The sequence below is a fragment of the Dryas octopetala genome, chromosome 8 (assembly GCF_963921425.1).
Source record: "Dryas octopetala chromosome 8, drDryOcto1.1, whole genome shotgun sequence".
NCBI classification, from domain to species: domain Eukaryota; kingdom Viridiplantae; phylum Streptophyta; class Magnoliopsida; order Rosales; family Rosaceae; genus Dryas; species Dryas octopetala.
The window spans coordinates 2,624,983-2,873,508 of NC_141373.1; the positions used below are offsets into that span (position 1 = coordinate 2,624,983).

The 248,526-nt window shown below is 38.1% G+C and overlaps 37 protein-coding genes and 1 pseudogene across 46 annotated transcripts; 22 read left to right on the forward strand and 16 right to left on the reverse strand.

The window, feature by feature from the left end:
• The first annotated feature begins 13,804 nt into the window (after nucleotides 1-13,804).
• Nucleotides 13,805-15,297, forward strand: PDLP1 (plasmodesmata-located protein 1). Its single transcript, XM_086255035.1, has 2 exons — nucleotides 13,805-14,561; nucleotides 15,015-15,297. Exons 1-2 carry the CDS (start codon nucleotides 13,805-13,807, stop codon nucleotides 15,146-15,148), a joined length of 891 nt encoding a protein of 296 aa, XP_086111161.1. The 3' UTR covers nucleotides 15,149-15,297.
• Nucleotides 15,298-18,262: 2,965 nt separating this feature from the next.
• Nucleotides 18,263-18,979, reverse strand: LOC147275965 (mitochondrial import receptor subunit TOM9-2-like). Its single transcript, XM_086255039.1, has one exon. The coding sequence runs from the start codon at nucleotides 18,908-18,910 to the stop codon at nucleotides 18,596-18,598; it is 315 nt and encodes a 104-aa protein (XP_086111165.1). The 5' UTR covers nucleotides 18,911-18,979; the 3' UTR covers nucleotides 18,263-18,595.
• Nucleotides 18,980-20,429: 1,450 nt separating this feature from the next.
• LOC147275966 (uncharacterized) lies at nucleotides 20,430-21,635 on the forward strand. Its single transcript, XM_086255352.1, has 5 exons — nucleotides 20,430-20,564; nucleotides 20,739-20,834; nucleotides 20,915-21,010; nucleotides 21,127-21,216; nucleotides 21,305-21,635. The coding sequence occupies exons 1-5, from the start codon at nucleotides 20,444-20,446 to the stop codon at nucleotides 21,571-21,573; spliced, it is 672 nt and encodes a 223-aa protein (XP_086111478.1). The 5' UTR covers nucleotides 20,430-20,443; the 3' UTR covers nucleotides 21,574-21,635.
• Nucleotides 21,636-23,575: 1,940 nt separating this feature from the next.
• On the forward strand, nucleotides 23,576-32,376 carry PRP39 (Tetratricopeptide repeat (TPR)-like superfamily protein). 2 transcript variants are annotated; one of them, XM_086254419.1, is made up of 14 exons: nucleotides 23,576-23,715; nucleotides 24,235-24,758; nucleotides 25,413-25,516; nucleotides 26,007-26,236; nucleotides 26,868-27,035; nucleotides 27,811-28,174; nucleotides 28,675-28,818; nucleotides 29,583-29,735; nucleotides 29,821-29,937; nucleotides 30,304-30,384; nucleotides 30,555-30,704; nucleotides 31,265-31,570; nucleotides 31,758-31,868; nucleotides 32,007-32,376. In XM_086254419.1, the coding sequence occupies exons 2-14, from the start codon at nucleotides 24,272-24,274 to the stop codon at nucleotides 32,130-32,132; spliced, it is 2,541 nt and encodes an 846-aa protein (XP_086110545.1). In that variant the 5' UTR covers nucleotides 23,576-23,715; nucleotides 24,235-24,271; the 3' UTR covers nucleotides 32,133-32,376. The 2 variants fall into 2 exon arrangements, with proteins under 2 accessions (XP_086110545.1, XP_086110546.1); XM_086254420.1 differs by lacking the exons at nucleotides 23,576-23,715; nucleotides 24,235-24,758; nucleotides 25,413-25,516; nucleotides 26,007-26,236 and adding an exon at nucleotides 26,652-26,728.
• Nucleotides 32,377-33,304: 928 nt separating this feature from the next.
• LOC147275968 (Nuclear transport factor 2 (NTF2) family protein with RNA binding (RRM-RBD-RNP motifs) domain-containing protein) lies at nucleotides 33,305-37,784 on the forward strand. Of its 2 annotated transcripts, XM_086253111.1 has the most exons (10): nucleotides 33,321-33,447; nucleotides 33,558-33,653; nucleotides 33,762-33,896; nucleotides 34,532-34,841; nucleotides 35,228-35,484; nucleotides 35,680-35,866; nucleotides 36,300-36,421; nucleotides 36,495-36,560; nucleotides 36,962-37,043; nucleotides 37,258-37,784. In XM_086253111.1, exons 2-10 carry the CDS (start codon nucleotides 33,615-33,617, stop codon nucleotides 37,401-37,403), a joined length of 1,344 nt encoding a protein of 447 aa, XP_086109237.1. In that variant the 5' UTR covers nucleotides 33,321-33,447; nucleotides 33,558-33,614; the 3' UTR covers nucleotides 37,404-37,784. The 2 variants fall into 2 exon arrangements, with proteins under 2 accessions (XP_086109236.1, XP_086109237.1); XM_086253110.1 differs by having other exon boundaries at nucleotides 33,305-33,653.
• Nucleotides 37,785-37,956: 172 nt separating this feature from the next.
• On the reverse strand, nucleotides 37,957-40,176 carry LOC147275969 (uncharacterized). Its single transcript, XM_086253112.1, has 4 exons — nucleotides 40,026-40,176; nucleotides 38,725-39,607; nucleotides 38,446-38,618; nucleotides 37,957-38,324 (listed from the first exon to the last, which is right to left on the reverse strand). Exons 2-4 carry the CDS (start codon nucleotides 39,559-39,561, stop codon nucleotides 38,180-38,182), a joined length of 1,155 nt encoding a protein of 384 aa, XP_086109238.1. The 5' UTR covers nucleotides 39,562-39,607; nucleotides 40,026-40,176; the 3' UTR covers nucleotides 37,957-38,179.
• A 2,272-nt stretch (nucleotides 40,177-42,448) lies between these two features.
• On the forward strand, nucleotides 42,449-45,738 carry LOC147275970 (hypothetical protein At1g04090-like). The gene is made up of 2 exons (XM_086255271.1): nucleotides 42,449-42,980; nucleotides 43,908-45,738. The coding sequence occupies exons 1-2, from the start codon at nucleotides 42,878-42,880 to the stop codon at nucleotides 45,506-45,508; spliced, it is 1,704 nt and encodes a 567-aa protein (XP_086111397.1). The 5' UTR covers nucleotides 42,449-42,877; the 3' UTR covers nucleotides 45,509-45,738.
• Nucleotides 45,739-47,594: 1,856 nt separating this feature from the next.
• Nucleotides 47,595-50,112, forward strand: LOC147275971 (cytochrome oxidase complex assembly protein). The gene is made up of 4 exons (XM_086253723.1): nucleotides 47,595-47,683; nucleotides 48,204-48,338; nucleotides 48,817-49,004; nucleotides 49,521-50,112. The coding sequence occupies exons 1-4, from the start codon at nucleotides 47,622-47,624 to the stop codon at nucleotides 49,718-49,720; spliced, it is 585 nt and encodes a 194-aa protein (XP_086109849.1). The 5' UTR covers nucleotides 47,595-47,621; the 3' UTR covers nucleotides 49,721-50,112.
• Nucleotides 50,113-51,632: 1,520 nt separating this feature from the next.
• Nucleotides 51,633-54,617, forward strand: IAA11 (indole-3-acetic acid inducible 11). Its single transcript, XM_086253722.1, has 5 exons — nucleotides 51,633-52,390; nucleotides 53,158-53,486; nucleotides 53,768-53,897; nucleotides 54,120-54,181; nucleotides 54,266-54,617. The coding sequence occupies exons 1-5, from the start codon at nucleotides 52,008-52,010 to the stop codon at nucleotides 54,310-54,312; spliced, it is 951 nt and encodes a 316-aa protein (XP_086109848.1). The 5' UTR covers nucleotides 51,633-52,007; the 3' UTR covers nucleotides 54,313-54,617.
• Nucleotides 54,618-55,084: 467 nt separating this feature from the next.
• On the reverse strand, nucleotides 55,085-58,484 carry LOC147275973 (Leucine-rich repeat transmembrane protein kinase family protein). Its single transcript, XM_086254719.1, has 2 exons — nucleotides 55,737-58,484; nucleotides 55,085-55,646 (listed from the first exon to the last, which is right to left on the reverse strand). Exons 1-2 carry the CDS (start codon nucleotides 58,399-58,401, stop codon nucleotides 55,225-55,227), a joined length of 3,087 nt encoding a protein of 1,028 aa, XP_086110845.1. The 5' UTR covers nucleotides 58,402-58,484; the 3' UTR covers nucleotides 55,085-55,224.
• A 3,658-nt stretch (nucleotides 58,485-62,142) lies between these two features.
• Nucleotides 62,143-65,522, forward strand: LOC147275974 (uncharacterized). Its single transcript, XM_086255202.1, has 7 exons — nucleotides 62,143-62,390; nucleotides 62,896-62,980; nucleotides 63,090-63,160; nucleotides 63,333-63,459; nucleotides 63,556-63,818; nucleotides 64,420-64,559; nucleotides 64,792-65,522. Exons 1-7 carry the CDS (start codon nucleotides 62,388-62,390, stop codon nucleotides 65,369-65,371), a joined length of 1,269 nt encoding a protein of 422 aa, XP_086111328.1. The 5' UTR covers nucleotides 62,143-62,387; the 3' UTR covers nucleotides 65,372-65,522.
• A 10,861-nt stretch (nucleotides 65,523-76,383) lies between these two features.
• Nucleotides 76,384-79,828, reverse strand: LOC147275975 (bifunctional TH2 protein, mitochondrial-like; annotated as a pseudogene). Its single transcript, XR_015123949.1, has 6 exons — nucleotides 79,485-79,828; nucleotides 79,251-79,359; nucleotides 78,322-78,618; nucleotides 77,784-78,187; nucleotides 77,384-77,650; nucleotides 76,384-77,242 (listed from the first exon to the last, which is right to left on the reverse strand). The product of XR_015123949.1 is annotated as a bifunctional TH2 protein, mitochondrial-like (transcript).
• A 6,434-nt stretch (nucleotides 79,829-86,262) lies between these two features.
• LOC147275976 (L10-interacting MYB domain-containing protein-like) lies at nucleotides 86,263-87,219 on the forward strand. The gene is made up of 2 exons (XM_086255440.1): nucleotides 86,263-86,589; nucleotides 86,689-87,219. The coding sequence occupies exons 1-2, from the start codon at nucleotides 86,263-86,265 to the stop codon at nucleotides 87,217-87,219; spliced, it is 858 nt and encodes a 285-aa protein (XP_086111566.1).
• A 299-nt stretch (nucleotides 87,220-87,518) lies between these two features.
• Nucleotides 87,519-88,882, forward strand: LOC147275977 (uncharacterized). Its single transcript, XM_086254047.1, has 3 exons — nucleotides 87,519-88,013; nucleotides 88,110-88,341; nucleotides 88,422-88,882. The coding sequence occupies exons 1-3, from the start codon at nucleotides 87,519-87,521 to the stop codon at nucleotides 88,880-88,882; spliced, it is 1,188 nt and encodes a 395-aa protein (XP_086110173.1).
• Nucleotides 88,883-89,493: 611 nt separating this feature from the next.
• On the forward strand, nucleotides 89,494-91,013 carry PSB28 (photosystem II reaction center PSB28 protein). Its single transcript, XM_086254438.1, has 2 exons — nucleotides 89,494-89,676; nucleotides 90,226-91,013. The coding sequence occupies exons 1-2, from the start codon at nucleotides 89,604-89,606 to the stop codon at nucleotides 90,693-90,695; spliced, it is 543 nt and encodes a 180-aa protein (XP_086110564.1). The 5' UTR covers nucleotides 89,494-89,603; the 3' UTR covers nucleotides 90,696-91,013.
• Nucleotides 91,014-91,340: 327 nt separating this feature from the next.
• Nucleotides 91,341-94,157, reverse strand: SDD1 (Subtilase family protein). Its single transcript, XM_086255065.1, has one exon. It carries the CDS (start codon nucleotides 93,768-93,770, stop codon nucleotides 91,467-91,469), a length of 2,304 nt encoding a protein of 767 aa, XP_086111191.1. The 5' UTR covers nucleotides 93,771-94,157; the 3' UTR covers nucleotides 91,341-91,466.
• A 7,215-nt stretch (nucleotides 94,158-101,372) lies between these two features.
• MUR3 (Exostosin family protein) lies at nucleotides 101,373-104,146 on the reverse strand. Its single transcript, XM_086255234.1, has one exon. It carries the CDS (start codon nucleotides 103,568-103,570, stop codon nucleotides 101,720-101,722), a length of 1,851 nt encoding a protein of 616 aa, XP_086111360.1. The 5' UTR covers nucleotides 103,571-104,146; the 3' UTR covers nucleotides 101,373-101,719.
• Nucleotides 104,147-108,273: 4,127 nt separating this feature from the next.
• LOC147275981 (NAD(P)-binding Rossmann-fold superfamily protein) lies at nucleotides 108,274-112,876 on the reverse strand. Its single transcript, XM_086254019.1, has 13 exons — nucleotides 112,719-112,876; nucleotides 112,530-112,626; nucleotides 111,943-112,007; nucleotides 111,638-111,723; nucleotides 111,435-111,519; nucleotides 111,277-111,347; nucleotides 110,355-110,486; nucleotides 110,161-110,276; nucleotides 109,910-110,033; nucleotides 109,765-109,833; nucleotides 109,042-109,162; nucleotides 108,709-108,919; nucleotides 108,274-108,526 (listed from the first exon to the last, which is right to left on the reverse strand). Exons 1-12 carry the CDS (start codon nucleotides 112,810-112,812, stop codon nucleotides 108,780-108,782), a joined length of 1,200 nt encoding a protein of 399 aa, XP_086110145.1. The 5' UTR covers nucleotides 112,813-112,876; the 3' UTR covers nucleotides 108,274-108,526; nucleotides 108,709-108,779.
• A 1,166-nt stretch (nucleotides 112,877-114,042) lies between these two features.
• ABCC5 (multidrug resistance-associated protein 5) lies at nucleotides 114,043-122,606 on the reverse strand. Its single transcript, XM_086253315.1, has 12 exons — nucleotides 122,242-122,606; nucleotides 119,752-122,033; nucleotides 119,292-119,612; nucleotides 119,126-119,212; nucleotides 118,099-118,794; nucleotides 117,820-117,984; nucleotides 117,060-117,354; nucleotides 116,252-116,466; nucleotides 115,757-116,062; nucleotides 115,378-115,441; nucleotides 115,031-115,270; nucleotides 114,043-114,688 (listed from the first exon to the last, which is right to left on the reverse strand). Exons 2-12 carry the CDS (start codon nucleotides 121,882-121,884, stop codon nucleotides 114,576-114,578), a joined length of 4,635 nt encoding a protein of 1,544 aa, XP_086109441.1. The 5' UTR covers nucleotides 121,885-122,033; nucleotides 122,242-122,606; the 3' UTR covers nucleotides 114,043-114,575.
• A 9,706-nt stretch (nucleotides 122,607-132,312) lies between these two features.
• On the reverse strand, nucleotides 132,313-136,908 carry AAS (Pyridoxal phosphate (PLP)-dependent transferases superfamily protein). Its single transcript, XM_086252920.1, has 13 exons — nucleotides 136,788-136,908; nucleotides 136,540-136,660; nucleotides 136,229-136,301; nucleotides 135,766-135,996; nucleotides 135,368-135,531; nucleotides 134,842-134,982; nucleotides 134,315-134,374; nucleotides 133,857-134,021; nucleotides 133,562-133,618; nucleotides 133,393-133,457; nucleotides 132,969-133,092; nucleotides 132,694-132,831; nucleotides 132,313-132,597 (listed from the first exon to the last, which is right to left on the reverse strand). Coding segments are annotated over exons 1-13 (1,464 nt in total). The 5' UTR covers nucleotides 136,790-136,908; the 3' UTR covers nucleotides 132,313-132,474.
• A 3,428-nt stretch (nucleotides 136,909-140,336) lies between these two features.
• Nucleotides 140,337-147,592, reverse strand: LOC147275984 (pleiotropic drug resistance protein 1-like). Its single transcript, XM_086253156.1, has 23 exons — nucleotides 147,147-147,592; nucleotides 146,922-147,042; nucleotides 146,736-146,824; nucleotides 146,554-146,638; nucleotides 146,292-146,451; nucleotides 146,109-146,185; nucleotides 145,860-145,913; nucleotides 145,670-145,760; nucleotides 145,271-145,572; nucleotides 144,879-145,160; nucleotides 144,466-144,782; nucleotides 144,217-144,377; nucleotides 144,030-144,133; nucleotides 143,785-143,941; nucleotides 143,515-143,702; nucleotides 143,083-143,415; nucleotides 142,416-142,706; nucleotides 142,236-142,319; nucleotides 142,021-142,154; nucleotides 141,707-141,934; nucleotides 141,433-141,604; nucleotides 140,902-141,156; nucleotides 140,337-140,742 (listed from the first exon to the last, which is right to left on the reverse strand). The coding sequence occupies exons 1-23, from the start codon at nucleotides 147,473-147,475 to the stop codon at nucleotides 140,485-140,487; spliced, it is 4,272 nt and encodes a 1,423-aa protein (XP_086109282.1). The 5' UTR covers nucleotides 147,476-147,592; the 3' UTR covers nucleotides 140,337-140,484.
• Nucleotides 147,593-151,487: 3,895 nt separating this feature from the next.
• On the forward strand, nucleotides 151,488-154,847 carry LOC147275985 (Transducin/WD40 repeat-like superfamily protein). Its single transcript, XM_086253758.1, has 7 exons — nucleotides 151,488-152,330; nucleotides 152,445-152,645; nucleotides 152,918-153,025; nucleotides 153,198-153,335; nucleotides 153,469-153,720; nucleotides 153,889-154,209; nucleotides 154,315-154,847. The coding sequence occupies exons 1-7, from the start codon at nucleotides 151,578-151,580 to the stop codon at nucleotides 154,480-154,482; spliced, it is 1,941 nt and encodes a 646-aa protein (XP_086109884.1). The 5' UTR covers nucleotides 151,488-151,577; the 3' UTR covers nucleotides 154,483-154,847.
• An 814-nt stretch (nucleotides 154,848-155,661) lies between these two features.
• LOC147275986 (DENN (AEX-3) domain-containing protein) lies at nucleotides 155,662-163,812 on the reverse strand. Its single transcript, XM_086254048.1, has 19 exons — nucleotides 163,414-163,812; nucleotides 162,666-162,866; nucleotides 162,209-162,292; nucleotides 162,029-162,088; nucleotides 161,515-161,559; nucleotides 161,187-161,386; nucleotides 160,595-161,074; nucleotides 160,422-160,511; nucleotides 160,045-160,141; nucleotides 159,773-159,952; nucleotides 159,587-159,676; nucleotides 158,649-158,711; nucleotides 158,457-158,531; nucleotides 158,205-158,255; nucleotides 157,463-157,540; nucleotides 156,523-156,657; nucleotides 156,038-156,145; nucleotides 155,839-155,904; nucleotides 155,662-155,733 (listed from the first exon to the last, which is right to left on the reverse strand). Exons 1-19 carry the CDS (start codon nucleotides 163,810-163,812, stop codon nucleotides 155,662-155,664), a joined length of 2,574 nt encoding a protein of 857 aa, XP_086110174.1.
• A 3,352-nt stretch (nucleotides 163,813-167,164) lies between these two features.
• On the reverse strand, nucleotides 167,165-167,971 carry LOC147275987 (agamous-like MADS-box protein AGL103). Its single transcript, XM_086254050.1, has one exon. It carries the CDS (start codon nucleotides 167,969-167,971, stop codon nucleotides 167,165-167,167), a length of 807 nt encoding a protein of 268 aa, XP_086110176.1.
• Nucleotides 167,972-172,631: 4,660 nt separating this feature from the next.
• On the forward strand, nucleotides 172,632-174,659 carry LOC147275988 (uncharacterized). Its single transcript, XM_086254352.1, has 6 exons — nucleotides 172,632-172,772; nucleotides 172,891-173,103; nucleotides 173,421-173,732; nucleotides 173,884-174,048; nucleotides 174,268-174,351; nucleotides 174,455-174,659. The coding sequence occupies exons 1-6, from the start codon at nucleotides 172,743-172,745 to the stop codon at nucleotides 174,560-174,562; spliced, it is 912 nt and encodes a 303-aa protein (XP_086110478.1). The 5' UTR covers nucleotides 172,632-172,742; the 3' UTR covers nucleotides 174,563-174,659.
• A 3,532-nt stretch (nucleotides 174,660-178,191) lies between these two features.
• Nucleotides 178,192-181,973, forward strand: RIN13 (RPM1 interacting protein 13). Its single transcript, XM_086255419.1, has 3 exons — nucleotides 178,192-178,822; nucleotides 180,273-180,359; nucleotides 180,469-181,973. Exons 1-3 carry the CDS (start codon nucleotides 178,514-178,516, stop codon nucleotides 181,690-181,692), a joined length of 1,620 nt encoding a protein of 539 aa, XP_086111545.1. The 5' UTR covers nucleotides 178,192-178,513; the 3' UTR covers nucleotides 181,693-181,973.
• Nucleotides 181,974-182,940: 967 nt separating this feature from the next.
• On the forward strand, nucleotides 182,941-186,292 carry LOC147275990 (Tetratricopeptide repeat (TPR)-like superfamily protein). Its single transcript, XM_086254487.1, has 8 exons — nucleotides 182,941-183,149; nucleotides 183,251-183,463; nucleotides 183,557-183,748; nucleotides 183,845-184,045; nucleotides 184,166-184,246; nucleotides 184,790-184,925; nucleotides 185,687-185,779; nucleotides 185,878-186,292. The coding sequence occupies exons 1-8, from the start codon at nucleotides 183,045-183,047 to the stop codon at nucleotides 185,949-185,951; spliced, it is 1,095 nt and encodes a 364-aa protein (XP_086110613.1). The 5' UTR covers nucleotides 182,941-183,044; the 3' UTR covers nucleotides 185,952-186,292.
• A 538-nt stretch (nucleotides 186,293-186,830) lies between these two features.
• Nucleotides 186,831-188,375, forward strand: LOC147275991 (ammonium transporter 1 member 4-like). The gene has a single exon (XM_086253434.1). The coding sequence runs from the start codon at nucleotides 186,847-186,849 to the stop codon at nucleotides 188,344-188,346; it is 1,500 nt and encodes a 499-aa protein (XP_086109560.1). The 5' UTR covers nucleotides 186,831-186,846; the 3' UTR covers nucleotides 188,347-188,375.
• Nucleotides 188,376-189,671: 1,296 nt separating this feature from the next.
• HOT5 (GroES-like zinc-binding dehydrogenase family protein) lies at nucleotides 189,672-192,874 on the reverse strand. Its single transcript, XM_086252929.1, has 9 exons — nucleotides 192,732-192,874; nucleotides 192,482-192,618; nucleotides 192,056-192,102; nucleotides 191,652-191,977; nucleotides 191,433-191,515; nucleotides 191,274-191,349; nucleotides 190,465-190,622; nucleotides 190,228-190,389; nucleotides 189,672-190,141 (listed from the first exon to the last, which is right to left on the reverse strand). Exons 1-9 carry the CDS (start codon nucleotides 192,868-192,870, stop codon nucleotides 190,025-190,027), a joined length of 1,245 nt encoding a protein of 414 aa, XP_086109055.1. The 5' UTR covers nucleotides 192,871-192,874; the 3' UTR covers nucleotides 189,672-190,024.
• Nucleotides 192,875-195,279: 2,405 nt separating this feature from the next.
• LOC147275993 (uncharacterized) lies at nucleotides 195,280-195,938 on the forward strand. Its single transcript, XM_086254777.1, has 2 exons — nucleotides 195,280-195,541; nucleotides 195,653-195,938. Exons 1-2 carry the CDS (start codon nucleotides 195,432-195,434, stop codon nucleotides 195,867-195,869), a joined length of 327 nt encoding a protein of 108 aa, XP_086110903.1. The 5' UTR covers nucleotides 195,280-195,431; the 3' UTR covers nucleotides 195,870-195,938.
• A 1,964-nt stretch (nucleotides 195,939-197,902) lies between these two features.
• LOC147275994 (Transducin family protein / WD-40 repeat family protein) lies at nucleotides 197,903-204,589 on the reverse strand. Its single transcript, XM_086254631.1, has 14 exons — nucleotides 204,367-204,589; nucleotides 203,713-203,874; nucleotides 203,455-203,571; nucleotides 203,274-203,358; nucleotides 202,739-202,847; nucleotides 202,528-202,595; nucleotides 202,307-202,426; nucleotides 201,187-202,229; nucleotides 200,758-200,958; nucleotides 200,610-200,670; nucleotides 200,210-200,323; nucleotides 199,481-199,594; nucleotides 199,270-199,376; nucleotides 197,903-198,228 (listed from the first exon to the last, which is right to left on the reverse strand). Exons 1-13 carry the CDS (start codon nucleotides 204,453-204,455, stop codon nucleotides 199,311-199,313), a joined length of 2,349 nt encoding a protein of 782 aa, XP_086110757.1. The 5' UTR covers nucleotides 204,456-204,589; the 3' UTR covers nucleotides 197,903-198,228; nucleotides 199,270-199,310.
• A 780-nt stretch (nucleotides 204,590-205,369) lies between these two features.
• On the reverse strand, nucleotides 205,370-209,260 carry LOC147275995 (transducin family protein / WD-40 repeat family protein). Of its 3 annotated transcripts, XM_086252902.1 has the most exons (6): nucleotides 208,875-209,260; nucleotides 208,649-208,726; nucleotides 207,640-207,954; nucleotides 207,407-207,508; nucleotides 205,936-206,571; nucleotides 205,370-205,824 (listed from the first exon to the last, which is right to left on the reverse strand). In XM_086252902.1, the coding sequence occupies exons 3-6, from the start codon at nucleotides 207,877-207,879 to the stop codon at nucleotides 205,639-205,641; spliced, it is 1,164 nt and encodes a 387-aa protein (XP_086109028.1). In that variant the 5' UTR covers nucleotides 207,880-207,954; nucleotides 208,649-208,726; nucleotides 208,875-209,260; the 3' UTR covers nucleotides 205,370-205,638. The 3 variants fall into 3 exon arrangements, with proteins under 3 accessions (XP_086109028.1, XP_086109026.1, XP_086109027.1); XM_086252900.1 differs by having other exon boundaries at nucleotides 207,640-208,726; XM_086252901.1 differs by having other exon boundaries at nucleotides 207,640-208,489; nucleotides 208,649-209,260.
• Nucleotides 209,261-210,555: 1,295 nt separating this feature from the next.
• LOC147275996 (glutathione transferase GST 23-like) lies at nucleotides 210,556-211,554 on the forward strand. Its single transcript, XM_086254051.1, has 2 exons — nucleotides 210,556-210,864; nucleotides 211,171-211,554. Exons 1-2 carry the CDS (start codon nucleotides 210,556-210,558, stop codon nucleotides 211,552-211,554), a joined length of 693 nt encoding a protein of 230 aa, XP_086110177.1.
• A 4,761-nt stretch (nucleotides 211,555-216,315) lies between these two features.
• ALE2 (Protein kinase superfamily protein) lies at nucleotides 216,316-221,628 on the forward strand. Of its 2 annotated transcripts, XM_086253802.1 has the most exons (9): nucleotides 216,316-216,838; nucleotides 216,995-217,075; nucleotides 217,400-217,516; nucleotides 217,598-217,696; nucleotides 218,246-218,614; nucleotides 218,698-218,958; nucleotides 219,656-220,048; nucleotides 220,150-220,390; nucleotides 220,654-221,628. In XM_086253802.1, the coding sequence occupies exons 1-9, from the start codon at nucleotides 216,772-216,774 to the stop codon at nucleotides 221,363-221,365; spliced, it is 2,340 nt and encodes a 779-aa protein (XP_086109928.1). In that variant the 5' UTR covers nucleotides 216,316-216,771; the 3' UTR covers nucleotides 221,366-221,628. The 2 variants fall into 2 exon arrangements, with proteins under 2 accessions (XP_086109928.1, XP_086109929.1); XM_086253803.1 differs by lacking the exon at nucleotides 216,995-217,075.
• A 1,101-nt stretch (nucleotides 221,629-222,729) lies between these two features.
• On the forward strand, nucleotides 222,730-224,550 carry LOC147275998 (FT-interacting protein 4-like). The gene has a single exon (XM_086254052.1). The coding sequence runs from the start codon at nucleotides 222,730-222,732 to the stop codon at nucleotides 224,548-224,550; it is 1,821 nt and encodes a 606-aa protein (XP_086110178.1).
• Nucleotides 224,551-231,379: 6,829 nt separating this feature from the next.
• On the forward strand, nucleotides 231,380-235,991 carry LOC147275999 (pfkB-like carbohydrate kinase family protein). Its single transcript, XM_086253415.1, has 13 exons — nucleotides 231,380-231,570; nucleotides 231,651-231,705; nucleotides 231,800-231,889; nucleotides 232,056-232,133; nucleotides 232,241-232,315; nucleotides 232,692-232,744; nucleotides 232,935-233,085; nucleotides 233,194-233,304; nucleotides 233,565-233,691; nucleotides 233,835-233,932; nucleotides 234,964-235,102; nucleotides 235,502-235,554; nucleotides 235,669-235,991. The coding sequence occupies exons 1-13, from the start codon at nucleotides 231,455-231,457 to the stop codon at nucleotides 235,750-235,752; spliced, it is 1,230 nt and encodes a 409-aa protein (XP_086109541.1). The 5' UTR covers nucleotides 231,380-231,454; the 3' UTR covers nucleotides 235,753-235,991.
• A 265-nt stretch (nucleotides 235,992-236,256) lies between these two features.
• Nucleotides 236,257-239,325, reverse strand: LOC147276000 (multiple C2 domain and transmembrane region protein 10-like). Its single transcript, XM_086254197.1, has one exon. It carries the CDS (start codon nucleotides 239,323-239,325, stop codon nucleotides 236,257-236,259), a length of 3,069 nt encoding a protein of 1,022 aa, XP_086110323.1.
• A 4,864-nt stretch (nucleotides 239,326-244,189) lies between these two features.
• SD3 (import inner membrane translocase subunit) lies at nucleotides 244,190-247,570 on the forward strand. 4 transcript variants are annotated; one of them, XM_086254598.1, is made up of 9 exons: nucleotides 244,190-244,339; nucleotides 244,473-244,618; nucleotides 244,700-244,765; nucleotides 244,857-244,875; nucleotides 245,584-245,747; nucleotides 246,271-246,449; nucleotides 246,562-246,610; nucleotides 246,839-246,958; nucleotides 247,164-247,570. In XM_086254598.1, the coding sequence occupies exons 1-9, from the start codon at nucleotides 244,336-244,338 to the stop codon at nucleotides 247,335-247,337; spliced, it is 921 nt and encodes a 306-aa protein (XP_086110724.1). In that variant the 5' UTR covers nucleotides 244,190-244,335; the 3' UTR covers nucleotides 247,338-247,570. The 4 variants fall into 4 exon arrangements, with proteins under 4 accessions (XP_086110724.1, XP_086110726.1, XP_086110723.1 ...); XM_086254600.1 differs by having other exon boundaries at nucleotides 244,201-244,336; nucleotides 244,494-244,618; XM_086254597.1 differs by having other exon boundaries at nucleotides 244,205-244,339; nucleotides 244,470-244,618.
• The last annotated feature ends 956 nt before the right edge of the window (nucleotides 247,571-248,526 follow it).

Below are 248,526 nucleotides of genomic sequence, written 5' to 3' on the forward strand. Positions count from 1 at the left end.
CAGCTGCTTGCTTCCTCAGCATTGAATGCTGCATTAAATGCAAGGTTGGAAGGTCCAGGCAAACTGTCCAGCAGTCATGAATGCAAGCCTGATATTCTGTCTGTCAGAAGATTGTGTCAGGTGCATTCAAGTGTGGCGGTTCGTCCCATCGTGATCTTCCTGGGAATGGCGGCGGAGAGCCGAGCCGAGCCGATACGAACACATGTTTTCATGTGAAGACACGAAGTCCATGTGTGGTCGGATCGGGCATGGGATTCCAGGCCGAGCCGGTCCCATAAACTGGGGGTCTTTCCGAGCTCTAACTGGTCGACGCCAGAACCCGAAAAGAGGCCATCTCCTGTGCCGAGCCGAGCCGGACCGGGATGATCGTGGGAAGATGGACACTCGATCCCATGGAAGATCATCGGTTCGGCTCGGACCGAACATGGAGGGCCGGCGTGGAGATCCGGTCTGAGCTGGCAGAGGCGATGACGAGTGGTGATGATGTGGGGGTCAAAGTTTTGACCACTGAGAGTCAACTCCGAAGTGGATGTTGACCAGCCACGTGTCGAGCTGTGATTAGCTGTTCGGATTGATGTGGATTTTCCCACAAACAGGAGTCCCCCAGCTTCCGAGCCGAGCGGACAGTGGTGGATTGGAAGCTGAAGTGCGATGACCTTCCCAAAGATAATATGCTTGCTTGATCCGAGCCGAACCCGACATATCTACGTTTCTGAAGATCCGAGCAGGTGGTGACTTGTGATTGGCCAAAATATCTCAGGGGCAGGTGAAGGGACGTTTGATTTCTGCATGGGGGAACGTAAGGGTCACCTCGTTATGGGTATTTTTTGAATGCTTGACAGGTGTCAAGATCTGGCATATGAAGCGCCAGAAATGAAGGGCTGAGATCGGTTTGCATGGGGGTATAAATCATGCCTTTCTCTCTCTTCCCTCTCACTTTCCAACTTTTTCAGAAACTCCCACTCTCTCTCTGCAAACTCTTCCCTCCTCCGCCGTGAATTTCCTCCTACCTCCGTCGTTAGTGCAGCAGTTCGGTCACGGTTTCGGGCAAGCGTAGTCATAGACGAAGCCATTCCGAGTGTGTGAGGGGTGGAGGGATTGGCCGGACAAAAACCAGTAAGTGATTCTGTCCATTCTTGAGTTTTTGTGTTTTTCGGGTTTTTCTGGGTGTGTTCTTGGTGTTCTTGAGAAAAAGAACTTTTTGATCCATAAAGTGAGAGAGAGAAAGTAGAAAAAACTGTTAGTAATGTCAGAGACTGATTCGAGTGGTCGGCTCGGATCGGGGGAAGCCTTCGAGGGAGACAGTGGGGCCGAGGTGAGCCGAAGCCCATCTGTGGGTGAGGCCGAGCCGAGCCGAAGCCCACCTGCGGGTGAGGCGAGTTGGGATGGCTTGTCCGAAGAGTTGGACGAGGCCGGCTCGGCATTGAACCGCAATCCGGGCGGAGAGCGCCGAGCCCGAGGGGATCAGGAAAACCCCGAGATACTGAGTTCCGACTGGGAACAAGGGACGGTCGAAGGAGGTGACGAAGAACCTCTCGACGTCGAGCCGATCGCCACCATTCCGAGCAGACTCACCTCGGGCTCGGATGAAAGGGATAGGGGGCACGAGGCGTCGACCTCGGCTCAGGGGGTGACGGGGAGTCCGATCGACCCGGACTTCTACGAGGAACTGCCGTGGAAGGCCGATCAGATCCCCAATGAGATGACCGAGTACCATCTCAGGGATTTGAGGAGTAGATACTCAGTCCCCGACTCCGTGCTGATGAGGTTGCCGACCGAGGGGGAGAAGCCGAGCCGACCCCCGATAGGATGGGTGACCATGTACCCGGAGATGTTTGAGAATGGGGTTCGGCTTCCCCTGCACACCTTCCTGCAGGACTGGCTCGCGACGATCGGCGCGGCGCCACACCAGCTGAACCCGAACGTGTACAGGATCATCCTGTCCATGCACATCTTGTGGCACAAAGTGCACAAGTGTGTGCCACACAAGGATATCCTGTTCTGCAATTACGCACTGAGGTCGAAGCAGAGCGAGCTCGGATTCTACAACCTCCAGGCGTACTCGGGGCCACTCTTCGGTGGGAATCCCTCCTCCCAGAAGACATGGAAGAAAAGATATTTCTTTGTCTCTGGGGATTGGGAGTTCGCCGATCCGAACAGAATCACCTCGGCTCGGGTGCCCAGAGCTTTTAGAATTCCAGGTGGGCATTGGGAATTTGGGGCCGGTCCGAGGACAATTTGCATATGTCTTGTGATAATTGTATTATATTTTTGTCTAACTCTTTTTGGTTTCGCCTTCGCAGTCAGCTGGGGCAAGTACAAGCTCCGAGGCGAGCTCAAGGACCAGATCGCCGCGATCAGGGACTCACCAGGAGAGTACTTGTCAACCAAGTTCCTGCTCGGGGAGACTCAGATCCGACAGAGCGGGATCTCCTGGTTTGTGCCCAGGTGGAATCCTAGAGCCGAGAGGGGAATGGCGCCCACCGAACTGGAGGTTCGCCTTAGGAAGAAAGCGGCTCGGAGCGTCCAGAAGAAGGCAGCGGGGCGGACCCCTGCCGAGCCGGTCCAGGCTCCTGCCCCGGCGGCAGCTCAGCCTAGATCTCCTGCGCCGAGACCGGTTCGGCAGGCAGAGAAGAGGAAGGCTCCCCAGGCCGAGGCCCCGGTGGAGAAGAGGGCTCGGGCCGAGCCCGGCGGTTCTGGTGCCGGAGCGTCCGGTTCGGCGCCCCTGAAGGTGGTGGAGGTAGTCCCCGGCCTCGAGCCGTTCGTCACGGGCCTCAAGCGCGTGATGACCGCGAGGGTGCAGGAGGGGCTGTGGGCCGATCATGGCGAGCCGGGCTTCAGCCACCAGGCTCTGATCGCATCCCGCCAGGCCATGTTGGTAAGTCTCCTTTACTTCGGATTTTGTCTATTCGCTCGGTTCGGACTAAGGATGAATTTGTTTCTCTTGCAGCTCGCCATGAGGCAGTTCGAAGCTGCTAAGGCCGCCGTCGATGCCGAGGCGAAACTGGAGAGGTTTCGGGCACGGGTCGTAGAGCTGAAGGAGAAGTTGGCCGAGGCCGAGCGTACGGTCAATGCCGAGCGCGAACGGTCGGAGGGTCTGCAATCCAGGCTGGCCAGGAAGGAGGAGGAGGTCGGTCGGCTCGGCAAGGAGCTTGCCTCCTCGGAGCAAAATGTGGCGGACTTGAGGCATTATGTCGGCGATCTCCAGCGAGACATCGAGGCCGCTGAACGGAGGATCGAGAATGTCGAACTCCGACGTCGATCTGAAGTGCCGAGCGCCCAGGCACTGGCTGATGCCCATTTTGATGGGTATCAGGAGCTTTTGGAGGCGATCAAATCGAAGAGGCCGGACTGGGATGTATCATTCCTTGGCGAGTCCGAGGACGACGAAGACACCCAGGGAAGTCAACAGGATGAGCTTCCTCCTCTCGATCGCCAAGTCCGTGCCGAAGTCGAGCCGACTCCGGAAGATCCTCCACTGCCTGCATATGAGCCGACCCCGATTCCCCCGGTCCCCGAATCCGATCCCAATGCTGAGATGCAGATCGGCGGGGTTGAGGTGGTGCAGCTCGGCGAGGAGACGCCCGAGGAGTCTACCGAGCCGATCCAGGAGGGCCCTGCCGAGCGATCTGCATGATGGCTGATTTTATTTAACTTTTATGTTGTCTTGTTTTTGTTTTTTGTTCCCGAGCCGAAGTGTGGCTCGGGTTTAATTGTTTTTGGAACAATTTGTATTTGGTTTTATGTTATTTATCTATCAGTATTTTCTTTATATGATACAAGTTGCTGTCAGTTCGGCTCAGAAATTAAGCTAAAGACATAACCAATAACACATGGACAAGAAAATGATAAAAGTGAAAAACATAATAAAAATCAAGGCATTTTGAGATCGGCTCGGCATGCCGATCGTAATGAAAATGGATGGTAATAATAAATTAGAACTTGTTTTCGGATCAGCTTGATAAGCATGACCAAGATAAGTAAAAATTTAAGGAATGTAAAAATCTCGGATGGGCTCGGCATACCCATTGAGATATTTAGGAATGTAGTGTTTTGAGAAAAATATTCAAACCTACTTTCAGATCGGCTCGGCATGCACGATGAAAGTTTTGGTTGGAGTGTATATTTTTCTTTTAGAAATATCCTGTTGAACGTTAGGACTGTAGGAAGTCACTTCGGCTCAGACAGGGATTTTTATAGACCTGATAAGTCTGTACCATGCCGAGCGTTGGGCCGAAAGTGGCGCGCTAGCTCGGAACGGGAGTTTATAGACCTGATGAGTCTGTAATATGCCGAGCATCGGGCCGGAAATGGCGCGCCCGCTCGACACATGAGTTTATAGACCTGATGAGTCTGTAATATGCCGAGCATCGGGCCGGAAATGGCGCGCCCGCTCGACACATGAGTTTATAGACCTGATGAGTCTGTAATATGCCGAGCATCGGGCCGGAAATGGCGCGCCCGCTCGACACATGAGTTTATAGACCTGATGAGTCTGTAATGCACCGAGCGTCGGGCCGAAAATGGCACTTCGGCTCGGCACATGGGTTTACTATTTTTTCGAAGGAAACACTTAGATCTTTCCTCTTTGTTAGAAGTGTATAGGAGTAGAGTCCCCAGTGTTTGCTTCGAAAAATAAGAAGAAAAATGAGTAGAAAAATGTTCCATCTTTTCATTGATTGGAAAGGGTGTTAGGTCGGACAGTCCCCGATCCTAACTACATTTTTACTGGTAATAAGTCTTCAAGTGTTCAGCGTTCCAGCTATGCTTGAGAGGCTTCCCAGCCAGAGTGGCCAAGTTGTAAGTGCCGGGCTTGACTATGCCCGTGATTCTATATGGTCCGGTCCAGTTCGGATCGAATGAGCTCTCTTTGATGGCAAGGGGATTCTTTTTCATGACGAGATTGCCCAATCCGAAGCTTCTGGGTCTGACCCTTTGATTGTAATATTTGGCTACCCTTTGTTGGTAGGCGGCTCGGCAGAGATCGGCGTCGGTTCGCCTCTCCTCGATCATGTCTAGGCCGAGCCGAAGTCCGGCGTCATTGGTCTCGGGATTGTACGTGCCGGTCCGGAATGAAGGAGTCCCCATTTCGACCGGGACGACAGCGTCAGTTCCGAACGCCAACGCATAGGGAGTTTCCTTCGTGGAGTTGCGATAGGAAGTTCGGTAGGACCAAAGTACCTCTGGCAGGAGTTCAGGCCAATTTCCCTTAGCCTTATCTAGTTTAGTCTTGAGGGTTTTCTTGATGATCTTGTTGATGGCCTCGACCTGTCCGTTCGACTGCGGATGGTAGGGCGCGGTGAAGCGCAAGTTGATGTTCAGACGTGAACAAAAACTCCTGAACTTTTTGCAGTCGAACTGCTTGCCATTGTCCGCAATGATGGTGTGCGGCATGCCGAACCGGCAAATGATGTTCTTCCAGACGAAAGTCTCCATCCGTTCGGCTGTGGTTGTGGCCAGGGGCTCGGCCTCGGCCCATTTGGTGAAGTAGTCGACTGCTACCACTGCCATGGTGACTTGCCCTTTTGCCTTCGGCATAGGGCCGATCAGATCGAGTCCCCACTGCGCGAACGGCCAGGGGCTGGATATGGAGGTCAGCAACTGGGGAGGTTGATGGGGAACCGCGGCAAATTGCTGGCATTTGATACAAGCGCGAGACAGATGATCTGCGTCCTTGTTCAGTGTTGGCCAGAAGTAACCCTGTCTGATTGTCTTGTAGGCAAGGGCTCTTCCTCCCGAGTGGTTTCCGCATATCCCCTCGTGGATTTCTCTCAGCACATCCTGACCTTCTTGGGGAGTGACACACCGCAAGTAAGGCAGGGAGAAACTCCTCTTGTAGAGCTGACCATCGATCATGCTGAACCGAGCCGACCTCGTTTTGATGAGACGTGCTTTATCCCTCTCTGGGGGGAGGATCCCGGAGACCAAGTAGGTGATGATCGGCGTCATCCAGTTCGGCTCGGCATCGGTTTGCATAACCGTGGCCTCGGTTTCGACGGTGCTAGGTCTGTCCAGGATTTCGACTGGAACATGCCTGGCGGATCCGGTGTCTGTGGCCGAAGCCAGGCGCGCCAAGGCGTCGGCTCTGCAGTTCTCTGCCCTCGGGATTTGGGATATTCTGTATTCGTGGAAGTTTCCAAGTAGCAGACGAGTCTTCTCGAGGTAAGCAGTCATGCTAGGCTCTCGAGTCTCATACTCTCCCAAAATCTGATTGACGATTAGCTGAGAGTCGCTGAAGATGTTTAGTTTGGTCGCGCCGAGCTCCTTTGCCAATCTGAGCCCGGCGATGAGTGCCTCATACTCTGCTTCGTTGTTTGACGCTTGAAATCTGAAGCGAAGAGCATACTCCATCACAACTTGTTCCGGGGAGATCAGAACAAGCCCGGCTCCGCTTCCCATGGCGTTGGAAGATCCGTCCACATAGAGAGTCCAGGTGAGGAGATCAACCTGGCCGCGTTCGCCGATTGTGTTCGGATCGGCTGCTGTTGTCATAGCGTCGGTGCGTGGTGGATCCTCCGTCGAGGTGGTCGACTCACAGATGAAGTCTGACATGGCCTGACCTTTGATGGCCGTCCTGGGACGGTAGATGATGTCAAACTCGCCGAGCTCGATTGACCATTTGATGAGCCGACCCGAAGTCTCTGGTTTTGCCAGGATTTGTCTGAGCGGTTGGTCCGTCAAGACAACGATGGAATGAGCCTGGAAGTAGGGCCTTAATTTCCGAGCCGAGCTAACCAGGGCGAGAGCCATCTTCTCGAATTTTGGATACCTGGTCTCGGCATCGGCGAGGGCTCGGCTCGTATAGAAGACGGGGTGTTGTACACCGCCGACCTCTCTCACTAGAACTGAGCTGAGAGCCGAGTCAGAGACAGAGAGGTAGAGAAAAAGTTCTTCACCTTCTTCTGGTTTGGATAAGATGGGAGGTTCCCCCATGTGCCTTTTCAGATCTTGAAAGGCCTGCTCGCATTGGGGGGTCCATTCTATGCTCTTCCCTGCTCCCTTTAAGGCTTTGAAGAAAGGGAGGCACCGGTCAGTAGATTTTGAGACGAACCGGTTCAGGGCGGCAACTCTTCCAGTCAGACTCTGGATTTCCTTGCGTGTCCTTGGGGACTTCATGTTGATCAAAGCCTGGATCTTCTCCGGATTGGCTTCAATCCCCCGTTGGCTGACCAGGTAGCCCAGGAACTTTCCTGACCGAACCCCAAAGACACATTTGGCTGGGTTCAGACGCATCTGATATTCCTTCAGGACTCCGAACATGTCTGAGAGGTCCCTGACGTGATCGTCCGCCTTGATGCTTTTGACCAGCATGTCATCCACGTAAACCTCTACGGATTTGCCGATGGAAGATCTGAACATGTGGTTGACCAGCCTTTGATAGGTGGCTCCGGCGTTCTTGAGGCCGAAGGGCATGACCTTGTAACAGTACATGCCGCGATCCGTTATGAAAGATGTGCCTTCCTGGTCGGACTTGTGCATCAGGATCTGGTTGTATCCAGAGTAGGCGTCCATGAAACTGAGGAGCTGATGTCCTGCTGTTGCATCGACGAGCTGATCTATTCTGGGCAAGGGAAAACTATCCTTGGGACAAGCCCTGTTCAGATCGGTGAAGTCCACGCACATCCTCCACTTCCCGTTGTTCTTTTTCACCATGACCACGTTGGCGAGCCAGTCGGGGTAGTTAACCTCCCGGATGAACCCGTTGTTTTGCAACTTGGTTACCTCTTCAGCCATGGCGGCGTATCGGACCGGATCGTATGACCTCCTCTTCTGACGGACCGGTTTGCATCCCGGGTCAGTGTTCAGCCTGTGGGTGATCACGTCAGACGATATGCCTGGCATGTCATCGTAAGACCAGGCGAACACTTCCGCGTTGGCACGGAGGAAGTCAATTATGGCGGAGCGCTGCTCGGGGCTGATCTGAGTCCCCACTCGGACGAGCCGATCCGGTGTCTCGGCCGAGATCGGCACTTCTTCCCAGGCCTCGGCGGGAAGGGGCCGAGATTCTGGGTTCGGCTCGGAAGTGAAATCGAACGTCTCCGCCCTCGGCCACCTGCCCGAATCAGCGATGGAGTCGAGTTCCTGTGAGTCCGGTAGCTGACCCTTCTGCTTGATCGAAGCGGCGTAGCATGACCGAGCCGAGCACTGGTCCCCCTGAATGACGATGCAGTCGTCGCCCACCGGACATTTGATGAGGAGGTTGGCGTAATGGACGATGCAGTCAAGGTCGACCAGAGCCGGTCTGCCCAGAATGATGTTGTAGGCTGACGGCCGCTTGACGACAATGAAGTACGTCATGCAGGTCTTCTTGATCGGCCCCTTCCCGAGCGAAAGGGGAAGGTAGATGTGTCCGAGGGGCTGAACCACTTCTCCCCCGAACCCGACCAAGGCAGGTGTATCGGTCTCCAGCTTATCCTCGCCGATGCCCATCTGCGCGAACGCAGAGTGGTAGAGGATGTTGACTGAGCTCCCTCCGTCGACGAAGGAGCGCGCGATGGTTGTCCCGGCGACCTCAGCCACTATGACGACCGGATCATAGTGGGGGAAGATGATCTCGTTTGCCTCGTTTGGCTCAAAGGTGACCGGTGCCCAGTCCTTCCGCTGTCTTTTGGAAGTGCTGGGCTGACCTGCCTGGATCGACAAGGACTCGTGAGCTTGAGCCGCCTGTCTGACATACTCCTTCTGGGATCGGTTCGAGCTCCCCACGAAGGTTGGTCCCCCGCCGATTGATCCGATGGCAGCATCCTGGACCTCGATGGTGTTGGTGGGCTTCTTCGGCGCGGCCTTGGGTACCCTAGGCCCACCGGCCAGGAATTGATTGATCTTACCCGCCCGGGCAAGAGTCTCAATCCCGTCGCGGAGGGCGTAGCAATCACCCGTGACGTGGCCGTGATTGGAATGGTACTTGCAGAAGACGCCCTCCTTGATTTTGTCTGGGGGTGGTCCCTTGATCTCCCTTGCGACTGGGAGTTGGTCCTTGATCTTGGAGTAGATTGTCTCCAGACCGGCGTTGAGGGGAGTGTACTCCGTGTACTGGACAAACTTGGGTCCCTTGCCTAGGAGTTGGCGTGGCTCCTCGGTCCTGGTTTTCTTGGATTGGACCTGGGGTTTGGGAGTTGCAACCTCTCCCTCCTTCCTCTTGGCCGAGGTCGGCCTGGGATTCAGGGCCTCCACCTGAGCATCCCACTCCTCAGCTCGCGCCCACTTAGTGGCTTCGGCAGAAAGCTCATCGTAGGTGGAGGGAGGGTTCCTCATCAAGTGGGAGCGGAGTCCCCCGGCGTGCAGGCCTTGCATGAGGGCATTCTTAGCTGACCTATCGTCGCAATCGTCGCACTTCGTATATTCGATGTTGAAGCGGATCAGATAGGCCTTGAGGCTCTCCCCCTCCTGCTGCTTGATGAGCGACATATCGTTCAAGTTGTAGAGTCGTTCGGATACAACCCGATATCTCGCCAGAAAGGCCCTCCGGAGGTCGGAGAAGGAGTCGATGGAGTTCGGTTGGAGGGTTCGGAACCAACCCCGAGCCGAGCCCTTCAAGGTCGAAGGGAAGATTCTGCACTTCGTGGCTTCAGATGCCTGGCGGGCCTCCATGGCGTATCTGAAGCTGTCAAGATGGTCGTAGGGATCCTTGGTCCCGTCATACTGATCCATCTTGGGGGGCTTGGTGTCGCGGGAGACCTCAGCATCCATGATTCTGCTGGTGTACGGGAGGGGAAGTTCCTCCCCGTGGTCGGCTCTACCGGTATACCCCCTGGAGACCTCGACATGTCCGAGCCGATCGTGGACGCTTCGGATCTGGTCCTGGACCAAAGTCCGAACAAGATTTTCCACATTGGGCGGGGTCGGCTCGGCCGCATTTTCCCCTGAGCACTCGGCCTGGTTGCCGAGTCTCTCACTCACCGGCTGACGAGTGAGCCTCTCGCTTGCCGGTTGTCGATCTGACATGATCATGGTGGACCCCAGTCGGTCGCTCACTGATCGCCTCCCCGAGTAAGTTCCTGATGGGGAAGGATCCTGACTGGCGATAGGGCCGAGTCTATTCCGAATCGGGCCCCTGGTTTCGGCCGAACCGGCAGGACTGTTGGCCCCCAACCTTGATTGGGCCGGGGGTCGTCGATTTGTATTCGGGTCGGCACGGTCTCCGCCCGAATTCCTGGGGGCACGTTTCCCGAAAGCCGCCTGTTTTTGCTGAAGAAGACGGTGGGCGTTCAGGCATTCGGCCTGTTCGGCCGGGGGCATGTCCTCGAAGCCCGGGAAGACGTGATCCGAGTCCTGCCGATCGGTCTGGTCGTTCGGCTCGGCAGGAGTGCTTTGCCGAGAAGGAGATGGTGAAAGGACCTCCTCCTCGGTTCGGGTCCGGTGTGATCGGAAGCCCGATCGTCCACTATTCTCGAGTTGAGCACGGTGGCGTGCAAGTTCCCCGGCCAGCTCGGCCTGTTTTGCGAGCAGCTCATTATTCTGCTTCAGGAGTGCATTCTCAGCGGCCAGATGTCGCTGACTCTCCTTAAGGAGTTTGTGAGCGGCTCGGATTTTGGAGGGACCTTTGGACTTTGGCGTCCTGGGGAGTTGTGCTCCCCTCGTTTTCTCAGGTGTCTCAGGCTGATGTTGTTCATCATTCTGAGACGCTCCTGAAGAAGAACTGGTGTCCCGAAATATGGTAGTCATGATGACTTGCGTGGAGGAAGAGCTTAGCGTTTGCGGTGATGAACACAACGGCTGAAGTCAGCTTCCCACAGACGGCGCCAATCTGTTGATGCAAATTCTCGTAAGGTAGATGCAACAACTTAGATATGCTGATCTGGCTGATCAAGTGCTTCGCTGGATGATGAAGTGGATGCTGGTTGAGATCTTCCTGTAGATAAAAACAAGATCAAAGGAGATGGACCGGTGTGGTACCAGCCAAACACACTCCGATGAAGAAATCAGTGGTGGTGTTTGATGGTGGATGAGGAAGAACAAAGGAAGAACTTGGGAGAATGGGAAGAACAAGGCAAATGTTCTGGGTTATTCTCAGCAAGTTGGGTAGGCTCTTCTTTGGATGGAAATGCAAAGTGTTTAGCGTGTGTATTGATAGATTGCTAGATGCTTCATTTTGTGCATATGTGGTGCCTTATATAGGCAAAGGAAAACTTAATGAATAAGTTACCTGCATGTGAATGAATGGTTGCCAGAGACCCACGCACCTGGTCAGACCTAGTTGCATGCTCAGCTGCTTGCTTCCTCAGCATTGAATGCTGCATTAAATGCAAGGTTGGAAGGTCCAGGCAAACTGTCCAGCAGTCATGAATGCAAGCCTGATATTCTGTCTGTCAGAAGATTGTGTCAGGTGCATTCAAGTGTGGCGGTTCGTCCCATCGTGATCTTCCTGGGAATGGCGGCGGAGAGCCGAGCCGAGCCGATACGAACACATGTTTTCATGTGAAGACACGAAGTCCATGTGTGGTCGGATCGGGCATGGGATTCCAGGCCGAGCCGGTCCCATAAACTGGGGGTCTTTCCGAGCTCTAACTGGTCGACGCCAGAACCCGAAAAGAGGCCATCTCCTGTGCCGAGCCGAGCCGGACCGGGATGATCGTGGGAAGATGGACACTCGATCCCATGGAAGATCATCGGTTCGGCTCGGACCGAACATGGAGGGCCGGCGTGGAGATCCGGTCTGAGCTGGCAGAGGCGATGACGAGTGGTGATGATGTGGGGGTCAAAGTTTTGACCACTGAGAGTCAACTCCGAAGTGGATGTTGACCAGCCACGTGTCGAGCTGTGATTAGCTGTTCGGATTGATGTGGATTTTCCCACAAACAGTTCCCATGACGTACCCTTCGATGTGATGACTTCCCCAACTCAATATCTAAAAGATCAGTTGCTTCTTTAGCCAGCTCAATATCTAAAACCTTGGGCGCCAAGTGATCAGCTGCCAGAAAACCGTCACTAGCCTTTTGCTTTTCTTTTTTTGGGTCCTTAAGCCTCTGAAAAACAATCACAACATATAAATATTTGGATTTGAGCTCAATACTCTATTCTAAATATAAAATAAAATGAAAGTTGACGAGTAAAATATACCATGCAAGTGGACCTCCATACTCCCATTGTACGTGATCACTTCAGAACGGAATTGAAAGAAAGGAACAGCGAGCTAGGATGGGTTGAGAGAAGAGTGATGAAGAAGATCTATGAGGAGAGAGAGAGAGAGAGAGAGAGAGAGAGAGAGAGAGAGAGAGAAGAAGAAGAAGAAGAAGAAGAAGAAGATGAGAAATGGAAGAGGAGGCCGACGACCATATATAAATTAGAGGAAGATGATGATATATTGCTTTATATAGTGAGGGAGGGGAACAACGATTATTGAAGGTGCACAGCACTAACTTCTCATGAATGCAGACTGAGCCATTTGCATGTTCTGATCAGGAGTTCAGTTGAATGCAGACTCTTGAGGATTTCATGACCAGTTGACCATCATGACCAACAAATTAAGATGCTCCCAACTCTTGTACTATTGGTTAATAAAGAATTCAACAAAAATAAAAAGTTTTGTTCAGTAAAGAAAATATCAACAGTAAGAATTCACACATTAGTGGGGGGACTCTATTGGTGTGAGAGCAAATTCTTGTGCATTGCATTTACAGAAGTATTTGGTGTGTAACAATTCATGCAAATCATGTTAGTTGGTAAAAAATTATATGTTACTTAGAGCCAGCCAAGACTAATATTCACAAGTAGTGTTGGTCAAAAATTTTCACTAAAAGTCCGGGTTTGCAAGAGAATCAAATCGGATCATATTTTCCAGTATTGAATCCTTGGGCAACTCTGTTTTGGCCCTTGTTATTGTTTAGGTTTGTGGTATTCCCTTGTTGGGCTTTGTTTGTGTTTTGTGTTTTCATGGGCCTTCAACATGTAGATTCTGGAACTGGGCTGTCACTGCACACAGTATATATGCATGTGACAGCAAATTGGTGTTAGTAGTTGCAAATTGCAATTCAGAAGTAACAAGTATGTGAACAAATTTCATGCAAATTCCTCCCAAAAAACAATACTACTAGGCCAATAATTAGTTTAAGAACTATATACCTAATAACTGGAACTGTATTTGATCCTCTCTAGCTACTAGCTAGTAGTCACCACCATTGTAACTTTTCAAATGTAAAGTCAAAACTGAATACAGTAATGGGAAAATTTTCATTACAACTAATTAAAGTAGGTCTTTCTTGGTGATCTAAATGTACCTATGTTTTGCTTTGCACTGAGAAAACTCTCCAAGAAAACACATTAATATCAATTCATGCGAATCATGTGATATGTTATGAATTGCAGTCAAACTGATATTCTGAAGTACTATTGGTCAAAAGTGCTCAATGCACTGTACTGCAAGTCCAGGTTTGCAGCAAATTCAAATCAAATCATTTCATATTGGCCTTTCCTAGTACCATTAAATCCTTGGGCAACTTGTAATTAATTTGACTTTAATCAATATATTACATAACCTTAATTCAATCACTATACGTTATTAGCTCAGTTTGAATAAACAATTTATTTTATTATACTTTGTTGACAACTTGACAATGATCTGAAAACTTCACGAAACTAATGAGGCATACAAAAGCAATTAAAGCTAAGAAAGCTACAAAAACAAAACCGGCCCAACAAGTTCCAAAACCCCCAAAAGAAGTTAAAGAACAGCCAGAGCTCTTTATACCAAAACAGAGTTCCCCTGCCTTGTTTTCAACTATAAAAGTCTAAAACCCATCCCATCATTGAAAACTCCTAAAGCCATCCTTGGCCTCTTTGGTGTGAGCAAATTTCACATCCCAAAATGGGTTTGCTCACCAATCTATCCCTTCTCCTATCCTCTGCTATACTCTTGTACACAGTTCTAATTGCTTCCTTTCCTTTTCCCATCACTGCTACTGACTACACAAACCTTGTTTACAAGGGTTGTGCAGACCAGAAGTTTCAAGACCCAACTGGGGTGTACTCAGGAAACCTCAAATCACTCCTAGACTCTTTGGTCACACAGTCCTCACAAAAGAATTTCTTCTCAGCTACCTCTGGTGATGGCCAAAGTGCCATTTTGGGTCTGTACCAATGCAGAGGAGACCTCACCACCAGCCAGTGCTCCAGCTGTGTGAAAAAGGTTCCAACTTTGGTCAACAAACTCTGTGGCAAAGCCGTAGCAGCTAGAGTTCAGCTCAGTGGGTGTTACTTGCGCTATGAGGTTGTTGGGTTCAAGCAGGTGTCTGGGACACAGTTGCTGTACAAGGTGTGTGGGTCAGGTCAAGCAAGTGTGGCTGGGTTTGAGGAGAAGAGAGACTCAGCCTTTGATATGATGGAGAATAAGATACTGAATAATGGTGGGCTGTTTTACACTGGGAGCAATGAGTCTGTGTATGTGTTGGGGCAGTGTGAGGGTGATTTGGGAAATAGTGATTGTGGGGATTGTGTGAAAAATGCTACTGAGAGAGCTCAAAATGAGTGTGGCGATTCAATTTCTGGCCAGATATATCTTCACAAGTGCTATATTAGCTACAGCTATTACCCCAATGGTGTGCCAAGCATAACTTCATCATCAGGTAAAGTCAGACAACAAAAAAAAAAACTTCCTTTTCTTTAAAAAAGGTTTTTTCTTTGTCATTCTCTAGAAGACTCGAAGGGTTTATGACCTGTTTTATTTATTGATATCGAATCAAGTTGGGGCTTCGGGGTCTACAAATTTTCAGGTGGTATATGAGAGAGAGAGAGGATTTGCAACTTGCAAGAGTCGTAAATCTCAATAAATAAATAAAACAGTAAACAAATTGTTTGATTTATGTGGGTGGGATTTTTATATATTTTTTGGTATTATAAGTCAAAATATGATGACAGATGAGAGAGATCGTTGTATTGACATATTTTCTTTCTTTCAGTTCTTCTTCTCTATTTTTTGGCCTTCTACATTTACTAGTTTGGTTTTAACCTGAAGATTATAGAGGATTTTGTAGAGCAAGTCAGGCATTTAATACGTGTGATGTGCATAATTGTTGTAGGGTCTGGGCAACAAAGACAGAAGACAGTGGCTATTGCAGTGGGAGGATTTGCAGCTTTGGGATTTTTAGTTGTATGCTTGCTGTTTGTTAAGTCACTGGTGAAGAAACATGGTAAGCATGAAGAGTACTATTGATTCTTCTTCTTTATTTATTACATCTTCAATCAAGATATGCAAACATTTTGTACATCTACTATATGGTGGAAAGTCTTATAATTTAGCAGATTATTAAGGGAATTAGGTGGGTTCTTAAGTTGGAATGCTTTTTCGGATGAATGGCTTTTAGTTATGGGGATCCAATTTCGATATGTCCAAAAGAAAGTTGGCCTATGCATATACTAACTTTCAGATACACTAACTTTTGTTGGGGTTTATTTTATGTAACTGGAAGATAGATATATAGAGATCTTCAAATATTTTGCTTCCCTACATATACTTTTAGCTTTTGATTTCATTCTCTTATTTGCATGCATATTCCCTTGTTTTGTATCAATAATTGTGAAAGAAAAAGGTGGCCAAGGATCTACTTTCTTCCTGTTCTATTTTGGCACTCACCGGTTATGCCGTACAATAATATTAAAATCATCAAAAAATCTATAACACCAAATGCCATGATGAAGCTTATAAAGCATTTGCACTCAGAATTTAGAAATAAAAATTCCTAGTTTGACGGTGAGGTGGGAAGCATTTGTTGGTCAGTTTCCTTAATCACACTTAATAAAACACATTTATACATTATTTTAATGGTGATGCAACTAAAGCCTTGAATAAGGCCAACCATGTGTTGGTAACTTGGTATTGCTGCTGAAATTTTGATTTCATTAATTAATTTTCCCCATATGATCTTTGTATCCTCCAATTCCTAGTTGCCCATCGTGCTGATTTGGGGCCCATCTAACAACAAGTGCTAGTTAGCTACATTCCCTTTTTCTTTATTTTCTTTTCCAACTAGCTAGCTAGCTTTATCCATTAATGGTGATGAGTGATGAGTGATGAGTGATGAGTGATGAGTGATGGATGAGCCAACATTGTTGCAAAAGTATTCCATCTGGTCAAATATTTAAAGTAATAAATTTTTTTTAAAGTGTTTTATATGCTTGGTTGGCATTTTGTGATTGAAGTTTCGTTTGTTCTCAATCATATAGTTGAGTTGAGATACCTTACCTCACAAGTCACAGTAGTATTTAGCCTTCCTAATTAAGCAAATGAAATGAGGAGAGCCATAAGCTTTCCTTGTCTCTGTATCAGGGTCCAAAGTTCAAAATTTGGGTAGTCCCGGCCACTGTTCTTAAAAGAGATGAGATGGAACTCTCATAGTCCCATTCAAGCTAAGTCTAGTTTTATATAATAAAGCTAAGAACTGCGAATGAAGGCGCCTTCGCTTTAGTGACATGGGGATAAAAGGTTCAAGATAGTCTTTATAGTATTGTGTTGTAGAGTAAAATTAAATGCTCAATAAATGAAGGACTTAATTATGCCAACGTGGCTTGAAAATAATTGATAGGTCGGATAGCATACGTGTCACTCTCAGAAGTCGTGATCGAGAAAAAGTAGAGAGCCCCTCACTAACCAACTGTATCAAGACTTCAAGAGCAAGTACAGACTCGCATATTATTGCATCACTGTGAAAAATCGCTTTAACATAATTTTTAATTAATCTAATTTCTTTTGAGTTTTGATTATTGCCTCATTACAATGAAAAATGGGGATCATCTCAGTTTGATTATCCCATTCGGCAAGCTGGACTGACAACAGTTGTAGCTCTGTCAATGCCAAGGAGTTTCAGAGCCATACAATCACTTTCTTGTTCTAAGCCCTAAATTCACAAACTTTAATTCAACTGCCACTTCGGCACTTCCTATCTCATATCTTACCATATCATCATTCTGACCAGCCTGTACGAGAAGATATGTCCATAGCTAACATATACCAACTCCAAACATTAAAATCAAGCATGTTGAATACAATCGACGAGTATACTAAAGGAGGGGATTTTTCACACTTGAGCTACATTAGCCACAACCTTTAAAAATGTGATGGGGTGCTTGCAAAGGGTGATTGTTGCACCTTTATCAAATTGTTACAACCACTAAATCTTCTGATATAGACATGTGAGTGAGAGATACAGATTCAAACATTTCACCCCTTTTTGTAGCCACCAGCCAGATATAAAGGAATATCTCAATCAAAACAAAAAGAAGCTGCAACACTGTAATAGAGTTAGGACCAAAATCACTCACCCATTACAGAAAAAACCAAGATTATAATGCTACGAAGTTCTCAAAAGTCAAAATAAATAAGAATCAATCAGTTTTCTAGAGATGGTTTGGTGAAATCTTCATAGGATGTCTTCATAACTGTGTTTGTTGGGTCATAATCTATGAATAACAAGCATTTACCATTCCTTATCACTTAAATCTCAAGGCAGGAGAGGTAGCCAAGGGAAAACCACCAAGGCATTTAGGTTCAACTCTTTAAAAATATTTATATAAACTCTAAATCAAGCATGGTACAGATCATAACCAAGTAAAACAAAGTTTTGGATGCCTAAAATAGGGTATCATTCATCTAAGGGTATGCACTACCATTAAATGCCCTAGCTTTGTCAAATGTTCCAAGGCCAATGAAGCAGTCCTGCATGACACCAATATGCAATATAATGCTAATATTCCTCGAGTCTTATACCACTAAAGAGCTTTCTACAAAACACCAGAAGAAGGCCTAAAGTCTCACTCACAGCAGATCTCTCTAGTAAATATCTCAACCAATCTCCCACTAAAATGCCTCCATGAAATTAGAAGCCAGACCTCACCAAAATGCTTGGCAAGGGTATGAAAGTTTGGACCAGAACAACACACAAGCAGTGTTTCTTAGGCATAAAGCTCAAGGAACAACCTAAGTGGCAGGGGCGGAACATAGAAGGGACTAAGACATAAAACTTGCAAAAAACTGCAACCATCGGTGATTTATTATGGTAATTTCTTTTGTTTTAAGAACCAGACCTCTATAAAGCCCAATTTGTTAGTTTAAAATCCTCTTAACCTAAATACTGATGTAATACAATTAGCCGACGAACAATTAAACATAAGGAACAACTTAGAAATGCTCATTGCTCAAGGAACATTCCCAAGTTGACGAAACTTCCTGTTCATGCAAGCATGCAAACTAAATTTCATTTGAGTTTAAAACCCAACTCATTGTATATGGAAATTGTTCTAAGAGCAATGAATCAAACAAAACAGAGCACGCACATGTAAATCCACTTTGAATTTTATTATTATCAATATTGAACCCTAAATCAACCAGCACAAAATTGTTCTAATCTCAAAGTGAATTCAGCTCTAAACCTAGTTAATCCCCAAATATAACACACAAAATGCATCGCCAGGCGTTTGAGTGCACTTTAATCCTCCAAAACTCAAAACCCTAAACCTGCCACTTTAAGTAAAATTATTACAACCCCGAATCGAATCTCACTAACACTAGAAAATTACGCAAGCGTCATAGAAAATCCCCACAAGGTTCACCAATGGTTACAAGAATGTGAAAGGTACCGATTCGTCCGACCCGACCCGGCCCACTTCATTTCGGTGGAGGACCCGCGGTTCCGAGAATGTTGGCCTGCTGGAGCTCGAGCTCGTTCATCTGCTGCTCGCGGTCCATGGCAATGATCAACGGAACGACGAGGATGAGGAAGGTGGTGCCGGCGATCCAGGCGGCCTTGCCGGTGCTCTTGAGGAGCTTCTTCGAGACGAACGCGCCGTCGGACGCGGCTTGCTTGCCCCGAGCGACGATTTGGGACTGCGAGAGCTTCGCGATCAAGCCATTGTTGTCTTCCTTCTTGGGGTTTCGCCTCTCGGGGAGGGAGATTCCGCCTTTTCGGGCTTGGCTCGCCATGACAGAGATTGTAAGAGAAAATGGTGGAGTCAAGTGAAGGGCTGTTGCTCGGAGGAGGACTGGAGGATGGTTGGCCACTTGGTCTAGGTAATCGAAGACTTTACTTCTAAAAACGACATGACGTTTTCTGCTTTTAGTAGTGACTCCGGAATTCTAGTTCTTTTTCTTTTCTTACCAAATTAATTAAAAGAAACTAACCTGAAATTCTGAAATGTACCTAAAACAGAAACTCTCAAAAAAAAAAAAAAAAGTAACCAAAGGAGAAAAAAAAATTACATATATCAGGGACTATACATCTTATACATTTATTTCTTAAACATAAATTATTGACTTATTCGCACATTTGCTTCCTGATTTTTAGATTCTTTTTCACTTTACCTCCTCAAATTTATTTTTATTACATAATCCTTGAAAGTGCATTTTGTGTCTCAAGTTGTCCGATTTCATCAACTTTGTTTATACTATTATTAAAAATGTTGACATAAAGGGGTAATTTTGTAATTTCAATTGTAAAATATATTTAAATTAATAAAATAATAAAAATTAAAATTAAAATAATATTTTAAAAATAATATCTTAAAATTCAATTAAGTTTAAAAATAAAAATAAAAACCAAACCCCTCCCTCTTCACCCACTACACATGTCGGCCACCCCTTCTCCTAACCTCCCCCACCCAGCCCATCCCCTTCCCCTTCCCCTTCCCCTTCCCCCCAAACACAGCCCCAACCCCGCCCTTCCTCCACCCAGCCTCGTCCCACTCCTCTCTCTCTCTCTCTATATGTGCCTCACTTTCTCTCTCATCTATATCGGCCTCTCCTCTCTTTCTCTTTGCCCCTCTACCCAACTCCCCACCCCACCCCACCCCACCCCCAGCCCCGACCCCACCTCAGCCCCCACCTTACACGATTTAATACTGCATTAATTATAATTTTTGAATTCCCCTCAATCAATATTAGCTAAAATTTTCTAGTAATATATAGCCAATTGGAGACATCCCTAAACGTAATGCTACTTGGAACGCTGCAAATTCTATGAACGTATCAAACTTTTCAAAGTTCATGAAGAAAATGTAAGACAAATGTTTAAGTAAAATTTTGATCCAGTTTGAATTTTTCTTAACTTATATCGTTTTAATTTTTTCAACCAAGTTGCTGTAGTCAATAACAATTACAATCACAATCATATTAGAGTTTTCCTCAAACTATAAATGCCCATGTGAATCTTGCATACAAGCTATTATTTGATCATTATGTGTGACTTAATTGTACAAATGCAATTAAATTAAAATGATTATAATCTTAGTAAAAAAGGGCCACAAACACCAAAATTTTAATTTCGCTCAAGCCAAAAACCCAAAATGCCTACTAACCCACATGCGAGGCAATGGGCGGTCAGTGAGAGACGAATCAATTGTTCTTGGTTTTCAAGTCAAGAAATGGAGATGGCATTATTCGCTTTTATTACCAGGTGCCTGTTTCTTCTGTCCAACGCTAACACAGTCCCTCCAGCATACGTATTGCCATCAACATTTTATGCTTCAAAACCCAACAAAGATTTCTGCAGGTTCCAATTCCATGCATGTCCTCCAAGGAACTGAATTAAGGACCAGCCAAAGCTATTCCAATTTGGAAACAGACATCAACAAATTTCATAGTGAGCAAACCCTCTGTTAACTTCTAATTCTATTGTATTCTGTTTCTGGGTAATTGTTGTTTCTGGGTTTAAAGCACAAACAAAATAAAGTGAGTAATTCTAATCAGATTTTTGTTCTAGCTTAACTTTGTGGGCAATATGTAATTTTGTTTTTGCTTCTTTTGGATTTTGAAGTGTATCCCAAAGTGAAGGTGAGGGTGCATGAAGAAAAAGATGATCTTTCTCCACAGAATGATCACAGAGCATTGCTGTTGACAAAAGTCTCTGAGGGTACAATTTAATTTCATCACTTGTTAAAATGTTAGTAACTATATATTTTTGTCTGATATATAGATGCTCGGAATTTTCAGTGAAGCAGATTCAAAGCTGTTCTTTACCATTAATTGCCAAAACCATGAAGGCTTATGTTCCCAAGCTACCAGGACAATCAATTTCTTCATCCACAGGTTGATTAACCAGCAATCTGGTTATTAATTATTAATTACTCTTTCATAGCTTCATGTAGAGCTAGAGATGTTACCATCTAAATTTATCTGACAACATGTATACTTGTTAAGGACAGAAGGGAAGAACAGACATCTTGGCAATGCTAATAAACCAAATGTTAAAGCTTGTTCAGTCCTGCGTCCTCGTGCAGTTTTATCTAGTCCAGGTAATTTAGGGTCCGTTTGATATTCTTTCGGAAGCTGTTTTTTGTTGTCATCTATATACACTCAAGTTTTTAAGGTTTTTATTTTCAGAGAATGATGGGATGATTGGGAGTAGAGAGAAGCTAACTGATAAGAAATCTTCGGCTTTCAAAGTGCATAGCACAAAAGAGAGAGTATCTGCCCAAACCAAGATAGCCCCAAGTCAAGTGAAGGCAGCAAGGCCTATGAACATGACCAACGGCTCCAATAAAGCAAATATTAACAAGAATGGTCTTGTGCAAGGTAGAGTTCAAAAACCCATGATGGGAAAACAACAAGCAAAAATTGGGATAGAGAAATCAAGTTTCACTTCAACTTAACAGTGGATCAATCTGGATTGTACCAAATGATTTGTTTTCTTCATAATATGGAGCTTTGAAAAGGTGTGATGTGTATGACTTTTGAAAATTTATGAAAACATTAGCGAGTACATGAAATAATATGAACTTTTAAGTGAATATTAGGGGGGTGTCCCCAACTCAGATTTTAAAGAAGTTTAATGGATTTTAAAATCCATAGAATCCATCAAAATTCAAAGAAATTGAATGGAATTCTCATAGAATTTGTTATGTGTAAAAAATGCATTCAAATCTATTAAAATCATTCCCTTAATGAAAATTATGACTTTTTAAGGACACCTGAATTTCATTGGAGTCTATTAAAATCTGAGTTGAAGACACCTAGATTTCATTGAAATCCATTAAAATCTAAGTTGGAGACACTCCCTAAATAAAACTTATAACAATATCTTATCATACGATTGTGATATTATATTATTGTTAAATGCGTCTTAAGAGAAACTTACAACAATATCATATCTGATTATGAGATTTTGCTACTTGAGTCTTTTAAAGGGTCATCTAATCATGCCAATTGCATTTTTAGTACTAAAGTTATCAAATCATGAATCTCACTTCTCTATCATTATTAAATTGTACCAATTGATCTTGGTGTCCTTCCATAACCAAAATCACTTTGGTGATCATTGAATTTTAATGGTTGGGTTGAATTTTAGATGTAAGGTAAATACTCTCGATCACTACCGAAATTATAATTTTGTTCACAATGGCAACGAGTCAATGACCTTTCTATTATTCAATTGGGCCGTAGTCACTCAGATCAAGCCCAAAACTTACCTTCTTTATCTACAAAATTTGGACGGGCCTGATGTAAAGCCATAGCCCATCATCATCTTGCTGCCCATATCCGAAAGCTCCACGTCATTATAAAAATAAAGAAAGAGGGCTGCTATTTGCACACTCTTTTTTTTCTTTTTGCACACTCTTTTTTTTCTTTTTGCACACCTCTTCTGAAAAAAAAAAAAAAACTCAAAGAAAAAGACCACTTTGGCCCTCCCCTCACCCACACACCCACACACCCCATTCCCATCCTTTTTTTTTTCTTCTTCACCGTCAACCTTGGCTGCCGCCAACCTTGGCCACGCCTGCCATCGCTGGCCACCTCCCCGCGAGCAGAGACCACCAGCGGCTCTCTCTCTCTCCTTCCATCTCTCCTCTCTCCCTTTCTCTGTCTGCCTTCAAGATCGGCGACCACCTCTTCGCAACCGCCTGCGTGCAGCACCCAGCCCGTTGTCTTCCCACACGCAGCACCTCGTCTTCCACCTCGAAGCCCATAACCAGCCTCTCGTCTTCCACCTCGGCCTAGAACTCAGCCTCTCGTCTTCTACACCGAACATCCACCATTAAAAAAAAAAATGCAGTTCAGCAGGTTCGGCGGACCAGTGCCGAACCGAGCTGTTTCGTTCGGCAGTCATCCGCCGAATATAACATGATTGTTCGACGGATAAGTGCCAAACGAAACAGCCCGATTCGGCATTGGTCCGCCGAACTGCAAATATTTTTTTTTAATGGTGTTAGGAGGGGAGGAAAGAGAGGGAGGGTGGTGCTGCGGAAGAAGATAGAGAGATAGGAGGGTGGTGCTGCGGGGAGGAGAGAGAAAGGGAAGTGGTCAGTGAAGGAAGGAGAAAGGGAGGGAGGTGGTCGGGTGAGGGAGGGGGAGGGGTTGTGTGTTTTTTTTTTTTTGGTATGAATTGATGGGGTGTGGTGGGTGAAGGGGTGTGTTGTGGTGAGAAATTTTGTGAAATGTATAAAATAGGAGTGTTAGGGTAATTAGAGGGGTGTGTTAAAGAGAAATTTAAAATTTTAGAAGAAGATAGAAATTGTGTAGGAGAAAAGTGTGTACAAAAAGAAAAAAAAAAAGTGCAAATAGTAGCACCGTAAAGAAAACAAAAGAGACCACACGGGGGGGTCCACGCCTCACGTTATATGCCCTACTAGGCTACTACGGCCACCGCTTCAGTTTGTAACTCGTTCCTCTGTTCTCTCTTTCTGCGTTTCGTTTTACCACCAAAAGTTTTAGTGAAAGGGCTTTAAAATCTCTCTCTATCTTCCCCGAAGCTCAGTTCAAGAACTCTCTGGAAACGACACCGTCTCTCACCTCAGGTACGTCTTCTTACAGTTCCATTCTTCTGTTTCTTCCTGTTTCGCTTTCCAATTAGGGTTTATCCTGCCAAACCCTAGGCTTGTCGTCTTGTTTATTTTGCTGCTAATCGTATAATCTGTGCTTTAATTTTGACTACAATTTTCTTTAATTCTTCTTCTTTATTTTTCTCAATTTAATTTGAGTTTTCTCCCCTAGTGGTTTTAGTAGCTACAATTTCCTTATTTGATGTTCTGTTAAAAAATTGTAATTTGGATAATGAAATTAAAGAGTGGTATAATAGATTATATTCACAAAATTTCATCAAGAAATATTCACTATAGTTTATTATCAACCCGTATGTAATGAATGGTTTAAACCTTATCAAAATTTTGTGGGGGGAAGAGTGAATTTGTGTAAAATTTTATTTTTAAATGTAACATAATGAACCTAACCTAAGTTTTGTCAATTTATATAATTTCTCTCTCTCACTTCCTGAATTGGTTGGAGTGCGTTTAAGTTTATTGTTTATATGTTTGCAGTTTGTACGATATTAAGGTGCAAATTTGATCATCAAGTATGGGGGACAGTGAAACAGTCGTTGCTCAAACATCTGCAGTGATGGGATATACATCAGCAGGCTATACTACGACAGGCTATGCGGATGCCAGCTCAAATATTGCCCCCGATACAGGTGCCTTGAATTCTGAGGCTACCACAGAATTTTCTGCCTCTAGTGCTCCTGCAGATGCAACTTTTTCGATGCCTGTTGGTTCTAACATAGGCGATGGAAACACATATTCTGTGGATCCGGATTCTCACATGCAAGAATCACATCCTTATATAACATATGAGACTAAGCCAGGTGTTGAAGTGACAGATGCTGGTGGGAATGTTACTGGTAATGTAAATGAAGCCATGGGGTCAGCCCAAGCTGTTACTTACAATTCTTCTGTCAATGGTGTTCCTGCTTCTGGAGTTGGAACGGTTTCATCAGTTGATAATGGAGATGCTTCGGATAATGTGGCTGGATCAGTTGATGCCCAACAATTTGGGGATGGTTCTGGTATGTCTTTTTTTCACTTGTTGTTCTACTGAGGTTACATATTACTTTTGTTTAGCCATTTGACGTTAGCTTCATGATTATGTAACAGTAGTGCGTTAAACAGAACTCATTTATGTTAACATCAACTGAACATTGGTTAAGGACTAGTTTGAGGAGTAAAAGTGATGCATTCAATTTCCAAAGGAAATCTGAAGAAGTTTCTAACAATGCCAAAATTATCCTGTTGCTGTCATGGTAGTGCGATATAAAAAATGTGCATTCTACAGAAAAGAATATTGTTTGTTGTATGACTTGATAGTATCTTATTTGTGAATAAATTTGAAACTTTTCATCAAATACTTCATGGTTATGTTAAAATGTATGATGATGCTACTCACCATAAAAAAATTATGATGCTTTCCCTATCAGATACTAACTGTATCGGCTCAGGAATAGGGTTGCTCTGTTATTATTATTATTTATCTAAACAAATCTACAAACTTTCAAAAGATGGGTTTTTAATAATTTTGGAAGGGGTTTATAGTTATATTTTATAATCTTCATCTGTTTGTTAATTTGTTCCTCCTTCCAGAGTCATGTATCTGGATTTCTGGATCGACTTCATTTAGCTGTTTACATGTTTTCTTATACGTATTTTTTTTTTCTTTTGTCCAGCTATGTCTGCTGAAGAAGATAGACTGTGGAACATTGTGAGGGCAAATTCTGTGGATTTTAATGCTTGGACAGCTTTAATTGAAGAGACAGAGAAGGTTGCAGAGGTATGATAGCTTCAATTTGCAGTCATTAGTCGATTTTCTTCCCAGTTATTTTTATAACAATGGAAGTTCATTAAGAGATGGCTGTATGATTTTATGGCGTTTTAAAAGAAATACAAGAGAAGGATTTGGTTGAGGCATGTATATTATCCCAGTGGATGGCTCCAGACGGACCAGACATGTATTACCTGCTTTTTACACTGTCTCAGTTCTCTACCATTTTTGACTTGTTATTTTCTCATGGTATTTGCTGCAATGTGCAATTTGTTCCTTGTTCCTTCAATGAGGGTTCTCAGTTTCAAATACATTGGTTTTATTTTTTACGTGTTTTCTTTTCCCTAGTGACTCCAAAATGTCATTACAATAGGTATTTTTGGTTACTGTTTTATCAGTGCTCTTGCTTTCGTAATTCACTGTCTATTTGAATATGATTTATATTTTGTACCTAGCAGTTTCGTTTGGAACTAACATATTGCTCTACGTACATATGCAGGATAACATATTGAAAATTCGAAAAGTTTATGATGCTTTTTTAGCAGAGTTTCCTTTGTGTTATGGGTATTGGAAAAAGTATGCAGACCATGAGGCACGTCTAGGTTCTATCGATAAAGTTGTGGAGGTTTATGAACGAGCAGTTCAAGGTGTTACCTATTCAGTTGACATTTGGTTGCATTACTGCATATTTGCCATAAGCACATATGGAGATCCAGACACTGTCAGAAGGTAATAGTTGTTCATTTATGCATTGTTATTGTTGGTCTTGCTTTGGGAGTTTATGATTGTACGGTTTTCTCAGTTGCAAGGAACTGGTGTTCTTGCTTTCTAACATGATTTCAGAATGATTGCAACAGTGGTTCCTCACATGTATCATGTATGACGGAAAGGTTTGATGGGAATGCACTTCAGAAATTATTTTCTGATGTGCAATCCCTTGATTTGAGGCTACTGTACCGGCGTAGATTTTTGTTTTGTTTTGTTTCCTTTTAAGGATCTAATTATATTTTTTGGCCTCAATATATCTGTTCTATCTCCCTTACCATGAAGACCTGCATCTTAGTAATTTAGTCGTCTATGAATTATGGCTCTATTTAACTTTGACACTCTGAAGTGCATCATTATGCAAATTGCTGCTGGGAAGATCTCGTCCAGTTAAGGGCTTACATGGCCTCTATCACTGCTCCATTTGACGGACATAGTATGGTTATTTTCAGGAAGGTAAATGCAGCGTTTAGAAGTGTCATATGGTCTTAGAGTGAATTGTGCCGGTGTCTCCCTTTCATGGATGTCTTTACCTCAGCTGTATTGATACTTGTACCCATCTCATCACATTACTTCCTGTTTTATTGTCTTTCAGGCTTTTTGAGCGAGGAATAGCTTATGTTGGAACAGATTACCTGTCTTTTCCTCTTTGGGATAAGTACATAGAATATGAATATATGCAGCAGGAGTGGGTCCGCCTTGCCATGATCTACTCGCGAATATTAGAGAATCCAAATCAACAATTGGATCGTTATTTCAACAGGTGGTTACTCGTTGCAGATTTATATAATTGTTTAAATATATAAATTAAATATAAGGGTTTTCCAATTTTGCATTATATTTCACCTAGTATTACATTGAAGACTATGTTGGAGCCTTGGAGGTGATTGCCAGTGTTTGTTGCTGGTTTCTGAATTATTTGTTTGGTAGGACAGGGGACTGCTTTATTGGTATGTGTGATACATTGCTGCCATGTGCTTTTTTTTTTTATCATATATTCATCCATGACTAAGTCTGATGATATGTGCGCACCTTGTATCATATATGGGCTCGTGCATACGCCGTGGCCTGAAATTTAGGGTAGAGTTTGGTAAAAGATTCAGTTATAATTTACCCGTTGCATTGAATGCCAGCTGATCTTCTTTCTTAATTGCGTTTGGGGATGTCTGATTCCAAATTTGTTGTCCCAGGATGTATGACTGTAGCCATGCATGCGGTTAACTCTAATGCCTTAAAAATTAAAATGGTTCAAAAACATCCACATGACCTTCACGGGAGTCTATTTTTGTTTTCCTTGTCATCAAGTGATGAATGCCCCTCATCATTTTTGCTTATATATGTATACATATCTTTATGTGCATAAATTGTGGTTCTTCTATAGGATTCTCATAAGGTCGCTTTACAGAATGCACTACAATTGTATACATGCATAGTTTTGAATGTTCCTCACTGTGTATAAACATTTTTGTACATAGTGCACCATTTCATGCATAATGTTGAAAATTTATTTGTATTCATGGTGCCAATGGTTTTAACAGCTTTAAGGAGTTAGCGGGAAGTCGACCCCTCTCAGAATTGAGGACTTCTGAAGAAGCTGCTGCTGCAGCAGGTGCACCTTCAGATGGTGGTGACCAAGTAAATGGGGAAGAGGTTCGACCTGATGCTGCAGAGCAGTCTCCTAAACGTGTAAGTGCTGGCTTAACGGAAGCAGAGGAGTTGGAGAAGTATATCACCATTAGAGAAGAGATGTATAAGAAAGCTAAAGAGTTCGATTCTAAGATCATCAGTTTTGAAACAGCTATTAGGAGGCCCTACTTTCATGTGCGTCCCCTCAATGCCGCAGAGCTTGAAAATTGGAACAACTACCTTGACTTTATAGAAAGGGAAGGTGACTTTAACAAGGTATGTTTAGTGAGTTTGGCTTCCTTTTTTGATGTTATGTCTTGTAGTTTCTAGTTGCTCTGCTTGTTATACGTTTGACTCACAGTTAAGTAATATTTGTTGCATCATATGCTTTATTGGCTAAACCGTTGGATGAAGCAACTTTTAAAACGGGAAATTGAACTGAGACTAAAGCATGGGCCTACGATTTGGTTTCTTTGAGGCTAAGTATTTCAAACCCTCATCTGTCAGTGGACGTTCTAGGTTCATGATGTGTTTGTTAGCAAATTTTATTCTTTTTAAAGTTCCAATGTTATGCATGCAGGTATCTTCTTATCTTCCTAACCATCTGTCTGTCAGGCAAGGAGGGTCCCTCCTTTCCTATTTGAGGGGCCTCTCTGTTCTTCTAATGGAGTATTTCTTGTGCATATCTCCTTTGTGTTTTGTTTATCCATTGGTTACTGTTATGGTGAATGGATGTACCTTTTCATTGTTACTGTTTTTTTTCTTTTGTGAATCAGGTGGTCAAGCTGTATGAAAGGTGCCTAATTGCTTGTGCTAATTATCCTGAATACTGGATTCGATATGTTCTAAGCATGGAAACCAGTGGAAGTTTGGATCTTGCCAATAATGCTCTTGCTCGTGCAACCCAGGTCTTTGTGAAGGTAATACCTTGTAGGTTATTTACTTGTTACTGTCCACTTTTGACATCAATAGCTAAGAGAAGAATGAGCTTTTGAGTCTATTTATATTTGTTTATTATTGAAAGATGAGGATTATAAGTTCTTATCTGTCATGTATACCTGTAATTAGTTTGGTTGGAAAGTGGAATAAAAATGGAATCTAGTGTGATAGCTCACTTTTAAAATTAAAGTCCCAAGGTTGTAGAAGTTTGGTGGAGATCATCTCTGAGAGGGCTGAGTCTGCTAGTTATTTCTCAAGTTATGAAGTCCACTGTTTTGAATGAACACAGATAGTGCCAAGATTTTTGCCTAGAGTGGAGTATAAGTTGACCTAGCCTCGTAGTCACAAAGATGAGTGTGGTTATAGGTTTCAAGTGTTGAAACTTTTGTAGATTATTGACTTGTGAACCCTGAAAGTGAGCTGGACTGCTATGGAATATGATGAATTCCATGCCCTTCTTTTGGTTTATCTTCTATTCCCTTTTGTTTAGAATCCCTTATCTTTCCCAATTGATGAATAGGCTTTTTGTATATTCACTTTCTAGCCCTCACATTAGATACAGATAGATAACAGGGAACCTTTTTATTTCTCATTAGTGTGAGCCTTTTATGTATTGAACTGTTGATATTGCCCATAAATGTACTATGCTTGGGAGCAGGCCCCCCTTGTGTTAATGTTCAGCCAATGACTTTCTTTTTCTCCGGTAATATTTTTCATGTATGACTTTTTTGTCTTGAAATGACAGAGGCAACCAGAGATTCACCTTTTTGCTGCCCGGTTTAAAGAGCACAGTGGGGATATACCTGGTGCTCAGGCTGCCTATCAACTTGTACATTCTGAAATTTCACCTGGTCTTCTTGAAGCAATCATTAAGCATGCAAGCATGGAACACCGTCTGGTAAGATGATGTAAACAAGTTGAACCTTAGCAGTTTCCATGTACATATGGATGTTAAAACCTGGTCATATCTTTATTTTTCACAGGGTAATCTGGAAGAGGCGTACTCTTTATATGAACAGGCCATTGCCATTGAAAAAGGAAAAGAGCATTCACAGACATTACCCATATTGTTTGCTCAGTACTCTCGGTTCACATTCCTGGTAAGTTATGAGTATCAGTCTTTTTTATGGCTTACGGTCAAAATTATTAACTTATGTTTCCTTCTCCATTCCTTTAAATTATGTAACTTGTAGCCATATAACATAATTTTCTTTTGTTGATAGAATGAACCTTTTAACATACGTAGAGTTGTTTAATTTGGTGATTCCTTTAAGATTTTATGTGTATGTTTGTGTTTTCTCCTCCGGAATATATCAATAATCACATATATATATATTTTTTTTCAAAATCCAAATGGGAAAATGATGATTTAAATTCAAATGAACTAAATGTCATGTTATGATATGCATCCATAAATTTTGGCTGTCATGTTATGAGTTTATGATGTGCATTTTATTTGTTCCTAGGTATCTTTGAATGCTGAAAAAGCTAGAGAAATTTTAGTTGAAGCAGTCGAGCATGTACAATTGTCAAAACCATTTCTTGAGGTTCTCTCTCTCTCTCTCTCTCTCTCTCTCTCTCTCTCTCTCCCCCTCTCCCTCTCCCTCTCCCTCTCCCTCTCCCTCTCCCCTTCTATCTTTCCCTTTGTCTTCCTCTCTCTCTCTCTCTCTCATAGACATTGGGCTAATTTCTCTTTTTCCTTTAATTGTACATGCAGGCCGTAATACATTTTGAGTCAATACAGTCACTGCCAAAGCAAATTGATTACTTAGATTCATTGGTTGTGAAGTTCATAGAGCCCAACTCAGAGAGCCCCAATTTTGCGAGTGTTGCTGAAAGAGAAGAACTATCTAGCATCTATTTGGAGGTATATATTTTATGTTTTGTTGTCAGATTAACTATTCAAAGAGGTATATTTTACTGTATTAGACCTTGAGTTGAGTAAGCATGATATTTGAGTGGAGCCTCTCTCTCTCTCTCTCTATATATATATATATATATATCAAACACACACACATTTAACTATTGAAACTTAAAGGAAGGGCATAAAGTGCCTGAGAATTTCGTTGTTGGTCTCAAGTTTGGCTAGTTAATATTGATCATGTCTTTTGTTAACTGGAGGATCTGATGTTCTTGTTTTTGAGGAATAGACTTCCTCTGGGAGTAGGAAGAGTTAAGGTTCGGTCTGCTTTGTAAATTTTACTTTGACGTGTTGTGCTGCATTATTACTATCTCAGTGCATGCTAATGTTCAGCCAGTGATGAAATATATTTTTGCTTTTCCTGAAACTGCTCTTGAAGACAAGTGTACATCCAACTTAATTTCCATTTTATCCTTTTAGCCTTTTAATTGCCTGAATGCTCTGTTTCTCAAGGATTTTTATATTTTTGGCCTCAAATTCTGATGTGCTTAGAAATGATTTTGCAGTTTCTAAATCTCTTTGGAGATGCACAGTCTATCAAGAAGGCTGAGGATCGGCATGCTAAGCTCTTCCTACTCCATAGGAGCACCACGTCAGAGTTGAAAAAACGTCAAGCTGAGGACTTTCTTGCTTCCGATAAAGCGAAGATAGCAAAGTCTTACTCTGGTGTTCCTTCACCTGCCCAGTCTATCATGGGAGCATATCCAAGTGCACAAAACCAGTGGGCAGCCGGTTATGGTGTACAGCCTCAAGCTTGGCCACCAGCTACACAAGCACAGGGACAACAGTGGACCCCTGGTTATACCCAACAGGTAGTTCTCTGACTTGATGCATTTGATAGACTACCATTAGTTTTGTGTCATTATTCAAGAGTTGAATACCAGTTGTTTTGTTCACTCGTTTCAAGATAACAATTTCATTGGAAAATGGGGTTTGGTTCTTATCTTTTTTTTTTCTTTAAAATCATGTATCTGATTCATTTGTTAATTTTTTTAATAGGCGTACAATGCATATAGTGGTTATGGAAGCGGCTACACTAATCAGCAAGTTCCTGCAGCGGTGCCACAAACTGCCGCTTATGGTGCTTATCCTGCTACATATCCTGCTCAGGTATCCAACATGCATTTTATTGGGGTTTCTTTCAATCTTCTTGTTGATTCTTTAATTTATTTTGGTTTTTCTCATTTTCATTTCTTTTCCCTGCCACCTGTATCAGAACTAATAGTTTAATTACAATTTCTATTGCAGCCGGCGGCGTTTCCTCCACAAAGCTATGCACAGCCAACCCCGGCAGCAGCAACAGCAGCAGCAGCTATAGCACCGGCTCAGCAACCTGCTTCAGTTCCTCAGGCCTATTATGGGAGTTACTACTGAGGTGGCAGGACTAGCCCTGCTATATTTTGCCTATGTAATCTAATTTCTTCCTTTATTACAGAACCTGACTGATAATGAGCTTTTTTCCTTTCTTTTTGGTAATGTTGGTTTGTAGCTAACAAAGATTTTTGAGGAGACACAGGAGTTAGTGATCAGTTTTAGTCAGTCAGTGGCAAATGTACTTTAGATATTGTAATTTCTTTTCTAATACGTTTTCTTGGAGAAATTCCACGATCTTCATAAATGCTTTTAATTTTTGCTTTAAAGTAAATTCAACACGATCATCCTCACCATCATCATCAATAGCTTAATCTTTTGAATGCCTTTAGTTCTGCATACAAGTTCATGTGAGCTGAAGCCTACAAATCTTTCTACTCTTTGGTGTAACTTGTATTAGTACCGGGGCAACTCGGGTCGGCGCATTTCGAGTGGGGTTTCCTCCTATATAATAAGCCTTGATGTGGGAGGTAAAATCTCACAAATTATTTTTGGAAGTCAAATCTTGGATGTTAAGGGGTCATTTCAATATATTCTCACTGTATTTAATTGTTTTTTTTTTGTTAATTTAAAAAGTTTGAAAAAAAAAAATACTTGAATTAGTAGTTTCATAATTCATTCCTCATTGAAAGCAAATTTATTTTTTACCTTATTGCATCCCCCACGTAATGGGTGACAGTGAGAGTGACCTTCTTGTAGTAATTAGAATAAGTTTCGATTTTCAATCCATCCTTCCATGTTCTTTGTTTGGCAATGACCTTCAATCAGTTCTGTCCTTGATTTCGCTTTTCTGTCATCTGCAAAGCCATCCAAACACATGACTTGATCCCTAATTAGACAAACAAAGTACACAATACCTACGTACGATTTTTTGCGCTCAGAGACTGAAACTCCACTTCCATGCGCCTCGACCCACGTTAGCAACCCCGACCAAACAAGACATCCAAGTACACTGTACACCCCACCACTTCATAGAATAATCTCAGCCGTCCATTTGGTAAAATAAAACCATTACCTTCGTTGATATTTATAATTTTATATCCATGCGCCACGTTCCTCGGGTAAGTTCAACGGTCGTGATTCCGTATTAGATCGATGAGCCCCTACTTCAATCCAACGGCTGCGATCTTCCGCAGCAAAACCCTTTAAAATTAGCGAAGTTGCAGAACCCTGTGGTCCTGTGGAGCATACAAAGCCCTTCTCTCGCTCTTTAAGCTAAGCTTGTCTCATTTCCTTTCTCGGAGATTCTTCTTCGCCATTTTGAGCTCTGCTTTTTTACTTTCGCCCACTCCGGCGAGGAGAACGAAGAATCCTCAAGGTGCCGTAAGCCTCGGGTTTAGGGTTTCGAATATATATTTGCCTCTGTGTGTGGATCTGTGGTCGATCAGAGTGTAGACAGTGTCAGTGAGTTAGGGTTTTATTTTGCAGAATATATACACAAAAAACTCCATCGTCCAGTGCATGCTTTTCTGGTGAGAGGAGGCAATGGCGAGTTCTTATCCTGGTCCTGTTAGTGCTGTTCAGGTCAAGATTAAATCTTCGAACTCTTCAAGTATATATTTATATATATACATATATGTGTGTGTATTTTTCTTTGATGTGGGTGTTAATGTGTGGTTTGGGGTTTTGCAGGTTGGGTCGTACTTTGTGGGACAGTACTATAAGGTTCTTCAACAGAATCCCGATCTTGTTCACCAGTTCTACTCTGATGGCAGCTCCATGATTCGGGTCGATGGTGATTCCACCGACTCTGCTTCCGAAATGCTGGTATGAAATTGATTTTTCTTGCTCAGTTATTTTTATTTGGTTTCATAAAATAGTTGAATTGATACTGCTTCCAAAATAAGTATTTATTACTTTGCAATCTGCTTTCAATTTGAGTCTTTGGGATGGAAAATGAGTTCAACTGACATTCCTGTTGTTTGGAGTTTTTGTTAGCTTTTCAATATGTGGTTTTTAAACCACGTGACATGCCCCTGTTTTGATTGGATTAACAACTTCTCTATCTTTGTTTTTTTTTTTTTTGGGGGGGGGGGGGGGGTGTGTAAATTGTAATTTTGGGAGCTTAAAGCTTTCTTTTCTTATTTTTCCGTCTTTCATTTTCTTAAGCATTCCGCGGACTCAAAACAGGTAATTGATGATTGGTGAATTCTTGGATGCTTTACTGTGTCCAAGTTTAGAGGGAAACAGATATGTATATATATATATATATATGTAATCCCTGCTCTTTGCTTTATCTTATTCGTGATTTGTAAAGTTCAATATATGGATCCTCTCTCAAGTGTGTTTGTGCGTTCATGCACATGTGCATGTTTATACTTTGCAGTCCAAAGTAGACTATTTTGAGACCCTTGTGTTGTTCTTTATGCCCCTACTAAATCAATTTTTTTTTCCCTCTGCAGCAAATTCATACGATCATAACGTCACTAAATTTTACTTCGATTGAGATCAAGACAATCAATTCTATCGATTCTTGGGATGGAGGTATTCTTGTGATGGTTTCAGGTTCTGTTAAAACAAAGGAATTCAATGGTAGGAGGAAATTTGTCCAGACCTTCTTTCTCGCTCCTCAGGATACAGGGTACTTTGTCCTCAACGATATCTTTCAGTTCATTGATGATGGAGGATTTTCACAACATCCTGCACCCATAATGTCAGAAGCCAAATTTGATGCGCAACTAAGTGCTTCTAGCCCTCTTCCAGAGCCACCAGGTACTGTGATGCTGTACTATTAACATGTATTAATCGCTATTTTGGATTTTTTTTTTCTTATAGAGCTATTGTTGGCATGGGGTTCTCATGCTTAGCTGTTTTCTTTATAAATACAAGATGTGCATGCTTTTGTGCATGTTATGATTTTCATTATGATTCCTATTACCTTTACTGTATGCCTGTGTTGCTTGCTTTTCAATTTTTTGACTGTTTATTGTGTGATGGTATGCATCCATGTGTCATTAGTTGAAATCTTGAAATCCTTTATTAATTTTGGGGAAATGTTCTCTCTATCCACCATTGGAAAGATGTTGAGGATTAGTTTGTAGTATAACTTTTTGCCCATATATATTGGATATAAGTATATAACTCAGTGTTTTTTACAGTTTCTGACTATGTTTTGGAGGAAGAGGCCAGGGAGTATGTAAACTCTGTCGATATAGAAGATGATCCAGTTGATAAGTATAGTCTCCCAGAGCAACAGGTGTATCAAGAACCCGAGACTGAAGTTGTGGTGGAGGAAACTCCTCAGGAGGACACGTATGCTTCATTTGAAAGTGTGGTGAACACTGTGCAAGACACACCTGCTGCTGCTGTGGAGGAACCAGTGGGAGAGCCTCAAAAGAAAACTTGGGCTTCTATAGTATGCACCTAAACCCCAAGCTCTTCTATTACTTGTGTGTGATCATGTGTATTTTCTTGTTTGCACCTTTGAGTGCGTGATTTTGCTTGTGCATTGGCAGGCATCTACTTTTACTATACTGCAGTTGTGCATTACTCTTCTATTCTCTTATCTATCTTCTCTTATTTTGTTGACTGTACTATTGGAAAATAATAGTTGCGAGTTGCTAAAGAGCCGTCTGCACCGGCAGTAACTACACAACCTTATTATAGAAGTGCTCAAACTACTTCTGAGTGGAATTACACGCCTCAGCCTGCTGTTGAACAATCAAACTCTGCTCTATCATTTGTCCCTGAATCTGGGGTAGAAGCAGCAGAGGAAAGTTACGCACTAGAGGAAGAAGGTTGCCTTTGAACCATACTTTAATGCATTATGACATCATAGAATACAATTTATCATTGTCATTTTGTTGACTGTGCAGTTTGTTCCTCCTGGTTCTGCAGCATTCTTCTATATGTTGATTCTGGGGGAAATTTAAGTGATTATTTTCTTTTTATCAGAATGTAACTGCTGTAAAGACCATGCCATTAATATCTTCTGTAAATTGTATGTAAAAGATTCCTGATATGGTTTTTGATATGGGAAGTTGGCTGGTGAGATCAATATGCATGAGGAATTTAGGAATGATTAGTTTCTTAGGTATGTGAACGTGTTGTAGTTTCATAATTGGGAATTTACTGCTGTTTTTTTGAGACTCGGGGAAGGAAGACCATTAAATTTAACCTAGTACATTTAAGCATTTTGTAGACGAACCTCATTTTAAATCAATGTTCCAGGTGAACTGAAATCTGTCTATGTAAGAAACTTGCCACCTACGGTTACTGAAGAAGAGATTGAGCAGGAGTTTAAGAACTTTGGTCAAATTAGACCCGATGGGGTCTTTGTTAGGGCTCGCAAGGTGAGTTTGTTTCTATACTTAGTTCTATTTTTATCAACTTGAAAGAAGCTGAAGTAGAGATTGGTGCCTGCAGGAAATTGGAGTCTGCTATGCTTTTGTTGAATTTGAAGACATTCTTGGCGTGCACAATGCACTCAAGGTTTGAACTCTTTTCTATTCTTTGAATCATTGAGTTATTTGCTTTAGCTTTTTGATATTCATGGAATTAAGGCTAGGATCCTGTTTTTAGTGAAAGTCTCTCAGTTCTCATATGTGCTTTATTGGATCTATTGAGGAGTCTTGGGGCATCTTGCACTAGGCATCTTCAGTCAGTTCTCTTTATCAAGGATTATGTTTTTATGAATGGTGTTATTGTACTGTTTTCTTTTTGTTGTAGAGGCTTTTGGATTTCGGCTTAGCTCATTTTAATATGGATGGTGCTATTGTATTTCTGTTTAGCTTATTTTTATATGATTTATTATATTTCTTATTAATTTAAATTTATTCCCTTAAAGTGCTGTGTAACATTGGCATGGCCTGAATTTTTTTTTTTCCTTGTAGGCATCGCCAATTCAGTTGGCTGGAAGGCAAGTTTACATTGAGGAGCGGAGACCAAACAGCAGTGGTGCTGCTCGAGGAGGAAGTATGTGCCTAATTTCTTTATCCTATTGGTTAACAGCTTTGATGCAGAAAATTCCTATGCTGTCACTGAAAATATGTAGTCAATTATTATACATTTGTTTTTTAGCTGTCACTGCATGTTTTGGGTACCCAAATATTCACAGTTTTAACTGGAGGTAAAATATTATTTTTCTTAATTTGTGGTCTCATGACATGCATTTGAATTTTTTGACCAGGAAGAGGAAGAGGCCGAGGGAGTTACCAAACTGAAGCCACAAGGGGACGCTTTGGTGGTCGGAGTTTGGGCAGGGGTAGCTACCAGGATGGTGGTGATTACAGCAGACCGAGAGGCAATGGTTTCCACCAGCGTGGTACACGATAAGACAGGATTCTGGAAGTTCTATCCCCACAAGCAGAAAATATTCACGGGACATTTATGTGAGGGTGATTGAAAGTTGTTGAAGGTGCAGATTCCTGGTCTAATATTTTCCTTTAGATGGTTTCATGAAGTTGTATTTGTACTTTTTGAGTGTCATTTCACATGAACTGAAAAGTTTATTTGGACTTCAGTCTCTTTTTCTGGTATATGTTTTCTCTCCCCTTGAATGGTTTTTATCATGCAATTCAAGTGGGAAAATTTTGGGCCTTTCAAGCCCCAAGTTGCGAGGGAATGTGATAAGATGTTTGTTTCAAGTTTTCTATATGTAGTTTTTCTATTTTGGATATATCTATTTTTTGTTTTTCTGGATTCTCGTTCCTTAAATTTGAAGAGTTTTTTTAATATTGTTTTTAGTCATTGCTTCTAGGCTCATAGTAAGCTATTGTATCCAGCTAAAAGGAGAAAAAAGGAAAACAATGACAGCAAGAAAGAATTGCTTGGTTTGCTTATACTATGCACATGAACCCCATCTGACCATCAAATCTGAAACCACTAGTACGTGAGAAAAACATTTATAATAAATAGGCTACTACATACATTTCTAAATCATTGCTTCTCAAATAGTTCACTGTAACGTCCACTCTTATTGTTCAGCTCGTTTTCCTTCTAAAATGGCGTCATTTACTGAAAATTGTCTTCTCTAAAATCATGGCCACAAATGCAGCACCATCATATATTTACAACCCAATCACCATCATCACAAATCTTGCAAAAAAAATTTAGGCACTTGCAGAAGTCATGATTCCTTGGTGACGATACGGCTGCATGGTATCAAGATCTTTTGTCGTGCTAGCTTCATCCTCATCTTCATCTTGGTCTTCCTCTGTTTCCCAGAGGAAACTAGCATATGCTGCATGGACATGGCTGAAATTCAAGAATGGAAAGTCATGTCAAACTGTGTGAATTTCTTGACATGTCAAACTCTTACATAGCATTGAACTGTTTGTTTCAAACTTGTTTGATGTACACATTAGGAGTCACGTACCTATCTTGAGGTGCTGCTTGGGCTGCTCTTTCATAGTAACTTGAGGCTCTATCTTGGTCATGGTGTAGCTCCCATATTATGCTAGCATATTGTGCAATAATATCACCATCATTAGGATCTGCTAGAATGGCACGAGAGTAGTATTCCTCTGATCCATGAAGGTCTTTCTTAGACTGAAAAAAAAAAAAAAAAAAAAAAAAAAAAAATCCAAGTCAGATCAACACTGCTACTGGAATAATTAGTCAGAAACACAAGGTTATAGAAGTAAAGCAGGCTCACCTGATATAGAAATTTAGCATAATTTCTGAGAAACAAAGGGTTGCCAGGATTTTCCTGGATCATCTTCTTGTAATGCTCCTCAGCTCCATGGTTGTTGTCTCCTCCATCCTCCCCACCAGAGGCTCCTTCCCAATTACCCTCTCCACCACCGCGGCCACCTCCGCTGCCGTCAATGCCAAGCCCCCCTGCAAGATGCATTTCTTGACTTGTTAACTCCTTTCTTTCTTTTTCAAAACCCCCACTCCACATTTTATCCATAAACTGCACCTCCTCGCTTAAGGTCATGTTCTTCATCTGATCCTGTAAACCAACATAATCACCTTTCATAGCCATGGTTCTCTCAACAGATCTTCCATCACTCTGCAACTGCTCTGCATCTTCCTCCAACTCTTCTTCTTCCACTTCATTATATTCCATATCACGCTCTTCTTCATCTTCATCCCAATCTTCACCTCCTCGGTTATGTAACGAAAAAGATGGTATAGTTTGTAACATAAAGCACTTGGATCTTCCGGAAAACTTCTTGGGTTGGCTTAACTCACAGAATTGATCATTATTTTCACAAGAAGCATAGGCTAGTCCCTCCAAGTTCCCATCAGACTGAGCCCTTCGAAATCCCTTCAACGAATACCGGTCGAAATCAATGGAGGGAGAGATTGGGGAGGAATTGTGTGAGATACTGAGAGGCCCAGATTGGTGGAATGAGAATTTGTTTGGAGTGTGGTGGATGGAGGGTGGTTTGTGTTCACAGTGACTGCTGATGTTGTTGGGAGTACTGTCTGGGAAGGATGAAAGGAGAGACCCAATAACAGGTGTTGATGAGCTCCTCAGCAACATGATTTGTCCTTTGAAGATAGATAGCTTTTGTTCTGTGGATGAAATTCTGTAAAGGACAGCATAATATATATGAGTTAGTACAAAATTACAAATACAAAGAGCATAAGAAAAACCTAATGGGGTTGTAATGAAATGTGACCTCTCTAAGGTCTAAATTATAAGGATTCAAGTTCACTGCAGAAAGTTTTGAAGTCCTAAATCTCTGAAGTCAATTTATGCATTTGCAGACACCAGAGTGCTATGTTTAGAGCATTTGTTGGTTACACACACACACACACACATTATATATAAAGGGTATGCAACATTCTTGTTCAAAACAATGGATCTTGAACAAAAAGAAAAACATTAAATAACAAAAAATAAAAAGGCACTCCCATGAAGAAAAGGTTTACAAGCATCAGATTAGCTTGTCATGAATGTGCTTTCAGAAAAAGGAGGAAGGAGAAGAGGAACACAGTACATACCACTTTTTGGATTCCAGAGACTCCCAAACCCCAAAAGGACAAAGTCTTTTTTTTTTTTTTTTAAATAATGAACTGAATTATTACTGAGTCTTCTGCAGAAGCTGTCCTTCTTATAAGGGTGCAGCTAGACATGTGTTTCTTATTGAGTTTGATTCCTCTTTTTTTTTTTTTCGTTAAAAATATATATGATATTATATGAATGGTTGAATAAGGCTATTATATGAATGGTTGAATAAGGCTTAGACATAATACAACTGGTAGCAAAAAGGACCGACTTGTTGCTTTGTTCTAGTGGGCTGGAAATTATTGGGAAAGCTCACCGTCTCACTGGAACCCCATGAAACTGAAAGCTCTGTCTTGCATGATTATCAACCTTTTCAAAAGTCATTGGAAGCCTCTCGACCGCAACCAGTAATATCTCAGTACCATCGTCATTAAGCATGTACGGTGCTATCGTGATGTAAAAATACATCTCTATAATACTTTTGTAGTACGAGTACTAGTACCTAAAAATAATTTAGATCTGTTAGTTTAATATATATTATTAATTTATTTTTTGATAATTTAAAATTTTAAGATTTAGTAATTGTCTAATGTGATATTAGAGTTATGATTTCAATTAATTTTGAGTTAGAAATTTTCATCGTCCAACCTCTTTTTTCATGTTAACACTTATGAGACTCTTTATATACGGTTTACATCTAATTAACCATTTTAATTAAGAGCCAAATTGTAATATGACTTGTTCATTTGTCACCTACCATCATATCATCGATTTATGAAGTATTATTATATCATTAAAATCATGCTCTTTTCATTGTCTAAAACAAAAACTTGCATATTTAAAATGTTAATAAATTAGAAAAAGGACAAATTTTGTCTAGTAGTATGAAAAAAAAATTGAAAAAAATGGGATGGTGATGTGATAGAGAATAATTCATTAAATTATAAGTTCTTCTATCATTAATTCATTACAAAAGAAAGATTAGTGAAATGGAAACAAAATTTATGAGGCTACTTGGCCCGGCCTTCATGGAAGCTACTGTGGACTAAAAGACGCCCATGTTGAATAATGAAGTCCAAGACGTGTTTTTTTCTTTTTGGGTCTAAAAAAAGTTGAAACGCATATGCTTTGCCCACGTTCGTTGTACAAGTACTTTTACAGCCGTACACGTGGCAGAAATTGCTTGTTTGTTTGGACTTTGGACTCTCAATTATTGTTGGACCGATGCCTTTGCCGTGACCAACAATATGCATTATGCACCACAAACTCCAGAGCAACACCCATGCCCCGGGCAAAGAATTGTCATCGTTGCATTTGATCTAAACATGAGCTCCTTTGCCCTTCCTGCCGCGTTCATGTTGATTTATTTGATAATCGTGTCATGTTTGTACTAGTTTAAACGAAGCTCTATACGACTCATAATGTACAACTCATTTGTATTTGTAAAGGTGTAAAACGGGTCAGTCCATTTAAAACTGGCCCATTCGTGCTGTGCCGTGTTTGGATTGGGTCGGATTGGCTTAATTATTTTAAACTTTAAGTTTAGTCTGACCCATCTCATAACGGGTCGTGTCGGACTCGTGCCAGCCTGATTAATTATTTTAATTTTTATTATTATTTAATAAATAAAAAATTAAATTTAAAACTAATTAACAATATCAATATAATTTTTTAAAAATAATAATTAATAAGAAATAAATTTGTAATTGAATATATAATTGTATTTAGTTTTTTGAAAATATTTTTATTTATAAAACTAAAAATTAGTCTTTAAATTTTTTTTTACAAATAATTGAAATAATATAAACAAGTCGGCCCAAACCCAAAACGGGCTCGAGTCGGCCCAACCCAAAACGAACTGGTGCCAAGCCGGCCCAAAGGAATAGAAAACCTTGGCCCGTCCCAACCCATAAGTACAAGCCGAACTTGGCCCAGCCCAGCCTATAAGTACGAGCCGAACTCGGCCCAACCTACTTAATGACAGGCCAAACCGTGCTCATGTTAGACTCAAGTCGATCCAGCTCGATGTACACCTCTACGTACTTGTATATACTTGAAACATGCGAGCCGACAACACATTCTTATATGTAATGGTTAAATTGTTAAACAATTTCTATAGAATACAATTGTTAAATTGCATTGCAAAATAACTCCAGTAACACATTTAAATTTTTCGTAAAATATTAAAGTACACGCTTGAAGCTCTTTATAATGAAAAATTATAGTGTTTTTTTCCTTTTAGATACATCATACATGACATTACTTTATAATAGATGCTTTCTTTTTTCTATTAATGAAAGTTTTTTCCCTCTCAAATTACAATTTTATTTTTTATTTTCCTAAGAAATATTCAGATTATTACGGTCAATTTTTCTGATAACTGGGCTGACATGGCCAGGTCCAGATACCCCTATCTCACCAGAGAATAAAATTTCCGGCCCAAAATTCAAACTCTTTCTCCTTCAATGGTCTCCAGCATCAATACAAAAGAACCAAATTTTAGGGTCATTTCGAGGCATTTTGTGGTCTGATCAAAGATCACTTTCATTTTTCAATTTGTGACCTTACGAAACTGAAACCTATCTCTGTAAAAGCTCGGTGAGAAGTCTATTTCTCTTCTACCACAAAAATTTTCAAAGCGTAATCCTACAGATCACCTCACCATCACCATCATCATTCATTATTGGGTTATATAATTGCCCATTGTAGGAGGAGGGCCCCACTAAAATGATTTTTCGCTCTAACAAAATTTAGGAATCCATGTATCAGTTTCAGAATCATAGGATCAGAGACTCAGAGCCAGACCCTTGTTGTTTATGTGATACCCAGAGAGAGTTTTGGGCCAACAATGTTTGGGTGCGAGTGCTTCTATTGGAATACACTCACAGATTTATACCCAATAGAGCCTGAACCCTTCTCTCTGCCTGCTCCCACTCCCAAATGGCCTCCAGGTATGAAGATTTGGGTGCAAAGCTTTGATCTTTGTATCTTTGTTGATTCAAATTTGGGTTTTTTTTGGTATTTAGATTGTTCATGGATTTTTGGTTGATGGGTTTGTGGATTGTGCTGAATGCAATCAAGTATTTAGAAGTTTGCTCTTTTCCATTTATGGATGTGTCTGGGTTGCTGAAGAAATCATCAATTACAACCATACTTTTTTTAGATAAACTTCAACTGCGTTTTTTGTCTGAAAAAAAAAAAAAAAAAAAAATTAGCTTCTCAGTTATTGCACATACCAATCTGTGCTTCTGGGTAATCTATATGGTTAGTTTTCTTACCAAAATATTTATATTGTTAATTTGATTCTCTCTGCCAATGTGATATTCTTGGAATCATTATGAAGTTCCATTGGTTGTTTGAATTTGAGTTTGAATGCTGATATGCAAATTGCAATTTATGCAATTCATCATCATCAACCTCTGTTCTGTCTGTATATGTAATTCTGTATCCTCTGGTAACTTTGTTGCCTCGGTGGGCTGCACTATGGTTGGCCAGGTTGATGTCGAAATTCGTCATTTCGTGGTTGAATCACAAACGCGTTTATGGTTTACTTAACTACGGTGCTTTGGTGGCTCAGTTTTTTAGCGGAAGTGTGGATTTTAGTGCAAAGAGCATGTCCATTGATCATATTCTGTAGACTGGGGATAAGTTGTATCACATATGATGCTTGCCAAAAGAATGTACTTCTGGGACTCTAGGCATGGTTTAACTTCACATTGGTTGACAATTGTTTGATTATTTCTCTTGAGAGTTTTTCCAAAATATCATAGTCATTTTTCATGATTGCTTACTTCAAAGCTCCAGGACTTGGGGTCTGTTTGATATTGACAGATTGGATTATTTTTCTAAATGATTTAAGTGTTTGATATCCTTCTCAGGTGAAGGTTTTGCTTCTGGAAAAATAAGTCTTGGAGAAATAGAGGTTTTCAAGATCACCAGATTTGAGTTCATCTGGGCCTGCACTCTGTCAGAGGACAAGAAAAAAAGTGTTACATTTTATAAGCCAGTGGGAATACCTGATGGATTCCATAGCATTGGTCACTATTGCCAACCTAATGATCAGCCTTTACATGGTTTTGTTCTCGTGGTTAGAGAAGTGGATTTTCCAGAAACATCTGATGTTTCGGAGCGTGTCAAGTCACCAGCTCTCCGAGAACCACTTGATTACACATTAGTATGGAGCCCTGATGACGGGAGTGAGGAGAAGTACGGTGCATATGGCTACTTTTGGCTACCTCAGCCACCTGAAGGTTACAAAGCAATGGGCTTTTTAGCGACTAGTAAGCCTGACAAACCTGGGTTGGATGAAGTGAGGTGTGTTCGAGCTGATTTAACTGACACATGTGAAACTTACAGAACAATCCTTAACACCAGTACAGCATCTCCAAACCTTCCTTTTCAAGTTTGGAGTACGAGACCACGCCATCGGGGAATGACGGGGAAAGGGGTTTCTGTAGGTACATTTTTCTGCAGCAGCTACTGGAGCATTGGAGAGGATCTGCATATTGGATGCTTGAAGAATCTGAATCCTAAGTTACCTGGAATGCCAAATCTCGATCAAATTCATTCACTTATCAATCATTATGGACCCACTGTTTTCTTTCATCCAGAAGAGGTCTACTTGCCATCTTCTGTATCATGGTTTTTCAAAAATGGAGCACTATTGTACAAAAAGGGCGTGTTGGAGGGAGAAGCTGTTGATGGTAGGGGCTCAAATTTGCCTGGTGGGGGGACAAATGATGGGGAGTTTTGGATAGACTTGCCGAGTGATGGACGAAGAGATAAGGTAAAGCATGGAAACTTGGAAAGTGCAAAACTTTATGTTCATGTGAAACCAGCTCTTGGTGGGACTTTTACTGATATTGTAATGTGGGTATTTTGTCCCTTCAATGGACCAGCCACTCTCAAATTTGGACTTATGGATATCCCTCTTAGCAAGATGGGACAGCATGTGGGTGACTGGGAGCATTTCACACTCCGCATATGCAACTTTACAGGAGAGCTTTGCAGTATATACTTCTCGCAGCACAGTGGTGGTGAATGGGTAGCTCCATATCATTTGGAGTACATAGATGGGAATAGAACTATTGTCTACTCATCGAAAAATGGACATGCGAGCTACCCTCATCCTGGGATGTACCTTCAGGGGTCGGCAAAGCTTGGGATTGGAATTAGGAATGATGCTGGTCGAAGTAATTTCTCTGTTGATTCAAGCGTCCAATATGAAATTGTTGCAGCCGAGTATCTTGGAGACGGGGTTGTTGTTGAGCCAGGTTGGCTGCATTTTATGAGAGAGTGGGGTCCGACAATTGTCTACAATTCAAGAACTGAGCTGGATAAGATCATCAATATTTTGCCTGTGGTGGTTAGATATTCAGTAGAGAACATTTTTGATAAATTTCCAGTTGAGCTTTATGGGGAGGAAGGTCCCACTGGACCAAAGGAGAAGAACAATTGGGTGGGGGATGAAAGATGGTAGCCCTGCTAGTTTAGTAGTGACAGAACAGAACCCACCTTCAAGGATCACTGTTGTTTCATCCTCTGCAGATGTTGTGTTGGTTAGTGAATCGTTGAGTTTCATGGGCAGCCTTGTTATGAGTTGTAACTCTATGTATACTTGTCATTTTTGTGTATATAATTTATAAGATAATTTGAGTAGGTCATCTCATGGTGCTATTTTTTTGGTCTCAAAGAAAGCTAAATTTCTAATGCCGACAGTCTTTGTTGTCGAGTGAACCACCAATACACTCACTTTCTTTATTATATGAGGAAGAAAGATACCAACTTGAGACATGTCTAACCTGATACACACTTGTTTTTGAGACAAATTGTCCACAACCTAACCGATAACGTATCTTTTAAGTGGCAAGGGTACACATGCTACTTGTGTAGTTGTGAATTATTTCTATGATAAACAAAGCAAATTACATTAGTAAGAAAAACCATAACAAAAGAAAAATAAATTAAACAATGGGTAATAAGAAGACTAGGTGAGTGGGCAACCATCAAGCACACCCAAAATGCATGAAAATTCCATTTAAAGCTCTTCAATGTTTGGTATGTGTCTCATTTCAGTCCATAAACTTTAGAATTCATTTAATTCCTAAACATTCAGTCGTTAGTTTGTCAAATTCTCAACTTTTTGTTAATAAATTTAACAGAAGTTAGGATTTGAATCAACTCAGCATACAACTATAAGTTTAAGGGGTTATATAGCATCTTTGTGAAGTTGCTAAAATGATGCATGATCCAAAAGTCAATTATTAAAAAAAGAAAAGAAAAAGAAGCATACTAATGAAATTTACCAAGTACAAGGAACTTTGGCTATGTTTGTTTCACCGTGCTAGCTAGTGTTAGCTAGGATTGTGTTAAATAACACCCTATGCCCATGTTTGGTAGCAGCAGGTATTAATTTAAGTAGGATTAGATAGCACCGTGTTTCTCAAAAAGCCTTGCTACGCCTTCTTATTTAACACGGTGCAAATGAGGGGCGCTATTTAGCAACCCGTTAGAGGCTCACTAAATAGCACACAGCCTTCTCGATCTTGCTCGCGCCTTCATCAGGAGTTCACCTCTCTCTCTCTCTCTCTCTCTCTCTCTCTCTCTCTCTCTCTCTTTTCTCTCAGTCTCTCTCTCGCTCTCACTGTATCAGATTGGGTTGGAATTAATATACTGGGTTTTTTTTTTTTGATCGACATACTGGGTTTTCCAATTTTTCTGAGTTTTTTCTTCCATTTTTTCTTTGGGTTTCTTCTTGGATTATATGAGTAATAAATTAATTGTTTGTCTCGTGTGATTGCTAAGATGTATCTGCCTTGTAAAATGTTTGGGCCTTGTATATAAATTAATTAATATACTGGTTTTTTTTTTTTATCGACATACTGGGTTTTCTTTCCAACTTTTTTATGGGTTTTGTTCTTATCTTTTCCCTTCTGATTTGTTTTTCCTCCGAGTTTTTTCTCTGCTCATCAATGGCTTTGGAGTTTGGAACAACACATGACCTCTTATCCAGCAAGTGCAATTGTTAGCATAGGATTATTGGCCATATTATTTTTTAGGATAATTAAAAAAAAATTAGGATTATTGGCCATATCATCTTTGAATTTGCAACATTTTATTAATTTATTTCAAAATAAATAAATAAATAAAAGTTAATTAGCTATATTATTTTTTAGGATAATTAAATTTTTTTATTAATTTAAAAATTAAATTAATTATAACTTAGTCCGATTATGTACTAAACACAGAATAGTGTTATTTAGCTTATCCAGCTTCATAGTCCGACACAGCACCAAACACAGAATAACATTAGTCCAGCTTACTCCAGTCCAACACTATTCAGCATAATCCATAAGAATAGTCCAGTCCAACACAGTCCAGCGTGTCAAACGTAACCTTTGTGTCTAAATTATCTAATCCATCAAAAATATATTCCAAACCAAGCTATGGACCATGGGCCTGGTGACTATATGGGCCTCAGTTCCAGACACGTTTCGGCCCATATTCTTTACCTTAAAACGGTGAAAACGGTCCAGTCGGTCGGTGTTTGTAAGCGAAGGGCAGCAGACCACACCATACGAGAGAGTAGAGAAATGCTGGCGCGGAGGTTTGTTTCGTTGTTCAAGAGCTCCTCAGCAGCATCACAGTTTTCCAGGTCCAATTTCTGTTTCTTCAGTAATCTTATTTCCCAATTTGAAATTCTGATTTCCATATTTCACTTTTTTGGTCAAAGTTAATCAATTTTTTAGCGACTCTCTCATATACTATAATGGGCTAAATTTAATTTTCAAGCTGTTTGTTTGCTGAGACAAACTTCGTTAAAAGAAAAAAAAAAACAAACCGAAAACTTCAAGTCTTTTGTGCATGAAAGCATCAAAAAACATGAGGCAGTTTTGTGTTGAGCTCACTTTAACTAAAGGATTCCAAAATTTATATTTATTTCAATTATTTTCTCGGCTATTAACTCAGCTACCGATCTTTGATTCGAGTATGAACAATGTGGGAGAACAGTGTATAAACTTATGAGAAAATGGCACTGACTAGTCTTATTTTGTGATTCTTATTGAGACCCATTTCGTAGTTTTGTAGTTCTGAGGCCATGTAATATGAATGCATCCCTTGTTTCAATTATCCTGAACTTGATGATATGTGACTGATAAGATAGCTTGCTGCAGTTCGGCAAAGACCGTGGATGAAGGGAAGAGCAAATCATTCGGTCGGAAAGCAGTGTCTTTTCTTTTGATTACTACAACGGGCGGTGTTGCTTTGAGTGCTCTTGATGATCTTGCTATTTATTATAACTGTAGCAGGTACATTTCGAAGTTTATGGGACTAATTTCTTTTCTTCTGTCTTAAAACAATGTTATACATCTGCTTGCTCAAATACGGGAGAGGCTTAGATGGTTTGAGTCTGGATACTTCTAATTTGGAACTAAGCTCTTAACTGAATAGGTGGTTTTCATTTTTTGTGTTTGCAAATAGTTTGGCCCAATTGTATGACTTTTGGTATCCTAATTAGATCAAATGTACAATCGACAGCTTGGTTAAATGAATTTTTAGCATTGTATTTATATCTGTCAGATTTATATCACAAAAATCCTTGTAAAAAGCATATAGATTACAAATTTGATTGTGTGTGTAAGAAGATTGAGTGAGGCAGAGGGAGAAATGAAAATTTTTCTTGGAAGGGGTTAGAGAGAGGTCAAGGAAAACCCTAAACCATTTCAATGTCCCATATGTATACTTAATCTAAGGTTTAATTATTAATCAATTGTCTGAATTTTGCAGGAAGGCCATGGAGAAAGCCAGTCAGAACCCAGCAATAGTAGAAGCTATAGGAGAACCTATAGTGAGGGGCCCATGGTACAATGCATCACTTGCCGTGGCTCATAAGAGGCACTCTGTATCTTGCACATTTCCTGTGTCTGGACCACGAGGTTCAGGAGTCTTCGAGGTGAAGGCTGTACGTAATGGAGGTTTGTACTGATTTACATACACAAACATACAGACAGTCATGTGTGCACACACAAGCACATAAAATAAAGGCATATGTTCTGCATACCCGTATATCTTATTTGGTGTTTAGATTCTCCTTCATGCTATTTCATGTGTGCTACTTGATTTTACATCTAAAACCATAACAGCAGTACATAGAATCTATAAGCATCCTCTTGTTGATCTGTAATTCTTCTCCTTGGCAATGCTGGATCCTTTCCAAATTGGTTTGTCTGGATCAACCAGTCCATTTGAAGTTTTTATATAAAGGTTTTTGTGAAGAACAACCTTCGGTGTTCTTTTGGTCAATTAGAAAAATGTTCATAACCTATTTAGACTATTTTGTGTTTGATGCTTGTGTTAAACTACATATGTCAGTTTCATGGCCAAAAAAAATAATACATATGTCAGTTCTTACCGAAAAAAAAAAAATTCATATACCAGTTGGGCTTTGATGGTTCTTTTAATAATTTTAATGAGCGCCTTTTTCTTCACAGAGGACACCTGGCTTTCATATCTCCTCTCTCGTGATTGGGACATCCTACTCATGGATGCTCTCCTCCATGTTCCTGGAAATGAAGAGAAGCAGCAAACAATGCGGATTAGTATCTCCGACGGTTCTCCAGCTCCAGCTTCAGCTTGTACGGCATGCACCAGGTCCAGCCCTCAAGAATCAGAGAATCCAGAGAAGAAATGAAGTAATAAAACTTAACAGTATGCAAGAGTTTCTGCCCATTTAAATTATCTTCTTTCATATAAAACTTGGTAGAGTGATAGTAGTATAGAAATTTTTTCAGAGGGACTTACACTTGAGCAGAGTATTTTGCAGAGGAGATGATAGATAGCTTTGGTTTTAGTTTTATATTGCACAGCATCACAGTACTCATGGTTGGTGTGGAGTGGAAGTTTTGGTTTATTTAGTCTTGGGCCTGGTATGAGATAGTGGTAGTGAGATGGGCTTTACTTTGAGACTCTTCATAACTTGTTATGCCAACCAAATCTTGTAAAGCCCATAAACATTCCACTAAATCAGTTTCCTTTTTCCTTCAATAAAAGTTTCCGTTAGAAGGTTCTATGCCGAAATTGTCGAATTCGAGTAGTCATTTTCTTAATTTCTGGAAGTGTAAGATTTATGTTAAAAATATGTTCAATTTTTTTTTTATAGGTGTAAGATTTAAGTCGAAAATTGGATCAATTTTTATAGGTGTAAGATTTAAGCAAAATACAAACGCTAATGATGAATTGATTTTTGGGTACACAATTCATGATTTCAACGAAGACAAAGATGAAGGCTAAAAAAATTGTGCCTTGATTTGTCCTATTGGGAGATAGATGTCAAGATTGATCCGGAAAATGACCTCCCACAAAATTTCATCATTTTTAATTGCTTCATCTAGTTATTTTGTTTGATCATTAAAAACAAAATTTGGGCGTCTTCAAATTATAACTCATTCAAAACATCGATTTAAGTATATCAATCCAACCTTCACTTTGGGATCCACCTTCTATGATGCTACAACACCAAAAGTAATCATTCTTCTTCATCAAGCTGGGATGTTTTCTAATAAAATGAATATAAATATATTTAAACTAATAGCCAGTTTGTAAAGAAATCACATTAACCATTATGAAAATTACTAATTCTAAAACCTCATCATTAATAAACTTATCTTAATTTGATGTTATTTATTAGTGGAGATGTGGGAAGATACTTTAACTTGTTCGTTCATTTCTCATTATTTAATTTTGGTTGGCAAAATTGCACATCACTTAATTGACATAATTGTTCCCCCTCCTAATTAAAGACCTGGGGGACCGTGGAAAAAATATGATCGTGCGGGCATAGGATACAAGACAGCAGTACACGTGGCAAAACAAGGACTTGAACACGCTTTTTTAATTAACTCTAAAAAAAATTATTTCGTAATTGTAACACTATATAATATAATGATGTGGTATCATCAATTTATTTCAATTATAACACGTGAGCGATTTTAATAATTTTTTCTTAAATTTTAGGATTTATCCTAAATTTTAAAATTTTAAAAATTAATTATCATATACGTATTATAATTTGAATAAATTAATAATACTACATAATTATAATTATATCAGGTGTGGTCTAATCACACATAATAATTTTTTCATCTGAAAACCTGGCCAATCCGGCTTTCCGATTGTCTGTTGAGCTGTCAACATTTAAATCCGATGTTCGCTGGTTTCCACGTGTCATAAGATACGTGATTGCTATGGCAGGACCCACGCGGTCCTAACTCCAACGTGTCGAGAACTGTGATGCGTGGACCCATCTTGTCGGGTTGTCGTTGGGAGCGTATGGGTTGCGGGTCCTACTCTCTCCCATTCGATAAATAATACGATAATATCGTTTCTCAGTTCGTTCAATTCTTTTCGCGATATATAACACAGACTTTGATATTTAAGCCTGTGAAACCAATAACTCGGACAAAGACGCCGATAAATTGAAATTACGAAAATCGGGTCAGATGCAAGAAAGGATATTTGATGGAGGCGCACAAGCAGCCAGTAGACAGAGGTGGGTCATACACACAATCCTCTCTCTCTCTCTCTCTCTCTCTCTCTCTCTCTGTAATCTCCACCACACCAAACCAAACCACAGGAGCAAACCTACTACCTTGCCCTTCTTCACTTTCCCAAAACCGACCAAACAGGACATAAAGGATTGTTCAACAAATTGTGCACAAGAATTGCACAAACGACCGACAAAGTCTCCATCTTTGTGTCAAAATGTGCAAGGATCACTGCCCCAAGCAAACCCCACTTCTCCTTCTACTTCGTCTTTGTTCCTTTCCTTCTCAATCTCTTGCTTTAATCCAACTTTTCTTCTTCAAAGCAAGCCTCTCTTGATTAGCTTAAAAAACCCATTTTATAGGTTCTGGGTCTGAGCTAGCTAGCTAGCCTCTGAGCTTTGAGATTGAATTTAGGTAGAAAGAGGAAGGATTTCAATGCAGGGTGTTTTGGGTAGTGGTGGAGGGGTTTTATCTGGGGTTTCAGCAAGTGAGTCTATGTCAACGCTCTCAAAAGAGGACAACTTGGCCATGTCTTCTGAGGACTCTTCTACCCCAGATGAGTCTGACCTTGAGCTTTGTCTTGGCTTGAGCCTTGGTGGTGGTGGTGGTTGTTTAGGGAAGGCCCAACAAGGCCCAAGGGGTCAATATGCTAGGATCTTGACGGCTAAGGATTTTCCTTATGTGGGTTCATCGTCTTCTTCTTCTTCCTCATCATCAGCTTCTTCGTCCTCTTCTTCCTCTTCTTCTTTGAGCAGTGCTAATGTCACAGCTGGGACCAAGAGAAGTGCTGATTCTGTGGTAGCCGCTAATGGTGCCAGGTAAGAGTAAGACTGACTCAAAAGATATAGTTTTTTGGGCATTTTGTATGTAAGCTCCAGTGATTGTTGGTTCTAGTTTTAGGTACCTTAGGCTTTATATATAATACTCTTTTTACTCGGGCTCTCATATTGCACAAAACAAATTTCTGTTACTGTTGTTGTTGTTGTTTCCCAAATTTGGTCTGGATCATGTTTTCTTCCATTGGTTTGATTTTGTGACATACTTCTATTTTTCTCGTTTGTTGTTAGATTTTATTGACTAATAGTTATAGGGATTCTCTTCATATTTTTCTTCAATGATTTATGTTGGTCCAAATTAGAAAGGGTTGTTGACTAGACGTCTTGACCCCTTTCTCCAGCTTTACAGCCTGCACTATTGGCTCTAAGGCACTCCCCTAAGTCTTGGACATTTTGGCGTAGGTTGAAGCCCCTTCATGAAATCGAAGAGCCGATCCTCTTCCGTCATAAATGTCCAACTTAGCTCAATGCACAAATATCCTTGCTGGAAGCATTGGTTTCCATATTGGAATTATAACAATAGCGTACATCAGAACAACACTATGGTTCTACATTAAAACAATAGTGTACACACAATCATACTTGTGATTTTGCAATCAAACATTATAGTAGTTCTTTTTCTTTTCATTTTTGTTTGAGGTAGTATGAATTATATAGTGGTTGTTAGCTGCTGTCCTTTTCATTTTAGTTTTTGTTTTCTTCTCTGATGGGATTGCGTTTTTTGCTGGTCTGGTGTCATATTGAAGCAGTCAGGTTGTGGGATGGCCTCCTATCAGAGCTTATAGAATGAATAGCTTGGTTCACCAAGCGAAATCTTCTGCCACCGAAGTGTTTAACTCAATGGATGAGAGAAGTGAATGCAAGAATATTGTGGGTAAGGTTAACAATGGAGGTCACAAGAACAATGGAAATGCTGAGGAGAAAGGGAACCTCAGAAGTTCCCTGTTTGTGAAGGTGAATATGGATGGAATTCCTATTGGGCGGAAGGTTAATCTAAGTGCACATAGCTGCTATGAAGGCCTGGCACAAACATTGGAGGATATGTTCCATGGACCCTCTACACATGCTAATTCAATACGTTAGTACTTTTAGCCTTTCTATTTTGGTATTTAAATTGAAGAGTTCATGGGTTAGTCATTTGTTATTTGAGTTTTTACTTCACCAAAATTCTATATTTCTATATAGGAAAATTCAAAAGTTATTGGTCTTCTGAATATGTTGGGATTAAAGATATTACTCAAAAAATCCATGGTTTTTATTTAGCCAACATGATGGAATTTAATTATATTAGCTGATTAGGGATGGAACTTTTATTTGCTTATTGACTGATGGTGGTATTATATCTATAATTGGGTTCAGGTGGTCAAGAGCATGATATAATGGTGGGAGCAACTAGACCCTCAAAGTTGCTGGATGGATCATCTGAGTTTGCGCTAACTTATGAAGACAAAGAAGGAGACTGGATGCTTGTTGGGGATGTTCCTTGGGGGTAAGCTTTTTCAATAATCAATAGAGCATGTGGGGCCTGTGTGTGCACAAACACAAATATCTAGACTTGACCGCAGTAATTATCTTCTTATATATATAATTCTGTGTTAGAAGAATTAGGTGTCTACATTTTAAAACCCATCTGTGAGTGACAATGTATGGTTTTTGAGTCATTGCATTGGTTTTCTAACACCTTGTGCATTTTTACTTATTTTGCATTCAGGATGTTTCTTAGTTCTGTGAAGAGGTTAAGAATTATGAGGAAATCTGAGGCTAATGGACTTGGTATGTATATGTGCAAGAAGCGCCAAATTTGCCTTTGAAACTTGCCATTTCATCTGATTCTAACTATTTTAATTTAATTTGCAGCTCCATTACAGGAAAAGAATGCAAGGCAGAGATGCAAGCCAATATAGATCCATTTCTCATAACTTCAGTAAGAAAGACAAACTGTGCTTGAAAATGTACAAAGTGGATGAAACTTATAGTTGGAGTATTTGGAGAGGGAGATAAACCTCTGGTTTTTTTTGTTCATTTTTTGTTGCTGTCGAATGTCATTTCATTTTATTTTTGCTACGCCTTCTCCGGGAGTTATCTCCCTGCTTTTGCAAGTCCACAGGCATCTTAATTTTCAATGTAATGCTAATATACACATGCATACTTTTGGTGAATGTTGTTGATGATGTATATATGGTTATACTAAATTGCTTTTGTCTGCTCAGCTGATGGGCTCTTCTCCCCCTTTTTAATGGAGAGAAATTGTGTGATATAATGGGAATTATCATTGTTGTAGCAGGACTTGATGAAATTTCAATAGCATATTAACAAAACTGCTTAAACTGAAATTTGTAAAAATTCTCTGTTATTGAAGTCTGGACTTTTGGATATTTAGATAGAAAACCTGACCCGAAAAGCGAAAAAAGAGAGAAGATTCATGAAATGGCTTGTTGGTGTTTGTAAGAAATATGAAAATGATGAGGGAGAGAGAGAGAGACCCCTGTTAGGTTAAAAATCTCTACCTAAGAGGGGCAGATGGTGGTGATGGTGCACCAGTGGAAGAAAACATCCAATATTTAAGCACAAGCAAAGCCCTTCAAAATTGCAAATAAGTTAAGGAAAAATTAAGCTCTAGGCTTATTTTATACTTGAATGTTATTCTAATAAAGGGTACAATAGGTATATGCCCGATTCTCTGATTAAAAATCTTTGCTTCTTACACCAACATATGAACGAATAATTGATTACAAACATTAACAAAAACGCAATCTTACATACAACATGAAAAATCAAATTAATAACATACATTTAGGGAACTCAAAATTCTGTCCCTACAGAAGGCCATTTACAGGTGAGGTGCTAAACACAGGCTGGTCTTTGTTAGCTGCATTTGCATTTGCATATGCATCATTGTTGTTGCTACTGCTTTTTCTCCGAGGCTTTGCCTCTCCAAGCATGGTTATGACATCCCTCATGGAGGGTCTGTCCTTGGGAAGCTTGGCAGTGCAAAGCAGTGCTATTCTAAGGACTAACAGCATCTCCTCTTGAACATGCTTGCAGTTTCCTACACACGGGTCTAATGCTTCTTCTAAAAACTTGTTGTCCCTAATCTTCCTTCGAATCCATTCCACTATGTCTACTGACTCTCCGAACTCAGGGTCTAATGGCCTCTTTCCTGTGAGAAGCTCCAATAGAACCACACCATAGCTGTAGATGTCAATCTTTTCATCAACCTTCAATGTGTATCCATATTCTGATCAAGGGAATCAAAAACTTGTTAGTAACCAGAAAATTAAACAAACTTGTAAAGATTATGATGTGAAACTAGAAAGTAGAAACTCACCAGGGGCTATGTAACCGTAGGATCCAGCCACCATGGAAACTGTCTCATTTTTCCGGACCATCATCCGTGCCAACCCGAAATCAGCAATCCTTGCCTCAAGGTTTGCATCAAGCAGTATGTTATTGGACTTGATGTCTCTATGGATGACCGGCGGGTGACAATCATGGTGGAGATAAGCAAGACCTTGCGCGACACCAACTGCTATGTTATACCTTGAAACCCAGTCTACAAGCAACCTCCCTGCTTGCTTGCCATGCAGGGCTTCTCCTAGGCTGCCATTGTGCATAAACTCATAAATTATCATCAAATTGGTATCATTGTTCAGAAATCCTAATAACCGAACAATATTTCGATGCCTTAGCCTCCCCAAGACATTCACTTCCCCAACTAGATCATCACTGCTCCCAGTTTCCATGTCTGTTGCTGGTCTCCACAACTTTTTAACTGCCACAACTGTATTTGACCGTGATATCTCAGCCTTATAGACAACCCCAGTAGCTCCCATTCCAATCACATTTGATTCCTTTACACAAGCCAAAATGTCAGCACTTGTGAAACCAAGCCTCTGGAATGCCATCAATCTCCATGGCCACTCTCCATTGCCCACTTCGAAGCTATCTCTGAAGCAACTTCCATTTGAATACCACCTTTTGTATAGAGATCTAGCACCAAAAAGTGCAATTGCAACTGCCAAGACTGATGCAATCCCAATCACCCATCCTGCAACAATGTTCTTTCTGTCCAAGCTCCTATGTTTCGATGTAGATGCTGGATTTCGAATGCAAGGAGGGAGGACTCCGCCGCAGAGACCAGCATTGCCCACAAGATCACTTGGGTTTATTGTTCTGAGCACACCATTTTCTGGGACAGGACCCTCTAGCTTGTTGTATGAGACATTTAGAGTTTCCAAGGCTGGAGAGATTCCAAAATTTTCTGGTATACCACCAGTGAGAGAGTTGTTGGATAGATCCAGAATGGCCAATGTGGGCATCATGGCAATTGACTTTGGGATGTCCCCAGTCAAATTGTTGTTCCTCAGATTCAAGTTTACCAATTTCTCACAAGAAGCAATGCTTGCTGGAATGCTTCCTGAGAATTGGTTCGATGAGAGATCGAGCACTGAAAGTGAAGGACAGTCCTGGAATTGATCTGGAATATCTCCCACCAAGAAATTATTTGAGGCCATGAAGGTCTGCAAACTTGGAGCAGAAAGAATGGTAGAAGGAAGAGAAGAATGGAGGTGGTTTCGAGACAGATCAATGAAAGAAAGTGATGTAGAAGAAGCAATGTCATCTGGGATTACACCAGTGAGATTGTTATTGGCCAATTCTAATCTCTGAAGCCTCCCAAGCTTTCCAATCCCAACGGGGATTGTACCGGAAAGAAGATTGTTCTGCATCCGAACACGAACCAGTGAAAGGCACGTCGATAAGCCAACTGGAATGGGACCTGTGAAGGCATTGTTGAAGAGGATGAGCTTGGTGAGTTTGCCTTTATTGCACAATGTTGTTGGAATCTCACCAGAGAACGAGTTGGAAGATATGTCCAACCACTGCAATGGGGCATTTTTACCAAGATCACTTGGTAAAGGCCCTGAGAAAGAGTTGTTCCATAGCTCAAGAACCATTAATTGAGTCAAGCTTCCAAGTCCCAATGGTACAGAACCTGACAACTTGTTGCACATTACATTCAGAAGCTGCAAATTCTTCAGCTCACCAATCTCAGCTGGAAGTTCCCCTGATAACATGTTATCAGAGAGATCCAGCAACTGCAATGAAGTAATGGTGCCAATTGCTGCTGGGATTTTACCTTCAAAATTGTTCTTGTACAAGAACACTGTCTCAAGCATCTTAAGCCTGCCCAATTCAGCTGGAATCTCACCACTAAGATTCCCTACTGCCAAATCAAGATATTTGAGTTTGGTAAGATTTCGAAATTCCATTGGAATCCCTCCCTCAAATTCATTGTACCCAAGAATCATACTCTCCAGAGAAGAAAGCTGGCCAAGCTCTGGTGGGATTTGGCCTGTGAGGTTATTCCCTGAAAGGCCAAGAAACTTGAGCTTCTGCAAGTTCTTGAAGGACTTTGGAATTGAGCCTTGGAAGAAGCTCCCTCTGAGATCCAGAGTCTCTAGCAGGCTGGCAATCCCGAGATCCTCCGGAAGCAAACCCGAGAAATTGTTGCTCGAAGCATTCAATGTTGTCAGTCCAGCCGCCCTTCCAAAACCTGCTGGAAAGTCACCAACAAATGAATTCTGGCTGACATCAAAACTCTTCAGGGCTGTGAGGTTTGCTATGGATTTTGGCAATAATGAGAAAAACCCATTGCAACACAAGTTGAGAGAAGTGAGGCTTTTCAGCCATTGGATGTCACCTGAGACTTTGCCACTGAGATTCATGTGAGAGAGATCAAGCTTCTCAACATGTCCCTCAGTGTTGCACCACACCCCAGTCCAGTTGCAGTGAGCTGCATACGTATGCTTTCCGGCCACATTGTCCTGCAATTTCCAATCTTTGAGGTTGTTTAAGGGATCCAGTAGACCTGCTTTGATTGAAAGCAAAGTGGATACTTCATCAGCATTAGCCACAGCAGCAAAACCAAACGAAGAGCAGACAATGCAACAATAAAAGGAGAAGAAGATCAGCAACTGGGTTTTCAATTGCATCTTGTAATTCTGCTTATTGGGTTTTGTTCATTGGCTACTCCTCTCTCTGATTTTCCACCATTTTCAGTCTCTGAAACTGAGACAGAAAGAGAAAGAGAGAGTGTGTGTAACTGTTGTGTGAGGAAGCTAGTAATGGAAAGAAGATTGGTTGATGTATCAAGTGTTGGTATATAAATAAATATTGAATTGGATGATTGATTGATTAATTAATCAAGTTTGTTCTAATAATAGTTTTGAGGGGGCTCGTGAGATCTTGGGTACTGCAACAGCTGTTAAATGCAAGTAATGACGGGGAAGCTTTGGACTTATTGGAAGTTTCTCCGACACCAAACATGGGAGAGAATGTGGTCTTCACCTCTCATGCAGTGCAAGTGTTTCAAGTGTTCTTTCTTCTTCTGTTATATCTTTTATCATATATATAGTCAACTTGAGTGAGTCATCATCATAAATTCATAATGAAATTGTTTCCTTTCCTCCTTAATGCTTTGTCTTATGCAATTATTTCTCATAAAAATAAGTGTTTATCTATTATCCTATCTGGACTTGGAATTGGAGGATGTCTAGATGCAAATGGAAATTGGATCATATCCATTTAGGTCTCGTTTGGTATGTTATAATGTTATATGATACACTGAATTGGACTAAATAGACAAACTGAATTCCGTCTTAGTATCTTTCTGAACCTACATAGTATATGAAATTATGAATACATGCATGATATCTCATGAGTCACCATATTCATTATTTTATATCAATAAATACATATAATATGGCAAAAAAAAAATGATAATAAAAGAGTTAAGCCAGTACATGGAATAGATTTTTCTTAAAAGCCACTTCATCTTAAGCCTCACACAAGGATGTGGAAAGGAACCCAAAGTTACATATGCTTGAATGATTTAGGTTTCATATATCTTAAGGCTTTTTCATGCTTGTAAAGGGTAACTTCTAAGTATGACAAAGATTCATCAGAAATGAATGCCTAAAGTGGATTCATCATTGAATGATCTAAAAGAAAAGACCATGAAGCGTGTGTATAAGCTAACATCAAACCCCAAATCATAATAGTAACTAGTTTGTTCATTTGGATTTTGGGTACCTAAAAGAATTTCAAATATTTGTGATTTTTTTTTTATTTGCTGCACCAAAATGCTGAGAATAAGGAAGAGAAGAACTACCCAAATTATGAACCTTCCATTTTCCACTTTAACAATATAAAAGCACCGCCAGTTCATACCCATCATCTACTTTTATGGTTAATTAGAGTCAATAACTCAATGAACATGTCATTTATTCCTCATGATTGATATGAGGGAATCTTGCCATGTTACAGGGGTGAACCAAACATTAAAAATTTAAAACAAAGACAAAAACTCTGCTCCCCATTTAACAATACAAAAACAAATTGATATGGGCCATTCCTAAATGTTAATATCTAGGGCAGGTTCCCTATATATTAATTATAGTCCACCCCAGTGCTCTTACATTTCCTATTTTTTGAAGGATTAATTAAATATACCCATATTTTAAAAAATAAAATCCTCAATTTATCTTTATCTGGGTAACATGAACATGCAATTATCTAATAGATAATTAGCAATTTTGTCTTTTTTTGTTTATGTTTGTGTATTCTTGCTTAATGGAAAGAAGGAAAATATGTGGACAAAAAAATGGAAATCAAGATTAAAAAGTGAAGAGCAAACAGGAGGAAATGGAAGAAAGTGAAGTGCACATTATGAATAATGGTCTGATCCCAACTTCTATTTCTCTTAGATTAAATTCTTTTGTCCTTTTTCCTTGTTTGATAAACTGCAAAATTTTCACATGCACACATGTAGAGCAGTCCATTTAAAATAGTGGTAATGTCATATAGTGGCTACTTTATAATTTTCAATTAATGGTACTATTCTGCTCTATTAGATCACAGAGATGGAAGCCATGTGAAACAGCAGCTTCCTTGGGAAGTACCTCCAGGCTCCAGCTCCACCCTATTATGAGAGAGAGAGAGAGAGAGAGAGAGAGAGAGAGAGATTATTGGGATGAATTTTATTGATTTGTAATGTTACCCTCATTTGGGAATCCATGGGAAGAAGGTATGGCTGGTTACGTGCCTTCACGTGGCTTTATGCCCCAAGGCACACCTAAAACCCAACCCAGGTCCCCAACCTTTCATGATTGTAAAGAGAGTCAAAAATATTGGGATCAATGGATCATGGTGCTGCTCTCTGCACGTGTGTCACATGCATGAGTAGGGGTCCCATAATTTTCTGGGACCCACATTTTGATTATTGAAATAGAGATGAAAACAAAGACTAGTGGCTAGTGCCTAACAATAATTATCTAAATTCTAATATTACTATGCCAGTTTTATGGTCTTGACTGTTGAACAGCTTTTGTACTCAGTTTGTGTTTCATTGTTTCATCATGATTTCTAGTCCCTGCATTATGAGTCAAAGTTATAAGAAAGAACAGTGTCTTGATTCTTGAGTTTGAGTTATGAGGTGTATAATCAGAATAGTTGATTTTAAGCTCTTATAAATAGTCCGGAAAGAAATGAGATAATAGATTAAGATTAAGATAAGTTGAGGAAGGATGTAATAAAAAAAAAAACTTCATTTTTCATATGAGTGGGTGGCTCATGTACTTTCTTTACTTTTGATCAAGGGTGAGGTGACTTATTTACTTTACAATACAAGCCGAAGTCCAAAAACTTAAGTTTATTTTTTATTATAGGGGAGGGGGAGGGTTCGAATATGGGTGGGCAGAGCGACAGCTATTGTCCTCGGTCAACTAAGTCAACCCCATCTCACCTAAAAGCTTTAAATTCAATAGAAATGAGTGTATAAAGATTTACGTCTTAAGTTGTAATATCGATATAATAATGTAATTAAAAAAAATGTGAGAACAAATATCACCCTCAGGATTCAGGAAGAATAAAGGAATGATGGAACGTTAAAGCCTGAAGGGATTACCTTCCCCTATATTAAAAATCATTGATTAATGTGAAATTTAGTATAAAATAAATTATTAAAAAATTTAATAATTTAAGCCCAATAAAGTCCCTCTATCCGTTTGGCAACCCATATCCAAAGCACAATCCGAAAATCCTTTGAATACCCATGCACAATATAGCCCTTCTTTTTTGGGCCACTCTGCAGGCCCATCACTGAACTTACACTCTACACAACCGAACTACTGAACCCTTTTTATTTTAAGGCATAAATTAAAGTTCACTTTTGATACTATAGTTTGAGTTAGATTTTACTTTGATCCCTATAATTTTAATTGTTATGATTTTAATTCCTGTAATTTGAGTTAGGTTTTACTTTAATCCATATAATTTTAATTGTTATAATTTTGGTTCTCATAGTTTGAGTTAGGTTCCTTTTTTTGTCTCTATTTTGCTGATATTTTGATTCTTTGTACTGTTCTTACAAAACATGGATAAGTTGATGTATTCAATTCTATTGTAATTATATGTGTAGAAAAAGAAAAAGAACCCAGTTTTAAAAGACTGAAGTTTTTTCCCCAATTTTTTTCTACATCTCTTGCGGTGCTTCAGCCACCTCCTCAAGTCTTCAGCTTTTTATTTTATATTTTATTTCTTTTGGGTTACAACTCTCTACTTTACATAGGATTGAATGAGAGAGAGCTGAAGAGGAGAGAGAGAGTCAAGAGAGAAAGAGAGAGTTAACTGAGAGCCATTATTTATTTTATTTTTTTTCTTCTTTGTTCTGGGCCCAGAGCCATTATACTTTTTTTTTCTTTTTCTTGTTATGCAAGTTAAATGAGAGACAAATCCCTAATTTTATTGTCAACCATAAAATTTTCTAATTAACGTATGAAGCTTTATAATTAAAAACTTAGATAGGTTAGGAAACTAAAACCTAGTTTAGGAGAGGATCCAAATCCCTCTGTTTACTATCTCTCAGCCGCTCTCCATTTGAAAACCCTAGCCGCGCGTGTATCTCTCACTCCCTCTCTTCATGGTGAGTTAATTTGCTCACTTGGACTCTGATCGTTCATCTGAACCACTTTATGCGTATTTGTTCGTTTCGCTTCTTTAATGATAATAACGATTATTTTAATCAGTTTGCCTACTCCGAAAATTGGCAAACAACATACCTTTTTTGAGTGGCTTTGGCTTAGGTCATTTGACTTTCTCGTTTCCTCTTACGGTTTGGTTTAATCAGTTTTCAATTTATATGTTTTTTTTTTTTTTTTTCTGATTAAATTTATATATAATTTAAGATTTTTGTAATGGGCATCCTTTTTCCTTGTTACTGTTAGTAGATGGTTTTTTGTTATACGGTTATACCTCACTAATATATATCTGTATGCAGTAGAAATATGTGCTTACAACATTGTGGTTTGTGGTAGTCGATCAGTTTTGTGTTTGGTGTTTGTGCTGCATAACTTCAATATATGACGTGTTTATTCGTAATTTTAAAAGGACTACGTGCTTAATCAGTTTGCTATAAACATCCATAACAGGCCTTTGGCAAGGCAAAATCTAAGGCGAACTTGGAGCGCATTCAGGAGTATAAGAGAAGGCACATTCAGGAGTGTAAGAGAAGAGGTACTCTTTACTTTTTGTGTTTCTTGGTAAATAAATTGTCTTCCCGTTTTGGCCATCATATGTGTTTTGAGTGTTTCTTCCTAATTTTGTTTTCTAATATTGTCCACAGCTAACTACCTGAAAAATCAAGAGAAGAATAAATATAAAACACCACCCAAGTTTCGCTTTGTTGTGAAAGCTGTATCCTGCAATTTGTTTAATTTGTATTTAGCTTTTAAAATTTAAGGCTCTGCTTTTTCTGGGTGTACTGATTTAAAATCTCAGGGGATCATTGATTTAATATCTTGTTTTTTGTTGGTGAAGTTGATGTACCTTACATAATCAAGGATTTTGACCTTAACCTAGTTGTTAGTCCAATACGAATATTATTGCCCAAGCTCTATCCCCCAGCATTGCGGGATATTCGATTTATGCTGTAGCCCATTACCATGAGCTGGAGTACTTTGGGCTTAGAGCTGGTCCCGCAAGCTATACGGCAGGTATTTCCATCAATACCTTTACTTTTCTTTGTCCATTCCGCCTCGTTGCGTGGGTTCGTTTCTTGGGGTACGTAGTAACTGTAAATTTGTAATCAGCTTACTGTGTTGGCCGACTCTTGGCTCATCGTGCCTTGAGAAAGTTTGAGATGGATGATGTAGATGAGGGAAATGTTTCTCATCAAAAAAAGGATGATGGCAATGTTGAGGTATTTCAGGCCACTGCTGATGTTTTTTATGTGGACCCACCTGAGGCTGTTGAGGAATTTCTGGCCACTGCTGATGTTTTTTATGTGGACGCACCGGAGCCTCTTTATGCTGCCCCACCTACTGGAAATCATTTATTTGATGCTGCCCTGGAGGTAAGGTAGCATGTTATTGTTGTTGATTTTTGTTTTCTATCATTTACTTTTATTTTTCTCTTATTCATCTTAATTTTGTGGTGATTGGGGAGTACGTCATAGTATTTTTGACTTTTTTTTCTTTTTTTTTTCCCTGGATGGTTTTGCATTGTTCTCAGTCGATCATTTTTAACATTTTTTCAACTTAGTGCATGTCATGCACAAGGGTTGCATAATTCAAGCGTTCCATTCGTTAGTATGTTGATGAACAATTCTTTAGTATCAGTAGCTTGTGATTTGTCAATCTTTTTGCTTTTGTTCCGGTAAAATTTAGGGAAGAAAACTTGATCTTGATCCTTGCTACGGATATACTTAAATGAACTCTTGCTTTTATCTGGGAGGAGTGGGATCGTAATGGTTGTGTTTATTATGGTTGCATTAATTTTTATTTTTCAATTTTATGCTTGTCAATGATGATGAAGGTGCTGAAGCATCTCTGGTGATACATCCTTTTTTTCATATTGCTTCCTCCTATATGTGACATATTCTTTCTGAGTATGAAATTGAATTTTTTTTATCTGCTGGGATGTTGAAAGGCTTTAATGCTGTTAATTAATTACAGGGTGCTTTGGATGGTGGGTTGGTTATTCTCGGTTCCTCCAAGGACAGCAAGCAGCTTGATGCTGAGCTCCACTGCAAGAAAGTTCATGCAGCCATCCATGCCGATCTTACAATGAAGCAGCCACCCAATGAACTCAACAGGTAAAATTAAGTTCTATTGATTAGCATTTCACAGTTTGAATATATTTTGTATTTATGCAAGCCTTAGGTTCAATGTGTGTATGTTCTTGCATCTGATGTTTGTGACTTCAATTTTACGTCTCTTGAAGGAACGTACATTGGAAAATTGTTCTTGGTCTTAGTGAAATGTATTTTGTCAATTAATAGCTCTCAACAGATTAAAGCTTAATTAGCATTTCACCAAAATTCTCAGACCTCAATCTCCTGCCCCATCATCCGAAATGGCCACGGAGAAGGAGAAAGTTAGAGCTTTGATGACCATGGGCTCCGAGCAGTTTTGTCACGGGTCACACCTTCAAGAGCTCAGAGATTCTTTGCAAGTTCTTTCCGAGGGAGGTTTTTTCAAGGCAGGAAGTGCAGATATGATTAAAAAAAAGTTTTCCGCGGTTGAACATGACCTTCCTCACGCCGAGAAGGCTACTCAAGAGCTTGAGGCTGGGAATAAGGTTGCCGAGATTGTCGATGGGTTGAAGACTAGCCTGCTGCCCAAGATTGAAAAGTTTCAGAACTTGCAAAGAGAGGTTGCTGATCTCGACCAAGAGATCGTCGAGGTGGAGAAGAGATTGGCCACGCTGAAGAAGCAAAAAGAGGATAAGGCCAAGGGAGTCCAGCAGCTTTTTCAAGAGACCGAGGCTGATGCAGTCGTTTATGAGGGTTTAGAATCACAACTGGATAAGGCTAGGTCAGAAAGACCAAGCCTTGAAGCATTCTGCATAGCTAGAGATGCCAGCTTTGATTCTCTTCGTGCCGTGCTTCGACCATTTTTTCCTTAGTTTTGTTTTTCTTCTCTTCTTTATTTATTTATGCATCTTACATTTTTATGCCGTGCCTTCCTACACACTTTACATTTTTAGTTTTAAAGTGGAATCTGTGTTTCATTTCTTACTTGACTGTAAAAACAAACTTGTAGAGTATTAGGAATCCTAATGGTTTTCAATGGAAGCCAAAATGACCTGACTAATACAATTTTGAGTAAAAGAATGGCAAACACAGAACAAATGAAGCAGCACAATGAAGAAGTAAATCCCGCAACTCAAGCATTCCAACCACAGTTGGTCCTCCCTATTTCAATTACAAAGAAATATTCAAGAAAAAAACAAAGATAAAGCCAAATATTCAATAAGCTATTTTTGTGGTCAGAGACAGAAATATTCAATAAGTTTGATCAGAAGTAATTGTGACGGAAAAAAGTAAAGGGGAAAAGGTATGTGGATTGGCTGCTGAAGCACAGTAAGGAAGCTGAACACATATCTCATGCAAAGGCTTAATCCAACAGCCATTTCCTTGAACAAGTGTCAACAAAAAGAATGTGCAGTAGTTGAGGATTTATATGAAACAATCTATATGCAAAAGAAAGCAGGTTAGCATTGGATTTGTATAAAGCCCCTATGCAAAGTAACTACAATAGCTAAAAGTTGAAAATTTATGGAGGGGACAAGCTAGTGCTTCTAATTTTACATATTCTCGATGCTAACTCGAACCAATTGTAATCAACAAGATCTGCACCGATTGTAATATGTGAAATGACCAACCAAATACAGGTAGTTTCATCAAACTGCTTTTAAGGATCGATATATTTTATATCCCTGGTGTCCCTTAATTCCGTAATGCCAGAAAATATAATTAACTTTGGTCTTGTTAATCTTTTCAAACAGAAAAGGCCACAAAGCTATCCAAGCACCAAAGAAGATGGATGTTACTATTCTACTGTAATGGATGCTGAATACTCGAATTATAACAGCACCCACAAAGCCAAAAAACACTAACAAACTAAATGCAGTAAAAAAAAGAACAATTAAGCACACAACACCCCTAACCGCTCTTAATTGCACCATTCGAATGCCTTTGAACTTCCATATGCCTTTGAACAAGCTCCTAGTATATTCAAGGGGTCGTATTCGTGTTCAATGGAATCTAAGTAGTGGTGTGGACCATTAAGTGTCTTCACAAGAAAGATTGGTGACAGGATTTGTGCAACTGCCTCAGCAAGTCATCAGCGGAATCGGAAATATTAACCCTGCATAAGGAAAGTCAGGAATTTTACACGTACCATTAATTTTTTTTGGCTTTTTTACATTTTATCCACCTAAACTTTGAGTTTAATCTCACTTCACCACCTAAAAAAAATTATGTTAATTTACCACATAAATTAAAAATTTGTTGCAATGTATCATCTCTGACTCATTTTGTTTAAACTTTTGTTAAAAATAAAAGTGTTTTGCTCCTTTTTAAGTTCCTATTGTTAAAAAAAATGATTTTTTTACACTTTATTTGCTTTAACACAATAAAAAACTGACTTAAAAAGGCCAAAACTTTTGAACATTGTTTGGTCGCAGACAAGTAAGTGCCAAGTGATTCAATCTAACTATGCATTGTCTAAAAGTACATGGTAATACAATTACTTGATTGTACTCTTGGTCTAACAGAGGCTGCGAAGGTTCATGCTCAATAGTTCTCACCTTCTCGGCATAGTGTTGTTCCGAAATTTGAGTCGACATTTTGTCCCTCAACTTGTTTTGGAGGACTTTTCTCGGTCTGATCAGAAAAATGCAGAGTGTGAGTCAAAGTCATCAAACAAAAATCAAATTTTGACTCAAAATGAAAGACAATGCTCACAGTCACAATGTCATCACGCTGCATTTGGGGAGATGGTGGTGGAGGAGTATGAGAGGCCACGTGTTAAAATACTGTGAATCTCACAGCTGACTTTCTGTTTTGTACAATAACGCTAGAAACCCCATGCGCCCAAGTGTTTTGACGTACCCATCAATGTGATTTCTTTGGAAATCAAGCTAATAACCACTTCTTGTACGAGAGAAACCCAGTACCCATTTATGATCCATATATGATTTTGCTTCTGGATTTTGATTTCTTTGATCATTTTTCAATTCTTTTAATAGGTAAATTAATAATGGTGGGAATGTAACAGTTTTATTTTTTAATAACAAAATTATATACCAAATTCTAAATTATTATATACAAAAACTTGAATTATTTACTTAATTCATCTTCAATTTAAAGATACAATAATATAAAATTCTCAAACCAGTAGCCACGTGGGTCGAACGTGACGAATTCTAATGATAAATGTTGACAGAATATAACATACCTCTCGATCACATTGCAAATAATTTTCAAGTGCTAGATTTAAAGTGTTAGATTGACTTAATTAATTCATGAGGTAAAAACTAGAAGGGTGTATATAAAGTAAAAAAGTCAAAGTTTAATTTGGTTTAATAAACTGTACGTACGCGTATAGGTAGTATCTCTCAGTGCCAGCTGGTAATCTTTAGAACTAATCCTAACTAACTAACTAAATAATAAACTAAGGCTAACAAAGCAACCGCTTGACAACTGAGCCAGCCAAAGTACACGTGTCAGTATGTGAGCTACCACTATTACACACTTGCACGTGCACGTACGTGAGCTTTATGATTTAATTTCAAAAGTCGGCGCTTCCACATTGCTTGCACTTTATTAAGAAGATGCATGTAGTAGGGATATCAATAATCAATATGTTGTATTTAAGTTCGAGGAAAGAACAAAAAAAAAAAAAACAAAACCAGAAAAGGGATGAAATTTATTACGTTGAAATTGGGCGAAATCTCTTCAATCTTTAGAACAAGCATATATAAGGGCTCATTCCACGTGGACACAAAGCTAAATAACCTACAAATATGTGAAAAATGAATTGAATATCATGCACAATCGCAAATAACACAATTAGTGACCAAAATTTGTATTTTGATCTCATAAGGTGGAAATTTCGTCACTAAAATTTTAGGAGATGAGGATTAGTTTCTCTGATCTAAATTGATCGCCTAATTTTGATTGTTGATTCTATTGGAGAAGAAAAAGAAATTTAGTCATCAAAAAGCATTCGTAACGAAATCAAAGAAAACTATATGAAATAAAGTTGACACATAATTTGAAAGAAAGTAAAAAATAATCAAATACACCAAGCAACACATCTAGCTAGGACCCAATCAACAAACAAAAATGATATTTAAAGTCCTAAAAGTTAAACAATCAGAAATTTCTATTACTAAAAATTGAACATTAGAAGGGTAGAAGATGAACTTAACAAGTTCTAAAAAATAAAAAGGATATATATTGAAGGTAGTTTCAGAAATTAGTTTAAAAGAAATAGATAGAATTTATAAAAATATATAGCTATGCGTGGTTATTTAAAAGGATATATGGAACAAAATTAGAGTGTGAATTAATATCACAATCCTTTTTTTGGTGATGATATCACAATCCTTATTACTTTGGTGTTAAGGATTTATAAGATGTGAGCTAGTGTGACTATAGTTAAAAAAAAAAAAAAAAAAAGAACAAAAGGAGCGAGTGTCTGTGACCCACAAATGAATTATTGAAAGAAATATGGTCTGCTTCTCTACATTGGTGTCTACACACTACATTATGACAGTATTATTGGTTATGACAATGGACGGTGTTGATTAGATTATGTAAACCTGATCGTATAAGATTTCCTTGAAAGAAAGTGAAAAAAACAAGCTTATGTAAGAAGCTTATAGAGAAACAAAACTAGTGAGCGGGAGGCGGGAAAAGCTACGCCTAGAGAGTATGAGAGGCCACGTGTCAAAATACTGTGGATTTCACAGCTGGCTTTCTGTTTTGTACAATAACGCCAGAAACACCATGCGCTCATGCGTTTTGACGTACCCATCAATGTGATTTCTTTGAAAACCTAGCTAATAACTTCTCTTCTTGTACAAGAGAAACCCAGTACTCATCTATGATTCATATATGATTCATGGCAATGGAGGCATCATCCACATGGGTTTGAAGCTGCAACAAGTATTTAAGTTAGCCTCTTACATCCAAAATAAAAATGGAAACAAAATATGGCTAAAATAGATACTTGAATTTTGAATTTCTTACAAGGGGAGAAAGATTGAGATGTTGAATTTCTTCCCTAGTTCTCAATTGCTGAAACATGGTCTCGGCTACCTTCAGCAAGAGATCAGGTGCAGACTCACCACCAATGCTTTCTTTCTCGCCGAGCTGATAAGCATTTAAATGAACAAGTTAGTTTTTGAAAACTTAAAGCTAACCAAAAATACAGAAAGACTAAAAGCATACCTCAGATTGCTTCTGGCCACTATCTATATATCCCTTTTTTGTTTTTGTGTCACTTCATCTGAAATCAAGTTTCAATCACTTTGAAGCAGAAAAGAAAAAGAGAAGTGGAAACTTACCAACTAACATGGTGGCGGTGACGGTGGTGTCCAGGTTAGTAGTGGTGGCGGCCTCGAGACCCTCGATGTTACTGGCGACGGCTGCAGGGAGATTCCTTATGCCATCCTTCTTTCGGGTCAATCCGGTGGTGCCAAGTTTCCCGGTGATGAGAATGGAAGCAGCGAAGATTTTGTTTGGGGCGACGCGTGGAGCTGTACCCAATAAAGGGACATCCAGACCCAAATAATCCACAATGCCAAAGATTTTGGGTCTATGGGCCTCCTCCACATAGTTGATACCATGTCGGCGGCTAGAAGTAGAAGAGAACGCATCATCTCCTCCGTCAGCGCCTCAGTGGTGGTGGGGACAACACCAGCAACCGTCTCTCTCGCTTGAGCATCATTTGCTTCTTGAATGTCAAGGATGTCATCACTGAGTAGATGACACCACTATTGCCGCCACCAGAAACCAGGACACCAAAGATTAACACCACAGATGACTGGAGGCCTAGAAGACACGTGATGTGGGAGTGGTGAGGCATAAAGACAACAATATGATTGGGTCTGTACAGGTATAAGCGTAGCTGTCCTGAGACCTGGACTCGGAGTGGTTTATCAATATGCTGGACTGGACGTAGTACTGTTGCATTGGATGAGCTGTCCCGCATACAATTCACAAAATTACTTCTTAATAATAAGGCTATATCAATTACATGAAAAAAATTCCCAAATTTACTATCTTCAACCCAAAAAAGGCATGAAATTTATTACGTTTCAATTGGGCGAAATCTCTTCAATCTTTAGAACCGGCATATATAAGGGCTCATTCCACATGGACACAAAGCTCAAAAATCTACAACTATGTGAAAAATGAATTGAATATCATGCACAATCACAAATAACACAATTAGTGACCAAAATTTGTACTTTGATCTCATAAAGTGGAAATTTCGTCACTAAAATTTTAGGAGATGATGATTAGTTTCTCTGATCTAAATTGATAGCATGATTTTGATTGTTGATTCTATTGGAGAAGAAAAGGAAATTTAGTCGTCAAAAAGCATTCGCAACGAAATCAAAGAAAACTATATGAAATAAAATTGACACATAATTTGAAAGAAACTAAAAAATAATCAAATACACCAAGCAACACATCTAGCTAGGAGCCAAGCAACAAACAAAAATGATTTGAAGTCCTAAAAATTAAGCAATCAGAAATTTCTATTACTAAAAATTGAACATTAGAAGGATAGAAGATGAACTTAACAAGTTCTAGAAAATAAAAAGGATATATATTGAGGGTAGTTTCAGAAATTAGTTTAAAAGAAATAGATAGGAATTATAAAAATATATAGCTATGCATGGTTATTTAAAAGGATGGAACAAAATTAGAGTGTGAATTAATATCACAATCCTTTTTTTTTTTTTTTGAGTGATGATATCACAATCCTTATTACTATTGTGTCAAGGATTTATAAGATGTGAGCTAGTGTGACTATAGTAGAAAAAATAAAAAAAAGGTGCGAGTGTCTGTGACCCAAAAATGAATTATTGAAAGAAATACGGTATGCTTTTCTACATTGGTGTCTACACATTACATTATGATGGTATTATTGGCTATGACAATAGACGGTGTTGATTAGATCACGTAAACCTGACCGTATAAGATTTCCCTGAAAGAAAGAGAAAAAAAAAAACAAGCTTATGTAAGAAGCTTACAAAGAAACAAAACTAGTGAGCGGGAAAAGCTACGCCTAGAGAGTATGAGAGGCCACGTGTCAAAATACTGTGAATCTCACAGCTGGCTTTCTGTTTTGTACAATAACGCTAGAAACACCATGCGCCCAAGCGTTTTGACGTACCCATCAATGTGATTTCTTTGGAAACCTAGCTAATAACCTCTTCTTGTACAAAAGAAACCCGGTACCCATTTATGATCCATATATGATTTTGCTTCTGGATTTTGATTTCTGAATATTTGATCATTTTTCAATTATTTTAATAGGTAAATTAATAAAGGTGGGAATGTAACAGTTTTATTTTTTTAATAACAAAATTATATACCAAATTCTAAATTATTATATACGAAAACTTGAAATATTTACTTAATTCATCTTCGATTTAAAGATACAATAATATAAAATTCTCGAACAAGTAGTCAAGTGGGTCGAACGTGACGAATTCTAATGATAAATGTGGACAGAATATATCATACCTCTTGATCACATTGCAAATAATTTTCAAGTGCTAGATTTACAGTGTTAGATTGACTTAATTAATTCATGAGGTAAAAACTAGAAGGGTATAAAGTAAAAAAGTCAAGGTTTAATTGGGTTTAATAAACTGTATGTACGCGTATAGGTAGTATCTCTCAGTGCCAGCTGGTAATCTTTAGAGCTAATCCTAACTAACTAACTAAATAATAAACTAAGGCTAACAAAGCAACCGCTTGACAACTGAGCCAGCCAAAGTACACGTGTCAGTATGTGAGCTACCACTATTACACACTTGCACGTGCACGTACGTGAGCTTTATGATTTAATTTCAAAAGTCGGTGCTTCCACATTGCTTGCACTTTATTAAGAAGATGCATGTAGTAAAAACATCAATGATCAATATGTTGTATTTAAGATCGAGGAAAGAACAAAAAAAAAAAACTAACCAGAAAAGGGATGAAATTTATTACGTTGCAATTGGGCGAAATCTCTTCAATCCTTAGAACAAGCATATATAAGGGCTCATTCCATGTGGACACAAAGCTCAAAAACCTACAAATATGTGAAAAATGAATTGAATATCATGCACAATCACAAATAACACAATTAGTGACCAAAATTTGTATTTTGATCTCATAAGGTGGAAATTTCGTCACTAAAATTTTAGGAGATGAGGTTTAGTTTCTCTGATCTAAATTGATCGCTTGATTTTGATTGTTGATTCTATTGGAGAAGAAAAAGAAATTTAGTCATCAAAAAGCATTCGTAATGAAATCAAAGAAAACTATATGAAATAAAGTTGACACATAATTTGAAAGAAAGTAAAAAATAATCAAATACACCAAGCAACACATCTAGCTAGGAGCCAATCAACAAACAAAAATGATATTTGAAGTCCTAAAAATTAAACAATCAGAAATTTCTATTACTAAAAATTGAACATTAGAAGGGTAGAAGATGAACTTAACAAGTTTTAAAAAATAAAAAGGATATATATTGAAAGTAGTTTCAGAAATTAGTTTAAAAGAAATAGATAGAAATTATAAAAATATATAGCTATGTGTGGTTATTTAAAAGGATATATGGAACAAAATTAGAGTGTGAATTAATATCACAATCCTTTTTTTGGTGATGATATCACAATCCTTATTACTATTGTGTTAAGGATTTATAAGATGTGAGCTAGTGTGACTATAGTAAAAAAAAAAAAAAAAAACAAAAGGAGCGAGTGTCTGTGACCCACAAATGAATTATTGAAAGAAATATGGTCTGCTTCTCTACATTGGTGTCTACACACTACATTATGACGGTATTATTGGCTATGACAATGGACGGTGTTGATTAGATCATGTAAACCTGATCGTATAAGATTTCCTTGAAAGAAAGTGAAAAAAACAAGCTTATGTAAGAAGCTTACAGAGAAACAAAACTAGTGAGCGGGAGGCGGGAAAAGCTACGCCTAGAGAGTATGAGAGGCCACGTGTCAAAATACTGTGGATTTCACAGCTGGCTTTCTGTTTTGTACAATAACGCCAGAAACACCATGCGCTCAAGTGTTTTGACGTACCCATCAATGTGATTTCTTTGAAAACCTAGCCAATAACTTCTCTTCTTGTACAAGAGAAACCCAGTACCCATTTATGATTCATATATGATTCATGGCAATGGAGGCATCATCCACATGGGTTTGAAGCTGCAGCAAGTATTTAAGTTAGCCTCTTACATCCAAAATAAAAATGGAAACAAAATATGGCTAAAATAGATACTTGAATTTTGAATTTCTTACAGGGGGAGAAAGATTGAGATGTTGAATTTCTTCCCTAGTTCTCAATTGTTGAAACATGGTCTCGGCTACCTTCAGCAAGAGATCAGGTGCAGACTCACCACCAATGCTTTCTTTCTCGCCGAGCTGATAAGCATTTAAATGAACAAGTTAGTTTTTGAAAACTTAAAGCTAACCAAAAATACAGAAAGACTAAAACATACCTCAGATTGCTTCTGGCCACTATCTATAGCCTTTTTTTGCCCTTCTCTGTTTTTGTGTCACTTCATCTGAAATCAAGTTTCAATCACTTTGAAGCAGAAAGGGAAAAGAGAAGTGGAAACTTACCAACTAACATGGTGGCGGTGACCGTGGTGTCCAGGTTGGTGGTGGTGGCGGCCTCGAGACCCTCCACATAGTTGATACCAAGTCAGCGGCTAGAAGTAGAAGAGGACGCATCATCTCCTCTGCCGGTGCCTCAGTGGTGGTGGGGACAACACCAGCAACCGTCTCTCTCGCTTGGGCATCATTTGCTTCCAGAATGTCAAGGATGTCATCACTGAGTAGATGACACCACTGTTGCTGCCACCAAAAACCAAGGCACCAAAGATAAACACCATAGAAGACTGGAGGCCTAGAAGACAACTGATAAAAAATGCAATAAAAGCATGGAAAATGTTGACGCCAATCATAGGCTCCGTTAAGGAATAATAGCGTCGACTCAATAGGCACAGAAGACAGCAATTGGCCAGAAAGAATAAGGCTTTTGAAATCCGGATTACCATTCGAAACAATATGATCGACAAATGCTGCTGGACCGACCTCGACTTGGGAACAGATTAGTCTAGTAGCCTTTGCGGATCATATTGTTTCGAATGGTAATCTGGATTTCAAAAGCCTTATTCTCTCTGGCTAATTGCTTTTTTTTTTTTATGCCTACCGAGTCGACACTGTTGTTCCTTAACGGAGTCTATGATTAGCGTCAACATTTTCCATGCTTTTATTGCATCTTTTCTCACTTCTAGGTCTGCAATCTTCTATAGTGTCCTCTTTGGTGCCCTGGTTTCTGGTGGCGGCGACGGTGGTGTCGATGTTGGTAGTGGTGGCAGCCTCCTCGAGACCTGAATGTTAACGGCGGCGACGTTGTTGTGAAGCTCCTCGGGAATGTTTCCGCCGTGGTTTCCAGGTTGGTGGTGGTGGCTGGCAGGAGATCCTCAACAGAGGCGTTGTTGTGAAGCTCCTATCTTGCCTTTCTAGCATTTATCTTGTCTAGTTTTCTTGTCATATATGGTTGTTACTGGGGGCGCCGTGAGTGAGTGACATAGAGAGAGACAGACACTGGTGAGTGAGTGATGGAGTGAGCTAGAGAGAGATGTGCATGTATGGATGCCTTCTGGCACACAGTCTTACTTATATTCTTACCAAAGGAGAAGGGTAGGGAGGGGTGGAGACGATGAGGGGGACACGTGGTGTGGGAGTGGTGAGCATAAAGGCAGCAATATGATTGGGTCCGTACAGGTGTAGGTGTGCATGTATAGGCGTAGCTGTCCTGAGACCTGGACTCGGTGTGGTTTATCAATATGCTGGACTGGACGTAATACTGTTGCATTGATGAGCTGTCCCGCATACAATTCACAAAATTACTTCTTAATAATAAGGCTATATCAATTACATGACAAAATCCTGAATTCACTCATCTTCAACCCATCACTTTCCTTTTCAGCATGATGCTTAATTAACATACCTCAAACTCTTAACACTTCCTTCACTCATGCCTAATGTTCCCAATGCTCTTTGCCCCTAGTTAAAAACCTTAGACAATTAAATAATATGCATCATCACACCAACTTTGTCCTTTGTTCATGGCCCCCTTAAAAAAATCACCTTCAAATAATACAAGTTGATAACAAAAATGGAGACACCTACGCGCAAAGCAAGGTTGTAAAATATTGTCTTAGTTTAATTAGGTTGGAAAAAAACAAAAGGAAACCAACTCTTTTAATAGCTCAATTCTTTAGATAATGTCTTTCTTGCTTGAGGCACATACAGAGAATGCAACGAAAACCAACAAATTTTACTCCACAACAATGCCAATATGTCGTTGCTACTTAAATAAATAAAAGGCTAAAATGGTTTAATGTAAATTTGAACAAAACAAGGCAAAAAACAATATTTAAGCAAAATAAATAAATAAATAATATTTTATTGAAAATGCAGTTGATTAATCATGGGGTTCCAGACAATTTGCTGCATAAGGTAATGAATGTGGGCAACGAGTTGTTTGAGTTGCCTTCTGAAGACAAAGCAAGCTTGTATTCTGAAGATGCTAAGCAAAGTTGCAGATTGTACACCAGCATAGACTATAAGACAGAGAAGATACATTACTGGAGAGACAATTTGAGACTCCCTTGTCACCCTTTAGAGGAACACATGCAATTCTGGCCTCAAAAACCAGCTACATTTAAGTATGCTGAAGGTACCCTGTTGATCTTATTAACAAAAAATGCGAAATTTGATCAAAGTACTTGATTAACAGATAACCTTTCTTGAGGAAAAAGTAATTGAACCAATGCCTGTAATTCGATCCAAACAACCATAAACTAGCCAAGTTTATACAACTTATACTATATATTTCAAAACGCTTCTCCAATACATCATCAGAAGCAATGAACCAATGAAAGGTGTACAAAGAATCACATCTATGATATACAAATTTTATAGACAAACAAATCAATATTGCATCCTCTTCTCTTTGCCTCTTCTTCCAGAAAGTTGCCACTGAATCTTTCTCAAGACCAACTTGTTGAAACTGAAAGATGTAATGTAAAAAAAAGCTGAAGGGGAAAAAACTTGACTTTTGATATCAATTTTGATGCTACAAAGATTTTATAAGGCTGGCCTGTGGCACTCAATTAAAACCTTGGCCCCCAACTGTATATATATAGCCTACTACTATGAATTTCTCTTTGGGTATGTTCTAACAATAAGAGAGAGAGAGAGAGAGAGAGAGAGAGAGAGAGAGAGAGAGAGAGAGAGATGCTTATGTACCCAAAATGAATGCATGTATTTCAGCCCAAGAAGAGACAGTATAAAGAATGCCAGACAATGGTTTCCAATTAGAGGAACAATCTTCAGCAAGTTCTCTCTGCCGCTTCACCAAGCCAGAGAACAATGGGACAAATGAAACACCGAAATGATTACCTAGTCGCCTTAGGCATGAACTTGAGCCAATTACAATACCAATATCGGCTTCAAGCAGGCAAAGCAAGTCACCCACAGACCCTCCAATGTAAACTGTCAAGTGCTTGTGCTTGCCTTCACTACTCCTGCAGTCCTTTAAGATGTCATTGAAGGTTTCAAGCTTTTCCATGGGGGACTCCAACTTCTTAACAATTTCGCCTGTTGTTACAGAGTCTTGATAAGCTAACTCATTTGAATGTACATTCAAGACATTTAGATCTCCTGCACAATGCAATTCAAAATGGAACTTAAACATCATATTGGTCAATGGCCATCACAGGGGCAATAAGCATAGTTCTCAAATTGCCTTAGCAACACACTTAAAAGGTATAAAATGAAGTATATGGATTCCAAATAGCATACCTGAAGAAAACGCTGATGTAATGAGATCGCCGCACCAACAGTATGAAAGCACATGAACATCAGTTTTCAGATTTTCATTTTTCACAATCTTCTGAAAGAACCTTTTACAACCATCCTGAAGAATGAGACGCTGACCAGCCCGTTTTATATCCTCCACATTTAAACCTTTCAGTACTCCTGACTGAACAACCCTTGCATTTGCCTTTCTCTCAAACTCTGCAAGTTGTTCAAGGGCATTACACAGACCTTCATAATTGAAGTTCTCCACTGCAAAAATTTAGGAACATAATATTCATTAATGTCCCTGCTCACCTCACCAGAAAAAAAGAAGTAGTTTCGTGCTATTTTGAAACTATAAAGGCATCAATCAATATCCATTCCTGATAAATAGCTATCATACCTCTCTCACTGGTCACAATGCTTTCTACAGACTGTTCAAATTCTTCAGTATACTGGGTGGAAAGAACATCCCATGTGCTCCTTAAGTCTGCTGATGACATCCGAGCAAGTTGTGTTTCAGATCCATCAGATTCAGCCTTTGGTGCTGTTATGATTGCAATCTCCAGCAGAATCAAAAGTAGTGCATGCCAAGTCAAAGTCACAAAGTATGGTAAGATGGCATTCAGTAAAGTCATGCACCCGAGACAAAGGGACTACAGTTTGCTGAGACATTGGTTGACTAGTAATAAAATCTACTATAACTTTCATAGCTTGATGATAGAGCTTCTCTATAATCTCTAGCTCCTCCCCAGTCAAAGAAATACTAAGTTTATCTAGCATGTATTCATTTTGTAGAGCTGTTTCCTGAATTCAGAGAGAAGATGAGTAAGAATTATGAGGAAAAAATCCCCAACAACCAAAACAAATATTCTTGCTTGATCATCAAAAACTTAAAACAAAAAGGGTATAGGAAGAAACACAATTACAATCAGACAGACCTCAAAAATTTGAGACGAATAATTGTCTATCCAGCTTCTGTAAATGAGACTGCTATCATCAGGATCTAGAATACCCTGTATCTCGTTACTAATCAACGCATACAGTCTCATACAAGGAGTCACAGCAGCAAGTGTATAGGCAGCAACTTTTGTCCTTTCAAAAGGAGTTGCAAATTTACCCGGCACTCTTTCCCCTTCAACTTTCCCTGATGCTGTTGCAATCAAGAAATCTGTGTATTTAATTGTTGCATCATTAGAAATGTCCTCATTCGGATTTGGGAGTTCAAAGCCACTTTCCTGCATATTATGCTCATTCAAATTATAAACTAAATACAAGTTGAAGCTAAAAGAAGCAGACATCATAATAAACAAGTGAAATTCTTGTGAATAGTAATGGTATATATAAATTGTTAGTGGTGCCTATATTAATGATGTTGATAAAAAAAAAAAAAATTCCTTGGTTGGAATAATATGTGAGAACAATAATCATCTGACTCAATGGCGATGAATTATTAGGCAGTAGTATTAGTGATCATCATTAAAATGATTATGAAAAACATCATGATTCAGGCAACTATTATGGCAGAATAACAATAAATAAACACGAAATCTCCTCTAATAATTAAGTCTCTCTAGCTATAAATATTTACCAAAAATAAATTAAAAAGTCTCTCTAGCTATAAATTAAAGAGAAGAAAAAGGGAAACTGCCTTTATTTCTGGACTCATGTAATCAACCAATGTGATAACTTCTTTTAAAAAAAAAAAAAAAAAAAAGAGTCTTGATAAAAATGTGTGCGCTTAATTTTGGAGAAAATTATAATAAATAAATTCAAAGATTTTCCGATCATTGATGAGGCAAGTTTTCTGGGAAGCCAAACAGATTGCAGTGCAGGACGTGAATATAAAGAAACGGAGTGAAGAAATTACTCGGACAAGCGAGTCGTGCATTTGAAGCCTCTGGACAACACGTTTCCTCAAATCGCGTAAGCCACTCTTGTCGTCGTCGTCATCAGCGCAGTCCTCCGCCAATTCATACCTGAAATGAAAGCGAAAGAAGACCATTGTTGATCGATCAGTCGAACAAGAACTACACCGTAATTCAGTTATACATGTATGAATGCATATAGAGGCTGATCGAACTGAATCGTAGCTTGGACTTACGCTTGAGCGAAGGCAGTGAGAAAATGGAGGTCCTGAGAGAGAAAATGGCGAAAGGTGTGAGAGTGGAGAGTAGCGGAGGCCAATCGCACAACGAAGGGAGTGTAGAGAGCGAACACCGAGTGCTCTTCGCTGAACTTGGCCCACAACCGCCGCGCTAGGCCGCCGTCGTCCACCACCACCGTCATCATCTCCGAGTAAAGAGAGAGAGAGAGAGAGAGAGAGAGAGAGATGGTGAATTGAATTGTATTTGGATTGTTGTTGTTGTTGAATTAGTTTGATTTGTGTTGATTTATAGGGTCCAAGATCAGTCAATATTGCGGGAGAAATAACTATTAAGGGTCTTAAAGCCGCCGGTCAACTCTTCTCGTAGCCAGACTCCGGTCTCCTCCTCTCTCACTCTCTCTCTTCCTTTCTATGGATCATATATTTCTCGTGAAACTTAGGTTACAAACTTACAATACAAATATTTATGTTCACATTCACACTTACATACATATATACATACATATATATATATAAGAATTTATATTAGAAAAGTTCTAACTCATCAATATTTAAGAGTTAAAAAACGCACCAATGACATAGAGTGTTTGTATCCTAAAATTTTTCATTATTTGTACTACTTTGACTAATCATATCAATACATTTTTTACAAAAACGGAATATTTATGAAAGTTTTTTTTCTTTAGAAGAAATATAGCAAATTAATGAGTTACATCTAACATTACTAACATTTGTGATACATGTATCATTGGAAACTAACTTTTAAAATAGAAAATTACTGTATGCGATGGTCATGTTTGATATGCGCGCCCTTTAGATTTGTATATATATTGTGAGAGGAAGGTGTTATGCGCATTCCCTCATAGCAAAAAAAAGAAAAAAATCTATAAAATACCCATTCAGTCTATGCTTTCCCGGTTATGAAATCGTCTACGACATTTCATTTATGGCAAAGTATATGACCTCTTCTAGTCTGGCACCTAATTATAGCTCAGTTGACAATTTTGGTTTCTCATAAATAGGATGGTATAACTTTACCAAATACGTGGTCATAACTCTCACAACAATGATGTTCATAGAAGAACACTCATTTTTCAATAAAAAGTAAATAGTAAAGAGTCTAAAGACCAATGTTTGAAGGCCGCAACATGTGCAGTGTGTACTCATGGAAGTTGTGCTTTACATGATGAGTTGGGGTGACAATATTTTAAGTGATAAGTGATGATAACTAATTGGAGGTTTCGAATTCAATATCTTTAAATTAGATGTCAATTATTATGTTTCATAATTACGAACCATATTAATTTAAATTATTAAGAAATTAGTTAAAAATATAGGAATGTGATTTTTGCACTCTTCTTTTCTCCATTTACACTCATTTTTATTTTTTTTAAATGTTTATATATATTTTTATTATTTATTTTTCACATATATCATTTGGTTTTTAATTATAGAATGTCACCTATGCAACATTAAATCCTACACATTTAATTATTTAAAACTGTCATAATAATATATTTATTTCTATAACTTAAAAAAAAAAAACTTATGTAATTCTCTACACTTTTGTCCGTCTTCATGATATAGTACATCTCTTTTTTCTTATTAAGCTGTCATATGACATTCATTTTTAAAAAAATCAAATATGCTACAAATAAGTAGTGGTTGCTTGGCATGGGAACATTTTTCTTGGCAGTGCCAAAAGACCCAAAAATGAGGGAGTGGACTAATTGAAAACCTCAATTAATTTCATAACACAAAACCCACCATCAAAAGAAGAAGATATATAAATCATGACCCTCATGAAGAAAACAAAAAAAAATATGAGAGGTTAAATATTTTCCTAATGAAGTATAGAATGATAATTAAAAGCACGTACAAGACTGGTTCACAAAAGAAAAAAAATGGCATAAATGGCAAAAAGATGCAATATGAAGAAAATACGACTAGGGGGATAGAAAATTACTTATTTTTATTTTTTTAATAAGTCTCAGAGAATTTAGAAAAAAATAATCATTATTGAAAGATAATTAAAATAAAAATTCAATAGCCATAAAAGGTAAATTTGAAAAAATATATAATAAAAATATATAAAATATATTTAAAAAGGAGATGGAGTGCAAACAAAAAAAAAAAGTGCCCAAAATCACCTCCCAAAATATATAGTAAGTTTGCTAATCAGAATTCATATTATCCCTATACAAAAAATGTAGGGGTGGAAACGGTACGGTTACCATACCGAAACCTTGATAACGCATGCCGACCGCTAAAGGTCGAAACCCCTGTTTTTGTCACCGATACTGTGCCGACAGTTTGCGGTAACCGCAATTTTCAGTTGCGGTCGGAGAAGGGCAACATCGGCATGGTACTCGGCTTGCCGAAACTTGAGAGAGACAGCGAGACAGAGAGATGGAGATCGAGAGAGCGAGACAGAGAGAGACAAAGAGATGGAGATAGCGAGACAGAGAGATGGAGATCGAGAGAGCGAGACAGAGAGAGACAAAGAGATGGAGATAGCGAGACAGAGAGAGAGAGAGAGAGAGATCAGTGGCAACATAATGAATAGTTTATCAACTGGTGGTGGTGGAGATCATCAAGGAGTGGATCAGTGGTGAAATTTGCAGCAAATTCCTTTCATGGGTGGGTTTGATTAGTCAATCACACCATCAACAGGTTTGTTATACGCATTTAATCAAACTGGGGATGAGCAAGGTGGTATGGTTGATGGAGAATGCAGCAGCAGCAGCCAACAACTAAGAGACAAAGAGAGAGTTGGGACTGGGATCGCAAAGAGACAAAGAGATAGTTGGGATCGATGGTGGCTGGGTAAGTAATTAGGTGTATTGTATTTTAGGAATTTAAGGGTGTAGGTGTGTGAGATTTGGGCTTGACTACAAAAAAAAAAAACCACAAAACAAAAGGCCTAATAAAAATGCACGACAGAGGCCCAAACAAACACAAGACAAATGCCAAAAAATATAAAAAGACCCACAAACCAGATCAAAAATAGAAGATGATGAACTGCTTTCTGCAGATCTGAAACCAGAGAAGAAGAATAAGAGAAAAAGAAGAAAAGAATAAGAGAAGAAGAAGAGGTATCGGTACGGATCTGTATATCGTCAGTATGAGTATATCAATATCATTTTAATTTCGTTTTTAGTTGATACGGTACGATATTTACTTTGATACTAAAAATTTTAAAAAAAATACCATACAGATCGGTACGGTACCAGTACGGCAACGGTATTTTTCGATAAATCGGTAAAAAAAACCAGCCCTAAAAAAATGTACTAAAAAAATATTATAAATTTATTTTCTCTTTACTCACACAATCTTAAATTTATAATATACACTTAAAAATTAAAAATCAAGTAAAAAAGAAATAGGATGTCCTACGCGGCAATAATGAGTGTCATCAGACTTGACTGATCCAAAAAGAAATGTCAGACTGAGAGAGACCCCAGTCATGATTCATGCATGAACACAAAAGAACAAGAAAAACTTGTTCTTTTCATTTCATATAAAAATTAAAAAAGATGTCGATGATTTGTTAAGTGGTTGGTTTACAAGTTACAACTGAAAAACGGCATAAATAATTTGTTGAACATGATGAAAAATTCGGATATGTATTACAGATTCAATGATACGTTGAAGAACAAGAAGAATCTACGGAAAACCCCATATATCATGTCCCTTAATTTTCTGCCATCTTTGTTTTCTTATTGTAAACAAAAAAAACAAGAAGGAAATTATTGAAAAGCCGTGAAGAGTGGAAATTAGAGCCGTAGATTACACACAAAACGATGATGAGGCATTTAGGCTACGATTCATCTAGTAACTTTGTAACAAGTGGCAGGCTGGCTTGTAAATGATTTGGATGTGGATGATTATCAGGGCCTTCAAATCATATATATCCAATATCATATAAAATTGGGCAATAATTAGATAGACTTCTTTTATTAAGATCATGACATTATGATAAAGTAGGTCAATAGTATAGAGTATAGACACCGCAAAATATAGAGTTAATTACATTTACACTCATGAAATTTATTATCTTTTTACATACACTCTTTAGGGTTTCAACAATTACACATACGTCCCTTGAGGTTTCAAAACTGTTACATATAACTTCCTATAGTGAAACGAAAAATGATGAGAAATTATGCAAAAAGGTATGCTAAGAGGCTAAATGACTTAATAAAATTACTCAAGGTATAAGGTCCAACCTCAATACAAATATTTTTTTTTGTTTATTTATTTTTTTCTCTTGTAGGGAGTTATATGCAATAGTTTTAAAACCTCAGGAGGTGTATGTGTAATTTTTGAAACCCTAAGAAGTGTATGTAAAAATATGATAAATTTCAGGGGTGTAAGTATAATTAACTCGCAAAACATACAAATAAATTTGACAAATGAAAAAATAATAATAATAATCGAAGGTAAAATTGAAAAAATTTGGAACAATGTTTTTAGTGGGTGGGGAAAGAAAAATGTGCGGTCCCTTTAGAAGCACATAACAGCAAGTGCATTAAAGATGAAATAGGCCCAAAATCTAAAAATAAGAGTAAGCCCAAAACAAAACAGAGTAAAAGCACAACAGTCCAAGAGTAGACACTGCAAGACATAAAATGGTATGTTCATGGGTGGCCTTCAACATTTTGTTGATTGGATTTTTATCAGCAAAATTGATAAGAAATTGTGAATGCTACTAGGACACATAAATTTTGTGCTCTAATAGAGCACAACATCTTTTCCAAAAAAAAAAAAAAAAGTACCAATATATATCAATAGTAAAAATGGGTTATATATATATATATATATATCCGAAAATCAAACGTTAAGGGTGCGTTTGGTAACGTATTTGAAAACTGTTTTCTGTTTTACAAGTTTAAAAAAACATAAAAACACTGTTTGGTAGCACGTTTTGACAGTTTTTATAAAACAAAATTTAAAAAACAGATTCACTTTTTAGCCTAAATTCCCAAAACACACTAATGACGTTTTACGTGTTTTATAAAAATATAACCCTAAAAAAAGTGAAAACACGGGATACACTTTTTACGCCTTTCTACTTGACGTAGTCTCTCATCTTCGATCACTCTCAACGACGTTCTGTTCTCCATCAAACCAGGTATTACGAAAACCTTTTCTTAGTTCTTGATTCGTTCAAGTCTCTGTAAATCTCACTTGTGTGGTAGATTTTCATGAATCTTAGTGTTGGTTTGTCTTATTTGTCTCAATTAATAGTTTGTAAAATTTATTAAAGCCCTAATTTAAGAATAATAGGAATCGATCATCTATGTTTGTATCTGAGTTTACTTTTCTGCTTATAATTTTTTTTTTCTGCTAATCTTTGTTCATCTGACTTCCACTCTTTACTATAAAATATAGACATGCTTTATATTTCATGCGACCTTCTTTTACTACCATTTGACATCAATATATATAGCTATTGCCTACAATAATGACGAAAAGATGAGCACATATTGTATGCCTTTCCTTGTATGTATGGTCTGCTAGAAAGTACATGTCACTCTTTTATAATCTAATTAAGTCTACGACTCTTTCTTTCTATTTCTTCTTCTTGATGTTTCTTCTTTCTTTTTCAATTTTTTTTTTCTAAGTATTGTCTCTGTAGCTTTGTATAGTTTCTTTTTGAGTCATTTTTGTTCTTGTTTCCCTGTTATAAACACAGGCTGAATAAGCTTGTCAAACTTATACTTTCCTCATTGCCTCTTGTTATTATTATTTTTTTATATTAATTTTATATTATTAGTTTGCTATTCATTATTATTAGAGCAACATGGTAGTGTAACAGTTTCTTGTGATTGTGATTTCAACACATATTAGGCTAACATACTGTTTGGAACCAAATGCCAAAAATAAAGGTTCAATTCATTTGTAAATGAGTTCTAATGTCTGAAATAGAATATCAGACTTCCAAACTTGAGACAACAATTATGGGAACAAGTCAATTTGGGTCAATTAATGCATAATTAATTTAGAGGGATTTCTTCATTAGATTTGAGAGCTGATGTGTGTTGATTTTTCTTGCTTATTTGGGTAGATGTTGGTTTGGTTGCTGCATTGTATAGTTGCCTTAAGCACTTTGTAGTGGACTCATTGTTCACTGTTTATGTTGTAGTTGCTGGGTATACTGTATTAAAATCTCTGTTTTCTTTGTACCAAAAAAATAAAATCTCAGTACAAAGTATTAATTATTTGTACCTAGTTTATGTGTGTGGTCTTCATTTAAGCTCAATATACATGGGTGGTGAGTTATTTCACATTGGTGCATGAATATTATTTTTATAATAATGTAAGAGTCATCAAAATTTAGACACTAAATAATATCTCAATAGTATTTTATATGTTAGAAATAAACGAGTTAATTAGCGTGGAGCATTGTATAGCAACAAAGAGCATTGTGATGATTTATCTCATAAAAAGAGACTTGAAACACCAGCCATTTAACAATGCTATATTAGGCACTTTTTAGGCGCAACATGTGTCTTGATTTTTCCCTTATTTGGTTAGATGTTGGTTTGTCATATCAACTCATTTTACTGTGATCTGATAGCAGTTTAACCAAGGTCTTGGTCTTCTATATTTTCTTCTGAAGTAAGCCTTGTCTTACACGCATACATGGTTGGAATACTCTATTTGTGCCTTGTTTATGTTTGAATGTTTTTCTATTAGGACTGTGGGGATAATGAGGTATGTATCTACTTGTTTCATTTGCTTGATATATTTTTATTTTCCTTAAAAGGAGATGGCTTCCAATGATGTGGATTTTGATGATAAAGCTGATTGGTCTGCAAAATCTGAGGGAATATTTATCCGAATATTGTATGAACATGTGAAGAGAGGAGATATGCAGACTTCGACTTTTAAAAAAAAAATTTGGCTAGCTATAAGTGATGAGTTGTTTGCAGAAAGTGGCAAAAGATACAATCTGGCACAACTTAAATCTAAATTCAATAGATTGCGTAAAAAACATCGTGAGTTTTCAGATCTCATTGAGCATACAGGATTTGGGTGGGATCCTATTGCAAACACTGTGACTGCTTCAGAAGAGGTTTGGGCTTCTTACATCAAGGTATTATTTTGATATTCACAAAATAATTTATTTAATTTTTATATAATTCACAATTGTGTTCATGTCATTGATTAATATATATTTTTTAATGGTTTGTAGAAAGTACCAGCAGTGAAGCCATATCGCAAAAAAGGCTTAGAGCACTATTCACTTTTAGGGGAGATTTTCAACACCACTACTGCAACGGGTCAGATGCATTATTCTTCTAGCCAACTACCTCCTAGCTCAGATGATGAGCGTGAATTAGAAGAGAACTTCCTTAATACTGGGGTTCATATGAATGTTGATGAAGATGTTGAACCTAGTGATAGTGGTAAAGGAAAAAGAAAAAGTGTTTCTGCTCCATCATCTGACCGTCGCCCAAAAAAATGGGACAAAATGGAAGCTTACTTGGAGGTTTGCAGTGAGGTCATGAACCAAAAGTTGCAGCGCAACAAAGAGAAAAGTGTAGAGGAAACTAGTAAGGAGATGTATACAATTGAAGAGTGCATTCAAATAGTGGAGGCAATGGGAGACATTGAAAATAGCCAGTTTATCAAGATGATGGATAAGATTGTGAATCTGGAATGGAGGAGACTTTTCCTAACCATGACCGAAGAAAGAAGAAGAGCTTGGTTGGCTAGTCTCTAGGATTACTATCTAGATGTGTGTTTGCACTTCTTTTTTATGTGTGACTTGCATTTTTATATGCTTGGTTATTCGGTACTGATGTTTGTTATGTTTTAGGCTTTTTGGTACTTATATTTGTTATGTCTCTGGATATTCGGTACTTATGTTTGTTCTGTCTTTGAATGTTTGATACTTGTGTTGGTAAATTTTATGGATATTTGTGAGTTATGATTCTTATTTGATGAATACTTGTGTTGTTTATTAAATGAACGATGTGCTTAGAATTTATTTTGGTTTTCGATACGTGAAAGGTACCAAAGATGGTTATTGACAATGAGGATAGTGATTCAGATCTTGAAGAAATGGCGCAACATATGATAATTTGCATGCATATTTATGAATATTGGCAATCATATGTAGATCGAACTCCATGTAATACATCTGCATTATCAGGGCCTGAATATGTGCAAGAGTTGCTGCATGGACATCCTGATAGAATGTATAATTCATTCAGGATGGAGAAGCATGTGTTTCTAAGGTTGTGTCAAACTCTTGAGAGCTTAGATTTGTTGCACAATGATAGACATGTGGGTATTCATGAGGCATTGGCAATTTTCTTATTTATAGTGTCACATAGTGTACGCATGCGAGTTGCTGCTGAACGTTTTCAAAGATCTAAAGAAACTATTCATAGACAGTTTAAGCGTGTATTAACAGCTTTATGTGCATTATCACCGCGCATTATACGCCCACATACTCGAGGAACAACTCCTCCGGAGATTCTGAACAATCCTAAATATTATCCGTATTTTGAGGTAATGATAAGTTATATTTATTTATGGAAATTCCTTAGATTATTGTATATGTCATTAAGTCTAACTATTTATTTATTTATTTTTTCTTAATTATAGAAGTGTATTGGTGCAATTGATGGGACACATGTCGCTGCATGGGCACCCGCACAAAAACAAACATCATATCGTGGTAGGAAGGTTCTTGTCTCTCAGAATGTCATGTGCGCATGTTCGTTTGATATGATGTTCACATTTGTTTACACGGGATGGGAAGGGACTGCAAATGATTCTAGGGTGTTCATAGATGCAGTTACAAGGCCAGAGAATGAGTTTCCTTTTCCAGAGGAAGGTATAAATAAGCACGTCACTCTTAAATTTAAAATATTACCTATATTATTGTGACATTCAATTAATAAACAAAAATTACAGGGTATTATTATGTTGTCGATGCTGGGTATACAAACATGCCAGGATTCTTGTCACCCTATCGAGGTGAACGATATCATTTGCGTGATTACAGGGGACCTCGTCAAGCACCAAGAGGTCCTATGGAGTTGTTCAATTATAGGCATTCATCATTGCGTAATGTAATTGAAAGGTGTTTTGGTGTGCTAAAAGCACGTTTTCCTATTCTGAAATTGATGCCTAATTACCCTCCACGTAGGCAACGACGGATCCCTATTGCATGTTGTGTGTTACATAATTTTATTCGAAAAGAAGCTCATCGAGATAGAATGTTCGAAGAATTTCAAGTAGAAGACATGATATTTGATGAAGGAGAAGTGACAATACCAAACATAGATATGTCTCCGGGAAACCTTGCACAAATGACCACTTTAAGAGATAAGATTGCATCAGACTTGTGGCGTGATTGTGGTCCAACTTCATGACAATGTTATCATAAATTTGGATATGACTATTTTATCAAATTAGGTGCATTATTATGAACTATTTTGTTCAAATATGTATGAGATGATGGTACTTTATTTAATCTATGGTATTTATGATTATGAACTATTTTGTTGGAACATATATGGAATGACTGTACTCTATTTAATCTAAGGTATTTTTTAGTTATTTTGTTGACAAGTAACTTGTGTATGTACGTATATATATATATATATATATGTTTTTTGTACTAACATATTTGTAAATAAAAAGCAAAGTAATTAATAGTAATAAAAAAATATATTGTTATGTTTTTTTATTAAAAATAAATAAAAATTTCTTAAAAAACATATTTCAAAAACATTTTTACCAAACACATATTTACTGTTTTTACTATTTTCTGTTCACTGTACCAAACATGTTTTCACTGTTTTTGTTCTCATAAAGCAGTTCTCGGGTTAAGCTACCAGACGCATTCTCAAATCTCAAAAATACATAATTCAATTTCTCGTTTTCGTTTTTATAAAATCGTTTTTCAAAAATCGTTCTGTAAAACGTTACCAGACGCACCCTAAGAATTTCTTCATAGTGAAAGGCTGTCCTTGTTACACACCACTCTATCCCCAAACCACAACTCTTCTCCTTTTTCACACTCTCTCAGTCTCTCTCTCTCTCTCTCTCTCTCTCTCTCTCTCTCTCTCTCTCTCTCTCTCTGCTTGTGCAATGGCAACCCTGCAGTCACTTGCATTCTCCTCTCCAGTCTCCCACTGTCTGCAGCAATCACGCTCTCATTCTGGTAATTATTGTTTTATTTTTTCTGCATGTACTCTAATTTCTGTTTCAAGAGGCTACTACGTTACTGTGGTTACATGCATTAAGGTTTCTGTGTTCTGGTTTTGGCCAATTATTTCTATAACTTTTTGTCAGTTTTGGCAGTTTCTAAGTTGATGAGATTCTGAGTGCAGGAATTATAAGGGTTTATTGAATATTGATTCTTTATGATGCTTATCAATTAGCATTCTTTAGAAATTCCAATTTTAGATAAAGAATGGTGAAGTAAACAAGATTTTGTAAAATATTTGGTTTATGGAGTGGAATTAACATGTCAGGGCCTTTGTATAATTATTGTAGGTTTTCAAACCGTCCAACTAATTGAAATTACTAAATTCATACTTCTGTGTTTTCTATTTCGAAAGCCAACATTTGAATTCCTGTTTCTCATCTCCACCTTTCCCAAACCCCAGAGACCATTAGGGCTCCTCAAGTACTTAATAATGGGAATTATTGATAGATTCTGAAACATAACTATAATTCTAGCAGAGGTGATATGTGTTCTATTGTATAGGTTTGTTATCTTGGGCTGTTCATAGAAGTGCAGAGTCCACATTCAATGGCCAGTCTTTGCACGTGTCTCGTCCCCAATGGACGCCATTAAGACAATGTTCGCAAGCATCTAGATGTATTACAATGATGGTCAAACCAAAAATTCAGTTCATCCAAGGAACTGATGAACAGACAATACCAGATGTGAGGCTGACCAAATCAAAAGATGGTACAAATGGAATGGCCATATTCAAGTTTGATCAGCCTTCTGTTTTTGACTCATCTGGTGAATTTGGTGATATCACTGGCTTTTACATGATTGATGAAGAAGGGGTCCTTCAATCGGTTGATGTTAATGCTAAATTCGTCAACGGAAAGCCTGCAGGAATTGAAGCAAAGTATATAATGAGGACCCCAAGAGACTGGGACAGATTCATGAGATTCATGGAACGCTACGCTAATGAGAATGGCTTGCAGTTCATCAAAAAATGAGGCAATGTATATCCTTATCTGTTGTCTTAGTCTTCCCTGTCATCTTATCAGTGCTGGCTTGTTTTAAAGTCAAATGAAACTCGAGAATCTTAGTCCACCCATGTAGTTTAATGCAAGTACAGCATGTTCCTTCTGATTCAACCAATTTTTCTGCTCTTATTAAGATTTATGTCACTCTTCTGTATTTTGAGTTATAGAGATGAGATAGCTTATGTTTCAAAGCCTTCTTTCTTTTAATTACTCTGTTGTAATTTGAGAAATGATACGATGATGGAACAACTTAGTCAATGTATTTTATCGTTTATCTTTCTAGTTGAATATTGCAGACTTGATAAGGCACTGATGACCATGCAAGCTTGTTTCTGTATCTGCCTAGGCCTTCATATTGCATTGGAACTTTTATAACATGGTCTGCTTTCTATCATAAAAAACATAGATGATAGAAAGCAGAGATATCGAGTTTTATATATGTAAATTGATTTCACTGAAAGGAGGGAAACATAAATCTTTATCACTGTAGAAACATTTTAAGTAGCAAAAGTTATTAGTCCAAAGACTCCCAACATCATAGAAGACTAGCAGTTAATACAATAAAACCATCTGCCTTTATCAGATGATAAAAAGGCATAATTTATATTTCTCCTCCACAAAACCAGGATAAGATATTCCCCCTTGAATCTTCATAAATGTAAATCCAATGAGTCAATAACAATGGATTTTTAGAGTAGTACTACCATGACCACTACTATTACCATGATTGTTGTCATCCTATTACTTCCAAGTGACTGAAAAGGGGCTTTTAACCCTGTTAAAGCCATTTTTTGAATTCACCCAGGTCAAATGCCCTTGTGCAAAGCTCATTTTCTCTGTTCCTATTCCCCTCCTTGATATAAACCACACCTTATAACTCATACTCTGGTTGATGTCTGTGAATATTAACCTTTGTGGTTTAACTCTCACTTTAACTTCCTTAGGTGCCATTACTTCCAGCAAGTAAATGGAATTAGGACTCCCTACGTTTGTTACTCTTCGTTTGATCATTTTACTTCTCATCCCATGCTTGAAAATTACTGAAATGGAGGGGTAATTGAGGCTGAAACCCCTGTTCATCTGCAAAATTTCGCGGCAGCTAACGTTCCTATGAGTGATAGTTAAAATTTCTGATCTTGTGTATCCAAGAGTGCATAAATGAGTGACATACTCCTCCAGCCTGATGTCATAAATCAACCCCGGATCAATGGCTCTTTCGGGATTTACATGTCCAGCACCAGTCGCAAAAACTCCAGCCGGTTTGTCTCCATCCATTATTGGTTTTCCTGAATGATCAGTCGCATCAGCAGTTGTCATAACAGCAGATTTAATGGCTGCAGGGCTCCATTTGGGATGAGCCGAGCGTATAAGAGCCGCAATTCCACTGACATGAGGACAGGCCATTGAAGTCCCGGACATGATAGTGAAATTCACTCTTCTAGAATCTTCTGGAAGGCCAGTAGGACCTAAGTTTTGAGGCCAAGCAGCAATGATGTTGACTCCTGGAGCAATCACATCTGGTTTGAGGATTGAAGGGTTAGAGAAACTGGGTCCTCTAGCTGAGAACTGAGCTACTGCTGGTGCTCTAGATTTTCCTATAACTGTACCTCCAAATAGAATTCTAGCTGTAGGTCTCCTTGTAGAGTTTATGTAAGCCTTCAAGTGAATTGATTCTTTGAAGCCAATCAGAGTTGCAGGCAAGACATGGACATCAACTGAGCCCTCCTCTAAGTTCACCTCTGTATTTGCCAAAATCATTGCAAGCCCGCCGGCTTCCTTCACCACCTCACCTTTCTCTGCCCTTCCATTGACGCCTCGGTCACAAACCACCACTTTGCCTCGTACTTTTGCTCTTGGCAGAGACCCTCTGTAGCAATATTCACTTCCAGTGTTCTCACTAGTCACATAAACCAGTTCAAGCTCTTTCCCACTGCTCATCAAATGGTTTCCAGGGTACATGGATTCTCCATAGAGGTCTTCTCCATTACCCATTTGAACAATGGCTGGAAATCTCCGGTCCAGTGTGCTTGCCCCAATGGTAGCAATCCAAGGAGCTTCATTGGCAACTGAGCTTTGGATTGGACCATTGTTTCCAGCTGCACATATAACTGAAATTCCATGCTCCACTGCTCGAAAGCTGCCTATTGCAATGGTGTCATCGAAAAGTGGTATGGGGAAGCCACCTAGAGAGAGGGAGAGTATGTCTACTCCATCTCTAATTGCAACATCCATTGCAGCAAGGATATCAGAGCTGTAACAACCATTGACCCAGCAGACTTTGTACACAGCTATATGGGATCCAGGAGCCATTCCTCGAGCCACACCAGCTGCATTGCCCAAAACACTTGCCATGGGAACAGAAGTACCCCCAGCTGTTGATGATGTGTGAGTTCCATGCCCGTGGGAATCACGCGGGGACACATACTCTTGAACAGCATCTGGTGACAATGATGTCGAAGCTACGCGATGGCCTTCAGTGAAGAACCTGGCACCAATGAGTTTCCGGTTGCAATTCGAGGAATTGAAGTCTTGCCCTTCTTGGCAAATCCCTCTCCATTTCTTGGGAACTGGGGGCATCCCACGATCATCAAAGCTTGGACACTCGGGCCAGACTCCAGTGTCAAGCACCCCAATTATTGTTCCTCTTCCAAATGCAGACTTGTACCAAGCACCTTCTCTTGAAACAGGGTTGAGTCCCAAGAATTTGTAAGAATAAGTGGTGTGAATTTGGAGGCGGCGGTCAGGCCTAATTGCAATGACATCAGGCAGCATTTGCAAGGACTCCAGCTCGGATTCGGATAACTGAGCTGCAAAGCCTTCCATGGCAGAATGGTAAGAGTAAAGAAGGCGAGAAGAAAGGTCTTCTTGGGAGGATAGACATTGTTCAAGAAATGAGAGATGCCAAGTAAGTTTGGATGTGAAAGAAGAGGTGGTTAAGCCTTGTGGGTGGAGCTGAACAATGTAAGTTTGGAGAGTGTTTGATGCGAGAAGGGAAGCGAAAAAGAGGAAGAGGGTGGAAAGGAAGAGACAGGTTTGGGATTCCATAGTTGCTACAAGTTAAGAACAAAGTGGTGCTTCTTAGGCTGCTGTGCTGTGCATGATTTGGTGGAAGCATTTTGTGGGGTATTTGAAGAGAATTCAAAACAGGGTTGGGGAGGCAGTTTTTCTGAGCTCTGAGTTAAAATACAAAACTCGTGAAATTTAAGAGCTCTGCATCACGAGGATCCTTTGTTGAGTTTCTGGGAGGAGCTCAAGTGGTAGTGAAGAGCTTGCTTGAGCTTAGAAGCTGTTCACGGGATGTTATGGTGAGTTTTAATACATTAATTATGAAGCTCAAGGCTGAAGCCGTTATGTTGAAGAAAAAATTCTATCAATCTTTGTTTCTCAGTTTGATGTTTGGAAGTCATTTATTACCCACACGCTCTCTCTCTCTGGATTTGCTGCTTTCCATGCCTCCCTCCGCCGCATGCAGGTTGCAGCCCTTGTGCATTACTGCCATTCCTACCATTACTGTAGTCATCCAAACATACAACTTCTCATATATAGGACACCACACCATATAAAAGAGAAGCATTAGAGCTTATGTTTTAGATTTTAAACAAAAAAAATTAATTAAATTATTTTACTTATGTATAAAAGTAAAGGAAATTTCATAAATATAAATCGAAGATAAATTATTCTCAATAATGTTAGAGGCACCACTTTCCCAACTTATTGATCCCAATTTATGTGACAAATGACTTATCGGTTTATTACTTATTGTAAAGAAATAAAATCCAAAATGAACTCAAAATTGAATAAATGAAAAACACTTTTATCAGTTCAGATTTTATAAAATTGGGATACAAAGTAATGCCTCTAGGAATTATTCCATATAGGTTTTTCTATGGGAGCCGAAGCTGATACGTTGAATAGGAATTTAGATGCTGAGAACATGGTAGTCCGATTATAATCCAAATCCTAAATAAATTTCAGTCCAAAAAAAAAAAGTCCTATATAAATTCTATTGGGCCAAGACAGTTTGGATATAGACGGCCTAAATCAATGGGCCAGGTTTCATTGCGAGGAGCTCACTATTCAACTTTTACTTTGGTTCGTTCTTTATTCCATCCTGGGTTGGGTGAGATGCTTCTGAGTCCATATTGATACACTCCCAAGATGGTCATTCGGCTCCAGCTCAAAAATAACAAACAGAAAATAAAAAAACAACTCCAGCTCAGCCCAACTTCAAGTAAATGACGCGTGGACTTTAGAGAGAGTAGAGAGAGATATAAACTAGGCTTATTTGCGCCAATGCCCCCTGAAAGTAACTTCGACTTTCAATTTGCCCCCTGAAACTTTATTTCTCCCACTTTGCCCCCCGAATTTTACAAAAAACCATATTCCGTCAAGTCCGTTTATTCGTCCGTCAAAAATCCTACGTGGCGCTTACGTGGAAGGGGTAATTAGGTCTTTTACTCGACGCAAACCTGAATCACCCTGACATGTTGCCAACTCGGCTCCACATCAGCATTTAGTGGGACCCCCAACTGTAATTGAACCCATTTCCCTCCTAATTTAGCCACCTTTCCCTCCAGTTCCTTAATCTAAGCCCTAAAAATCTGCTCTTTCTTTTATCCTGTACACTTCTCTTCATCTTTCTCAAAACCTCTACACCGCCATGAGCAACTTGAGCCACCAAAGCAGTAGGCAGCGTGCTGTGGGTGCTAGGGGAGAACAGATTCGCTGCTATTGTGACAGGGCCGCTCGATTTTCAACTTCTTGGACTGACCGCCACCCAGGAAGAAGGTTTCATTGTTGTCCACTATCTTCGGTGGTAGGTATTTGAGCTTTAAAATTTCTAATTTTTGTGTATACAAAATGGAAAATGGGTTTGATTTATTGTTGGTGTTGGTGCAGAGGTCCAAAGGCTGTGGGTTCTTTGAGTGGTTTGATCCTCAAATCTGCGACCGTGCGAAGACTATCATACCTGGGCTATTGAAAAAAATTGGAGGGTTGGAAACTCAAATTTCAAGGGGGAAAGCAAGGGAGAAATGTCTGTGGTTTGGGTTGATTTTGTCGTGGGGTTTTTTCATTGTGTGTATTTGTTTTGGTCTGGTGTGGCAGATGGGGTAGAGTGTGTATGTGGAACTGGTTTTTGGATTTGCAACGTTTGTTGGGTAGTTTTAGGGGTTTAATGTACTATGTAGTTTTTGTCCTAGCTTCATCTTGAACCTTGTAAATTTTGTCAAAGAAAACCCCTATATTTGAACCTTGTAATGTAATGCTGCATTTCTTGGCAGTGGTTCAACCTTGTAATGTTCTATTTGGCAATGAAGTTGAAATTTAGTATATGTATTTCCTTACCTCATTGTTTTGTAAATGTGATTGTATGAGCATAATTGAACATCATCAAACTGCATGGGTTTAGATATGTATCTGCCACAAATTAGATTGAATACAAACTGACTTTTCATCAAGCTCAAAATACACAAAATAAATGAGCTATGCTCTGTGTTTCCAAAATACTCTCTCACCCTAAACATATCTAATTGTCTTTCCAAAACCTTAATTGTTCACAAACTGTCTTTCCAAAATATTTTCCAAATGTCATAATGCAAAAGTCAGTCATGGATAAAAAATGCCAAAGTCAGAAGGGCTTCTTCTTCATGTACAACTTCTTGCACTTCTTCTTATGAGCTTCTGAATCCACCCTTTTTGCAGGAGACTTGTATCTCTTGTGACCACTTTCTTGCTGTGATGTAGATGGTTGCTTGGATTGGGACTGTGGAGGTTGGGCAGTGCTTGAAAGAGGTTGTGAAGGTTGGGCTTGAGATTGAGATTGTGATTGGGCTTGTGATGACCTTGCAGCCTGCCTTGTGGTCCTCTGTTGTGTAGGTCTTGTCTGACCTTCACCCCTCTTAACCTGTATAAGTAACCATCACAAGCAAAATACCACAGTTGTTATTGTCAAGTAAGCATGGGATTAACTAGTATAGATAATATTCGTAACTCACTGTCAATTTTGAAGATCTAGTCTGATTTTGTGTGGCTTGCCCTTCCTGTTGGGATGCGTCCTGTGATGTGCTCTACAACAAAATACCAATATCACTGTGTAAATAGGCTAACCAGCTACGCAATTATTCTTTAACATAGTCAAGATAGGTTACCTGACTGCTGCCTCTAGTCTTCATCTTAGGACAGGACCTGATGTTGTGGCCTTCATCCCCACATCTGCTACATCTTATCTTTATATTAAACCTTCTCAGCTTATGAGCTTGACTTGGAGGTCTTGGGGGCTCATTTGGAGCTCTGATCCTAGCCTTCTTAGGCCTTCCAGGTTGCTTGTGAAACCTTGGTGGCATCAATGGGGTCTCCCCAGTCTTCACCCACAAGTCATGGCTTGTCATAGGCTCAATCATTGGCTTGTAGGTTCTCTCATAATTCTCCTTCTTATAACAGTCAGTGACAAAGTCTTCAGGCTCACCATGAAAGTTACTAATGGCAGCACATGCATGTACACATGGCAGGCCACTAAGATCCCATACCCTGCAACTGCATGTTTTTTTGTCCAAGTCCACTCTGTGTGACTTCTGGTTGTGGTCCATCACTTGGTATTTTTTCTCCCCTGCCAATTTAGGAATGCACCAGAATGCCTCTTTCTTGTAATCCTCAATGATTTTATGGATTCTTGGTCCTACAGAATGCCTCCACCTATCAACTTGTGCTCTCCTACCTGCTGTCAACAACATCAGATATAGCCTAATTCTCTCTAACATAGTCAGAATAGGCTTGTCTCTTGCCTCTAGTATAGCCTTGTTAAAGGCTTCGCAGTTGTTATTGTGGAGCTTGTCACACTTGATATTTGTGCTGAAATGGGACTTAGCCCAATGTTTTGCAGGTCTATCGCAGAGCCACTTGAATGCTGCATCATCCATATCAAGCATCTTTTTCATCTCAGCATCAAACCATTGCAGTGTGGTTGCCCTTGCTATATTCTCCATCTGATGCTTCAAGGCTAACCCCTTGTGTTGAGTATTAAAGTTAGCATAGAGATGTTTCAGACAGTGTCTATGCTCTGCATGTGGGAACAACTCACCAACTGCATCTATCAACCCCTTCTGCTTATCTGTCATAAAGATATATGCATGAGAGTTCTCAATACACAAGTCCACTGCTAACAACTCTAAAAACCATCTCCAAGTGGAATAATTTTCAACCTCGACCACGGCATAAGCAATGGGGAACATGCCATTATTGGCATCAACCCCAACAGCAGACAAGATCTGACCAGGGTGTGGACCCTTGATATGACAACCATCAAGACCTATGAATGGTCTACATCCATCAAGGAACCCTTGCTTAAGTGCTCCTAGACATATGTAAATCCTTTCAAATCTTGGACTCTCACCTTCTAGCTCTGATTTAATAACAACTGTGGTCCCCACATTTTGCTTCCTCAACTCTGCAGCATAATCCCACAAGTTTGCATATTGTTCAGTATAGGTGCCCTCTAGAATTTTTGCTGCTTTCTCTTTAGCTCTATATACCTGTGAATCACTAACATTAACCTTACATTCAACCCTCACTTGCTCTTTGAAGCCTTGCAAATTCCAATTGGGATTGCAGCTAAGTTGATAAGCATACTTAGTTGCCAACCAATTGCAACTAACAGCCCTATTTTTTGTAGACTTGCTGCATTTGTGCTCCACTTTTAAAGTTTTCACAATCAGATCAACACTCCCATTAATAGCTGATGCAAACACCACAAAGGGACACTTCTTATGGACACATATGGCTCTCACAGCATCTGGGTCATTCTTGTAAAATTTTAACTCTCTCTCAGTCTGAATAGAATATTGTCTTACTGCAGCCCTAAATATAGCTGCAGTAGCATATCTTTGCCCCAAACAGAACTGCACATTCTTCATATCAACTTCAGGTCTAAAGACTACACATTTAGATATATCAAACTTTGGGAGTTTGCCCCTGGATCTGCTGTCAACATCATCACATTCAGAAGAAGACCCTTCATAGTTGCCAATCCCATCAGAATGAGTACTATCTGAAACTTGCTCATCCTCTTCCAAATCAGGTCTGTCAGGTGCAGTGTGATCCACATAACTCTCATACAGTGTCTCATCCTCTTTCAAAATATTCAGCTCTGAGCCACTATCCATATAATCACTATCATACCAATCTGAATCACTTGCATCATCCTCATCCACCCCAGGCTCACCAGTATCCTCATCTACCCCAGGCTCACCAGTATCCTCATCCACCACAGGCTCACCAGTATCCTCATCCACCCCAGGCTCACCAGTATCCTCATCCACCACAGGCTCACCAATATCCTCATCCTCACCAGGCCCATCAGTATCTTCATCCTCACCAGGCCCATCAGTATCTTCATCCTCACCAGGCCCATCAGTATCTTCATCCTCACCAGGCCCATCACCATGATTATCTTCTATATCTGCACCTTCAACATCCACAATGGCAATTACATCTGTCAATAACTCATCTAGTGTCACACTTTGTATCCTTTCATTTCCTGTCAAATATAGGCTAATCTCCCTACGGTTACCAGATGGTATTGCCTCAATTAAATCCAATATCATTTTGTCAGTTTTAATCTCAACCATGGAATTCTCAGCCCTAATGTAGAAACCAACATCGGTATGGCCTAACAGTTTGGCCATGCCATTTAGCTCCAACAATGACACAAAATCCACACAACAGTGGTCAAACCAACTTACACTGCCACCAACATAGCTCAGGTTGCCATCAATACACACTAGTTTACCCCCATGAAAGACTTTAAATGTTACCTCTTCTGGACCAACTACAAATAACACAAAAAGACAAAACCTCATTACTGTAAGTAACTACCTTCATAAATCCACACAAATAAATTTCACAAACCAAGTACCACTTCATTCAACAACACAATCCAAGTTAACACATTTTTGAATTCTAACAAATATGACAAATTATGATATAATAGGTCGATGTTGTTTTCAAAATATTAAACTGCAAAAGACATATTAAAGTGAAATTTGTCCAATTAAAAACATGTTTTTTGGGTTATTAATCAATTTCAAAATTAATTTCAACCTAACAGTCAATGACAAAAGGAAAACAGTATCGCCCTAAAAGACAAGAGCACATGTGACCACCGACAAAAAAAGACTAAAGGAACCCTAACACAGCCTCAATAATGGAGATGAGCAATAAAAAAACCCAAAAGTTTGGGACCATTATCATCGATACAAACAAAGTGTAACCCTAAAGTAAAACCATATATGCCCACTTACTTTCCATCGGTCCAGCAGATCCGTATTCCCTGAGCACCGTCATGTTCCACCCAAGAATACTGTGAAACACCCTTTTCCTTCCAGTAGAATCGAAGCTTCTACAGAGATTTACCTTTCCTTTTCGATCTGCACAAACCCCTTTCTTCCTTTTCGATCTGCACAAACCCCTTTCTTCCCCTTTCTTCCTTTTCGATCTGCACAAACCCTTTTGCTTTTGATTTGCACAAACCCTTTCGATTTCTGTATTTTCTTTATTTTCTCTGTTTACAACTTAACCCCAATTAGGAGGGAAATGGGTTCAATTACAGTTGGGGGTCCCACTAAATGCTGATGTGGAGCCGAGTTGGCAACATGTCAGGGTGATTCAGGTTTGCGTCGAGTAAAAGACCTAATTACCCCTTCCACGTAAGCGCCACGTAGGATTTTTGACGGACGAATAAACGGACTTGACGGAATATGGTTTTTTGTAAAATTCGGGGGGCAAAGTGGGAGAAATAAAGTTTCAGGGGGCAAATTGAAAGTCGAAGTTACTTTCAGGGGGCATTGGCGCAAATAAGCCTATAAACTATAAAGCTTGCAAATGCAATGCAGGGCCAATATTCTGGCAAGCATAAATTAAAAAACTTTCAAGAAAAGGAAACATAATGAATGATATACAACCTCAGCACTAATTAATGACCAGATCTAAACCAGCTTGATTCTTAATGAAATAAAAAATAACATTCATATTTTGGCCACAAAAAAAAAATAACATTCACATCTCAGATCTCTTCCATAATAGGGACAAGGAACACCAAAAAGCTGTCAGCCTGTTAACTTGTAATACAATATGAGACATAATGTTAATTTAAAGCAATATTTATATAGTCAACGTTAAGGGAGACCAAATTGCAAACCCAGCAGCTGCTATGCATTAAGAAAAAAAAAAAAAAGATAAAGTTTCATCTTTGTTTCCCAAACTAGAAAACACATATGAGCACATTCATCAATTATGGGTGCAATTCATGCACCTTAATTTCCTCCACCCTCTCTTTTTTCCTTTCTTCCTTCTCATCTTCCATCCAACCTTCTCTTCATTCTCAGTCTTTTAACTGTTCATTTCAATTTAGTCACAATGATAACCATTTTGTATAATTGTTGATCAGTCAGTAAAATTATATAAGGGCATTATGGGAATACATAACTCGGTGAAACCTGTGACCGTAGCCTGATTTTTTAGTAGTAAAGATGTGCAAAATTGTGTCCTAAAAGGAATAGCTTATGGTGACATATCTCTTCATTCCTGGTAATAAAATGAAATGACTGTAAGTGGGCAAATATCACACTCAAATTTAGTTCTTTTGATAACGTAAAGGGTTAAAAATCACTCTTTTTTATTCCTGTAAGTCGATAAAAGAACACGATAGCTCGGCTAAAATACATCACAACGAATTACTAGCCAAAATACATAAAGCAGAAAGTAAAATATCCTATAGGAAAAAATGCACTAGAAGCATAAATATGTATCTATTATTTGGATTATTATACAAGAATGTGGGCTGGGAAGTCTTGATTGTGAGTTCTGTGATCATGAGCTTCATAAGGTACTAGCAAGAGCCCATACCTTCCCAAACTCAATGCAGTAAGTCTCATGCTAATCTGTTGTCTGCATGCATTGGACATTGGTGGAATTTCTATTGCTATGCTGTTATCTTCCACTCATGATTGTTGTCGCTGTTCGTTCTTCCAGGAATTTTTTGCAGCTTCGGAAGATGTCTCACCAGATTCGCCATTACCATCCTTTGGCTTCGAGAAGAAAGGATCCCATACATGAGGTCCCACCTCACGTTGTCCCTCCTCCAACAAAGCATACTTCCAACTGTTCTCCTCAATGAAGTTCTCATCTGTAAGACCTTCAATGATGTCCCACCTTGCCTTTGTAACTTTTTCTATAATTGCTTGTACAGAAACATCAAAGGCATCTTTAAGAGTCTCCAACTTAGAGCGGGGATCAGCATATACCAGCCTCGGGATAAGGCTTATAACCTCCTCCCTCATGATTTTCACCTTCTCAGGAGGAATTTGACTAAGCCTTTCCTCTATGCTAACATTCCTCTTACGAATATCATCCTCTGGGATGAACACTGAATAACTTGTATAATCTTTTGGTAGATGCCAAGTATATTGTGTGTATGCTGACCCAGGATGAAAGAAGACAGGTATGCAACCAGCCAACATTGAATCAAAAGCAGACCTCCGGGTGTATGAATCACCCTGTGGTTGCAGGCAGAAAACGGAGCTCTGGAACATTTGCATTATACTGCTTGGAGAATGACACTTGCTTTCCCCAAAATCACATTCCAACAGCTTACCGACCTTTGAATTCTTGCATTGATCAATGATCTGCCCCCTAATCGACTTGGCATTGCCAGGACGTGGGGCACCAGCAAAAGAGAAAAGCCATTTACGCTCTAATTTTCTCATGCGGTCCTGCCAATTGAACACATCAGCATCTTTTGCTGGATGGAAGTATGTGGGATATGGAATACCAAAATCATTAGCATTCCATGGGCTTGATTCGACCACAAGCATGGACATGTTCTTAGCAGCTGGCAAAAAGAGAAGCTTGTTACCCCAATCCCTTTCGTCATCTGTCAGTCTCCTGAAATCCCATGTTATCCTTCCTGCAACAAGAAAATGGTCTTTGCCACCCATTATGCCCCACTCTGGCCTCTTCATAAGCCAATCAACCAGATCAAGCGAAGCTGCATCCCTCCTTGATGTATTGAATCCCCAAAGGTACCGAGCAATATCAAACCCAGCATAAAAGGGAACAAAAATTGCTGCAGCAATAGACGAATCTTGTGTCAAGCACTCGTATTGCTTCATCCGATTGCTAAATATGACATCCACCACAAACTGATTTGTGGCATACCAACCCGTACTCGAGAACACCCCCTCAATATTCTCAAGTGGAGGACCAAGCCCATCATTAGTTGTGAACTTGCACATATTTGTCCAACGGCTTAAACTCTTACACTCCTTTAGCATATCCTCATTAAACCTTGACGGAAGGTCATGCACATAAATATATCTCCCACCACACGGATCACTCTTGTTTTCGACAGTTCTCAATGCTCTCATAAACGGGTAATTCTCAGTTTTACGACTCTGGGTGCTTTCCGAAGGGGTGTCCATTCGATCAGCACCACCAGTTACAAGGGTAGGGGTTGATTCAGTGCTTAAGTTGCCCATCTGAAGAGGACCGGTTACAGGGGTAGGCTTCGATTCAGTGTTTACTGGTGGGGGCTTTGATTCAGTGTTTAGGATGTCTACCTTACGAGCATCAGTTACACGTGTAGGCTTCGGTTCAAGGTAAACAGGACCGGCTTGTAATTCGACAGATTGCTCTACTGTACTACCTCCAAGCACAACAAAATGGAAGTACAACAATAGCATCCAGAAGAACACCGACAACGATGCCAAGAAGCAAAGCCGGGTATTATGATGCTTTCCCGTCCCTTTCTCCATTTGCTCCGACAGTTCAATCGTTGGCGAGCGGCGTCTCATCAGATTCCAAATCCAATCGACCAATCAATTCATCAAACACACATTCTAAGAACCAGAACTGAAACCCCAAATCACAAACCACACCCCACTCAATCAATTACCAAATTCACACCAAACCCAAATCCCAATACTCACACCAACAAGACTAGACCAGAGCAAAACCCTAACCCAATGTCCTTAACACACTAATTCTGAGCTTAAATTCAGCTCCCAAATGCAAAACAGAGATGATTTCTAGAGCTTCTACTGAACTGAAACAGATATTTTAGGTAACGGATATACCGGAAATAACTAAAATTGACCAAATCTAGAGGCAAAAAAAAAAGATTCGGGTGCAGCAAGGGCAAGAATCACGAGGAATAACCACGTTTGTTCGATCTGTTTCAGGTTGTTTAATTTGGAGCTAACAGAAACAAAATCAACAAACTTTAAACCTGAAAAAGGGAGAATCTGGAAGAAATCGAAGAAATGAACGCCAGCAGAGTAAATTGAGGAGAAAGAGACTTACATACATTTTGATTTTCCGAGAAAGAGAAAATTTAGCTTAATTTTGGGCTGAGACTGAGAAAAAGCAGAGAAAATGAAGTGGGAGAAAATGAGAGTAAACAACACTAAGCGAGCGAAGGTGGAGGGATATTAAAAGGTGGCGCACGTTAGCAACGTGTGCCGGGAGTTGTCTCGTGTCGGTGACCGCTTGGATTTCGCCACGTGGAGTGGTGGGGAGGACGTGTCCGGTTCACCCCTGAAATTACGTTGCATGAAAGTTGAAAATCCCACTTTTTTTCTCACCCAAAAACAAAAAATTCCAACTCATTTTTTTCTGGTAAAGAAGAAATCCAACTCATTTTGGTGGAGAAAATGAAATAGTAAGGGTACACGTGGAGAGCACTCAGTGGGTGAGAGGTGGGGCCAGGCGGGGTCGAATTGTGCTTTTTAAACCAAAAAAAACCAAGGTGGCTAAATCACAAATAACAGTAGGGCCAATATTTTCCAATTTAGGCACATCATAAATTCATAATTGCAATAGCCGACTTATGTTATTAGCAAAAAAATTTTGAACAAATCTAATTTATCTTATAAAGGAACTAAACAAAAGTGTGCATTCATGAGCATTATCAGCCGTCTCATTTGGTTGAATATAGTTCTATCAAGGAAAATGACATTGACCACGTCTATGTACCCTTTCTCTCTTCTTTTTTTTTTTTTTTTTGGTTGAATATAGAATTATAGATCTTAGTTATTGAACTTCATTTAAATAGAATCCAAAAAATTAATTAATATTTTTTATTAAAATGAGAGAAAGTCCAATCTTCTCAATTAAAAAAAAAAAAACTATTTTTAAATAAACCATTGTTTTATTATTCCTAGACTTTAAATGGTGAGAGAGACATGATAGAGACATGGCAAAACTATTGTTCAGATGCAAAGTTTTTTTTATAATTAAAATTTATTTTAACTTAAGTGGTAAAAGTAGGTGGATTAATGTGTTAGAAACTTAGAATTATGATATTTTGAGTTTGATTTCCTTTGAAACAAAAAAAAAAATAATGAGGAAGGATGTCATATACATCATCACTCTTTGTCCCCACACCACACTGTACTGCCCAATCAAAATGCGCCAAATCAAACAAAAGGTTCAAAATGCGCCAAATTCACTGGAAAATAATTTATTTATTGTCTTCTTTATAATAATGATTTTTAGATGTTCTATGATGTATAGTCTAGACATGTATAATGTAATATTTTCTCACTAAACTGTGAATTTAGATCATATATTTAATTAAAATGAACTTAAATCAATAATTCAAATCCACCCCACATAAAGCCAAGGTCCAATTGTCACCGATTAATTACCTTGTAGGTATGCAGCTATGCACAATCGTTGGAAGCAGTGAACCGACGTTTTCCAATTTTAAGAATTTAGAATTCAAAAGACTCCCCTAGTCCTCTGCTTCGGTGCTTTACTTTGTTTGCCACTACCTAATTAATCTTTTTTTTCCTATGTAAAGCAAGAAAATTATGAAGCTTACAATGTGCCTTTAATCATCATCATAACTTTTAATTATTATTAAGGATTAGTTTAATTTGTTTGGTCATTACCCTCATGCTGCTAGTGAGTAGTGATGCTGATTGATCAGCTAGTCATACTTGTGAACATTTTTATATTTTTAATCTAATATTTTGGTAGTGTTGCTAATTCTATTGGGTAGGATTACCCTATAGAGTTTATATTTTAGGTCTTAATTTGAGACTTCAAATTTAAAGTCTAATAAATATGATTATGAATTTGTCAAAATACAATGGGCTAACTACGTATGATTAACCATAACGAAGAATAAAGTTTAACCAAACAAAAAATAAAGTGAGAAATTAATGAGAGGTAGAATCTCCTTTAATCAACTCATTACCCGGAAGCATGATGATCCATCTCTTTTACAAACAACATATAAGATACATATATCCTTACATAAATTGCTATAAGGCCACTATGTTTCCTCCAAACAGAGCACTAAGGACTGGTCGAATACATTGAGTGGTGACTGGTGACAACATCTTTTTCTCACCATCAACAAGACAAAAGACTACTGAGTGGGGTGACGACATATGCCTCATCAAATAAAATAAAGGGTCTTTTTCAATTTTGATAGATGAATTTTGAGCATTGTTTCAATTAGGTATTTAAATTATTATTTATCTTAATTTTATATCTTAATTTTTATTTTGTCTCAATTTAGTATATAATATGACTTTTATCAAATAAGGCATCAAAATTAGGGGCATTTTAGTCAACATAGAATCATGAATAAACTAAATTGACCCTGGGAATAAGACATGTGCAACATATATGACCAAATTGTTAGTATTTTTTTTAAAAAGTCACATTATATACCCATTTGAGACAAAATAAAAGTTTAAGTAAGAAATTAGGATAAATAATAGTTTAAGTATTTAATTAGGATATGTCCAAAGCTCAGGTATCAAAAGTAAAAAAAACCCTAAAATAAAATAATTATCCTTTGTCCCTTTTTTTGGGTCAAGCTCCTTTGTCCTTTTTATGTATATACATAAAATAAAATAATTCTCCTTTGTCCTTTTATGTATATATATATGTGCATTATTGATTCAAGCAGCTTATCTAGCCTACAATTACATCCCAGCAAGTAAGGAAGCTTATTTATCAACTTTGTTCTGGGGGTTGGGCAGCATAAATTTAATTTGCAGACCAAGAGGCCCAAGAGAGTGGGCAACCACTAACCCCTTCTTTCTATGACCACACATTACAAAAGTCATCATCTTTGTAGGATACTATTTGTTTGTATACTGACTGTTCTATAAGATCCCAAGTGAGAGGGAGAGCACAACTTTTGTTTTTTCCTCTCTTCAAGAGCTTAGATATGATATTTGCCATATGTTCATATTTGATTTTGCAGTGAAATAATAAGAGTAATGCTATATGTATCACGTTACTAACTATATTGTTAAAATGTTAATCACATCTCTCACCAAGATGAGATCTACTTATATAGGTTATAAAAGAATATATTTTCATACACAAATGAATAAATGAATTACTTTATCAGGACAATTAAGCTTATAGTAGACTAACCAATGTGCATGAAATAACACTTTCATGGAAACAACAAAGAAAGCAACAAGAAGAATGGGATAAACACAAATAAAAAGATGGAACAAGAGCCTAGCTTAGAAGCAGATACTGGGGATTCTTCTTTCTTCCTCTTCTTGTTTCTTGTTCTTAAAGACTTACCCAACTTCACATCTCCAAAGAACAAGTGAACTCCTGGATCTCTCATTTTCACACAACTCCCATGCAAAAAGGAATTGTTGGCCCCCTGGACATTGTTGTTTATGTAAATGTTGATGCAGCAACAACCATGAGAGTGGGACTCACCTTTGGTGTTTGGATGTATGAAAAATGCTGCCCCAGTGTTCTTTCCTTCTAAGTTGATGTGTTCAAAGGAGCCATGGCCGACCTTTGGGTCCATAATGTGTTGGATGGGTCTTGTAGACTAGGAGTAGATTGAGATTTGCTATTTCTTTTCTCCTTATTGAAGTACTCTGAATCAAGTTTTTCACAGATGATGGTAGTTCCAATTCATGCTTCTTGCTTCCTTACTTGCAATATGAGTTTGGTATATAGACTTTGCAAGGAAAGCCAATATTCTTGTTAAACCACTTTATGCCAAACTAAAATTTTTAAGAAAGAATTTGCATTGCTTCCACCTATAACTCATATTCTTAACAACTGCCTAAACCATGAATTGTCTTATAACCCATTAATAATATAGATGAAAATTAGAATTGTTCAAGAAACAAGCGATCCCTATTCTCAATACCAATACATCCCAGACAGATTTCTTTTGTTCCATCAACTAATTTTAGTCTTGAATCCCAATGGGGAGGGGAGATTGATTAATATTTTTATATATTCTTCTAATTTCTGTGTATTAAACTACTACAGTATCATATTTTTTGTTACTTTATGACTTTTTTCCCTACACTCGATCTCAAACATGATAATGAGTAATGAACCACAACATCACAAGTTCGGTTAATCTCACAATATCGCCAGTACAGAAGTAATTTAGCCACTCCTCACACAAAATTTAGAGTTGCTTGTACTGATGAAAATAGATTTCATTCTATTGGGGAGGAAAACATTTCTTCACTTCCTTTCTCCAGCATACAGAAATATCTTGATTCATCAAAGGGTATATTTAAAGCCAACACAAAAAAGATACAATGAATTCCCTTCATAACTCAGGGCTTATGAACAAGCAAAAAAAAGAAAGAAAAGAATTTCTCAAATATCTTGAAATTACAAATGATCGCAATTTGGTCAAATGTTACAGATATGAAACCATGAAAGAATTAACTCTCCATATCTTTTATTGTTTCCTACTATTTCTCAACAGAAGCAAGCAACCCTCTGAAAACCTGTCATTACCAAGGATAAATAATTAGAAACTCATAAAAAACCCATGGAAATTATGATCACAATGGGCACAAAGCCGCACAATTTTGATATAAAATGGCCAGAAGTAATCATAGACAGAGATTATTAATATATCATTCTAAAATACCATGAGTGAATGAAACAGAAGTCTTGCACCCCAAACCTGATTCAAAGTTTCCAAGTGGGTTGCACGTCTGGACTAAAAGCAGTTGGGAATTACAGAGCCTGAGAAACTCATGGCCAAGCATCTGGCGACACTCTTTCACTGATTGTAGAACCGAACTGTGGGCCACCCTTACGATACTGGATAAGGAACTCACTAGGGTAACCCTTCACCTTATGGGGCACAATTCCAAGATCATTGAAAGTCAAAGCTACAAAGCGCACCACAAAATTGAGAAAAATGAGAACATTAACCAACCGTAAACAAGCAAATGATGACAAAAGCATGGGAAGAAGAAATTACAAGCCTGATCCTAAAAATTACTGAACTTACAATTTTCTGAGACGACTGTATCTGTAGCTTGGGCAAGGAGTTGATCTAGGTTGAAGATTTCAGGATTCGGTAATGGAAATGGAACTTTTTTAAGCAATATCTCCCGTGGCATTGCGATTGCCTGGAACATTCAAAGCCATAAGCAGTTGAGGTTCAAGTCAACATTATTAATAAAAGAAAAATGCATACTTAGGTATGCATCTTGGACTGGGAGACAGGGCACTTACATGGTTATAAAGATATACACCAATACAGGCTTCCCACAAGACTAGTTTGTGGCATGAAATTGATAAAAAAAAAAAATAAAAAAAAAAACACACACACCAAGACACCTGCATATCCTAGTTATCCCGGGTTTCGCAGTTAAGGAATCCTACGACATATGCATAATTATGGCTGTGATGATGGCAACCCCTCATTTGTCATTGGAAAGCAAAAACAAATTTATGCACTGCAACTCTCATAGTTGGGCATAACATCTTTGAGTTAGTATAATATTGTTTTTAAGTTATTATCTTTGACCTACCTAGCAAAATAATTTGCATACAGTTTTATAGATAATGGGCTTTACTTGGCCAAGTGATGATGAATTGGCAACATTTAAACCATCGGAATTACTATTGGTAAAAAAAATCTTTTCTATCTTCTTTTACTGCGCCGGGTGGGGGTGGGCTTAGCTTACTTGTTCACACACTTGCATCATCAAGAGCCATACATATTTACCTTTGCAATTGGGAGAGGAACCTTCACGTAGCGAGGCCATTCGCGGATCGTTTCAAACATAAGCTCTGCCTGCATTACTCTGGGGGATCAGCAAGAGTAAATCCACGATAATGCAACAACTTCAGAGAAACAGATGAGAAATTACCAATTCATGCACTGTAAAGATATCAGGCCCACCAAGTTCGTAAACTTGTCCCATGCTGCTGCCATCATCTTTCAAGGCTCCCACGATTGCAGCAGCAACATCAACAACATATACAGGTTGGATTCTTGCCAGAAAAAATATTAAAATGAAGTTTCATAAAAGGGCATACAAGTGCATGATCAACATTGTTAAATTATTGAATTTGAAAAATTAAAATTAACTGACTTTCAATTGAGAGATTGGAGACATACTTGGTAGACCCATCCCCAACAAGAGGAAGAAAGCTGTATTTTTTTGCAAAGTGTGCCCACCGATTCAAAATCCGATCCTCTGTACCAATCATTACAGCAGGTCTCATAATTGTGGCCTATTGAACAAAGAAAATGTTAGCAGCTATACTCCTGAAATAAACGCAGATCCAGGGAAACAAAGATAATAAATCTACCTCTGGTAATTCACTTAAAACAGCTTCCTCTGCAGCAGCTTTAGCCCTTAGAAATCTGGATGGTGATGAGGGAGATACCCCTAAACAAGAAACTTGAATAAATCTCATGATACCACCGTGTTCCTTGGAAATCTGCACAAACATATAAAAATAAAATAAAATAAGAGACCAATAGCTGCATTACTAATACTGCCAAATGAAAGAGGGAGAGGAGGATACAAACTCAGCTAATGAAAAGGCATGATAACAAACACAAGGATAATTACAAGAAGAAATACAGGTCATACCTGTAAATAGATGACAAAGCACTATTCAGAAGGAATGTATAATGTAGAATGAAGTGTTTTCTTTAATAATGTACAAAGTACATTTACTATAAATAAACCTCTTCACAACCACCTTCACACATATTAAATCTGTTATATAGTTCCTAGCTAATGATGGGTGTAACACTTGTTGACAATAAAAGGTCACATCATACTCCCAAATTCATATATGAGTAAATAATAGCTTTTCTTTTCTTCAACTATAATTTTAGTGCTATGTTTGCAACCTGCCAGCTCACATCCATCTATATATCCAGTCTACTAAAGAAAATTCTCTAACTGACTGCTTACTAATCGGATATTGAGCAGAAATCAGATCCCATAAGACAGTTCTGGATATCTTGAAAGAATACTTCAATTACGGGCTTTACAGCTGCATCTCAGACTGCAACTTGGGTGTAGAATAATACTATACAGTACAAAATATTGAAACTGTGGCAAAATAGTCTTGTGAATATATACACTTTTATTATTCTCATTTTTGTTAAGGAGAATGCTTTGTGAAACAAATTTTTAAGAGAAATAGATGGAACTAAGATCAGAAGCAAATGACAATAATGTAATGAATGTCATGAATGTCAATGTAGGATACCAACCGTCGCAAGCTGTTCGGCCATGGAATGATTCACTTCCATAAAGCTAAAGTTTCTTGTCTCATACTCCCTCCCTGCCAAGCTACAAAGTGTGATTTCCTTCATTGAATTCAAGATTTTAATATCTTTAACATGTAAAATTACAAGTGAAGAATGTATACCAATGAGATTGATAACCACATTAGCTTTTGCCAATACTGCCTTGATTGAATTTTCATCTCTCGGATTGTATTTCATTGGTACTATCTGAGTAAGTGAATTGTGAGAAGATCAGTAACATAACAGATTGAAGCATGGATAAAAGATACATTGCCCCAGTCAAGAAAATATATTTTACTATATGAAACAACATAGACTACTCTACCTGTCCCAGATCTCCCATCAACTTGAGATGACGATGGGAATCTTCAGAACCGCGGAAGGGAACTAACACCTGACTTCCCATTTTGGCTGAAAGAATTTTATATAATCAGAACAAGCATGCACTGAAAACGCTAAAAACACACTTTCATGGAAAACAGATGAAAAACACACTTTCGTGCATAAAGTTCAGTCCAGAAACCTCCTACTAGAAAGGTTCTTAATCAAAACCAATGTAATCTACAAATTATGCATGCATGTAAATTCAATGGAATGCCAATTACAAGCATTTATATACATTTAACTCACCAAGTTGTTGTACAAGATAACGACCAAGGAACCCAGTAGACCCAAAAACTGCAGCAACAATGCCACTGAAAAAAGAGAGATTATTCTAAAAATAATATAAACAACACAATTATAGGGAAATACAAAATTACAAGCCTAATCCCTTATCAGTCATAACTGACCATATTGACAAAGGAGAGATATACAACTATTGAACGGGTTTCAATATCTGCGGTTTGTGGGTTTTCTATTTCTATTTTTGTCATGTGGAAACAAAAAGCTTAACTCAACTGTATGGTTAAACCACTAATACCACATCATCTTCACCTGGCTCAATCATAAAAATATTTCCTCTCAAGATTTGAGCTGGTAGGTAGCTTCTTAGAAGTTGCATTCGAATGCTAAACATACCATCTATTTACTTACTAAGAAAAATGTAAGAAATCTATCCTCTCTTAATAGGCTCATTTCAGCTCATATATCATTACCTCAGGCCCCAAATATTCATACTGAGTAAATTCAAATTCGACTAAAAGTCTGAACTTTTCCTACATTTTCTCAGAAAACAAACAGACCAACAAAAAATGTAGAATTGGAGTGTGTGTTACCTAACAGATGATCTTCCACCAGTGCCCTTGCGTACAAGGTGCCCCACTCCCTTGGTGGCGAGCGTAGATCCGTACTTTGGACGATCAGCTCCATAATCTACAAAAATTGGACGAACTGGGACGTTACCAAACATAGAGAATTCCGAAGGCAAAACCCTAAAGAAATGAATAGGGAATGAGTTGGGTTACAGTGATAGGGAGCAGGGTAGATTGACTTGAGCGACGAGACTGAAGAGGAGGGCTTCAGGTATTGGTGCCCCACACGCTTCGTAATGGTCTGCATCGTGTGCTCAGCTGCTGCAGTTTCACAGAGAGAGAGAGAGAGCACTAAAACAAGGGCTGGGCGAAGAAGAAGATGGGGATGGTTCTGACTTCTGAGTTCCGAGTTCCGAGTTGGGCCATATGCTATGTGATATTTGCAAAGATTGTGAGCCCAATTTACGTGAGTGTAAATGTCTTGGGCTTCTATTATTTTTTTGGTCCATTGATGGTAGACGGGCCCAAATGAGGTCCTTTATGTGAGCCTCGGCTTCCTTTAATTAAATTAAAAATAAAAAATTGAGGAAAATGTTTTCCAAATTGTTTTAAAATAGGAAAAAACATAAAAATAGAATTAAAAAGATGAATATGCATATGTTTTGTGGGTGAGTGTCATACTTACCATTCATGCTAATTATATAAGGATTTAATATATGTATAATACACACAATTGGACAATTTCATACTACTATTTTAATCATATAACCTCAAACCGACCTATAAAAAATTGATAAGTATACCTCAACTCAAATGTCATTCAAATATCTTCTTCTTATGACCTAAACAACCTAGGAAATGAAGGAGAATTGAAGGAGAACTCGAGTTGGGGTGTACTTATCAATTTTTTCAGTTCTGGTATTTTATGTTCTTAATTAAAATTTTGATTTCTAGGTCGGTTTGAAATTGTGTGATGAATTGAGAAATTTTAAATATGTTTCTAATAGCTTAAAAAATTAATTTGAGGTGTTGAATTCGAAGAAAATTGAAATTGAAAGAAATTTCAAAAATCTAAATTTTTTTAAAAAAAATAGGACAGTTTCAAATGGCTAATTTTATAATCATTTATCTCGAATTTTATAACTCAGTTTTAAATCTTTTTTATATAGTTGTAAAAAAAAAATTCATAACTTCAAAACTAATATAAAATTATTGAGTTTAGTGCAGATTTAATAAATTAAAAGTTGAGTCAATATTAAGAAAAAAAAAACTGAAAAAAAGAGAGACGGAATGGCCATTTTGCCTCTCCATTTAACATTTGTTTATGAAACTTTGACAAAATGAACCCAATGGCAAACTTCAAAAAAATTATGGATCATAAAAACGAAAATAAAAAATCATAGACCAATCCGAGATAAAGTGGACCATTTTGGTAATTCCCTCTTTTGTATATGTTACGGATCAAGACAGAATATAAGGTTGTATAAGTTACAGGTCAGTTTTTAATCAAAAATGAAATCCACTCAGAAACAAAAGAAACAAGAACAAAAAGTGGAATTATGATTCTATCACCAGGGTCTAACACTGCACTGCTTTTGCCACCAAAATTGTGGAATAAACATTGACTAATCCTTTCAGACCAAAAAAACATGGACTAACCCAGCTCAACCTATTCCTAACTAAATAGAGACCAACTGCTTCAATCTAGACACTACAATATTGAACATTATTAAACACAAATCTGCCCCCATTTACGCCCCTTCCTTGTAATTTATTTATTACCAACCTCACACAACCTACTTATTTTCTGACCAAGTACACTGTCCACAAAAGAATTCCCCGATTCGGCTTTGGGGGATGAATTAGCCCGTAGTCACTGTAAATTAGAAACAAATTTCCTCCAATGGGGTTTTGGATTGATAACATGACATGCACCTTTATCCTTCCCATTTATCTTTCAACTTGCCGAATGCAGCAGCAGCAGCAAGGAAAGCGGCATCAACTGTTTCATTTTGTGATCATCTGCTCTTGCTGCCTTAAAATCAAAGGTTCTCAGCCATGCCATCCAAATCAAAAATCTGGTATGCCACTTGATCTTGATGAATACTCTGTTACCAACTTTAGAAACATGGATGATTTATCTTCTAATAGTCGCGCAGGAGTGTCAAACTCTGCAACTCGACCTGGAAAAACATCAAATATCTAGTTTAATAAGCATTCATGGGGTCCCCACAAAACCCCCCAAAAGGAAATGCAGAATCATGTCACAACCATTCAATGCACAAGAAGACTTTGTTAGTTGGAAAACTTGCAGCACATGAATAACTTCCTGAAGTTGAATCCCTCACTAATGCACATACAAATTCAATATCTTGCAAAGAACCATATGAAAATTCTCACATTTTCTTGATCTATACATATTACGGTTGAAGAGAATGGAATTATTTTTCAATGATGACTTCATACTATTTTCTTCTTTGATGAACAGTGACTATTGTAATTTCATAAAATGTAATTGTACGTACCATCACTGAGTACCAGTACTAGATCACTGTCAATGACGGTTGGGATACGATGTGCGATAGTGCACACAGTGCAGTTCTGAAACTCTGTTCGAATAATTTTCTGGATGAGATTGTCTGTGGCTGTATCAACTGATGCTGTCGCTTCATCAAGCACCAGTATCTTTGCCTGCTTAAGTAATGCCCGGCCCAGAGAAACAAGTTGCCGCTGCCCCACACTCCAGTTGTCTCCATTTTCCAGCACTGCGATTTCAACATAAAAATACAACTCAATGGCAGCCACACACAAACCAAAACATTCTAATTTTCCTTGTTGGGAGGGTGGGGTGGGTAAGAGATTTATCTCGTACCTGTTGAATCAAGCTTTTGCTCTTTTTCACGGATTACCTCTCCAAGCTGAGATTTGTCAAGGGCCTGTATCAAATAAAAATCCAATAAATAATTAGGGGCACAATGTCAACATACAGAGAAGAAGAAAGAAAGCCATACTTCAAGAACTATCCTGACAAAGTAAAATTTCGTAATAATGAATAAATTGGTAGGTTTTGGCAAAAAAGGCCAGTGAGCCACATGATAATGTGTTGAAATAATGCAAGGAGCGGTATTACCTTCTGAACTAAAACATGTTACTCTCTGCTGCTTAATTAATACCAAAAACTAATTGAATTTTGGAGAAATTAGTCATATTGCCAAAATGAAGAGAAATAGGATATGCAATGGTAATCAAACCTGCCAAATTTCATGATCCAAATGTTCTTCAAGAGGATCAAGATTAGCCCTAATAGTCCCTTCAAATAAGGTAGGATCCTGGGGTATGATACTGAGACGGCTACGAAGATCATGAAGACCAAGCGTTGAAATATCGATGTTGTCTATTAGGATCCTCCCACCTGCTGGTTCAATCAGTCGAAATAATGCCTGGATCAAAGTAGATTTACCACTACCAGTACGCCCAACAATTCCAATCTTCTTTCCACCAGGGAAAGTGCAACTTATCCCATGAAGGACAACAGGAAGACTTTCCTTGTAACGAACCTTCAAAGGAAAGAAGAAGGAAGCAGAACAATTAGAATTTAGCAATCCAATTAAATATTTTAATATATTTTCACACTAAACATTATTCCCAACATTAGGCATAAGCATAACAAAACTTATCCCCAACAGTAATAATTAGCAATTTAGCACATGTAATGATAAGGTGATACTGAACTGCAGACAGCATACCTTTAAATCAGTTAGTTCAATTGTTCCATTCTCTGGCCATGTAGTTGGAGGACGAGAATCCTCAACAATTGGTGGAGCTTCACTTGGGATTTGACTGTACTGATAAATCCTTTCTATGGAAATAATTTTGTTTTCAAGCTTGCAAAAGCTAAGTATCCACCGTGATAGGCGTGCATTTAAATTTAGGCCATATGTCACAGCAAGGCCGGCCATGCCTACATGAAAGAACCAACTATTGTTAGATATGGCATTTTGTCATAATCTGTAAATTCTACTCCTTTATCATCTTCCCATAAAGTCAACTAATCATTTGAGTTATGTCATGAGACTAGAATTTAAACTATGTCAACACCAACCATTTTTCAAACCTGTTCAGTTTTCTTAAGATAGCAGAAAGGACATTTTTGTACTCTAAATGCACATTAAATGCCCTACTGAGTTCAAGAGTCACAATAAATTGAAATATTAATAATAAGGTTACAAGATATGATGCATACTAGTTGAAAATTTCAAGCTCATAGATTCCAATCAGATTAAACTTTTAGTCTAGCCATGCCAAAAAAAAAAAGTCAACATGAAAGAGATACCATGTCATAAATACTTCTGTTTAAACCATCAAGTTTAAAGATTTTTAATCCGTGTGTGCATGCTTTGAAATGGAAGTGGATAAATATTTCATCCAAAACGACCAATTCACCACTTTCCTAAAAAATGGCAACGTTAAATCATATTCACCTCATGGTTTTATGGGACTCGGTTCCTCATGATAACATACAGATAACTTGAGTAATAGAAGACATAAACGTACTTGGATCGATAGTTCCATGTGGAAAGCTCACAAGTAAAATCATGCAGAAAGCGAATACAAAGGTCGAGAGTAATTCCATGCGCAGGCAGAGCCATTCAATAGCTGCAATACTGCAGAAGAATGGGCGAGCAAAACAATCAAGAAGATAAAGATTCCTCTTCATGAACCTTTTTTCTTGTCCAAATCCTCTTATCGTGGCAGCTCCAGCAATTGACTCACCAAAAAGATGGATAATTGGAGATTTCTGGATGCTAACAATTCGGACCAGTTCCCTTGATGAAGCCATGTAGTATTTCTGCATAAGGGAATGCTCACATTCAGGTGCAATATTCGACCATTTTCAGCAGAAAAGGGAACAATAATTAGTTTGATAACAGAAGTAATTAGTTTGAAGATTCATATACACAACAAGACAAAAAGAAAAAGAATAAGTCTATTCAAAGTAATGAAATTGAGCGAAAAGATTAAAATGCTTTTGCTGTAGCAGTCACTACAGGCTCTGCCCAAAAGATGGTACATTAGTTCTCAGCCAATTTATAGTATATAAGAGAGATGCAAACCGTTTCTTGGAGACCTTATGTTGTTAAAGTTCTAAAACCTGATTTAACTGCCACCTGTTTGGTCCTAAGAAAACAAGAATGGAGGAAAATGCTAGAAACTGATGCTGACAGTGAGCAGTATCCTTTCTCTTTCTTTTTTCTTCATTTTCTAAATACATAGTACTTTTACACTACAAATTTAAGGCAATAAATTTAATTACCTGCATCCACAAACAAGCAATGGCCATAGGAATGACAAGAAGCAAAACTTGCCAGGTAACTTTTGTCATCACACCAACAATGCCAATAAGCTGTATTGTTGTTGAAGCAAATCCACCAAGTCTAAAAGGAATATCAAGATCCACCACACTTTGATCAATTGATACCTATAGGTTACAAATGATTCATGAAATTATATATGCAAATGAAAGGAGTTGGTGTAATACGTATTTTTCACAAACAATAAACCAATTAAATTCCAGAAAAAGCAAGAAACTTACACGATTCAAGATCCGTCCAGCAGGAGTAGAGTCAAAGAAAGACATTGGTGCTCGGAACACACTTCTAAGCATCTTCACAAACAATTTCTGTGCAGCTGCTAGACCAAATGTAGCTACCAAAACAGCCCTAACAAATATAAACCAAGAGCTCCCAAATGCAAGGGCCATGTAAACACCAAGAAGGACCATAGGACTCACTTTCGGCTGGTCTCCTTGTGTTTGGGGATTTGCCCAAGCCATCCACCAACTACTAGCAATTTGAAGGAACTGAAATACTGTTTGTGCAATGATAATGGGTGGAATCAGCAAACCTTTATATGCTGCAGCCATATATGACAAGTAAACCTTCATGCTGACTCTTCCTCTTACCCTTTCCTCTTCCTGGACAAGCTGCTTTTTTCTTAAGCGCTTTGCTTTCTTTTTCTCTTTAATTGCTTTCTGCTCTGAAGCTGATGGGCCTTCTTGTACTTCCTTTGCCAAACAGTCAATACTACTGCTAGGTGCATCACAATTTTTTCTGAGTCCAAAAGAACCATCTGGACACAAGCTTAGATCTGAATCTCCTGATGAGTAATTGGGAATATCCATAGCTTCAATGGCTTCATGGTGAGCTGAGACTAGTGTTTTAAAATCAGTTCCGGCCTGCAAAAGATCATCATATTTTCCTGCCTGTATGATGCGTCCTTCTTTAAGAACCTACAGAGATGGAAAATGAAGGTTAGAGAAGACTTCTCAAGAACACATAAAATAGATTATATAAAAGCAGATATAGGAACCAAATTGACACAAATGGAAAAGGAAGAAGAAAGTAGGGGAAAAAATAAACTTATAAGAGTATTGCAATAAACAACAGAAACAACGTAAATATAAATCACTAAACCACAACAGCTGACATGTATGAAAGGTCTTCAAAAATGAAGTCAAAAGATGCCACCTGACTAACTTATACATATAAGATACAGAATATTGATGCCAATGTAGAACTTTCATTTGCCAAAACAATATATTAAGAGTTAGAAGATTATACCAGTATTAAATCAGCAGAAGGCAGAAATTCAACTTGATGGGTCACAAAAATCACAGTTTTATCTTCTAATGCTGTCAATATGTATTCCTGCACTCACAGATTATACATTTAGCCATATTCATTTCAATTCAAATGTAACATCAATGATACAATCAGCAAGTCTAACCTTAAATAACTCTGACCCAGTGTGTGCATCAACTGCACTAAAGGGGTCATCAAGTAAATAAATGTCAGCATCTTGATAGAGTGCCCTTGCAAGCTGCACACGTTGCTTCTGGCCACCACTCAGGTTTATACCCCTCTCACCAATAATGGTATGATCTCCATGTGAGAAAAGTTCCAAATCCTTTTTCAGTGAACAAGCATGGAGAACCTTCTTGTACTTTGGTTTATCCATTGGGCTGCCAAAAAGAATATTTTCTTCTATGTTTCCAGACTGTATCCATGCTGACTGAGGAACGTAAGCAGCAGTACCGCATACCTTTACCTGAAATGATATCAAAAGAAACAAGTATTAGGAAATATTAATACTTAAAAGTCATCTTATGAAAACCAACTTCATTAAACCATCAGGAAATAAAACTTGAGATGCAAAACAGAACTGAAAGTTGAAAATACCAACTTACTTCACCGGAGATTTTCGGTATCTCTCCAAGGATGCAAGAGAGAAAGCTTGATTTTCCAGAGCCAACCATTCCACAAACAGCCACACGCATCCCTCTTTCCACCTTCATTTGTATTCCTGATAATGTTGGCCTTGGAGAGGAAGGGTCCCAGCAAAAGACGCCATCTTTAATTTCTACTGACGTGTTTGTGATGCCTCGTGGCAGGACAATTGCCGCATCTTCCTGTAACTCCTCCTCCTGCAGGAATCCAGAAATACGATCAAGGGAAACTTTTGTCTGAGCCATCATTGATACCAGGTCAGGGAAATTCCTGAGTGGTTCTTGGAGTATCCTGAAAGTGGCCAGAGCAGAAAGAACACCACCTGCAGTGAGTTGAGCACCCAAAAATATAGAAGTACCGAAGGTGACAGCTGAAACAAATATAGGAGAGCTCCAGAACATGAATGTAATAAAAGCTTGCGAGTAGAGGGCTTTGCGTAGCCACTTGAACTCCACACCACGCATCTCCTCTAACTTCACTCGATACCTGTCCTCCCAAGCTTGCAACTTGAGAATCCTCATGTTTTGCAGACACTCAGAAGTCTTCCTCATTCTTTCATCCTTGGCAGTCATCAACTTGTCTTGATATTCTTCTTGTACCTTTGCCAAAGGAACAGTAAGAACAATGGAGATAATGGTGGCAATCAATGTCGCAACAGAAGCAATCCCAACATTCTTGTACAAAATTGCAAGGGCAAGAATGATTTGCAGAGGAAGCATCCATATATCATGGAGATACCATGAGTAGTCCCCTACCCTTTGTACATCAACAGCCATGTAGTTAACAATCTCTCCACTAGTGTGACTTTGCTTGGCTGAGCTGGAAAGCCTGAGTCCCTTTCGGTATACCATTGCCGTTAGAGCTGATCTTACATGCATGCCCAAAATGTCTACCCCAAGATACCACTGCCGGGTTGTTAAGGTCTCGACAAGCTTTGCTGCAAAGAATGTCCCAGCAAGGATATACCCTTCATGGGGGAAAGTCTCTATCCCCCCTAAGTAATCAACAAAATAGCTAATCATATACGGACCCACATATGAAACAAGAGTATTCAAGCCAGCAAATATAGCATTGCAAGCTGCCTCCTTCCAAAATGACTTGAGAATTGCCCAGGCTAAAGAAGGCTGCTTTGAAGGATTTTCAGCCTTCAATTTTTCCCAATTTGAATTCAAGACCTTGTAATTGGTCTTGACTCTATCATTTGGTGCAAGAAGAGGGATATCCTTGATCTCAAGCGGTCTCTTTGCCCCAATTGACAGAAGTGGGTTTATCCACGAAAGTGTGGCCAAGCTAAAAATTCCAGCATCACTATAAGGGGTGACCTTAAGACACCCTGCATCTTCTTCAAGAAGCAATGGCTCTTGAAGATCAGAGTGTCTACAAACTTCAATACCAGTAACTCCCCTAAATGCTACGAAACAAAGAAAGGCTAGAGCTGGTGTCACGGCAAAATTTGCCACAACATGAGAGCGCAGGTGTTCTGAGCCTTCTATCACAAAACCTCTCCCATCGACATATAAAGTGCACAAACAAATCAGAAATGACACAGACCACCAAACCCTCAACAACAATGGGAATTTCTCAGACACCTTGAATTTACAATGCAGAGCTGAAAAGCTCAGCACAAACCAAGCTAAGCCTTGTGCAGCTGGTAAGCAAAGCACAGACCAATCTACAACCTTCCCATTAGTAGTCGCTCTTATCAGACCAACCCCATCAAAACCCAACACCAAAACTTGCACAAACAACACGTAGAAGCAACAAAAGACCGAAAATTTAAAGTCTGTACCGACTCTAACCTCATGAATTTCACCATCAACAACACCATTATGCCGACTTGGGCTCGCACTCGCCCCCAAATCGTCTTTGAGGATTCTAATCCGACCCAGACAAACAAATATCCGCCTAGCTGAGACGATGAAGAGGAACGCAAGAAAAAGTGTCAAATTGATGGAAATTGAAGAGAGTTCCAAAAAGGGTAGACCTTCAATGGCTCTGAACAGGGTACTCGGCAATTGTTGTTGTTGTTGTTGTTGAGCTGGTGGTGATGAAGATGAAGCTGAGATTCTATGGAGCAAAAGAGCGAGACCCATTATTGAATACAGTGTGTTTGTGAAGGAGTCGATTGAAGAGAGTAAGTAGATGGTGAGCTAAGCGAGAGAGATCGAAGCGTTTGGCAGAGAGGGGCATTTCACCATCTGAGTTTTAAGAGGCAAACCAAATGCGTGTTTGGAGATAATAGCTGCAGACACATTGCACATGGAAACAAACAGATTTTATCATCAACACGAAAAACGAAGAGAGAGAGAGAGAGAAAAAAAAAAAAAACGATTCTCTTTCTCTTTCTTCTTCTATTTCTTTTGTTATCTAGAGAAACACAAACGGACAAAGACGATGACGAAAAATAAAAAGAGAAAAAATCACAGAAAATAAACAAAAAGATAACTGACCTGCGATGGAGATTTTCAGATTGCCGAGGCAAGCCTGGGAGAGAGGAGAAGAAGAATCATAAACCCCAACAAGCTCTGCCTCTGAAACGCAAACCAACAGTACCCAGATAGATAACAGAGCTTTAGACTACAATTTCTTAGAAAAAACGATAAACGACAATATGGGTTGGGCTGGCTTAACGTGTAGAATTAGAGAAGAGAGAGTCTTCGTTCTTTTCTTCTTCTTCTTAAAAAATGTTTTAACACTATGCCATTTGTAAAGTTGTTATACAAACACTGTCGAGATGGAGAGACAGCGAGCGAGAGAGAGTTTTGGAGGGTAGTTTTGGTGAAAATGGAAGGTTTTTTTGTGTTTATTGCTTTTCAAATTTTAATTTTGATCTGCTTCATTTATTACTGATATCTAATTCTGCATTATTTATACTCACACATGTACTCAAGATGTCAGTGTGGCTTGAAAAGAAAGTTGTAGAAAAAAGAATATTATTGGTTTGATATCAAAGGAATATTATTTTCATTGACATGGGTTTTGTGGTTATTGATGAGATCATGATGGGGATCTCATAATGTGTTTAGAAAGACATTAGATAATTTAGATTATGATTTATGAGTGGACAGTCCATTTGTTAATGTTTGAGAGAGAGAGAGAGAGAGAGAGAGAGAGAGAGAGAGAGAGAGAGAGAGAGAGAGAGAACAGTGTGTTTGTAATGTAGATGGTGGTGTTGGTTGGTGGGTGGTGGTGGATTACTGGATTCCGAATGAGAATATGAGCATGATGCCATGATGATAAGCTTTTTGGGTTTATTAATACTTATTTCTAAGATTCACCACTTTGGGATTGAGCACCTCATTCATATATTTCTTAATGGGGCACCCAACACCTTAATTACAATTCGTGAAAAGTGAAAACTCATAGTTGCTTTTTAGAGATAGAGCATTGAGACGGTTATTAGTACAATGACTTACCATCTTATATATTATATATTTTTATTATAGATAAAATTTACGTAAGTGATGAATCTCACACACAAGTGAATCTTATTTTTATTATATAAATTGTACATAAGACAGTGGTCCATATGATACAACTTGGTTTTTTCATAATGTTAAAAACGTACATTTTTAGACTAAATGGTTAAACCATGTTATGCCATATGTGATGGATGTGTTAATGATTGACTGATCATAATAATTGATAATTTATTTTATTAATATGATTTAAAAACAGGACTATTCTACGATACTTATAATAATACCAATATGCATGTACTAATTTACTCACTTGTTTTCACACACGATTTACTCATACAGTACAAGTGTACAACCACTCTATAAGTATGGTCCTCGATCTCTAGATTCTCTAGTCTCTAACATATCTTTGTGAAGAACCAGAAGCAAGTGTTAATTGAAAGGACTCAATTTGGTGAGTTGGGTGTGCCTCATTTAAATTGTGTTTGGTTTTTTGTGTTGAACATGTGTATCGAATACCGGACTTATCACCTACCTTGGCTGTTTCTGTACAGAAAGAAGAAAGAAGAAGATCGATGATGACAAAATGATCACCAAAGCAAAGCGTAGCCTTTTTCACATTTTCTAGTTCATTGGGAAAGTTATGGCTATCATGGGCTCATCATGGATGATGCAAATTTCTTTCCAGCTGACATGCATACGTGGCTGTGGGGGCATCCTTGTACTTTTGCTAACATTTTTATATACACTTGGGTGTGCATACATGCATGTCTGTGATGCACTAAAATTTGTGTGAAAGTTTTTTGCAGAAGTAAAGTGAGAATCTTTAGTCATGCATCCCAACTCAAATTGCATGGCATTCAAAAGACAATACAACTAATGAAATTGGCATAACTAAAGTGGCTTCATTCCCCCAAAATTAAAGGTACAGATTGAAAAGTTTCAGGGCAATACAATGCACTTCAAAAGAGAGCATCGAAATTATGCCTTTTAGAATTGATTGTGCACATTATGTGGCATGAATGCTATAGTATTTTTTTAAAAAAAATTTGATGTATTTATAATACCATACTAATATTACATATGGTATGTTCGATACTTTTAACATTATTGTATTTGATCATTATAGATAAGAAAAATTAATCATTTGTAATAATTAATTTTTAGATAAAACTTGCATGTTCCCGTGATAGGGGACGTGCATGGCATATATCCCTCTCAAGAGAGAGATAAAGACAAAAATGAGAAAAAGAGAAAGAGAAGAAAGAGACCGAGATGAGAGAGATGTCACATCTCCTATTTCCAGTGACAGGCAATTCCTTCTCTTGATTTTTTAGTAGTGATAAGTCAAAACATTTATTTCTCTTTTTTATAAAACATATCACAATAACCTTATAGCTTAAAGTTCATACTCTCTTAAACCACCAGCCAGTCAAACATTTGGGATCAAACCTACCATCTTTACAAGATTTTGGTAATCCATCACAAACGTCCAACAACCTTTTCTTGAACTTGGAATTAAATTCTTTGTCTGCTTGATGCTGACTTTAGCTAATACAAATTGTAATATTGTTGTGGCTTAAATTATAAGTTCTATCAAACTCAAATTCATTCCACTTAGGTTGGACCCACATTATTCGTCATTGAGATTGTACACGTGTACTGACTTTCGTATTTTGTAAACTAATAAATTTTAAAATGTATAAGTAATGTAATAGTATATTGTTTGTTCATATATATTTAGTCTTACTTACCGACTCTCGCTTTGAATATCTCACTTTGTTCATATTTAATTAGTCTCTAATATTGGTGTATTGTATTTATATATAACCATGCATGCGGACGTGTTCATTGTTTTCTTTTTCTTTCAGCCTAAAAGAGTACACGTGTTGGATAGTTTAATTATTATTTTAAAAACAAATCTTTATTTTAATCCCACTTGATGTTCACAAAACTAAAACCACGATTGACCATTCGATTAATTTACAGCTACACTTCTTCGATCTCCACGGTTGACATATATGATATATCAATGCCAAATTTTGTCAGGCATTCCGATGGCAATTACTGGCCGGAATTGATAGTACGCATTTGTTGAATTGATTTCTTTTATTTCTCTTATTACTAACTGTAATAGCTGATTATAGTAAATAATTAGCATAAATTCAATTTAAACACATAACTATATATGCTATTTCAACGGGGTCCATGAACTTTTAAATATTTCAAATATACACCTGATTTATTATGTAAATTGAAAAATGAAATTTCGTCCATTAATTTATTGAGAGATCAGTTAAATGTCAGCTTGGCTTTTGCTAACGGGGATTAATTGGTGACATGGCACCAACTCAGCATACATTTCCCGCCAAATGAGCAACACATGTCCACTTGACACGGGCTCACACATCCATCACCTCTTTCTCGCTCGTCGAACGCTCTCCTGACCATTTAGTCTCCAAAAAACATCACGTTTTCCCCCAAATTCGAATATAAATCTTTCACTTGTGTTAAACGAGCGAGAAAGAAATGATGAGTTTGTGGACCCGTGTTAGGGGTTAGGTGGACCTGTGGTGCTCATTTGGCGGGAAATGAGCGACACGGGTCCACCTAACCCCTGACACGGGCCCACAAACTCTCACTCTCTCTATTATTATTAAATTGTGGGCTCGTGTCGCTTATTCGGCGAGAAATGTTTGCTGAGATAGCGCCACATCGTCAAGTAATTCCGGTCAGTAAAAGCCAAACTGTCATTTAACTGATCTCTCAATGAATCAATGGACATAAATTCATTTTTCAATTTAGATAATAGATCGAGTGTATATTTGAAATATTTTAAAATTCATGGACCCTGTTGAAATAGCTTATATAGTTATGTGTCTAAATTGAATTTATGCCTAAATAATTGATTAATTTAATTTGTATATACCATGGTTTCAGAAAACTCAAACATGCAGCTACTATAACATAAATTAACGTATTTTCTTGAAGCACTTGTAGCTCAGATGGTAAACACTAAAGGATATAGGTCATCTTATTTTCACTTGATTTTTAATTTAAATGTTTTTATTTAAAAATTCAAGTGTTAGATTAAAATTTTAAATTTTATTAATTCTCAGATCCTAAAACATAAATAACAACTTTTAGACTTATGACACACAACTTTGATTAAAAGATCAGCAATATCAATTATCAAGTTAAGTAAAGTCAAGCAATACTCAAATAAGTAGAGAATTCATCTGTCCTATTGAAATTTCAAAAACAAAAACCCCCGTTTTTATTGAACTTTAATTTGACGAGTGAGGACAGATCCAGATATACATTTACAATAACACTAGAGATCTCAACTTTTTATTTTTTTTATTTTCTAACTTATATGACATTCATTTATTAGACACCAAAAAATAAAAAATAAAAAATAAAATTAACTTAACTTAACTTAAAAAGAAAATGAAGTACCCTGTCAGTAATGACACATAATTAAAATGAAAAACAAATGTTTAAAAAAAAAATAGAACTCTTGACATTTTCCATACATTTAATAAATCTCTCCTTTATTCTTCTTTTCTACTTTTATCCCTTTCTTTATTTTGTCCTCCGACAAGTTGAAGATAGACAAAAACACATAAAAATGAGAGATCGATCTTACGTAAGGCATGCAAAGTCTATCGTCCTCAATAATATTATGACGTTACACCAACCCAAAAATAAAATGGGAGAAATTAAGGAGCTCTCACCGCATGGCATTTTAATCAATTCACCACAATCATTATGAAAGTAATTTTGTTTTATTAATAGAATGAAGAGATAGATTATAAAACCAATTGGTGAGTTGATATATATTAATTACAAACACAAATTAGATGAAATAAAATCCTACGCTGATGGATTTTGTGTTGATATTGCGCTGGTGTTTAGAGCAACATGGTTTTGAGGTTCAAGACTGTGTTTTAAATTTTGGGTTTAAAAATTATATTAGAAATATAATTAAATAAAATTATGAAACCACATAGTTCTGATTCTTTGAACATGTTAACCACTTGAACATAGAAAACGTGAGTCGAGTATTTGGACCCAAATTAGATTGCGTAAGCCATGTGTAGCTAGCTAGCTTTGCAGTTACATCCACTTGCATTGGGCTTGTACTAGCCTCGATCATGTTTATCTATCCAAATGGTTGATCGTACTTGCATATTAGACCAAGCAATTTGCTATGTAAAACTGAACAGTTAATGCCAACTCAAAGTAAATTTCATATACCATTTGACATATTAATTAGTAGCTGTATTCGTTTGTATAGTTAAAAATTTAGTTTAATTAGCTCTGCGCATTGTGCAGTAATATTATAATAAAATCTGTAGCTTTAAATAGTAGAATGGAAATCGATCACATTTAATATGTATATAGCATCATATCACTTCACAGCTGGAGTTGTCATTATTATCTTAAAAGTCTTTTGGTAGCTAGTTAGGCATTATATATAAGGATAAGTTATACTTATAGCTAGTTCATGCATGTAGTTTCACTTATAGCTAGTTTCTGTACTATTCATAAATTTTTAACTTTATAAGAATTCTTTTTGATAGACAGTTTCTTTATATATCAGCTAATTTATGTACAGTTGAAGCCCACAAGGGCTACCCAAGACAATGATGGACCAAAAAAAAAAAAACCTTAATCCTCTTTTTTCTTGGGACAAATCTGCTAATTGTTCATAATTGGGGTTGTCAGTCCACAAGCACACTCCTAAAACACTCTTCTAAATGTTTCTATTTCATTATATCGAAGATAACTTTTATTTGTTCAAAGATAACTTTTTTAAACGACATGTTTTTGTTCATACGTTTAGAATTTAATTAACGCTTGAATATATTATGGATTAATTAATTCTTCTTTTGTACAAATTTTGTGATAAACTATAAATGACGGTTTTACATTCTATAATAATATTTTATTTTGCTATCTCTTCCTATATTTTGGTCTTTAGCATGTTAATGCAATTATGAAAGTTGCAATAATAGCCTTTATAGCCCACAACGAAATCACAAAGATAGATGACTCAAATTCTTTGTCTGTAGTGCCGACTATGGATGATGATGACTCGGATCCTGCATATGGAAACATAAAGTAAAGCAACTATTTTTACTATCTATCCTTAATTTTCCTCCATAATTATTATGTACTACAATAAAAGTCAAAACACTCAAGCCCAAGGCTTAGCCTTTACAGAAATATCTCTGAATTTCCCCAACCTCAAAACTCAAAAGTTTATGCAATGCACATTGTTTTTGACAGCCAAAGAAGCTTATATATATAGTACATAGTACATTTTGTGGTCCAAGGTTTTGTATTAAAGATTTAAAGGAATAAGGCAAATGTGATATATGGTGATAGATTCCCCAACATGGCGACATATACTAGGGACAATATTTTTATAAACATTCATCTTTCACATGTCACAAATGCCTTGGCAAACTTAGGGACACGTATCCCATCTGGCCATCCACTTGCTTAACTTTTGTTTTCATTGCTCAGTGTGAATGATTTTTAACCATTGATTTGCGGATATTTATTTTAAAACTTGCATTCCTAATGGGTGAAATACTTTTTAGAGTTATACAAATAACCGACAATGGTTGCATTATTGTCCTCGATCATCAACTCTTTCTCGATCATTAAAGTTTTCTAGTTCTTTTGATTTCTTTTTTCTAATAAAGGGATCGATTCCTCTAATGTAATGAAAAATAATAATTTGGTTATCATTTGTTATTTGTCAACAAAATGATTCAAAAAGCTAGACTTCTTCATTAAGCTCTCATAAATACTAAAATACAAATTCCTCACTCTATCATGCTGATCCCATAGATACAACTTTCTCGCTCTATCACTAAAGTTGACACTAATATACATACTTATTTTATAATTAGTTTTTAGCCATTTTGATATTATATATATCAAATTGGAAGAAATGATATTGTGAATGATTTCTTACCACTAAGAAAAGACAGATTTGCTGATCATGGCACAACAAGTTCAGTAAAACTGAATCTGATGCGACATAAAATTTGCAATGCATGTTTGTCTGTGATCCATTATTGTTGTCGAGGCATCATTCCAGGCATGTGATGCATATATATAGATAGTATTTTCTTAATTTCTTATACTAACAGTCAACAGTGTATTATCAAAAACAAACTTTTATATTTAGACCGGGATTAAAAAAGAACACAGATTCTTGCCATGTGATGTACAGACTGTAAAAGAATGTTTTGCGTTTAAACCAATATATTCCATTGTGCAGCTAAAACCAATATTTCTATTCTAAGGGAACTAGGGAAGGGAAGCCTATATATGGAAAAATCTTTTAAAAATATCCATAAAAAAACAAGATCTTTTGAACGTTGAGATATTATCCAACTTTATAAGAGACTTGAATTTTCAGAGTCTATTGAAATTCACAATGAAGCTACATTTGGGAGGAATTTAGATCTGAATTTGTTCACAAATCGTTTCATGAGATGAATTGCGGATGCTCCCTAAAAAAAAAATTATGCTATTTCAAATTTATTTATTCTGTAAATCTCATAAGTATATAGTTTTTACCTACAAATTATTGATCTGGTAATTTTTATTTTCAATTTGTTGACAAAACTCACAAGTTTGAAGGATGAATAATGCTACATATATCATATTTACTAACTCAATTGTTGGTTCTGGCAAAGAATATTATTTGCTATCCCAAAAAAAAAAAAACATGAGATATTTGTGTATATGAGTAGCTAGCTCCTATCTCCATGAAACATGTGGTGACAATAAAGATCCTTAATTCTCATTTAAAAAGAATAAAAGATAGAAGAGAATTTTCTACATTATTAAGCTGATCGAAAATAGGACAAAAATATCCTAGTTTCTTCCTACGAATAACATTTTCAAAGTCAATTCAAGCACATTTTTTGTAAGTAATTCAATTCAAGCACCTTTACAGATTCCATATTGGGGCACTTTAATCACAAAAATTCCGAAGAAAAAAAGTGCCTTTTTTTGGTCGAAATATACCAAAAAAAGTGCCTTAAATATACCCATATATCAGAAGTTGTGAGGACATTCCAAAAGGATATCTTTGTATTCAATCACACACTTCCAATCACTAAAAATTACAACCCTTAGGAAATGGAACATGTCCAGATAATGTTGCTCAAATTGAATATTCTTAATGAAGAATCAACAATATTATTTGTGTCTTATTCCTCAGACGTTGGGAGGATGGACATTCCAAAAGGGCAGGGCATATCTATATTCAATCTAGTTCTGAAAATGGTCCCCTGAGCTGAGCCCTTTGCGATCTTGACATGTCCCCTTGGCTGATCATAACCATATACACTAATTAACTTGAAGAAGACTCTTGAAATTGGGCCAAAGACCTAGGGTCTTTTCAGAATCTGTCACACTTTGTGGTCACATAAGCACAAGAGCAATGACCAGGACATATTTGGTTGTTTTTTGTCTACCTTCAGGGATAATGTGACATAATATATATTCGATTAATATTCGATCATGGGCAATGTTCTTTTGCAGATATATATATATTTAGCATGTTAATAATTGCTAGAATAATGAAATTATGCTAGAACGATTATTATGAAAATCTTCTCTTGGCAACCAGCTACGTTCTACTAGCATGTGCATAGATTCTTTTTATCTGAATGTATTGTGATTGATTGACAGTTTGGTAATCTAACGTATCTATATATATATATATATATATATATATATCTCTCTCTTTGGAATTTAAAACCTCATATGCTTGGATCATTATGTCTAAAAAAGGAACATATCTCGTTGGGATTGTGATTCCTGTTTCACAAACTCTGGATATGCTCAGCACCATGCCAAATGCAAGTTTTAATTCCCTTGAGTCCAGACCATCGGGTCCGTCTATGTCTATCTACCAACAAAGATATATAGCATTTTTCGGGTTTTTTTTTGGGTCTTAATTTTAAATTTAATTTTGTAGAAAAAAATTTGCATGGAACCTAAAGCCCACCAAATATGGAGTTGGCCCATATACGCCAACTCAGCAGCCCACCAAGAATGGTTATGGACTTTCAATATCAATTCACCACAGTCGATCACTTCCTACACGTCTGCCAGCCCATAATAAAGTTTTTTTTTTTTTTTTTTAAATAAGCCCATAATAAAGTTTATGGTTCTAAAAGTTTTTACTCTAGTTATACATAGATTATTTTTAGTGGTAAAAAAAAAAGAAGATTGATTTTACATAGGCCAGTTCTATTCCGACCACCATAAATTGCTGAGTTGACCACCCTATTTCAAAATTCCAACTTTACCCTTAAAACAAAAAATTTCAATTTTGTTCGTTGGGTCATTCGATAATTATCTACCGAAATATTTATGATTATTCGACAGTTATCTGCTGAACATTGGTGGATTATTTGGTGGATAACCACCGAATGAAAATGAAAAAGGCATTCGACAGTTATCTGTCGAAATATTTGTATTTATTCGACACTTATCTGCTGAACATTGGTGGATGTTTTGGTAGATGACCACCGAATGGATCTGGGTGATTTCATCATGTTTTTGCAATAAAGGGTAAAATAGGAAAAAAGTTGAAAAAAATATATTAAGGTGGTCAACTCAGCAACTAAGGATGGTCTGCATAGCCTCACTCTTTTACATATGTAGGTGTGTGTGATGAATGCATGTGAAGCAAAAATGACAGAGCTTTTGTAAAAATAAAAGGAACATATTTTGTCGAGGATTGTGGTTCCTGTTTCACAAAGTCTGGATATGTTCAGCTTTATGCCCCAAGGTAAGTTTCAAGCTTTCAATTCCCTAGACGCCATTTTGGTAGTGCATATATTGTTCACCAACTAAAAAAAATAAAATCAAGGGTCATGAATAATTTTGCTAGCCCATATGCACCAACTCAGCAGCCCAACCCATCCATCTAAAGCATGATCGGGTAAATAGCTGTCGCTCATATTAAATAGGTCCTTCAGTTGATTTTTTTTGGTAGAGTGGGGGCCTAAAAGACCCAAACAGCAAAGAAATTAGCTATTAACAAAACGATTCCTTCAGTTGATTGAAGCATCATAATTGAATTGAAAACGAAAAAAAGAAAAGAAAAAAGAAAATAGAGAACCTGGTAAAATGGGTCATAAGAAGATTAGAAGAGAAAAGTGTATAACTTGATGGAAGTGCTTATTAAATGGTTGGCGTCAAAAGAAATAACTCATGATCCTAAAGAGTTCCTAGCAGGGCAGAGGCCTCATCTTGCAAAACCTTCCATGCTGCATACACATGCCTCTCCTCAGTCAATGGAGCTCCTACCGCAAAACGTAATATGTACTTGCCCGATAGCACCTGTATGATACGTTAGTAGTCATCAGATACGTCGAAGCAAGGTGGTCAGTAAATACGGTCCAAATACAACACTTGGTAAACAGCGAGTGAGGTTACCGTGTGAGAAATGAAAATTTTCCCAGTTGAGTTGACAGCATCTAATAGGTCATGGTTCAGTTTACTCGCACAAGCTTCATCATTGTGAGGGGGTAGAAGACGGAAACAAACTAACGAAAATATGCGAGGAGTAACTATCTGCAAATTGTGGTGAATTATCAACAACATAATTAGAAAAGTCACACAAGGTAAGCATGATACATGCATAATAATGGCATTCAACTTGTAACAACATATGGTACTCACACAAAAAACTTCACGAAGAATGCCATTACCTCAAATCTAGGGTCTTGAGCAACAAGCTCTTCAAAGTGTTTAGCCAAATTGATATGGTTTCTTATGTACAATTGTAGGTTCTCCAAACCATAAAGTCTTAGCACCATCCACAGCTTCAATGATCTGGAACCAGAAGTCAATTATAAGATATATTACACTTAGATAGTTGATTCTAAAGCATACGGTTTAATAATTAATAACCCTTAGAAAAAGATATAAATCTGGTAGGCTGTGCAATGGAGCATTCTTCCTTCCCCAGATAAAGCATAAGTGTTATTCTTATCATTCAAGCTCAGTAAAGAGAGATTCTACTTTAAACAATAAAAAAAAAAAACAAAAAATTATGCACGTATGCGCTCTTAAAACTCAAAGTCAATCTTTATCTCATAATTTCGTTTTGCAGCAAAAAGTTTTAAGGCACACCTAAATCGACGTCCAAGTGGGATTTGCCAATCTTTGTAGTCCACAACCATGTTTGCTTGAGAGGCCTGCAGTACAAACAGTGCTGTAAAAAGAGTACCGGTAGATGGCTAACATGGTTTGTTTTGATGCTGAATCTCCCAACACAAAATAATGTAGGAACAAAATTTACCTTGTTTTTCAGGAACTCAGGATTTGTAGACAGGGACTGGATCAGAGCCTTCCTATCCTGTTATCAGGAAATAAGTATATACTGGATTAATAGATAACAAAAACTGGGAAATGAGAGCAAAAGGCGTGACAAAAAACTGATGTCTTCTTTTATAGAAAGTAAGGTTATTGGTGTTTCCTGCTTCAAGAACTAATAAATAAAAGAACATGGAGGAGAGAGGAGCAGTGGCCAAAACATTGAGGAACTACAAAGGTAAAAGAAAACAAACTACATGTACAGGTACATAATGACATACCTTGATCCAGAGCACCGAACAGTCAAAGTTTGTGAGAAACCATTTATGTGCATTCATGTTAAATGAGTCTGCTTCTTCAACACCATCAATATAGTGGCGGTATTCTGGACATATACAAGCACTACCAGCATATGCAGCATCCACATGGAACCACATTCCATTGCTCTGGGCAAATGCAAAGCATTAAAATTATGGTTAAACTGGGTAAGTCTTTAATGTCCATTGATTACATCATCATTTAAAAGGAAAATCGCCTTTCCAACTCCTCAACACTACAAAAGGCATATTGAATCTCAAATTCCATGCAGGAAATCGGAAACATACAAAAAAGATTAGTTTTCAAACGTTTAATCTACACAATCTTAGTATCTAAACGGTTTCACATAAAACTGCAGATCCATGAAGACTCAATACAGCTATTTGTAATGATCTAAAGCAGATTAAAATTAACGTGTTACCTTAGCAATCTTTCCTAGTTCTAGCAAAGGATCAACAGCCGTTGATGAAGTAGTACCAACCTGAAGGTAAAAACGCAAAGTTTCTTTAGTTAATCAAAATTCTAATATAATACCATACAAGATTATGAATGATTCAAATCGTACTTTATTACATTATCACCACAGGCACCAATCCTTGTAGCGCCGTGGTATCAACTATCAAGTGAGGTGGCGAGTTCTACTCTAAATAGAGTTTAGGTTGTGTGTACAAGTGTTAATTAGTTCTATAATTTGTATTTTATAAAACAACATTTATTCCTATTATAGTATCAGAATTATTTATCATATATTTGCGTAAAGTTACCATTTTTTTAATGCCCTTTTAGAAGCCACATTCAATGTCTTTACATCTTTGGTTTCCTCAAAGTATTAATGAACATTTCACTGTGGTCAAATAACAAGGTAGGACCAACTTGTAGTTTAAAAGAAAAGGCATGAACAAGAACAAATAGAAACAAGCTAGCATCAAAAGTTTTTTGGCTTCTTACTGTTGCACATAAGAAAAAGGGAATTAAACCACTAGTGATGTCATTTGAAATCGCTTCATTAAGGACATTGGGAGAAAGGGCATAACTAGTAGAGGAATCGGTACTCAGCAGCCTGCAATTCTCAGGATGGATTCCCCCTATCTGCCGTCAAACAAAAAATATCATGAAAAATGAAAGGCGTTATCAATAACAAGCTGAACTTAACAATAAATATATATATGTACACACACACACACACAAGTAATATACGTTGATTAAACAATTCAAACATCACGGAATAAAAATAAAACATACAAGATACGAAAGAATTGAGGGAATGCCAACAGATACCAAGTGGGTTTTAAACAATTTTGTACATTTTAATTTGATGTGGAAAAATAGAAATTATCATCATGTAAATCTGTTTCTCGTGCACCAATGGTATACATGTGAAAAAGGCATTGGTTAAGCAAAACAAAAGACTAGACTGCTGAAAAACCACAAACAGAGGGGGAAAAAGAGATACTAGAGCACATTAGGAAGATACCTGACAGGCTTTTTGCAAAGCTGAATGAGTTTGATCAGATGCATAAACAACAAGCTTCTCAAGGGCATTCTTTCCTACTCTCCTCAAACACTTATCACGAGCAGCTAATAGTACAACTAGAACAGCTTCACTTGCTGTGCCCTGTATCACTCCACCACCTTGTCCTGCAACAAGAGGTCCGGCTATAAGTCCATAAGCTCAATTGAATTGCACTGCGGTCAAATTTATATGTATAATGACATACCCAACACACTGCCAAAGAAAGTTCATAGTCATCTAATATTACATTTAAGAAAGTTTTTTTTATATATTATTATTCTTCTTCTGATAGAAGAGAAACAAAGCAAATGTGAGCAGAGAAATTTCATTCAGAAAAATATAGTTATATAAACCCAGACCTGCTGAAAGAAAGTCCTCGGGCAGTTTAATTAATTTAGCAAGCCAATCAAGAACGATCATTTCAAGTTCTGTTGCTGCAGGAGAAGTTATCCAACTAAAACCCACAATGTTAAGCCCAGCACTGAGCATCTCTCCCAAAAATCCGGCAATGCTGCTATTAGAAGGATAATATGCAAAGTAATTTGGGCTCTGCCAGTGAGTTACCCCTGGCAATATCTTAGCCTGAATGTCTGCAATCACACAAAAGTTTGTTCTTCACATATGTTTCTTCCACATGAACAAAATAAATCATATATTCTAGAGAATTTAGAATGACTTACTTTGGGCAATAATTTGAGCATATAAAGAAGAATAAGTGTCAAGTAATATACATAATCAGGCCATAAAATTTCCTCTAAATGCTACATTTTCAATAAGTATGCAGTAAATCTAGAACATGATGACCCAATTGCGAAATTTCACCATCAAAAATGTGTTGCAAGGACTCAGGATGAGTAGGCGCAGAATCCGGTAAAAGTTCACGAAGATACCCAGGCTGCAAAATGTGACTGAAGTTATACTAATGGCAAATTTTACTTAAATGAGTCATCATCTGGGCCAATATATTTGCAACACATGAAAATTTGCAAAGTATTCACAGACCCACTTCCAATATTGATAAAAGGAATAAAATAGAGGCAGACAACAATTCATTCAAGAAGTTATTTAGAGAATTTCAATCAAATCATTGGTTTTGCATAGAAGTGTAAGTGAGAAGTGGATAGTATAGTAACCTGAACTTGGCTGAGAACAGGGAAATTCTCAATATTTTTGTAGTAATCAGCAATGAAATCTACCATCTTATGCGCATTCTCTCTGAACTGCTCAGCGTCCATTGGCTTCAGCTCACTCTCCCTACATACCCATATGTGGAAAAATGAAGAAATTCTCAATATTTTTGTAGTACCTTCACACACACACACACACACATATATATATACAAAAAACAAAAGGAGAGATAGATAGATAGATTGTGACTTACATCTTCTGCTGATGATGCTCTGTGTTTTTCACAAGATTGTAGCAAAGAAATGAGGGAGAGAGGGTTGGCTAACTTGGCTTAGAGGTGCCTCAATGTGTCAGTGTAGCATATTAGAGAATAGTGAGTAGGAGATGAGAGCTGAGGAGGCAAGTACAAAACGTTTGTCCGTTGCCTTTGGAAGTGCTAAGTGGAAGATATGCGACCGCACATAGGCGCGCTACCACATTCCTTTACAGTGTGTTTGGATGCAGGAAAAAAATTTGAGATTTTAAAAAAAGTCAGTATTTCACATGTGAAAAATTGAAAGTTCCTTGTTTGGCCGAATTAATAGGGAAATTCACAAATTACGAGGGAAATATTTGTGGAATTTACAAAGCTGAAATCCTGAGTTTAAATTCCACCAAAATAGGTGTCATTTTACAATTCTTATGCAAGCGAGAATTCTCTTTTCCAAGTGGGAATAAATCTGAGAATTCTAAAAAAACAAAATAACTCATAAAAACAAGCGGGAATTCCTTTTCCATCCTGCCCAAAAGAAAAGAAATGAGCATCATCTTCTGAAATTCCTCTTACCAAAAAAAGATGTGTGAGTAAAGATGTTCTTACTGATTCAGTGGCTAAAGTGGCTTCCTTTTTTGAAGAGTTTATCCATTCTACCACCAAGACGCTCGATCCAAAGGAGATATATGATGAAGTAAGTGCAATACCAGATTTGAGTAATGAGCAACAAATCAAAGCATGTTCTTGGCTGATAGAGAATTACAAACAATTTCTTATGTTGAAGACACTCCCAATCGAGAAGAAAAAGAGCATGGTGCTAATGTTTATTTAAGGAGACGTATAAACTATGTTTTTCATTATGATGACACTTTTTTTTTTTAACAAAACTTAAGTTGGAATGATTGGATTAGGTGAATTTTAGTTTACTAGTATGTTTTTTATTTGAGTACTATGCATGATTTTATTTGGGAGGCTGTCATTGCTTATACTAGTGTTAATTTATATGTTTTGGTAAATTTGAAGATTGATTATGTAGTAATTTTAAGTCTAATTGACTTGTGTCACTTGGTATCTAATTTTCTCTTCCTTGTGGATGATCTGGAGATGCTTTGAGGTTTTTAATGGTGATTTTAGGCTATCATTGCTTATACTGGTGTTAAAGCTGATGAGTATTGCTTATGCTTTGCACTTTTCGTTTTTTTATTTTTTATTTTATAAAAGGCTAGCAGCCATGATTAAGCATTAGAATTTTGAAAATTGAGTACATTCTCCTGGAGGAAATAAGAGCCTTAATTTCCATAATCTTACCCGTGAAGCATCCCTAAGACTAGAAACTCTAGCTCTTGCAACTATTAAAAATTTTTTTTTACCACTGCACTATTTAAATTTTTAAATAACATCCGTTACCCAAACAATGAAATTTGTAATTTCTGTCATTTTCTAAATTCTACATACATATATCCAAACAATAGAAAATGCAATTGATGGAAATTTAATTAATGGAGTTTCAAATTCCATCATTTATGAATTTCTATGAAAATTAGAATTACTTCATCCAAACATACTGTTAGCTTCTGGCTTTGGGGGTCCCTCGGCCTTAATTCAACGAAAAAGCATAGAAAAAAAATCTGGGGACATATCCTATGGACATTGGACCCAACATGAACAAAATTTTACTCGAGGGAAAATTAGACTTATGCCCCTCAAATTTCGAGACTGCCCTACTTTATGCCTCAAAAAAATAAAAATTTAACTCATATTGTTCCTATATTATAAATTTGTTGTAACGCAGGTCTTTTTCGTTAAACTTCATTCAAATTATCGTAATAACATCATTTTGAATGGAATTTGGTGAAAAACTCACATTGCAATAAATACATAATATAAGTTCTAATATGTTGATGTCATAAATCACAATTACATATAAGAACTCAATGAGGAATCGTGGTTCAATCAACTTATAATTTAGAATGAGGGCTGCTATTTGCACACCCTCTTTTTTCTTTTTGCACACCCCTTTTGAAAAAAAAAAAAAAAGCCTCAAGAAAAATACCACTTTAACCCTCCCCTCACCCACACACCCCATTCCCATCCCCCCCCCTCTATTTTTTCTCACGTTCACACCCCCCTCCCCCTGTTTTTTTTTTTTTTTTTCTTCTTCTTCTCCAGCCAGCCAGCCAGCCCCTCCATCTTTCTCAAGCTTGCACAGCCACGCCCACCACCATTCTCCCTCTCTCTACCATCTCTGCCGACCACCCCAGCCCCGCCCCAGCCCACCCCAACCCAGGCCCGACCACCCCAGCCCCGCCCCTTCTCACCCCAACCCAGCCCCGACCACCCCAGCGGCTTCCAACCACCGGCGTGCCCTTCTCTCTCTCTCTCTCTCTCTCTCTCTCTCTCTCTCTCTCTCTCTCTCTCTCTCCGAGTAGCTGGTTCGGCGGGCACTTGCCGAACGGGTCCTTGATGTTCGGTGGGTACCTACCGAACAACACTCACATCGTTCGGCGGATGCCTGCCGAACGAGTGTGACATTTTCGGCGGGCCAGTGTCGAACGGATGCGCAGCTGCGCGCGGTAGGAGAGAGAGAGAGGAGGTGCTGCTGCTACAGGGCTGGGGTGCGGGAGGGAATGAGGTGGTCCGGTGAGGGGCTGAGTGGGTGGGTCGGGGCTGGGGTGGGCTGTGAGGGGTGGTCGGAGCTGGGTTGGGTTGGGCTGGGGAAGAGAGAGAGGAGGTGGTGCTGCGGGGGGGGGTCGGTGCAGGGGCTGAGGGGCTAGGTGGGTTGGGTGGAGGGGGGAGGCCGGAGGGGGGGGGAGGGAGGGGTGGGTCGGGTGAGGGGGTTGAGGGGCTTGGTGGGTTGGGTGGAGGGGCTGGCTGGCTGGTTGGGTGGAGGGGCTGGCTGGCTGGCTGGAGAAGAAGAAGAAGAAAAAAAAAAAAAAACAGGGGGAGGGGGGTGTGAACGTGAGAAAAAAGAGAGGGAAAGAGGGGAGGGTGTGTAATGAAATGAGGGTATTTTGGTAATGGGTTGGGTGTGTGTTGAGAGGTTTTGAATTTGAGGTAAGTGTGTGGGGTGTGTAGGAGAAAAAAAGGGAAAAAGGGTGTGCAAAAAGAAAAAAAGGGGTGTGCAAATAGCAGCCCTCTTTAGAATTATTGGGCTACATCCACATTATTGTCGGAATTCATTGTGATGAATTAAATGTTACATTTTAATAGAAAGTGAAAATAAGCAGTATTGGAATGGAGAGGGTAAAGAGGCTTTGTGAGTGAGGTGAGGGTCTCATTTATAGAGATTAGGGGCCCTCTCTTTTACATGCTGGGTAATGTAGGGGTAAAGGTGAGGCCAAATACACCGTACAAACGTAATGTAACTATGTGAGTCGATTTTTTCTTTAGGGACAAAGTGACACAAATCCTAAAATTAAGAGATAAAGGTGCAGTTTTCCCTATACACAAATATATTTGATATCCCTTTGAAAATTGAGTCATTTATATGATATAAGAAGGCAGGTTGTCAAGTTACTCCAACAAAATTGGGACACATAACATAGCTGATAAGACTAGAATTGGCAGCCTTGATTAATTTTCTTTGTGTAAATACAGAAAAATGCCTTCATGGTTGGTGAATTTGCTGGATCATGTACAAGTTGTTGACATTTTTGTGATTCTATTAACCCTGGGCAATCCTATTGAAACAAAAATTCTAACGCCTCTGGAAATTCAACATCTTGATGGACAAGGCAAAGGTAAATGCAAAGACTAGTGCAAATCCAACAACCATAACTGCTACAACTCCTACAAATTCATGTTTGAAACCGAAGTAACTCCTCATAAAATCTTCCACTGTTTCACCAGTCTCGAGCTTGTCCTGTATATCTCCAAACTGTGATGAAGCCAATCCATACAAGGTCCAAGCCATAGGACATGCCCAATAGTACCATCTCCACCATATAGGAATCCTCTGTGGTTGGCCAAATTAATGAACATGAACCAAAGTTGTAGGATAAGAAAACAAGTCATTAATGTAGATTTCAAAATTTAGAGAGCCAAAACTTGGACTAGTTTGCAAAATTTTGCCTGAAAAAACCCGCATTAGAAATTAAGGGCAAGCAACACTTACAGTTCGTGGGATTATGAACCCGGAAAAGACATTCCATACTGCATAAAATGCGTGGGAACTTATTGCAGCAACATGCTGGTTCGGTGTCAAGGCCACGCCCATCATGCCATAGAAGGTGAAGTACAAAAGTGTGAAATACATGAAAAATAGGTACCAGAAGAACTTAGCCACAGTCCACTCAAATCCGATCATTGAATAGACTATGGCACCATAGACAACAGCTTGTGCAAAAACATAAGGGATCTCAATCATAACCTGCAACAAAATGTCGAAATTGCAAAAGATAAGTAATGCAAGTAAACCCATCATAACTTATGGCTTGTTTGAGAGTGTGAAGTGCTAAGCAAAATCATTTTTGGTAGTGCTTCACATAAAATAGTTAAAACTACTTTCTAGGCATAGAAAGCGCTTCTAAATGCATTAACAGAAAGCACTTGGATTTTTAGTAACTGAGTAAAAGTGTTTCTTGCAGAAGCACGAAGCAAACATGCCATTACTATAAGTAATGTTGTAAATTGTCCAGTCAGTCACCTGTGCAAAGGCATATGCCAAGGCAGAGTACATTCCTGCAGCTCGTTCTCTATAAAAGACTGTTCTTTCCACAGCCACTACTGGCTGCACTGTTGTAGAATTTTTAACCCCAAGAAAGAGAACGGAAGCATACATAGAACCGATTGCATTGAAGAGATCCTGTTGTTTAGTCCTGGACTCAACAATTTCAAAATTATACTATATTCGGAAGCAAATATATTTGCAAGAATATCAACTTCTGCAATATCTATTTTATTTGTGCATAGTGACTTACGTTTTGGAGCCGAGGTTCCAGAACATTGTCCCAAACATCAAGGCTATGATGGCTGTGTAGATCAACCTTATGGCATTGTATGGTGGATTGCGCCAATACGACCAATGTTGTTTCCATAAGCAAGCCATGCATTGGGTGAAAAATGACTGAGAGTATTGAGTAGGAAAATAGAGGTCCTTAGAACCAGGAGCAGGGGTGCTCAATTCTTCAATAAGCAATTTGTTTCTCCTGAAACATATGCCAGAACTAACTTTCATACAAAAAAAACTAGTAGATGGTTTTTGGTCAGATAAGTAATATAAAAGCAAAACTACCTGCGCAGTTCAGAATTTTTATACACATCAGCAAAATCAATTCCCAAAGCTATTTCTTTAGCTGAACTGGTGACTTCCAACATCCAAGTTGCTGGATTATAGCCATCCCTAATTTTAAGGACACCCTCAATTCCCTTGATAGAAAAGTACATGTATTAGAAAACCTTTGACAGAGATAATGATATCTAGGCTCAAAATTTCCTAAATCATCATACCTCAAAGTACTTGATCAAATGGCAAGAATGAAGACCCAATGGCCCTACATATATCTCTTGTCCTCCTTTCTTAAGTAGGAAAAGCTGCAATGGCATGTCAAATATATATCAATAATCATGTAGAACAGAAAACACAAATGGTTCCAAGTCCAAACTCTTTTGATCTATGAAGATTTTCACCTCATCAAAAGCTTCAAATATGTCAATGCTTGGCTGATGAATGGTGCACACAACTGTTCTTCCAGTGTCCACAGTGTTCCTAACCGCTCTCATAACAATGGCAGCAGCTCTTGCATCTAAGCCTGAAGTTGGTTCATCCATGAATATTATGGAAGGATTAGCAACTAGTTCAACTGCAATGGTCAGCCTCTTTCGCTGCTCAGTTGAGAGACCATCTGCACCAGGCAACCCTACCAGTGCTTGCCTCAACGGAGTCAGCTCCACAAGTCCCATCACTTCCTCAACGAACATCTACAACCATGTATCAGTTTATGAAAATTATCAGTGTTAAAAGGTTTTTGCTAGCAACCCAGATTTAACTAGCCTTTATGCAAAATCATGCAGAGATACTGTGGACAAGTTTAGACTTTGTTGGTAATAGTTTAACAAATAAAAGTAGCTTTGCTGAACTAAAAAATGCTCAAGAACTTGATTGGAATGTCTTGCTCAGCAGCTAGGCAAGATCTAAAATAATTCACTTTAAATATGTGAATGTTGAACATGAATGGTAACTTGGATTGCAAGCTAGACCAGGTTTTTAATCAGTTCAGCTTGTTCATGATAGTAAATTTTATAGAGAATTAGAATTAAGCTTGGAAAATATACTTAAATTGGTTCAGATACCAACCTTCCTGGTCTCAGGATTGATTTCAGCAGATAAACGCAGCCATGCTGAGTACATCAAAGATTCATAGACAGTAACATAAGGAGAGTGAATGTCATTCTGCTCACAGTATCCAGAAATTCGGGCAAATGATTCTTGCTTCTTTGGATACCCAGAAACTGAAATTTTTCCCTCAATATATCCTCCAGTTTTTCTACCAGCCAGTACGTCCATTAGAGTTGTCTTACCAGCACCACTCACTCCCATCAGAGCTGTCAAAACACCTGGCCTGAAAGCACCACTCACACGCCTGAGAAGCACCAATTTATCCTCAGTAACATCTTGGCTCTTCATTTCCTGCAAGTTGGATTCACAAAAATTATGCCTCATGATATTGGAGTTGCACAAGCTTGTCCAATGTCAAAAATATTTAAACTTCAGTAACATATATATCACCTGTGGCATGTCCACAGAGTATGTGATTTCATCAAAGGTGATGGAATGTGGTTCAAATGGAAGAACCATTCCTCTTTTCTTGTTAGGATTATTAGTCTTAGCTTCTGTCATAGAAGTAGCTCCAGTCTTTTCATCATGTTCAATGCTTTGAGATTCTTCTGATTTAACAGCCTGTAGCTTTTCATATGCTGCATAAAAGTTTTATGATAGTATAGTATAAGTTAAACTCTCACTTCTAAGATTTAGTGCAGATAAGGTGAAAGTACCCACGGTTTAGATAAGTGAGAGCCAAAGTGAAACAAATGTTGAATATAAGTATGTATCCAATCAACGCTCCTGCGCCAATCCAATACCAATATGGATGTGTAAAGAATCCGCGGGACTTCAAAACAGCAACTCCTAGTGGTTCTGTTGAATTTGGAAGAACCTTCAACAGAAAAAGAAATCAGACAATTTTAGACAATTACTAAGAGACAAAAACAAAAGTTTTTGAAAAGGCTAATCAAAGGAATTACATGTCTCCAACTCTTTCCAAGGAACTCATTAACTACTATTGCATTCTGCCCGTACATCAAAGGTGATATCCAGTAGCCCCATATCCACCATTTCTTTATATCCTCTGTGGCATCAAGCAAAGGAAAATAAACAGCATTATATATCAATTAAGTTGTGGGACAGGGAGTTGCTTTGCTTATTTTATACCTCTTGACAGGACAAAGCCACCCAAAGCAAAAAGCATGACCAGGGCAAATGACCCAAATGTGTTAGCCATAGTCAAGCTTCTACCCACTCCAGCAATGAATCGGTTTAATGCAGAAGCCATCTGATTAATGAGTAAGAGTATAAGGTATTGCCTAAACAACCTGCATCACGTGAATAATTTCATATTAATTGGGATAGAACAAACATGAAGACAAATCTCAGCAAGAATGTTACAAACTTTGTACTCACCTTTCAACACTTGGATCAAATCCAATGACAAAGTAAGTGAGAAAAACCCAAACAGCAACTTCGACACACGTGATGGGGATCTTGAGGATCCATGCAGGAAGGGCATATGCCCATGGTGGAAAGAAGAGGAGGTCTCTTTGCTTATAAAAAACAGGAAGCTTGGCAATAGTCATAGAAAGCTCTGACATTCCGTTGAACATAAGAGTAACCAAGGCAAAGAACAAAGCGCCAGCATAAACTCCTCCGTCATTGAGTGAATCACGGTGCATCTCAGTCCGTAGGAACAGTGTCATTGTAATTAGTGCCATAATTGTAAGCTAAAAAGGAGGAAAATTAATAATGTAGATTAAATCCATGTGCATAGAAGAAAAAGAAAAGGTTATAATAGAAGCTAAAGTATAGTTAAAACCCACTTGGCTAAGCTTGAAAAGGTAGACAAATGAATTCCTCTTCATAAGCAAGAATTCCCTTTCAAAGCAAGCTTTCAACAATTCTGCTTTTCTAACACCATATTTTTTGGTTGTTAATGCCGCTGGGTGGCTCTTGGTCTTGTCAAATGGAGTTGCAAGTTCATCTGTAACTCCGCGCCCCACAGGGAAAGACTGGAATGCCTCAGCAAATTTATTAGCTGTGATGAACCTGTAAGGCTCATCTTTGTTTGCCCAATACTGCTCCTGATCTTTCCTTGATGTCACCTACAACATATTATTTACACATGAAAATTATATATGTGTATGAGACTCTGCGTGTTATGCTCATTTTCATTTTTTTAACAAGATCAAACAAAAGCGTTTAGTGCACCTACTTCTTGCAGGAAGTCAGCCACGCCTTTCCTCTCAGGACATCTAAATCCCATGGATTCGAAAAACTCAAGGACATGTTCACGGGGACCTTGGTACACAATTTGACCATCAGAAAGGAGAACAATGTCATCAAAAAGTTCATAAGTCTCAGGTGCTGGCTGCAGCAGTGAGATGAAAGCAGTCCCCTTGAGAATATGAACAAATTGCTTGATTGAATTCACAATTTGATAAGTTGTTGAACTATCCAAGCCAGTAGATATTTCGTCCATGAATAGTGCCTTAGCAGGTCCAACCAGCATCTCACCTACACATAATCGATCATTCATGTATCAAATATTTACCACATTAATTTATAAAGAAATTAATCATGTGCTTTGATGTAAGAACTAGACTTTGTTTACCAGTTGTGACTCGCTTCTTTTGTCCTCCAGAGATGCCCCTTAATAATTGATCCCCTACCAAGGTATCTGCACAGCCATCCAATCCCAAAATCTGCAAATAAAATGGGTTATTGACCAATAAAAGGAAATTAAGTGCAAAGGTAATTTTTAAAAACCCTTTCCTACTTACAAAAATAAGAAATGATGTTACCTTAAGAATATAATCTGTCACCACTGCTGCCCTCTGGCCTTCTGTTGCCACTGCCTATAATACCAGAAAGACTAATTAACAACACAGAAATGTTGATCATTTCAAAAACATCCTGTAAAACTAGAGAAATATGTCCCAATAGACGTGAACTTTTGTTCACATATGACAGAATCCCCTGAATCCTGAAATATAGTTTGTCCATTAATAAATCATTCAAGAAATAAGTCTACCAAGTAGCTTATTTCTCACCTTCATGTATATATCTAAGTCCGGATCTGGCTTAATATTTGCGTCTTTCTCTCTTCTATCCAGCTCTACTAGAATCTCTGCCAGAATTCAACATAACAACCGATCATTTATAATTAATGAAGCCATTGGTGTAATTCAGAAAATTAAAGGAAACTAAATGAAAAAACAGTCCTATAAACCGACCATAACGGGGTCCAACCCCTTGGCATCTTGCAGAAAAAGCCAAGGTTTCTCCGACTGTCATCTCTCCAATATGAAGATCATGTTGACTGATATAGGCAGCACTCCTCTGAGGCACAAACTCATGCATGTCATGACCATTGTAAGTCACTCTTCCGGAAAACTGGAGAAGGAATTTTTACCAAATAAATTAGTAACAAAATCCAAGAGTAATACCTACATCTAAAATCGAAAATCTCAAAAGGCCCATTTCATTTTGTTTAACCTTAAGATCCTTGTCAAGCTCTCCAGCCAAAGCCAACAAGAGGGTGGTCTTCCCAGAACTTGGAGGACCCAAAAGTAGTGTCATTCTGCAGAAAACAAGTGAGCCAAGTGAGTATTCGGCCACACAGACTCTAATAAATGGAAAAGTTTATTTCATGATAAGGACAAAGCCAGTCTTCTCACCTGCAAGGCTTGATGATCCCACTGACATCTTTAAGGATAGTCAAGTGTTTCTTCTTGCTAGGAAGAATATGGAGGCAATTCAAGAAACCCTTTGGTACCCAGAAACAAAAAACTCTGTAAGAATGTATTAAAAATAAGATTATATATATGCTATGCACAACTTGAACTGTAGTAGTTAATCATTACCTCCACTAAATTAACACAGTAGTTAAAGACTGTAGGCAGAGCTCTGCTTCCTACATAAGCTTCTGCTGCAATTTTTAAATTCTGGAATCTGACTTCAATTGTAGGAACGCTAATCCCAACTCTGAGTTGCCAAGAAAAACAAGCCCATCATTATCAAAAAAACAAATTAAGAAAATTCAAGAAAAAGGGACAACATATATGTAGAAGAGAATTCTGAATTCTTACCTGTCAATGCGGTCCTTGAGCCTCAACAAGAAGTTCTCATGATCCTCTTCTGCTACTCCCACTAACCTGTCAATCAAGTTCTTCCTTTCTTTCAACTCAAGATGATGTACATCAACTTCATTGGCATGGCCTTGTGGGGTAGTGAGCAAACCTTTCTTCAAACGGTGAAAAGTGGGAAGTCTCTGAAGAGCAGCCCACTTAAGAGCTTCCTCATCATCCTCTTCACGTGAAGATGCTGAGAAAACTCCAGTGCCATTGTCAGTCCAAAATGAAGAACCGGTTCTCTTGAAACTATGACCAGCTTTTTCAAGATTACAAGTGACCTCCATTGTAAAAGAGCTTCCAACCACGAAAACCCAAGTCCTTTCTCCCAAGTTCCACCTTTATAAATTTGAAAGATAAGGAATAATTATATGAATAAAGCAGCAGTAAGGACTTTTTTGTTGGCCACTTTCTTCAGCTTTGCCAAAATGAAATACAATGGAAGATTGAATTTATAGAAACAATGATACGTGGGGTCTTTGAAGCGTTGGATCAAATGGGTCATGACCACTGAAGTTACACAGTTGGCTTTAGCCATCATGGATGATATCACCATGCATTTAATATCAGTTGTGGGCCTGTGGCCTCCTTCAGGAGAAAATAGAAAGTGCAAATCGGTGACGTGGGGTATGACGTTGACTGTATACCAGTTAGCATACCAACTATACAGGCACAAAAACGGCAAGGAATAACAAATAATAAAATTTCGGATTTCGAAAAAATTTTGATGAAAATTTTTAAAATTTTTAAATTTTGATAAAAATTAAACAGAAATGACAGAAATTATTATCAAAATACAGAAATTTTGAATGAAACTTTACCATATGTTTATTTAACATATTATCTACTAAATTGATAAAAAATATTAAAAAATCAAATTATATAGTAGGTTTCATGTGATATAAGGTGAATATAATGCGCGCTGGAGCAAATACTGTTAAATAAAATTAGTAGAATGAATAAACAAAATTAGTATATTATTTATACTGTATAATTTAATTATACACTAAAACTTAAACCCTAATACTCTATATATTATATATACCCTAATACTCTTTATATTATATATACCCTAATACTCTTTATATTCTATAATTTATACATTAAACCCTATATACTCTATATTCTTTAGAATATTAGGTTTTAAACCCTTTAGGATACTTTTAATAATTTTTTTATATAGACATGTATTAAAGTTTAAGATTTAAAATAACTAAACGAAATCTCAAACTTTTTTTTTCTTTCCAATTGCCCAAAGGCCCCAAACCCCCCCTCTTTTTTTTTTTTTTTTTTTTTTTTTCTTTCCTTACTTTTTTTCCCCGTGCCTCTCTCTTCAGTTTTTTTTTTTTTTTTTATAATCTTTCCTTCCTTTTTTCCCGTGCCTTTCACCTAGCCAAGCTTTGTCTTCACTTAGTGTAACAACTTAAATTTTGGCTTATGGTAATTTTATTACTTAAATTTTTCAAATTTGTTTTAAGATTTGTTTAAAGGAATTAGAAATTTCTTTAATTTATTTTTACTAATTTAGACCTTTGGTTGTGGTTCTAGAGCTTAGTTGTGTGGAAATGAATTTTAGAAAATGAAAATTCAAGAATTTGGTGATAATTATTTTTTTCAGAATTAAATTATAAGAGTAGGATTTTTCATTATTTTTTTAAAAGCAATTTGACTATTTTGAGGTTGTAGGAAATTAGTATTCATCAATACGAGTCCTTAGAATTTTTCGGTGAATTATTTGGAGTCTCGAGCTATTTTTGGTGAATTTTTGAAGTTGGAGAAAATATAAAATATGTAAATTTCGGTAAATTTCGCCGAAATTTCAAAAATTTCGGCGAAATCTTCCCAACAAATTATTAAACCTGTGTTTCGATTTCAGTACCCTAAAAAAATGAAATTTAATACCTTGGGAATAACAAATGTTCTCAAAAAAATATTACTATGTCAACGTCAAATGTGGATATTATGTGGATATGATGGATAACAAATGTCACAAAAAAGTATTATGGTAGATGGATAATACGTGTCATATAACTACTTTTTTGTGATATGTATTACTCATTTACTATAGTGATAATACTTACCATCTCTTGTTTGTGGTGAATAAAAATATACTGAAACAGTAAATTCTTTACACTTTTTTAATATGTCAAATTACATGTGAGTGACATAATGTAACATTTCTTGCCTTGTTTTCCATATATGGATAATACCAACTGTAAGCACTACAGAGGTCTCGTGATGAAGTGTCGTATTAATATTATTGTTGTGGTTCTATGTCCCCTGTGGGAAGGAAGTTCCATAACTTGATAGCAGCCTAGCATTTGATAACCCACACCTACCCAGTCAAAAATGAAACACTCAACCCAAAAGAGAACCAAGAAAAGTTGGTTTCCGCATACCAACAATGTTGTAAGTTGTAACTCACAATTCACAGGTCTAGTTTTGGCTTCGCTCATCTCAAACATAAGCAATGTATATTCACGTGCACACAATGATTTTTCCCTTAGACCCGTAAGAGGGATGTAACATACTTGTTTCAACTATGAATTTAGAGCGCACACTTAATCAAAAATTAACTTAACCGACAATTTAAATATATAATCAATTCAACGTGTAAAAATATTATTAAATAATATATTTATATTAATATAATATAATATTAATAATATTTATTCATATTATAATACGTTTAATTAATTTTAACATATAATAATATATCAATTACATAAAATAATTTTTTTATATTTATATTTCATCAATTATTACTCATCAATTATAAATTTATAATAAGTAGGTACGTTTATTGTATCAAGACTTTGACTTAGAGCAGGCCCTAAAAACCTCTTTGATAGTGACAATGATAATGATTGGTGACAAATTAAAGAACACGCGGATTTGGCAAAAAATAACAAAAAAAGGACACGCGGATGATACGTGATGGTGAAAATCTCTTTGTCTGCTTTTAAGTTGTAGCCAATAGCGTCCCGGCGGCGCACATACAAAACAATTGGGCTTGGGCTTGGGCTTGACATGAATTGTAGAGTCCACGGATCAAGAGGGGCAGTAATTGGGCAACGGGAATGGCCCAACTGGACTTGACAAGAAAAGAGGAGGCCAAGCACGATGATTGGGCCAGCGGATGTGGCCCAACTTACAAACTATTTATTCTCTTCCGGCAAACTAGAACTTGGACATATATAACATAACATAAAGAGGTATTTTACTTTGTAATTTTTAGTCAAAAACAATCTTACCCTTTAACTGTTAATTTAAGTTAACTACCATTAAAAATAAGGGGTGTGTGTATAAAAATAAAACCAAACGGAGTAGTGAGGTAAGTTTATAATAAGTTCAAACCTCATTGAATGTGTATGAAATCCCTAATATTAATTTTTTGGATTTTTTTATTATATATAATAGCGCTTTAAATTTAACTAATTAACACAATAATACTATACTAACCATTCTTTTAGACCCACTACACAATGTGAATTTATAATCTAAAACGTTCATTTTTTAGATTCTCATTTAAAGATCATTATTACAAAATATCAACTAAATCAGAAATCATTTAATTAACTATTAACAAGCTAATTATATTCAAATAAATAGATGAACATAATTTTTTGATAAAACATTGAAATGATTGTGATGATAATCAAATGGCTAACTAATTTTTTATGTGAATCATTTTTTAGGATGATTTTTGAATGGTGACCTAAATAATAAATAGTTCGAATAATAAGATTACTTTTTGTAGTTGGCCCAAAAAAATGATTAGTGCCGTATTATCTTATTAATTAGTTAACTCTATAGTATTTTGTATGTAAATATAAGGACGATCCATGGCACCATAAAAAAAACACATGCAAAGAAAGCAAGTTCATAATTAAAATTTGAAGGTGAGAGAACTTATTTTGGCAATACATAATATTTTCTTTACAACCAACCTTAACTAGAGTAAAACCAAACTAAAATAATTAAGAAGAAAACGAGAAACAGATTACAACTTACCGAGTGAGAGAGAAAAGTTTAGATGAGCCGATGGAGACTCCGGAAGAGGTCAGTGTGAGAAGGTGAAGGCGATGATCTTATCTATAATAGCCTTTAAAGAAATTGGGCCAGCGGGCATGGCCCAGCCCAACCCAGACAACCCACGAATTGGGCTTGACTCGAATTGCAGAATCCAAGTACAGTAACTGAGAAACCGGGTACTGTCCGACCCAACCCACGAACTATCTCTTCTCTTCCGGCAATCAGCAACGAAATCTCAAATAAAGTTATTCAGATTGGCGGCAAACTAGAGCCTGGACGTATATAACATAGACATCGTTTCGCCTAAACGACGAAAAGAAGAAGAAGAAGAAGGAGCATAGTTGCAGAAAGACAATGGCGGACGACGAGGCAGAGATATACGACGGAATCAGAGCCGAATTCCCTCTCACATTCGGCAAGCAATCCAAGGCTCAAACGTCTCTCGAAGTCATTCACAACACGACGCGTCGTTCTTCCGCCACGAACCTTCCAGAGAAACCCTCGTCTACCAAGCCCAGCGACGACGACCACCTCCCTTCTCTCTCCTCCTCCTCCAAAGCCTGGCTCACCTCCCTCCGTGCCCCCAAAATCCCCAAACCCAAGCCTAACCCTAGCGACGACGCCGACGTAATTGGACCGCCTCGCCCACCACCACGAGCTTCGGCCTCGGGAGACGACGATGAAGATGGCGATGGTGATGTCATGGTTGGACCCCCGCCGCCTCCACCGGCCGGGCTTAGTGAGAGTGACGACGACGACGGTGAAATAATTGGACCGCCACCGCCTCCGGCGGGGTCCAACAGGGACGATTCGGATCCGGATTCGGATGCTGAAATGGAGAACAAGTATCGGATCCCGCTGAGCAATGAGATCGTGCTCAAGGGCCACACCAAGGTCGTTTCGACTCTCGCCGTCGATCACTCTGGTTCGAGAGTCGTTTCCGGTAGCTACGACTATTCAGTGCGAATGTACGATTTTCAAGGAATGAATTCGAAGTTGCAATCTTTCAGGCAGCTGGAGCCATCTGAAGGTCACCAAGTTCGAACCTTGAGCTGGAGTCCCACGGCCGATCGCTTTCTCTGTGTCACTGGGTCCGCTCAAGCGAAGGTAATGCTCTACATTAACATTATCAGCATCATCTTGTTGTTGTATGTATTCATTCTCTGATTTTGTTCTTGTATTTGTTAAAATCTTTGGGTCTTTGTGTGTGTGTGTTTTCAGATTTATGACCGTGATGGGCTTACTCTGGGAGAGTTCGTCAAAGGGGACATGTATATTCGTGACCTCAAGAACACCAAGGGCCACATTTCTGGATTGACTTGTGGAGAGTGGCACCCTAGAACCAAAGATACGATTTTGACTTCTTCCGAGGATGGATCACTGCGAATTTGGGATGTCAATGATTTCAAAACTCAGAAACAGGTTCGATATTCTTTTGGGTTTTGCTTAAATACAAAGTTTTTGTAGAATATGGGTGTCATGCATAACCATGACACCCACCAAATTGATTTTTGTTCCCTGGAGAAATTAGAAGTGCTTTATGTAACAGTGAATTGGACTATTGATCCAAGAATGGTTTTTGTGCCTTTTGGATTGAATTCTAATGTAGAGACTCTGTTTCTGTTTTAGTAATGAGAATGCATATTACTGAACATGATGCTTTAAACTAAATGATGCATTTCTTCATTGAATAGGTAATCAAACCAAAGCTGGCGAGACCTGGAAGAGTCCCAGTCACCACTTGTGCCTGGGATCGGGAAGGAAAACGCATTGCAGGTGGTATAGGAGATGGCTCTATACAGGTAGGTGTTGGCTGAATATGTCTTCAAGTTTTATCAGTAGTGAAGAAGTTCATTAGATTTTTCTTTTTTCCAACAGAAGTTTTGCATTGATCGGCTAATTAGATTTGTGCTGTCTTGCGCATAATGCTCTTTGCATCAACTTCTCCTCACATAACATGAATCATTGTCACAGATATGGTTCCTTAAGCCTGGATGGGGAAGCAGGCCAGACATACACCTTGAGAAAGCTCATTCCGATGATATTACTGGGCTTAAATTTTCCATGGATGGGAGAATCTTACTATCAAGAAGCTTTGATGGTTCTTTGAAGGTAATGAATTACATGTGTAAAGAGTATACTGCTGTTTATTACTGGACTAAGATGTGCTTGTTCAGGAATTCTTTTGATTTTTTTTTCTGTAGTGTATTTTCCTTCTAATTTACATGATGACAATGTGTACCAGGTTTGGGATTTGCGCCAGATGAAAGATCCTCTTAAGGTGTTTGAGGATCTCCCAAACAACTATGCGCAAACCAATATTGCATTCAGTCCTGATGAGCAACTCTTCTTGACCGGAACTTCTGTTGAAAGGGAGAGCACTACTGGAGGTTTGCTATGCTTCTTTGATCGAGCAAAACTTGAACTTGTTTCAAAAGTTGGGATATCCCCTACTGGTAGTGTTGTGCAGTGTGCCTGGCACCCAAAACTGAATCAGGTAATTCACTCACGGATGACTTGCTTGTTTAATTAATCATTATTCTGAAGTGGTCTTACATACTTTGCTGTTCCACTGAGAAGCACACAACTCATGCATAAGCATGCATGCACAATTAATGAAGTCTGAAAATATGTACTCAGAACTTACATGCCTTTGTTTTGGAAGATCTTTGCAACAGCAGGAAATAAAAGCCAAGGAGGAACTCACGTGTTATATGATCCAACCCTTAGTGAAAGAGGAGCTCTTGTTTGTGTTGCACGTGCCCCGAGGAAAAAATCTGTTGATGATTTTGTGGCAAAACCAGTGATTCACAATCCCCATGCTCTACCCTTATTTAGAGATCAGCCAAGCCGTAAGCGTGAGCGAGAGAAAACATTGAAGGACCCACTTAAATCCCATAAGCCTGAGCTCCCCATGTCAGGACCAGGCTTTGGTGGAAGAGTTGGTGCAAGTAAAGGAAGCTTGTTGACGCAGTACCTTCTTAAGGTAATGATTCTTTTCCCCATTCAATGATTATCTTTCCTTCCCAAATTTAATTTACTTCAGAAATGAAGATAGTCAAAGTTGCTCATTGTTTGATTCTCATTTCAGCAAGGTGGTATGATCAAGGAGACGTGGATGGAGGAAGATCCAAGAGAAGCCATACTGAAGTATGCCGATGTTGCAGCAAAAGATCCAAAGTACATCGCTCCAGCTTATGCACAAACCCAGCCTGAAACGGTTTTTGCGAAATCAGACTCTGAGGATGAAGAGAAATGATCTGATTATCCCCATGGTTGCCATTACTGGAATGAGAGTGTTGCTTGAACAATGAAGAAACCAAAGGCTACGTAACACAGACAAGTTACCTCCCTTGCATAACCCGTCTTCTATGTCCAGTGCTTCTGCAGGAATGATGTTACGGCCACCACAACAAAAGGCCGTCCTGAGGATTCATCTCTTGAATGGGAAATGCAATTATACTTGTTAGTCATTAGCATGATATGTGAAGGAATTTGAAAGAATGGAGCATTATCCCCAGAAATTAGACACTACAACAATGTAAATGTGATCGAAGTGATTAGCAGGTTTGATGGAAACATTTTCTTAAAATAATGCAACGGAATCTTTCATATTTTTCTCTACTGAAAATTAGGTATCACGCCTTAGTTTGAGTATAATGGGTTTTGCTTATGCTCTGCCGTCAAATCAGGAAGCAAAAGAAAAGAGGAGTCATGCATTGCTGTACTAGGTTTGGGATAATCATCAATATCTCTTCCTATCTAAATGAAATTAGGTTTTTAAAGGATGGTCGGTGCAAGGCCAGAAATTGGAACACATTGATTCCACTCATTCCCGTCGTTACCTCCTGGCATGTACGGATCTAAATTATATGATGTTTGAGTCGTCCTAAAAGAGCCCTAGAAACTCCACAGAGTATAACATACAGTCACATTACAGTACAAGACAGCATGGACTGCAATAACAAGTTAACATCTGAGGCTAAAACATATGTCATTAGTTAATAGAGTGTCTTAATACAATGTTTCGTCTACTGACATTTACAAGATTTTGAAATGAGATGGAAATTTGTTACAGGCCCAACATCATATCCCCATAAAATATTGGGATTATGATCCTGTTAATGTGTTCAGTACAATAAAACGTTGGTGTGGGAGATTTGCACTTATGAGTATGACTAACTTTATGTTACAAAAATACTCGCAGCAGGCTTTAGCTAGCAGTTCGCAGAGTTAGTGGCTCCCAAACCATTGGACTGACAAAAATTCATTGACAGAAGCCATTACCCTTCTTCACTATAAATCACTTGTTATTCGCCAACAGGTCATCACCAACAGTGACAGAAGCCATTACCCTTCACACAAATATTTGAGTTGCAACACTCGGAATCTTAAAATGATGCATTTGACTTGTAACAGGTTTGGTATAACTTAGGGGTCATTCACCATTCTCAAAGCTTGACAAACGAGAGTCAGATAGAACGGTGAACATTTGGGTGTCTACAAGTAACTGCAGAAGCCGAAACAAGAGAAAATGATCGTAACCCAAGTAAATGAGTAAATATTCTGAAATATCCATGACAACTTCAGAAAGAAATCAAGAATTGCATGTTACCTTGATAAATGGCCGGTCCTTCATAGGAAAAGAATCAATAAAGCTATCTTTAAGAAGTAAAGAAACCTGAAAAAGACAGTCAAAAATTTACATGTCAAAGGAGTATAATAAGCCAGGTGGTCATCTGTTGGTATTTTTTGCAGTTTTCTTTTGCTGAGGACTTGGAGGAATATATAAACTATGGCATTAGTTACTGTACCCTGTCATTGTTTGATTGTACACTTGTTATTGCGTGAGACCTTAGATCTGAACAAAGTGACTCCAAGTAGTCCTTCATGACTTTCAAAAACTCGCCTGCAGCTTCAACCTGCATATATAATACACATGTCAGTGCTTGCCTGAAACATGTAGCACAAAGAGAAAAATATAAATCTGGTACACACAAACAGACATGGAAAAACTGACACAAATAATTACGGTAACTAATGAAAACTTTGAAAAATAAATGCCTTAGAAGTTGGAACTGCTTAGGAAAGTATCATAAACATATTGTTGAAAAATGAAAAACTCTCTCTTAGGCTCTTTAGCTATGAAATGACCCCTGGCAATAATCATAGATTCTTATACAATTTGCTATGATTTTGGTAGCTGTCAATACAAATAGCGCTGCTCCAACTGAAAAACAAAGTTTCCAAGTGTAAAATCCAGCATAACCAATAAGCATGCAAGTATGACAGTAAAAACCTGCACTTCGTTGCACCTATATACAGGATGCTTTTTAGCATTTGAATTTTCTCGTGCCAGTCTAGCATGGATGGGCCAAAGATCAGAGGCAAGATCTTTATGTCGTGGAAGTGTTGGCAATTGACACATTTTCACCTGCATGAACAATAATGTAACAGTAAGGATACTTACTATTCTTAGTTTGAAAAAGTTCGGCCACTTATCGAAAAATATTAAACACATCCAACAAAAAATTTCTAATTCCACCAAAGAAGCTGCAAGAAGAACTAAATATTTCGTAATTCCGATGATGTGGTTTACAAGAGAGAATAATTTGGCATGATGATATATATTACAGCACTATTAGGCCTCTTTTGGTGCATAAGATAGAATAAATGGCAAAATCATGTGTTTAAGGAAGAAGATGAAGAGTGTTTTCTAACTTGAAGGAAGAAGATGGATTAGCTATGAGGGGAAACTTATCCCCCCTAATCCCACCATTTTGGGGGTATTGGAAGGGATAAGTTTTTCCCTATGATTAGTCCATCTCCTTTCCATTTTCTTTCTTAAAGTTAGAAGCTTCTTCTTTGAATACACATGATTTTGCCATTTATCCTATCCTATCCAATCCTATGCACCAAATGAGGCCTTAAAGTGGAAGAGAAGGAAACCAACATAATTTTTACCTTTTAATCCTTATTAGATTAGAAGAGAAAAAAGAAGACAATTTGAAGCACTAGACATTCTTAGTCCTCAGACAAAAAAAAAAAAAAAGAAGGAATTCCAAACTTTCATAAGTTCTAGAATGATCAATTCAATTGCTCGATTCAAACTCAAGCATGCAAAAACTCAAAAGGAAGGATCTTTCACCATTGTGTTCTAGAGACCATCTACCTGTCTATACAAGTCATAGATAAGGAAAAAAAATAGCAGAAAAAGTCACCAAACAAAAAAAGATAACCTGATCCTTGTGCACATTAACTTGAACAGGATCTGATGTCTTCCTCTTCAGATCTGCAGGAACCTGTTGTATCCCAATCTGCAAGATGATAAGAAACAAACAATTGAATTAAATTTAAACAAGATACCATTTCTTACAACCACTGAAATTTAAGTTAGAACTTAGAGTTACATGAATTCTCTGGCAAGATATTAGGATCTCCTAAATAATGTAACCTTTAGGAACAAAATAAAATTCCAATAATTTAGACAAGAGTTCCAGAGGATATTTTGCATAATTACCATTTGACTTTATGATCAACTATCAAGTAAGATCCTTCAAAACTATTTCAAAATAGTTAAAAAGATGAAATATTAAAAACTCATTGATAGGTAAATTAAACTAATCAAAGAGTAAAATTTGATCTGAGTAAAAGCATAAGCATACTCCACTAATAAAAAACAACATAAATAAATTTCTCAGTATTGGATGATCTGTATAAGGAAAGTTTTTACTGCCTGAGCAATTTATGAATTTCAAGATGACATCTAAGAATTCTAGCTTGGTAAAATATCCAGGCAAAGCAAGCAGCTGCCTTCAATCAAGCCTTAAACTTAACCAGACAAACTAGCTAGTTTTAGCACCTCACTTGGAGGAGAGAACGAATCCTAGAATGTTGAATGGTGGGTCTGAGAGAAAGTAATACAATGGAATACATTTTATGCAATACAAGATACAACTATAAAAATGGAATGAAACTCACAATAAAAGGAACTGGGGCGTCAAGAAAATCAAGCATTTTCCCTGGTAGAACCTGAAGAATATAGAAGAAAATTAGAGAATAACATATACAAGATCCATAAATAAGTACTAATGCACCCATAGAAGACTTGGTAAAAGACAATCCGAGATGAAACAAGATCATCAAAGTCCAAAGTGTGTGTATAAATATAACTTATATAAGGAAAGGACAAAGTCAAAGAGTGAAGTTTGCTTGCAATAATATTGAACTTACAGGAAGCATTAAACTCTGCCATTGAAATGGACGGATCATGGGAATGAGAGATAATACTGTAGCTGATAGTACACCCTACATTGGTTGAAGTATCAAATGGTCAAAATCTGAAAGTAAAATAACATAAAACATTCTTGCAAGCAGGTGATCTCAGGTTCAACACAAGTAATTCCAATACAAAGATTAACTTACCAGATTTGGGCATACTACTACCACTTGTTTTTCCAGTAATACTCCCGCAAGCAATGCCAATATCTGGCAAAATCACCACTTATGAATTAACAAAAGTATACAACAAGATTTTACCAAAAAGTATAGAACAAGATTTGCTACTTTAGGGGCTTGGTGGAGAAAATAAACTTTCTTTTTCCTGTGGCAAAAGTGGGTGCATTCCTGACTGCTAACATCAGCCCACATGCAAATATGGTGTTGGGTTAAAATGTGAAGAGTTAAGGTCATATGCCAAACATTTCCAGAAGGGCTATTCTAACAAGTACCCCATATTTTTCTGTACCTAAATACCTTATCTACCAACTTATTAAGAGGTAAATAACATGAAAGTGATGAGCATATCATTGTCAGTGGCGGTACCATTCTTTGAACTGTCAGTCACACTCCACTGACTTGAATCAGATGGTCATATAAAGCTGATAACAGTCCCATAAAGTGGACTTTGTTTAGAGTTGGTGTTTCTCAGAAGATTTGGGCTTTATACTGCACTTTCAATTAGTGTTACAGAGGTCGCAGGAGCAAGAGATAGACATGAAGAGTAATTAAATGTAAAAGTACCTTGTTGCGTGGTCCTAATATATATGTTCCTTGTTTTCATTCCAATTTTAAAATGATAGAAATTCAAACTGGAGTCACGTCAATACTGTTATGCAGGTTATCCAGTTATTCCTTTTCAAAATTAGATCTTTAGGGCTTTCTTGCCTTCAAAACAAAATTTCATTGGCTGTGTTCTTTATCTCCCGGGAAACTCATATTTAGAATATATGGATGGCATGGACAAAGGAAAAAAAACCCATCACATTCACATGGTGAGAATAAATATTGCTTACCATAGAATAAAAAACTGAACCAATTAGTAAAAACTTTCAGCTGGACTCAAGACAAACAATTGAGCTTACACATTCAAGGGAGAGAACTCGGCAAATTGTAGCAGTTGTCCATATTGATAGTGCAAGAGCTTCCTCAGCAGCAGCCAACTTAAGATTGACCTTTAACCAAGTGAAGTAGTGTTCAGTGAATATAAACAAAAAATGGAGAGGAAGAGAGAGAGAACAGCTAAGAACAATGAATAATCAAAGAAATACCCCAGGATCTTCAAATGAACCTAAACTTTTTTCATCAAAACCAAGGGCAGCAACTGGAGGTCGCCTATACTCAATAGCCTGTAGATGTTCAAGAGGTTGAAAAGCTAATTCACTTCCACGTTGGGGAAGAGGCAGAGCATGAAAACCACAAACAATCTGTAGCAAATCGTTTTTATTCTCCTATCATAGAAAATAACTGTCAAATGGAAATCAAAATATCAATTTTATAGAAAAATAAAATGTGTAAACATCAACAATATTGATAAACTCACCCTAGCCCATTCCATTATAAAGTCATCCCCAAACTCTTTCTCACAATTTGAGAAAAGGTCATCATCATCATCCTCTGATACCATGCTTCTAACTGGACTGCCAAAGATAACAATAGATTACTGAAGTTGTTATTAACAATAGATGGTAAAAAGGATGAGAACCATTAAGTTATTGACACAACATAAAGCTATAAGAACTGAGAGAGAGATTATTAATGGATATATCCAAAGGAACGGATCAGAGTAACAAAGATATTTAGAGTACTACTTAATCTCATATAAACAGCATATATACACACAGAGCACAGAAAAAGATCTACCAGTTTATGTCCTAGATACAAAATGACAAGACAAAAAGATAACCATATATATACCACCTGAATAGAAACTCGGCACTCCCAGGACGCTCCAATGTGCGATTCCTGGAGGATAAAGATGTCCCAACCTCTGGAGACATGTGGCCATTTCTGGGAAAAATAAAGAAACTACTAATTTATGTATTAAGCATAAAATGACAAATCAGATAGTAAGATAACCCTATATTTACCACCTAAATAGAGCTTCAGAACTCCCAAGACTCTCCATGCGATTCCTGGAGGAGATAGATGTCCCAACCTCTGGAGAAGTATGCCCATTTCCATAGCTTCCATATATTCTTTCTGAGGCCTCAAAACCATAGTCATCAGAACATTGTGACTCCTTTCTATCATCCTTATCTAAATACCGTACTTGACTAAAATCTGAAGCCTCACTAACAGAAACACTTTCAGGGGACTGAGGTTCCCATAACTTGACAGAAGGAGGTGGAATCTCATCATCTGGTATAATTCCTGCAGCAGCACCCGTGAGAGCTATTGCACTATCAACAGATATTGCAGACTCTATCCAATTATCCAAAGACTCACTCTCAGGGGAGTCAACATTTTCATTCATTTGGTCAGGTATTTTGGGCATTGAAGGGACATAATCAGTGAGAGCCATTTCACTAACAAATTGTGTTATTCGATTCAGACGCTCCTGTTGAATGATACTGCATCCAAGTAAAATGTGCTGAATTGTATTGAATCTTTAAATTAAAAAATAGATTTTAAAATGTCTATGCCATATTTACAAGTTATAGAGCAAGTAAAATTACATCTTACCTGTTCAACATCTCAAAATGTAACTCAAAAAATGGAAATCTGGATAGCAAACAGTAGCATCGAGGTGCAGAAACCAAATATTTGAAGAGTCCTCCAGATGAATGAGTATCATGTGATGCAATGCCTAAGATAGCAGGAGGCCTCTGAACAATTTCTGACACATGTAAGCAAACACCATAAAGTGTTGCATTGTCTGCCACCTGTGCATCAAACTTTTTCAGTAACCATGTGTGCTACAATACAAACATATATCAATAGCACACTGTAAAAGCAAGAAGGTAGCATAAATCTTCAACAGAGACAAAAAAAAAATTAAATCATAACATACCTTGAGCGAGAAAATAAATGATAAATCATCTTTGCCTAAATGCTCCTGTAGAGAATATGCAATTAGAATGTTATTTATGTTTTGTATATATAACAATAACTAATTAATAAATAATGAGATAAAACATAAAGTGGCAAAAAAATTCAAAGCAAGATCAGTTTTCTTGTTTTAAAAATAAAGGTTTCGAACCAATCAAACCCCAAACACTATAGCTAATTTTTCTTCCACTCTGAGAAGTAAAATCCATTGGGACTGTTGAAAGAGGCAAGGTACCAACATAATTATTTGAAAAAGAGATGCAGTAAACTACTTGACAAAGAGGAGAGCTTCCCAAGTTCATCTAAACTAAATATACATTGTTGGCTCATTCTCTAATAGTTTAAACTTTTGAGGTTCAGTGGTTCTTTATCCCCCAATAGTCCCGTGTTTGAAAGCTCATATCCTTGTTCCCCACTAATTTTTTAGTTTGCAAAGTGAGAATCATAGAAGACAAGTGACACGTGAATTGGTATACCTGTCCATAAACAACTTGATTTAAATCACTTAATGACGGAGTCTTCTCCATTAACCGTGTCTGTATCATAACAATCCACACAAGAGAATCATATAGCATTACATAAATACAACAGAAGTGTTAAATGAATATAAGTTGAATAAGTGAGCTTAGCATCATAGAAAATGACAAATATCAAACCTTAACGCCAATAGGAAAACAAAAGGCAGCTAAATCTTGCAAACGCATTGCCAGCCTCTTCCCAGGAGGATATTTAAAAAGCACCTGTAGATCCAAAAAAATAAAAGCATTCAGAAAAATATGTATATTATTATCACACACAAGAAGAGGACCACAAATGACTGTCTATATATGCAGTATGTAAAATTCTTGCAAAAATTTAGATATGAACCCCAAAGTCTCTTTTTTAGTCTTTCCATTGAGGAAGACAAAATTATTTGTATCCACAAGGAAAACTCATCAGAGCAGATTGCATAGTCCAAATATTAGTGTTCAGGAGCAAAATAATCCTAAAAGAATATTAAAAAGATAATGTTAATATATATCTGAGAACTAAAGGCATATACACAACACATTCATATTCACTGTTGAAAACAGAAAAAAAAGCTCCCGGGAACTTCTTATGCATGCAGTCAACCTGAGGTTCTAATGGTGGGATTAGAGGTCCCCGCTGCTGCAGCAATTTGAGGTCTACTATTCCAGAGTTTATCATCTCCATCTCCCATTTCTTTCTTGTAGCAAATGCAGCCTCCACAGTTTCAAGATTAGCATCTGGATGTAGTCCCGCAATAATGAAATGCTCAAAGAGTGAAGTTGGGTCCATATATTTTACATGGCCCTAGAACAGCATAATCATAAACATTGGTTAATTAGGCAGAAAAATAAATTGGTAAAGAATATAGCTTTTTCAGAAATAAAATTCCAGGCAACAGGGGGGGTGGGAGGATAACTGGTTCCAAGATTAACTCTTCGTATGGACGGCTGCATTTAATAATTTCTTTTTCTAGTCTGAGTGTCTGATTGTTAAATTAAATATCATATATCCATTTGACATAGAAAATTAAGAAACAAAATATCTAAACAGGACTGGTTCAAAATGATATTTCCACTGAAAAAAGGTAAAGCTTGAACTAAAATGACTTTATAACACAATAGACTAGAGTTAAAAACCTCTGCTTTCTATTACTCAATAGCAGGAAATTCTTAAATAATGAGTTCTGTTATCTGGTTTTCCTTTTTGGATAAATAAGAATGTATTAAGCATTCCCAGAAGCCACACAGGACATACACGGCTATGCCCTTGGAACCATGAAAAAAGAATCTATTATCCATATAAAGTTTTAACAAATGATTTAACAGGAAATGCAAAAATTAGAAAAGAATACCTTAGATTTGGAGTGAAGGCGTACCCACTGCCGTTTTTGGTTTGCCAAAACCTCAGGATTGAAATTCAATCGGCAATCTTCTTCCCGTAAAGGGCTACCCCATTTCCAAGCCTTGTGCATCTGACTTTTCAATTTCTGAAAGCTATTACTACGCCTGTGTCTCGTAGTTATAACTTCACTTTGGGCACGTCTATGCCCCGGAGCCAATGGTGGCATGCTAGAATTACCCGAGTACACGCTCTGCAGTACTTCCCCTGCCGTTCTCAATGCCTCTTCAGATATTTGCTGCAAAACCTGAATAGGCGATGGAGGCCCCTCTTCGTATCCTTCACCATCTTCTTTTGTATCTTCTTTCATATCTTCTTTTGTTTCTTCTTTCGCATCTTCTTTTGTATCCATTTTAAGCACTTAGTTCATCTTTGTAAATGCACATTTCACTCCATTGCTGGCGTAGTAAACCCAGAATCAGCATAACATTCACACCATTTCACTGCTTTTAACCACTTCTATACAGATACCAACCCGATAAAAAGACCCAGATGCAAAAAATACGAAATTTCAAATCGTTCTCTCCTTAAATGCGTTTGATCCTCCATTTTACAAATACCCATATCACATATACATTCAATATGCTCAATGATCAAAAAACTTATCTCCTTTCTCACGTAAACTTCACTATTTGCATGCAATTTCGAACTCTACCATGTATATAATAGATAGCCTGAAAATTTCAAAATGAAAAACAAAACACAAATTGAAAGCTTCTGAAAATAAGTGTAATGATGCCAGGGAATAAAAGAGCCAAATCAAGCATTTATGATTCCAATAAATATTTCAAATTTGTGAATGTTATCAAGATTCATAACCGAAATAGAAGATGAAAAACATGATTGGAATCATAACTGCATGAAGAAATTAAATGTCATAAGTTCATAACACATTTGAAAAAAAAAAAAACTAACTAACAAACAAAGCACAAATCAGAGAGGGGTTTGAGAAATATCGGTACCTCCTTTCGGTTTCTAAGATATTGTTGTTCTCTTCAGGTTGGGGGTAGAGAGAGAGAGAGTTGCTAAATATAGAATGGGATGGTACAAAAGCAGGGGGGGGAGTTGGACGTAGGAGAAGGATGTGGTGAGCGGACTCTGCTTTCGAACAAGAAAAGAAAAGACAACTCAGGTAGAACAACCAAGTTCGGAAAATTTCAGAAACCTCCCTGAGTTTTAGATAATGTCAGTTAACCCCCCCGTGCATGGTTTTTCAGATTTTACGTGGCTGATAAATGCAATTTCAATTTTCCACGTGTGATATCATTTTACTATGAAAATTATACTTTTTTGTTTGGTTGTTTTTGTGAAAATTAATATTAAATACTAGCAATATCAACTACTTATTGATAGAGTGATATTTCTTTAGATTTTAGGTTCGAATTTTTTGCCAATGTGAAAAATAATGTGTTGCATCATACTTTTTCTCACATAGGGACCAGGCCAGGGGAATTAATTGATTTTTCTATTATTTTTGTTCATATATTATGGCATATATTTTCTAAATATTTACTTTTGGCATAAAAATGAAATAGTTTTCTTGTGTAACATGTGTAAATCCAAGTGAATCATTATATGTTTTTTTAAAAGTAAAAGTTGATATGTCTTGCTAATTTTATAAAAAAAATGCTTACTTTTATTTGAGATACTTAATGATTAATTAACTTAAGAACAAGTTAATTTTCTTAAATTTTTTGTTTGTAAAAGTAATTCTAATTATGTAGAGATGATTTTTATTGTTATAAATGTCTAGAGATAAAACAATTATACATTCAAAACAATGAAGTTATCATACAACATTCTTAAAATTTGAATACTCATAAAAGAAAAAATATTATACTAATAGCACGCACACAAAAAAAATTATTAATCAACACTAAATATTTTATGATGTGTCCAAAAAAATTTATATAGTGCCCCCCTTTGATGAAGATCTTGGCTCCGCCACTTTTTCTACTTCCTCTCAACTTTAAACAATTATATAAATCTATAATATAGAAGAAGAAAAAGCTCTTTGTCAACCAATTAACTAACCAATGTTTAAGAAATTACGAAATATTTTCTTTTGAAAAAATTTCGTAACATAAAAATCCAAAGAAATTGTGTACACCTATTTGACCATATCCACCATTATGTAAGGCAGCTATTTGAACAAAGACAATGTTCAGAAATTAAAATGGGAGTGTAATAGATTTTATAACTATAATATTTAGTAGTTTCAAAAAGTTTGTTAATTTAAATGATACAACTAATAAGATACGAATGGTAATCTTTAATTCATACCTTGATATGTAATGTGAGATATATAACCCAAAGATTAAACACTGAAAAATTAAAGAATTTATATCCTTGTTATACCCCGGAACAAAGAAAGTAGATTTTGTTTTTGTTGCAAATGAGGAAATTAAATTGAAAATTACTAAAAAATTAGCAAAACAAGCGTTAATAACTGAGGGGAAGAAAATAGAAGAAAACAACTCAGAAGCCGTGGCCAATGAGAAGTAGGGGTGTGTTTCTGATATTACCCGAAACCTGAAGGCTCAAACGTAAATTACAATAAACAAATAAAAAAAAATGATAATAGTAATAACTTCCAATAACGAGAAAGTGGTTTGAGTCGTTTGACATTGAAATCTAACGTGTCGCATCAGAAAATAAGACACTTGACAGCAGCAGACCCCACTTTTCAAAAGCAGTTACGATTCCAACGTGTTCGAGCTCCGCATATTCGGACTGTCAGATGAGCATTTATGATTTAGGGTCCGTAGATCTGGACCGTTCGATATGTCGCCTTGGCTGGTTCAGTAGCACATGCTGCTCGTGCTCCGTTTCTCGTAACTTGGTTTTTAACGTATCAAAGTCAAGTTTTCGCGCGCAATTCTGGAGTCGTTGCCACATCGCAGATGCAAAAAAGAGTGAGTCAAGTGACTTCAAGAGAAAGCTTCTCGGAATGGAAAGTTAAAAGAGATTTAACTAAAATTAATAAGTGTGGATCCCCAGTCAATCCACCACTATAATATTTGATGAATTCAATTCTTGACTTTTGTTATAATGTTCTTCAAATCTAACTTTATTTATTATTAAATAAGATGTTTTATATCTTCTTTCTTATATAATTTGATTATTTTTTTTTTCAATTAATTGCAGTTGATGAAATTTTAACTCAAGCTAGACATTCTTTAACAAAAAGAGATTGTGTTTCATTCACTAAAACAAATAGTCATGAACAATTTAATTCACTTGAATGTATACCACTTTTACAATAATAGTACGTAATAGCATATCTACTTGCAAACTACAAATGTAGTTAGGAGTCTTAGGACATGCCCACGAACCATACTTTTATAATACTAAAGGCAAAACTAGATAACATGGCATAAACGATAACATTTAAACTTGAGTCCTATCATTTTTTCACCATTCCCTAATGTCACTTGTACTATAATTATGGACCGAAAGAGACCGCACATGAACAACCAAGAATTCCCTTTCATTCCCCTAAAAATGTGCAGTTTTTAATGTGATGTATAATTATGGAGTACGCAGTATATTTAGTATTTACTAACAATAGCTAGTTGAAATTAATTAATTGTACACTGGTGTGGTGTCCATCAAGCACATGACAGCAGGAAAACCAACATAGGCACAAAAGAAAGAGACCAGTCCTGTTGGTATACCAAATGATATATATATACATATAGAGGCTAACAGCAGCACATCTGGGTAGCAGCCTCAAAGTTGATGTGTTCATCATCACGATTAATGTTGATGAAATTCGCATCAACTCCCAGCAAACCAAAGTTGTCATCGGCAGCCTCAAACCTTGATATCTCAAACATTGGGGCACAGACATTGGAGCAGTCATGTGCTTCTTCAAACCCTAATGGAAGGTTATTATATGTATTATGATTGAACACAATTGGATCATGATGATCATGATTCTCCTCAAATTCCTTCAACATGGCATCGAGTTCTGAGTAGAAGTCAAAATCATCAGGGATTAATGGATCATCCTCATTATGATCATAATTAACCTGAATGGCTGCTTTGCCCTCAAGTAACCTAATTCTCTCATCCACACTCTCTATCTTGGACCCCACTGCCCTAGACAAAGCCATCAACGACTCCACAGACAACTGGTCCAATTCCTCATCCCACATTGTTCCAAAAGTACAACCCAACTCCTCCTTTTTCTTCTCTTCTTCAACTACTACTGATCGCTTTCTCTTGCTTCCCACCAAATCCGAAACACCCACTTCTCGCTTTCTCTTGCTGCTTTCTTTGTACTTGATCATGATGGCTTTGGCCGTGGCCGGGTCCTCTGGCCAGATGACCTCGGTGGTGGTCCCCACCGCCGCTGCCTGCCCATCGGAAATTACCATGCAAACCTCCGCATCGCATAGAATGGCAAGCTCTTCCGCTTTCTTCTTCAGTGTGGCCTTCCTCCTGTGAATGGATTTGCGTTGCATGCTCATCCAAGGACTGCTCTCTCTCACTGCTGACTTCACCATTGTTAGTTGAAGCTTAACATGGACGGGCAAAGAGGCATAGGCTACCTTTGACACGCTGGACTGTGTTGGACTGGACTATTCTTATGGATTATGCAGAACTGCGTTGGACTGGAGTAAACTGGACTAAATGTTATCTTATGTTTGGTGCTGTGTCGGATTATGAAACTGGATAAACTAAATAGCACTGTCTTATGTTTAGTGCATGGCCAGACTAAACTGAAGTTATTTTATTTTTTAAATCAATAAAAAAATTTAATTATCAATTTTCAATCTCAACCATTGAAACAAAATGTGTGGTTGAGATCACACCATATTTTTAATGTCCAAGTTTTTTTTTTTTTTTCAACCATGATAAAAAATATTTATTTTCTTTTTAACAAAAGAAATGCAACCAAACCCATGTTTTTTTCTGCTTGTTTTTTCGTCTTTGTTGATCAGTTAGCTCTATGCCTACCCCTTCTCTTTCTAAATTGGGCTTCTGGTAGGGTGGGTTAATGTTTTTGTTTTGGGCCTCTTTTTTGGCTTTGTTTTTCCTAGCTTGGTGCCTCTATTACTGCAATTTGTTGACAAAAAAAAACACAAAATCCATGGTTACCATTCCCATTTCTCAGAGTCGATTGGGTATTTGCTTCAAAACCCTTACTACAATGGCCATCACAGCTTCACAGCCATCTTGGGTCTCTTCGCTGCTCCTCTCCCCACCACTCTCCCACCATCAGAGCCTTCTCTTCCTCCTTGAACTCACCCATCGTCGGCCGCAAGCTTCGAGCCACCGTGCTTTCTCTTTGAGTGCAGCCCCTCCGCCGCCAAGCAAAAACTCAGAGAAAAAAATAGGGATAAAGGGAAGAAGAAACCCATAAAAAAATTGGAACAGCAAAACAAGTGGCTCAATCCCACGCCATCAATCCAATAAATCAATTCCATAAAAGTTAAGAAAAATCTGGTAGATCAATCCCAAGCCACCTTGAACAGTAAAGAGGAGAGAGAGAGAGAGAGAGAGAGAGAGAGAGAGAGAGAGAGAGATTGAGAAAAAAAGAGAAAGGAGGGAGAGACTAGAGAAAAGCTGTGCTGCAGCGTGCTATGTAGAAGACTTAAGAAGGCGTGTTATGTAGCAAGGTCATTTTCATCCGTGCTATGTAAGAAGGCGTAGTGAGGGGTTTTAAGAAAACCGGTGTTGCATAGTCCCACTTAAATGCAATCCGGTGTGTCCCCAAACACAGGATAATGGGTTATTTAACACAATCCCACTTAGCCCTGTGTAACAAACACAGCCATAGAGGATTAGAGGGTATAGGGTGATATATATAGTGTGCGAACCACCGACTTTCCTAGTTGGGCGTGGTTTTTAGGAAATTAAGGAAACCACACTGTCCGAACCATAGCTTGTCCGTATCATAGTTTTAAGGAAAGTAAATAAACAAACTTAATTAATAAACACAAAAATATTAACCACTTTAGATTTAGAACCCATTAATTGCTTAAACTTTTTTTTTTTAAGAAAAAAATAATAAAAGAAATTGCACATTACTTAACAAAACTTTTAGCCTGTTATACGTGACCCGGAAGAATTCGTTGAGTTAACACAAACTATAATGAAAATTCGAGAAATTCTGATGTTGGAAATTTGGAATGGATATATCAATATTCAATTAATATTGCATCCGAATCTTAGAGAGGTACTACAAGAGTAATAAATCAATGAATTAATTAAATAAATGATGAACACATTGCTAATGTACATCATGGATCTAGAGCAAAAGACTACGATACTTCTGCTGATAAATTAATGATGTTACAAATTTGATTATGCATGCGATCCTTTGGCTGATATTTAAAAAATAACAAACACTAAATAATTGGGTGAATGGTGATCATCAAGATTACATAACTTTTCACTAAATATTGAAAAGTCTTACTTAATAGGTTGATTAAAAAGTTTAGTTAGCTTGAAGTGCTTCCAATTAAGTTACACCTGGAATCAAATGATCAAAGGGAGATCAGAAAAAGCAGAATTGGTAGCTTCTAGCAAGCATTGGTGTACGTATATAGAACTTTCAACCAGTAGACCCGTGAAAAGCAGTATATAGAACTTTCAACCAACCGTGAAAAGCACCTGGATATGGTGGAATTGGCTGCATTGAGAAATTTAGTGACTTTCGGTAGAAACAAGAAAGTCAAATAAATAGAAATCATGTTACACCACTTAAACAAAAATAAATTTGCTTCAGTGGTTCGGCATCTCCTCCAAATCCAACAGGTCCAAAGTTCGACAAGAAAGGCATCGATGTTTTGCAAAATATAAATGGCCAGCCCACTTACGCCACGTGTCAGCCCACCGTTAGAAGACCGTGGGCCCTTGCGCCACGTGTCAGCCACAGATGGAAACCAGCGGGCCCACTTGGGCCACGTGGCAGCCCACAGTTGGAAGCCATAGGGCCCACTTGGGCCACGTGTCAGCACACAGATGGAAGCCCGCAGGCCCACATGGGCCACGTGGCAGCCCACGGATGGAAGCCCGCGGGCCCACATAGGCCATGTGTCAGCCCACGTTTGGACGCCCGCGGGCCCATTTGGGCCACGTGTCAGCCCGCAGACCCACTTTCGCCACGTGTCAGCCATCGTTGGAAGCCCGCAGGCCCACTTACGCCACGTGGCAGCCCACTGTTGGCAGCCCGCGGGCCCAGATGGCCACGTGTCAGCCCACAGTTGGAAGCCTGCTGGCCCACTTGCGCCGCGTGGCAGTCCACATGGGCCACGTGTCTACCACAGAGGGAAGCTCGCGGGCCCACTTGGGCCACGTATCAACCCACGGTTGGAAGCCCGCGGGCCCACATGGGCCACGTGTCAGCCACAGAGGGAAGCCCGCGGGCTCACTTGGGCCACGTGGCAGCCCACGGTTGGAAGCCCGCGGGCCCACTTACGCCACGTGGCAGCCTGCGGGCCCAGATGGCCACGTGTCAGCCCGCGGGCCTACATAGGCCACGTGTCTGCCACAAATGGAAGCCCACGGGCCCACTTAAGCCACGTGGCAGCCACGGTTGGAAGCCCGCGGGCCCACTTGCGCCGCGTGGCAGCCCACCTGGGCCACGTGTCTGCCACAGAGGGAAGCCGGTGGGCCCAGATGGCCACGTGTCAGACCACGATTGAAAGCCCGCGGGCCCATATGGGCCACGTGTCAACCACCGTTGGAAGCCCGCGGGCCCACATGGGCCACGTGTCAGGCCTTCCAACGGTGGCTGACACGTGGCCTAAGTGGGCCCGCGGGCTTTCATCCGTGGGCAGACACGTGGCGCAAGTGGGCCCGCGGGCTTCCATCCATGGCTGACACGTGGCCTCCCACTGTGTGCTTTCACGTGGCACAAGTGTCTTTTTGGCTATTTAAATTTTGCAAAACGTCTTTACCTTCTGTCGAACCTTGGACCTGTTGGATTAGGAGAAGATGCCGAACCACTGAAGCAATGTCATTTTTGTTTTAGTGGTGTAACATGAATTCTATTTATTTTAGTTTCTTGTTTCTACCGAAAGTCACTAAATTTCTCTTTGCAGCCAATTCCACCGTATCCAAGTATCCATTGACTCTAGCATCGACACCTACGCCATAAGCTTCCCGGAGACCATCTTCTCCTTTGACTCCATCAAGAAGTTCACGCAATCCCAAGCCGTCTTCTTGCAAGCCACGCTTGTCTTGCTGCTTTCTTGGCTTGTCTTCTGCTTCTTTCTAAGGTTTATGAAGCTTGGCAATGATGGTAGGAGCATTTGGTTTAGGCTTAGATGTTGGGTCAGCAGATTGGATGTTTGCTTCGCCACTAGGCATTGGCTGGTTAGTTAGCTTTAATTGTCTGTTCACCACAATCATCGATGGAAGATGCTAAAAGCGATGCTTGTCTAAAAGTGCATCGAAGAATTGCATAAACTGGGTGCCTTAAATGACTACCTCTTGATACAGAAAGACAAGACAAATGTAGAGGAGCTGGTGCTAGACTCTTCTGATTCTGAAAGTATCGAAGGTTGAACAATGACAACTTGCTATTCAAACTTGGGTTTCTCTTATTCCCATTATTAATTATCTATGATTCTATTTGTGCCAGATGAGGATTCACGAGGAGAACTACATGCCAGATAAAGTCATAATGTCTTATTTTCTCCAGTCAACAAAAGAAGTTGATTGCATACTTAGGGCCCAATGAAATCATAATTTGCACTTAATTTTTCTACAGAAAATATTGTTTAGCCTTGGGTACTTTCAGATAATTTGCACAAAACTGCCATATGGATAAACGATTGTGCAGCCCTGCCATATGGATAAAATCATAAAAGACTTCATTTTAAAAAACAAACTCAGAAAGTTTTAGTCAAAAAAAAAAAAAAAACGTGAATAAAAACTAAACTCTAATTTTCTTATTAATGGTGGTAGGAATAAGGATCTGCGAGTCCAAAACGTCGCCGTCCTAGCCGTGCAGGCTCGATTGTTTTTAACGTCGATATGAATTAAAAATTAAAATACCACAAAGAAATTGTCAGCAATACCTGTTCTTGTAATACATCATTGCATACGTCTATAGTTCTATACCATTTAAAGGACAGTGCGGTTGGCCCGGAAAGAAAGAAGTGGACCCTAGTTGATGAATTTAGAAATTTTGACCAGCATCGGGCGATCGGGCGGATGTTCAATGTTGTATGATCTTTATTGATATCCCACCTTCGCCTGCAAAGAGCAAGACATAGCGTTGAGGGTTGAGCTTCTTTTGTATTTTGCTGCATAATCATTTCCATGGCGAAAAAACCCGTGAAATACTTTGTGGTACTTTCTCTTTCTCATTCTCTTATACCCTTTCTGTGTCTGTGTCACTGTGTATGAGTGTGTGTAATGGGTGCAAATAGTGTATAAATGAGTATTGAAATGGTGAACTGATCAACAGGCAGATGCGTTCACTGACTCAGCTTTCAAGGGGAACCCAGCAGCGGTTTGCTTGTTAGAGGAAGACAGAGACGACCAATGGTTGCAAGCTGTGGCCTCCGAGTTCAATCTCTCCGAGACCTGTTATTTGACTCGGATCACTGACTCTAACAACTCGCCTGCTTTGACTTCCACTCCTAGGTTCCGTCTCAGATGGTTCACGCCCGTCAATGAGGTCTGAAGTCTGAACCCACCTCTATTTTAGTTCCTTTGGTTTTACCTTTATCTGGGTCCATAATTAATAACATGTTGTGAATATGATTCCTTTTAGGCTTTTAGCTCCTATGGATTTATTTGCTGCAAAATGCAAACTTTTTTAACTACAATTTCTCCTAATTTGATGTGTGGCTCTTAGCTAGTATTGTATTTTGATTTTATTCACCAAATTAAGGATAAAGGAGGATATATAAATAGTGATTTGCATACTAGGTAGTAGTATTAGCAAAATCTTGTAAAGTAAATTAAGCTTGGAAAATTGATTTCCTTTTGCAGGTTGAGCTTTGTGGTCATGCAACATTGGCGGCTGCACACACTCTCTTTAAGTCTGGTTTGATAAATTCCAACATTATTGAGTTTGCCACATTGTCTGGAATTCTAACAGCTAAAAAGGTTGTAGATGTTAAGACAGACAATAGTTCAAATATTCAAAATGGTGAAGCACAAGAGTCCGATTCTGTTGAACTTAATTTTCCTGCTGACCCATCTACTGAATTCAATTCTGGTGAGGTTTCGTTAATCTCCACTGCCTTGGATGGGGCTTCTATGATTGATATAAGGAGGACAACAATCACAGATGATCTGCTTGTAAATCCTGCAACCCTTTTTATGCTTGTCGGTCAATATAAGCTTCTAATTCGTTCTTTTGGATGGATTAATGGAAAAGTTCTATTTTATTTTATGGCTTTATATGGAGTTTAGAATGTAATCTTAAGTGAGACTTGTTACATTGTTCCAGGTTGTGCTTCCATCAGGAAAAACTGTTGCAGATTTACAGCCGCAGTATGATGCAATCCTAAAATGTCCTGGGAGTAGGGGAGTGATTGTAACAGGGATTGCTCCTCCAGAGTCTGGATATGACTTTTACAGTAGATTCTTCTGCCCTAAACATAGGATCAATGAGGTAATAAGCTTGCATTTATTCTCTGAGCAAGTTTCTTTCAAGTGCCCCATATTGGGAACCAAATGTTTGTTGCATGTTTCTGTCTTCTTTGATATGTTAAATGAGAAGATTGTAATAACCTGCCTGCTTGGAACCTTTTCCTGTGTCTTTTGCTGTTGGATCTTTATTTCAGTTATGCTGAAGTCAAGAACTAAACTGGAAATACTATTTGTCTTTCAGGATCCTGTTTGTGGGAGTGCACATTGTGCCTTAGCATCATACTGGTGCAAAAAACTGGGAAAGTGTGATGTTGTTGCATATGCTGTAATCTCTCTTTCTCTCTCTCTCTCTCTCTCTCTCTCTCTCTCTCTCTATGCGCTTAGCATAATTATTTGTTTCCTTCATATATATTATTGTTTACTTTCAGGCATCACCTAGAGGGGGAGTATTAAACATTCATCTAGATGAGCAGAATCAGAGGGTGCTGCTGCGAGGGAAAGCTGTTACTGTGATGGAAGGAACTGTTTTAGCTTAAATTGTAGTTAACTTTTTGTGCTAAGTACAAAATATTGAAATAAATGACTTCATTGGTGGAAGAACCCTTTCAATTTGAATTGAAATTTCAATATAAAGCTAATGTGTTTCAATATCATGCACATTTCTTTGTGAAATTTGCATTCTGAGTTCTCCAACTTGGAAGGTGCTGCTGCTGCTGCTACCCAATTTTCATTTTTGTAACAGTCATACTTTGATTTTGATATGACCGGATATCATATATATATTTTTTTTATCTCATTTGAAATATGTTTATCTTTCATATTTATTTATTTATTTTGATCAATTGAAGTCTTAGTTTTTTTTTTAGGTCCATTGACTTTAAATACCAAACTTTAATAATTTTTTAGTTTAGGTACTAAAATTTAATAGCATTTTAATTTAAATACTAGTTGAAAAGTCAAACAAACTAATAAAGTGAAAGGTATTAGAATTCATAAAAATTACATCATATGCCACTACAATAAAAAAAATTAAAAAAATTTCCAACTAACCACCGGCCACCTCTATCCGGCCGACCAGGCGACCACCGGCCACCGCCGTCCGGCCGACCACCGGCCACCTCTGTCTGGCCGACCACCGACCAACGCCGTTCAACAACTTGGCATAGAAGGGATTTGAACCCCTCTCATGCAAGAGAAAAAGACACCTCTTACCACTACACTACATAATAATTTCAATAAAAGTATTACTTTGACCTCTATTTATCCAATATTGTAATACAATTTAAAAAAAAAATTTAATTCAGTCACAAGTCACAAGTTAAACTGTGACTGTCTCACAATTTGTTGTGACTGTCATGGTAAGTTGAAAGAGATACCTTCCCCAATTGCACTAGTAATTATTTTGTATAAAAAATATTGCTTTGACCTCTATTTATACTACATTGTAGTACAATTTTTTCAAAAACATTCAATCAAGTCACAACTTAATCGTGACTGTTTCATAATTTAGTTGTGATTGTTCTGTAGTCACAACTAAATCTGAAGTTGTGACTGTCACAATTTGAAAAAGATAGACCATAAACTCCAGCATGCAAACTATAGAAAGTACACCTAAACCACCCCCAAAACTCATATAACAAAATTTGAAGTTGTGACTAATATTAAGAAAAAGATAAGTTTAACATAAAATACATAAATGTTTAACATAAAAGCTCACGTAAAATAGAGAATAGGTTCAGAGTATCCCCTACATAACCAACAAAAATATTTCAAATTCCCAAAAAACAAATTCAGAGTTAAAAGGCTTAAAGCAACCTTGCTTACCAAGACCAGCATTCTTATTTATTACCCATTTTGAGTTTTATTACTTGTTTTACTGAAAAAACTCTGAGTTGGTCATTGAGCAATGAATTAATTTCAAAAAATGACAAACCCATGAACAAAACATGGAAACCCATAATCAACATCAATGCAAAAGTATCGGTAAACCTATTCTGCCAAAAAGGGGGGGGGGGAAAGGAAACAAAAGCCCAAATGATTCATTGGTTCTAATCTTATTACTCTCAAAGAAAAAATTACAAAGGTAGCAAAATGAAAATCATAATTTATAAGACATTAAAAGAACACACACTTGTCATAAGAATGGAAAAGAAGTCACAATGAAAACTGAACATACATGCAAATACAAAGTCGCAATTTGACATCAAAATTCAAAACTTTTGTGGCACTCACTATAATGCACTAAGTCTTCTTTTGTGTAAAGTAATTGCTTTGAACCTAATTTATATAATATTGTGTATATATATATATTTTTTTAAATAATTGATCTAGTCAGTCACAACTAATTAAATCTAAGTTGTGACTGTCATAATTTAGTTGTAACTGTTCGCACAACGACCAAACAATAATTTTTTAACAATTATTAATTATACTAAACCCAATAAACAAGCCAAGGGCAAAATCGGAATATGAAATAAGCCCACTAGAAATGGGCTAAGCTGGAAATAAGGTTTGGTATCTAATTTAAAATGTTTTTAAGAAAGTTAGTAGCCAAACTCAAGGGTTTAAATTTCGATTTTGAAGGGGTCCGAAATTTTAACACTGATTCGACAAAAATTCGAAATATTCGAAATTTCGGGCGAAATTTTAAACACCCTACCAGCCAAATTTTTTGAATTTCAGAGAAATTTCATCGAAATTTCGCTTAAATTTTGTCGAAATTTCCCGAAATTTCGTCACCTCCACTGCTCCACAACAACGGAACAACGGAACAACCCAATATCCCAAGAATTCCCAACTAATCAACTTACCTGTTACCTTACCTCACCTACACAGTCGAGGGAGAAAGAAGGCGTGGCGGGGGGAGGCAGAGCAGCGGCAGGGTAGCGGCAGATCGAGGGAGAAAGATGCGATGGCAGGGGGGCGACAGCAGGGGGGCGACGGCGGGGGGCTACGGCAGGGGGGAGAGAGAGAGAAAGAGAGAGAGAAAGAAAAAACAATGGAGCTGGAAGCCCTTCGGGGAGAACTGGAGAAGACAGGAAAAAAAAGAAAAAAAAGAGAGAAGAAAGGAAAGAAAAAGAAGAAAAAAAAAGAAAAAAAAAAAGAAAAAAAAAAGAGAAAAGAAAAGAAAGAAAAAGAAGAAAAAAAAAAGAGAAAAATAAAAATAAAAAAATAAAAAAAAGGAAAAAAGGAAAAATAAAATTAAAAAAAAGAAAAAAATTAAATGGTTTAGGATTTATTAGGGTTTGAGGCCTTTGGGCAATTGTAAAAAAAAAAAATAGTTTGGAGTTTTGTTTGACTATTTTGGAGTATCATTTAATTGTTTTTAAACCCTAAACTAGTAAACTATAATATATTTCTATATAAAAAATAATTTAAAATACCCTAAAGGGCCTAAACTCTAATATCATATATCATAACCTAAACAATATAGAATATAGATTATAAAATACATAGGGTTTAGTGTATAGATTATATAGTATAAATAATATACTAATTTTATTTAACAGTATTTGTCTCCAGCGTGCATTATATTCATCTTATATCACATAAAACTTACTATATAATTTGGTTTATTCAATTTTTTTTATCAATTTAGTAGATAATATGTTAAATAAACATATGGTAAAGTTTCATTCAAAATTTCCGTATTTTGATAGCAATTTCCGTCATTTCCGTCTAATTTTTGTCGAAATTTAAAAATCTTCGAAATTTCCGTCGAAATTTCCATCGAAATTTTTTGAAACTCGAAATTTCTTCGAAACTCGAAATTTTATTCCTTGGCCAAACTAAAAAAAATAGTCACGTGTTGATATTTCAAAAAGTTATTAGAATTAGGTAGTTAATCCTAATTTACAATTTTTTTTTTTTTTAAAGAATGACCTCATTATTAAGGTTGTTGTGGCCCAATTTTTCCAATGGGCCTCATCTTTTCTATCAAACCCATCCTACTTCTACCTTCCACAAACGACGCCCACAAGGTCGGCATGAGTCATGAATCATGACCCAACCGCATCAACGACGTTCTCTTAGAAAGTTAGAAGTCGTATGTGGGCCACATCCACGAGCAACATATTTTCCTAGTTCCCAAATATGCCCTTTACAGAAACCCAAATTCTATCAATATCCCTAACCTTCCTCATCAGTCAGGTATAATGACGTTTGAGTCACTTTTCACTCAGTTTCTCTTTCTCAGTGTCTCCGCCAAAATCTGCGATCTATTTCAAAACCTAACCCTAGTTTCTCCATTTATGCGCGACTCCACCATCGCTCAAAACCCTAATTTCTTTCTTTCCTTTCAGAGAAGATTTTCATGAAAATTTTCATGAATTTTTTCCAGGAAATCTCGGAGTTGCCAGTTTTGTGTGGATAAGCTTTAGCTTTCCCAATGTTTTGTTTGTTCCTCTTTTCGTATCTCATGCCTCGAATTTTTCAGTTCAAGTAAACGGAGAGGCTTTTCAAACCCTAATCGGTGAATTTTGTTTACAATGAATTCGGGTCCGATAGACATAAGCTCCGACGAAGAACAGGGTCGGAACGAGCCCGAAGATGACGACTACGACTGGGTATCGGAGCTTCTTGACTCGGCCGACAACCTCAACGACGACGATTCTGACGAGGTTGTGGTGATTGGTGAGGTCAACACGAAGCCCAGGCCAAAGTCTTCAAAATGGACGGTGAGAGATGTGGACGATGATTGTGTGGTCTTGGATGGTGACCCGGATAAGGCCATTTCGGTCGTGGACGATTCGGGTAGTGGCTCCGACGACTTGGTTGTGGTTGGGGAGAAGGGCCAGGTATAAATATGAACCGGTTTTATCTTTTAATACGCGAAATTTGCTGTGTTTTGCTTTCTTGGTGGATTTTACTTTTTTTGACCTTGCATTTGTTGTGGATTATATTTTGATTAACTGAAGAGTGTAGACATTAATTCAACTAAAGGGTAACGGTTGTATTGGGCTATAGAAGAAGTCTTGTACTTTGATAAATTGTCTACTTGTGCTTAAGTGTGTTTGGTTGCCTCGTGTATGGAAAAAAGAAAAAAAAAAAATGAGAAAAAAGAAAAGAAGAAGAAAGAAAGCAAGACTGTGGGAACTGACGTGAATTTTTACTACTCAGAAATCCGGACAACTAAATTAAATTAAGCCCAAGAATACTTTTCCTTGTCTGTGCTTTAAATGGCTGCCATGAAAATATTGCAAACTGATAAGAGTTGAGGTAATTTCGTAAAGAAGTAATAAGTTGCAACATACACGGATTTTTCAAATTAGGCTAATGGTATTATTGGCCTCTGAAAGAGGACTGATTTTTCTGTATTCTGGTTTACTTTTTTTAGTAAGGGAAGTTTGATTGTGGATGCATCAGCACGACATAACTTAATTCTGTCTAATTATCTCTGAAGCACAACTTTGTTGGTTCTTGATGCTATGAAGTTTTGGTAATTTGCTGGGGTTTTGTGGAGTGGCAAGGCATCTAATCAGAGCCTGTAAAGATTGGGGTTGTATCATGTTCTAAGCTTGGATGGCAAACTAATGTAGTGGTCCTTGAGAACATTTGTTATTTGACCCATGATAGAATAGGCACAATGTTTTATAATGTTTCACCGAATCAGGTTGTTAGTTACAATGAAGATGCCTAGTCCTGCCTCATGGTAAATTCTTGCAGGATTTCAGCTTGCCAATTTTGAGATGGCAAAATACATGGACCTCGGGCCAGCCACTTCAGCTGCTGGGTTTGAGAATACTCCTTTTTACATGGAGCAGGACCAGCAGTCCAAAGTTTAAAACTTGAATTGCTGATCCTGGTTAAGATCTAGAAGGTATGAGTAAACAGTCTCAACCTGATCTAGGGTCCAATGGAGATATCATAGCAAGAGAGGTTTTCTTTTTCATAATATCAGTTGCTTTGGTACTTTCTTCAGAAACAGTGTAAAACATATATATCTTGCTCATGTTTTACGATTACCAACCAGTTTCTTGTTTAGGGTGACCTTGATATTGAAATTCCGCTGGTTTGAAGAAGTTTTCCTTAGCTTATGGGTTTTTCTTGGCTTAGGTTGTCTTTGCATATTATTTGGACTCTTTCATCTTTTGTAGTCTCTTATTATATTTTATGTTAAGCTTTTATTGTATAACCATGATCTTAGTACAACATATTGTCAAATCCTTTAACTTTTATTTGTTTGGAAAGATGTAGGCACCTTTTTTTTTTTTTCCAGATTTAATTCCTGTTATCTTCTGGTCGCAGATAGCATGCAGAGACTACCCTCATCCACGACATCTTTGTGCCAAATTTCCTTTCAGATGTACCTTGCATCAGAAGCACTGTGACCTTGTAAGTTGATTCTTACAAGCCATGGCTTGTAGAATATCCAGCATATGCACTTACTTTCCTAAAGCTAACAATATATACCAATCTGATTTCTATCCTTGCTGAAATGCAGTGTCACTGTTATGTCTGTGACTCTCTGGCACCCTGTGTACATTGGGGTACTGGAGTCTCCAAAATTGACCATTGCCATGCCACTGATAAAGAAGAGGCGTGGAAAATGATGAGGACAAGTTTCAAGTTGGGGAAAAGTGCTCCATTACCAGCGGCTGCGCCTCAACTTAGTCAAGTTACACCACTTGATATTATTCGATTGGCACCCAACTCTACACCACAGAAGCAGGTCTCTAGGCCTCCTGCAAATCGTGCTTTCTCAGCCAGCCTTAGCATCCCCAGTATCAGAAATCCAGCTAGAGTCCACCAATCAGGACATCTTATCTCTAAAAACAGAGTTCAACCATGTTCAGTTCCGCAGCAGTTGGTTGGTGTGCATGATAATGTTGTTAGGAGGAACAGAGGTCATAATGTTGGTACTTTAGGCGCCCAGTTTGTCCCTTCTCATACAATGTTCAAAAGAGTAGGGGCTGTTGGGGGTTCCATGCCGATGAAACGACCCTCATATGGTTTGCCAAATAACAGTACTTGTGCCAATCCATCACAATATGGCAGAAATCCCGCTCCCATGGCAGCATTAAATGACAGGAATCCCATCAGGTGGCAGGATGCTCATTCCAGCATGCATCAGACGTCCTCCCAGCCCATGGGCAGTATCGTTGGAAGTACAGTGCCTTTCCAACCCCAAATATATAACCAGCCTATTCCTCAGCCAACCTATAGCCAAAATCTTCATCAGCAAGGGAATCAAATTCAAAGTGATAGTCAAAATATCTATCAGTACGGGAATCTGACTCAGGATGGCAGTCAAGGTATCTATCAGTATGGGGATCAAAGTCAAAATGCAAGCCTGAATATTCTGCAAGACAATCAAGGTGCAAGTACCCCAGATTTGGGGGTTTCTGATTCTAACTACAGTTGGGTAAACAATTCCAGTCAAAGCATTCAGCAACCTCCCATTGAAAATTCTCAAATTCAAAGCACCGAGGCTATATATGGGCCATCTCCGGTTAAGGAGGATTCCCAGTCTAATGGAATTGCTAATCTCCGTGGTTTGGACATTGAATTTGAGAGCTGGCTACTGGAAAACCAGTCTGTTCCTGCAGTATCAAATGATTCTGTGCTGTCTCCACTGAATGTCTTGTCTTCTGAGCCTACTTTTATAGACGCTGGAATGCTTATGTTTGATTTTGACACCTCCTGGAATGGTCTCACGCAGGTGTAGCTGACTGTCACTTTTAGTGCTTAAAAAAATGGAGCTTGCATTGGTAAAGCGACTCTCACCTTTTTAAAAGAAGGAAGCTTTTTGACACAACTTGTGTTTCGGCAAAATAATTATCCCTAAAACTGGAGGCCGGGTGTAATTTTTGAGAGGAGCTTTGCGCTTTGGTAGTGTACAGTCATTTTAAGTATGAATGTAAAAAGTATCCTAGGCTGGAGATGCTGTATAGAGGCTGGTTGTTTTTCCCAATCGCCTTCTATTTATGAATCAACATGTTAAAATCATAGTTTGCATCATTCCTGCATATTGTTCTTTGACCCTTTCTGTTCCCCGTTGATGCTGCAGCCTACGTCTATAATGTTCTTTCCAATTTTTTAAGCAGTTTCATGCTTGTTAGTGTTGCCCTTGTGAAGTTGTTCTGGTTTTTGTTTGTTGGCACCCCAATTTTAGATGGTGGGGTTCAAGCCTATTCAAATTAATATGCACCTTGAATCCTGGCATTGCGGGAACCTGGTGATACAAATGCATGTTAATATAATTGCTGCTATGTTTTTGGGTCATAATGATGGCCACTCAGTGTGCTAAGTTGCTATGCTGCTTATGAGAATCCCAACAGGTCTAGTTATTCTACATATAAATGGGTCATAATTGATTAACTAAACTAGTTTGACATGGGCTGCCAATAATTATTACATATAGCTTATAAACATGGGCAGGGGGTGATGTTTAAAATAGCTATCAGTATCGCATCGAAATCCTTTGTTTTGTACCTACCTCCTTAGCCTTGAGATTAATGGTGACGTGCAACTTCAATGATTTATGTATCCAATTTGCCTAATAAAAAAGTTTTATCATATCTTCTCACCCAAGAAAAAAAAAAAGTTATCATATCTAAATACCATTTTTTTTCAAATACACAACCTCATATAAAATTAAAATTAAAAAGGAATAGAAGGAGATACTTTTTTAATATCACCGTGCTGAATGATTATTTTTAGCATTAAAAATGTCCCAAAGGAAGACTTTTTTTGGACCAAACAAGAAAAAGCTGGTTCTCAATGTTACAGAGGAACCTCTCCCCTCAAGATATGCAGAGAGCGTATAACCTTGAAAAGCTTAATTGGGAAATAAATAAATTAAAAATTCTTTAGAAAAAAGTTATTTATTTTTGTTTTTGGCTAAACAAAAAAATAAAAAACAAAGAGCAAAAATGAAAAGAATAAGAAATAGAATATTTCTGAGTTGTGTAGGGTGTTAATGTGTTATTAGCAGTAGTTGCTTAGCGCTCTGCCTCTCTCGCTGGTCTTTCTTGCACCTTGCAAACAGCACAACAGAAATATAGCAAAGAAGCGAAAATGGCACTATGGATGGAAAAGGGGTCCGAACCCCAAACCGAAAGCGAAAAAGCTGACCTTGATGCCATAGCCGCTCTCAAAGAAAATGCTGCTATTGAACTCAAGGTCCTCTCTCTCTCTCTCTCTCTCTCTCTCTCTCTCTCTCAATAAGTAAACAGTAGGATCATGTTGTCTTCGTATTTCTTTTCATATTATTGGCTTTGCAGGAAAAGGGTAACGAGTATGTGAAAATGGGCAAAAAACATTTCTCTGATGCCGTAGACTGCTACACAAGGGCAATCAATCAGCAAGTTTTGAGTGACTCTGAGACCTCTATTATCTTTTCAAATAGAGCCCATGTCAATTTTTTACTTGGTAATTACAGACGTGCCCTTACTGATGCTGAGGAAGCAATTAAGCTCTGCCCCACTAATGTCAAGGTGCTAAATTTGTACTATGTTTTTGTTCTTAGCTGGGTTTTGTTTGAATACCTAGTTATTTTGTGTTTTAAGCAACATGGGTTTGTTGATTAGGCATTATACCGAGCTGCCAAAGCGTCTTTGTCATTGAACTTGTTGTCCGAATCAGCATCACATTGTGAAAATGGGCTTAAACATGACCCAAGTAATGAAGAATTAAAGAAGCTGTTAAGGCAGGTTGAGTCGAAGAAAATGGAACGTGAACTGCGTGAGGCTCAAGTTTCCAAGGCCATTGCAGAGGCTAAGGTTTGGTTATAATACTACAGGGTTGTTACAATTATGAAATAAACTGTTTGTGATTACACTGAGGCTCATGTTTATTTCTTTGTTGAAACTATGCAGGACCTTGTTTCCGCGATTGAAAATAGAGGCTTGAAGATTGGGAAGGGAATGTATCAAGAACTTACCGGATTAAGAAAGCCTGTATTAGATAAGAATAATATTCTTCATTGGCCAGTTCTTCTTCTGTATGCAGAGGTTATGTCCAGTGACTTCATTGAGGACTTCTGTGAAACTGATATGTTTTCGGCTCATCTTGACATGATATCCTTCTCTTAAAGTGTTCTTTTTGTATTTTAAAGCTTAATTGTCAATTAGTTTTTCTATGGAGCAAGCAATGTTTTTGGATATGTGTGCATTTTGTGTTGTCCTAAGCTTCCAAACATGTTTTCAGAAGGCTGCCCGCCTTTGTCATGGGATCAGGAACACAATTACACTCGTGAAGCTGTTGAATTATATTATGAAGTAAGTCACTCTATTTGATTGTCATTTTGTTGACATATACTGCCTTTAAAAATCTAATTTTTTACTCCAATTAAAAGTAAGTTGCTTTTCAGAGAGGTTGGTCCATTGGGTTGACATAAACACATTAGCCGATTAGAGGATACTGCTATCCACTTTTTTGAGGTTATTTTTCATTGCCTTGCATGTTGGATATGGCATTGTGATTAGATGTTAGGTCTTTCTGGTTTCCGATTGTTAGGACATGAGATCACAGCTGTCTTGTTGAAATCGGCAACTTTTCTTTTGTATTGCCCTGCGTTTAATTGAAGTGAAAACATAACTAATAGATCCTGTTGGGTATTTCTGTAAAGTTCTTTTGTGTGCATCAAAAGGATAGAAAAGAGTGTATGAATGAGCTTGTATAAAACTAGTTATCCCATTTTTTCTCTCTGGAAGCATGTCCTAGTAATAATTTTTGTTTGGGTAAAAGTAACAATTTTCTGTATCTTTTAAGGTGGCATTACTTGTGCCTTAATTCTAATCTCTCTGTCCTTGATTTATCAGGCTGGTTCAGGAGTTTCTCTGTCAAAGACAAAGATCCTTCGTTGTCTCCTAGAGGGCACTGCAGCTTCTCATGTAGAAAGCATTGGTGACGAGGAAAAGGATGCAATTGAGAATTCTAATCATGGCAGCTCAGCAGGTAGCATGCCTTCAAATTTCTTTTTCCCTCATTTCCTGTGTCAAGTGATATCTACACCATCTCTTGTTGTTGTTATCATTTATCAGTAGTTAGTTGATTATGCACTTGAGCATTCAAGTTTAGGCTGGATACGCTTTGCTGATACACCAGAGTGAAATTGATCTTAATTATGCCTTGTGTGTGTCTATGGTTTAAGCTATGAAAAGTTGTATTGTTGGTGGCCTCTGATAATGGGCGATTCAGTCCTCTTTACATGATTATTGTTGCAGAAAGCCAGGTCTTGCAGTCAATATGATAATTTTATTTATTGCAATATGTCATCTGTACGTGTGCCCTTCTTTGTATCCTCTCTATCCCTGTCTTTGGGTGTTCAGTCAGTATGTATAATTATGTGTTTACTTGGCTTTGTGTATATAAATTTTTTGGTTTTAGACTGGTAATTATATGTTCTCATGCTCATACAAGATTGGTCTTTTTTGCGTACATTAATTTTGATACTAACGGACTATACATCTCTCAGTTCATTTGCGGAGCTGCAATGGTTATCTCTTACTTTGGATGTGCTTTATTAATTCTGTTACCAACTAAATATTGTTTGTGACTTTATTGATTTGAAAAACTGTTTTTTCTTTTAACCATTCAAGTTTCTTCAGTCGCATATCTACTCACTAATTGCAAAGAAACATTATCTCACCTCCTTCCCCCTGGTTTTACTTTGCTCAACAAGGTTATCTGAGCTTCCTTTATCTGATATTCCTCAGGCAAAGGTTCCTCTAAATGGGTGAAAGTAAATGAAAAAAGAACACTTCATGATGTTCTGAAAGAACCTAACTTTGTTATTCCAGGGATCCCAGGTGTGTCTTTAGAGCATAGTTACTTTCGCAGTCAGTGGCGCAACAGTTTCCTTTAAACGTTCTTGTTTTCTTACCACGGTTGTCTGCTATGTGTGCAGTGTTTTTTGTTGTTTCTAAAAGCTCCAGCTTCTATAAAGAGTTCAAAGCTGGGAAGTGGGCTCCTCCACCGTGAGTAGGCTGCATGATTCGAAGACAATGAGTTGCTGCCTTGGTTGTGTCTTGAAGATAGGTGATGTTTAGTATAAGTCAAAGCAAATGACTCCTGGGTATGAGTAGGAGTCACAGTTTTTGTTAGTTTAAGACTGCCTGTGGACAACCCATTTAAGAACCAAGGGTTGAACCCTGTGAAGTCACAAGATTATACAATTGTGATAGTTTTCCAATATTTGTGTTAGTAGTTGAGGTCGCGCTTGTACCATAAACATGTAGACCCTGATGGGCCTGATGTAGATCAACTTCTGTCAAGTCAGGTCTGTTTCTTGATTGGCCAAAAAAAAAAGGGTCTTGTTTCTTTATTGTTGAATCATCTTAATTGTTTAGAGTTTTAAGTTTTTATTTTCCTCGCTTTTTAATTTACACTTAAATAGCATTAGACCAAATATTATGCAAATAGAGGAGATAATTTTACAACAGGCTTTTAAAATGCTTATTTAACTCCTAATCAGTAAATTCCCATAGCATACACGTATGTTTTTGAAAAATACACTCCTATCTGCTGTACACTTTTCAAATATATGGAATAATATATGCATCAATTATAAACTTATTATTCACACACACAAAAAAAAAAAAAAAACTATTAACTTAGAATTCTAAAAAAACTGAAACAGAAAAAATATAAGGAATTACATTTTAGTCTGATAACTGTGATCTCCCATATAGGAGGAAAATCAGTTTTGTACGCGTATTCTGTGCGCATTGGTCTTCTAGCCAACTTGAATCTCTTGGAATCTCCTATTTTCTTGGGTATCTTTTTTTACTATAAAAACCCAAAACCCTTCGCTTTTGCCCCAACATTCTCTACCTCTGCTCTCCACACCCCAAACGCCCCTCTCTGCTCCCTTATCATGGCTGCCATCACTTGCTCAGCCTCCGACCTCCAACCCCTCCTCGCCGCCGCCGCCAACGCCACAGCCGCCGCCGAATACATCTGCACCCGCTTCGATGCCGTGTCTAACAAGTTTGTCGACACGGCCTACGCTATCGACAACACCTACCTCCTCTTCTCCGCCTACCTCGTCTTCGCAATGCAGCTCGGCTTCGCCATGCTCTGCGCCGGCTCCGTTCGCGCCAAGAACACCATGAACATTATGCTCACTAATGTCCTCGACGCCGCCACAGGTGGCATCTTCTACTACCTCTTCGGCTTTGCCTTGGCCTTTGGGACTCCCTCCAATGGATTCATTGGCAAGCACTTCTTTGGCCTCAACCAATTCCCCTCCCCGTCTTTCGATTACGGGTACTTCCTCTACCAATGGGCTTTCGCCATTGCAGCTGCTGGGATCACCAGTGGTTCCATTGCTGAACGAACCCAATTCGTGGCCTACTTGATCTATTCTTCTTTCTTGACTGGCTTTGTCTATCCAATAGTCTCCCATTGGTTTTGGTCTGCTGATGGTTGGGGTAGTCCTGCAAGGTCTAGCAATCTCTTGTTCGGGTCCGGAGTCATTGATTTCGCGGGATCTGGCGTTGTCCACTTGGTCGGAGGCATTGCCGGGTTATGGGGTGCTCTTATTGAAGGCCCCCGGATTGGGAAATTTGATCATGAGGGCAGGTCTGTGGCAATGCGTGGACATAGTGGCACATTGGTTGTTTTGGGCACATTTTTGCTGTGGTTTGGTTGGTATGGTTTCAATGCAGGCTCATTCCTCAACATTTTGAAGGCTTATGGAGAGAGTGGGGCTTATTATGGACAGTGGAGTGCTGTGGGCAGAACCGCTGTGACAACCACCTTGGCTGGATGCTCCGCGGCGCTGACTACCCTTTTCGGGAAGCGCTTGCTTTCTGGGCACTGGAATGTCATTGATGTCTGCAATGGTTTGCTTGGTGGGTTTGCAGCAATCACCTCTGGTTGCTCAGTGGTTGATCCTTGGGCTGCAATTATATGTGGGTTTGTGGCAGCTTGGGTGTTGATTGGGTGCAACAAGCTTGCTGAGATGTTGAAGTATGATGACCCATTGGAAGCAGCACAGCTTCATGGAGGGTGTGGCTCTTGGGGGATCATATTCACTGCATTGTTTGCCAAAAAGGCTTATGTGGATGAGATTTATGGAGGGCAAGGAGAGAGGCCATATGGGCTTTTCATGGGAGGTGGTGGGAGGCTCTTGGCTGCTCACTTGGTCCAGATTGTGGTGATTGTCGGGTGGGTGAGTGTGACAATGGGGTCATTGTTCTTCTTGCTGCACAAACTGAAGCTGCTGAGGATTTCATCAGATGAGGAGATGGCAGGAATGGATATGACAAGTCATGGTGGATTGGCTTATGTGTATAGTGATGAATACAATGATAAAGCAACTCTCAAATCTGGGTTTATGGCCTCAAACACAAATACACCTCCTTCTGTTTGATTTGATTTGATGAATTTCCTACCCTTATATTCAGCCTGTATATAGTTCAATTTGGTGCTTTTACTTTGTGAAACATGTAGACCATGTTACACATTGCAACAAGTTTTTCATATTTCATTTAGCTTGATTAGTTTATTTGGTTTCAATTTAATTGTTCAGGATGGTCAAAATTTGGAATTTGTTGAATGAATGGATTGAGAAATGACCTTCCTCCTAAACCAATATGGGTATCACATTTCTTGTATTTTCTTTCTGCTTTCTTATATTTCAATTTTCATGTGTTCCAAGTTTCCAACTGAACTAAAACAAATTGGGGATTTATTGTTGTTGATTGCAAAAACCTGAACATTTGAAATTGAAAACAGTGATAAAATCTGCTTAAAACAAAAAAATTTCTATATCATTGTGTAAGTTAATAAGAAAAAAGAAAGTTTCTTTTTGGGAACAAGGGCATGTAGGATTACTACATACAATGCACTCTTGTCTCAATGATTTAACTAATATTTATGTTTTTTATTGCAATTTATCTACGATGTATAGTAATTTGAATTAGGTAGGAGTAGTTTTAGATAGAAAGATAAGAGAATTTAATTTTTGAAAATAAGATTATTGGTATCATAAAATACATAATATTTTGAATTTGAAATGGTTACATCAATCAATTTTTCTTTTGCCTAGATACAATTTATCTTATCAGAATCTTTAAAATTTGAAAAATTGCCTAATTAGGATTAGGATTCTGGGAATCTGGTCATGGTTAGGGTGGGAGTGGAATCAGCGCCACCCTTGTTGCTTAATTTTGAGTGAGATTTTTTTTTTTTGAGAATGGAAAAGCTTTTATTTGATATTCAGGAGTTGATACATCGTTTGAAAAAACAGAGTGGAGACAAATTTTGAGTGAGAGATTAGAGGAGAATTTGTTGAGGGAATCACAAATGCTGGGTTATTACTTGATTTCCATATCAGCTCACTATCTTAATTGCCTTTCCAATTTGATGCAAGGCTGTTACTAATACATGAATGCTCTTCTCAATTCTGGCTTTCCAATTAGGAGTCTGATTTTGATTTTGATTTTGACTGTTCATAGTTTCTATAGATTATGATCAGTAATCTTCGTATTTATCCCAAATTACTATTGCTTCAAAAGAATGGCAACGGGGCGGAACAGAATGGGGTTTGCCATACACATCTTGCCCTGCCGGTAAACACAGATCCCGTCGGGGGCACAGATAGGTTCTTAACAATTTTACAGAATCGTCACTTGCCTTATTTGCTTGTATTTTGCTCTGCAAACATCAGTAATATATCATCGACCATTGTTTGGGTTGCATAAATATAGTTCATAAATATGAAAAGGGCTCCTGGACTTGGTAATAAGATCGAATGATGACCCACACCATTCAGAATCTTGATGATTCTGCGGCAAATATGCCAACCAAACACAAACATTACCACGCCAAACCTCAGATTTTTTCTCTTTCAAACAAATAAACCAAGCAAAAGCCCCTCTTTAAGTAGATAACATGGAGCAAACCAGCCAGGACTCCTATTTACCAAAACGGCATCGTCTGGTTATTTTTGAAATTCTTCACTACAGGGATTGATTGGAAGTTAAAACGGAAAAGCAAGAGGAAGTTCCATCCCATGAGAATCTTGGAATAGGCCTAAGTGGAATGGCTCATGCATCCGTAGAAAGCACACACCGGAGGCATCCCCCTTCATGCATCAGATCAAATGCCTTGTTGATCTCCCCAAGAGTCAAAGTGTGGGTGATGTATTCATCAACTTTGATTTCCTGCAACAAGAGAGAGCATAATGTCATAAATAATATACTTGTTACGATTGAAGTCACATTGTTGAATATTTGTCGAAAGCATTTACCTTCTTCAAGTACTTCTCTACAAGCCAAGGCACCTGTGAGCGGCTCTTGAAACCACCAAAGGCTGTTCCCTTCCAGACACGACCAGTCACCAACTGAAAAGGACGAGTGGATATCTCTTGCCCTGATGCTGCAACGCCCACAATAACTGATGTTCCCCATCCCTGCAAAATTTTTGACCGTCCTCAAAATGTGTTTTATACACAACAATTCGAGCCACCAGTCAAAAAAGCACTCACCTTGTGGCAGCACTCCAGGGCAGCCCTCATCACCGAGACATTTCCAATGCACTCAAAACTATAGTCAACACCACCATCAGTGAGATCGACGAGGACCTGTTGGATTGGCTTCTCATGGTCCTTCGGATTCACAAATTCAGTAACTCCAAAGTTCTTTGCTGCAAATCACAAATTGCAACATGCAAACTTGAAAATGTTCATAAAAAAATTGCTAAATGAATTCAAGAGACGCTAGTGAGACAAGACATTAATAATACAAGCTGAAGATCCCTTGATAGGCCTTGTTCCATCTTTTATGACAAGTTAAAGCAGCAGCAGAAAGACAGTCCCAGGTGCAATAAATTTTTAAAAAAAAATTATAACAGAAAAGGTAAATTGCAGGTAATTCAGAATCATTTGCAATTTTGCATATGCCCATATTATTACAGGATACCATTTCCACGGGAATAGTTTCTTGATAGGAATCATTACTTATTTTTTTGGACAGATAAGGGATTAAGGGGTTAATTCCTTTACAAAAAAAAAAATTAAACAGGCTTAGTTCCTTATTCCCTTAAGTACAAGGTCAACCTTTTTCCTTTCACCCAATACTCAGAGGTGAGATTTGTTGAAAAGCATGTAGAAAATCACAGCCACATTTTTTTTTTTGTGAGAATGTAGGGCCAAATGGCCCAGTATCAGAGCTTCTCCACCACAGGACAAGCATACAGAAACAATCAATTATAAGACACTATTTACTACAGTATGGTTTTGATATGGGAGTTCAGACAAAAAAAAAAGGTTTTGATATGGGAGAACTTCAGATGTACCTGTATCAAACTTTTTGCTATCAATATCAATGCCAATTATTCGTGATGCACCAGCTGTTTTGGCACCCTCTGCAACCTGTCGAGTTATGAGAATTAGCCATCATTACAGTTCAATACTCAGCACAATATTATGAACTCGAGGTTCCATTAAACACTTACCGCAAGACCAACAGTCCCAAGGCCAAAAATAGCAACGATTGACCCTGGTTCTACTTTTGCTGTGTTCCAAACTGCTCCAAGACCTAAAATATGTCACACATACATTTTTTAACATGATAGAAGCAGAAGAGAAACAAAAATAGAATTAAGATGTATGGTTTTGACCCAAATTGAAATTAAATTAACCATGACTAACTAAAATAGTACTATTATCCTTACCAGTAGGAACACCACATCCAAGAAGGCATACTTTCTCCAAAGGAGCCTTTGGATCTATCTTAGCAACACTAACATCATGAACAACTGTGTACTGGCTAAATGTTGAGGTTCCCATGAAGTGATAAATAGGTTTTCCGTTAATGGAGAAACGGCTCTTGCGATCACTCATCATGACTCCAACTCCAGTGGCAGCACGTACTTTGCCACAGAGATTTGTCTTTCCCGATTTACAGAACTTGCATTCTCTACATTCTGCCTGGTAACAAGGGATGACATGGTCTCCCGGCTGAACTTCCGTAACACCTTCACCAACACTCTCAACAATCCTGCATCAAGATGAAGTATCCCCCTTTCAGCGTCAAAAGCACGAGACAAACAATCAATATACAACACGACATACATACCCTGCAGCCTCATGACCGAGAATACAAGGAAAGAGACCTTCAGGATCCTGCAAGGCAAATGAAGTGAAATAAGTGCACATTTCTTTCTAAACAAAATTGGTAATTAATCAGATTATGTTTCTTCTAAAATAAAGATTCAAACAGAACCAGAACCATCAACTAGACTACTGCCATTTGAAAATTTTCGACTTTGACACCATACCTACCATATGAGCTCATTCCTACCATACCAAGAAACCCTTTAAATTTTCATAATTATCATAAGGGGTCAGTTGTATTATACCACCAAACTCATAATTAATCATCCAACCCGTCAAATTTTAGATGAGCTTCAACAATGAGATTATCTCAACCAACAAAGATCACCTTTTTGCTCTAAAAATGCAAGCAAGTCTAAATTCACTGAGAGAAATGCAAAAATTCTACCTTCCCACCCCAGGTATAAGCATCGGTGTGGCAAAGAGCGGTGTAGAGAATCTTGACCCGGACCTCTCCGGCCTGCGGCGGAGCCACCTGTACGTCTTCGATCACCAAAGGCTTGTTGGGTTCCCAGGCCACCGCCGCTTCGCATTTTCAATTGTACCCAAAACCATAACCCAAATATTCACAACCATTTTTTGACTGAAACAAAAACATATATATGTGCAGATAGAGAGAGAGAGAGAGAGAGGAGTACCTTTGCAGGTGATGACTTGACCTTGGGTAGCCATGGATTTTACTGAAACCACAAGACGAAACGGAGAGATAGAGGAAATGTAGGGATCGGATTGAGAAGAGAGTGTGTGTAGACTGTGGAGTGGACAAAAGAACTCCATGAATTCTTATGGACTATATATCTCTGACCCGAACCCGGCTCAGGTGGCTTTTGTTTTGGGCTCATCGAGACTTTTCATGGAAGTCTCACCCTTCGATTGGGCCCAATGGGGAAAGGGCTTATGAGAAAGGTGTACTCTTTGGAGGTCTACTCTAGTGCATGATTCAAATGAAGGATGTGAGAGTGTTTAAACGATAGACATTAACGCTATGGTCCATGGACGAAAGTTAATACCAAAAGTGAGTCTTGCTAGCATCAAACATTTGATGATTAACATCCTTTTGATGAGGGAAATACTATGAAGTGTATATGAATTAACGATTGACAATTATTCATGCGTATAAGTAATTAATATAGTTGTTTACAACGTCATATATGTAGATATCATCATTTAACCCACAAATTCGAAGCCTGATACGGGCCTGCTAGTCAAAGTTCAATTTGGCCTGAGATATTGGGTGGGCCAGCCAGACTCGTTCCTAAGCTCGAGCCCAGCCCAATGATGACCCTTTCCTACTTTGGTGCGCTAAACTTCAAGAATCCAAACCACAATGATGATGCTACCGCCTAGATGTATATTGCTCGAGTTTATTCTTGACTTAGAGCGAGACATAGTCTTTTTCTTATGTTAGTTTCCATAGAGCATTCAAAACGTGCATGCATATAATTAAATAATTGGCGCAACTCATCATTCGCAATAAAATGTGCATCCAATTATAAGAGTCAAGTGCATCTCACCCACTATTGCTAGATAAGACAAGTGCAATTTCAACTTATTTTACAGGTAAAACTAATGAATTTGGTAATCACTTATGTGATTCTTATATATTCCAAATGAGCAGCCAAAATTGAAGACCACCCTGCTTATTTTGTAATTCAATTATGAAAGATGATTTTGTGTTCATATCTAAAATGACTTCGTATTGAAATATAAAGGTTAAACGTTAACCGTACTAGGTTTAAATTGAGTATCTTAGAAAGAAAAGTACAACTCTTACGACATAGTCATAGTTTTAGAAAAATATAAAATTGTTTATATGGTTTAAAGGTTAAATGTATTAAGTTTAAATTGTACATTTTAGAAAGAAAAAAATTATTAGATGTGAATGTAACATCACAATATGGTGTTACAGTAATATCGTTATATGATATTAGGGATTAATTCACTTGTTATAATATGAGTAGACAACAAATTTACCACATAGATGAATTAGTAACAACAAATAACGGTGTTACGATCACACCAAATAATTTATCCTAAGAAAGGTATATACAAATCTAAACCACATAGTATTAGACATATACAAAACGAGGACCAAAAGAATTTAGACAACAATTGTGTGAAAAATAAGGACTTATGACTCGTATATAATATGAGTTTGATGAGGACTCGTAAAATGAAAGGTCAATGATATCCAAAATTGTGCACGTGGAATGGCACGTGCAAAATTCCTTGTTTGAGGTGGATAGTGTAATAAAACCAGAAGATATATGCATCATGGACATGAATGGAGCCAAGCGAAAAGGCCTGACATAGCCATGTTGGTATCTTCAAGATCATGATTCCCAGTCAAACTGTGATAAGGATCATCCATTCAGTATTTGCCACGTATTGCTTGTCTGTTGGATTTCCAGTCAAACTCTTGGACCGGGGATTGATATTTTGCCAGATTTATATACTTAATTCTTAATAGGATTGTGAATTTGTTATGTTGATATTACATTTTTAAATTCATAAAAAGAAAATTATTTATTAATTTATGACCTTTTTACTCACACACATAATTCATAAAACACATGAATTCCCGATATATTTGAATTATACATAAAATTAAGACCAACAATGTTATATGACATCATATTTGTGAAAATTTATTCATTATTATATAAAACTTAATAAATTAATGCAACAAACAATGTGAAGTGTCTTTTAACATTGTTAATTTAGAATGGTAACAAGTAGTTGTAAACAACCAAGTGCGGCTGAGCCGGCCACCAATTACCAATAAGTAGCAGGTTCACTTTTTCATATAGGTAAATACGTGGCCGGATTTATTTTTCAACATTATTAGTTGTGTTAATTTAAAATGATTACAATTAGTAGTTGTAAACAACCACGCCACGTGTACTTTTTTATATTAGAATTTAGATCAGTAAACAAGTAAACCTATTCGTATGACATACGAATTCATACTATAAACGATCCCTTTATTTTATGCACCGAAAACATAATTAGTGATTATGATATGATGCATCATGCATGTGATGATAATTGATAAGTCAATGTAAATAATGAGGAGGGCAGGAATTAAAACCTTATTAATTATACCATCCTCTCGAGTCCAGTGTCCTCTTCCCCCTATATATAAAGGTTTCTTATCCTTCTTCATTGTGAAAGATTCCCTTTTGCTTCTCCAAAATCCTCCCAATATATGTATCCAAAAACCCCCCAACAAAACTAAAACATATTAATCCCGATCCCCAAACAAACATAGTTCAGTACTCTTCTCCAGTCCTGTTCTCATCAAAGCAGTACTAGAATCCTACATACTGTTCCCTCTTATGTCATACATGGCTGCAGAGTCCTCCTCATCTTCAAACCTAAGAATTATTGTTGAAAAAAACCCCTCTGAGTCCCGCTTATCTGAATTGGACATCAAGTGCTGGCCCAAGTAACTTTCTCTCTCTCTCTCTCTCTCTCTCTCTCTCTCTCTCTCTCTCTCTCTATGTGAGTCCAAAAAATAACTGGGTTTTTTATTTTTTTTTGTGGGATGTTTTTATAGATGGGGTTGCTCTCCAGGGAGGTTCCAGCTGAAGTTTGATGCAGAGGAGACATGTTATTTGCTGAAGGGGAGAGTGAAGGTATACCCAAAAGGGTCATCAGAGTTTGTGGAGTTTGGTGCTGGAGACCTTGTCACCATCCCAAAGGGGCTCAGTTGCACTTGGGATGTCTCAATCGCTGTTGATAAACACTACAAATTCGAATCATCCTCATCTTAGTATCATGATCATGATCATTAGTTGTCTTCTTTTATCGATTAATTATAGTTTTATGCATATTTTTTTGGATATTTTTGTGTTTTTTTTTTTCTTCTTTAGTTTGTTGATTTTAGTTTTGGAGGGAGTGAATCCAGTGATAATGTGTTCTTCTAGTAGTAGTCAAAGAAAGGAAAACAATTAGTCAATGCATTTATGCATGTCCCATTGGAACTAATCCTCCTTTACGTATTGATATAAGCTTTTAATGTTCCTTTGACTGGTCAAACTGGATATTTTTTTAAATCGTAAAGAGAAGGAATCCTTTTTGTATAGACAATGATTTGGACACCTATGCACCCATTAATTGTGAAAACAATAACATCCACTTGTATACTTCTCTTTTTATATATGTTTTATAAATGCCTTCCATTTATTTTGGAATTAGTTTACCAAAAAAATACCGACTTACACTATCCAACATGTTATAATAACATGCTAAAATATTAATGTTGATTATAAAATATTTTACTATGCAAATTTCATATTACATACAAATATATCTTAACCTGTAAATTGATCTTAATGATTATTAATAGGGTATAGATATTTTTACTATTAGATTTCTACATCATATATTTTATGTGCCATAGACGAGCTCTTAGATTATTCATCAATATTTTTATCATTACCCAAGTTTACATTCTAAGTTTCTAACAACATAATAAGATATCGAGTGAATAAAAACTTAGAGATTAAGTCAATGTAAACCACCAATCATAGATTTGGGCAATGGATTAGACTTAATATTTTAGTGGGATTAATATTTTGGGAAAATTGGAATGCACAATGCCTATGTCACTGTGTAGAGTATTAGGGTTTCTGGTTTTGGTAATAGGATGGTACAAGTCTAAAGGACCAAAAGGTTGTCTTGATAAGATTGATCCAGGGGCTTCGGATCCCATCCCTTTTTGGCTTGCTTAGCTGGATGTTGCTGTTTGTGGTATTGTATGCTCAATCTGAGCCTTCACGGCTGATTCCATAAGCTTAGCTGCTGACGCAAGCCGCAACACCTACCATCATCACGCGCCTTTTCCAGCGCGCCACCTCCAAACGGCCATCGGAGTTGTGACGATCTAAACTTGGAGCTCTCACAACCAATAATTCACAAACGACAAAAGTACAAACAAAACACCAATGGTCCAATACAACAATAAACTTATATATAGTTACATATAATATTCTCTATAGATTGTATTGACGGAATGTTATTATTTCATTTGATAAATAATTCAAATTGATACTTATTATTTATTAATGAGAACATATATTGTGTATAAAAATGCATAAAAGATTATAGGAATTTGGTGAACAAATATTGTGTATTAAAAACTGCATAAAAGATTATCGGAATTTTGTTTTAACGGTAAAAGATTATGGGAGTTCAACAATGTTTATTTGGAACTAATATCAAAAAATGTGCTTCACAATTTAACATGTCACATAATACAAAATTAACTTCAATTGATTTGTTAATCGATCGAACATAGTTTATATATATAACATGAAACTTTCATGTCATCACCTACCAATTCATAAACACCAACATTAAACATTAATTTCAATGAAGCTATCCCTCCACTTTTTAAGACTCAAACCACTGAGGATGAGAAACATTCTATGCTTGGAAACTGAGGTATAAGTCATAACTAATTAATTCTCACCAATATCTAAATAAATAAATAAATAAAAACTATTTCCATTATTAAAAAAAGTAGCATGAAATGTTAAAATATACATTATTCAAAACTCTTTCCATTATTTAATATACAAATTTTAAATTGTTATATAATTAGTATGAATGATATAACACATTTTTTAGATGCCACAACAACTCAAAATATATTCATAAGAATTTTGTGAATGTTGAAAAACCATGTTGAAATATTAAGTTTTACACACTTGTTGCATTAATCATCATTATCCATTGTCTTTGACTCTTTCTGTATACAAAATTATTAAATATTGATTTTCTTGTTTAATTTAACTATATCATGAGAAGAATAGAATATAAATTTGATTTTAACTGTATCATAAGAAGAATACAATAGAAGAAAAACTGTATTTACAACTGACACACATGCTCAACACATTTGGTAATCTACAACATATTGATTTTTTTTTTTTAAGATTGCAAGGGAGATGGCCCCTCCTAGTCCCTTCTATGTTCCGCCCCTGCCCACCAGGCCACCACCGTCTTCACAACGTCCCATTTTGAACTTCACAAAACATGTCTTGGGAGCACATAGAGCTACAACTATGTGGCTCCAACTCCAGAAGCTGTTTCAGAATTTGCTTTCCGATAGCTCCATTGCCATGGTTCCTACAAGCACAAAGCAAAACACCATGTCTCCATCAGTCCCAGCATTTAAAAAAAGAAAAGAAAAAAAAGACGCGGATAATTACTCCCGGCATTAAAATATGGATTGCATTGCACCAAATTACTACAACAAATCTCAGTTGGTAAATGCATTTAATATCTTGTGAAAAATATGTAATACAAGAGCTAAGTCATGCAGGAAGCAGAAAAATAGATGGTACACTGTTCTAGTCTAGTTTTGAAATTTAGCCTCTTCCAAATTACTACACATTGAAAAAAATACAACAGTCACATATGACATATCCAATCTTTCTTCTTTGGGACAGACCACACCCAACCACATGACCCACCCCCCAAAAACGAAAAAGAATACCCATCAAAATCAAACCCAATTTTATAAATAAACAAAATGACAAGCATGCAAATGTTCAAAATAGAGGAAATTACATCTACCTAAAGGAAAAAATGCTAGGCTTTTGGAGTTTACAATATACGCTCAGCAAGCAATTCTCAGAACCATTTTTCCTCAAGAATCTGAACAGAGAGAAAGAGGAATTGAATTCTACAGAGAGAATTATATTTTGAAACGGTTTCTGAGCGAGAGAGAGAGAGAGAGAGAGAGAGAGAGAGAGAGATGTTAAAGTTAGTGAAGGGCTGAGAGTAGATTGCATGCAGTGAATAAATGAGTCCAAATAGGTAATTGTTTTGCTCTTCTTTTCCTTTTGGGTGTATAAAGGCCATAAGGGTAGCAACAAATGACCCATTTAATTCAGACTTAAAAGAATCATTTACCCATTTATATCCAAACTCCTAAATGGGTCATCCTACACCCATTAATTTAGGGCAGCAAACAGTATGGGCAAAAACTCTCACCACGGTAGAGGACAAACACTATATTTTTCCAACCAACATTGATCTCATATGGAAGGTAAAGCTCTTCAAATGGTAACACACACACGCACACCATATTATAGCATATTTTATTGACACCTTAAAAGACAGAAAAATCATCAAGAAACATAAAAAGGAAGAATATGCAGCAACCTTGCTCACTACGCCACAACAGCCATATATTCCTCTGTAGACTAACTTGGTCCAATGCAATTTCCACCATGAACACTATCAAACTGGAGGACCCTAAGTTTCCCTTCCTGCAATTTATATCAAATTAGCATTGCAAATTTAAAAAACAGCAAAAAAGGGAAAAACAAAAAGGACAGCATACTGATAAATTTCTGGGACATCAAAGGCACACCTTGGTTCCATAAACCAGACCTCCACCAGCAAAGGGATGAAAGCAAGCAACATTAACCTCATCCTCTGCACTAGGAAGTACTCTCACAAGTTCCATATCTGAAACTCTGTAGACCTGATTAAAGAAAGAAATCATGATATTGATAACTGATAGTCTCCAACAAAGAAAAACTTTATTAACAATAGTAAGCATGTTGACCGGGATATTGCTGACACATACTAATTTAACAGAAAAAGACTGCAGTGTTTTTTTTCCTTTAAAAAAATCAAAAAGAGTTAAAAGCAACTCTAAGAGAAACAATACTGTGACTCTGTGACTTTAATTTTTTAATTCTTTTTAAGAACTTCTGGGTATTTAGACAAAGTGATTGATGCAGTCATCACTCTTCATAGTAAATATTGATAAACAAGTTCAACCATCATGCCTTCACTACACCACCAAGCAGGCACACTATTAATCATTGGAAGGAAGATTATTCAGCCTTATTATGCTTTCCAACTTGTATGTTTGAACAAAATCTCTTAGAAAACGATGTCTAAGAATGATAAAATCCCCACAAAAATTATCATGCCACTAAAAGTGAAGCATATGTCAATGACAAAACACTTTTTGTTAACTAAAACTAGTCAAAAAGAACAAACTTCTAAATAAAATCAACAAACAAAATGAGATAAAAATAATAGAATCTGCATCAGTTATAAAACAAGAGGAAATACTCTGGAGGTTCACCTCAAGGACAGTGTATATAGGCACAGTTGTTTCCCCATCAATGACAATACTTTTTAGAAGAGAACCATGGCGTCGACCATAGGCAAGTAATATGTGCTCAGACGTGGGTGAGAACTGCAGGCATAATATCAAAGACAGAGGCTCAACAAAAAATGAATTGTATCCTTTTCATCATACTTAGAAAACAAAAGTATTAGTAGTTGGATTTTATGTGAACAGAGTTATATTTTGTATTTAATCAACCAAAAGTACCAAACAGGAACATATACAGTTTGATGTCAATAAGAATATATGGTAGGCTAAAGTGCTTGCAGAAACAAGAGCTCAACAATCCAAATCATAGTACCAGCCAATAGATAGAAACACAAACTTGAGGAGCCGAGTTTTCTATGAAACTAACCTGGATTGAAGTCAAACAATGTGCAGCTCTAATAGCCCGGGATACAAGTATTGAACCAAATCTGCATGAGAAAATTGAACAATAAATAAAATGTTGATAAGAGAATTCAGTAAATAAGAAAGAGTTGACCAAAGGATTAGAGTTTTACGTTGCCTCCTCAAGTGAATATATGCGAAGCTCGTACATGACTTGGTGTGCTGAGATTGGGTGCCGAGTTGGGGATGTTGTGATTCCAGAATCTTGATGGACTAGACTTTGTAGTCCAGGGTCAGCTTCCATATGAGGAAACATGCATGCAACACAGGCAGCTAAGAATCTCCCACAAGGAGAGAAATGAGCACCCATTTCACTGCAAAAACATATGCACCTTAAAGAAGCTACACTATAACACAAACATAATGACAAGCTAAGCAGGAAAAATTCATAAAATGCATCCATGAGAACTGCGTGTCAAAAAAAGATTTGATGTAAGGAGATTTTGCAATCAACTCATTGAAGCCATGTAGAAGCATGAGAGAAGATTGTCATGTCCACCACAATGCTAAAGCTAGAACTGGAAAAAAGAAAGTCTGCATACCTGCAAAGAACAGCATGGGGAATGGTCAAGCGACATCTTTCAGCATTCAGTGGAGCACAAGGATTTTGTATATCATGTGACCATACTCTTAGCTTCACAGTGCATGGTAATTCTGCAGCTGCTGCAGAAGCCAGTGATGTAGCAATTTCAGACTGGATTCTACTAATAATGGGTTGAGCATTCCCATTATGTAAGGCATTTAAGGGAGCAGCGTGATCTCCAGATTCTGGTACAGAGAAGCGAAAGTGTGAAAAAAAATGTTGCAGACCAGCTCTTCCAGAAACCCCAGATAGGCTGGTGCTTCCTGGCACAGCCTCCACATTAGGAGCAGGCAGATGTGACATTAAATTAGAAGAACCTATGTGTTGAGCTGAATTGTCAAGTCCACCGCCATTAAGAGGAAGCATTGAGGGAAAACTAGCTTGGCTTTGGCCTGTTAACCACCCTTGCAGAAAAGGTAGCTCCCAAAATGCTGGGTCTCTATAAGGAAAAGTATGATGAAGTTGCCCAAATTCAGTAAAATCAAGAGGATTTGGAATATTTTCAGGTACTGTATTATTAACAGAATCTGCGTTAGTAAAGTTCCCCTGCTGGCTTCTCCCTACAGCCTGCATCTCATCAGTCTCCATTACATCCTCTGTGCGGTCACAAGCACCATTTCCTGTTCCTTTCACGAAAGAATTATATGCACTGTCTTCAGAACTGGGATGGGAGACAGTTGGAACTGATGGAGATGTTTCCATGGGATTATCATTCTGCTCTGCTGCATTTGCATCTGCTTGTAACTGAACTAAAGCAGCAGAAGTGACTTGCATGCTACTTGAACCAACATACCCATTTTCACGCTGCATTTCTATTCTTGAATCATCTGCAAATGGCGGCACAAAGAAGAAAGGCAAGGACATAAGTGGTAGTTCGGCAGCCAAACTATGACGTTCACTAGAGTGAACGTTTGCCACAAAAACAGCAGGAGAAGGATATCGCAAGTAGCCAGGAGATGTTGCTCGTGTCATCGAGGAATCTGAAGAGTCAAGATCATTGACCTGCATATCAGTTTAATAATGTAATCTATAGGATAGTTGGTGTGAATAATCAATTAAATACTCTTTGAAAAATTCACCTCAGCAGTTAAGAGAAATGGAGCAGCTTGGGGGTGAAAATGCACTGCTCTAAGTGAACGCCATGTTTTCAATACAATGTCTGGAGTAGAAGGCTCCCCCTTGTAGTTCCATATATACAACTGAAACAGGATTTTGTATGTCAAAGTTATCAAATTTACAAAACCATAAATCACATCAATGATTATATGATATACCAATGGTCAATACAAAGAATCAACACCTTGTGTCCTGATGCAACAGCTAGGAGTTCCCCTTTGGCATGAAAAGCAATGGATGCAATAGGTCGATCTGGGATGAAAGTCAGCAAGCATAGAAACTATAAGAACTTTAGGGAAAATGTACAAGGTGTCAAAAAAACCTGCAGTTACTAATTAAGTAAGACATTAAAGGCTTTTTTCGATCTGAAGTAAGACATTAAGGTTTGAAATTACAGAAATCACGAGATCCTATACACTCTGACGTGTTTAAATCCCATAAGCGAACTTCATGATCCAAACTCCCACTAGCAATTATTTCTGGATGCAAGGGGTGGAACCTAACCTGTAAGAGTTCCATTAGTTACTTCCACTTGAAAATAATATTCATAATAAGTTGTTTGGATTTTGGACTCATCGGAAACACACAATGTAATTATTACAGAAGACATGTAGAATACAAACTTCAGTCTTCACTCCTAATAAGTTTCATGAATTATCAAATAAGCACCGCCACGAACTACCACGCTATAGCTATACTGTGTAAAAATTATTAACATTTTTTAACTGCTAATTCATATATCATATGTTAAATAACTGGGATATATATATATATATATATATATGGGGCTTTTCAGCAAACTTCCGTTTACAAAAACTTCTCTTTCCACTAAAGACTTCATTGAAAAAGATGTAAATATGGTTGTAGCATATGACAATTAGCAAGAAAATTAACAATAAATAGGTCTGTAATTGCACAAGCCAAGCTTACCACCCAGGGTGTCCTCCTATGGCCACTCAAAACCTTTACGCAGCTGCCAGTATGGGAATCAATTATCTTCACAGTGTGGTCACCACTGCAAGTATAAAAAAGATTTAAAACAGAGTAAAGATGAATTACAAATTTAAGATACCATTCATATTAAAATAAATGAATATATTAGACAACTTACTGTGTAGAAGCAAGCGTTCTTCCGTCAGGACTGAATGCTGCTGCAATAGTTGACCTTGGAGGAGGCACTAAATGACAATACTTGGCTGACAAATGCCGTAGTGACTCTGCTTCAACCCTGAAAGATCAATATATGTATATATGTATATATATCAATAAATACAACAAGCCATCTTATAGAGTGTATAGAAACTCTCACTCTCAAACTTGTTCCCCTCTTAAAGAAAATGTAAAAGTTAAAAAAGAGATTTGTGGGTACCATGAAAGAAGGCCGCGCCTTGCATCTCTTGTTGCTTCGGACTTAGGTCCAGGGGAGGAACCGGCTTTCCTTTTAGAAGTTTCTCCCCACCGCCTTCTGGGCACTTGTTTTGCTCTTGGAGAGATCTCTCTCCGTGCTATCAAGCCAACCACATTTCTGCCACTAACAAAATTGACAAGTTCACTGCCACATTTCTATGTACTTGAGACAATCTCATAAAATAGAACATGCAGCTAATCACTAAGACCAAAATAAATTCGAGAATGTCGAACTTGAACTAAATACAATGATCAATGGATTGCAGTATTCGGAATTACACGAACAACTCAATTTAAAAATGTTCAGATCAAGCTTCAGTAATAGGAGGGGGAAAAAAACGAAGTCTATGTATAATCAAGTTGATTATTTGTCTATTAATTGTATATAATAACTGATTAAATTCTAAGCTGTGTAATAAGAAAACATTAGCACTATACAAAAAGCATCAGGTAATTGTGAAACTCATAGATTCGGATTATGGCATCGAATCAAATTTAGCAAATCACAAAATCAAAAACGCTTATAGATCGAATTACAGCAACCATTCATACAAACAGACCCTAACGCAATGCATGAACCATTGAGAATTTCGAATTTCGAATTTCGAATTCTGACCTGCAGTGATAATGATCGGACGGCGAAGTGGAAATCGGGGTCTGATCCAACGGTGGTGAAGGTCCCGTCATCATGATATCGGACTTCATCGGAATTTTAACGGCGGTGATGAACTTGGGAGACAGACATGTACGAGGACCCGATTCCGCAGTTTGTCTGAATTTGAGGAATTGTGTGAAATCTGAATCCGAGGAAAGAGAAAATGATGCTCTCTCTCTTTCTCTCTCTTGGTTGTTTCCTTTGATTTACAAAGCCGAATGTGGTTAATGTATTTTGACCAACATACCCCTTTTTAGTTTAGATGCGCTTCCTTTACTTTCTACTTCTTTACAATAATGCTAGTTGTCCCACATTTTTTTTTTCACATTTGTATTTCATCTGATGTGTCATTATTTTACTAGAAGGGTATTTCCTTTTTCTTTTTTAGGTTTTGTTTTTTAATTTTTAGTATCCAATGTATGAATGCTATGTAAGATGGTATGAAATTGTGGTATAAAAATATGGTAAATATAACATTACTGACTTCTTTATTTAAACCGTCCATCTAAAATTTTTAGGAGTTAATACAATGACACATTAGCATTTAAATTTTTTAATTTGAAAACCTGCCATTTCCTTCTTACCTCATGGTAAATCATCTTATCTCATTTTAATGTCATAGAAGATCTTTAAGAGTGCCGATTTCTTATTTTTGGGTTGTGAAGAAAGACAACAGAAGCTGAATTTTTTTTAATAAGACAAGCATATACGTCTGATATATCTATCTCTCGTCTACCATAGTACCATGTTAGTGTCTATCTCTCGTCTACCACCTTATAACAAAATGAATCTACATGTCGTGTCTACTCTTACGTCTCGTATGTATAATGTGAGAAATTAACAAATTGAGTATGTACACCTGAACCATGCAAATTTTTTTTGCTGAGAACGAAGGGACTCAACCTTTATTGGAAAGGTTGGGAATCTCAACTTTTAAGCAAAGCTCACAGAGTGGCCAAAAAAATAAAAGCAAAGCTCACAGATATTGAATAGCATAGCATGCAAAGAAATGGAAAGGTAGTCAGATCCAAGTTGCTTCAAACAATATCCTTATGCCTTATGGTGACTAACAAATGCTAGAGACGTACAGCAAAAGTGGGTTCTACCGTTCTAAAAGGGACATTTATGCCAAAATTTTCAAAAAAGCACAAATTTACAAACCCATTAATGAATAAGGAAGTAAAAAGAACAAAAGCTATATACACAAGGTGTGAAATAGGAGATGTGATCTGTTCAACTGAGTGTCTGAGGTTGACTATTATTAGATAAGCTAGACCCCCATATACGGATGGTATGATCGTCACTTGCCGATGCCAGCATTTGAGGTCTCTTAAGATTCCAACTCACACAGTTCACGGTCATTGAATGCCCAGACAAAACTTCAATTGGCCTAGACTTTCGCCGATTCCAAATGTAGACCTATAAAAGATAGTGATTTAAGTGAGGTTCCATTTGGTTCACTGGTACAAGAGTAATTGGTATCTCAGCACATGTATAGGCAAGTTCTCAAACGTTGGGAAGCAAGCATACCTGTGAGTTCTCACTTCCGCTGGCAATAAATGTACTATTCAATCCACCGAAGCAGGAGCGTATAACATACTTGCTCTGCTTGTGGCCCATAAACTTCAATGGCTTCTCCCATTTCCCAGCAACATCCCACATATGAATCTCCTGGCTATTTAGGTTGACAATAAAGAACTTACTATCTCCAGAAATCGAAAGGGATGTGATAGAATGGTTTTCAGAGATGACTCGCTCAGCGTTTGTTCCCACATTTAGAATCCGAATTTCTTTATCAGAGAAAATGCTGATAAGATTTTCCCCATCGGGTGTCACAGCGAGATCTAAAATCTTGGGCATCCTCATCCCTCTCCATGCTTTTAACTCATTGCCATCACAATCCCACATGTAGATGCCCTTTTCAGGGTCAGAACTGCCACACACAAGTCGCTTTGAGTCGGGAAACCAAGCACATGAGCTGACAATGAAGCCATGATCCCCAAATGTATGCTTGCATGTACCTGTTTCCACATCCCATAGCTTGAGGACTTCAACATTTCCACATGTGAGCAACTTTGAGTCATCAGGGCTCCATGCTACAAAGGATACTGGATTGTGGTGGCTCCGTAGGGTATGTTTTAATGTCACCCTTCCATCTTCCAGAACCTGGCACGGAATGGTAGAATTAATGTCAGAAACCCTATCACCTTAGCATCTTCCACCACTAGTACAGTAAGATGAGCTCCCACAAAATTATTTTCGTGGTACAAAAGATTAAGGTGATATCCAAGTTAGTGTCTTATTTTATAACTTTTTTTCCATCTAAATTACTAGTTTCTCCACAGATACACTCTTTTAGCATTCAGTTTATACAAGTTCTATTGAAGAGAGATGTAATATATATATATATATATATATGAAAGTTCTATTTAAAGTAGCATTGTAACAATCATATATTAGGATCCTATATGGCATTACCACATTATATATGTTTTGCATTCAAAAAGTATATTAACATTGGCATAACAACTTTAGGAACAAGATAATTTTGTTTCTGCACTAAACAGACAGTTCTTAAGATCATGCATTTGTCCATGTGGTACCTTAAGAATAGATTTGTTTAGAAATATCTCTTACTTAAACTGAACAAATTATTTTTATCTCCTCACAAATTTGGTGGATTCTAAAAGCAAAATGGTTTTCTAAAGATTTCCTCCTCCCCAATTTTTCTATATTTGCAACAACCACCAAATTGTCTTTTTCCATAATAATCTGCTTCAAGAATTTAAGATTTTTACACAAGCAATGTACAGAGCATTAATTGTATACTTCTGATGCACAATTTCTTAGGCCTGAAAACTACACTTCCACTAGATAAGTAGAATAACTGCCCATATAGGTTAATATATTCATCTTCAGGAATGAAACTTTAGCATGAAAACACATCCAACAACTTGTATAAATACTTCTAAATTCTAATACAAATACAGTGTGATGGTACCTTCCATATGATGGCTGTGCAATCACTTGACGAAGAGGCTAAGTACTCCCCATTATTAGAAAATTGTACAAACCAAACTTCATTTTTATGCTCAGTCAAAATCTGCACCAGCGACAAACAAGTGTTCATGTGTATCTCAGCCATCCAAAAGAAGAACATCTGAGCAAAATAGGTACAAATCTAATAAACTTAATTTTTCAAGGCAGAGAAGCATTATCACCGGCAAATCACACCTGAACAGTCTCAGTAGGGATCTTATCCCTAGCACATAAATGGTCTTCATAAAGCGAAACTGCATCCGACAAATTGTGATACATACATGAATCAATCTGGGACAAAACAGCAGTTTCAACCAGATGTTCCAACCTGCGCTCAGGCAGCGTAATTGGTGGAGGAAGCAACTTTTCCAATTCTTGCAACAGTTTTTTTCGCAATTCAAACATAGCATTATCATCTATCTTACCCTGCTCCATTTCCTTTGAGGAAAGGACACTCTGAGCAAGTTTGTGAACCGTGTCACTCCCCACCTGTAATGCTGAAATCTCTTTCTGCAAAATGGACAAAGCCAATTTGTCATCCCCGCAACTCAAATACTCCAAAAGACACTGTTTGAATATAAGAAACAAAGCAGTAGCTCTTGTGTCATCCGTCAAATCCTTAATGGCATTAAGGGTATCAATACAACGATCCCAATTCCCGCTTGATATATGCGATTCCAGCATTTGAAAATCATCGGCTTTGTACGAAATGCCAGACTCCAACTCCAAGCATGAAGCAGACTTCGCATAGCCAATTGAGTATAGACATTGAATTATAATTCTTACAAACTCATGCTTCTTAATCAGGCCTTTTGAGCCGAGCCTTGGCGAACCCTCCATTGGCATTGGAGTTTGGCGAATCCTTTGACGTTTTGATGAACTATCAAGCCTTTTATACTCAAAGATTCCCATCTCTTCCACCAGCCATGATAACCCAAAGAGAAACAAATACTCTGCCAAAGGTCGGACCTAATTTTCCCGAAAATTTTGATAACAAAGAACAAAGCTCCAAATGACCAAGCTCTCTGAATTTGACTTTATAGCTCTGAAACCAAATGCCCAAATGCCCCAAACGGCCAAACCTAAAAAATTGACCTTGTAACTCTGCAGAAAAGCTCAAACTTTCCTAGAACCCGAAACCTCAAATATTCTATCCAAACAAACAAAAACAGTAAACTAAACAAAGTTCACATTAAAAACGTACCAGTACAACAGGAGCTTAAATTCTCAATGCCCAAAAGTCCTTATACGCGGAATGAAGATACCATACTAACCCATACGCCTAAAAGTAGAAATCTAAGCATCAGAAAACTAAAATTGTAGGTACCAAAAAGCCATTAACACCCAAAACCTTGAAATCATAATTGAAAAGATAAAATTGGTAAGAATTATAACGAAGCCAGAAGAGCTCAAAGTTGGAAGCAAATAACCTAGAGTCCTAGACAACGTTAACCGCTATGCTAAAGCGAATATTGGTCAGAATTAGAACGAACCCAGAAGAGCTTGGAGTTCGGAAATGAAAAAAAAACGAGAATTATATAGAAAGAGGCCAAAACAGAGAGAGGTAGAGGTCAATGAAAAACAAGAGGTTGGAGACAAAGGGATTAGTGACGAGGAAAAACTGACGAGCTGAGATTTTTTGCTGCAACTGAATTCGATTGTTGAAGAATAAAGGGAAGTGTTATGGATGAAGAAGGGGTGGTGATACTGATTGGATTCGAAACCAGTAAGTAACAACAGTCAATGCGATTCATTCACAGAGTACCTCCAACGAGAAAATACAGAGCAGATCTAAGTATCTGGGAGACGATGTCGTTTATTCTGTGAGAGAAAACAGGGTCCAGATTTTATTTTTTTATTTTATCCAAAACGTTTCGGTCTGATGCCGGAAACAGAAAGTGCCAACGAACTAATAAACGGCGCGTCGTTTCTTGTCGTGGAGTTTGTGGCATGAATTCACAATATTCGGGAAATCTAATGAAATAAATAAAAAGTTTGGACAAAAAAAACATATTTTTGTAAGAGAGTTGGAGAAGTTCCTCAATGAAACCAAGTATCATTCATGTTTACAGCTCAAAATTGATGAAATATTTTACATGATTTTTTTTTTTTTTGGGAGATACTTGAACTTAAAACCTAATGGGAAAAAAAAAGGCTTACATTTTGAAAACGTATTGACTCTACTTTAAATTTTCAATGTACATTTTACTATATTCATGGTTCTATTTGATGGTTGGATTTTAATAGATTTTGGTTCTATGGTGATTTACATTGGGTTTTTGTGGGATTGGTCTCTAGATCGACATAATTCTAGAATGAGACCCACATTAATTATAAAATAAAAATGAGAATAAATATAGATCTCGCTAGAGCTTGAGCCTTTATACAGGCCCAATAACCAAGAGCCCACGAAAGTTTTTAGGGGTCGTTTGGTTCACGAAATTGATTTTTTGAGAAATCAATTTCTTTGCATTTTTTGGAGGGAAGAGAATTTGAAATTTTCTTTACTGTGTTTGGTAAGTTTAGGAAAGTAAACTAAAAATTAGAAGCAATAAATATTGTGTTTGGTCAGTTTTCCAAGTGTACCCTAATCTATTATTTATTTTGAAATAATATCAGAACTAATTTTGTCCCAAAAAAAACAATATATGCTTTCTCAAGAGGGGGAAAATCAATTTCATTGCTCCAGCAATAGTTTTATTTTCTCCTGAATAAGGGCATCAAATTCTTTTGGGTCAGAAATTGATTTCCTTTTCATGTACTTACCAAACACGATAATGAAATTGATTTCTCATTCTCAGACCTCCAAAACTTGAACTAAACAGGCCCTCAATGGCTAATGATGCTTGAAAGCCAACCCCAAAGAAGTTTTGTAAAGACAATGGAAGGTCTTATTTTAAATGAATTATTACTTGGTCAAATAAGAAGGCACATTAAAATTAGCATTTTTCCACCTAACCTAACCTTGTTTTCTGATTACTTGGACCCCAAGCAAGTTAGACTTCCATTGATTTATTTAATCAGGCGAGGTAGACTTCCATTGATTTATTTAATCAGGTACATATGTATATATACCCACTAGACTAAGAAGATAAGCACAAACTACACCATATGGAGGAAGTAAAGGTACTAGGATTCTGGGCAAGTCCATATGTTTACAGGGTTATATGGGCTCTGGAACTCAAGGGTGTCAAATATGAATATCTAGAAGATGACATATTCAACAAGAGTGATTTGCTGCTTCAGTATAACCCAGTGCATAACAAGGTTCCAGTTTTTGTTCATGGTGGAAAACCAATTGCAGAATCCATTGTTATTCTTGAGTACATTGAAGAGATGTGGCCGCAGAACCCTCTGCTTCCAGATGACCCTTTCGAGAAGGGCGTGGCTCGGTTTTGGACAAAGTTTGGAGACGACAAGGTAATCATACCTCCCTAACTTTTAGGCTTGCTTCACATAACTTGCCAAAATTTTGAAAACTAAACTGCTTCTTTTTCTAGAGTTAAAATTATAATCATTGAGTAGTGTTTTAGGTCCGCCTAGAGTACTGTTCAAGGGAGTTTGAGCAATATTCAAGGGCTTTCGAACAATTTTTAAGAAGGGTTCGAGCATCATTTGAGGGGGTTTCGAATACTATTGAATGATTACATTTCTATCTAGAGAATTCCTCCTACACCCATATAAAAATGTTACCTTCACTAACAAGTTTTCTTTTGTGTAATTCAGAAGCGGAACTTTTTCGGATTCCTCAAAGGTTGTGGAGTAGAGCAAGCAAAAGCAGTAAAAGACGCGGGAGAACATCTGAGAATCTTAGAAGAGCATGGCCTTGGGGAGAAGAAGTTTTTCAACGGTGACAAGATCGGAATGACAGACTTAGCCTTTGGATGGATAGCATTCTGGTTTGAGGCAGTGGAAGAAGCAGCTGGTGTACAAGTGCTGGAAGCCAATAGCTTCCCTCGTTTGCAGGCATGGATTAAAAACTTCAAGGAAGTTGATGTGATTAAAGCAAATCATCCTGATCAGAAACATCTGTTAGCCCATTTCAAACGCCTAAGGGTGATGTATACCAAGCCTGCAGCAACTTCTTTATATCCAAGTCTCAAGTCTTAACACTTCCGAGAAGACCACGTGAATGTAAAAAATGTGATACAAAACAATGTAATTTGGCTGCCTAAAGTCTTTTGTAATTTGGACTACAAATCCAAAACCATATATAAGTGTTGTAAACAATTGATGACTTAAAAAGAGTGCATACGAGTGTATTGAGCATATATGTGTGATTCTGCTATTTGTTGGACCCCAACCCCTGTACAGTTTTGTTTTCATGGCTAAGTTTTCCTTTGTTAATGTTAATCTATGTGATACTCTTTCTCTTTCACATCTACATTAATTCAATTTTAAGTTATTTCAAATAAAATAAGAAATGATAGTTAGATGATTGACCAAAAAAATTGGACACTTTTATGGGGCTAGTGGTACAAGCCTTAAAGATTAGCAACAGATCAACAACATGGGCATGGTAAAGAAATGAAGTGCAAATAATAACCAATTTCAAAAATGGGGCCCATTAAGCTATCATTATCTATTTCGACCAAAAAAAAAAAGCTATCATTGTGACATTATCTATGGAAAAACTGTTCAATTAAAGGAGTACGAGACCACTTTGTTGTAAGAGAAAGGGGGGGTGGGGTTCTGCAATTTTTCTTTGGGTTCAGTAATTATGTTTTAGTTTAGGTTAAAACTGAAATATTCAGAGGAAAATTTGCTGTGGGGTGAGAAAAGAAGTTTGTGGGTTTTATTTAGAATCCCATTTTTATTTTATACATTAGGTAGGGTCCAATTCCCAACGTGGCCATAAGCTGGACCTTTCCCAAACGGAGGTTGAGCCCAGAATAAGCTGCAAGACCAACTCCTACACAATCCTTTTCTTTTTCTTTTTTATCAAAATAAATAAATAAAATAAAGTACCAGTAACTAGACCATTCTTTTCCCAACAAAATTTGGCAACTTCTAAAAATGCTGTAGGGTGGGTGTTTAGGGTCAACATGAGATGAGAGCTAATGGGTTGGACTGTACAAATTAAGAGAGAACAGATTGAAATGAGTTTATATATAATGTCAAATTTAGCTCTTGATCCACATTAATTAAAAAATGCTTGTATGGACTCACTTTGAATCTCATATGTGTTAATTGACAAATATGAAACCTAAATGCTATCATTTGTGGCTTACAAGTGAGCCTGCATATAAGTGAGTTTTTTTTTTTTTTCATGAAGAAGATCTTAACAAATTACATAGTAAAATGATGAGATTATTAGATTTTTGTGGTGTTCTTCATATTGCATATACTTGATATATATAAGCCAGTTTTTTATGATGTGGAATATATCATGGCTGATTGTCGTGTGATGAAGTGAAACTTAAGCCTCAACGTTGCTAGCTATGTTTCAAAAAGACAATTAAAGGATCAATCGCATTCATGTAAGGAGTATGAGTGTTTTTATGCACCAAATCTTTCTTGCCTATATTCCAAGTTTCATGATTATAATTTGTTATAGCTCAGAGTCATAGCTTGTAGACTTTGAAAAGTTGGTCATGGACAATGGTGAAGTCTGAAATTGATCAGTATGCTCTGCATTCATGCAAACTTCGTGAGTGCACCTCCAAAATATCAAAGGTGCATCCTTTTGTTGTGCCCCCTCCCTCACTATATAATATATGCAAAGCTTGCTGTGGTACGTACCCCATCTTTTCTCTCTCTCTCTCTCTCTCCTCATAGATCTTCTTCATCACTGTTCTCTCAAGTCTCAACCCATCATCTCTCTTCCTTTCTTTCAATGTCTGTTCTGGAGTGATCCTTCTTTATTGCAGGTATACCCTTCTAGTAGACTAGTTCTATCATTTCATTACTAAGATTTACTGCTAAAACAACTTCATAGTCACAAATTTGTAGTTATTCTTCTTGATTCTTCTATTCTCTTTATTATGTGAGTTTATTGTATATAATTGTTATTTAATTAACCTACATGTTCGATAAGTTAAATACACTTATGGGCACATTTAAAAAAATGATTTTCCACTCAAATTTTAAATTACAAGTACAGAACAAACTGCACTTATGTACTGCCTCATTATCATGTGGGAATTTGCAGCAGTTTTTATGCCCCTCAATAATTTTTTTATGTTGAGTCTGGAACTACATTCTTTCATTTCTGATACATGGGTTGATCCAACACTATTCACCATCTTGATTGTCTATTTTGTCTTTGTGTAGTATTTCCTAGGACAATGGAGCTTTTCTAATCTAGTTCTCTGTTTTTACAACTTCTCTGGTTTTTTATTTGTCTTGATTTGTGTAGTACATAATTGCATAATGAACTTATCTGGTATATTTTTCCTTTTTACTTTAGTCTCTCTCGGCTCCAAGTTATTTTTCTGAATTAGAAATACCATAACCAAAGCGAATACTATCACCCAAGATCTTTGTTTGGATGCTGGGAAAGTGTATAAAAGTTTTCGAATTTTGGTGTATTTTTCGTTGTGTTTTTGTGTCCAAGAAATTTTTTTTTGTTAAAGTGAACAAAAGGAAGAGCCCTGTACTCAAATGAGGATTTGTCTATTTCTATTGTGTGCTTCTGTCCAAGAAAAATGTGGTCTTTGATGATAATAAGTTTATTCAGGCTATACCCATCACCCATCACCCATGTCATACAGGAAGTCTGAAAAGTGAAAAGTTGATCAATGGGTTCTATTTTTAAGATTTCTTTTTTTAATTTATTCTCAATTTTTCTTTGTTTGATCTGCACAAATTATATATGTTTAATAATCAAATCTATTGAAATTGTTAGTTTTAGAAAGGTTAGAAGAGTGTTTGGGTGTATAGAGTGGTTTGCTAGAAGTGGGAATTCAGATTTCAGAGTATGGTTTGAACAGAGTAGTAGTTTTATTAAAAACAGAGGACTAATACTACATGGCTTTTGAGGATGTCTAAGACACAAGGACTGATAAGTATCAAAGGTATGACAGACGTGTATTTTTTCATGTCTTTGTATTGTCTTCTCCTTCGTAGATACTAGCGGCTGCAGCTTTTAAAGAAAACTAATCTATATGTTTTATTATTATTGCAGACTTTTATTGTTGGGATGGGTGGGATGGGAAAGAAGGAAATGCCTCCTCTAGAGGAAGCCTCTTGGTACGACATGGAATTAATGCAGGAGATTACAATTAAAAAGAGATACAATCAAGTCTTACAACAAATACGGGTTTATGAGGAATGAGATGATTGGTTGAGGAGGTTGGGTGTATGAGTTCATATTCCATCTCTAGCAATTCCACAAGTTTTTTTTCAAGTGTTAATGGGCTAGAACGCTGGAGGTTTTGAACATGGATTCATGGTAGTTATTCAGCACATATGGGTTCGGCATGGTCTTTCCACTTGGAGCTCCACCGGGTCATGGGCCTCTCAGCTTAACATTTTGTTGAGATAATGGAATAGCTTAAGTATGGTTGGGTTGCTAAATTGTCTACACCTGTTGAAAGGGCATGGTTTTAAACCATTGATGTGCAGATGATCCGGTGGCTCCTGTCACTAATTGGGCTGTTCTTGCTCTCATGGATTTAAGGAAGAGTAGTGGGCGAGGGCTTCATCATCAATCTGGTATGCTTATACCTATTAATTTTTTTACTCTATTGTAATCTGCCTTACTAATTTCCTTACCTGGTTGAATACATGTAGTTTCATAAGCATGAAGGCATGGTATTTTTCTGGTTTCTATATGATTAATGAAGCCCTTGCTCATTAATTGGCATTTTGGCCTTTTTCTAATGTTCCCTTGCTTTTTGGTTGGTGATGCAGGTTGAAAGCCACGTGAATCCATTAGATTGTTGTAAATTTGCAGAAATAACATTCAGATTTTCTGAATTTTGGTGAAATACCAATTTTACTAATGTTGAATTTTGTTGCTACATTCAGCGTGTAATAGTTAGTGATTTAAAATTGATTTGATGCACATTTTGTTGACATAATGGAACAACTTTAGTATGGTTGTAAATCTATTCATAGTTTTTCATTTCATTGTTCATTTTTGCTTTTCAATTGTTAGGGCATGGTTTTAAACTAGTTACGCATATGATGGCTGAGATGTATTGAGATGCATTAGATAGAGTAAATTTCTCTTAGGACATCCCCAAAGGGTTAAATGGAGCTCCTTAGCCAAATTATAGAGAAATGCCAAAAGAACAAAAAAAAAAAAAAACTCCAATTGCTAGCAAGTCCTTCCATTTAAGGTTAATGCTTACAGTTCGATTTCAAATCATTTCCGAATAAGGTAAGATGTGATAGTTAAATTGTTGACCAAAATAATTTGTTACCCTATTTAAAATGCTTACGGTTAATTTTAAGTTGCTTCTTAATAAGGTCAAATGAAGTTAAGTAATTGACCAAATATCCGGCCAAAAAAAATGTAATTGACCAAATATGTTTTGTTTAAGATTCAATTAGTTTAAGTTTAACTAACTAGTAACTACCAATTCTAGTTATTAACATTTGCTTCCAGAAAAAAAAAAAAATTACTTCCAGAACTTTTTCTTTTTAAAATAAAGGATAAAAACAAAATTCTGAAACGCCAGTTTTTATAATTAACGTTTACGCAGCAATACAAAAAAAAAAAAACGGTTCAAAGTCAAAATTCCCACCCAGTCCACAAAGTTCCAAATCCTAAACTAGGATAAGGTCCCGAAACGGCAGCGAAATTGTCGTTTGGTTCGGATACGCGAGTGTGAGTTTGGCGCGTGGATGAGACAGGCCATCATCAATTGCTCGAAACCAGTCTTGCTGGAGCTACACACATATGCACAGAGACACAGACAGCAGCAATAAAGTCCCCACCTCACTCCCACTGTGCTCCCTCAACCCTGCTCTTCTTCTTCGTCTTCCTCTTCCCCAAGATCTCTCTTCTCTCTCTCTCTCTAAAAAACTCGCATTCTCTCTCTCTAGACCCACAGGTCCATGTATTCGTACACGTCTTTCTTCTTCTTCTGCTAGATCCTTTACCGCATTTCATGGATCTACAAGCCCACCCACCCGCAATGCCCGCCCTTTCTTCTCTCTCCTAGGGTTTAGTCGCCGACTGCTTCACTCTTCACTCTCTTTTGCTTCTTAACCATGCAATCTCCCACTCCCACCGAGCAATGCGATGGAGACGTTCGCCGCCGGCCACTGCTTCACCAGCGACCTAGCAACCTCCGGCGACTCTCCGGCCACACACTCGAGCTCGGAGCTCGTTGCTTTTGAAAATGATTTGTGTGAATTTTGGCTCGGCGAGAGACAATGCGGACTCCGATTCTGCTTCTTCTTTTTGTTCTTCTCCTGCTCAACTTGGTTTTCTATTGCTCAGGTATATCTTTCTATTTTAAGATTTTATTTGTTAATTTATTATTCGATTCTTTCTTTGTTTGGTTCCTGGGAAAAGAAAAGAAAAATGTGAATATTCTATTGTACATTGTAGCAAATAGTGCATAAAAGAAAAGTATCCATTTTCTTATTTTTTCAGGGCATTCATCACTAACTATATACTTGTCTCCTCAACTGCCCAACCAACCATTATCTATGAGAGATTTCACAGTGGAACGCGGTAAGGGTGTGCATAATTCATTTAACAGGTTCAACCTTAATCTGCATAAGCAATGTTTAATAGTCAAATCTACTGAAATGTATTGTCATGGAGATGGGAACAAACTCCCAAGCTGATATATTGGTGGTGTACACTAGAATAACTCATGTAGAACATAGATATCTTCGTCAAATGGACACTAGAATAGCTCATATTATCGATGTATACTTTTTCATTTTACCAGTGTTTTAGTTATACTTCCTATCATGTTAAATTCCCTTCTTTTGATAGCTATGCATATATGTCTTAACCTATGGATGACATATAGGGTTGTACCATTTGCAGCAAGGTCAATTCTAATGAGATTGCCTTTTGCTTCATCAAAACCTCCCAAAACACGGGTGATCAAGCCTTCTTTGGTACCCCTTGCACCTGCACCTGCACCTGCTCCAATTTATCAAGGTGTGTACTCCCTTTGAAATATTCATACCTAGATGTTCCAGTGTTGCTGGTATTGCAGTGATAATAACTTCTAAATTTCAGGTCCTAGCAGTTCTCCTTTGCCACGACACCGTCATCATCATCACCATCATGAGAGAGGGAGGCCACACACTGTTGCTCCGGCCCCGTCAAAAGACCAAGGTAATATTTTTTTTAAAATTGTTATTATTAGTCATTATCAGGTGTCACTCATTGGTTACAACATCTACTCAATCAATAGATGTTCAGTTGAGAATAATGAATTTCTAACAAAGTTGTTTGATTTTTATTATGCCTGGGATGGGGTGACCAAAAACTATCAATTTGGCTAGTTGGATATCACTTGCTAATCTTCAGAAAATGAATTGGACCAACTAATATTCTGGTCCCCTATAAAACCACTCCTCTTCTGAGGCAATAGTTGAATGTGTTTTGGTTTGTTCATTTAGTCAATAAAAAAAGAAAATTATGGTCTGTTAAGTTACATGGTTTGGAAGATGAGTTTGAGGCTTTACCTTCCCCCACTCTGGGTTGGAGAGGCAGCTAGTCCTACTTCTTGAGCTGCTGCTAGAAAAAGGGAGACTTAGATTCTTGGAAACCTTAAACATTGTTTGTTTAACTACGGTCAAGAAAAGGTATTTTACCTCAGATTATTGTTTCTCTTAGTGAGTACCTTGCTTGTTTACTTATCTGATATGGTGATTTTGGCAGGTTGTGATCAAATTTGTGTGGAGCCACTTACTGCATCACCGTGGGGTTCTCCTTGTGGTTGTGTGTTTCCCATGAAAGTCAGACTTTTACTGGATATAGCTCCTTATACTATTTTTCCAGTAATGAGTGAGCTAGAAATTGAGGTTGCTGAAGGCACGTATTTGGCACAGAGTCAAGTGAAAATAATGGGTGCCAGTGCAGATAGTCAAAATCAAGGAAGAACAGTAGTGGATATTAACTTGGTTCCACTAGGAGAAAAGTTTGATAATACCACTGCGGTACTGACATATGATAGATTTCTGCGTAAGAAAGTGCCTCTGAATATGACTCTTTTTGGTAATTATGAAGTGATGTACATTAGTTATCCAGGTACTAACCTCAACTCTCTTATTAATGCATTGGCTTATCATTTCATTATTTGTTGGGGTTGAAACTAAAACAGTCATCACCAGGGATACCTTCTTCACCACCATATGAGTATTTCAAGGGGCACGGTCCAAGTGCAAGCGCTGGAAATCTCCCTATCACTGCAGATTTTTCCAGCAAGAACCAGAGGATGAATGTTAGAACCATTGCCATTATTGCTCTGTCTGCATTTGTGCTCCTATTGGTTCTCCTTGGAGCAATCACTATCTTTGTAAAATGGAGGAAAGTTGGAAGACCTTCTAGTGCTGTCGGACCAACATTCACATCTTCTATTCACAAAAGATCTGGTAAGTATGTGGGTTTTTAATGTTCAGATCAGAGTTACCAGAATCTTGGTTTGTTTGGGTTCACTTTAAGGGTAAGGGACAGCAATACGCTCCTCTATCGCGTAGGCAGTACTTTAGGGGTTTACTTATTTGGTTTGCTCGGTGAGGATTGCAGTTCGCATTGTTACACTTATCACTTGCATTGCTTGTGCACAACTTTAAGTATATCCATGCATGCATGCTTAAATGCATAAACCCTTACCACATGCACATCAAATAAATAAAATTCAAGCATTTGAGGAGAAAATAGCTGTATTAGCTCAAAACTTTCCTGCAAGTCTAGTAAGTCAATGCCTTTTGTTCTTAAGTTTTCTTTAATCGTGGCATTTATCTCTTTTATCTTCCCATATATCATGGTATGTTGGGAACATGATTTTCAAGAACTGGATCACCAAAGTACCATGAATTGGGGCATGCAAGGGGGATCACGGTTTTCAGGTGGTGGGATTTTGTAACTCTTGTTCAGATGTAGTTTGTTATACAGAAAATATTTTCACAGCATTTCATTCTCATGCCCCTTTGTTGTTGTTGCTGTGTCTCAATTTGGTACTCTTGTATGAAACATTAAATTCCAATCTGGTCAATTTGATGAATTGTTAACTGAGCTTCATGTTAAACATACTGCAGACCAAGTGATGGATCTCTGTGTTTGATGCAGGTATTGGGTCTATCCTATCAAGTAGTATTGCAAGCTCCACTTCAGTGTCCCTAATGTCCACCATGGCTACCAGTATTCTCTCTGTTAAAACATTCCCACTTTCTGAGCTTGAGAAAGCAACAAATAAGTTCAGTTCCCAAAGGGTTTTGGGAGAAGGGGGATTTGGACGTGTTTACCTTGGAATTATGGAAGATGGTACTGAAGTTGCTGTCAAAGTTCTTACAAGGGATAATAATCAGAATGGAGATCGTGAATTCATTGCAGAAGTTGAGATGCTAAGCCGATTACATCACCGTAATCTTGTGAAACTGATTGGCATATGTATTGAAGGGCATGCACGCAGCTTGGTATATGAGCTTGTTCACAATGGGAGTGTGGAGTCCCACTTACATGGTATATTTTCCTTCCAAGGAATTTTTTTTTTTTTTTTAAATTTATATTTGGAATAGAATGAGCCTCAAACCAAAGATTTGTATGTTATGATTGTTTTTCAGGTGTTGACAAGAAAAAGGGACCTCTTGACTGGGATGCACGGATGAAGATTGCCCTCGGGGCAGCAAGAGGACTAGCCTATCTTCACGAAGATTCTAATCCTCGTGTTATTCACCGAGATTTTAAGGCTAGTAATGTTTTACTGGAAGCTGACTTCACACCCAAGGTTTCAGATTTTGGGTTGGCTAGAGAAGCAACTGAGGGAAGCCATCACATCTCTACAAGGGTCATGGGAACTTTCGGGTAATCATAGTTATCCAATGTTTTTGTTAGGCATTTAGAGTCATAGAACCTTGTTAGCTATATTACGTCATAATTCACTGGAAGTTGAGAACCTTTAGTGAATAATTAGTGAATTGATTGAATTATAATTGTTTTCCAAAAGAATTGAAAATTTTCCTCTGGACATATGAATTGCTAGTACATTTGGATGGAATATATGATAAAAAAGTTCTGTCAGAGTAACATTTCAACTCTTCTCTTGACAAAGTGGTGGATTTTTACAGGTATGTTGCCCCTGAATATGCAATGACAGGGCACCTACTTGTCAAGAGTGATGTTTATAGTTACGGAGTTGTGCTGCTGGAACTTCTCTCTGGAAGAAAACCGGTTGACATGTCCCACCCTCCAGGCCAGGAGAATTTGGTAACTTGGGCACGGCCACTGCTAACCAGCAGAGAAGGTTTGCAGCAGTTGGTAGATCCTGCCTTGGCTGGAACTTATGACTTTGACGACATGGCTAAAGTGGCAGCTATTGCTTCCATGTGCGTTCACCCTGAAGTGACTCACAGGCCTTTTATGGGTGAAGTTGTGCAGGCTCTAAAGCTGATATACAATGACACTGATGAGACTGGTGGGGATTGCCATAGTCAAAAGGAGTCTTCTGTCCCGGACTCTGACTTCAAAGCTGATCTTGGTCCTTCTGATAGCAGTTGGTGGAACACTGGTGGACTCACTCCCCGGCTAAATTACGGGCAGGCCTCTTCCTTCATTACAATGGAGTACAGTTCTGGGCCACTTGAAGAGATGGAAAACAGACCATTTTCAACTGCAAGTTTGGTTGGGGACGAGATATCTTTACCGGTTAGACATGGCAATAGGTCAGGGCCGTTGAGAACAGTCCGAAGCAAGCCAGCCTTCTACAGAGCAAGAGGAAGTAGGAGTGAACATGGGGGTCTGCTTCCAAGGCATGTTTGGAATGATGGATTCTGGGTTTGAAGTTTGTTGATTTTATTTTTGAATTTGTACAGTTGAAAAAGGACCGAGGCTTTCTGGTAAGCCATCGGTGTAGTTTTAGGTGTTTGAAATTCCTGCGGATTCCATGTATTGGAGGATGTGAGAAAAAAAGAGGAGAGAGCACTGTGGCTTCTAGTTTTGGAATTCTTGATTCATTACATACGAGTTGGATGGAGACGTAAGTTGAATGCTCCCTGTGTATTATATGAATCATATTCTTGTGGTTCAATGCCTTATTGATTGACAGCTCACCTTTTCCAAATTTGTTGGGCTGAAAGCCATCTTTTGCTTGTAGCCAGATATAGCTTATCTGATTAATTTTTTTTATTAAATGTGAGATTAAAATATTTTTCAGGAATAGTAACGCTGGCTAGCATTTGTTACTCTACAATCCCTATTCTTGCTAAAGTCACGTCAAAAGGTTTATTTATCTTTTTCCTTCCAAAATTACTTGTATATTATAAGCAAATGTCCATTATTTTAAAAATGGTTTTGCTTACTGAATTAGTCAATTAGGTCCTCAATAGTGTCAATACCCAATTGTGGGCATGATATTAAAATAGGGGAAATAATGAACAATTGAAGATTAAGAAATTTAGTACGTCTATGGTACGGGCACCAATTGATAAACAAACAAATTTAATGGTGAAACATTCTGTATTCTAGGAGTAGAAAGTGAACTTGTCCAATTCTAAAGTTTAAAAATGTATTTGTATATTCTTATGATAGAATTATTTTTCTTAGCAAAAATGGTAAGAGTACTGCTAGCTAGGTGTACAGCTTTGTGTACTACCAGCTATCTAATAGAATCTCTATCAATTTTAATATAGGATCTTATTTAATGAGGATTTCATTTGATTTTTTAGTCAATCAAGATTTTTTCTTTTTATGTTTCCTTGTAAAATTAGGATTTAAAACCAATATAAAAGCAGACCTAGTTTGATTTTTAATAAGAATTTTTTATGTTTCCTTGTAATATTTTGAGATTTTCTCTTCTTCATCAAGAAACTTATCGAATTAGGATCTTATTGAATTTTTTTAAAGTTTTCTTATCGAATTAGGATCTTATTTAACAAGTCCTTACCAAAAAAAAAAAATTAAGATCTTATTTTATGACGATGAGGAATTGATTTGATTTGATTTGACTTTTTTTTTTAGTGAATTAAGACTTTTTTTTTCCTTGTAAGATTAGGATTTAAAACCATTATAAAAGCCGACCTAGTTTGTTTTGCATTATCAATTTTTCTTATGTTTCCTTAATATTTTGAGACTTTTCTCTTCTTCATCAAGAAACTTCAGGAGCAAGTTAGGTTATTGCAGCAGAGCAGCAGCGAATTCAAGAAACAATGCCAACACAGCAGGGTCAGAACCAGTCAGAGGCTGCCAATGTCAATTATGATGATGGGCTTGGTTCGATCAAGTCCAAGGTTTACTTTTCCCCAAGGCTGTGGTATCTTAGAGTTTCAGTCATTGAAGCTGCAGACATTGTTCCAGGCGGGAGAAAGCTTTCGGCAAAAGTCCAGGTTGGAAACCAGGTTTTGAGGACTAGAATTGCTAGCACCTTTATGGCGCTGTCCCATCCTCTTTGGAATGAGGAGTTGATGTTTGTGGTGGCTGAACCGCTCGAAGACTATCTGCTGGTTTCGGTTGAGGACCGGGTTGGGCCGGGGCGGGATGAGGTGGTGGGCACAGTGCTTCTTCCGGTGACAACAATCGAAAGGCGAACAGATGAAAAGCCAGTTGTTTCGAGATGGTTCGACTTTGACAACAGCCATTTCAGCAATGCAGCAGAGTCCAAAAGGTATAGTCCTAGAATTCGTCTTCGGGTTTCTCTTGATGGTGGATATCATGTGCTAGATGAGGACACAATGTATAGCAGTGATCTTAAGCCAACTGATAAGCGACTTTGGAAGCCTCACATTGGTGTGCTTGAAATTGGGTTTTTGGGAGCAACAGGGCTTATGCCAATGAAGATCAAACAAGGGGAAGGAGGGTCCACTGATGCGTATTGTGTTGCAAAGTATGGCCAGAAATGGGTCCGAACTCGCACTGTTGTTGATACCTTGTCGCCCAAATGGAACGAGCAGTACACTTGGGAAGTGTATGATCCCTGCACAGTTGTTACAATTGGGGTGTTTGATAATTCCCGAATTGACAAGAACATGGCCAGCAATGCCGGAAGTTGTGATTCGCGCATTGGGAAAGTCAGGATTCGTTTGTCCACACTCGAATCTGATCGAGTTTATACTCACTCGTACCCCCTCCTGATGCTGCACCCTTCTGGGGTCAAGAAAATGGGTGAGCTTCACCTGGCGGTTCGGTTTTCGTGTGCCAATATGGCCAACATGCTGCATATGTACACAATGCCAATGCTGCCAAAGATGCATTTTGTGCAGCCTTTGGGTGTGAAACAATTGGAGACGCTGAGGTACCAGGCCATGGATGTGTTGGCGTCCAGGCTTAGCCGGGCGGAGCCACCACTGGGACGAGAGGTGGTGGAGTATATGCTTGATCATGACTCCCATATGTTTAGCATGAGGAGGAGCAAGGCCAACTTTTTCCGACTAATGATTGCTCTCCGTGGACTTGGGGAACTGGTCAGAGAGGTGGAGTTTATTCGCAGTTGGAACAATCCAATCAACTCTGCCTCTATTGTTTTTACTTTCCTCTTGGGAGTTGCAAGTCCAGAGCTCATAATCCCATCCATATTGCTATACATAGCCATTGTGGGGATTTGGCAATACAGGTCTAGGCCGCGTCACCCGCCCCGCATGGACACCCAGCTCTCCTACATCGAGACCGTTGATGCTGACCAATTGGATGAGGAATTTGATTCGTTCCCAACAAGTCGGAGTGCAGAGGTTGTTCGAATGAGGTATGATCGCCTCAGGAGCGTGGCGGGAGAGATTCAAACTGTTGTTGGTTATATGGCTTCACAAGGTGAACGCTTCCAAGCATTGCTAAGCTGGAGAGATCCAAGGGCCACATTCTTGTTTGTGATCTTTTGCTTTGTTGCTGCTGTTGCTTTATATGCAGTACCACTCAAAGTTGTGGTCGCTTTGTGGGGGTTGTATCTGCTGAGGCCACCGATCTTGAGGAACAAGTTGCCTTCTCGGCCTTTGAGTTTCTTTAGGAGGCTGCCCACCAGGGATGATATCTTGTTTTAGACTGTTGAATAATTGCAGCACGATCATGTTTACAACTTTTGGACACAGTGAGGAAGGAAGAACTTTTGGGTTTGGTATGTAGGATATTTTCTTCCTGTTTAGTTGTTTAGTTGTTATGTCTACCTAAAACTATTATTATCTATTGAAGAAGCAATTTCCATCTGACTTATATTATATTAGCTTTTTTATTCGGTCATATTTAATTCAGATTCAGACATTGGCCATCAATCCCACATATGAAACCTAACAAGAAACTCCAAAATGGGGAATTTATTGCTGTCAATTATGAAAGAAATGGTACAATTGCATTATCAAACCGACTGTTGTTTACAAGGGACTCTTGCAAATGTTGGTCACAAAGAGACAGTAGGTTACAAAACTTCCTAACTCATGAGAGGAAAGAGCTTAAGTTGTAGGCTAAATCCAGATTTCTAATTAGCTTTGCCAATCATGTATCACTACCTTGCAGTGTGGAAGACCCTTTCCTTGCGCCAACCACAATCCCACTCTCCCACCAGTTTAAACTGAGCTTGGGATAACAGCCAGTAGGGATTTTAAGAATGAACAATGTTGTAGTCTCGAAAACTAAACATATATATAATGTAATAAGAAACCACCTTTTCTGCTTAATGGTGGAAAAGGTGACTTACTCATCAGTTAAAAAAAAAAAAAAAGCAACATAAGACGCAATGAATTATCTTATGTGTGTGTGTGTGTGTGTGTGTGTGAGAGAGAGAGAGAGAGAGAGGGGGGGGGGGGGGAGAGATGAATGGTTAAACATACCATAGAGTACGTATTGCTCCAATAAAAGTATCTCCAGACCTGTCATATCCAGGAGTTCTGAGGGAGGTATTTTCTCAGCTGTTCCCACAAACAACCTCCCATACACTGTCCCTACTCCTTCAGCTCTCAATTTTGTCACTGGCTGAGAGGATTGGAATGGAAAAACTTAACAGATCCTGATTATAAGTAAACAACATATATACTCACATTATGTTCAGTTTCTCATAAAACATGCTTCGGGAACTGGAAGATGCAAGAAATTATTCAGTATTTTTTCTGTATACAGTTAAGGCTCCTAAAACAAAAAAACTGCTGTTCCACAAGTAACTCAGGTTTTCCATAAAAGAAAAAGGCATTCTAAAGAATGTATTTATTGTGTATAAAATATATATATAAAAAAAAGGCAGTCTATAGAATGTTTCATGAAATGTGACATGTTTCTTGTGGCAAGCTAGATTTCCCCTCTATCATCTTCCTACATATCAGATAACATATTTGGTTCACTTTGGGTATTTCTAGGCACATCACATTCCCATTGGAGTGCCTTTTGTGGGTGTCACACCCGAAACTCCAATGGCTTCATCATTTTCTTTCGTTTCAAGTCACGAGAGTTGCACGAGATAGATGATTAAAAATTTTGGCATCACAGATTCATTTCCTAGATTAATAATTTGAAAGTTCTGAACAAATTAGTTGCTGAATTCATACTTCTCAGCTGGAGCTCCAACTATACAGCATTCCCAGGCTGCTTTAATAAAATTCCAAGGAAAGGGGAAAGAGCCTAGTTTGAGATTCATTAGAAAGTGCCTTACCGATGAAACATATGTAGGGATTGTTATGTTATCATCCTTTCTCTGCTTCAGCGATTCTAATAAGCTGTCCACATCCATTTCTTCTGCCTGAGGAGTCTCTGCCAGAAACAGAGTTTCAATGAAAACCTGTAAATATTTAAAATCCGATAAAAATCATAAAACAGACTACAAAAATTCCAAACCATAGTTTCTGACCCTAAGTTTCATACCGTTTTCGTCCTTAATAAAACATGGATAATTGTATACTTACCGTCCACACTTCTCTCAAGCATTATGCATCCATCTTTTTTTTTTTTTGAAAAGAGAGAAACTTTTTATTGATCAAAACTCAGAACAATACACACAATGGACAAGATGTCCATTATTGAGAGAAAAGATCAAAAAACGAAAAAACATAGAATTAGATCTCATAAAGCCTAATCCATTTATCTAAGTGCTGCCCTCCAATCTAAGATTATATCAAATAGATATACCCCCCTGAAGTCACTAGTAACAGATGCCCAAAGGGATGACCAAAACACTACTCTATCCCACAATTCTTCAACATCTGCACCTCTATAATCCTCAAAAATTCTTCGATTCCTCTCCATCCAAATAACCCAGAAAATGGCCAGCATTCTGCAATTCCAAAACACCTTGGCCTTCTTGATCCCACCAAAACCAAAGAACTTTTCACTCAACAAAGAATAGCACCCTTCTGGCATTACCCACATTACCCCTTCATCTTTAAATAAATTTGACCACAGCTTTGCTGCTACAGAACACTGAAGGAAAACATGATCAACACTCTCCCCTTGGATCTTACACATAACACACCTGCTTGGAGATAAACAAACATTTGGCCTCCTTTTTTGTAGAATATCACAAGTATTTATCTTTCCAAGAGCTACTAACCAAGCTAAAACTCTGACTTTTGGAGGAACTTTTGCTTTCCAAATCAAGCCTGCCGGTAGAAAAAGACTACCATCGCTATGCCCACAAAGAAAGGTAAAAAAAGACTTTGAAGAGAAAAACCCTTTTGAGTCCAATTTCCAAATTCTTGAATCTCTAGTGGACGACAAATGAACTTTCTCAAGCACTAAGAGCAAGGATGACAACTCCTCCACTTCTAAGTCATTTAAATTCCTTCGAAAGCCCAGGTTCCAAATTGGCTGAAAATTAACTCCCCCTGCCATTTCTGCCACTGTTAAGCCATGATGATCTGACAGATTATACAGCCTTGGAAAACAGGTTTTAAAAGCCTCCTCTCCTCCCCAAACATCCTCCCAAAATCTAGCCCTTTCGCCGTTCCCTACAACCAGCTTACAGCACCCTATAAACTTATTAAAGCCTTTTGATATATCTTTCCAAGGGCTGCGACTTGACCCTTTCCTTACCTCTTTTGAATCCCAACCATTCTCGTGGTTTCCATATTTACTTCTAATCACTTCATGCCATAAGGATTCTCTTTCCAAAGGATATCTCCAAAGCCATTTCCCCAATAAGGCCATATTTTTTGCTTCCAGATTCCCTATGCCCAATCCCCCTGATTGCTTTGACTGAGAAACAATATCCCATCTAACCAGATTAAACTTTCTCCCTTCCCCAACTCCTTTCCACAGGAAGTTTCTCATTAGTTTCTCCACCCTTTTAGCTACCCCCTTTGGTATTTTAAAAAGTGATAAGTAGTAAGTTGGGATACTCCCCAAAACAGCCTGAATCAATGTCAGTCTTCCTCCCCTTGATAAGAACGCTTTCTTCCAATTTTCCAGTCTTTTCTCTATCTTTTCCATCACCGGATTCCAGAAATTTGATGCTCTCGGATTACCCCCCAGAGGCAAACCCAGATACTTCATAGGCCAGGCACCCACCTCACAACCCCAATCAGCTGCTAACCTCTGCACTTTACTCTCTGCTAAATTATGCATCCATCTTAACCCAAGGTCACGATTGCAAATTTGATCTTTGGCAATCTCAAAAGCATAGAAACAAGAGCACTTGGAACAGATGCTGCTTCTGCCTTCTGTCCATGCCTGTTAAGACAAGAAATGCACTGTACCCCACATCAATTACCTAGGGCCTTAAACTTAAGTAATAGGATGAAGATATACCATGTATACAGAGGAACATGCACCAAAAGGAAAAATAAAGAACAAAAAATATTTCTCAACTGTGATCTAAATTTACTGTAGAATCATAGTAATCTCACATACGCATACATCTTGAGTGCAAAACATGGTTAGCTTAAGTGATAAAAGAAGATGGCCTTCAGCAACCTCAATCTCTAGCTCACTCATTACTGGAAAAAAAGCATAAAGAGCTATATCCATTAAAAGCCGGACTTTTCATGGGGACACACAACAGCAAGGTGAACCAAACGGAGATGCAGTTAGTGGCTCCACACAAATTTGATCACAATCTAACAAAAGTACCATCATCAGATAGTAAACAAGCAAGGTACTCACCAAGAGAAACAATAATCTGAGGTAAAATACCTTTTTCATGACCATAGTTAACCAAACAATGTTTTAAGGTTTCCAAGAATCTAAGTCCCACATTTCTAGCAGCAGCTGCCTCTCCAACCCAGAGTGGGGGAAGGTAAAGCCTCAAACTCATATGTAACTTAACAGACCATTATTTATCTTTTATTGACTAAATGGGGAAACTAATACACATTCAACTATTGCCTCAGAAGATTAGTTGGTTTAATGTATTTTCAGAATATTACAAAGTGAAAACTAGCCAAATTGATAGTTTTTGGTCACCCCGTCCCAGGCATAATAGAAATCAAACAAATTTGTTGGAAATTCATCTTTTTCAACTGAACATCTATTGATTAGTAGATGTTGTAACAGATGAATGACATTGACACCTGACATTCACTAATAATGACAATATCAAACCTTATGTCACAGTGAGGCCTGCCATATATGGAAGAACCAACTATTGTTAGATACGGCATTTTGTAAATTCTACTCCTATATCATCTTCCCATCAAGCCAACTATCATTTGAGTTATGTTTTACGGGACTAGATTTTAAAATATGTCAACGCCAATCCAGTTTTCAAACCTATTCGGTTTTCTTAAGACACCAGAAAGGGCATTTTTGTACTCTAAATGCACATTGCAGTGCCCTATTGAGTGCAAAAGTAACAAGAAAATGAAATATAAATAATAAGGTCAGAAAATATGATGCATACCAGTTGAAAATTACAAGCTCATAGATCCCAAACAGTAACTTGTAACCTGATCTGATGTTGTTGACATGTTGTTGCTTAAGCCAGAGAAACAACTTGCCGCTTTTTTCCAGCGCTACAGTTTCATCAAGGACGGACTATTCTATCTCCTACCAGGTTGTCCCCATTTCTTTGAAACGACGACAACACATGTCGTTTTATTGTATTATTATTTGAAATTTTTAATAACTTACAATAAAAGCAGGAAAGAAGCTCCCTCACTCTCACTCTCACTCTCACTCACACTCACTCTCTCGCAACAATGAGGTTCAGCCTCCGCCGATTCCAGCGCCGAGAGCTAAAGAATGACTACTTCTGATTCCACAGAGAATGAAGTCCAGAGTCAAGTCCCGAGTGCACGTACGGACTCCGCGGAAATGGCATCCGATCATTCTTCCGACGACGTAGAGCAGCTTCGCCATCCTTTCCGGTGCCGAGCTTTCCTGAATCGACTACGCAGATCATCTCCCGACGGCATCTCAATGGACGCCGATCATCTCCCGACGGCAACGTCAACTCCGGTACGCCGACTCCGTCTCCGTTTGTCAACTCAGCTACGCCGCCGCCGCCGTCCGTGGAAGTCGATGTGACCTCTGCAACTTCACCGGCTTCGGAGCTCAGCCACGAGCAGTCCGTTCAAGCCGATGTGACCTCTTCAACTCCGCTGGCTTCGGAGCTCAGCCACGTGTCGTCCGTTCAAGCAGATGTGACTTCTGCAACGTCGCCGGCTTCGGAGCTCAGCGACGAACTGTCTGTTCAAGCCGATATGACCTCTGCAACGCCGCTGGCTTCGGAGCTCAGCCAGGTGCCGTCCGTTCAAGTCGATGTGACCTTTGCAAAGCCACAGGCTTCGAAGCTCAGCCACGTGCCGTCCGTTCAAGCTGATGTGACCTCTGCAACGTAGCCGGCTTCAGAGCTCAGCGACAAGCCGTCCATTCAAGCCGATGTGATCTCTGCAACGCCGCTGGCTTCGAAGCTCAGCCACGTGTCGTCCGTTCAAGCGGATGTGACCTCTGCAACGTCGCCGGATTTGGAGCTCAGCCAATTTCAAAAAAATACGGGAAAGAGAGAGAGAGAGCCAAGAGCCAAAGCACGATTACTACCAGCGACGGTTCTATAAGGAGGCCTGAGTCGAGCCCCGAGTGTGTGTGTTTCAAAACCGGACTCCGCTGTGTCAGAAATGACATATGATCCTTCTTTGGATGACAAAAAACAGAAATATGGCATCCGCCATCGTTTCTGGTGCCGACACGTTTTCCTTTAATGGCGTAGCGCTCGAATCCTAAATCAGATCTCAATGGACACATCAACTCCGACACCGTCTCCGTAATCTGTCATTGTTAACTATTTAGTTTTCACCAATATCTCAAAATACTTTATAAATTCTCAATAGTGTCTAAGTTCAAATTTTTTTATTATTAAAAAAAGGTTGTATGAAATTTTTAAATTGTGTACATTATGCATATATTAAATGCTCATATAAGTAGTATGAATAGTATGACACATTCATTGAATGACTATACACCCACAAAATATATTCACAAAAATTTTGTGTATTCATCTTAATATCTACAATTAAAGTTTATTTGTTAAAAGTTATTGTTGAAATATTAAATTTTGCACATTTATTACACTAATCATCATCACTAATTGTCTCACTCTTTGTGTAATATTCATATCTTAAATATTGATTTACCAATGGTTTAATATCTGGCTTTGAAAGTCAGTAGAAGTAACTACATAGCATTAAAATGGAGACTGTGAAAGCATTTTCTAAATCTGTTAAGAAAACACAACTGCATGTGGACTTGACTTAATTGAAAGTTCATTATTTTGCATGCATACTGTTTTTAAAGCCCATCACCAATGGGCTTGTTGTAAAGCCCATCAATGGTTGCATACCGTTTAAAAACTCCTAAACAATGGGCCTGTTGTAAAGCCCACCACCAAGACTCTAACGAGTAACTAACAAAAAAGTTGAAAAACCACAAGCACTTGCACCCAATCCTCTCTCTCTCTCTCTCTCTCTCTCTCTCTCTCTCTCTCTCTCTAACAGACACCTGCCCTTCCACGCGCCTTGGAACAATCGAAAGATGCTTTCTCTTCCCACAACAACCACCCCCAATGCCACTCGTCTCAACTCACCAACTCGGCAGCAGAGCTTCTCCTCTGTATCGTCCTCACCGACCACGACTCGCTACTCAACCAGGTCCGCTCTCCCACTCAACCACACCTTCACCTTCACCTTCCACCAATTTCTTTCTATTTCTAACAATCAATCAGTTTCAGGCTCAAAATGTCGTCCAGTTCGCTCCCTCCTCCTCTTTCCGAAAACTGCAACCTGGTGCGTAAATTAGCAATGGTCACGTGCTTCGCTTGTGCTTCTTCTATTGTAATTGTATTCGTTACTAACTGAGTCTGAAGGCATGCCTTGGCAGCTCGGCGTCGGCACGGTGGTCGTCGATTTCTTGGCGGCGGTGGCCGCTTATCCGAACCCGGACGACAAGATCCGAACCACCAGCTTAAAGGTAACCAACTCATTTTCCGATTAAATTTACAACACCACCCCTTCTACACTGCGCACTTGGTGCGCAGGTTAGTAATGTTTCCCAATACCGACTACCGTGTGCAATTTTAGTAGTGTTGTTATGGAGATTGAAATTTATGTTGTGATACGTGAATGGTTAATTTTAGGTTCAAGGAGGCGGAAACGCAGGCAATGCTTTAACTTGTGCAGCTCGTTTGGGCTTGAGTCCGAGGCTGATTTCTAAGGTCTTTTAATCTTTCACCTTGCATTTATTTGTTTATTTTTTTTCTTTCCCCAGAAACTTGTGTTGTTTTGGTTCTTGAAACCTGTTTAACGCATTGTGAAATGGTAGGTTGCAAATGATACACAAGGCAGGGGTATACTGGAGGAGCTGCAAGCTGATGGTGTAGATACTTCTTTTGTTGTGGTAAGCTTCAAATGGAAAATTATTCGTAATCTTGGCCAAGCGTGTAGTGTTTTGTTGTGCAGTTAGAAAGCATACTGTTTAAGGATTTAAAATTTAGAACTACTCTAATGCTTCATGTTCTATGCACCTATACATGATACAACATGTTTGAGATTGGTTGGGCTAAGATTAGGAGCTCGGAAAGTGCAATATATAATAGTAGGTTTAGAAATGATTGAATACTAAAAACTGATGGCTACTGGAATTTCTCCGTACAAGTTGAGTACTGTTATTTTGCCCATTTATCATTTCCTATTTGCCTCCAACAAATAGCACTAGACTGCTTTCAAATTTGAATATTGGTATCATTTATGGACTCACTCTATCTTATTTCCAGGTTTCTGAGGAGGGCAATTCACCGTTTACGTACATTATTGTTGACAATGAAACGTGAGGACCTCTCTCTCTCTCTCTTTCACACACACACAAACCTTGTGGTAATTTATTCATGATCTTTTAAATGGAATTGCTCTTTAATGGTCAATGTTATGGTTGATTAGAAATGAATACCAATCTAACTTCTCATAAGGCTGTTTTGGAATTCTTATCCCTATTTGATCAACTTTAAGTGACGTTTCAGGAAAACTCGTACTTGTATTCATACTCCAGGATATCCTCCCATGATACCAGATGACCTTTCTCAATCAAGTTTATCATCTGCATTGGATGGAGCAAGAATTGTTTATCTCGATGGACGGATACATGAAACTGCTTTACTTGTTGCGCAGGAGGTAACTGTTATCTTCTAGTTTCTAGTATTTAACTTCTTTCTGTTAATGTTTTCAAGGAAATTTTTTAATAACTAAAGAGAATAAATCAGCATAATTGGATTCATACAGGCTGCTCGGAAGAACATACCTATGTTAATTGAAGCTGAACGGAAAAGAGAAGGGTTGGATGATCTTCTAACATTTGCTGATTATGCCATATGCTCAGAGAAATTTCCACAGGCAAGTCAATTGTTCTTATGTGAACAGTAATTTAGATAAGGAAATGAGGACCTGTTTTCCCAACTTAAAATGTATGGTCAATTTCTTTCTTTTAATTTCTAAACCTCTAAAATTGGAGATTAAGACATTGATTGCCTTATTGTTGTTGGATTGTTTCTTACAAGATTTCCTCTATATACATGCTATACCTTCATCTTGTTGCTGAAGTTTAAAGCTCTGGGTAATTGATATGGAGCACAATGTATTTCTTGTCTTAACAGGCATGGACAGAAGCAGCATCTGTACCAAGTGCTCTTGTTTTGATGCTTTTGAGATTGCCAAAGATCAAATTTGCAATTGTGACCTTGGGTGAACATGGATGCATAATGCTTGAGAGAAGTGCGGACGGTAAGTATACAATTGTCCATGTTTTATTGAGGAAAATGGTATGAAACTTAGGGTAAGAAACTGTGGTTTGGAATATTTGTAAACAGCCTGTTTTATCTGATTTAAAAAATTTACAGGTTTTCATTGAACTCTGTTTCTGGCAGAGGCTCCTCAGGCAGAAGAAATGGATGTGGACAGCTTATTAGAATTGCTGAAGCAGAGAAAGGATGATAACATAACCATTCCAACATATGTTTCATCGGTAAGGCACTTTCTAATGAACACTCTTCTCCCTTTCTGTGGAATTATATTAAAGAAGCCTGGGATTTCTGTATAGTACTTTGTGGTCATTCTGCAGTAACTATAAGAATGAGCTCCAGCTGGGCAGTATGAATGCAGGAATAAATTGTTCTGAACTTTTAAATTATTAATCTTGAAATGAACCTGTGATGCTGAAATTTTTTAATCAACTATCTCGTGCAACTCAGTTGCATGCAACCCTCGTGACTTGAAACCATTAGAGGCGCTAGTGTGAGACTGGAAAAAGACACTCCTATGGTCAAGAGAGTTTAGTATGACTGTATGAGACTAGTTAGAAGGGAATACTTTTTTCCTTGAGTATTGAAGTATTTAAAGAGTCCTTTTCTTACCTCTCTCTCCTGCTCCTGTGATTTTTGGCCAAATTCTCAGTAACTGTCAATCCTTCTTGACGGTTTTGAGGTCCACCTTGGGTTCACCTCAGAACTTGGGACCTCATCTACAGGGGCCTTAGGATCCTAATTTACAACGGGAGAATCTTTCTACATCATTTAACTATATATTAACACTGTTTACATTTTGAAAAGATAGTGTTGGACCCAAGAAAAGTTGGTTCCAATGAGATAACAAAGTTTGGGCACATCTTAAGCTGGGAATGTGATGTGCCCAGCAATACCCAACATGAACCAAGATCTCTTGGAAGGTGATAGAGGGGAAATCTAGCTTGGCACAAGATACATGTCACCTTTCATGCAACATTCCATAGACTTCCTTTTTTATTTATATACGTTATACACAAGAAATACGTTCTTTAGAGTGCCTTTTTCTTTGATGGCAAACCTAAGTTAATTGTGGAACAGCAGTTTTTCCTTTTTGGAGCCTTTACTGGATACAAAGAAAATAATGAATAATTTCTAGCATCTTCCAGCTCCCAAAGCATGTTTATGAGAAACTGAACATTATGTGATTATATATATTGTTTGCATACAATTAGGATCTATTACTTTTTAAGTTTTTCTATTCCACTCTTCTCAGCCAGTGACAAAATTGAGAGCTGAGGGAGTAGGGACAGTGTGTGGGAGGTTGTTTGTAGGAACAGCTGAGAAAATACCTCCCTCAGAACTCCTGGATACAACGGGTGCTGGAGATACTTTTATTGGAGCAGTACTCTATGGTATGTAATGTTTGACCATTCATCTCTCTCTCTCTCTCTCTCTCTCTCTCTCTCTCTCTCTCTCTCTCTCTCTCTCTCTCTCTCTCTCTCTCACACACACACACACACAGATCATTCAAGGTGTCTTATTTTGCTTTGATTTTAACTGACCAGTGCGGCACCTTTCCCCCATTAAGCAGTAAAGGTGGTTTCTTAATACATTATATATTTGTTTAGTTTTCATGACTACAACATTGTTCATTCTTAAAATCCCTACAGGCCGTTGTCCCAAGTTTAGCTTAAACTTGTGGGAGAGTGGGGTTGTGGTTGGGATTGGGCTAGTCCCCAAGCATAACTGACTAACTGGATAAATCTGTCTCTTGTATCTTTATCGTTAAGGAGCTATTTGTTTTACTGTAGCTATTTGCACCAATATGCCGCCAGAGAAAATGCTGCCTTTTGCTGCTCAAGTGGTAAGTAGACATGTTTCTGCCAGGTGGTGTATTGTCCCAAAGGCAGGGCTTTTATGTGCTACGATTTTGCAACTATATTTGTTCATGACCTTTTTTACTTGATGTCATTTGTAGGCAGCTGTCTGCTGTAGGGCATTGGGCGCTCGAACGAGTCTGCCACACCGCACAGATCCATGCTTGGCATCATTTTTATGTTAAGATTTCCCTTGAGATGGTGATACATGGTCGGCAAAAGCTAATTGGAATTTGGAAATGTGGAATTTAGTCTAGAACTTAATCCCTTCTCTCATGAGTTAGAAGTTTTGTTAACTACTCTCTTTGTGAAGAACATTTGAGAAAGTCCCTTGTAAACAACACACTGTTTGATAAATGATAATACAGTTGTACAAATTCATTTTTACTTAACAGAAATAAATTCCTTTATGGGTTTCTTGTTATGTTGATATGTGGGATTAAAGGCCAATGTCTGCATCTGAATTAAATATTCCCAAAAAAACAAGGTAATAGAATACAAGTCAGATGGAACTTCCACGATTTTCTAATTGCTTTTCAAAAGATAATAATAGTTTTCTTAGACATAACAGCTAAACAACTAAACAGGAAGACAATATCCTAATTCCTACATACCAAACACAAAAGTTCTTCCCTCCCGACTATGTCCAAAAGTCCTAAACATGAGAGTCCTGCGATTAATTCAACAGTCTACAACAAGCTATCAGCCCTGGTGGGCAGCCTCCTAATGAAACTCAAAGGTTGCGAAGGTAACTTGTTCCTCAACCTCGGTGGCCTCAGCACATACAACCCCCACAAAGCGAAAACAGCTTTGATTGGCACTGCATAGAAACCAACAGCAGCAACCAAGCAAAAGATCACAAACAAGAATGTGGCCCTCGGGTCTCTCCAGCTAAGTAATGCCTGGAAGCGTTCACCTTGTGAAGCCATATCACCAACGACAGTTTGAATCCTTCCCGCCACACTCCTGAGGCGATCATACCTCACTCGAACCAACTCTGCACTACGACTTGTCGGGAACGAATCAAATTCCTCATCCAATTCGTCAGCAAAAACACTCTCGGCATGGGAGAGCCGGGTGTCCATGTGGGGCGGGTGACGGGGCCTAGACCTGTATCGCCAAAGTCCCAAGAAAGCCATGTAGAGCAATATGAATGGGATTAAGAGCTCTGGATATGCAACTAGCAAGAGGAAACAAGCAACAAATATGGCTGAGTAGATTGGCTTGTTCCAACTGCGCATCAACTCCACCCATCTGCCCATAGCAACAAGTCCTGAAAGAACATTCATTAGTCGAAAGAAGTTGGCCTTGCTCCTCCTCATGCTAAACATATGGGAGTCATGATCAAGCATATACTCCACCACCTCTCGCCCCAAAGGTGGCTCCGCCCTGCTAAGCCTGGATGCCACCACATTCATGGCCTGGTACCTCAAGGTCTCCAATTGGTTCACACTCAAAGGCTGCACAAAATGCATCTTTGGCAGAAGTGGCATTGTGTACATATGCAGCATGTTGGCCATATTGGCACACGAAAACCGAACTGCCAAATGAAGCTCACCCATTTTCTTGACCCCGGAAGGGTGCAGCATCAGGAGAGGGTACGAGTGAGTATAAACTCGATCAGATTCAAGTGTGGACAACCGAATCCTGACTTTCCCAATCCGTGAATCGCGAACTCCACCATTGGTAACCATGTTCTTGTCAATGCGGGAATTATCAAACACCCCAACTGTAACAACTGTGCAGGGATCATACACTTCCCATGTGTACTGCTCATTCCATTTCGGCGACAAGCTATCAACAACAGTGCGAGTTCGGACCCATTTCTGGCCATACTTCGCAACACAATACGCATCACTAGACCCTCCTTTCCCTTCCTTGATCTTCATTGGAATAAGCCCTGTTGCCCCCAAAATTCCCATTTCAAGCACACCAATGTGAGGCTTCCAAAGTCGCTTGTCAGTTGGCTTGAGATCACTGCTATACATTGTGGCCTCATCCAGCACATGATAACCACCATCCAGCGAAACCCGAAGATGGATTCTAGACCCAAACCTTGTCAACATTTTGGACTCTGCTGCATTGCTGAAATGGCTGTTGTCAAGGTTGAACCATCTGGAAACAACCGGCTTTTCATCTGTTCGCCTTTCGATAGCATTCACTGGAAGAAGCACTCTGCCCACCACCTCGTCCCGACCCGGCCCAACCCGGTCCTCAACCGAAAGCAGCAGATAGTCCTCGACCGGTTCAGCCACCACAAACATCATCTCTTCATTCCAATAAGGATTGGAGAGGCTCCTCAAGGTGCTAGGCTGAGCAATTCTAGTCCTCAAAACCTGGTTTCCCACCTGGACTTTCGCTGAAAGCTCGGGAAACCTCATCATTGCAGAACCTTTCTCCCCCGGAACAATGTCTTGAGCTTCAATGACTGAAACTCTCAGATACCATAGCCTTGGGGATAAGTAAACCTTGGACTTGATCGAACCAAGCCCATCGAAATTGACATTGGCAGCCTTTGAATGCCAAGCTTCAGCAAAGGCTTCATCTGCCTGAGTACCAAACCATATTGAAATCATTACCTCCCCTGCTTTGGACTTGTCTCCTTTCTTGTCCTCCATTCTATACCACTGTGGTGCCAACTGACTATCCGGTTGAACCCTCCTCGGAACCTCATTCAAATCAAACCAAACCCGGCCCAAGAAATCATCTTTGTTGCTTTCTTTCACAAATATCTCCACCATTGATGACTGTATGCAGTCCTTTGAAAAAGCAAAAACTTGACCCCACTCAACGTTGTTCAAACTCACCCTCTTTGTAATTCCTCTGTAGTTCCCAAGCTTCACTTCAGCCACCAGCTCTCCACCACCAAACAGAGAGATCTCTCTGGCTTTCACAACTCTAACATAGAGATACTGCATTTGCTCAACAAGGTCATAGGTAGAGCTAGTTTTGTCTTTTTGCAATGACTCACCGCCTAGCTGAGGCCGAGTCTCTTTGAGAGAAAACTCGGCCAACCCATTTGAGTACACATTCAACCCTCCTCCTCCTCCACCGGGTCCTCCGTCGCCGGCAACAACGCCGGCGCCGGAAATAGCCGGACCAGGACCTGTATTGACCAGGATGGGCTTGATCTCACCTGGGTTTGGCTCCACAGCCTTGGAGTGGTTCTGACCCTGCTGTGTTGGCTTAGTTTCTTGAATCATCTGCTGCTGTGCCGCCATAACCGAGCTTGGCCCCTGAAGTTTCTTGCTTTTCTTCGAAAACCCAGAAGACGAAGAAGAAGCAGAGGAAACAGAGGCCACTATTCCATTAGCCCCAACTTCCTTTACCTCTTCTCTGGTTGAAAGGTAAAGCTTTAAGCTTATCTCCCCTCTGATGTGAGAAAACAAGCTCCTTTTGTCGAGAGTATAAAGCTGAGGCACCTCTTCACCTTCCTTGGCAATGTTAGACCCTGAAACTCTGACTTTCCCCAGAAAATTTCTGCTATTGCTTGACCTTCTTTCATTGAAAATGTTGGCTTCTATGGTTCTGTAAGGAAGATCAGCAACGTCTTTGACATGAAACACAAGCTTTTCGTTCCAAATTGGGTTCAAGTCCTTGTATTTGACCTGGGTTCGGAGCCTCTGGTTCTCAAACTCTACCTCTACAAAAGGAGATGATGACCCTTCACCATCTTTGGGCATGAGGTTGTGGGCTGCCACCACCTCCACCACCAGCTTTTCTTTGCTGTAGTTGTTGTTGTTGGTACTCATAGTCATGGCTGGTTCTGCTTCTTTGTACAAGAACAAGAAGAAACAGATCGAGAGAATGAAGAAGACAACCCAGAGGGGAGAGAACAGATGAACAATAAGTAGCCAAGAGAGAGAAGGAACAATGGGACAAATGCGGAGGCTCAAGAAAAGCTTAAAATCACTGTGAAATCAGAAGAGCGTGCAGCTAGAGAGAGATAGAGAAAAAAAAAAAAAAAGAGAGAGAGAGAGAGAGAGAGAGAGAGAGAGTGATTCAGAGTGCTGCAGACTACAGAGAGCTATATATGAACTGAGTAATTGAGTTGGTAGAAAGAAGAAACGACTGTCAAATACCAACTATTTTTGCTTGGCGCGTCTTCGTCACGCACCAATGCCCACGGAGAAGACAGTGTGACAGATTGGATATGGTGGGACCCACAACATTCTTTAACGTTAACCTACCATGTAAATCCATATTTCCATTTCCATCTTTGAATTAGCGGAGTGGTCAACGGCTTTATGACATTCGGGTCGGGCGAGATGCCCGTATACACATTGAAATCACCATGCTTAAGAACAAGAATTAAAAAACAGTTGTTGGCTCCAAAAAAAAATTAAATAGCAGTAGCGGATGGTAAAAATTAAAATAAATTAGAGAAAGAGTTACTGATAAATATGTTTAAATGGCAGGACTCATTGTATAAAGTAGTTTAATTGAAAAAAAAAATAAATAAATAACTATGGACTCAGTTTTTTAATCTAAATTGAGCACCTACATATTTTGTCTTATTTTCAATTAGCAACATTCAAAATTGTGTTAAAACATAACATATTTACACACAAATAATATTTGAATGTTCTACTTAAATCTAGAACGTATTAAACGAAATGTAAAACATAAAGTTTAGTGTAAGATCTAAAACGTCAGAGGAAATTACACCATTGTTTACTTTTTCTTTAGACAGTTTTATATTGGTCTACAATTTTTTTTTTCGTTTCATAGTAGTCCACTAATTTTGTGACTTTTTTCATTGTGATTTAAATCGTCAATTTAGCATAAACGACTGTATATTTTAGTAATGTGCTACGCACATGAGGCATTGTTGTGATTCACTAATTATTCACTTAGTTCCATATTGGTCCATTAATTGTTCTCTTAGTTTTATATTGGTTAATTAATTCTTCACGTAATTCCATATTAGTCCACAATAACGTCCTCACATGCGCAATACATGACTAAGATAGACATCTGGTTGTACTAATTTGATGGTTTGAATTTTGAACCATAATGAAACACGTCACAAAATTAGTGAATCAATATAGAACGAAAATCAATGTAAAATTAAGTGAAAAATAAATAGACTATTGGTGCAATTTCCTCAAAACATTATTTGTGAAACTCAATTTTTTATTTTCTTTTTTTCTCGGACTGTACTCAGTTTTAATTTCAAACAAAATGTGAGACCCATATCCAGTTTGAAACAGAAAAAACTGAAAATGGGTCGGGTCATCCATTGCCACACGCGTTGTTGTAGTCAGTCAGCAGATAGAAATGTGAGAACTCAGAGAACTGAGGTAACAGGACGAAGAGCGTGCCAGAATCCACAGAGAATCCAATAATACTCTTATTTTTAAGGAGTAGGCTAGTAGCCGGGTAGGAGTCCAGGAGAGGAAGAGAGAAGTAGGGAAGCACGGTCTCGAAGTCCGAGGTTTTCGAAGTGGGCTTTGTCTTTTCATTTATTCCAAAAAACATTTTAATTTTATTCCCTTATTTTATTTTCTTTTCTGTTTTTGAGAATGTTTGGTTTGGTCGTCGCAGTTTCGAAGCGCGTGTTACACGGTCCCCGTAATACTGTTACTTTGTTAGCAACGTGGCTGTCATGTGGGTCCCCCAAGTAACTCGGTAATTTGCATGGGCATGGGTCCCACTCCATATCTTGGAAACATAATATCACACGCGTGGATTGTAACTTACCTTTTTTTTAAACGTGGTGATCAAAAAGAAAAGTAATTAGATCGGACGGCTGGGAAGCACCCATCTGATGTTATTAACTGTACTCGCTTAGCATCGTTAATGGTTAATGGTTAATGGTTAATGGTTAATCGTTCACATGGTTTAGAAGGCATGCCACGTGGCACGCATGCGTTGCCCAAAGGCCTTGATTTGGATTTTGGAGAATGACAAATTGTAAGTTTGTTACTTGCTACAGTAGTACAGTTACATAAGCCAAGCCAGATTGTGTTTGTCTCTTCCTATGTACTTACCATATGTACCAAAGAAGATGAACTAGAAATCACCAAGGCAAATCTGTACTGCTAATGAAGATTTATTGACCCCAAATTGACTTGGGTTAGTTATAAATATAAAGGTAAATATAAATATGCAAGTCAACATATTTAATGATTCATATTTAGTTTTTTGACATAAATTATGATGTTAGATTGTAATTTGTAAATCTATACATTCGATTAAGAGTTAACATAATTAATAATCTATGATTCTATATGCAGATTCTTTTAGAATAAATATCTTTATATTATCAAATTATCTCCAAAGAAAACCTTTTTTGATTGATATACTCCATTATGGTTAGCATGGTCAACTGGTGATGTTGGATAGATATTATTTTTACATAGCAGTAGTAGCTGGTAGGGTTTGTAATATAGTTAATTAAAGCCTATGCTACCCTTTTTTTTTGTGGTAATTTAAGTGATATGCTAGCTTGAATTGTAAATGTCTGAAAAGAATGTATGTTGATGTGGATGTGTAAGTTACAAGGTCTGATCCAATAAATCAGAACAAGTCCCAGACAGAGTACTTTTTGCCAGTGTAATAAAATCTGCACACAATAATTTTATTTCTTCTGTCGATAAAAGGACGTTCCATTAAAGAACAACTGGGAAGAAACATCAAGATGAGTAGACAAACAAACAGAACTGCAAAAATGAGGGTGCATGGTATGGACACTTAGGGTAAAAGCACCAGATAAAAAAAAATACAATTTAAAGCCCATCTCTGATCTCTCTCAAACTGATGGCATAAAGCCAGAAAAAGTTTTAAGTTCTTGGCCAAAAAAAAAAATTTTTTGAAGCCAGTGAGTGATATATGATGAGTCATATGACATTGCTCGAAGCCTCCAAGCTAGCTTTTCAAATTTTTAAATCCCTTTATATTTCTTCATGCAAAGAGAAACTCAAATAGTAGTGCAAGTTTCCAAATTTTAATTATTTAAGCCCATTCCCCAACCCCAGCAACAATATTAATTTGGGGCACTATTGTCCATGCAATGCAGCATTGGTTGAGGGAAAAGGACAATGGGGGAGCATATCCTGGGAGTGTACAGTTGTAGATGGACCTTGAGAAATTATAATTTTTGTGAAGCCCATATTGTTTTGGGCTTGGGCTGGCCCAGACACTAGAGAGAAAAATTGATCATGGGCCTCCTTGATGGCATGTGTTGGCCCCCTCTGCTCAAACAATCAAAAAAGGGTTCATAGTCACAACTAATCTTTCTGGTGTATGAATCTTAGGCATGAAATGCCTAAGACTCCATTATTGTTGGCTGTTGTAAGAGGGAAAGTTATTGAACCATCTACTGTATAAAGCAGAGTTTTTAGAGTGAGTTGCTGCTGCAGAGCTCAAGATAAAATAAGCTGATTTGTCATCTTTTATTGCTTTCAAGAGAATTACAAATATGGCCACTCGAACATACCACAAAATACATTTTTCCTTCATTTAGGTGTAAACAGTTCTTCCTTTGATTTTTTTAAGAGTGTTACTATTTACACACCATTTTTTTTCTCTCACTACACACCCGTTTGTCACTTCACTCTCATTTTTCTTTTCAATTACACACCCCTTAATTTATTCAAATACCCTCATTACACCCCCAAAAAAAAAAAAAAACCCAACCACCCAAGTCTTGACCCTACCACAGCCCACCCCTACCAAATAATTCGTCTGCCAGCCTCCCTTTCTCTCTCCCCCTCTCTTCTTTCCTCCCTCATATATGTCTCTTTCCCTTTCTTCATTTCTCTCTCTTCTCTATACCTCTTTTTTCGATTTATTGCAGAGGCTGTCGACCTTGCCAGCCTCTAGATCGACGTCACCGATCTAGAGGCCAGCAAGGTCGCTGACCTCTACAATAGATCAAAAAGATAGGGACAAGGAAGAGAGATAAATCGAGAAAGGAGAGAGAGAAAAAAAAATATAACTGCTGAGTTAAACCGCCGGAGATCTTGCCGGCTGCTGGGTGGTTGAGTGTGGGGTCGAGGTGAGGAGTGAGGACAAAAAGGGACATAAGAGAGAGATAAAGGGAGAGGGGAGAGAGGAGAGAGATAAAAAGAGAGAGAGAGAGAGGTTGGTAGTCCATCATGCTGGCGAAAAGCCAGTGACAATGGTGGCGAGGAGTTGAGACTTGGGTGGCTAAGTTTGTGTAGTTGTCCTTTATGGTCATTGTAGATTGAGTTAAAATTATAATTAATTAAATGGAAGAGAAAGGTGTGTGATGAACTGATGAAAGGAAAAAAAAATTGTGCAAATAACAGTACTATTTTTCTAATGCGACCATAACATCACGTGCTGGTGTAACCAATTCATGAAAATTATAGTACGTATACAATTATTAATATCTAAAACTCTAAATCATAATTTATAAACTTATCATCCACCTATATTATACTATGTGGATTAGTAATACTTCATGGCGGTGTTAGAATCACACCTAAAAATCTTCCGGCTCTAATGATCTTCCCTAAACCTGACATTAATGAACATGTTTGACCCAAAAAAAATCATTAAGGCCCATTAAATGTAAATGAGTCCACCAACTCAAGCCCGAAGATAACATTCTAGTCCACTCAACTTGATTTGGGTTTCAAAGTCGAATTAAACCGACCCGTGATCATGGTCCATAACAAATCACCGAAGCTCCGGTGAGGGTTTTAGAAGATTGAATAACAGAGAACAAAGCTAGGGCATCAACCCTTCATACCACAGACTGAACCACCAGACCCTCCGAGCCTTCTCTGAACAAAATCATGGGTATGCATTTTCGAATACTCTCATGTATTTTCTCAGCATCCAAACAACAAAAAAGGTTTTCTTTTGTTTTTGTTTTTGTTTTTTTTTCTGAAAACTATTTTCAAAGGGTTTATTACTTGATTTGACTTAGCAGCAGCTATACATTTTGGTTGTTTGGGGTCATACAAGTGTGCTTTGGAGTTATGGAGGAAAAAGCAAGCAGATTTTATTACGGTTTTTCCAAGGTTGAGATTGTTGGGCTACAGAGCTTTCCACACAGAGGAGGCCAGGGCAGATCAGGTATACAAGTTGCTTGAGTAGCATTATTTTGTTTCAAGGTTTTAATTTTATTAATCAAGTTATTATTTGATAATGATGCAGTTACTGGCAGTGCTGAAATCAGGTTCTGCAAGGCAAACTGCTGCTCATTCAAGTCATTTGACTAGGGTGAGGTAATTGTAAGATATTGGTTTCCATTATTTTATTTATATATCACTTTGCAATCTGACCCTTTTTTTTTCTGCTTTTAATTATGCAGGGCATAGTTGGAGCTGATGGTTAGTGACTGATATGTGAATATATATAATGATTTATTATTTTTATGTTTAGCCCAAGTATTACAACTATCTTTTGTTGGTTAGTGCAACAAAAAAAAAAAAGGAACAAATTTGCTGGCTTCTTTTAAGATTTATGTAGTTTTGAATGTTGATACTGTTATGCTTATATGGATTAGGCAAATAAACACCATTTAAATCAGTTTGTGGTCATACTGGGTGGTAGGGAGTGTAGGGATCCCATAATGTTTTGAGATGGGATAGAATTGCTTAAGGAGATTAGTAACAATCTACATATGCAGGATCGTATTTCTTTCCTAGTAGATCAGTTTAACTTCAACTATGGGATGGGATAGAATTGCTTAAGGAGATTAGTTTTTTGGTCTTAAACCAAGTCGTCTGTTAAATAACTTGGAGTGTTCACATGTTGTGCCTCTAAGACATTAAAGCATCTTGTTAGCTTCTAGCTCTGTAATTTAAGACATCCACTTCTCCTTCATATTGTTTGCAACAGAATCTTTTAAACCAACATTGATGCTAGCAAGACTTTCGAAATGAAAGGTGTCTTTATATACAGCTTATATAGGAAAAGTTATAAGGTAAATTTTTTGAGGGTCTGTATATAATAGTAGTTTCGAAATATCCTATAGTTTTGCACTATTTACTGGTTGATTATTAACAACAGCTTTTCTTTGCAATCATGCATTGCAGGAATTCAGGTTCTATCTGGAAGGAGGTGTACTAGAGACTTAACTTTTACTTCTTGGCCACTGTTAGAACTCACAAAAAACTATGGAACAAACATCAACACTCCTCGCCTTAGTCGAACCGTTTCATCAAAAGCTTCAGAGCAACCAGGGAAAAATCCATCCAAGGTTTGAGTCTGAATTGAAACCATCATCAGTCTGTCTATATATTTGTGGCTGGGTCTTTCAAACCATATCGAGCATCTTTTTCTATTGATCCATCATCCATGTACTTTCTGAAAGAATACCATACAAATATCAGGTTGAAAAAATTTGAGCATTTTTCTAGACATCTCAGTATTAATCTATCATTGAAAACAAACTAATTCTTCTTATTTCATCAGATCCAGTTAGTTATACGGTTTGGAGAGATTTCCAATCAGATTTTATTCTTGAACATATTTCCATCTTCCTGCTTGGGGTTCTAAAACTCCATGTGACAGTATATGTGTGTGTGTATATATATATATATATATTTTTTTTGCTGACAATATATTTTGAAGCATTAGGATTATCTGAATCAACTTCCTCAAAATAACAGCATCTTGATATGTGCATGAAATTGCTAAATTTGTTTTTCTCTTGATACTTTTGGTGAACTCAACTTTCAAACTTCTTGGTATCTTTATTTGTTAACTATTTCTTTTGGCAGACTAAGAAAGACATATCTACTATAGAGGATCCTTTTGATGCTCCTACGTACAATATCCCAGAGAAGCCTGTGACGTTTGCAGAGGGGGCTTCCTATAGTGTTGTCATTCTCGCAGGGCTTGGAATTGCCGCCGCCGCTGGATATGGCGTTTTCAAGGAACTTATTTTTGAACCAAAAGAGTAAATGAGACAACACATCTTATTATAATTTTCTAGTTATTATATGATATGGTTGTAATGAAGTTTTGTGTTCTTAAGTATCACCCTAATTTGACAACATGGTCTTTTGCAGGTACAAAGTCTTTAACAAGGGTCTTAAAAGGGTTCAAGACGATGCGCAGGTTAGTAATTTTTTTCCTTCCTCCAAAAAGCATGCACAAAAAAAGCGGTGAAGACATCTCTACGCAAAGGGGTTTGGACTTATTTTTTTGTGTGATGGTGGTGGACTTTGAAAGAATTGTTTAGTTGTAATAGGGGTGGCAACTTCTTTTTAGACACTACTGGCATTATTTGCACCTCACGTGGGTAGGCAGAAGCCTCAAACGTTACTTTGATTTGTTTTTTATCAGGTTAGGATGAGGATTGGATACCCTATTACAGGATATGGTCAAGAAAGTAGAAATCGTGCTGCTCGGCAACGCATTCCCAACAGAGTATGGACTGATGAAGAAGGTGTTGAGCATGTAGAGGTGATTTCCTACTAGGATTTTGTATTGTTATTTATAATTCAATTGACCATGTTAATTGCAATGCAAATTTATCCCCACTCCCACGTTTTGAATTCTGCTCTCTCTCTCTCTCTCTCTCTCTCTCTCTCTCTCTCTCTCCTCTCTGATATTCAACTACTTTAGAGTACAAATGCTAATTTGTGCTTGCATGACCAATTGAGTGTAGGTTAATTTCTTTATTCGTGGGCCCAACGGATCTGGGAAAGTATTCACAGAGATGTTCAAAGACCAAGCAGACAAGCAATGGAAGTTCACATATTTGCTTGTTCAGATAAACTCACCTTCACCAGCACAATTGATTTTAGAGTCCTATCTACCAGATTATAATGCAGGGAGTTAGTCATGCTGTAACAAGGTCCCTTCTGTACCAAATTCCATGGGATAAGATATAGAGTGAGTCTTGTTAATAATTTTTGTTTTCTTTTTCTCCTAATGTCCCGGAAAGGGTTGAGGTTAAACTTTCCTCTGATTTTTCTGGAACAGTATTGACTATTGAGCTTTACTTTTGAACCCATGTTTTTTATCAACTCAAATTAGAAAATTAATAAATTTGATCCAGAATGTTGAGTACCACCTCATTTTGCATGTTGTTCAAGGGGTTGGTTGGCCTTTGCAATTAGAAAATGTTAATGGGCTCAACTCAATACCTTCATCTTTATACTATGCATATGATACTAACCATTTTGTTTCTTCTTTTAATAGAATGCTAGAAAAAAAAAAAAAAAAAAAAAAAAAAAAGTGAATGTTGCTGAGATAGGGAAGTCAATATGAACACTATCTTCATTACACGCCAAGTGATTTAAAGCAGGGAAACGTTGAATTGCTTTGTTCCTTCCTACTCAAAACTTATTACAACGATCATGCTGTTGTTGTTATAAGCACTTCTTGTCATCACCATTGTTTACTCCCTCTGTTTTAGCTAAGCTAGCAAACCTCGTCTTTATAGGATCAGTTTCCTCCATCTCCAAGTTTTAGATTTTTTATTATTTAATCCAATGTTTAGTTTTTGGGTAATTTTTTAGATATTGATATCAAAGACCATATTTATTAATCCATACTTTATACCAAGGTGAAAATGTTGAAAAAACCTTTCCTTGAAAAGATATACTTGGTTATTAAAACTTGAAAGATATACTTAGTTATTAAAACTACCTTTATTTAAAGAGCAAATTACAATTTAGTACCTCAACTTTACATGTTGTTTCAACTTAATACCCCAACTTTGAAACTTGTAAAAAAGTACCTCAACTTTCATTTTGTGTCAATTTAGTACCCCAACTTTGAAAACTTACAAAAAAGTACCTCAACTTTCATTTTGTGTCAAAATAATACCTCCGTTAGTTTTTCTGTCAAAGTTGCAGGGGTATTTTCGTCTTTTCCTTAAATTTAAAAAATAATAATTTTTTTTTAATAAAAAAAAATTCTTAAAAAAAAAAATTCCCTTCCCCCCGCCCAGCCCCGACCCCACCTCCCTCCCCCCTGCCCACCCCTATCCCCCTCCCATCCCCGGCCCACTCAGCCCTTCCCCT

Excerpts from the sequence above, each read along its gene's own strand:
- LOC147275990 (XM_086254487.1), top strand. The coding sequence starts at position 183,045 with ATGGCACTATGGATGGAAAAGGGGTCCGAACCCCAAACCGAAAGCGAA. Across the intron at positions 183,749-183,844 it reads AGGCCATTGCAGAGGCTAAG|GACCTTGTTTCCGCGATTGA; the intron begins GTTTGGTTATAA and ends GAAACTATGCAG. Across the intron at positions 184,247-184,789 it reads CTGTTGAATTATATTATGAA|GCTGGTTCAGGAGTTTCTCT; the intron begins GTAAGTCACTCT and ends TTGATTTATCAG.
- LOC147275966 (XM_086255352.1), top strand. The coding sequence starts at position 20,444 with ATGCTTCAAAACCCAACAAAGATTTCTGCAGGTTCCAATTCCATGCAT. Across the intron at positions 20,835-20,914 it reads GTTGACAAAAGTCTCTGAGG|TGAAGCAGATTCAAAGCTGT; the intron begins GTACAATTTAAT and ends CGGAATTTTCAG. Across the intron at positions 21,217-21,304 it reads TGCAGTTTTATCTAGTCCAG|AGAATGATGGGATGATTGGG; the intron begins GTAATTTAGGGT and ends TTTTATTTTCAG.
- LOC147275993 (XM_086254777.1), top strand. The coding sequence starts at position 195,432 with ATGTCATACATGGCTGCAGAGTCCTCCTCATCTTCAAACCTAAGAATT. Across the intron at positions 195,542-195,652 it reads GACATCAAGTGCTGGCCCAA|ATGGGGTTGCTCTCCAGGGA; the intron begins GTAACTTTCTCT and ends ATGTTTTTATAG.
- LOC147275987 (XM_086254050.1), bottom strand. The coding sequence starts at position 167,971 with ATGGTGAAGTCAGCAGTGAGAGAGAGCAGTCCTTGGATGAGCATGCAA.
- SDD1 (XM_086255065.1), bottom strand. The coding sequence starts at position 93,770 with ATGGAATCCCAAACCTGTCTCTTCCTTTCCACCCTCTTCCTCTTTTTC.
- LOC147275986 (XM_086254048.1), bottom strand. The coding sequence starts at position 163,812 with ATGGATACAAAAGAAGATGCGAAAGAAGAAACAAAAGAAGATATGAAA. Across the intron at positions 160,142-160,421 it reads AGTGCCGAGTTTCTATTCAG|TCCAGTTAGAAGCATGGTAT; the intron begins GTGGTATATATA and ends TATCTTTGGCAG. Across the intron at positions 157,541-158,204 it reads ACGCCCCAGTTCCTTTTATT|ATTGGGATACAACAGGTTCC; the intron begins GTGAGTTTCATT and ends ATCATCTTGCAG.
- LOC147275970 (XM_086255271.1), top strand. The coding sequence starts at position 42,878 with ATGTTTGGGTGCGAGTGCTTCTATTGGAATACACTCACAGATTTATAC. Across the intron at positions 42,981-43,907 it reads CACTCCCAAATGGCCTCCAG|GTGAAGGTTTTGCTTCTGGA; the intron begins GTATGAAGATTT and ends TATCCTTCTCAG.
- PDLP1 (XM_086255035.1), top strand. The coding sequence starts at position 13,805 with ATGGGTTTGCTCACCAATCTATCCCTTCTCCTATCCTCTGCTATACTC. Across the intron at positions 14,562-15,014 it reads AAGCATAACTTCATCATCAG|GGTCTGGGCAACAAAGACAG; the intron begins GTAAAGTCAGAC and ends TAATTGTTGTAG.
- LOC147275977 (XM_086254047.1), top strand. The coding sequence starts at position 87,519 with ATGGTTATTGACAATGAGGATAGTGATTCAGATCTTGAAGAAATGGCG. Across the intron at positions 88,014-88,109 it reads AATATTATCCGTATTTTGAG|AAGTGTATTGGTGCAATTGA; the intron begins GTAATGATAAGT and ends TCTTAATTATAG. Across the intron at positions 88,342-88,421 it reads GTTTCCTTTTCCAGAGGAAG|GGTATTATTATGTTGTCGAT; the intron begins GTATAAATAAGC and ends CAAAAATTACAG.
- HOT5 (XM_086252929.1), bottom strand. The coding sequence starts at position 192,870 with ATGGAGTTCTTTTGTCCACTCCACAGTCTACACACACTCTCTTCTCAA. Across the intron at positions 191,516-191,651 it reads TGGATGTGGTGTTCCTACTG|GTCTTGGAGCAGTTTGGAAC; the intron begins GTAAGGATAATA and ends GACATATTTTAG. Across the intron at positions 190,623-191,273 it reads TAGCAAAAAGTTTGATACAG|CAAAGAACTTTGGAGTTACT; the intron begins GTACATCTGAAG and ends TGTGATTTGCAG.
- SD3 (XM_086254597.1), top strand. Across the intron at positions 245,748-246,270 it reads CAGGGAAAAATCCATCCAAG|ACTAAGAAAGACATATCTAC; the intron begins GTTTGAGTCTGA and ends TTCTTTTGGCAG. Across the intron at positions 246,450-246,561 it reads CTTATTTTTGAACCAAAAGA|GTACAAAGTCTTTAACAAGG; the intron begins GTAAATGAGACA and ends GGTCTTTTGCAG.
- LOC147275994 (XM_086254631.1), bottom strand. The coding sequence starts at position 204,455 with ATGAAGTCCGATATCATGATGACGGGACCTTCACCACCGTTGGATCAG. Across the intron at positions 202,596-202,738 it reads TATAGGATCTCGTGATTTCT|ATCGACCTATTGCATCCATT; the intron begins GTAATTTCAAAC and ends CTTTCATCCCAG. Across the intron at positions 202,427-202,527 it reads CTGTTGCATCAGGACACAAG|TTGTATATATGGAACTACAA; the intron begins GTGTTGATTCTT and ends ATCCTGTTTCAG.
- LOC147275996 (XM_086254051.1), top strand. The coding sequence starts at position 210,556 with ATGGAGGAAGTAAAGGTACTAGGATTCTGGGCAAGTCCATATGTTTAC. Across the intron at positions 210,865-211,170 it reads CAAAGTTTGGAGACGACAAG|AAGCGGAACTTTTTCGGATT; the intron begins GTAATCATACCT and ends TGTGTAATTCAG.
- LOC147275995 (XM_086252900.1), bottom strand. The coding sequence starts at position 208,356 with ATGGGAATCTTTGAGTATAAAAGGCTTGATAGTTCATCAAAACGTCAA. Across the intron at positions 207,509-207,639 it reads TCCCTACTGAGACTGTTCAG|ATTTTGACTGAGCATAAAAA; the intron begins GTGTGATTTGCC and ends TCGCTGGTGCAG. Across the intron at positions 205,825-205,935 it reads GCGGAAGTGAGAACTCACAG|GTCTACATTTGGAATCGGCG; the intron begins GTATGCTTGCTT and ends TATCTTTTATAG.
- AAS (XM_086252920.1), bottom strand. Across the intron at positions 134,983-135,367 it reads CTTTGCAAAAAGCCTGTCAG|ATAGGGGGAATCCATCCTGA; the intron begins GTATCTTCCTAA and ends GTTTGACGGCAG. Across the intron at positions 133,093-133,392 it reads CCACTTGGACGTCGATTTAG|ATCATTGAAGCTGTGGATGG; the intron begins GTGTGCCTTAAA and ends TTCTGGTTCCAG.
- IAA11 (XM_086253722.1), top strand. The coding sequence starts at position 52,008 with ATGCAGGGTGTTTTGGGTAGTGGTGGAGGGGTTTTATCTGGGGTTTCA. Across the intron at positions 53,487-53,767 it reads TACACATGCTAATTCAATAC|GTGGTCAAGAGCATGATATA; the intron begins GTTAGTACTTTT and ends AATTGGGTTCAG. Across the intron at positions 53,898-54,119 it reads GTTGGGGATGTTCCTTGGGG|GATGTTTCTTAGTTCTGTGA; the intron begins GTAAGCTTTTTC and ends TTTTGCATTCAG.
- ALE2 (XM_086253802.1), top strand. The coding sequence starts at position 216,772 with ATGCGGACTCCGATTCTGCTTCTTCTTTTTGTTCTTCTCCTGCTCAAC. Across the intron at positions 217,517-217,597 it reads ACCTGCTCCAATTTATCAAG|GTCCTAGCAGTTCTCCTTTG; the intron begins GTGTGTACTCCC and ends TCTAAATTTCAG. Across the intron at positions 217,697-218,245 it reads GGCCCCGTCAAAAGACCAAG|GTTGTGATCAAATTTGTGTG; the intron begins GTAATATTTTTT and ends TGATTTTGGCAG.
- ABCC5 (XM_086253315.1), bottom strand. The coding sequence starts at position 121,884 with ATGGGTCTCGCTCTTTTGCTCCATAGAATCTCAGCTTCATCTTCATCA. Across the intron at positions 119,213-119,291 it reads CTGGGTCAGAGTTATTTAAG|GAATACATATTGACAGCATT; the intron begins GTTAGACTTGCT and ends CTGTGAGTGCAG. Across the intron at positions 118,795-119,125 it reads CTTCTGCTGATTTAATACTG|GTTCTTAAAGAAGGACGCAT; the intron begins GTATAATCTTCT and ends CCATCTCTGTAG.
- LOC147275971 (XM_086253723.1), top strand. The coding sequence starts at position 47,622 with ATGCTGGCGCGGAGGTTTGTTTCGTTGTTCAAGAGCTCCTCAGCAGCA. Across the intron at positions 48,339-48,816 it reads ATTTATTATAACTGTAGCAG|GAAGGCCATGGAGAAAGCCA; the intron begins GTACATTTCGAA and ends TGAATTTTGCAG. Across the intron at positions 49,005-49,520 it reads GAAGGCTGTACGTAATGGAG|AGGACACCTGGCTTTCATAT; the intron begins GTTTGTACTGAT and ends TTTTCTTCACAG.
- LOC147275985 (XM_086253758.1), top strand. The coding sequence starts at position 151,578 with ATGGCGGACGACGAGGCAGAGATATACGACGGAATCAGAGCCGAATTC. Across the intron at positions 153,026-153,197 it reads TAGGAGATGGCTCTATACAG|ATATGGTTCCTTAAGCCTGG; the intron begins GTAGGTGTTGGC and ends TCATTGTCACAG. Across the intron at positions 153,721-153,888 it reads GGCACCCAAAACTGAATCAG|ATCTTTGCAACAGCAGGAAA; the intron begins GTAATTCACTCA and ends TTGTTTTGGAAG.
- LOC147275968 (XM_086253110.1), top strand. The coding sequence starts at position 33,615 with ATGGCGAGTTCTTATCCTGGTCCTGTTAGTGCTGTTCAG. Across the intron at positions 35,867-36,299 it reads TTACGCACTAGAGGAAGAAG|GTGAACTGAAATCTGTCTAT; the intron begins GTTGCCTTTGAA and ends TCAATGTTCCAG. Across the intron at positions 36,561-36,961 it reads GCGTGCACAATGCACTCAAG|GCATCGCCAATTCAGTTGGC; the intron begins GTTTGAACTCTT and ends TTTTCCTTGTAG.
- RIN13 (XM_086255419.1), top strand. The coding sequence starts at position 178,514 with ATGAATTCGGGTCCGATAGACATAAGCTCCGACGAAGAACAGGGTCGG. Across the intron at positions 178,823-180,272 it reads TGGTTGGGGAGAAGGGCCAG|ATAGCATGCAGAGACTACCC; the intron begins GTATAAATATGA and ends TTCTGGTCGCAG. Across the intron at positions 180,360-180,468 it reads ATCAGAAGCACTGTGACCTT|TGTCACTGTTATGTCTGTGA; the intron begins GTAAGTTGATTC and ends GCTGAAATGCAG.
- LOC147275976 (XM_086255440.1), top strand. The coding sequence starts at position 86,263 with ATGGCTTCCAATGATGTGGATTTTGATGATAAAGCTGATTGGTCTGCA. Across the intron at positions 86,590-86,688 it reads TTTGGGCTTCTTACATCAAG|AAAGTACCAGCAGTGAAGCC; the intron begins GTATTATTTTGA and ends AATGGTTTGTAG.
- LOC147275981 (XM_086254019.1), bottom strand. The coding sequence starts at position 112,812 with ATGCAGACCATTACGAAGCGTGTGGGGCACCAATACCTGAAGCCCTCC. Across the intron at positions 111,520-111,637 it reads TGATGGGAGATCTGGGACAG|ATAGTACCAATGAAATACAA; the intron begins GTAGAGTAGTCT and ends TCACTTACTCAG. Across the intron at positions 110,034-110,160 it reads GTTGGGGATGGGTCTACCAA|AATCCAACCTGTATATGTTG; the intron begins GTATGTCTCCAA and ends TTTTCTGGCAAG.
- LOC147276000 (XM_086254197.1), bottom strand. The coding sequence starts at position 239,325 with ATGACTATGAGTACCAACAACAACAACTACAGCAAAGAAAAGCTGGTG.
- LOC147275988 (XM_086254352.1), top strand. The coding sequence starts at position 172,743 with ATGGCGAAAAAACCCGTGAAATACTTTGTG. Across the intron at positions 172,773-172,890 it reads AACCCGTGAAATACTTTGTG|GCAGATGCGTTCACTGACTC; the intron begins GTACTTTCTCTT and ends ACTGATCAACAG. Across the intron at positions 173,733-173,883 it reads CAATCACAGATGATCTGCTT|GTTGTGCTTCCATCAGGAAA; the intron begins GTAAATCCTGCA and ends ACATTGTTCCAG.
- LOC147275969 (XM_086253112.1), bottom strand. The coding sequence starts at position 39,561 with ATGTTGCTGAGGAGCTCATCAACACCTGTTATTGGGTCTCTCCTTTCA. Across the intron at positions 38,619-38,724 it reads ATGCTAAATTTCTATATCAG|TCTAAGAAAGACCTTCATGG; the intron begins GTGAGCCTGCTT and ends TTTTTTTTTCAG. Across the intron at positions 38,325-38,445 it reads CAAGCAGCACCTCAAGATAG|CCATGTCCATGCAGCATATG; the intron begins GTACGTGACTCC and ends CTTGAATTTCAG.
- PRP39 (XM_086254419.1), top strand. The coding sequence starts at position 24,272 with ATGGGGGACAGTGAAACAGTCGTTGCTCAAACATCTGCAGTGATGGGA. Across the intron at positions 25,517-26,006 it reads AGACAGAGAAGGTTGCAGAG|GATAACATATTGAAAATTCG; the intron begins GTATGATAGCTT and ends GTACATATGCAG. Across the intron at positions 28,819-29,582 it reads CAACCCAGGTCTTTGTGAAG|AGGCAACCAGAGATTCACCT; the intron begins GTAATACCTTGT and ends TTGAAATGACAG.
- MUR3 (XM_086255234.1), bottom strand. The coding sequence starts at position 103,570 with ATGAGACGCCGCTCGCCAACGATTGAACTGTCGGAGCAAATGGAGAAA.
- LOC147275984 (XM_086253156.1), bottom strand. The coding sequence starts at position 147,475 with ATGGAGGTCACTTGTAATCTTGAAAAAGCTGGTCATAGTTTCAAGAGA. Across the intron at positions 143,942-144,029 it reads TTGGAAAGAGTTGGAGACAT|GTTCTTCCAAATTCAACAGA; the intron begins GTAATTCCTTTG and ends TTTCTGTTGAAG. Across the intron at positions 141,157-141,432 it reads TGGCATATGCCTTTGCACAG|GTTATGATTGAGATCCCTTA; the intron begins GTGACTGACTGG and ends ATTTTGTTGCAG.
- LOC147275973 (XM_086254719.1), bottom strand. The coding sequence starts at position 58,401 with ATGCAATTGAAAACCCAGTTGCTGATCTTCTTCTCCTTTTATTGTTGC. Across the intron at positions 55,647-55,736 it reads CTACGGTTACATAGCCCCTG|AATATGGATACACATTGAAG; the intron begins GTGAGTTTCTAC and ends TCCCTTGATCAG.
- LOC147275998 (XM_086254052.1), top strand. The coding sequence starts at position 222,730 with ATGCCAACACAGCAGGGTCAGAACCAGTCAGAGGCTGCCAATGTCAAT.
- LOC147275991 (XM_086253434.1), top strand. The coding sequence starts at position 186,847 with ATGGCTGCCATCACTTGCTCAGCCTCCGACCTCCAACCCCTCCTCGCC.
- LOC147275999 (XM_086253415.1), top strand. The coding sequence starts at position 231,455 with ATGCTTTCTCTTCCCACAACAACCACCCCCAATGCCACTCGTCTCAAC. Across the intron at positions 233,305-233,564 it reads GCTCAGAGAAATTTCCACAG|GCATGGACAGAAGCAGCATC; the intron begins GCAAGTCAATTG and ends TTGTCTTAACAG. Across the intron at positions 233,692-233,834 it reads GCTTGAGAGAAGTGCGGACG|AGGCTCCTCAGGCAGAAGAA; the intron begins GTAAGTATACAA and ends TGTTTCTGGCAG.
- PSB28 (XM_086254438.1), top strand. The coding sequence starts at position 89,604 with ATGGCAACCCTGCAGTCACTTGCATTCTCCTCTCCAGTCTCCCACTGT. Across the intron at positions 89,677-90,225 it reads GCAATCACGCTCTCATTCTG|GTTTGTTATCTTGGGCTGTT; the intron begins GTAATTATTGTT and ends TCTATTGTATAG.
- LOC147275974 (XM_086255202.1), top strand. Across the intron at positions 62,981-63,089 it reads TCAGGAGTGTAAGAGAAGAG|CTAACTACCTGAAAAATCAA; the intron begins GTACTCTTTACT and ends TATTGTCCACAG. Across the intron at positions 63,819-64,419 it reads TATTTGATGCTGCCCTGGAG|GGTGCTTTGGATGGTGGGTT; the intron begins GTAAGGTAGCAT and ends AATTAATTACAG.
- LOC147275965 (XM_086255039.1), bottom strand. The coding sequence starts at position 18,910 with ATGGCGAGCCAAGCCCGAAAAGGCGGAATCTCCCTCCCCGAGAGGCGA.